Raw genomic sequence first — 238,195 nt, forward strand, 5'->3', positions numbered from 1 at the left:
TTTAGTCGAATCGGTATATCAATAATGGAAAATATATTTAATTATTATTTTGATCAAATTTATTAAGCATATGAAATATGTAAACGCAGTAGGACGGAAATTTCATATTAGATGATTCAATCAATATGTACTTTAGATATTTATTAATTATACATTAGGGGGAGAAATATTTTATACGGAGTAAACAATATGGCCGGTCAAATAATAATTTTAGAATATACGGAGTATGTGTGTGCAGGGGATATAATCTAGTTTTGTATTATAATCGATTATTACTATACGTAATTAGAAGGTTTTACGTATTTTTTTATGAAATATGATACTCCGTAAATTATTTTATTGTAGGACAATTGTCAGATTTACAGCTATAGTGTCTTGACGAATGTATAATTTATTGAGCGTTCAAAATCTTATCTTTAACGCTTACCACTTTAAAATAAACTTAATTATTATAGTTAAAATGTTTAAATTACACTCTGTATGCACTAAGATTCTATATATTACAACTATTAAAACTTAATATTTCCCGGAAGTATGTCAAATGTCAGATTTTGAACAATATATCTTAATGTTAAATGGTGTGTATAAAGATCTAAAATTTATTGTTAACTGGTGATGAATCAGTTATATTTGTTAACTGAAAATTTATTTTATATACTATGTATGTTAAACTTAGAATAACAGTCCAATGCCGGTTAAAAGTTTAGGTCAAACGTATAAATAGTAAACTCAGGGTTAGTGCATAAGCTAAATAGATTATACGGTAGTTATACGTAGTATATGGCTATTATAAACCGTATAAATTTCAAATACTTATCCTGATATATGCGATGTATGTTAGAATTAGATTATGTGTAGAATTTGATTATGTATACATATATAGGATATCCTCTATATATAAGTTAGTAAAAATATTGATGATTCTTTTAATTCTTTATGTATTTTTCCATATTAGTTTTTGTTACCATCACTACAAAATAATCATTTTATAGAGACGAGTAATTTCGTCTCTGTATAGTACAAATCCGTCTCAAAATGATGCTTAGAGACGGATTTGAGACGGAAATAGGGCGTCTCTATAGAGGGCGTCTCAAAAAATTTTGAGATGGAATTCTTGCAAAACCATTACAAATTTGAGACGGAATTTTCGAAACTCCACATACAATTTCATCTCAATTTTAATTTAGAGACGAAATTTTAGTAATTCGTCTCAAGTTTGAGACGTTTATTGTATCCGTCTCAAAATCCAGCTCTAATTGATGCATAATTTTGTAGTGCATAAAATACAGTAAGTTCTTTTGAAGGGGAAAAAAAGACTTACCATATTTTATGGTAACAAAAAATACAGTAAGTTACCATAAGATACAGTAAGTTGAACATATATTACGTGATATTATTGTGTTGTAAAAATATTTGTTGCTTAATTTTATTTATTTAACTTTATTTTTAATATTAAAAGAGAGGCCAATCAATGAGTGACAAATGTCATCACCACATTGATTTCCCCTCTTTTAGTATATTATATAGATAGATAGATAGATGATAGTACAAAATTCAAAACTTAAAATTAAAAATACACGGAGAAAGTATTATTTTATGACTAGTTATCCAACCTCGAAGAAGAAGAGGGAAAATAATTGATGGACTACTTTATTTTTAGGAAGAACATAAAAAACCTTAATAGGCATAATAGCTAAAGCAGGGTAAGTGGTAACCCTTCTATTTGTAGTTAAATTTTGCAACTTAAAAAACTTCTAGAGAATCATTAGAGCAAAAAAATAAAGGAAAAGTAAAACAAAGAAATTAGTTTTATTAGTAGACTCAAAACAATCAGCCTGCCACAAGTCAAGATAGTCTGGTCCAAGTAAACAAGCCGCCAAGTCAAATTTCTTGCACCACCAAAAAAAAATAGGTAAATAAAACTAATAATTACTTCCTTAAAACCTTCGTTTTTATTTAGATGATGCAATTTGACTTTTGACACTATTTGCATAACACAAATTCTTATTTATAAAGGTCGTACAATAATTATTGTACACCGGAGTAAAAGTTAACTCAAAATGCTTAAAAGTTATGCTTATATATGTAAAAGTTATGTAATTTTTAGTGATAAATTTTTTCATTTTAATAAAACTTATTTCATCAAAATCACTAATAATGTATAAAATTAATCATTTAATCTTTTAAAATGTTTATTTATCAACTTTTTTTTACTAATATAAAAGTTAATCAAAACTAGGTTAAAGTTATAAAAAAAATGGGTTAAAGTTATTTTGGTGTACAATAAATTTATTGTACACTTTGTGCGCGCAAGACCTTTTGTTTGCATAATCTATTTTAATCATTAATTGTGATTTATATTTAAAGAAAAATATATGGTTATATGGGTCTTGTTATAACCGTCTCATTATATAGATTTATAATATCAGTTTTATAAATTTTACCCATTTAAAATTAATGATGTTAAATTGTTAATGGTTGAAATATTACATTGGCAAACGTAATAAAACAAAATGTATGTCATCTAAAAAAGAACGGAAGAAGTATTGCTTAAAATACAAAGACGTAAATGAACAAAAAAAATAAAAAATTGTTCAGTTTTTTTTCTAGTTAACACGTTTGTTTTTCATGTCTGACCATGCACAATTTCAATCAATACTATCTTCACTCTACAATAAAGTAAAATTATAAAAAGTTGACATGTTTTAAAAATAAACGTAGTACAATGAAATGAAATTACTTCGTATCGAGATTCTCACATGACCATCGACCAAGTAATGCAGGCAAATATTAAGTCAAGATATGTCAACGAATCAGAATAAAGTACTCCCTGTAGGAAATAGTATTATAAAATCTGAAAATGATAAGATGTGCGCCAAATATTTGATGTATGTGAAGCAGCGACATGTTATAAAATACTGTCTTAGAAGTAAACTAGTATATAATCCGTGCGATGCACGATTTATATATTTTAATTTTAAGTGCGAAGTTAAATTAGTTTAGAAAAGAAACATAGAAAAATACGTTGATTTTTTTTATTCCTTTTCATGCATCACCCATAATTTCATGTTAGGTATAAAAAACAATTATCATCCTATACTGTGATAGATGTAAATTCTCAACCTGAACCGTTGAACCCGTTGAGTTGGTCCGATCGTTTAGAACCTGAACCGTTTATAACCTGCGAGTTGGAACCCAAACCCGATCCGATTATATTAAACTCAAATCGACCGGAAAATATTAACTCAATTAAGATCCTAAACCCGATAACAAACCGTTCCACAACAACCTGTTCCGTTTAGACCCGAACCGAATGGATTCAAAATCTGTTAATGACCCAATCCGTTCCAATCCGAAACGTATGAACCCGGGGAAAACATGTGTACGACCCGAACTGTTTAAACCTGTAACCCACTTAATCCAAACCATTTACAACCTGTAACCCATTTAATTCGAATCGTTTATAACCCATAGCCCGTTTAATCCCGCTACTGATCTTAAATTCTTAACACTTCTAAAAGTTAGTTATTGCCTTTTCCGTCCCCTATAATCAAGGCCTCAATATATATTAGAATTTATAAACTTATTAAAAATTGTGATTTTATAATTTGGAACCGAATTCACCTGACTCGAAGCACAACCCTTTACCCATTTTATCACGCTATTGATTTATCCACATTGTATGAACCTCAACACTAAAACCTGATCTGATATAAACTTGAACCTGATGTAACCCAACCATACCTGTCAACCCGACCCATTTACTATAGACTCATTCGAAAAATATGTCGAGCAAAAAAAAATATACGAAATATAATCAAAGGCAATAATCAATTTAAGTCAAGTTTCCAAATAAAGTTTATTTATGATAGACAATCTACAAAAGTTGTTCTAATTAGAGATCTAAACAAAATATTAAAACTCGGAAATAATTTTTTTTTCAAACAATTAGCTATTATCGATCAACTGTTAACATTCTTTCAAAACAATCTCATACTCCATTCAAATACCACTAATTATAATTATGAGTAAGAATTCATAGAATATGTTATTTGTATATCAGGATTCAATATATAAGAGACTAAGGTTGATGATGTTAGGTTATGATACATATGACAATTCATAAATCATGCGGAAAAACCATAAACCCAGGAAAACATATTATTTACACATAATCATTTAGCATAGATTAGATGCATACTCTTTGTTGCGTGCCTTCCCTAGCTGCGCCCGAACCGAACAAGAACAAGTCTTTAGGACTCCAAGTGTCGTCCCTCCGTAGATAGTCCACAGCACGTCCGGATCCGCCTTAAGATTGACCAACTAGAATTGCACTTAAGGTACTATTATTTTCGGCACTTTATAGGCAAATGTGTGACTGAATTTTTCTCTCAAAAACTCACTTTGAATACTTTGAAACTTGTGTTATAAATTGTGAGCCCTAGCCTCATATTTATAGCTGTATGGAAAGGGAATCGAAATCCTATTCAGATACAAATTAATTAAACCTAGAATCCTACAAGAACTCTAATTTAATTAATTTATCAAATAGAATTAGGAATTTAATCATTAACCGAACTCTGCATGTTTTAGGAAACGTGCACGAACACAAACACTTGCACACACACGCACGGCAGCCACGATGGGCCCCATGCGTGCGCGCGAGCAGCAGCCCACTAAGCGCCCGCGCGCGCTGCGCGCTGCGCGTGCTGTGCGCGCTGTGCGCGCTGCGCGCAGCCTGCTGGGCCTGGCCTTGCGCTGGGCCTGGCGTGGCTGTTTGTGCGGCGCGCTTGGCTTGCTGGGCGATGGCCTGGCTTCGTGCTGGGCCTCGTCCGGCAGGCCTCGTCCGATGCTTATTCGTACGATGCGCTTCCGATTAAATTTTCCGATTCCGGAATTCATTTCCGATACGAACAATATTTAATATTTCCGATTCCGGAATTAATTTCCGTTTCGAACAAATATTTAATATTTCCGTTTCCGGAATTATTTTCCGATTCCGGTAATATTTCCGATTCTGACAATATTTCCGTTTCCGGCAATATTTCCGATTCTGGCAATATTTCCATTTCCGATAATATTTTCCGACACGTACCATGTTTCCGTTTCCGGCAACATCTACGACTTGGATAATATTTATATTTCCGATACGATCCATATTTCCGTTTCCGGCAATATCATCGTTTCCGGAGTATTCATTCCTTGCCTGTGACGATCTTAGCTCCCACTGAAACCAAGATCCGTCGGTTCCGAATATTCATAGATGGAGTATTTAATGCTATTAAATACTTGATCCGTTTACGTACTATTTGTGTGACCCTACGGGTTCAGTCAAGAGTAAGCTGTGGATTAATATCATTAATTCCACTTGAACTAAAGCGGCCTCTAGCTAGGCATTCAGCTCACTTGATCTCACTGAATTATTAACTTGTTAATTAATACTGAACCGCATTTATTAGACTTAACATAGAATGCATACTTGGACCAAGGGCATTATTTCCTTCAGTCTCCCACTTGTCCTTAGGGACAAGTGTGCATTTCCTAATTCCTTTGTCGCTCGATGCTTGCTCTTGAACATAAGGTAAGAGTTGTCATCCTTATTATGTCCAGAGGTGTTCCTCGGTTTCAGAGTTCAACTGATCAAATAAACAGATAATCATAGCCTATGATTCATCCGAGCACGGCCATGCATTTCACAGTTTCTAGCTCTCCGAGTGGCCTTGTACAACTTTTAAGCATCTCATCCCGATTTATGGGAGGACAATCCCAATCTTGCGATCTTGAGATTAGACTTCGTTTGATAGGTGATTACCTGAGCGTTGCCTTTATAGCCTCCTTTTACGGTGCGACGGTTGGTCAACGTCAAAGCAACCAGTTCTCAAACAAGTAATCTTCAAATCACTCAGGTATTGAGGATTTAGTGTCTAATAATTTAATGAAATTGACTTATGACAGACTTTCATCTCTTACAGTAAAGTTTCATAGGTCTCGTCCGATACTAGTCTTCCCAAAGTAAGTATCTATGCAAATGATTATGACATTGCCATGTCCACATAGTTCAAGAAACAGAACTACTAGTCATCTTGCATTCTAATCGTCTAACGTTTTCTATGCGTCCAATTTTATAGAAAACTCCGATTAGGGACCATTTTCAACCTTTGACATTCAAGTTCACTTGATAGACATTTCTTAGTCACAGGACTGGTCCTGACAGTCTATCTTGAATATATCGTCAAATTGAAGGGACTCATCATTTAATAAACCACAAATTAAATGGAAAAATGAATTCTTTTCATTTATTGTGAATGATTAACCAATAATGTTTTACAAAGATTTAAACTCTAAAACTTTAAAACATTAAACAGAGACATCAAAGCCATTCTCCAATATGCTTGATTCCCATAGCTGCAGTGTGCGAGTTGTGCTTCGCCTGCGGCAGAGGTTTAGTTAATGGATCTGATATGTTGTCATCAGTTCCAATTTTTCTTATCTCGACTTCTTTTCTTTCAACGAACTCTCGTTAGAAGGTGAAATCTACGAAGTACATGCTTGACTCTCTGGTGGTGTCTAGGCTCTTTTGCCTGTGCAATAGCTCCGTTATTATCACAATACAGGGCTATTGGTCCTTTAATGGAGGGGACTACACCAAGTTCTCCTATGAACTTCCTTAGCCATATAGCTTCCTTTGCTGCTTCATGTGCAGCAATGTACTCCGCTTCAGTTGTAGAATCCGCAATGGTGCTTTGCTTAGCACTTTTCCAGCTTACTGCTCCTCCGTTGAGGCAGAAGACAAACCCAGACTGTGATCTGAAATCATCTTTGTCGGTTTGGAAACTTGCGTCCGTATAGCCTTTAACAATTAATTCATCATCTCCACCATAGACCAGGAAGTCATCTTTGTGCCTTTTCAGGTACTTCAGAATGTTCTTGGCAGCAGTCCAATGCGCCTCTCCTGGGTCTGACTGGTATCTGCTCGTAGCACTGAGTGCGTACGCAACATCCGGGCGTGTACATATCATAGCATACATTATTGAACCAATCAATGATGCATATGGAATCCCATTCATTCGTCTACGCTCATCAAGTGTTTTTGGGCACTGAGTCTTGCTTAGAGTCATTCCATGAGACATGGGTAGGTAGCCTCGCTTGGAGTCCGCCATCTTGAACCTATCAAGCACCTTATTGATATAAGTGCTTTGACTAAGTCCAATCATCTTTTTAGATCTATCTCTGTAAATCTTGATGCCCAATATGTACTGTGCTTCTCCTAGATCCTTCATCGAAAAACATTTCCCAAGCCAAATCTTGACAGAGTTCAACATAGGAATGTCATTTCCGATAAGCAATATGTCGTCGACATATAATACTAGGAAAGCAATTTTGCTCCCACTGACCTTCTTGTATACACAAGATTCGTCCGCGTTCTTGATGAAACCAAAGTCACTGACTGCTTCATCAAAACGTATATTCCAGCTCCTGGATGCCTGCTTCAATCCGTAGATTGACTTCTTTAGCTTGCATACCTTTTTAGCATTCTTTGGATCCTCAAAACCTTCAGGCTGTGTCATAAACACAGTTTCTGTTAAAACGCCGTTTAAGAAAGCAGTTTTGACATCCATCTGCCATATTTCGTAATCGTAATATGCAGCGATTGCTAACATTATTCGAATAGACTTTAGCATTGCAACTGGTGAAAAGGTTTCATCGTAATCCACACCGTGGACTTGCCTGTAACCTTTTGCAACCAATCTAGCTTTGAAAACTTCAAGTTTCCCATCCTTGTCCTTTTTCAGTTTGAAAACCCATTTGCTTCCAATGGCTTGGTAGCCATCTGGCAAATCGACCAAATCCCATACTTGGTTTTCAGACATGGAGTCTAATTCAGATTGCATGGCTTCTTGCCATTGCTTGGAGCTAGGGCTCGTCATAGCTTGCTTGTAAGTCGCAGGTTCATCACTTTCAAGTAATAGAACGTCATAGCTCTCGTTCGTCAAAATACCTAAGTACCTTTCCGGTTGAGATCTATATCTTTGCGATCTACGCGGGGTAACATTTCTAGATTGACCATGATTCTCACCAGATTCTTCTAAAGATCTCTGAGTTTCATCCTGAATGTCATCTTGAGCATTCTCTAGAGTTTGTTGTTCGACTCGAATTTCTTCGAGGTCTACTTTTCTCCCACTTGTCATTTTGGAAATGTGATCCTTCTCCAAAAAGACACCATCTCGAGCAACAAACACTTTGTTCTCAGATGTATTGTAGAAGTAATACCCCTTTGTTTCCTTTGGATAGCCCACAAGGATACATTTGTCAGATTTTGGATGAAGTTTGTCTGAAATTAATCGTTTGACGTATACTTCACATCCCCAAATCTTAAGAAAAGACACATTTGGAGGCTTTCCAAACCATAATTCGTATGGAGTCTTTTCGACAGCTTTAGACGGAGCTCTATTTATAGTGAGTGCAGCTGTATTTAGTGCATGTCCCCAAAATTCTAATGGAAGTTCGGCCTGACCCATCATTGACCTGACCATGTCTAGCAAGGTTCTGTTCCTCCGTTCTGACACACCGTTCCATTGTGGTGTTCCAGGAGGAGTCAATTCTGATAGAATTCCACATTCTTTCAGATGGTCATCAAATTCATAGCTCAGATATTCACCGCCTCTATCAGACCGCAGTGCCTTAATCTTCTTGCCTAATTGATTCTCTACTTCACTCTGAAATTCCTTGAATTTGTCAAAGGATTCAGACTTATGCTTCATTAGGTAGACATAACCATACCTACTGAAGTCATCAGTGAAAGTGATAAAGTAGCTGAAACCACCTCTAGCATTTGTACTCATTGGTCCACATACATCTGTATGGATTAAACCCAATAGTTCATTTGCTCTTTCTCCAACTTTAGAGAAAGGTTGCTTTGTCATTTTGCCAAGTAAACATGATTCGCATTTACCATAATCCTCTAAGTCAAATGGTTCTAGAATTCCTTCTCTTTGAAGTCTTTCTAAGCGTTTCAAGTTTATATGGCCTAATCGATAATGCCACAGATAGGTGAGATCTGAATCATCCTTTTTGGCCTTTTTGGTATTTATGTTATATACTTGTTTGTCGTGATCTAATAAATAAAGTCCATTGACTAATCTAGCAGATCCATAAAACATCTCTTTAAAATAAAACGAACAACTATTGTCTTTTATTATAAAGGAAAATCCCTTAGCATCTAAGCAAGAAACTGAAATGATGTTTTTAGTAAGACTTGGAACATGGAAACATTCTTCCAGTTCCAAAACTAGCCCGGAGGGCAACGACAAATAGTAAGTTCCTACAGCTAATGCAGCAATCCGTGCTCCATTTCCCACTCGTAGGTCGACTTCACCCTTGCTTAACTTTCTACTTCTTCTTAGTCCCTGTGGATTGGAACATAAGTGTGAGCCACAACCTGTATCTAATACCCAAGAAGTTGAATTAGCAAGTATACAGTCTATAACGAAAATACCTGAAGATGGAACGACTGTTCCGTTCTTCTGATCTTCCTTTAGCTTTGGACATTCTCTTTTGTAATGGCCTATTCCATCACAATAAAGACAGCTTGATGTGGACTTGTCCTGCTTTGATTTAGCATTGCCCTTGGACTTTCCACCTTTCTTGAATGGTCTCTTTCTAGCCTTGAGTAAATCTTTGGCTTCACAGTCCAGTACTATTTCAGCCTTTCTGACAAGGTGAATAAATTCTGCAACTGTTTCTTCTCTTGGTTCACTTAGGTATAGTTGCTTGAAGCGACCAAACCCACTGTGTAGTGAATTGAGCAAGACAGAGACTGCCATCCTTTCGCTTATTGGTGTTCCTAGTAGACTTAGGCGATCAAAATATGAACACATAAGATCCACATGGAACCTCAGTGGGACGCCTACCCTTTGTTTAGTGCGAAGGAGCTGAACATGTGTTTCTTGGACCTCCATCCTATAACACCTGTTGGGAGAACTAACCTTTAGACCAGACATTGATTCAATCAACTCATGGACGTTCAGGTCCCTGTCCTCCGTACTTCCACGACAGATATCCCTCAGATTCTTGATGAGCGTAAAAGGTTCATAGGCTACAAACCTTCTAGCCCAATCATCAGGGATATTGTTCAGCATGAGACTCATAACCTTTTTGAGATCCGTATCCCAGGCGTAAAATATCTCAGGGGTCATGTCTCTGGCATAGTAGCTTGGCATGGGATATGACAGTACATACTCAAGTCCATTGAGTTTGACTATTTCAACTAGCTTAGCTTCCCATTCAAGAAAATTTGTCAGGTTCAACTTGACCATAAGCTCAGAACCCATGATGATGTTTTGATTGTTGTTTGCCATATTAAAACTACAATTGAAAAGAATAAACAAATAAATAACCATTCACAGTTTCTCTTAATAAACTTAAATTCTAGCATACATGCATAATTCAATGTTTATTAAGCATTTTATTCAAATTATGTGTTCCGGCAGGTGTGAATAAAATGATTCCAAGATCCTAAAATCATTGAAGAACTAAGCACAGTTTGTCGACTTAATCCTAGAACATCTTAGGTAAGCAAAAGCCTTTTGCTAATAGTCTAGAAACTATTCTTGGTTGATAGGTACGTCTAAGAACTTATTAGGTAAACCTATCGAATTTGCCACGACATAAAAGGACTCCTTACTTATATCGTTGAGTTTCACCAAAACTAACATGTACTCACAATTATTTGTGTACCTTGCCCCTTTAGGACCAATAAGTAACACCTCGCTGAGCGAAAACTATTACTAGATTGATGTAAAGGATATCCAAGCAAGTGTATATTTTGGCATGGCACCTTTTAACTCAATTTTTTAAGTTTGGAACTTAAGGCTCTTACTATGTTGGTTAGATTTTAAGTGAACTAAAATCCTTAATCATGCAACATAATCAAGCTTTTGATCTCATGCATTTTAAGACATATTTAAAACAATAAATAACTTAAAACATGCATAAGATATTTGTGATCTAGTATGGCCCGACTTCATCTTGAAGCTTTGACTTCAAAGTCCGTCTTGAAAATCTCCGTGGGAGGCACCATTTTCTTCAAATAGGATAAGCTATAACTAATTACAACTATTTGATGGTTCGCAGACCATATTTGAATTGAAAAATAACTTTGGTACTTTAGACCAATTACATTCAAATTAATGGTACGCAGACCATATTTTCTATCCTATTTGGCCATACTAATCACTTCATAACCTGCAAAACAGTACATATACAATATATACCATTCACCCATTCATTATCATGAATGGCCCACATAGCTGGTTAGTAAAACACATTATGCATCACGTAAACATTTGCAGCAATTAATCAAGGGCACCAATAATCTACCAATTATTCAGTCCTTATTAATTCTAATCAAGTTGTTTTAACCTTAAGGATTTGTAGACCTAATCAAGAGTTTATGACTAAAAAGCGCTCCCACTTAAACCAATAAATTCATATGCTTTACCAATTTTAAACATAAAAATGTATTTCTAGTCTAACCGGAAACATACAAATTTAATTAAAATTTAAAGCTCATATAAATTTATAATTGAATCCAAAAAGTTTAATTTAATTTCAGTCGCATTTAAATTAATTCATGATTTTAATTTTAGTAAAATAATTAGAATAAATAATATTTATTATAATTATAATATTCAAAATTAAAATCCAAGAAAATAATTTAAATTATTAATTTTAAAATTAATTAAAATTACGTGAACTGAAATTTTCAAATTAAACATTCAAAACGATCTAATCGGTACGCAAACACCCTACGCGTAGCACGCCCATGGGCCGCACGCACACAGCCATTGCTGGCCATGTGCGCGCAGCCCATGCGCTCGTCGCATAGCTGCTGCATCCCTATCGCAAGCCTCCGCACGCATTGGTGCTCGCTGCGCGCGCCAGCGCTTATCGCACGCGGGCTATCGCTCGCAGTGCGCGCGCGACATCGCTCGCTGGGCGCGCGACATCGCTCGCTGGGCGCGCGACATCGCTCGCTGGGCGCGCGAGCCATCGCTCGCTGGGCGCGCGACATCGCTCGCTGGGCGCGCGACATCGCTCGCTGGGCGGGCGACATCGCTCGCTGTGCGCGCGAGCAATGCTAGGCGCAGCGCTCGTGGCACGCGAGCTTGCGCTCGCTGCGCGCGAGGCTGCGCGCTCTTGTGCGAGGCAGCGCGCGTTGTGGCGCAGCTCGCTTGCTGCCCACACGCGACTGCCTTGGCTCGCCCTACGCCCATGCCCATTCGTCCATTGGTCGTGGCACACGACACAAGGCAGGGCTGCTGCCTTGTGCTCGTGCACTACGCCCTTGCTCATTGCATTCGTGCCGCATGGGCGACGAGCTCCCTTGCTCGTCGTCGCATGCCCGCATTATACAACACCCCTTAAGGGTAACACGAAGCGTCCATTGCTTCGTGCGTGCAAGTTATATGAACGAATCGCATAAAAATTTAAAATTTATATTTAAAATTAATGACAAATTAATAAATAATATTAATTTCATAATTTTAGGGCGAAAAAATCGAAAATTTATTATCCAATTGATTTCCGATTGTTATGGATTCAAGTCTAGGTCATAAAAATTTAAAATTTATCGTAAATTTACAATTTTTATGGTGGTTTTTAATCATAGGTTTCTAATTAAATTACAATTAATTATGAAAATCAAATTAATTCTAAATTATTCTAATTTTCAACAAATTAATCATAATTACAAATTAGATTGCATAATTAACAAGACTAGGCATTCAAACTTGTTAAACATATGCAGTAGGTCAATCAAAAATTCAAGATTTATCAACAAGAATCGCAAATATTTAATTTAACATCTTAAATTTACGAAATTTTGCATTCGAAAAACTAAAACCTTCGAAAAGTCATAGTTAGGCTTCGAATTTGAGAATTCTGGGTTCGGCATACAAATACTATTTTTGTCAAAATTTTAGAATGCCTTTTACATGCGGAATTGACACAAAAATCACTCAATTCGGATGAGTAACGAAGAAACTGCCGAAAAACTGCGTACGTATAATTAAATAAACGCAATTTGCAATTAATTAACAATTACGAAAATTAATCACCCCTTTTAATTCTTGCAAATTTGTAATATTTAACCATGTTCATGCAATTTAGATTATGAAAATAATAAGGGGCTCGTGATACCACTGTTAGGTTATGATACATATGACAATTCATAAATCATGCGGAAAAACCATAAACTCAGGAAAACATATTATTTACACATAATCATTTAGCATAGATTAGATGCATACTCTTTGTTGCGTGCCTTCCCTAGCTGCGCCCGAACCGAACAAGAACAAGTCTTTAGGACTCCAAGTGTCGTCCCTCCGTAGATAGTCCACAGCACGTCCGGATCCGCCTTAAGATTGACCAACTAGAATCGCACTTAAGGTACTATTATTTTCGGCACTTTATAGGCAAATGTGTGACTGAATTTTTCTCTCAAAAACTCACTTTGAATACTTTGAAACTTGTGTTATAAATTGTGAGCCCTAGCCTCATATTTATAGCGGTATGGAAAGGGAATCGAAATCCTATTCAGATACAAATTAATTAAACCTAGAATCCTACAAGAACTCTAATTTAATTAATTTATCAAATAGAATTAGGAATTTAATCATTAACCGAACTCTGCATGTTTTAGGAAACGTGCACGAACACAAACACTTGCACACACACGCACGGCAGCCACGATGGGCCCCATGCGTGCGCGCGAGCAGCAGCCCACTCAGCGCCCGCGCGCGCTGCGCACTGCGCGTGCTGTGCGCGCTGTGCGCGCTGTGCGCTGCGCGTGCTGTGCGCGCTGTGCGCGCTGCGCGCTGCGCGCAGCCTGCTGGGCCTGGCCTTGCGCTGGGCCTGGCGTGGCTGTTTGTGCGGCGCGCTTGGCTTGCTGGGCGATGGCCTGGCTTCGTGCTGGGCCTCGTCCGGCAGGCCTCGTCCGATGCTTATTCATACGATGCGCTTCCGATTAAATTTTCCGATTCCGGAATTCATTTCCGATACGAACAATATTTAATATTTCCGATTCCGGAATTAATTTCCGTTTCGAACAAATATTTAATATTTCCGTTTCCGGAATTATTTTCCGATTCCGGTAATATTTCCGATTCTGACAATATTTCCGTTTCCGGCAATATTTCCGATTCTGGCAATATTTCCATTTCCGATAATATTTTCCGACACGTACCATGTTTCCGTTTCCGGCAACATCTACGACTTGGATAATATTTATATTTCCGATACGATCCATATTTCCGTTTCCGGCAATATCATCGTTTCCGGAGTATTCATTCCTTGCCTGTGACGATCTTAGCTCCCACTGAAACCAAGATCCGTCGGTTCCGAATATTCATAGATGGAGTATTTAATGCTATTAAATACTTGATCCGTTTACGTACTATTTGTGTGACCCTACGGGTTCAGTCAAGAGTAAGCTGTGGATTAATATCATTAATTCCACTTGAACTAAAGCGGCCTCTAGCTAGGCATTCAGCTCACTTGATCTCACTGAATTATTAACTTGTTAATTAATACTGAACCGCATTTATTAGACTTAACATAGAATGCATACTTGGACCAAGGGCATTATTTCCTTCAGATGAATCATTAGCGATATTGAAGAATATAATTTTGAATAAAACACAATATATAATACAAGTTGGGGGCAGATGTCCAACATCGATACGACTAAGTAATACTTGAACAAATTATTCTCTCTTGTTTGGATGATGAATTATACTGGGATGTTTCTATTTTCGTCACTAAATTTTTAAATATGAATTTTGAATAATACTACGTAGAAGTTAATATTATCCGTAGGTGTAAAAAACAAAAACAAAAAACCATCAATCTTCGCATATGAAACTTATTGCAAGGAGATTAAATACTTAGACGAATGCAATTTTATCATAAGTCCTTTCCGCCGCAAATTTCTAAATCCTCCACCAACAAAAATTCTCATCTAATCAGGGTGGATACAGACATGTTCATATAACCTGCTCCAATCCAGACATGTTCATTTAACCTGCTCCAATCAACAAAAATTCTCTTCTAATCAGGGTGGATACAGACATGTTCATTTAACCGGCTCCAATCCACAAATTTACTAATTTTATAGTAATTTAAAATATTAATATCTATATGTTTTACATTATTATTTTGTCAATATAGGTCAGGTATTACGCATGTGTATTTTAAGACAATTTTTTAAAAATTATACCAAGGAAAAAGGTTGTTATACCAATTACCTTTTAAAAAAAATATTTAAAATTCAAAACGTTTTTCTTTAACCTAGTTGTGGTCTCAAGTTCAAATCTTACTCTAAACGCCTTAGGGTATGTGTAATATAAAACATAATCTATATACTGTTTAACTATGTATTACATACATTGTGATCTATGTATTGTCTATAAGTTTAATTCTTACTATCATACTCATTATTTTTTTTACAACCTGTAACCCATATTAATATTTCAATTTTCATGCGAGCCTATAAAATATATATTTACACAATATGTATTCCCATATTAATATTTCAAATTTCATGCGAGCCTATAAAATATATATATTTATTTATTTATTTTTCCGATAATTCTAACCTATGTACAAACACAATCACACAACCGCCATCGATCTCCTTGGTGTACTCCACGTTGATTTGCTCTTTGCTCTCAAATGATTGTCAATGTTAAAGAATATCGATACTATCGTCTTATTGGGAGATTGATTCTTCTCCCGTTCTCCGTATTTTTCTTGTTCACCATTGCCGAACCGATAAAATTGGTTTGAGCATTACTTAATTTCTCTCAATAGTCATGGACTCATGGCGGTTAGCATCTGTCTCCCTAAGACGATAAATTGCGATGGTGGCGTATGCCGGGTGTTGATTAGTTGGAGACTAAAGAGTGTAATATCTTGTTGAGTTTGTTGATCTAGCGATAGTGGCAGCCATGGAAATAATATCAATTTAAGGATAAATATTCCAGATGTATTTTTCTTTGCATTGTTTTTGGTAAGTTCCAAAAATACAATTTTCACACAACTGATAAAATTACTTCGTCAAGTATATGGGGTGTAATTGCTTATTTAGGTAGTTCTTTTTTCAATAATGGATCATTCTTATCGTATGCATTTTGGTGTATAGGTTATTAGGTTAAAAAAACCATATTCCACAATAGTTTAATATGGAAATGATTGTTGCAATATGGTAAGCTACACACATTAGTTAATATATATATTAGTATAAAGTTAAAGATGAATATGAATATGAGTATTGAGTATATATGACGATATAATTTTATTTTTTAAGATTTTGATATTATTCTATATATATCAGAGAATATTTTAAAAAATATATTTATTTTAATTAAAAGAGAGGCAAATCAGAGAGCGACATTTGTCAGCTCCACATTGATTTCCTCTCTTTTAGTATAATATATAGATTCGTCCCGACTTTGGTGCAATCGGAAATGGTGATGCCCCCCAAATATTTAACACAACGTTCCTCTGAAATGTGCAATCAAACAAGGAGGAATTTGGAACTCATAATTAATAATGCTCAAAATGTAAAGGAAGAGAAACAATATATATATATATATATATATATATATATATATATATATATATATATATATATATATATATATATATATATATATATATATATATATATATATTTGGTGTGTTTCAAAATGAGCTCCCAAAACAGATTATAAATCAACAAAGATTTCGTAACCGGAAAGGAGGCCCCACCCCACCGCGCACGTGCCACGAACTCGAACAGGCCGGACGGCAGAGACGGCACGTGCGGGTCAGGGGGGCGTGAGTTATATTCACCTGAGTTATATTCTATTGAGATTCATATGACATGTGTACTTATGTTTGATAGTCTTAGATCTCAAAAGGGATTAACAATCAACAATTGAGGGAGTAGTGTAATTAGACCTATCAAACGGGTCAGATTGATCGGATTTGAGTAGGACATATACGGGTTTGAGTTGAAAACGAGTCTGGTGTATTTCGGATCAGGTAAATATAGGTTAATCATATACTTCCCCTGTTCATAAATACTCGCCACGTTTGGTATATTTACACTATTCACATATTACACTGATTATTGTTGGTGATTTATATGTCAAATAAAACATAGTCATGTGGGATCTTGTTATATTCGTCTCAATATGTATTTTTAAAACATCAATTTTTTTACAATTTTTGCTTGAAAAGAATTTAAGATATTGACGATCTAAATTGTGCACTGGCATGCGTGAAATTGACAAACGTTGCGAGTATTTATGACCGAAGGAATTGAAGTACGAGTTTCAAGTCGGGTTAGGGATCAAATACTGTATGTGACGTCATCTCATCAACTACTTTGTTTATTTTCGGGCAATATAAATTACAAACGGGGGGAAGGGAGATTCGAACCTGAGACCTATTGTACACAGGCCCTAGTAAGATATATGACTTAATCAAGAAAATGGTACAATCATACCCCGTATTATTTTTCAATGTTTAATAACACAAACCTAATAGTCTGGCTTAATACAAATGCTTTTTAATGTTTTTCGAATACGAGGCCTATCTCTGAGCTAGTGAGGCTTGAAAAATACTTTGACGGTAGGTAAATGTGAATTATGGTAGAAGAATTGTCGTGAAAAATAGGGTTTCTTTATCTTACCTATATAAAAAGACGAAAGGCTTGAAAGATTTTGTCGTAATTTTCTTTTTCCTATTTTGCCCCTTCATTCAATTGCTTATTACAATCTCAATTTAGTTTTTTTTTTTTTTTTTTTTTTTTTAAAACAAACTCTTTTTAGTTGATTTCATTATTTTTCATGATTGTCAAATGCTATTCGTATTTTTTATGAGCCACATATTGATCGGCACAAGTGTTAATGAATCATAGTTAGATTTGGTATAATAATGGTGCAATTGAGGTACTCCCTCCGTTCCATAATATTCCTCACTTTTCTATGTGCGGTCTCCAATGCACTACTTTGACCGTTAAAAGTTTTAATTTCGCATTAGTAAAAATTGTAAGAAAATGATATTTAGAAAATTTATATTGAAACGAATCAATGATATTCCACAAGTTAATATTTTACTCTTAGTTATACTATTAATTACGGTTAAAGTTTTTAAACTTTGAACATGTGAATAGTAACCATGAGAAACATCATGGAATAAGAGGGAGTAGTTGACAATAAAGAAAGCAAAAAAAAAAGTGGTATGTAAAAGTTAACAAAAATGGAATTATTTATGATTTAAGTGGGGTCATGAAAAAGTAAAAAATAATAAACAATTGGGGGAGTGAGTGTACGTTACCAAAGATGGAATTATGACTCCTAAAAAAGTATCACCGTGAATATTAATTGTGACTACTAAAAAAATACGGAGGGTTGTGATAGATTCTGAGATATTGTAGTAGTGTAATCTGTATTAGATAAGAGTTCATCCAAAAAAGTTCATGACGTTGTAATTAATTAAGTATTAATATAATGTAGGGAGTTATTAAGATAATTTTGAGGTATTATTTCAAGCGTGTTGCCTAATTAGCAAATTTAAATGCACTTGTAATCTTGATTGTTTAAACATATGCTAATATGCATGCAGTGACAAATTTAGAAATTTCACACAAACATGTTGTCTAATTGCATTATAACAATGTTTTTTATGTTATAGAAAACAACTTAATTAATATGAATAGTAAAATTAATAAATGTACGTAGCTCCAACACGTGCATGGCACGTGCTTTTCACTAGTTTTATAAATGCAGCTTTTTTTTTTGCTAACCTGACCTGTTAACACCCATAATTTTATGGGAATTTGAGTTCGAGTTGGAAAATCATACTCAAAATCCAAAAAATTGGCTCGGGCTCGAGTTTGGTGTCTGGGTCGGTTGATCTTTGACGGGTCTAATAATCCTAATTGACGTACAAGAATTTTCAACGCGTTCCTTCCACCCTACTCTCCTCTTTCAAAAAAGATCGGAACTTCCAGATTGAATTTCCTGCTCCCTAAAATTCTTATATATATACACCACCTAAACATCACATACGCCTCTCATCATTCAACATTTCAACACCATACAAACACGAAAATTATTTCACTTACCCCAAATCATATATTTATTTCTATTTCATTTTTTTATATAGAAAAACTTAGGAATATTATTAATCAATATGAATTCCAACGGTTCATCATCACTGAGGTTTTATGTATTGCCCATTATTGGATTTCTTATGATGGCTCTTTTCAAGGTCACTCATGGTCAAACCATGGCTCCTTCCCCTGCCGCTCTTCCCCCTTCTAACGACGGTATGTCTTTTCTCCTTCAATTCGACTCCAAACCCAAATTAACCTACTATTGATCAATCAAGAGTCGAAATAACATAGATTCAACCAATAGACGATCCGGATTTAACCCGGCCAACTCCTAATTTGATGTAGAGGAGGGAGATTCGAACCTGAGATCTATTGCACATACAAATCGAAATTAGCTAATATCTCATTGGTAGATTTTTACCAATTGGTATAAAATACACCCGGTTACCTGTAGAGCTACATACAACTGAGTCTTTTTGAATTTTTACTTCTTTAGAAAGCACGTTTTTATTGTTTAAATGCACATTTAACCGTTAAAATCGCATTTTTACAAAAAAGTACATCCTCTTTACGAGAACAAAAAAATATATGTGCTTTTAAACTGAAAAAAAATGTATTTTTAACCCGGTTATATGTAGAGCTACATACAACCGGATACACCTTCTAATTTGTGGATTTTTACAAGCGGTGGTAGTTATTTTCGGTTATTTTTATTGATATTGATGATTTACCGGGAATTTTTTTATTTTTGTTTGCAGGTGCTACTATTGACCAAGGAATTGCATACCTTCTATTGGTCGTTGCGCTTGCCGTCACCTACATTATTCACTAAATTAAAATCGTAATTCAGTTTAGATTAATTTTTTTTATTTAATTTAAGTAATTATTTTTACACTTTAGTTTATATTTAAAATTAACATGAATATTATGTATAGGTCCGAGAAATTCTTTAGCTACGGGGGAAGAATTGCAGTGATTTTGTATTCTTTTCGAGTTTCTTCTAAACTTGTAATAATAAGTAAATAAAATACGGTATCTCTTTATTTATGAATTTTATTCTTTTTTGCAACCATATATTATATATATACTTGAGAATATCATTGCGATTTTATGGTTAATTACATGATTAATCATTAATGGACTAGTTAATTGCCGTATATTGAGAAATTCAACATTTGTCGAATACAGTATGTTTTCTTCTAGCTTTTGGTGAACGGGAAGAGTAGTGGCTAGTATGTTTAGTAGTGATTGTCAATGCCAAGCCCACATTGCAAGTTTACAACGACTAGTAAACAAACTGTATATAGCAATCACGAGCTATGAAAAGTATTATATGCACCCGGGTGCATGGTATATCTAAGGGTGTTTTATGTCCATTATACTCCCTCTCATCACATATATAAGGAAAAAGTGCAATTGGGGTGCATAGTATATGTACTAATCACCCGCCTAATCAGGATTGCTAAGGGCTCGTTTTGTCGTTTGGTATCACTTGAATAAGCCCTTAGCTTCTAGTTTTTGGTTGCCAATATTAAAATGAACATGACTATTATAAGAATAACCTAAATCTTGTATTTTTAAAATTATAAAATCAAAAACTAAAAAATTACCAATGATATCGAATGGACCCTAAATCAAAGAGCTGACAAATGGCTAGTGTTTTATTCTTTGAGTTTGATTGTTACGACTTAGGAGGACATAGGAGTGGGACGTTGTATCGGGTGAAGAATAGTACGCTCGGCCTCATGCGGTCTCAGAAAGTCATGGGCTGGATTAGGCCTTTTGTATTTAACAAAAGAAGCTTCCGTAAGGCCATAACCATTTGACTTACGTTTCTTCGATGCCTACTGTTAATCTGTTATGGCCTTATTTGGTAGACGTCAAATATCTTACTCCATAGTTGGTTAAAGCAAATGGGGAACCAAAGGTATACTCCCTCCGTATTTATTTAAGAGATACACTTGATCGGGCACGTGTATTAAGAAAAAGAATTGAATGAATTAAAATAATAAAGCAAGTGGGGTTGGGTAGATATTTTAATAAGTAAACAAGTGGGGACCATGTCATTTTGGGGTGGAGGTGGGGTGGGTAAATTAGATGTATTATTTAATTAGATGGTGGGGTTGATAAGTTACTAAAAATGGCAAGTGTATCTCTTAAATAAATACGGCCGAAAAAGGTAAGTGTATCCCTTAAATAAATACGGAGGGAGTACTCCATACTCCCTCTGTCCCTTAATAGTTGACCTGTTTTGACCGAATACGCTTGCAAATGCATAACTTTGACTACTGATTTCTTTATCTACATATTATAAAAACTTATAAAAATATTAATATTTTGAAAATGTATATTAAGATGAAGCCAACAATATAATATATACTAACATTTGTTGTTTCGTAACATTGTCTTTAACGATTAGGTTGAAGGGCGAAGATTATGCTACTCTTTGCCTTTAGCGGCTTTTTGTTGTTAAGTTTTGTAAGGGGTCCTAATGACCCTCATCATTGATTTTGTTGTAGTTTCTATGTTGCAACGTGTAAACTTTGTACAAAGTACACCGATGTCCCAAAAAAAAATTATTATCTTTAATCTCGTAACGATCTGGTTATTCGATACGTTAGTCCCTTAGGTAAAGGGATAGAGCTAATATAAAAGAACTTTTTTTAAACAATGTTAATATAGGGTCGGTTTATAAGTTTATTAGCTCAATAATTTATAGTAAAATTAAATAGATAATGTAAAATAAACATATAAATAAATTAGTATTTACATGAACGGTTTATTAGAGCATCTCCAATGACAAACTAATTTGACAAATAGTTTGTTATGTCACATAAGAATTCAAGCTATTTTATTGTCTAGTTAATTTGTGCTCCAATGGCTAGCAACTAGCTTGTTATTTAAATTGGTCCAATTTGTCAATTAATTATTTGCCAACTTTTGGGAGTTAGTTGTCAAGCAAATTTGCTTGGCTAAGCTAATTTATTATTTTCACTCAAATTGTCTAGCTTTGGGAGCTTGTCTAAGCTAATTTATTAGCTTAAAACTTTTATAAATTTCAAGATAGTCTCTATCTACAACCATTGGAGATGCTCTTAACTCTCTTTTCCATCTCTTTTTCTTGCAAGTCTATTAACTCACATGTTAAGTTATCAATCCGCTATTAACCTTTGACCCTCATCAATTAGACCCGTTTGGCCCTTTAAAAAGTCCCCTCTAATAACCTGGCCTTCTCCAACCCGCCCGATAATCAGGTCTACTCGTGTCCAATCACTATGCGAACAAGGTAAGGCATGTTCCAATTTACGTACTTACCAAGATTATTGCTTTGATGTTGTTATTGGTCAATGAGAAGTCGGTATTATGAGGATCCTCTTTGTGAAACTTCAAAAGAACATCAACCAAGTCTTCTTGATGATCTACATTGCCTTGTTGTTTCATGTTAGACTTGTGTTCTTGAATTATGGGATCGAGTATTCTATTCGATTCTTCGACCATCTCCTTGATCGTTTTCTTCATCCCGCCAATTGAATGCAGGAATTTGATGGATGGATAAAGGTCAGCAATTGAAAAACCAGAAAAAACCTTTGACATTAGTGTTACTAATGCTCTGAATGCTTCTTGTTCTCCTCCTTTTCTATTGAACACCGTTCTGTCAATACAAATGTAAGAAATAAGTAAATACAAATGTATGGTGGTATAGAAAATATCTTGTTCAAGTAAGGTTGTAAGAAGTGCGTAAACACAAATGTACAATCCTATATAACATATCTTGTTCAAGTATGGTGGTAAGATACTATTAAGTAAATAGGAGTATATCAATGTTAATTAACGACCAATAAAAATGATCAACGTAATCACAATTAGGAAAAAAAATTGTAAATATTTCCTAATCACAATCGTTCCATTAAAATCCTTGTTCACTATCTAAATTGCGGTAAAGGAAAAGGGAGAAGGAATAATATTTTCGAACATGTGAGAGGATAGTGTTATAATTTATGAATATTGCTGACCTTTAAGGGCTCATTAAAGTCAATCCAACCATATCATGTTTAAAATTTTATTGACCTTGTAAGAGTCCGACCCATTAACATAAAGGATCGGTTCTGACCCTGTAATTTGAGGGTCGATGACAGGTCAAGGCCCTTAATTGGGGTCGCCCCATTGCACAGGTGAGGATAGACCTTAGATGTGGGACAATCAGAGTAGTCCGCAATTATAACTTAGAAACCTATAAATACCCAAAACCACTTTCACGCCTATTACAAATTTACAATCACTCTTCCTCGCCACCCACTCATCAGTTACCAGCCACCGAAGCCCGTTTGTTGCGGTTATCGGAACCTCAATCAAAGCCGTAAACAATGGTGGTGGAGGAAGAATTCAAAAATGAGTCAATCGGAAAACTGAAATACCTCTCTCTTATCTCCAAGGTATGCTCTGAGCTTCACAGTATTATTGGTTGCTCCGACAAAGTAGCCGCCGAATTCATTGTAGACTTAGGTTACAGATGCGAAAGCGTCGATGAATTAGGCGTCCAATTGAGAAAAAATGGCGTCGAATTACTTGATTACTTTGTGAGAACCAATTAACAATTGTACATGCTATTTACCAAAGAACCCTAAAAATGATCAATAAATTTAAAATTTCAAGAAAAATCATAATGTTGATCATGGATTTAAGAATTGTAGTCCTGATTTATCAATTAGGGTTTCTAAAGATCATCTTAAGGAAATTGATCATGGAAATCGTGCATTAAAGAGAATCATATCACCGGAAAAGTGGGAGAGAATGCAGATGACAGCTTCGGGTGTTTGGAGTATGATTGAAATTTGAGGACGCACGCGGAAGTTTTGATGGACCTCAATTATATAACAAAATTGTATTTTTATCATTGATTACATTAATAAGAAATGTACAACAATATTTGTGAGAGCTCATGTCTCTCACTTATCTTTTTGGTAGAACTCTTGTTTCTACCCCTCATTCACTTCTTTTTTTTGCGGGAGCTCTCTTGATTGGCTCACATCTCAACTTATGTATACAACATATTTATAGTTAGTATATCCTAGTTTCTAGAATTTTCTACACATGTCTAATACTTCTAGATACATCATCACTTGATTTTTCATTACCCATCTGGATTTTTCTAGAGTAACCTCTAATACTCCCCCTTAATCTAGAAAAATCTTATACTCCAAAATGTTTATCTTTCGAAAAACTCGTTGATGCACTTGTCACCAACCATTAATCGTCATGAACGCTTGAGTTCCAATAATGTTGGCACCCATGTTACCAACCTCCATCTTCTCAATACATTTTATTAATCTTAATGATCTTCTCGTTGGTATCCGTGTTACCAACTATCTCACTGATGCACATGTCACCAGTTATCTCCTGAAATTTTTCCTCAAATTTTATTTTGTAATTGGCGCTCATGTCACCAATCATCCCGCTAATGCTCTTGTCATTAGCAAACTTCAAAATCTTCTTCAAATAATTTCTTCTTCATTTTCTCCATTGGCATTTGTTTCTCCAAAATTTTCTTTTGTTGTGGTGCTCATGTCACCACCCATCACTGCTAATGCTCGTGTCATTAGCAAACTCCAAAATTCTCTCTGTGAATATATTTTTTTTTCTTTCCTTTTTTTTGTCACCAACCTTCTCTGCTAATGTCCGTGTCATTAGCATCCTTCAAATAATTTCTTCTTCAAAACATATTTTCTTTTTCATTTTTTTTATTCTTCCTTATTTTTATCATCAACTTTTATTTTTCTCCATAAATTTCTTTCTTCTAATTTAATTTTCCCATATTTGTTATTCTTTAAGAAATTTTAGATTTAGAACTTACCTCTTTTCTATTCCATAGTTTCTTCAAATCTTGTAACCCTTTTTGTCATGGGTCTTCGGTCTTCAATTTTGTCGTAATCACTTTTTCGGCTCTGATACCATGATAGAAATTTGAGGACGCACGTGGAAGTTTTGATGGACCTCAATTATATAACAAAATTGTATTTTCATCATTGATTACATTAATAAGAAATGTACAACAATATTTGTGAGAGCACATCTCTCACTTATCTCTTTAGTAGAACTCTTGTTTCTACCCCTCATTCACTTTTTTTTTGTGGGAGCTCTCTTGATTGGCTCACCTCTCAACTTATGTATACAACATATTTATAGTTAGTATATCCTAGTTTCTAGAATTTTCTATACATGTCTAATACTTCTAGATACATCATCACTTGATTTTTCATTATCCATCTAGATTTTTCTAGAGTAACCTTATCTATCTATATATTATACTAAAAGAGAGGAAATCAATGTGGAGCTGACAAATGTCGCTATCTGATTTGCCTCTCTTGTGGATATAAAAAAATTATTAAAAAAAATTGATTGTATAATTATTTTGTTAACTTTTACCTCAAAATATTTGATTTTATTTTCCTCAAAAAATAAGAAAAAGATTGCATTGTATACATGTAGAATATTTTTTAAATTATCTTTTCTATATTTTTGTTAACTTTTACCTCAAAATATTTAATTTTATTTTCCTCAAAAAATAAGAAAAAGATTCAATTCTATACATGGAGAATATTTTTTAAATTATCTTTTCTATAATTTGGTAACAAATCTAACCAATATAAGATTATCTTTTTTATAAAAAATACTCCATTATAAAAATTTAAGTGCATGTAATATAGTGTATAATTTTTTTTACTATAAATCTATACTATTTTAACAACTAAATTTGATAATTATAACCGCCATTGATTGTACTATTTTATACGTAGTTTATTTAGCAACTAAATGTGATAATTATCACCGCTATTTATAGTAATATTTTACCTTTTATCTACAAGCTATCTATCTATATTAATCTTTTATCTATTTATATATTATACTGAAAGAGAGGGTACCTCAATGTGGTGCTAACGCGGGGCAATTTTTTTTTTATCTTTATTTTTAATTTTTAACTGTATATCATTTGTATTACCTGCTAAATATACATAACCTATAATATTGAATATACGGTATAACATAATCTCTATTTACTAAATTAAAGAAACTATTTATTTTAAAGATACTATTGACTTCTATTGTTAAAGATATTATGAAAAATATTATTGACATAATATTGTACAGTACTAGAATAATATATTCATTTGACATCTTTTATATGGTAACTAACAAGATATTTAACAAAAACTTATGACTAAATTAACTTATGAAATACATATGATATGTACTAGAATGTATGTTTATTTGATTGCTCAAAAATTATATTCTTAAATTTTCTTAACATAAAGTTATGATCAAAATAAATATACTAGAGTGTATGTTTATTTCAAATGGGTATGCACGCATACTACGGGGTATATACAATACGTAGTAAAATTTATCTCTTTTTGCTAATATATCATTAGAGATATAAATGATACAAAATGTGCATTGGAAAAAATAAAAATTGAAACATCATTATGGAGTGGATGGAGTATAATATAAGAATTTCAACTATTATTTACAAAAATGTATAAAATAAAATTTATCTGTTTCTTTTTATTTGCAACAGTTCCTTAAAACAAAAAAATCACAATACTTGCAACACTATAAATAGAAAACTACTTTGTATGATTTGACATTTCTCCCTCATTTTACTTTCTTTATTATATACTTACCTCTCATAGATTAAATAAAAACCCGCCCACTGATAAAATGACATTTCCTTATCTTCTACTTTCTTTAAAGTGAGAAAAAAGAGTATATTCCAACTATATATAAACGAAGGAAATATATTTAAAAAAGTCACTTCACTACTCTTTCACAAGTCTTTGATTCAACACTCAATCCTTCCTTTTATTTTTTTCATATTCATCTTTGGGGTGTCCCTTTAAAATTACTTCATACATTAAACGAAAAGTTTTCCCACTTGCTCTCTCATCATGTGACAGCTTTATCAACTCATGTGCACATTTTAAACTCAATTTTTAACAAAGTGAATTTTGGATATGGAGCAATCAAAAGGGTCGAAGGCTATGAGTATATTCGAAACTTAATTGAAGGTAACATGAATTATTTACCACATATAGAAATGTCATTTTATCGGTGGGCGGGTTTTTCGGGAGACTCCTACTCAACCGCCGCGGGGGGGGGGGGGGGAGTGTAGGAATCTTTAATTAGGTGGGTGATGCGGAAATGAATTTTGTTTTGTAGATGTATCTCGGGTGACAAGGTAAAGATGGATTTTAGATTGAACCTGGCCTTTCTCCTCGCATATCCTTCATCTAATTGATTATGGATATCAACTAACCTACATATTGTAATATTTTTTCATTTATTCAGTGACCACAATAAGCCAACCAAATTGTCAAATATCTAAAACAAAGTTTAAAAATTAAAAACTCTCCAACCAAAAAAAAACTCGGGTATAGGATGGGTTTGAGGCGGGTTTGGATAAAGTGGTGATGTTGGAGCAAAAATGTAGATTGTTTTGTAGATGCACCTCACATATCCTTCATTGAATTGATTATACATTTATATATATTATAACATTTTGTTTATTCATTCAATTTCTCCAATAAGACAAATTGCCAAATATCTAAAACAGAGTTTAAAAATTAAAAACTCTCGAACAAAAAAAAAACCCCCGGGTATAAGGTGTGTTTGAACTTTGAGGCGGGTTAAGATAAACGGGTGGCTGTTGGAGCGGAAATGAAATTTGTTTTGTAGATGGGCGACATACATATCGTGGGTGGCGGGGATGAGGATGAAGTTTGTAGGTGGTTATAGGGGTGGAGGGACAATCTCGATCATGATTTTCTACTCCTAAAGGGGAAAAGTCTTTCCCTTTGGGGTCGGTTGTGGGCAAGGAGCGATTCGAACCTCTGATAGCGTGGTTCGTAGTCACATGCTCTAATCCTCTGAGCTACAGGCCCCCCTGTCTCCACTAGATCTAATCTCGGGAGTACCCTAAAAAAAAGAACATTTCCTCTCCCCGACCATTTCAGGTTAAGAAGCTGTGAAAATGCGTAAAAGTCATCTATAGCTGAATAAAGTACGTGAAGTGTGTAAGTGTTAAACAATGGAGTAACGTGGTAAATAGTGGGGCAAGTACTAGGTGGGTATGACCATCAAAATAAAGGGTATACGAGAATAACTTTATGTTTGACACAAGTGATGAATGGAAATGAAAATAATTTTATCTACGTACCTTTATTTGTTTTATTTTTATTTTTTCAATTACGTAAAATACATAATGGGGAAAGAACAAATATCCATCATTAATTTTAATTAGAAGAATATGTACAAGCTCTATTTTGGTAATTGTCAACAAATATGTTTAGATTTCATGAAAATTACATATAAATTTATAATGTAAATCGTGCATCGCACGGGTATTATACTAGTTACTATATACTAAAAGAGACACCAGAAATGACACGTGTCAATTCCTGGTGCAATTTTTTCTCGCCAAAAACCACTTTCCAAAAAAAAATGTACCTGTTTTATTTTATTTTTATTCTCTACTTTTTTTTTTTTTTTATAAACTATTTATGTATGAAAAAAAAAATTTAGTTTATTAATTTTGGCAATAATAGATACGAATTAATAATAATTATTTTAAATTGGAAATATTTTAATCAATTCGCTATATTAATAATGGAAAAATATCACTCAATATTTTGGTAAACCATATTAGCATTTTAAATATGCAGTAGTTTGGAAGATATTCAGTTAAATTTTTGTAAAAAAATTTATCAAAATCCGTGCGTGCACGGGATGTAATCTAGTTATAGTATTGTGGAGGAGTTTAATAAAAACGAAGGTGTTGAGGAGGAGTTAGAAATAGAGTTGAATGAAGATGATGATCCTGCGTTTTACGAGGGGGAAAACAAGCTTCTCTTGTGATGTTTCACCTGTTAGGATTTTCAAGAATCCACACTTCCACAGGGGTCTTTGAGTCGTGCGGCAGCTGTTGGGTATGCATTGATGAAGGAAAGCAGAGAAGTTCGCGAGCAACAAGAGAGAATGTTGGTCGATTCGGTTTCAATGGATCTTAACAGGCCTTGGGAAGGCATTTAATATGCCGGAATGGAAGGTGGAAGCTAATGGTAAGGTTTTGGATTTTGGGAAGAAGTCTAAGCTGTCAATTCTTGAGCAGAAACAAATTTTACCCATATATAGATTGAAGAATGAACTGATGGAGGCTGTGAAGAATAATCAAGTTTTGGTTTTGATTGGTGAGACTGGATCAGGGAAGATAACCCAAGTAACTCAGTATCTTTCAGAAGCAGGTTAGTAGGTTACACTACTAAGTGTAAAATTGGGTGTACTCAGCCTCGTAGAATGGCAGCAAAGTCGGTGGCTAAGAGGGTCACTGACGAATTTGGTTGTCGATTTGGGGAGGAAGTCGGATATGCTATCAGTTTTTAGGATTGTACGGGTCTTAAAACCGTGGTTAAGTATATGACAGATGGTATGCTTCTCAGGGAGATTCTGACTGATGAGACTCTCAAGGAGTACTCAATGATAATGCTTTTGATGGAGCGCGTTAATTAGAGAATTACTCATACAGATTTTTCGGTTGCTAAAACAGCTTCTTGTTCGGAGGCCTGATCTTCGTCTCATTGTCACCTCTGATACATTGGATGCAGAGAAATTCTCTTCATATTTCTTTGCCTGTAATATCTTCAAGATAGCTGGGTATAACTTATAGTGTTGAGCTTTTGTATACAAAGCCAACCTGAAACTGATTACTTGATGCTGCTATAATCACATCACTTCAAATCCACGTGACTGAGCCTGAGGTGACATTCTTCTTTTCTTGACTGGACAGGAGGAAATTGATTTCGCAAGCCAGAGTCTTTATGAGAGAATGAAAGCCCACCCCAGGGAAATGCAATCATGAACTTTTGCGACTGCACCTCCTGAAAAAAGGAACTCTTTGACCATTGATAGGATATATTATTATGTGGATAGTCCTGGATTTGCTAAGTAAAATGTATATAACGCCGAAGCAAGGGGCTTGATTCTCTGGCGTCAGCTAAGCAACACGCAAGGACACACAGGGCCAGGGAAATGCTATCACCTATACACAGAAAGTGCCTATAAGTTATACCAGAAATTCAGAGAATTAATCTCGATCGGCATGATTGCATTGACAATATGACAATGAAAGCTACTAGAATCAATGATCTTCTGTCATTTATTTCTGCAATGGAGCAGGTATATAGTTTAGGAGCTTTAGACGAGGAGGGCTTGCTGACTAAATTATGGCAGAATTCCCTTGGAGCCACCATTGTCTAAGATGTTTTTGGCTAGTGTAGACCTTGGATGCAGTGATCAATTTCTGACCATATTCGCAATGATTACTGTAGGGAATAGTGTACTACAATCCTAAGGAGAACCAAAAAAAGGGCCAGATTTTTCCAATAAGAGGGTGATAAATTAACTTTGCTTGCTGGAAAACGAACAACTTGTCTGAAATGGTTCTATGAACAATTTATTCAGTCCCGCCCTTTAGGCACAAGACTTTAGGAAACAACTCTTCAAAATCATGGACAAGCATAAACTGGGCGTGGTAACTGGTAAGTGCAGGGAAGAATTCTACCGAAATAAGGAAAGCAATTGCTCCTGGGTTTTTCTGTAAGATTCCTGATCCCTTTGTTAATTGCTTGCATCTCCTTTTGCAAGGCCTTCATTTTCTCTCCGGTTTTTGAATTTTGTAGACACGTTAGGTTGCAAATTTGGAATACTTACTAGTATGCTCAAATGCAGAGTTTGTTCTTTTGGCATGATCCGACTATTAAAGTATTAAGGGCTCGTTTGATTCACGTAGTTTTGTTTTATTTTTAATTGCATTACTTTGATTTTAGCACTATTCATACTCCATCCATCTCTTTTTATTCTTCCTGTTTGGAATTATTTTGTGAGATAAAAAAAGTCAAACCAAGAAAAACAAATAGAGACGGTGGCAGTACTAAGTTTGACTTACCGATACATAAAAATCAAATGTTAGAAATATTGAATATCCCTAACATACCTGGATGTAATGTCGAAAATAAGGCCAAAAACTCTGTGACTGAGATTAACCGAGCACCCTTGAGCAGCCTCAGAGGCTATAGACTTGATAAAGTTGGTGGTCTCCTCTTCCCTAATGGCTCGAAACGACTGAACCCGTCGAGCCGTGAAGAGCTCAAGCGTGGCAATCTTACGGACCTGCCTCCAGTACTCCCCATATGGGGCTAACCCAATGTCAGAGTAGTCATAGTACAAGTCCTTAGCCACTATAAGCTCAGGCCGATTAGCGAAGTTGGCGTCATGAGCACGCATTACCACCTTTGCCAAGTCGGCAGAGGAGATGATCACGGTGGGGACTTCCCCTAGTCGAAGGTGCATTATAGGGCCGTACACCCCTGCTAACTCCTGTAGACGGTGGTGTGGTGGGGTATTTTTAGATGCAAGCTGGTGCAGGTTGCCTATGATGGGTAGCTTTCGTGGTCCTGGAGGTAAATTAAGTTTTTTAATGGGTTTTAATAATTTTAGGATGATTAAAATTGGGATTAGAAGGAAGATGATGACTGAGAATATCCATGAAATTGGAATCTCCATTATGGATTAAACTAAAGAAAATGTATTCGATCTTAAGTTTTTTTTAGATGGGGTTATATATATATATATTCAACTAGCTATTTATGGAAATGGTCAAATGAGTACAACTATATATAGAAAATAAATGACAAAATTATTTATTGGACATATCCAGTTTTCAATAATATCAAGCGGTGATGAATGCTGAAATGTAGTTATTAACTAGTCCAAAAATGTGTAGTGTCTAGTGTTCATGGAAAATGAGATATTTTGTAGTCTATCTGTTTAAGAATAAGTGTAACAGTTTGACTTGATACTTTCATTAAATTTTTTTTTTAAAAGGTATCACATGCATAATATGTTGGATTAATCACAATGTATACTTCCACGGTTCCACAATATCAACATTTATAAATTTTACTAATCACAATTAAAGGTATTGGTAGTCAAATTACACGTGTACTAGAAACTATTGCACTTATTTGGAAACCGAGGGAGTATAAACCAACTTAACCTTGTCACTTTGAATTAGGTGTCTGACTTGTCGTGTTATTTCAATAGTCAAATAGTCAAATCCTCAAGTATGAAAATGAAAATCTGTTAATTGATTAATTAACAACCCAAAACATACTTCCTAGTTGCATTGACAAACATGAAAATAATGGCCAATGTAAGGTGGATGTTAAGATGTCAGAGTGTTCAAATAGCATTTGATGTTTGTCATCGCTTACATCATATATAGTAGCAGGAATATATATTATTACTTTGAGCTGTCATGTTAAAATAATACAAAACCCATAATTCACTGTCAAATAATTCGTATTACTCCATAACAATGTTTTCTTTTTGTAGAACTCGATTAATTTCAGGTGGCTTAATTGTGCTTTGTGTATTGATGAAAGGCAAGTAAAGAAACTTAAATTACAATACATCTTCGATATGGGCCTTTAGCCAGCTATTTCTTGTTTAACCCTTGTTATATGAGCAATCGCTAACTGCTACACGAGATGAATCCTGGTTTGGTGATCTACACGAGATGAACCCTGGTTTGGTGATCCACTAAGACCCCTATAGTTTCCATGTTGAGAATAGGTGTTAGAAGTCCAGCCCACCAAATTGTAAAGGCATGATGTATGCAGACTAGTAGCAGTCACATGTTAAGGTTTATAATGACAACTGTAGTATCTGTTATTTTGTCCTGTAGTTTGGTGCTTTAGGGTAACAGTCCCAAGGTTATGATTGGCTGGCTCAACTTCTTAGGTTGAGGGCTTGAGGCTGTGCCGCACTATTTAAGCACTGTAAAGCTCATTTGAGCAGTAACAAAAAAAATGAATGAATGAAAAAGGTGGCTTGCTGGCAAAGATTGCTTCTCTTACTGTATTACTGCATATTTGTTCTTGACTTAAATGTCATCATGGTATCAGAGCAGAGGTTAGTAAAGCTCAAATCTTTCTTCATTTTCTGGGTAATTTTCCTGTTTAGAGAATATGCAGTAGTTCATATATTCAGCTATTAAAAGTTCTAGCCTTTATTCAAAATCTTTGTTAGTTTATGCCCAAGTCTAAGAAATCTAAGAAAATGACTACAATAGAACCCACCAATCCCTTGTATCTCCATCCATCAGATGGAAGTAATTCTATAAACATAGAAAAACTCCAAGGATCCACTAACTACAGATCTTGGAGAAGATCCATGGAGATCTCCCTAGGGGCTAAAAGAAAGCTAGGGTTTGTTACAGGAGCTATAACAAGAGATGCCTCTGATAAGGTGAAACATGAGTGTTGGGATACATGTAATAACATGGTTATATCCTGGATTATAGGCTCAGTGAGTGAGTCTGTAAAGAAATTTGTCATGTTCATGACAAACTGTGCTCAAATATGGTCACAACTAGAAAGGAGGTACTCAGTCTCTAACGGGTCAAGAAAATACAGACTTTGCAAGCAGATATATGAGACAAAGCAACAAGGAAAACTCATATCTGAGTACTACACAGATATGATGGGGTTGTGGGAAGAACTAGAGTCATTGAATGTGTATCCTGCCATCACTACAATGACCACAGAGGTTAATGCCTTTGTGCAAGCTCACAGCAAACAACAAGAAGAAATGAAACTGTTTCAGTTCCTCAACGGACTGGATGAGGTTTATGGACCTCAAAGAAGTCATCTGTTGATGATGAGTCCACTTGCTAGTGTGGATGCAGCATGCAGTTGTATTCAACAGGAAGAATCCCAAAGAGAAGTGTTGATACATGTGAAAGAAGAATCGGATGTAGCAGCTATGTACAGCATAGCATCAGATATGACTTGTACTGCTTGTGGAAGAACAGGTCATTTAAGTGAGAAATGTTGGACTGTGATTGGGTTCCCCGAATGGCATCCCAGAGGCCAGCAACAGAACAAGGGAAAGGCTAAAGAATTTAGTGGAAAGAAGTTCCAATCAAGAGAGAAATCCAGTGGTTACAGAGGAAATCAAAAATGGAGTAAAGGAAAAACAGGAAACAACAAATTCAGAATGGTGGCCAACGTTCATAGTCAAAATGAGAGTGGATGGAGTGGAAGCAATACCACATCATTTACAGCACAACAGCTTGAACAACTACTCAGAATGCTTCCCACTCCTTCTAAAGATAGAGGGTCTGACACAGAAGAAGAAATGGATGTTAGCTACTCTAACATGGTGTCCTGTTACTTTGCCGATGTAAAATTCAATGAGTGGATCATTGATACAGGTGCATCACATCACACAACAGGAAATATGAAACTACTCTCTAAGGTTGGTGTCTGTAAAAACAAGCTTGAGATAAATCTCCCAACAGGAGAAACATCAGTAATCAGTCATTGTGGTGAGACCGTTCTTAAAAACGGACTAAATCTCAAAAATGTGTTATGTGTGCCTGCCTTCAAATACAATCTCTTGTCAGTAAAGAAACTAACTGAAGATGGGAAATGCAAAGTGGTGTTCCACCCTGATTACTGCATCATTCAGGACAACAAGAGTAATCTGGTGAGAGGAGTTGGCAGAATCTCAAATGGTTTGTATTACCTAGAGAACAAACCAATTACAGAACTGTTTGAAGAAGTGAAGAAGAAGGTTGCTCAGAGTATGTCAGCTTGTGTTAATCTTGATATACCAGGAACAATTCAAGGTATAAACACACTGAACAAGACAACCTTGTGGCATCACAAGTTGGGACATGCTCCAATTCACAGAATCAACAAAATCAGTGGATTGAAAGGATTCGAGCCAACTACTAAAGATGTATGCCTCACTTGTCCTTTGGAAAAGTTCACTAAACTTCCGTTTGAAGTCAGCAAATCAAGAGCAGATGAACCATTTGAGCTCATTCACATTGACACATGGGGGCCATATAAGGTTGAGACCAAGGGTGGCTATAGATATTTTCTCACTGTGGTTGATGATCACACCAGAGTAACTTGGGTACACTTACTCAAACAGAAATCAGATGCATACACTGCTTTGAGGGGTTTTGTCAGCATGGTCAGGAACCAATTTGAGAAGAATGTGAAACATCTAAGGTCAGATAATGCCTTAGAGTTTGATGACAGGAAATGTAGACCTTTCTTTGCCGAGTTAGGGATACTACACCAAACTTCTTGCAATGACAGGCCCCAACAGAACGGGAGAGCAGAAAGAAAGCATAGAAATGTGTTGGAAATGGGTAGAGCATTGAGATTCCATGCCGGTCTTCCTCTCAAATATTGGGGGGATTGCGTTCTCACTGCGGTACACCTGACAAACAGGCTTCCTAGTACAATTCTGGATCAGAAATCTCCATACGAGGTACTTTACAAAACTACTCCTGACTATAATCATTTGAAATGCTTTGGTTGTTTGGCCATGTGTTACAATCCTAGTAGAATAACTAACAAATTCAGCCCTAGGGGAGTTCCATGTGTGTTCATTGGTTACCCTATATCACAAAAGGGATACAAATTGTTAAATATCTTGATAAACACCACATTTGTGTCAAGAGATGTGAAGTTTTATGAACACATATACCCTTACCAGATGTTTAAACAGAAAAATAGTGAAGACTCTCCTCTCAGTCAAAATCAGTCTACACCTTGGGTAGATGTGGAGAATGAGCCTAGTGAGGAATGTGACATATTTTCTCCTACACATGGAGATGATTCGGGTGTGAGATATGAGATCGGAGAGCAAGGTAACAGACACACTGAGGTACCTAGAGTTGAAATTGTTGCTCAACCTAGAAAGTCCTTTAGACCACACAAACCACCAGGATGGATGAGTGAATATCAAACCCATCTAGCTTTCACAAATCAGCCCATCCACGTGAGTAATATTGCTGAGTATGTAAACTCAACAAGGTTCTTGTGTTTCATGACCAACATTGCAAGACACACTAGGACAGTTCACTTTAAAGAAGCTGTGACCGAACCTAAGTGGGTAGAAGCTATGAATGAAGAGCTAGAAGCCCTAGAGATGAATGATACTTGGGAAATAACCGAGTTACCCCAGGAAAGATAGCTATAGGATGTAAATGGTTGTATAAGTTAAAGTTCGACAGAGATGGTAACTTAGAAAGAAATAAATCAAGACTTGTAGTCTTGGGAAATAGGCAAAAATATGGGATAGACTATGAGGAAACTTTTGCTCCCGTGGCAAAACTAGCCACTGTGAGATCATTACTTGTTGCTGCCTCTCTTGAAGGTTGGATAATACACCAAATGGATGTTAAGAATGCTTTTTTGCATGGTGATTTACAGGAAACAGTGTACATGAAAATGCCACCTGGCTATACACATGCAGGAGGACGGATCAAGGTCTTGAGTGAGGGGGAGAAAGTTGAGAAGCCAAAGAATGAGAAAATCGTATGCAAACTCAAGAAGTCACTCTACGGTTTAAAACAGGCCCCTAGGCAATGGTTTGCCAAGCTAAGATCAGCCCTCATAAGCAACAACTTCACTCAGTCAAGATCCGATTATTCTCTCTTCACAAAGAAGGAAGGGCATTCCTTCACATGCATCCTAGTCTATGTTGATGATCTAATTGTCACGGGAAATGATATGAAGTCTATAACTGAAGCTAAAGCTTTTCTGTCATCTCAATTCTACATGAAAGACACGGGAGAGCTTCGATACTTCCTAGGCATTGAAGTTGACAGAAACAATCAAGGAATTTTTTTATGCCAAAAGAAATATGTGATGGACTTACTTGCTGAATATGGTCTGAATGGTTGTAAACCATTAAAGCTTCCCATGGATAGCCATCTCAAACTCACCCCTGATGGGGGTGATGTTCTCACCAATGCAGAACCATATCAAAAATTGGTTGGGAAACTCATCTACTTAACCATCACAAGGCCGGATATAGCATTCACAGTCCATGTGTTAAGTAAATTCATGCACAAACCCACAAATGTGCATATGCAAGCTGCCATTAGAGTACTTAGGTACCTATCCGGGTCTCAATCCCAAGGAATTCTACTTGCCTCAAAGTCTTATGCTCGTCTTCAAGCCTACTGTGACAGTGATTGGGCCTGCTGTCCATCCACAAGGAGGTCTACTTCTGGGTATTGTATTCTCCTAGGTGACTCCCCTATCTCCTGGAAGTCTAAAAGACAAGCAGTGGTATCTAGATCCTCAGCTGAGGCAGAGTACAGGTCTATGGCACTAACAGTATGTGAAGTAATATGGCTGAAACAGCTACTGAAAGACCTAAGTCTCACTCATCTAGGCACTACTCTTATACACTGTGATAATCAAGCTGCCCTGGCAATGGCTGCAAACCCTGTGCACCATGAGAGAACTAAACATGTTGACATTGACTGCCATTTCATTAGAGACAAAGCTACCGAAGGGGTCATCAAACCCACCTACATCAGCACCACAGAACAACTTACAGATGTGTTTACCAAGCTGCTACCAACCAAACAGCAACGACACCTCTTATCCAAGCTGGGAGTTTGCTCCTCTGCACTCTCAGCTTGAGGGGGAGTGTTGAGAATAGGTGTTAGAAGTCCAGCCCACCAAATTGTAAAGGCATGCTGTATGCAGACTAGTAGCAGTCACATGTTAAGGTTTATAATGACAGTTGTAGTATCTGTTATTTTGTCCTGTAGTTTAGTGCTTTAGGGTAACAATCCCAAGGTTATGATTGGCTGGCTCAACTTATTAGGTTGAGGTTGTGCCGCACTATTTAAGCATTGTAAAGCTCATTTGAGCAGTAACAAAAAAAATGAATGAATGAAAAAGGTGGCTTGCCGGCAAAGATTGCTTCTCTTACTGTATTACTGCATATTTGTTCTTGACTTAAATGTCATCATTCCAACATGACTAATCCAATATGAGAGCACTTATGTATTTCATCAACTTCAACTGAGTGAGCCACAATTTGACTTAAGCTTCGTTTGTTTCAACGAAAAATATTTTCAAATGAGTTTTTTTATTCATAGAAACAATTCTCAAGGGAAAACATCAAGGGAAAATAGTTTTCCTTTGTTGAAAAATAACATAGAAGTGGAAATGAGAGGAGAGAAAAGGAAATGTAAGGGATTAGAGTGGAAAATGTAGCATTCATTCTTTTCAAAAGAAAATTTGGTTTTTCACCTAGAGAAACTTATTTTCACCTTTGAAAAAATTATTTTCCACCCTTAACAAAACAAACAACCATTTTCTGGAAAGGTGCTTTAAACATATTTCTTTTCTCTTTGGGTTAAGGAAAGAAAAATTAAGTTAACCCCTTTAGAAGGGAAAATCTAAAGCGTCCTTAGATAACAAGGAATGGGGGGATCATAAGGCATAACGACAAAGATATACATAAGCTTCCTTTTACCGCTATGAAATCAGCCGTTTGATTAGCTTCCTGATAGCAATCCCTTTTCCGCTATGAAACCAGCCGTTTGATTAGCTTTTCGGTAGCAATAGTTGGTCACACATTCGCCAAGTTAAATGAGTTTGATTAGTGGAACCACTTTTGTTTATAGAAAATCATCACTCCTCAGTCCTGACTCAGTTACTCACTGGGTTCACTTTCTCTTTTGTTTAATTTTTTTATGGTATCAAGTATCAGCAGAGAATGATTCTAATCAGTAATCATAATAGACATAAAAAAGGAAGTAAAGTGCACACTGCTTTTCAGTTCTCACCAACTGCATTACGGAGTGCTAGTTGTAAACTCCGTACTTCTTCACTTGTGCTCCCTCCGTCTAAAAGTAATAGTTATACGCAGGATATTAAAAAAAAAAGGTTAAGTAATCTACTTTGTTGTGATATAAAAGAGGGTATACAGAATCCCAAATTCTTATATGAGACTGTCATCACCATCAACTGATGATGAGACCAATTCACACTTGTGAATTTAGGTATGTTATTTCTATTGTTTAAACATGTTACTTTTTTTTATAATTTTAGAGGAAGTATTTTTTTTACTTTAAGTATGTTACTTCTATAGTTTATACATGTTACATTTTTTATACGGAGTATTTTTAGGGGAGATACCTTCTTAGTTTAGGTATGTTACTTCTATAGTTTAGACATGTTACTTTTTTTATATAATTTTAGAGGAAATACTTTTTTTAGTTTAGGTATGTTACTTCTATATTTTATACATCTTACTTTTTTTATACGGAGTAGTTTTAGGGGAGATACCTTCTTAGTTTAGGTATGTTACTTCTATAGTTTAGACATGTTACTTTTTTTTTTATACGGAGTAGTTTTAGGGGAGGTACCTTTTTAGTTTAGGTATGTTACTTCTATAGTTTAGACATGTTACTTTTTTTATACGGATTAGTTTTAGGGGAGGTACCTTTTTAGTTTATGTATTACTTCTATAGTTTAGACATGTTACTTTTTTTATATATAATTTTAGATGAGGTACTTTTTTTAGTTTAGGTATGTTACTTATATAGTTTAGACATGTTACTTTTTTTTTATACGGAATAGTTTTAGGGGAGGTACATTTTTAGTTTAGGTATGTTACTTCTTTTTTTTTTAGAGGAGGTACTTTATTAGTTTAGGTATGTTACTTCTATAGTTTAGATCTGTTACTTTTTTTAATAGTTTTAGGGGAGGTACGCTATTGGTTTCGCGTTCATCACACCATCAAGTTGATGGTGTGACTGGTCTCACAGGAGACGTGCTGATACAAAATATAATGTTTGATATACTATTATCGTAGCTATGGTGAAAAGAAGTTTTTATTTGATTCGATTGTTATGTATTTGTTAGATTTAAATCTTTATGTAGATGTTGTATGACTTTTTTATCAATGAATTAATTTGTTTATCAAAAAAAAATCTACTATGTTGTGATTGTATACCTTAGCTCACCTAGTGGCAAGGTGGGATAGTAGAGGATGTGATGAATTTGTATTTGTGAATTCTTTCCCTCAAAGTCTCACGCTTTGGTGGAAATTCACTTAATATAATATCATAACCGCTCGTCTTTCTTCAAAAAAAAAAATCACAAATTTGATGGTGCAGGCGTGTGCACCGTAATCTTGGTGTACCGGGACTAAAACGACATGTATTAAACACAAAACGCGCGTGTTTCATTAAATTCCGAGAACAAAAGAACATTTTCCGTTGAAATAAAGAACTTTGAAGACGTTGTTCTATTCAGCTCTGTTTTTCGCGTTTTTATTTAATTTGATGTTCTGTTTTTTTCGCTCCTATTCGCGGGTATTTATTCATCCGGATTTTATATTTTATAATACATAAAGTGTGAAGATGAAAGAGAAAATGCGAACAAGGTTTTGTAAATTTGTTTTTATAGAGAGAAAATAATGGAAAATTCGCAAATATTCGTTGGTTTTTCTGCTTCAACATCAAATTCAATTGATTCTTCTTCTTCAAATTTGAATTTTGCAGTTGATAATCAGACTTTTGAAAGTAAATTTTTAATTTTGTGATAACGAATTGCATGTTTTTAATGATTTTGACGATTTCTATTTCGTAATAATCGTATTTTTGATGATTTTGATGATTCTAATGACTCTGATAAATGTATTAAAATTTTTGCTTTTGGAGATTGTTGATTATGCAATTACGCATTATTTTTGTTAATTGGGCTTTTTATTGCATTTATTTTACTGAAATTGATTATGCAATGATACATATATTTAAGGATTATAGATTTGGTTTGCTGGAAAGAACAATTGATCGTAGCTAATGAACATATGTTTGTATTAAAAGAACATATTCAATTTACGTTTTATTTTGTTTTTGATGTTTTGGTGATTGTAATGATTTTGATTTATGTATTAAGACGGTTATGTTCGTTGATTTATATATTAAGAAGTTGATGTTCATTGATTTTAATTTATCTATTTCCCAGCTTCTATTATATATAATGTTTGCCTACTGAATCTTAATCATTGATCATTTTAGAATTTTAGAAATACATTTTAGAAATACATTTTAGAGAGAGAAAGATGAGAGGTTTTATTTTCTCTCAACAGAAGAGAGATTTTTAGAGAGAGAAAGAGTGAAATACAAAGTGAAAGAGTAAGAAGTGCATTTTCTCCTTCTTCTTTATCTAATTCTTCTTTTGAATTTCTTCTCGTTTGTTGAGAATGAGTGAATTAAGCAAAATACTACTCCCTCCGTCCCCCAAAATATAGTACTTGTTTCCCATTTTGGGTGTCACAAAATGTTGTGTCTATTTTCCATTTTGGGTGTACCAAAATATGGTCCAATATTTAATGTTTGTACCTAGAGAATAGTGTGATCCTATCATTAATGTTTCTATCATGAAAATGTGGTCCCATAATTTATTATTTTTTGTCTTTTTGTTTTAAAAATAAAATAAATTGTGTACTTTTCTACTAAGTACAATAACATTAATACGGAGTAGTTCATCATGTTATTTTTCAAGTTCTTAATTCCCGTAAAAAAGGTCAAACGGGCACTATATTATGGGACGGAAGGAGTAGTTCAATTTGGCTAGTTTTCAAATAAAATATGATCAACATGATATTTTCTGAGTATTGAGACAGTTTTGAAGATTTTAATCTATTAAAAGATATTGGTGCTGCTGATGAATGTGAATCGAATGTTTAAGGTTTGCTCCCTTGTTTTTTCCTCTAATGTTCTTTTCGAATTGTAATGTTCTTTCTCATAACTTTATTTTTCCCGTATCATCAACATAGTTTTTTCTTTTAAATGTTTCGAGAGTTCTTCTTATATAGTACGTTAATGATTATTTTTATTAATTTAAAACATGCGGAGTATTTTGAATTTAAAAAATAAATTTTAATAAAAGTAAAAAAACACTTTTAAAAGAATATAGTAATTATTTTAACTCGTAACACAATTATCGTACTTTTTATTTATTAAAAGAACAAAAACTATTTTAAAAAGAACAGAATTCTGTTTTTAAAGTCAAAAACCATTAAAAGCAATTTAATTAGAAGAGCAAACTACACTTTATAGAAGAACAAAGAAACAGTGTAGATTTGGTTTTAAGTTCAACAACTTCATCGTCGTCTCATCTTCTTTGCTTAATTAGAACACATAAAGCGTAAGAAAAGAACAATAATTAATAATTAAAAAAAAAACATACATCCAATTTTAAGTTCTTCAAAATATCGCCGTTTCATTGTAATTAGAACAGTAAATGGTTTGAAAAGAACAAATAACACATAATAAAATAACATAGATCTGATGCGTGGGACAAGAACAAAAATGCTTTAAAAAAATATAGATCTAGTTTTAAGTGCATCTAAATATCGTCGTTTCGTCTTTTTAATTAGAACAAAAAATGGTTTGAAAAGAACAAATGCAACTAATAAAAGAACACATATATGTGTTCAAAAAGTAAAAATCAACTTGTCTTCTTCAGCTTCTGGTTCAGTTTTTGTTGTTTATGTGTTTATACTTTCCAGCAATTTTACATCAATTGTTGGTGAAGGAGTTGGTTTCGTCGTCTTCTTCATTTTTTATTTCACCAAATCCTTTAATGGAATTTCATCTTCTCTGTTTACAATTTCAAATTCGTTAGTAAAATTTCATCCAAAATCTAAATTGACTTACAATTAACTAAAAATTGAAAAACATAAGTTGAATTCTTACTCAATTGAACACATCACATCAAATTCTTCTCCCTTTTTCGCTTTACCCATTTCGATCACTTAGGGTTAGAGCTAGGAGTGTGCAAATGCGGGTTCGGTTACCCGATATGAATTTATTTCGGGTAATCGTTAGTTTCAGGTTACAAGAATGCCGACCCTAAACCCTATCCATAACTACAGGTACCCGCTTTTTCGGGTATCGAATTTTTTTCGGTCGGTTTGGTCGGGTAATAGTTCAAATTAGTATCTGATTTACGTAGTATACAATAACTAATTCAATCACATAAGAATATTCAACGTTAAATATCATCATTAGCTTAGCAAATCATTTACATACAACCTGCCATACATCAGCTTAGCAAATCTTAGCAGAATAGCAATTTCTATTTTCACAAATTCAATAACATAAGAATACCCAACATTTAACATCATCATCAGGTTAGCAAGACTGCAACAGTCAGCATGAGTAACTTATTTTTTTTTCAATACTGTAAACAAAAACTGATTGGAAAAAAAGGATAAAAGTATTTTTTTTATTTTTTTAAATAATGTTTTATAATTTCGGTCGGTTCGGTTACCCGCTTTTCCGGTCGGTTACCCGCATGTTCGGTTCGGGTATTTTTTAAAAGCAAAAAATCCGACCCTACCCCTATTATTTCGGTTCGTTTACCCTCTTTTTCGGTTCGATTTTTTTCGATTTTCGGGTTCGGTTCGGTTTCGGTTTTCCAAATTTTTTTGCACACCCATAGTTAGAGCTTTGAAGTCAGGGTTTCAAAAATTCAACCCAATTTTGACAAAATCAATCGAAAAAAGACAATGGCGTAAGTTCTGAGTGAAATGAAGTAGAATTTCAAACTTTGTTTCAGATTTTTTAAGAATTTGAGAAGCTTTTTGAGAAGCTTTTTGAGAAGTTATTTCAATTGGATGAGAAATATCGGTTTAATTGCTTGTAGATTGAGGGTAAAATGAATTTTGCATTGAATTGGGCTATTTATATAAAGGATATTGAGGAGAGAAAAAATAACTGCTAATGTTTGAATTTCTATTTTTAAAATAACTTTTGTTTTGCGGTTGTTTTCCATTTATTCTGTTTTTGTTGTTCTTTTCGTCCCTTTAAGTCTGTTCTTTTGTTTGATAAGGAAAAGAAAATGTTGTTCTTTTTTTAATTTGTTTTCGTTTTTTTAACGTTGTTGTTGTTCTTTATTTTTTTTTATTTTTTTTATTACGGTTTTATGTTCTTTATATGTTTTTTGTCGTTCTTTTTAACTTTTTTTATAATATTATCGATAGTTGATTTTTTTTTGTGTTGGATTTTTCACATGATGTTCTTTTTAAAAAATAGTTGTTCTTTTTATCTGTTTATTAGGAGAGAGAATATGTTCTTTTTTCCAATTGTTTTGTTACTTTTTTTTATTATTGTATGTTCTTTTTAAGTTTTTTCTCGTTTTTTTAACTTTTTATAATATTATCGATACTTGATTTATTTATTTTATTATTTTTTTGGGTTTTTATGTTGCATTATTCACATGATGTTCTTTTTAAAAAATAGTTGTTGTTTTTATCTGTTTATCAGGAGAGAATATGTTCTTTTCATTTTTGTATCTTTTCTTTGTTTTTTTAATATTAGTGTAATACACGTAATGTTCTTTTCAGGTTTTTGTTAATATTTTTTCGTTTACTTTATTATGTTCTTTTTGTTTAGTTTATTACGTCCGTTTTCGTTTTTTTGCGTTTTTTTGTGTTTTATTTTAATGCTTTTGTGTTTTGGTGCAGGTGCACAATGCTCTTGGTGCACGCGCCTGCACCATCCACGCGTTGCGATTATATTGGTTTACAGCACAATTGTTAATCCAGTTTGTTGTTAATTCAATTTGTTGTTAGTTCAATTTGATCCAAATTATAAGTTATTTACACTTATCAGGACCATATGAGTTTTCCCTGTTAAGATTACGGGCTCAAAATCTATGCAATGAACAATATACGAAGTGCTAGCGAGGAATAGTAAAATAGAATTAAGTAAGAATACACAAAAAAAAATTACATGGAAACCATTCTCTTAGTTAGGAAATTCATTAGAGTGTTATTTTCAATCAATTTATGAGAATATGAAATGACGATACAAGATTTCTTAATCTAATCCTTAATTGTGTTCAATCAAATGCACATATCTCTCTCTATTAGGGTTCTCTAACATCACTAATTTGAAAATTTATAGAAATTATATTCTTATACACACGACTTAATAAGTGAGCTATAAGCGTATAACCAGTTTCATAACTCTAGTCGATTAATCTGCATTTCCGAAGAAAAAAGAACCGGCCACACAGTCGTGTAGTCTACTCCAATTCTCGGTTTCTTTTTGGCGAAAGGTTACACGGTCTTATGCTATTTGACAATATGCTCAATTGCAACTTTGGTATCTCCACACAAATATTACAGAAAATGTTTATGCTACTCCAAACATTGATTTTGACACTCATACTCCGAGAGTATAGTTTTCTATGATGTATTCACTAAGAGGATTGTCGAAAATGTTTTGAAGTGCAAAAATCAATTCACAAAACCTCAACTAATATTTGGAGAATTCACATAGGTATACTTAAAGACATTGGATTCTTTATCCCATGTTAGAATGTAAGTTAACATTTCAGATTCATAACTAACTTTTAATCTCGAGCCACAATTTGGTAGTGGCTACTCTGCCAAAAGTGTCTATTAAATTAAATCCAAATTAATTAAATCCGAGAAGTTAGCCAAAAGGAATCTGCTTGTGTGGAAAGGAAGCACTCTGAGAAGAAAAGTTTGTAATTGTCAACTTTTGTTTTCATTTGTAATTAACTTTTGTCAAACTTCAAATTCCATAAACAAAACATCCTAATTCTACCTAATCTGACGTACCCAATTCCCCAAGTCACGTGATTAATCATGTGGATTATGATAAAATATTAGTATTATGATCCAGAAATTGCGCCATTTTCGTCTGACTATACCCCTGTTTCTTTTATTCTTTTGTGGCTGTAACACTAGTGGTTGCCGCACTGTATTACTACCTCCGTATTTTTTTAAGAGATATATTTGGCCGGACACGGATATTAAGAAGAATAATTGAATGAAATAAAATAATAAAGCAAGTGGGGTTGGATTGCCTAGATATTTTAACAATTAAATATGTGGGGACCATGTCATTTTGGTGGGTGGAGGGTAGGGTGAGTTTATGAAAATATTTGTTTAATAGGATGGTGGGTGATAGAGTATATTAGATGTATTATTTAATTAGATGGTGGGGTTGATAAGTTACTAAAAATGGCAAGTGTATCTCTTAAATAAATACGGCCGAAAAAGGCAAGTGTATCCCTTAAAAAAATACGGAGGGAGTATTGATTTAGGGAAAATCAGTCTCAAACTCTCAATGCCAACAACTATGGATTGAGGGCAGATAACAACACAAACATTTAGCGAATGCCTTCAGCATCATAAACCATATAGTTCAGGATAAATAAGTTTGTATAAGTTCAAGAAAATAAGGGTTGACTAAATACAATGTATCACTAATATAAGTTCAGATAAAATAAGTTCAAAAAAAAATAAGTGAAAATCAGATGAGCAGCACACAGTTATAGATGATATCATTGAAACTAATTTAATTTTCCTTATAACTAATGGTACCTAAACCACTAAACTTACTGTAAAACACCTTCATCTTGTATTCGGATATACCGTATACATAGAGGCTGGACTTGGGTGTACTCAAAAGATGTTTTTTTTTGCTCATTTGGAGAATTTGACATGAACGAAACATATTCCAACTGAGCAAAAAAAATACAATTTTGTACAAAGATGAAATTATATACGAATACAAAATACTCCGTAGAGTTTGTACCTAACGTATACTGCTTTGATTAAAGATTTTTTATGTACTAACTACTAGCCGTTATTATATTACTTGTATATAATCAAATTATAGTAGCATGTTTCGTCTAGTACCTAAATTGTTCCATTTTCTTCCAATTAGTCAGTAGTTGAGCAATTTGATTGTAGTAACTGTCTGAATTATTTTATTATAAGATCAATCTGTTAAGTGATTTGATGCTATTTTTTGTTTATGTTAAGCACATGGAGGAACTAAAGTTATCCTATGAATAATGAGTCAAGTGCTTAAGTGGGGGTGTAGACTACTAGTTGAGCCCCTTATGATAATGATGGTGACTTCCCTTTCCTATAGGATTTAAAGATAGGGGAGAATCAACCATTTTAATAAAGTTATAAGAATATATCCAAGTTATACGTAGTATGAGTATCACTTTAAAGAAATACGGCCGAAAAATGGCAAATGTATCTCTTAAATAAATACGGCCGAAAAAAGCAAATGTATCCCTTAAATAAATGTAGAGGTAGTATTATACACTCGCATTTGTTTATTAATTTCTAGGGTGACAAATAGAATCGAGTACTAGTATTCAGTATTCACATTGAAACACCACGAAAACCAAAAAAATAACAAAATATTGACAAGTACGCCTCCACCATTTTTTTTCCCATATAAACAACCCCACTCTTCCATTCGCCTCCTATTTTCTCTTCTTCCTTGTTTCATTTTCCCATTACATTATTCTCCCTAAATTATTTCCACATTTTCTAATTACAATTAAAACTAATCCAAACACTTAAATTGCTTGCATCAATGGAGATCAGAAATATCTGCTGCTCCACAAGCAGTGTAGAAATCATACAACTGGGTCGGCCAATGAATCTAGACCGTCCATTAAAGGTAACAAGAAACAACAATAGATGGAGATCACTATGGAAGAAGCTGATGAGAGAGAAAAGGAAGATTAGAATATTCGACTGTTCTACGGTGCATCCTTCAGAGGTACACCTCCCTGGGTATGATCCTCACACGTATGCACAGAACTTTGATCAAGGCTTGATGTGGGATGATGAACCTGATAGCTTGTCTCGTTCTTTCTCTATGCGTTTTGCTGCTCCCACCACTTTTAAGAAGAGAAGCGTTATTACTGATGTGGGCCATGATCATCATCATGATGTTGTAATTTGTGTTTTTTGAAACATAATGATAAAAGAAATTACAATTTCTCACTATACATATAGTTGTTTCAATTACATAAGTTTAATCATGGTTTAATATACTACTAGCTTCCTCTATACCATATTAATACCAGTCCAGATTGAAGATAAGTGTTTAAATAGTGTAAAAGTTCAAATGTAACCTAGTATAATTGGTCAATTCCGCGGGTGCTCTATTTTGAAGTAAAATTTTGGATAAGGGGCCTCTCTTTCAAAGTGTGTAAACAATAGAGATAACAAAGTGGAGTTAAAACTTGTCACTTTGGTTTTCCTTTGTTTTTCTAAAGTCATTCTCTCGTTTTACCTTTATCGAAAAATCTGAACCTTTACTCTTAGGCTCTTAGCTATTGTTTTATTTATTTGACTTTCACTCAGCCTAACAGTAACTTTCGTGTAAGATCGCCTTACCGGAAAAATCACTTTAATTGCTTAACTAATTGGTTTCATTGCTTAACTAATTAGTTCTAGTGCTTTACTAATTAGTTTCATTGATTAACTAATTGGTTTCAGTACTTAACTAATTAGTTCCAGTGCTTAACTAATTGATTTCATTGCTTGACACCAAGGTGGTCTTTTGTGTAAGACCGCCTTATATAAAAGTTTGTATTAGCCTAATCGATCATGGGTTTGTTTATATTTCGACCAGGTTTATATAGGTTTTTCTAATATTGATCATCTTTTATTTATTTGGTGGTTAATTGTCCAAAAAGATCAAATAAATTAATGGTAGATATGGATATTTAATTGATTCTGATCCTATTTAGACATATTTGGTAAATATTAATCAAATGTGGAAAAAAAAAATCAAATCAGAATACTTCGGGCGCATTTTCCATATATATATATATATATATATATATATATATATATATATATATATATATATATATATATATATATGTCAAGAATACTCAGAATACTTCGGGCGCATTTAGCCATTTTTTCCATACGTCAAGAATCTTGAACACTAATTACCAATCTTAAGAAATCATGATTAGAAATATCTTAATCGTGATATTAATTTTTGATTAGTTTCCATATAAAGAGATATGGGAATATTGGTTTAGGAGGTAAGTTCATTAGGCAATATTATTTGTCACATTTTAAAGTTGAGATATGAATGTTTGATTGATTCTGGTTAAACATATCTTGTAAATATCAATCATATGTAGAAGCTTATTGTGCCATTGATTCTATAACTACAATAATATATTATTTACCACAATTGAAAAAAAAAAACAAATTGATTCTTAAAAAATTTATAAAAACTAAATAGTACATTTTAGGGAGTAGCTAAGAGATAAAGATGCATTATGCATACAACATTACAATTAAACCTTGTCGCCCCCTAAAAAAAACTAAATTTTGTCGAATCAGAATATTTCGTTATTGCACATTTTTTCATGTACTCCGTATATATGTATGTTAAGAATCTTACACACTAGTACCAATGTTAAGATTTCATGACTAGGAATAGCTTAATCATGATATTAATTTGTTATTAAAAAAATAATCACGATATTATTTTTTTGATTAGTTTCTATACAAAGAGGTTATATAGGAATATTGTTTCGTGTTTTTTAGGCAATAATATTTGTGATAATAAAGACGACGATAATCTCACAAGATGAAGATATCAGCAGAAAGGGAAAATGACGTTTGTTCGACCATATCTGATTATCTGATACCTGTGATGACCCCACACTATAATAATTCTGTAACCAATTTTCAAGTATGTCGTTTGGTTGTTGGTTGGGAAGTTGCAAGTTGCGGGCTTGCGTCCATTTGTTGGGGGTGTGGTTTTGCAGAACTTGTGTCCTTTGATTGAGTTCAGGTCAGACTACTCAAGACCATATCGATAAATCCTGGCCTAGTAAATGTATGAGTTGATGTAATGCCGCTTTTGTCCCATCAGTATTTACAATATTTTGAAGATTTATCAAGTCTTCGATCAAGAACCTCCCCAAAGTCTTCTACATGGAGCCTACTGGAGGCTTTTTGTTCTTCACGTATCTAAATGTTTACAAAATATGAGTTATAGTACATGACAAGCTTCTTTGAATTTAGTAGATAGCATGAAAACAGACCACAATGTTTCATAACCAGGATAATGTTCATAGTCAGAGTGCCATACCGTTACATTCTTCATCACTCTTAACGGTCTAACCCTAAGGTTCCTTACCCAACGAGTCTCACCTTGATACTATACAACAAAAGAGCTTCGTTTCTTCTCCCATTGCCTCTGCAAGCCAGATTAACTGGTATCGGACTTGTCAAGAGCTGCAACAAACAATACAGATCAGATGGCATGTATGTCAAAATACCTAAAAAGAAATTTCTGAAACTTTAAACCCGTTAGGAACTTCAAATTGAGACACAAAACAGTACTCGAGTGTATTTTAGCACTCTTCACACTCACAAGCCTATTTTCGCGCTCTTTACAGTTTACACAGCAAAAGAATATTTGATATCTTCACTTATTATAGGGGAAGAGTTTCTAATATCCAGTTTCCACATGAGGAAGTTTAGACTTTACACTACTCTAGCTTCAACCAAGAACATATCAGCAAATAAACCCTTTTATTTCTTTCCATTGCAGATTCTCTATCAAAATTAATACTTGTATGAAAACCAATGAGACAATTCAGGATAAGATGACTTCTTATACAACACAATACAACTAGACCACTAGCAGGGGTAATTTTACAACTAAACCCAAAAAAGGCATTCTCTTATGCTCTTAAACAACAGGCTAAATTACGATCCACCATTTATTTTTTATAAAGCCTAGATGAGGACATGGAGACTAGGATCAAACATACAACATGGTCCATTCTCCCTTTAAAATTTCATGTGATGAACCACAATAAGAATAGAAAGTCCAGGCACGGCAACTATATGTTGACTCAAAAATTAAGATCAGTTAAGATATAAAACAGAAAAACTCAATTGCATTCCTTTTCAGATTTCATCTGCATGTAAACAAGCCCTAAAATGCACATGCTATACAGGTATAGGCAAGAATGTGCTCCGGGTGCATGGTAAATGCATGTCTGAGCAAGGGAAAAAAAGTTACTGTTGTAGTTCAAGAGCTTCTCAATCAAGTCAACATGGGTCATAAGCATCCTCCTGCAACAATAGCGGACTAGCCCCAATGCATCGAGGGCATCCCTGTGCAAAAGCATCAATGTCAGCAAAACCAGTATTCTGTTTTAATAAAAACCTACAAATTCAGTCCCTTTAGGCATTTTCATCACGGTCTCTGTAAATGAACACTGATACAGGGCTACAGAATCAACTCTTTATCATGAAAACCACAAGACAACAAGAAGCTTATATCAACAACCAGTTTGCTAACCTCACCCTTTCTCGAAAAGACAGATGCAAACGCGAGACAAATAACTTTTTTGGGCTATTCCTATTTCGTACGCCTTCTTCAAATAAAACAGACTTACTTGGTAAACCCACACGACTATGTTAAATGACTTAAATCAACAATTACATTTACAAGCCTCAGCCTCTCCAAAACATTATATACAATACACATACACACCTAGGGGTTGGGGAGTTTGACAGAAGAATCTAGGAAAGAAAGCAATGAAAGAGGCAAAATCATAAGCACCCAAACAAACCCTAAATGAACATGCAAGCAGAAATCAGATAGTCACAAATCACAGTGGAAATATTAGCTTATCGAATTCAAAAAGATGATCGACTTGGTTATTCACTTATTCTACTTTAAAAGGATCCTAAGGTTACTATCCCAAAAATCTGAATTCAGCTCTCTAATCCAGTAATAAAACTGGAACCAGCTTCAATATTGTTTGTGTAAAACATCTACAATCAGGTTGCATTGTACAACCTGATTCAAGTACGAGAACCAAAGAGTGTAAAAAAATAGAATTAGAAATTTCAAGTAAGATTCAAATGATCCAAATATTGCTAGATAACAACAAAGAAAAAAGTAGTGTAGTAGTGTTCTTTCCAACAATACAAACCCACTAAGCTCAATCAGCAGAACAAATAACCTCAGCTACCCTCGACGATTGCGAACGTCAATGGCGTAAATTCAAAACCAAAACACAATAACCCATTCAAATTATGCGCACATGTTCATCAAAAAATTCAAACACAAACATTAACTGAAGTAAAAATCGACAACAAAATAGACACATATAGAACGAAAAGATTCAAATTGGAGGGTACCCTTCGGTGTAATCAGCTTGAAGAAGGTCAAGGTAAGTGTCCCATTTGTTCCCGATTACCTGAACACATTCAACAACCAAAAGTAATCAAAAAGTTGAAGCAATTAGGTTTTAGCAAAACCCTAAACTAATGCAGACAAAACCGTAGAAAAAAGAGGTGAGGAACAATTCGCAAAGAGAGATTACCTTGCCGCAGGTGAAGCAACGAACTGGAATAATCATGGTTGGTGTTGCTCCTTTTCTCCTGTGGCTTCGCTTCTCCTACGGCCGTCTTCTCCGTTTCAAAATGATGTTGTCCGTTGACAATTTAATTACTCCGTATGACTTTTTATTTTTGTTTTTGTTTCGCGATGAGTAAAGAAAATCAATCAATTGAGATTGGCATGAGCGGTTAAGTGTCTCTTACTCCTTGATTAAGGTCTTGTGTTTGAGCTTTTGGGAATGGAAAAAATCTCAATTGGGAGGGATGTTGCTCATCACGATACCCATGCAAACTCCCGCGAAAGATTAGCCCACTTACTGAAGGCGGTGGGAAATCCTCGTAGTAGAACCAAAAAAAAAGTCGTCAAGAAGTCTCTGGAAAGGTTTTCCTTCTTCAATCCTAAAAGTTTATGAGTTGTACATTATTATATCAAGAAATCCTGAGAAATTCCTAGTTAATCTCAGTGATTGGAAAACTTTTCCAATCAAATGGCATTTTCGTAAATATTTTGCTTGAAAACTGTAGGTGGTATAATGTTACGTGTTGACTGTATATTTGTAGTTATTGACTGCATATTACTCGGTGTTGATTGTATACAACTTATCGTTGACCGTATATTTTATGATTGTTGATGAACTATTAAAATGCAATATTGTTTATTGGTAAGTGGTTAACTGTATATTTATAGTTGTTGATTGATTATTAGTAGAAGTTTATTGTACTTTGCGAGTTGTTGACTGTATATTATATAGTTTTGATGTATTATGACCGTACATGTGGCCCATATTTGATGACATGTCACCCACATTTAATGGCATTTTCGTAATAAAATCATCAATTATTTACGAAAATGCCATTTGATTGGAAAAAATTTCCAATCACTGAGATTAACTCGGAAAGGCTCAGAAATCCCTCCTGCTAATTCAAAATCAACCCAGAAAAAAGATCAAATTACTAGATCCAACAAAAAACCTAAACGGAAGATAACTCAATACATCTTTGATGGAAAGGATCCTATTGAAGAACGAGGGGGAAGAGGTACTAATGTAGCCTCAAACTGAGTTACTAGCAAAACAAGGAGAGGGGGATACAGAAATGTTGCAGGCTGACCAAGTTTCCTATTCCTCCAATGTTGCACATATTCCTCCAAACCAAGTTTCCTTCAGGGATATGTTAAGAAACAATCAACCAAACACGACACATTTGGAGTCCCATGCTGTAACACCCCATCTTTTTAAGCCTCTTTTATTATTATGTAATTACGATTATTAACGTAATTACGTTCTAAATTTTTCCGATATTATTTTAATTTATCTTATTATTTTCACATTTTTATCGTGACATGATACGAAACATTTAAGCCCAATTTTTGATAACCCATAATCTGATTTTTCACCCAAATTTTAAAATTTACACTTTTGTCCTTATCTATACCAAAATAAAGAAAACCAATTTCTTCTTCTCCTACCTCTCATACGTGTGAGCTCAAGAATATGGCAACTATGATTCTTGCCAAATGTCCAAGTTTTGATTCATTTTGATGACTCATTGAATTAAACTTCTGATGTTTTGCCAAGTTTCTTCTCCTCCTTTATACTTTTGACTTATGTATCTCTTCACCAAGAAGCTACAAAAATTGGACTCATAAATGACGTTTAGTATTTCATTCAAGCTTTATAAATACTCCCTCCGTCCCGGAATACTTGACTTGTTTTCCTTATCGGGCCGTCCCTTAATACTTGACCTATTTCTAAAAATGGAAATATTCTAACAATATTATATTATTTCTCACTCCACCCCTATTAACCCACCTACCCCCTACTACATACAAAAAATAATTAAAATTCAACCCCTACTCTCCCCCAACCCCACCTCTTAACACATTTCCCACTAACTACATTAAAATAATACCCCACTATCAACTACTACCTATTAAATTAAATAAGTCAATTCTAGTACTTAAACTCTGTGCCGGTCAAACCGGGTCGAGTATTCCGGGACGGAGGGAGTAGCTCCTTTAATGATCAGTATTTTTTAACACAAAAACCCAATTCGATTATTGAGTAAATAATCCAAAAACACCATGGTTAAGCTTGAAGTTTTTCCTTCATAAATCCTCTGTCTTCACCACTGCGGCACAACCGCTGCTGCCACCACCTTCTGGTTGTCGCTTCCACCTCGATAGCTACCACACGCCACCGGTGCCTCGCCGTATTGTTGCTGCATCTGAGATTATTGTTTTTCCCGTTGAAATTTCGATCTTCCATTTCCCTGTTTCACGCCGCTATGCCCCTGCTTCTCTAACATTTCCTTTCTCTTGTTATACACTTCTATTATGGATTTACTAGTCTTATATGCACGCGATGCGTGCGTGCATATTAGAAATTAAAACTTAACTGTAGATTCGTTTGACGTTTCATGAATGTTCTAGAGCATGTAAAAAGTCTCCTCTCTTCTCCCAAAACACACACATACAAATACGTCTCGTAATGAGCACCAAGCAACCAATTAGTAAACTACTACAGTCCGTTAAGTAAAAATTAAATATTTTTCTGCTAAAAACGAAAATTATAATTTAAAATAAATTAAATATTTTGTTTTGAGGCCTTTTGTTTTTCTTTTCTGGTAAACGAATATTTTAATTTAAAATAAATTAAGTGTTTTATTTTGTTTCCTTATATTTTTCTTTTCCACAAAAGTAAAACTTTTAATTAAAAATAAATTAAAATTTTTGTTTTGATGCTTTTTATTTTTATGTCTTTCTGAAATGTTCATTTTCGTTTTAGTAGAATTCAGTAGTTGGCCCATTTCATTAGAGCGACCCATGTTCTCAAAGCCCAAAGTTTGGTTTGGTTTAGTGTTGTAGGGTTTAGTATTTCATTCCACCTGTTAACCCCATTTTGTTTTGTTGTACCGCCGCTTCCTCTCTCTATTTCCTTTTGTTTCTCCGCCTCTCTCTCTCTCTCTTCTTTTCGCTGCTCCCCTTCTTATCTAAACCCTAAAATGGCGCTGGTTTGAGCAAGAAATGGCGCTGATTTGAGCAATAAATGGCGAAAAACACTCGAAAAAGGCAACACTCGTTTCTCTAACTCCGAATCCATATCACCTCAAAAAATGCGAGCGCCGTCGATTTGTGGCACAGGTATATTCCTCTATCTTCGTCTTAAATTCTCTATGGTGTTGTGGTTCGTTTATTATTAAAAAGATTAAAATAAACTTAATTTAGCATTTTAGGGTTTTATGGATTGATGTTTTTAGGGTTTTAATCGGAATTTACTTCATGCAATTTTTGTAATATTCAGATAAACTAATTTTTTGTTGCTTTACCAATTCTTTTTGCAAAAACCGCCGTTGATTTTTAAGCGGAATATCAAAATTATTGTTTCTTAACCAAAATTTTTTGCAATTTTGGTTTGCATGTAGAGTCCCTCTATTGGTTGGAGAGGAAGGTGCACAGATGCTGGGCAAGACGCGCGCAAAGCGCTGCGCGAGGCGATGGGCGAGGCGGGGAAGGCGATGGGCGAGGCAACCGAGGCGCTGGTCAGGTTATAATTTGTTTAAATTGGGTGAGATTTGTTACTACTTTGGGTTCGTCAATTCTTTTAAATTATAAACTGATTTGGTTGTTTGAATTTAATTTTATTTGTGTGATTTGGTGGTATGAATTTATTTAGATTTGGTGGTATGATTTGTTGTTGAGTCTTAATAAGATTGGGACTTTGAGAATTGAACATGGTGTGGCTTTTTTTTTTGATGGAATTTGTTTTTTTGTTGCCTTTTGTTTTCTCTTGCTGCAGTATTACTGGCTCAAATTCCTATTTTAAATAATGCTCAGTTATCTTATATTTGTAAGCAATGGTCTATAACTTAAGTTTAGTTGGTTAAATCGTGGGCCATGACAATAAAATGTAACACCTAATATTTTGGGCCATTTATATCTTGGTGTATACCTAATATTCTGGTCTACCCAAGCAGCATTATGAATTGGTGTTGTTTGTTTGTAGAAATATCCTCATTTTTTTGAGTTGAATGCGGAAATTAAGTACTTTAGTGAAAATCATGATATTATTTTCAGTTAGTGTGATTTGTAGGGGTTTAATTAGGGGTTTGATCCTTTAGATTATTTTGTGTGTTTTTCTAGTGGATTGTCTTGATTTTCTTAATGTTATTGTTTATTAAAACACAATTCAAAACTAAATTACCTAAATTGATGTGTTAATCACATATTGAGCTCTAGATCAACCCCGTTATTGAGTACCTTGATGTCGTTGTCACTTTGTTGAGCCGAAACATGTAAATACAACTATTCTTGCGACTCGAACTCCCATTATTCACTCTGTAATTTTGGTTAATTCAAGAAGGGATGAGGGATTAGGTTAGTTCACTATGCATGGGTGAGATCATTGTGCGTGGGTGAGGGGAGGAGGGAGATGATGGGTTTTTAATACTGAATTTTGAAACAATGTGCGTGGGTGAGGGGAGGAGGTGAGATTAATGTGCTTGGGTGAGATCAACCTGATGTAATTTTTTTTAGATGTATTTTTATTTATTAATTACTCACTATATTTTAATCGAATAAAATTACATTGTTTTTACCTTCTCATTGAACAAATTTGTTGATTTTTATTCTCAATTAGTTAGAATGAAAACTTGATGATTTTCTTTTCGTTCTATGTAATTAAAACAGAAACAAAACATGTGTACAGTCACATTAGGTATCATAAACATGTATACAGTCACATTAAGCATGCATATTATTATTAAGATCTTGGTGGGCCACATACCTTATGCCGTTGTTTATAGTATGTCTTGATGAACTTAACACCCAACTTAAAATTGAACTTAAAACCGAAATTATAACCTGCAAAACCATAATTTATTTCAGATTTTTTACTTACATAATTGAACAAAAAAAATGCAAACAATCTCAGATTTGACTTGGGAAAGCAAAGGTCTGAAAGATGAGGGGTTTAGTTTTCCTTCCAGATTTTAAAGATTAAGAATTTACCGTATGTCGTTGGTCGTTGTACCTCGTTATGAACTTCAAACCCCAATTAAATTCTGCATTAAAACAAATGTAAGTCAATAATGTAAGTCAATTATATTTAAAATCATAATTTTAATAACAGAAATTTATGTTATCATATACCTTCGTTATTGAAATCTGCAATTAAAAATTAAAAAAATTATGAGATTATTTAACCAAATGCTTAAATTGAAATATAAAATAATTTAAAAGCAAGAATATTACTTACCTCTTTCTTTCAAAAAAAAAAAGAATATTACTAACCTTATATGTTGAAATCTGCAAAATAAATAAACACAACAATATTAGAAAAGAACATTTGTTTTATGCATGAATTCACAAATTTAATTTTGTTTTTATTTTTTATATAGTCTTGTATACATGAAAAGTATATTGTTATGCGTACAATATTCCTTGTATTTTTATGCATACACAGATTTGAATATGTCCATACAATTAAATTAGAAATTCACGAATTTGTTAAAAGAATGATTGTTTGATTTCTGTTTCTTTATGGTTATGTATTAAAATTTATGAATTATTATTATAAAAGAATTGTTTAATTTCTGTTTGTATTTTATTTGCAAGGATTCGTACGAAAAGTATACTTACGTGTGGGAGCGACTTGAAGAAGGAAGAACGGTGATGTGGTTCTTTTGAGAACGGGTTCCTTCTGGTTTTCTACTGAGAATCAGCGCGGCAGTAGATTTGCGATGGAGATGTTTTTTGATTTCTGAAAATTTTCTTCCTCTTCTGGTTTACAATGGAGATTTTTTGAATGTTTTTGGTTTCTGCAGTTTGAAATTTTTTGTTCGTTTAGCTGTATTGTTCATAATTTGATAGTTTCATTTGGCAACTGTAATAATTGTAATATTTTCTTTTCCTTATTTTCATTTATTTCCTGATTTAATCCATCAATCAACACCAACTTTGGTAATTGAGATAAATAGGATTGTATTATGTGGTAATGGGCCCATAATCTTGATTCTGGGCGTTACATTCTTTCAGGCAAATTAGATCTTTAGTTAAATTAAACTGTAGAACTACTGAGGGGGTATTTTTGTCTTTTAACTGGGGGACACGAAAAGCAAAGTTACAAAAAAGATCTCAGCTGTTCCTTTATAGAATAGAGATATTTTGAGGTGGGCCATAGGTATAAATAAGGAACTAACAATTCTTATGGACTTGATAGTGGACCGTGACTATTTTGGGTTTTTCTCCATAAAAGGTAAAGGTTTAGTTATGATTATGATTTTAAGTGGCTATTAATTAAAAATTTAAGAATTTTTATGGAAGTATACTAATGATTCTTATTATTGTTATAATGTTGAGGATGTTGGAAGTTTATTGGTCATGATCCAACACTATGGTATTGGAGAATATGCCTATCCGTATAAGTTAAACATATGGACCTTTGGTCGAGGTAATTTTTATGTCCAACACTTATTATATGCCCGTATAATGTTTTAAGGTGTAACTATTATGTCTAGTATTTAAGCTTTATATGCCCGTATATGAAATATGTGACTATTATGTGATTATATGTTTATTATGTGTTTTTATGTGCTAAATGATAGGATACGATATATGTTTATGATTAGGATCATGATGTTAAAGACGTTGTTCGGAAATAATAATGATATTTATAAAGTTATTTTAAAGAAATACGATGTTGCTTTTGTCGGCATGGAAAAGTGAACTGAACTAGTAAATGGGCAAGTTATAGGTAAAGGCCATGTTAAAGTTAAAGTTTGGGAAACAGTTCCCCCTTGAAAAGATGTAAGAAAAGTCCCGCCAAAGCCTGTACTTGCCAATGAGCTGTAAAGGAAATTATTCCTTGCCGACACATGTTTTCCAGATAATGAGATTAAGTTATTTCCGAACAATAAATGCTAATGATTGATATGTGCCAAATGATTTTCAAAATAAAACCGTTTTGACAGGGTGGAGTAATATTACTGAGTTTTCCACTCATTTTTTTGGATTTTTCTGTGTTTTTCCTGTTTCTATTTTTATGATGATGCACAGGTTCGATTAAGGAGCTCAAGTTGCTCAAATGAGAGTTATTATTGGAGTTGGTTATTTATTATGGAGATATCAAGATGAGAAATTATTTATTATGGAAATCCTGCTATTAGGGTTGTTATAAGAATATTGATTTATATTTATTTTTAGGAATATTGTATTATTTATGGAATGTTACTAAGGATTATTTTATTTGTGGGGCCATAACCCACAGGTCCCAGGATTAATTATGTCTAATTCCGCTGCTAATGATCATTTAAGTGCGGTTTATTACCGATAATTAAGGAGCCGAAAAGTCGGGGCGTTACAGTAAAAAATGTAATACCCCGAATTTTTTTAAAACTCGATTAATTAGGCTTAATTATTTGTATTTAGCTTACAATCGTTTGAAATCCTAAATTCGAACTTTATTTTAATTAACGAAGTTTTATTTCACTTGAATTTTTAATATTATTACACGATTTATTATTTTTCAGATTCCATGATTTAATTTCAAAGTTACGAGCTTAAGCTATTTATTTTAGTTATTTCGTTAATTATTTCGTATTTTTAATAATTTCGAAACGTTCTTATTCTATTCGAAAACTAAATTTATTTTTCGTTAACGATATTTTTATAAAAGATTATCTCGAAACTTAGTTTTAATTAAACATTTCTATTCTAATTAATTTCCTAAAAATAGAAACCAATTTTCAGAATTTTGGCCTAATCTTGTGAAATTACAAAAATGCCCTTGAAAGAGAAAAAATCCATTTCTCTTCTTCTTCCTCCTCTCCACGTATGTTTCCACTCCTTTCCTTGAAATCTGTCTACATTCATGCTTTGGAGACCAAGGACTTTTCCTTCCCATTCACTCTTCTTGACTATACAAGTCAGTTATAGTACCAATTGGAATTCAACATCAGAAAATCAAAACAAATTTTCAATTTTAATTCTCCTCTCTGTTTCGAACCATCACCACCATCAACAACCACTGCAACCACCATCTTCCACCACCACCTACTGCCACCATCATTCCCAGCCACCTGCACCAACTCCAAAACCCATCACCGCCTCCATCTCCTTCCAGAACCGGCCCAAAAACCCGCCCCTCATACTCCCCCGTTTCCTCTCCTCTGCTCCCGCCTTTCCCCTCCCCTTCGTTAATTCTGCCGCCGTGAATCACCGCCACCGTCACCTCTCTCCGGCACGGTTCCGCGTTGCGAAGCGCCTCCCATACCCCGATCACCACCTCCCCTCTTTCCTGCTCGCAACTCCCCTGTCCTCCTTTGCTTTCCATTCTCTTTTTCCCCTCGCTGCGCCACCACACCACCACCACCTTATCACCCCTCAAATCTATCTCCGCCCCACACTCCCCGGCGAGCCGCCGCTTCCACCGCCCAAAAACACCCCCAAACTCCCCCGTTATTCTCCCTGAGTCGTGCCATTTCTCCCCCTCTCTCGACGTTTTTCCGCCGCCGCAAAGCCAACCACCTTCACCGGCGCACCTTCGCGCCGCCGTGACGCCCAGACCCCGGTCACCGCCTCCCATCTCTCTCCCCTCCCCTTCGTGCTTCCGCCTCCCCTGTTCCTCTGCTTTCCTGTTCTTCGTGCCCAACTTTAAAAAAAAGGGGAGAGACAAGTTCCAATTGGAACTTGTTACTGGAACTTTGGTATTTTATTTCCCCAAATTAAGCCCAACCCTTGTTTTGGCCCAATACCCCAAAGTAAGCTTCATTCTTTCTAAGCACTTATATTAATCAATTGGTATTTGTTTTAATAGAAATTTAAATGATAATTTCAGATTAATATTTTTACTGAAATTTTGATGTAAATAATATTTTTGTTAATTTATGAAATTTAAATAATGTAAATCGATTTATGATATATATATTTTAATTAAAATATCGGTTAATAATATTTTCATTTTCATTTAAATTATGAAATTATATTTTTATTAAAATACGTTATTTACAAATTCATTATTTATAAACTTAATATTTATAAAATATCGATTTTAGATTGTTTGCCGATTTAATACTAATTCAATAATTCGATATTTTGAAAGAAATTGGACTCGGGGCTCAGGAAGGACGATCCATCAGACAGGAAGTATAAAAACTACGGTTGAGGTAACGGTTATTGCTAGTACCCGCAATCCCTTCGAAATGTATTTATGTACGAATGATGTTATGAATGATTGATGTTTTATAATGATGTTTTATGATTTGCGGGATTACAAGTATGTTTTGATTGAATTGATTTACGATAATGCAGCTTTATGCAAAGTATTGATTTAATGAATTATTATTCCTGAAAAATTGATTTCATGAAATAACGAGATTTAATGGTTTTGTTGAACCACCCTGAATGAATGAGATTTTTGTTATGTTATGATACATATGACAATTCATAAATCATGCGGAAAAACCATAAAGCCAGGAAATCATATTATTTACACATAATCATTTAGTATAGAATAGATGCATACATGTTGTAGCGTGCCTTCCCTAGCTGCGCCTGAACCGAACAAGAACAAGTCTTTAGGACTCCAAGTGTCGTCCCTCCGTAGATAGTCCACAGTACGTCCGGATCCGCCTCAAGTTAGACCAACTAGAATCGCCCTTAAGGTGCTTAGGAATTTCGGCTAGTGTTTGCAAGTGTATGGCTGATTTTTTATTTCAAAAACTTACCCTTTGAATACTTCAATCGTACCCATAAATTGTGACCCTAGTCACCTATTTATAGGAGTATGGAAAAGGAATTGTAATCCTACTAGGATGTGGATTTGCTAGTTAGAACTTTATTAGGACTCTAAATAACAAAACAACTCTAATAGGATTAGGATTTTAATCTTTGCACAAATCCTAATAGGATTAGGATTTCCCGCACAAGCGTTGCACAAGCCGTGCACCCGCGCAAGCCTTGCGGCCCACGACAGGCGCACAGCCCACACTGCTGTGCTCTGCGCGCGCGCGCCCTTGGCTGGGCCTGGCCTTGCGCTGGGCCTGGTCGAGGCGTGCGTTGGTGCGTGCGGCTCGCTGGGCGATGGCCTGACTTCGTGCTGGGCCTTCGTCTAGCGGGCCTCGTCCGATGCTAATTCGTACGATACGCTTCCGATTAAATTCCCGATTCCGGAATTCATTTCCGATACGAACAATATTTAATATTTCCGATTCCGGAATTAATTTCCTTTTCGAACAAATATTTAATATTTCCGTTTCCGGAATTATTTTCCGATTCCGATAATATTTCCGATTCTGACAATATTTCCGTTTCCGGCAATATTTCCGATTCCGGTAATATTTCCATTTCCGATAATATTTTCCGATACGTACCATGTTTCCGTTTCCGGCAACATCTACGACTTGGATAATATTTATATTTCCGATACGATCCATATTTCCGTTTCCGGCAATATCATCGTTTCCGGAGTATTCATTTCTTGCTTGTGACGATCTCAGCTCCCACTGAAACCAAGATCCGTCGATTCCGAATATCCATAGATAGAGTATTTAATGCCATTAAATACTTGATCTGTTTACGTACTATTTGTGTGACCCTACGGGTTCAGTCAAGAGTAAGTTGTGGATTAATATCATTAATTCCACTTGAACTGAAGCGACCTCTAGCTAGGCATTCAGCTCACTTGATCTCACTGAATTATTAACTTGTTAATTAATACTAAATCGCATTTATTAGACTTAACATAGAATCATACTTGGACCAAGGGCATTATTTCCTTCAGTCTCCCACTTGTCCTTAGGAACAAGTGTGCATTTCCTAATTTCTTTGTCACTCGATGCTTGCTCTTGAACATAAGGTAAGAGTTGTCATCCTTATTATGTCCAGAGGTGTTTCTCGGTTTCAGAGTTCAACTGATCAAATTAACAGATAATCATAGCCTATGATTCATCCGAGCACGGCCATGCATTTCACAGTTTCTAGCTCTCTGAGTGGCCTTGTACAACTTTTAAGCATCTCATCCCGATTTATGGGAGGACAATCCCAATCTTGCGATCTTGAGATTAGACTTCGTTTGATAGGCGATTACCTGAGCGTTGCCTTTATAGCCTCCTTTTACGGTGCGACGGTTGGTCAACGTCAAAACAACCAGTTCTCAAACAAGTAATCTCAAATCACTCAGGTATTGAGGATTTAGTGTCTAATAATTTTAATGAAATTTACTTATGACAGATTTTCATCTTTTACAGTAAAGTTTCATAGGTCTGTCCGATACTAGTCTTCCCAAAGTAAGTATCTATGCAAATGATTATGACATTGCCATGTCCACATAGTTCAAGAAACAGAACTACTAGTCATCTTGCATTCTAGTCGTCTAACGTTTTCTATGCGTCCAATTTTATAGAAAACTCCGACTAGGGACCATTTTCAACCTTTGACATTCAAGTTCACTTGATAGACATTTCTTAGTCACAGGTCTGGTCCTGACAGTCTATCTTGAATATATCGTCAAATTGAAGGGACTCATCATTTAATAAACCACAAATTAAATGGAAAAATGAATTATATTCATTTATTGTGAATGATTAACCAATAATGTTTTACAAAGATTTAAACTCTAAAACTTTAAAACATTAAATAAGGATATCAAAGCCATTCTCCAATATGCTTGATTCCCATAGCTGCAGTGTGCGAGTTGTGCTTCGCCTGCGGCAGAGGTTTAGTCAATGGATCTGATATGTTGTCATCAGTTCCAATCTTGCTTATCTCGACTTCTTTTCTTTCAACGAACTCTCGTAGAAGGTGAAATCTACGAAGTACATGCTTGACTCTCTGGTGGTGTCTAGGCTCCTTTGCCTGTGCAATAGCTCCGTTATTATCACAATACAGGGCTATTAGTCCTTTAATGGAGGGGACTACACCAAGTTCGCCTATGAACTTCCTTAGCCATATAGCTTCCTTTGCTGCTTCATGTGCAGCAATGTACTCCGCTTCAGTTGTAGAATCCGCAATGGTGCTTTGCTTAGCACTTTTCCAGCTTACTGCACCTCCGTTGAGGCAGAAGACAAACCCAGACTGTGATCTGAAATCATCTTTGTCGGTTTGGAAACTTGCGTCCGTATAGCCTTTAACAATTAATTCATCATCTCTACCACAGACCAGGAAGTCATCTTTGTGCCTTTTCATGTACTTCAGAATATTCTTGGCAGCAGTCCAATGCGCCTCTCCTGGGTCTGACTGGTATCTGCTCGTAGCACTGAGTGCGTACGCAACATCCGGGCGTGTACCTATCATAGCATACATTATTGAACCAATCAATGATGCATATGGAATCCCATTCATTCGTCTACGCTCATCAAGTGTTTTTGGGCACTGAGTCTTGCTTAGAGTTATTCCATGAGACATGGGTAGGTAGCCTCGCTTGGAGTCTGCCATCTTGAACCTATCAAGCACCTTATTGATATAAGTGCTTTGACTAAGTCCAATCATCTTTTTAGATCTATCTCTGTAAATCTTGATGCCCAATATGTACTGTGCTTCTCCTAGATCCTTCATCGAAAAACATTTCCCAAGCCAAATCTTGACAGAGTTCAACATAGGAATGTCATTTCTGATAAGTAATATGTCGTCGACATACAATACTAGAAAAGCAATTTTGCTCCCACTGACCTTCTTGTATACATAAGATTCGCCTGCGTTCTTGATGAAACCAAAGTCACTGACTGCTTCATCAAAACGTATATTCCAGCTCCTTGATGCCTGCTTCAATCCGTAGATTGATTTCTTTAGCTTGCATACCTTTTTAGCATTCTTTGGATCCTCAAAACCTTCAGGTTGTGTCATAAACACAGTTTCTGTTAAAACGCCATTTAAGAAAGCAGTTTTGACATCCATCTGCCATATTTCGTAATCGTAATATGCAGCGATTGCTAACATTATCCGAATAGACTTTAGCATTGCAACTGGTGAAAAGGTTTCATCGTAATCCACACCGTGGACTTGTCTGTAACCTTTTGCAACCAATCTAGCTTTGAAAACTTCAAGTTTCCCATCCTTGTCCTTTTTCAGTTTGAAAACCCATTTGCTTCCAATGGCTTGGTAGCCATCTGGCAAATCGACCAAATCCCATACTTGGTTTTCAGACATGGAGTCTAATTCAGATTGCATGGCTTCTTGCCATTGCTTGGAGATAGGGCTCGTCATAGCTTGTTTGTAAGTCGCAGGTTTCATCACTTTCAAGTAATAGAACGTCATAGCTCTCGTTCGTCAAAATATCTAAGTACCTTTCCGGTTGAGATCTATATCTTTGCGATCTACGCGGGGTAATATTTCTAGATTGACCATGATTCTCACCAGATACTTCTAAAGATCTCTGAGTTTCATCCTGAATGTTATCTTGAGCATTCTCTAGAGTTTGTTGTTCGACTCGAATTTCTTCGAGGTCTACTTTTCTCCCACTTGTCATTTTGGAAATGTGATTCTTCTCCAAAAAGACACCATCTCGAGCAACAAATACTTTGTTCTCAGATGTATTGTAGAAGTAATACCCCTTTGTTTCCTTTGGATAGCCCACAAGGATACATTTGTCAGATTTCGGATGAAGTTTGTCTGAAATTAATCGTTTGACGTATACTTCACATCCCCAAATCTTAAGAAAAGACACATTTGGAGGCTTTCCAAACCATAACTCATATGGAGTCTTTTCGACAGCTTTAGACGGAGCTCTATTTATAGTGAGTGCAGCTGTATTTAGTGCATGTCCCCAAAATTCTATTGGAAGTTCGGCCTGACCCATCATTGACCTGACCATGTCTAGCAAGGTTCTGTTCCTCCGTTCCGACACACCGTTCCATTGTGGTGTTCCAGGAGGAGTCAATTCTGATAGAATTCCACATTCTTTCAGATGGTCATCAAATTCATAGCTCAGATATTCACCGCCTCTATCAGACCGCAGTGCCTTAATCTTCGTGCCTAATTGATTCTCTACTTCACTCTGAAATTCCTTGAATTTGTCAAATGATTCAGACTTATGCTTCATTAGGTAGACATAACCATATCTACTGAAGTCATCAGTGAAAGTGATAAAGTAGCTGAAACCACCTCTAGCATTTGTACTCATTGGTCCACATACATCTGTATGGATTAAACCCAATAGTTCAGTTGCTCTTTCTCCAACTTTAGAGAAAGGTTGCTTTGTCATTTTGCCAAGTAAACATGATTCGCATTTACCATAATCCTCTAAGTCAAATGGTTCTAGAATTCCTTCCTTTTGAAGTCTTTCTAAGCGTTTCAAGTTTATATGGCCTAATCGACAATGCCACAGATAGGTGAGATCTGAATCATCCTTTTTGGCCTTTTTGGTATTTATGTTATAAACTTGTTTGTCGTGATCTAATAAATAAAGTCCATTGACTAATCTAGCAGATCCATAAAACATCTCTTTAAAATAAAACGAACAACTATTGTCTTTTATTAAAAAGGAAAATCCCTTAGCATCTAAGCAAGAAACCGAAATGATGTTTTTAGTAAGACTTGGAACATGGAAACATTCTTCCAGTTCCAAAACTAGCCCGGAGGGCAACGACAAATAATAAGTTCCTACAGCTAATGCAGCAATCCGTGCTCCATTTCCCACTCGTAGGTCGACTTCACCCTTGCTTAACTTTCTACTTCTTCTTAGTCCCTGTGGATTGGAACATAAGTGTGAGCCACAACCTGTATCTAATACCCAAGAAGTTGAATTAGCAAGTATACAGTCTATAACGAAAATACCTGAAGATGGAACGACTATTCCGTTCTTCTGATCTTCCTTTAGCTTCAAGCAATCTCTCTTCCAATGCCCCTTCTTCTTGCAGTAGAAGCATTCGGATTCAGAAGTGGGTTGACTGACCTTCCTCTTTTCAGACTTGGCGCCAGTTTGCTTAGTTGGGCTGGCCCTGTTGCCACCTTTCTTAGCATTCCTCTTCTTTCCAGATTTCTTGAACTTGCCCCCACGCACCATAAGCACATCTTGCTTATCACTTTTGAGCGTCTTTTCAGCGGTTTTCAGCATACCGTGAAGCTCAGTGAGCGTTTTGTCCAGACTATTCATACTGTAGTTTAGTTTAAACTGATCATACCCGTTATGAAGAGAATGGAGGATGGTGTCTACAGCCATTTCCTGAGAGAATTACTGATCCAGCCGACTCATATTCTCAATGAGTCCAATCATTTTGAGAACATGTGGACTTACGGGCTCGCCTTTCTTAAGCTTGGTCTCAAGAATTTTCCTATGAGTCTCGAATCTTTCGACTCGAGCCAGATCTTGGAACATGTTCTTCAACTCACTGATGATTGTGAAAGCATCTGAGTTGATGAACGTTTTCTGCAGATCTGCACTCATGGTGGCGAGCATTAGACATTTCACATCCTTGTTGGCATCAATCCAACGATTGAGGGCTGCTTGAGTGACCCCGTCGCCTGCGGCTTCGGGCATCGCCTCTTCCAGGACATACTCCTTTTCTTCCTGCATAAGAACTATTTGCAAGTTCCTTTGCCAGTCAAGGAAGTTTTTCCTGTTCAACTTCTCCTTTTCGAGAATTGACCGAATGTTGAATGAATTGTTGTTTGCCATAGTTAAAACTGCAATTGAAAAGAATAAACAAATAAATAACCATTCACAGTTTCTCTTAATAAACTTAAATTCTAGCATACATGCATAATTCAATGTTCATTAAGCATTTTATTCAAGTTATGTGTTCCGGCAGGTGTGAATAAAATGATTCCAGGATCCTAAAATCATTAAAGAATTAAGCACAGTTTGTCGACTTAATCCTAAAACATCTTAGGTAAGCAAAAACCTTTTGCTAATAGTCTAGAAACTACTCTTGGTTGATAGGTACGTCCAAGAACTTATTAGGTAAACCTATCGATTTTGCCACGACATAAAAGGACTCCTTACTTATATCGTTGAGTTTCACCAAAACTAACATGTACTCACAATTATTTGTGTACCTTGCCCCTTTAGGACCAATAAGTAACACATCGCTGAGCGAAAACTATTACTAGATTGATGTAAAGGATATCCAAGCAAGTGTATATTTTGGCATGGCACCTTTTAACTCAATTTTTAAGTTTGGAACTTAAGGCTCTTACTATGTTGGTTAGATTTTAAGTGAACTAAAATCCTTAATCATGCAACAAGCTTTGGTCTCATGCATATTTAAGACATATTTAAAAGCAATAAATAACTTAAAACATGCATAAGATAAATGTGATCTAGTATGGCCCGACTTCATCTTGAAGCTTCAACTTCAAAGTCCGTCTTGAAAATCTCCGTGGGAGGCACCATTTTCTTCAAATAGGATAAGCTATAATTACAACTAATTACAACTATTTGATGGTACGCAGACCATATTTGAATTGAAAAACAATTTTGGTACTTTAGACCAATTACATTCAAATTAATGGTACGCAGACCATATTTTCTATCCTATTTGGGCCATACTAGTCACTTCATAACCTGCAAAACAGTACATATACAATATATACCATTCACCCATTCATTATCATGAATGGCCCACATAACTGGTTAGTAAAACACATTATGCATCACATAAACATTTGCATCAATTAATTAAGGGCACCAATAATCTACAAATTATTCAGTCCTTATTAATTCTAATCAAGTTGTTTTAACCTTAAGGATTTGTAGACCTAATCAAGAGTTTATGACTAAAAGGGCTCCCACTTAAACCAATAAATTCATATGCTTTACTAATTTTAAACATAAAAATGTATTTCTAGTCTAACCGGAAACATACAAATTTAATTAAAATTTAAAGCTCATATAAATTTATAATTGAATCCACAAATTTAATTTATTTTCAGTCGTATTTAAATTAATTTATGATTTTAATTTTAGTAAAATAATTAGAATAAATAAAATTTATTATAATTATAATATTCAAAATTAAAATCCAAGAAAACAATTTAAATTATTAATTTTAAAATTAATTAAAATTACGTAAACTGAAAAATTCAAATTAAAATTTTTAAAACGATCTAATCGTAACGCAACAACCCCACGCAACGCACAGCCATGGGCCACACGCACACAGCCATCGCTGGCCATGTGCGCGCAGCCCATGCGCTGCGTCGCATCGTTGCTGCTCACCATCGCAAGGCGCGCGCCAGCGCTCGTCGCAACAAGCACGCTGCTCACCATCGCTGGGCGCAGCGCTCGTCGCACGCGCACGCTGCTCACCATCGCTGGGCGCAGCGCTCGTCGCACGCTTGCGCGAGGCAGTGCGCGCTGTGGCGCAGCTCGCTTGCTACCCACACGCGACTGCTCGTGCCTTGCTCTCGCCCTTGCCCATGCGCTCATCGCACACAGCCCACGACACAAGGCAGGGCTGCTGCCTTGTGCTCGTGCACCATGCCCTTGCTCGCTGCATTCGTACCGCATGGGCGACGAGCTCCATTGCTCGTCGTCGCATGCCCGCACTATACAACACCCCTTAAGGGTAACACGTAGCGTCCATTGCTTTGTGCGTGCAAGTTATATGAGCGAATCGCATAAAAATTAAAAATTTTATTTTCTAAATTAATGACAAATTAATAAATCGTATTAATTTCATAATTTTAGGGTGAAAAATCGAAAATTTATTAATTTATTGATTTCCGATTAACATGGATTCAAGTCTAGGTCATAAAAATTTAAAATTTAACATAAATTTACAATTTTTATGGTGGTGTTTAATCATAGATATCTAATTAAATTATAACTAATTATGAAAATCAAATTAATTCTAAATTATTCCAATTTTCAACAAATTAATCATAATTACAAATTAGATTGCATAATTAACAAGTCTAGGCATTCAAACTTGTTAAACATATACAGTAGGTCAATCAAAAATTCAAGATTTATCAACAACAATCGCAAATATTTAATTTAACATCTTAAATTTACGAAATTTTGCATTCGAAAAACTAAAACCTTCTAAAAGTCATAGTTAGGCTTCGAATTTGAGAATTCTGGGTTCAAAATTTTAGAATGCCTTTTACATGCGGAATTGACACAAAAATCACTCGATTTGGATGAGTAACGAAGAAACTGCCGAAAAACTGCGTACGTATAATTAAATAAACGCAATTTGCAATTAATTAACAATTACGAAAATTAATCACCCCTTTTAATTCTTGCAAATTTTTAATATTTAACCATGTTATGCAATTTAGATTATGAAAATAATAAGAGGCTCGTGGTACCACTGTTATGTTATGATACATATGACAATTCATAAATCATGCGGAAAAACCATAAAGCCAGGAAATCATATTATTTACACATAATCATTTAGCATAGAAAAGATGCATACATGTTGTAGCGTGCCTTCCCTAGTTGCGCCCGAACCGAACAAGAACAAGTCTTTAGGACTCCAAGTGTCGTCCCTCCGTAGATAGTCCACAGTACGTCCGGATCCGCCTCAAGTTAGACCAACTAGAATCGCCCTTAAGGTGCTTAGGAATTTCGGCTAGTGTTTGCAAGTGTATGACTGATTTTTATTTCAAAAACTTACCCTTTGAATACTTCAATCGTATCCATAAATTGTGACCCTAGTCACCTATTTATAGGAGTATGGAAAAGGAATTGTAATCCTACTAGGATGTGGATTTGCTAGTTAGAACTTTATTAGGACTCTAAATAACAAAACAAATCTAATAGGATTAGGATTTTAATCTTTGCACAAATCCTAATAGGATTAGGATTTCCCGCACAAGCGTTGCACAAGCCGTGCACCCGCGCAAGCCTTGCGGCCTACGACAGGCGCACAGCCCACACTGCTGTGCTCTGCGCGCGCGCGCCCTTGGCTGGGCCTGGCCTTACGCTGGGCCTGGTCGAGGCGTACGTTGGTGCGTGCGGCTCGCTGGGCGATGGCCTGGCTTCGTGCTGGGCCTTCGTCTAGCGGGCCTCGTCCGATGCTAATTCGTACGATACGCTTCCGATTAAATTCCCGATTCCGGAATTCATTTCCGATACGAACAATATTTAATATTTCCGATTCCGGAATTAATTTCCGTTTCGAACAAATATTTAATATTTCCGTTTCCGGAATTATTTTCCGATTCCGATAATATTTCCGATTCTGACAATATTTCCGTTTTCGGCAATATTTCCGATTCCGGCAATATTTCCATTTCCGATACGTACCATGTTTCCGTTTCCGGCAACATCTACGACTTGGATAATATTTATATTTCCGATATGATCCATATTTCCGTTTCCGGCAATATCATCGTTTCCGGAGTATTCATTTCTTGCTTGTGACGATCTCAGCTCCCACTGAAACCAAGATCCGTCGATTCCGAATATCCATAGATAGAGTATTTAATGTCATTAAATACTTGATCCGTTTACGTACTATTTGTGTGACCCTACGGGTTTAGTCAAGAGTAAGCCGTGGATTAATATCATTAATTCCACTTGAACTGAAGCGACCTCTAGCTAGGCATTCAGCTCACTTGATCTCACTGAATTATTAACTTGTTAATTAATACTGAAACGCATTTATTAGACTTAACATAGAATGCATACTTGGACCAAGGGCATTATTTCCTTCAATTTTCCTGATTAATGTTCTATTAAAATAAATGCAAACATGATAAATGAAAATGTAAGAACTGGTCAAGTTCCCCTAATATGGAGCCCAGGCTCCCCCTGATAAGAAGCACTGGCTTCCCCTGATATGGAACCAAGGTTCTCCTTGATAAGAAGCACTGGCTTCCCCTGATATGGAACCAAGGTTCCCCCTGATAAGAAGCACTGGCTTCCCCTGTTATGGAGCACTGACTCCCCCTGATAAGAAGCACTGGCTTCCCCTGATATGGAACCAAGGTTCCCCCTGATAAGAAGCACTGGCTTCCCCTGTCATGGAGCATTGGCTCCCCCTGTTATGAAGCATTGGCTTCCCCTGTTCGTAGGAGACGTCCTACCATGTTTTCCTGTAAAGTCATGACGACCAGAATAATACTGTTAAAAGGAAAAAGGTTAAAGAAATAACGTTCCTGAAATGATGTTCCTGAAATAATGTTCCTGAAATGATATTACTGAATTGATGTTTCGAAATGATGCTTTTGATATGATGATTTATTAAATGTTTTACTATATTCTATTCTCCTTGTGTTATTAAATAAATTCAATTGAAATGATGTTACGATGCTAGGGTAACTCGTTACTAAGTCTTCGGCTCACCGTTTTGTTTTCCGTTTTAGGTACAGCTGGGGACCACGAAAACGAGTAGTGGTGAGGATTTCACTATTACAATGTTCACCTAAGTTAATGTTAAGTTGTAACAAGTTTAAGTAAAGATTCTTGATTAAGTTACGCACTTTTATTAAGGAATTAAAAAGGATTATTATGTTAATTTTGGAGTTAAATAGCTTATGATTGATGGTTGCCTTGTAATTCCCAAGAGGGAGTTACAGCAGGTAATGTCCCGACCGAATTAGGTTAATTCCGCTGCTAAGTATTCCTTAATAAGTGAATTAGAGGTCGGGGTGTTACACATGCATTTGAAGACGAGGCTTCAGATGATGATGAATTGCCAGAAGAGTATGTGCAAGATGAACGTTGCCCAGCCATACTTCTTTCTAAGGAGGAGAAGCAGAGAATGAGACGACCATGGAAGAACTCCATAATAATCAAAATGTTTGATGGTAATTGGGCTACATGGGTCTGATGCGCAGGCTAAAAAAAATTGGAACATTAGGGGTGAATTATCCCTAACTAACATTGGTTGTAGGTATTTCATAGCAAGATTTACCAACGAAGCAGATTATAATTTTGTCTTAACACAAGGGCCTTGGATGATTGACGACTGCTATTTGACAATCCGTAAATGGAATCCTAACTTTGTCCCTGATGAAACTCCAATCGAAGTGCTCACCGCGTGGGTACGAAAACAAAATTTAGCAGTAGAGTACTTCGACCTTAACTTTCTCAGCAAAATAGGCTCAAAAATTGGTAAAGTTTTACGCGTTGACAAGACAACAGCACAAGCAGAAAGGGGCAATTCACCTGGCTAAGTATGGAGATCGACCTTACTAAACCACTGTTGTCAAAATTTTGGTTGAAGGGGAGAATCTGGAAGATCCAATATGAGGGCATACGAATGATTTGTTTCAAATGTGGAGCGACTGGCCATGATGAAGAACATTGTCCCACTAATCTCCAAAATGAAGTTGAAGGCCTAGAAAACAACAATGCGCAATTAGAGCTCACAACCATTGATAGAAATAAGAGCAAGCAGAAACCTGAGGAACATGATACTTTTGGGTCATGGATGTTGGTCAAGAAACCGGTGAAGAAAATAACACCAAGGCCAGACAAAACGACTCATCCTGGTAACAAGGTAGCTGAAGGAGGCGACAAGACAGCCGGGAAATCTAGTTCCGGGAAGCTCCAGTCAAACAGAAACAGTAACCACGTGAATGAAGCCGTAACTGTAGGGGGAGGATCAAGATTCTCTATTCTTGGAAATTCGAAGGATTTTATTCAGGATCAAAATATGGTAACAAATCAAATGGTGGAAAATATGGAGGTGTAACGCCCCGACCTCTAATTCAATTATTAAGCATAATTAGCAGCGGAATTAACCTAATTTGGTCGGGACATTACCTGTCGTAACTCCCTCTTGGGAATTACAAGGCCACCATCAATCATAAGCTATCAACTCCCAAAACTTAATATAATAATCTTTTATATTACCAAAATAAAAGTACATAACTTACTAAAAGTTCTTAATTAAACTATTATAACTTTAAGCATAAACTAGGTGAATATTATAATGGTGAAATTCCTCGCCACTAATCGCTTCCATCGTTCCCCGCAGTACCTAAAACAGAAAACAAAACGGTGAGCCGAAGACTCAGTAACGAACTATTCTAGCAGCGTAAATTCATTTCAATTCATTTTATTTAATAACACAGGGAGAATAGAATAATGTAAAACATTTTATAAAGTCCTTTATTTAATTCATTCATAACCTTAGGGTGCACATGCTAGCCGTGGCAAGTATGACATGGTGTAACGTCTTCCACGATGGACCGTTGTCCATAAAACATGGGGCCTTGGCCCGAGAACATGAGAGTCTTGGCTCAATGGGCGTATGCCCCATGGGTACATGCATGACCGAGAATCGTAACTTGTGAACATATACTGCCAAACGGACTAGGAATTTCACTTTCATTTATTATGTTTCGTTTAATTTTACATTTTAGCCTTTTTACTTCAGTTGGAGTAAACATAATTCCTTTGGATCATACGATCAAACATCCTTTCTTTTCATGGTTTCTTATAAACAGCATTTTATAAGAAATTCAATCAATCATAATATCATTTTATAAGAAATTCAATCAATCATAATATCATTTTATAAGAAATTCAATCAATCATGAAATAAGAAATAATTCCATCAAATCATATTATAATAAATTATTCAACCAAAACATAATTCATTTCCCGCAATTCAATAAAACATGTCAAAGAATTCAGATCATAAATTCAATCATATTGTCATGATTTCATAAACACATTTAGAAGGGAATTGCGGGTACTAGCAATAGCCGTTACCTCTCTTCCACGATTTTGCTAAGGATTTTCCTTGGTTCGTTCGTCCTGAGCTCCGAGACCAATTCTTTCAAAATATTAAATCATTGAATTAGTTACTAAATCGATAAATAGTTTAAAATCGATATTTTATAAATCATAGATTTCATAAGTAATGGTTTTATAAATAAATATAATTTAATAATTTAATGAAAATATTATTAAACGAGATTTTAATCGAAATATATTTATATATTTCATAAATCGATTTATATGAAAATATTATATAAATTCAATTTTTGTCAAATAAAGCTAGTAATTTATTTTATTAAAATTGAAAATTAAACCTGAAAAATATTAAACAATTTTATTAGTAAATAATTAAATAATCAAAATTCATTAAAACATGCGAATTAATGGTTAGAAATCTGAAAATACAATTTGATTTGCAACTCACCCAAAAGCCCAAAGGAATTATGGCCCAGCTTTAATTATGGGTTGGAGGAAATAAAAGGTTTTAAATCCAATAGTTGGTTTTGGGTTTCTGGAAAAGAAAAGGGGAGGCGTGAATCGGAAGCAGGGAAGCCGAAACAGGGGAAAGGGAAGCACGAAGAGGAGGGAGGAATAAGGTGGCCAGGCTGGGCGGCACATCACCGTGAACCGCGCCTGGAGGCGACGGTGATGGTGGTGGTGGGGCGACGGTGATACAGGCGGGGGAAGGAGGGAAAAAGGGGATTGGTAGGGCGAAAGAAAAACAGGGGAAAGGGGTGTTTCTTGGTCGGTTCTGAGCGGCGGGAGGAGCGATTCGGCGGTGAGGGTGGAGGGAATGGAGTCGAGCAGGCGGGGGTGACTTGGTGGTCGAGGATTGGTGGCTGCAGCGGTGGTGTGTGGCGCGGCAGGGAAAGGAAAGAGGGAGCAGGGGGTGCGTGGGAGGAGGGAGACGGCAGAGACGAGGGTGTGGCGGTGGTTCTGGGTGGTTGGCGATGCGGGGTGGTTGAAGCCAGGTGAGGCGATGGTGGTAGTCGGTGTTGAGGTGGTGAACAGAGGTGGTTACAGTGGTGGTGGTGGATGATATTTCAAACCAGAGAAGAAGAAAAGGAGTAAAATTGGTTTTGATTTTTGATGTCTGAAAATGGTCTATGTATGTTGAGTTTGTAAAGGAAGAAGAGAAAGAATCCAACTTGATTTTTTCAATTAATGTGGACTGGTTTTTAGGGAAAAGGAGAAGGAAGAGAAATCCTTCACTCCATTTGTACGTGGAGAGCAAGGAGAGAAAGAGAGATTGGAATTTTGGCTCTTCTAAGGGCTTTATCGTAATTTCACAAGATTAGGCTAAAATTTCTGAAATTCGTTGCTATTTTTGGAAACTACTAAAAATAGAAAATTTTTAAAATAATTCTTTATTTAAAATGTGGTTAACGAAAAATAAATAAATTTTCGTTTATAAATTTATCGTTTAAAATAAATCGTAAAAACGTTTAAAATAACGAAATTCGACTATTCGTAATTATTTAAAACGAAATTAAGCTAATAAATATTTTTAATTTTAATAAATCAAGTTTAAAAATTTCGGGGTATTACATCCTTACCCCTTTAGAAAAAGTTTCGTCCTCGAAACTGGAGCTCAGTCGAACTTGCCATTCTTAAAATCATACGAGTCATATTTAATTGTTCTATTCGTCATTCACTAATCGAAAACATACATGTCATAACCAATCATTTGATTTCACGCATAAGCATGGTTGATACATTACACATTCACAGAAAACATGGAGATTCGTACATCATATCGTTCTTAGGCAACTATTTGAAGATATTTCGTTTTCGTTTGTTATTAGGCTCCTTTACTGCAGGGATCTTGTCGTTGACTTTCATTACTTGATTCGTTTTGATTTCGATCTTCGATCTTTTTCTGCTACGTTAAATAATTTTGTTGACTACGTTCGTTGCAGGGGTTTGAGTCCAATCACGTGACTAAAAATACGTCGCTAGATATGTGACGTTGCTACTTATCCTTTATATTTTAAGTCAACAAACCTCGAATTCTTCGAAGAATGCTAAGCCATCAAGCGTGCCTTTATCAGAAACAATCTATCTCCCATAAAACTTAGTTCAGATTACCTGGTCCTATAGACATGTCACATGTGATTTTCTAATCTTCATTACATTGCATTCCTCAATCATTCATAAGTCTTTTTGAAATTCTAACATTCAATGATATCATCAACCTTATTGACGAATTAATTCTTGATAACTTATTTGTTGTACAATCCTCAAAGCTTCATGTGTAAACTCAATTTCATATTTTCACCATAAATCATGTTTGGTCCTGCATACTGTTCTTGCATAACTACAAAATTTCTAACTTAGCTTCCCTAACATATCTGAGAATACACTTAGGTACTTACAACCACAAAAACAATCATTGTGATGGGTGCGGAAAGGTAACTCGAAAATCAACCATAACTTGGACGTTTTAACCTTGAATACCTTGATTTAATTTGTGATTTTCAACTTATAAAATACAAACTCATGCTCTTTCGGTATTCTATCATTCATCCTTATTGATAGACCAATTCTTGATCACTTCTATTGGTAGAATCCTCAAGATCTTATTCATGTGTCAATTCAGATGGATCTTTTATCATAACTCATGTTGGGTGCATAACATTTCTGCTTATCTTCTTAGCTTCCTTAATAGAGGCATATCAATCATCTTTTAGTCCTTCAACATGCGTTTCTTTGATTTCACTTTAAAACAATGGTGTTCAACAATTTCTCTCCTAAGTCAAATTCTTTCACAATGGAGGGCTCAACCCAAATTACGTGACTCGGTCTTTGAACATAGCCTGGTTTAGATATACTCAAAATATACGGTAGATACTTTAGCATAGATTAGTCTAGGTTGTTCACTCTAGATTGCCATTTCATAGCCTTCGAAACTACTTTCTTGCCAACTTGACATATTTCAAAACTTAATGAACTCCTGTATTTTACTCAAATTTGTTTCTTATGGTTCTCCATGATTCTTAAACTATCCAGAGGCAGGTTTCCTAAATGTATCAAAGCACAGATCTTAATTGTGATTGTCAAGTTCTCCCATACAATTGATAATCCCAAAATAATTTCAGCTAACTTTATGGTATTTCGTTTACGACCTCTAGTATATTCTTAATAGCTCAACGAACCTTCAAAAATACTTTTGCACCAATTCCATTGATACCGGATATATGACGCATAATGATAACTTACCTTAATCCTCAGTAATACTCATACATTATCGTTTCTTTGCACGTAAGGCTGGGGTTCCCAAGGTAACATTTTCATGTTATCATTCTTAAAATGATTTCCGCAAATCGACTCTTCTCATCTCATTGAAAACTAAAATCTTGTTCTCTTATTAAAGATCTATCATGGTTCCTTCTCGAAATATATTTGGGCACTTACTATAGGCAACTAAAATTTTCCTTTCCGTAACTGTCTAATAAACTTTCAACTTCAATCTTTTGTCTCTTAGTCATTGTAGAAATCTACCATCCTTTTTCAACGATTACCTGTCAATCTTCCTCATAATTGTTAACCTATTAGCCTCACATCACATCATTCCAATATGCCTGGACTTCCTCAGGTCACCTAGTACTCAAAAACCTACACATATCAACCTATTTGGTATAAACTAGGAACATATATGATAAATTATAAATGGAGGAGTATCAACGAGTAACATGGGCGATTACAGAATCATTAGAAAAAAAAAATTACAAGCATCATTGGTATCATTTGGTTTCGTAATAGGACCTTTTTCCAGTCACGGGTTGCTGGGGAATACTAATAATGTCATCAGTTCTATGGTCGTTGTCAATAGACGATCTTTTAGTACGTGTAGCTGATGGTGATAGCTCAGAATAATCTCGAACCTAATGGTCATGACTTCCACAACGATCATTTGTTCCTATTGCAAATCCTTAATTCGTGCTTTCCTAATCTCATAATTCAAGGTTGGCCTCGCATTCAAGCAAACGTTTCCTTTATCCTTAAGGAACTTGACTTCCATAACAAATATTTCCTTTATTCTTAACAACTTAACTTCTAGGTTTTACAGATCATCTTGGTTGGCTCGTAGAAAGGTAGGATCGAATTTAGGTAAGATTTTGACTCAAGCATCTATAATAACATTAGCTTTTCTGGTAGGGTATTGTATATCAAGATCATAAGTAAGGTAGTTCTATTCAGGGACTTGGAGTTGGCGAAAGAATCATCTATGACCTTCCTGTTCCATTTTGACACATCATATTCCATGTTTAGAAGTATTAATATAAATAACAAATCTCTTAGTTCCGGATGGAAGGCAAGGATATAGGAAATTGTGATACGTCTCTTAAGTTCTGAAATTGCAGATTTACGATCATCATTCCCCATAAATTTGATATTTTTCTAACCAATCGGATTGTGAGTAAGGCAACCTTAGAGAAATCTTAGATAAATTTTCGATAACCTTCAGCTAAACCCATAAAATTTCACACTTCAGGGACATTGGTTGGTCTAGGGTATTCCACGATTGCTTTTACTTTCTCATGATCAACAGATACACCTTTCTCAAAAATAATATGACCTAAAAACGATATTTCCTTAAGCCAGAATTTACACTTTGACAACTTAGCACATAATTGGTTTTCAATCAACATATCTAACACTTTTCTCCGATGCTCCTCATGTTCCTCATTACTCTTAGAATGTACCAAAATATCATCAATGGAAACAACTACAAACTCATCAAGGTATGGTTTGAAAATGTGGTTCATTAAATCCATAAATACAGCTGATGCATTAGTTAACCCAAAAGGTATTACAACAAACTCATGGTGACCATAGTTGGTTCTAAAGGCTGTTCTTGGAATATCCTCAAGTTTAATGCAAAGTTCATAGTATCACGACCTCAAATCTATTCTTGAAAATACTTATGTACTTCGAAGTTGGTCAAACAAATCATCAATGCGGAATAAAGGATATTTATTTTTGTCCAACTCTCTATAATCTATACATAACCTCGATGTTTCATCATTTTTCCTCATAAATATGACAGGGCTCCCCAAAAGTGAATCACTCAGTTGAATATACCCCTATCCAAGTAAATCATTTAATTGTTTCTTCAATTCTTTGCAACTCAGTTGGAGTCATTCCATAGGTGCTTTAAGAATAAGGGTGGGTCTTGTGATTACTTTAATGCTAAAGTTTAATTCTCTTGGTCGAGGCATACTATGTTTCTCTTCTAGAAAACATTTGCCTATTCTCAGACGATAGCTGTATCGGTGATGGGTACGTGATCGACAACACTACAAGGATAACCAGAAAAACTCACCATCGGTCACTAGGGGTTTTCAAAACAGCGACAATTGGTTTTCTTCACTAACTTTTGGGATGAAATCCTATCCTTATTTGCCACTATGCCTCAAACAATTGATGTTAGCTTCATATTCATTCAACCAATTCATTCCGAAAACTACATCAAATCTAGATAGATCAACGGATAATAAAACTCAAATTTCTCTAACATCATTGGACAATTTCTATGTCACAATTTCTCTACTAGAAAATAAAACATTCATAACTGCATCGATATGGCATAGTCCTAGTGCATAATGAGGTTATCATGGTGCTCGTTGCGAGCCCTTGGGGACATCATTCATAGTCTTGATAAGCAACATTCAACATAACATGTCTCAACAAATGGAAGCAAATAAATCATAAAAAATAAACCCGTTCATCCCGTTCCTACACTCACACTCATATTCATTTTAACTCAAGTAACATGATTTTAGAAAATTCTTTTTAACTCATTCCTTAAAACTCTTTACTTAAAGCCTAATGAATTCTATTCGTGCGAAAACCCGTAAGGTTTAGCACTTATGGTCCAGAACCTTGGCTCTGAATACCAAACTGTAACGCCCCGACCTCTAATTCAATTATTAAGCACTGGCTTCCCCTGTCATGGAGCATTGGCTCCCCCTGTTATGAAGCATTGGCTTCCCCTGTTCGTAGGAGACGTCCTACCATGTTTTCCTGTAAAGTCATGACGACCAGAATAATACTGTTAAAAGGAAAAAGGTTAAAGAAATAACGTTCCTGAAATGATGTTCCTGAAATAATGTTCCTGAAATGATATTACTGAATTGATGTTTCGAAATGATGCTTTTGATATGATGATTTATTAAATGTTTTACTATATTCTATTCTCCTTGTGTTATTAAATAAATTCAATTGAAATGATGTTACGATGCTAGGGTAACTCGTTACTAAGTCTTCGGCTCACCGTTTTGTTTTCCGTTTTAGGTACAGCTGGGGACCACGAAAACGAGTAGTGGTGAGGATTTCACTATTACAATGTTCACCTAAGTTAATGTTAAGTTGTAACAAGTTTAAGTAAAGATTCTTGATTAAGTTACGCACTTTTATTAAGGAATTAAAAAGGATTATTATGTTAATTTTGGAGTTAAATAGCTTATGATTGATGGTTGCCTTGTAATTCCCAAGAGGGAGTTACGGCAGGTAATGTCCCGACCGAATTAGGTTAATTCCGCTGCTAAGTATTCCTTAATAAGTGAATTAGAGGTCGGGGTGTTACACATGCATTTGAAGACGAGGCTTCAGATGATGATGAATTGCCAGAAGAGTATGTGCAAGATGAACGTTGCCCAGCCATACTTCTTTCTAAGGAGGAGAAGCAGAGAATGAGACGACCATGGAAGAACTCCATAATAATCAAAATGTTTGATGGTAATTGGGCTACATGGGTCTGATGCGCAGGCTAAAAAAAAATGGAACATTAGGGGTGAATTATCCCTAACTAACATTGGTTGTAGGTATTTCATAGCAAGATTTACCAACGAAGCAGATTATAATTTTGTCTTAACACAAGGGCCTTGGATGATTGACGACTGCTATTTGACAATCCGTAAATGGAATCCTAACTTTGTCCCTGATGAAACTCCAATCGAAGTGCTCACCGCGTGGGTACGAAAACAAAATTTAGCAGTAGAGTACTTCGACCTTAACTTTCTCAGCAAAATAGGCTCAAAAATTGGTAAAGTTTTACGCGTTGACAAGACAACAGCACAAGCAGAAAGGGGCAATTCACCTGGCTAAGTATGGAGATCGACCTTACTAAACCACTGTTGTCAAAATTTTGGTTGAAGGGGAGAATCTGGAAGATCCAATATGAGGGCATACGAATGATTTGTTTCAAATGTGGAGCGACTGGCCATGATGAAGAACATTGTCCCACTAATCTCCAAAATGAAGTTGAAGGCCTAGAAAACAACAATGCGCAATTAGAGCTCACAACCATTGATAGAAATAAGAGCAAGCAGAAACCTGAGGAACATGATACTTTTGGGTCATGGATGTTGGTCAAGAAACCGGTGAAGAAAATAACACCAAGGCCAGACAAAACGACTCATCCTGGTAATAAGGTAGCTGAAGGAGGCGACAAGACAGCCGGGAAATCTAGTTCCGGGAAGCTCCAGTCAAACAGAAACAGTAACCACGTGAATGAAGCCGTAACTGTAGGGGGAGGATCAAGATTCTCTATTCTTGGAAATTCGAAGGATTTTATTCAGGATCAAAATATGGTAACAAATCAAGTGGTGGAAAATATGGAGGTGTAACACCCCGACCTCTAATTCAATTATTAAGCATAATTAGCAGCGGAATTAACCTAATTTGGTCGGGACATTACCTGCCGTAACTCCCTCTTGGGAATTACAAGGCCACCATCAATCATAAGCTATCAACTCCCAAAACTTAATATAACAATCTTTTATATTACCAAAATAAAAGTACATAACTTACTAAAAGTTCTTAATTAAACTATTATAACTTTAAGCATAAACTAGGTGAATATTATAATGGTGAAATTCCTCGCCACTAATCGTTTCCATCATTCCCCGCAGTACCTAAAACAGAAAACAAAACGGTGAGCCGAAGACTCAGTAACGAACTATTCTAGCAGCGTAAATTCATTTCAATTCATTTTATTTAATAACACAGGGAGAATAGAATAATGTAAAACATTTTATAAAGTCCTTTATTTAATTCATTCATAACCTTAGGGTGCACATGCTAGCCGTGGCAAGTATGACATGGTGTAACGTCTTCCACGATGGACCGTTGTCCATAAAACATGGGGCCTTGGCCCGAGAACATGAGAGTCTTGGCTCAATGGGCGTATGCCCCATGGGTACATGCATGACCGAGAATCGTAACTTGTGAACATATACTGCCAAACGGACTAGGAATTTCACTTTCATTTATCATGTTTCGTTTAATTTTACATTTTAGCCTTTTTACTTCAGTTGGAGTAAACATAATTCCTTTGGATCATACGATCAAACATCCTTTCTTTTCATGGTTTCTTATAAACAGCATTTTATAAGAAATTCAATCAATCATAATATCATTTTATAAGAAATTCAATCAATCATGAAATAAGAAATAATTCCATCAAATCATATTATAATAAATTATTCAACCAAAACATAATTCATTTCCCGCAATTCAATAAAACATGTCAAAGAATTCAGATCATAAATTCAATCATATTGTCATGATTTCATAAACACATTTAGAAGGGAATTGCGGGTACTAGCAATAGCCGTTACCTCTCTTCCACGATTTTGCTAAGGATTTTCCTTGGTTCGTTCGTCCTGAGCTCCGAGTCCAATTCTTTCAAAATATTAAATCATTGAATTAGTTACTAAATCGATAAATAATTTAAAATCGATATTTTATAAATCATAGATTTCATAAGTAATGGTTTTATAAATAAATATAATTTAATAATTTAATGAAAATATTATTAAACGAGATTTTAATCGAAATATATTTATATATTTCATAAATCGATTTATATGAAAATATTATATAAATTCAATTTTTGTCAAATAAAGCTAGTAATTTATTTTATTAAAATTGAAAATTAAACCTGAAAAATATTAAACAATTTTATTAGTAAATAATTAAATAATCAAAATTCATTAAAACATGCGAATTAATGGTTAGAAATCTGAAAATACAATTTGATTTGCAACTCACCCAAAAGCCCAAAGGAATTATGGCCCAGCTTTAATTATGGGTTGGAGGAAATAAAAGGTTTTAAATCCAATAGTTGGTTTTGGGTTTCTGGAAAAGAAAAGGGGAGGCGTGAATCGGAAGCAGGGAAGCCGAAACAGGGGAAAGGGAAGCACGAAGAGGAGGGAGGAATAAGGTGGCCAGGCTGGGCGGCGCATCACCGTGAACCGCGCCTGGAGGCGACGGTGATGGTGGTGGTGGGGCGACGGTGATACAGGCGGGGGAAGGAGGGAAAAAGGGGATTGGTAGGGCGAAAGAAAAACAGGGGAAAGGGGTGTTTCTTGGTCGGTTCTGAGCGGAGGGAGGAGCGATTCGGCGGTGAGGGTGGAGGGAATGGAGTCGAGCAGGCGGGGGTGACTTGGTGGTCGAGGATTGGTGGCTGCAGCGGTGGTGTGTGGCGCGGCAGGGAAAGGAAAGAGGGAGTAGGGGGTGCGTGGGAGGAGGGAGACGGCAGAGACGAGGGTGTGGCGGTGGTTCTGGGTGGTTGGCGATGCGGGGTGGTTGAAACTAGGTGAGGCGATGGTGGTAGCCGGTGTTGAGGTGGTGAACAGAGGTGGTTACAGTGGTGATGATGGATGATATTTCAAACCAGAGAAGAAGAAAAGGAGTAAAATTGGTTTTGATTTTTGATGTCTGAAAATGGTCTATGTATGTTGAGTTTGTAAAGGAAGAAGAGAAAGAATCCAACTTGAATTTTTCAATGAATGTGGACTGGTTTTTAGGGAAAAGGAGAAGGAAGAGAAATCCTTCACTCCATTTGTACGTGGAGAGCAAGGAGAGAAAGAGAGATTGGAATTTTGGCTCTTCTAAGGGCTTTATCGTAATTTCACAAGATTAGACTAAAATTTCTGAAATTCGTTGCTATTTTTGGAAACTACTAAAAATAGAAAATTTTAAAATAATTCTTTATTTAAAATATCGTTAACGAAAAATAAATAAATTTTCGTTTATAAATTTATCGTTTAAAATAAATCGTAAAAACGTTTAAAATAACGAAATTCGACTATTCGTAATTATTTAAAACGAAATTAAGCTAATAAATATTTTTAATTTTAATAAATCAAGTTTAAAAATTTCGGGGTATTACAGGAGGACTCTGATAGGGATAATCAACAGAAAATACGATTGATTTAGGATTAAATTCTCAAATTAATCCTAATTTAATTGACCAAAATCTCGCCTTTAATGTAGGACAAAGATCTTCTATGCAAAAGAATCCCACTGGCAGCAAGACTACTACTAAGATTTAGCAAATAAAAAAGAAACTTCCACTTAAAGATTCCACCAATGATGCATCTTCAGCCAAACCAAAAGCCATATAGGAGTCAGTATTGAGGCCAATTATGCCAAATTTCCTTGACAAAGAAAACTCAGTAGTAGTTTTCCAAGCCAATTCTGAAAGTAGTCCCCAAAGCCAATTGTGAAGGACACATTTCGTTCATAACCAACACATCACAATGGACATAACTAGAGTTGGTGCTATACCCTGGTACTTCACACCAGTTTATGCAAGCCCGGACCCAGCCAAGAGGAAGGAATTATGGTCAGAGTTAAGGGAGTTCGCAGCCTCTCATTCCGAACCTTGGATACTAGCTAGCAGGGGATTTCAATGATACTCGTTTCCCTTCAGAACGTAACAGTTCTTGTAATGAAACAACAAGGAGATCTGCCATGTTCAATGAATAGGTAGAAGACATGCACCTTGTGGAGGTGGAGTTCTCTGGTGCGTCACACACTTGGTCGAGAGGTTTAACACCGGAAACAAAGCAAAGTGGGCGCCTGGACCGAGCCTTATGTAACAGCGAATGGGGCTTACGTTTTGGGGCAGCTCATGTCAAGCATCTTCCTGCTGTACAATCAGATCATTGTCCATTATTTATTTCACCGAATTTCTTTGCTCCAATCCAGACGATCAATAAACCATTCCGATTCCAAGCAACATGTCTTACACACGAGAAATTCAGTGAGTTCATTCATCAAAAGTGGGACAGGAATGGCAACCTGATTACTTCTCTAGAAAATCTTTCACTGGAGTTGCAACAGTGGAATAGAGAAGAATTTGGAAATATTTGATGAAAACAAAATAGTGGCAGTCAAAGGAGATGATGGTGAATGGCTATCTGATAAAGAGTTAGTGAAAGAACATATTGTGAATTATTTTCAGAAACTCTTTACTGATGAGGGAACCCAACCCATGATGCCATACCACAGGATGTGTTCCAATAACTTCCTCGAAGAGACTGTGAACAACTGAGCAGACCTTACTGCAAGGATGAAATAGTGGTAATTGAGCAATTTATAGCTATGAAAGCACCCGGGCCGGATGGATATCAAGCGCTCTTTTACCAAAAAAACTGGGACCTGGTAGCTCCAAAAGTCAGTGATTTGGTAATGGGAGTTCTTGAGGGGAAGGGTATGCCTGAGAAACTCAATGAAACCCATATTGTCTTACTACAAAAGCTTGATCATCCAGAGTTGGCCTCCCAATTTCGTCCAATTGGACTATGCAACGTTGCTTATAAGATAATAACAAAGGTGTTAATAAACCTTGCTTATACACATGATATATTAGATAGATTATTTAATTAGATTGTGAGGTTGATAAGTTACTAAAAATGACAAGTGTATCTCTTAAATAAATATGACCGGGAAAAGGCAAATGTATCCCTTAAATAAATACGGGGGAGTATATATATATATATATATATATATATATATATATATATATATATATATATATATATATATATATATATATATATATATATATATATATATATATATATATATTTTGAATGTAAATTCATTAATAAAAAGTCATACGACATCTACAACAGAAATCGAATTTAACAAATGTATAACAAATTGAATCAAAAAGAGGTATTCCTTCATCAAAACTACTATCGTTGGGAAGATCTTGCACTGTGGGACATCTCTCGCACATATCGATGGAACATGCAGCTTTTTCGGAGAGACGGTCTAACGATTTGTTGTAGCCGCGAGGACGGTTTCCATCCGATTCATCTAAGTCAATTTGAAATTTTGATAACTGGTTCAATCTCGTATAATTCTTTATCAACGAACCGAATTCACGACGATACTCCACCAAAACTATACTAATACTAAAACCCAAATACTTAACTAATCCCACCATAGGGGAACTTACTACACTCACTAATCCCACCATAGGGGAACTTACTACAGTCAAACGATGTAGTTTTATTGAATCTGAAGACAAACACATGAATAATTAAACTAAAAGGGCCGGAAATAGCCAAATTTCCGAAGAAATTTGACTATTTCCGGCCTAAAAACCCTTTGAAACTTGTAAACCCTAGAGAGAAAAAAATGGAGAGGACGGCTAGGGTATTACATAATTCGAAAATGTATAATTTTCATATATACGGGGGAGTATATTTTTTTTTTTTTGAAGGTAAGATGAAGAACCCTACTACACTGGTATACGGGAGAGTATATGAGAACACCCTTTCTATGCGAGAACAAAATCTTAGATTTTGGCCTTTAAATCATTTCTAATCTAATCGCTGAAAATCAAGAGATTAGTAAATATACACCGTAATTAGTTCTCCGTAATTACTATCCTCTTCCCTAAAAAAATAAAAAAAAGTAAAAAAAATTACTATCCTCAACTGACAACATCTCCCGCTCACCTCTCCCTCCCTAAACTTCTTTATTCACTCGCATTTCCTTTCTCTCCTCCCTCCACCCATCAACGGCGACGATGACGACGGAGGTAAACACCACCAACAACGTCCACCGCCTCTTCGAAAATCTCGAAGCTCAGAAAACTCTCCTCTTTAAGTGCACTGACCTATACAAAACCCTAACTTCTCATTTCACCACTCTCCAACAATCCATTGATTCCAAAACCCTAACCCTAGATTCCAAGCTCCAATCTCTCGATTCAATCCAACAGAAATCACTCGAAGACCTCCATGGACGCGAGATTTCAATTCCTGATCGATTATCTTCTCTTTCCTCTGAAATCGAGTCTAAGAAGCAATCCGCCATTGCCGAGCTCGGGAAACCTCTGGACGAATCCGCGCCATTGACGGAGGTTCTGAAGTCGTTGTGTAGGAGGATGGAACACAATGGTTTGCTGAAGTTTGTGGTGTGTAAGAGGAAGGAAACTGCGTCATTGAGGGGGGAAATGCGGGAAGCAATGAAGGAGTGTGTGGACCCTGCGAGGATGGTTCTAGAAACGGTTAGGGAGTTTTTGGTGGCGAAGGAAGCGGGGGTTCGTGGGATGGCAGATAAACGGTGGGCTTGTGGTGTGGTGGTGACGGGGTTGTTTCCGCCGGAGGAGTTGAAGGAGAAGAAGAAAAGTGTTGGTGTTGCATTTTCCAGGAAGACGGTGGAGGAGGCGGAGGAGGTGGTTAGAGGTTGGAGAGAAAAGGCGGAGAAGCTCGCCGGTGTGGAAGGTGGTGGTAGTGGTATGGGGTCTGCTGAAGCGGCCATGTTCTTGCAGGTGGTGGTGGGGTTTGGTTTGAAGGAGATTTTTGATGAAGAATTTTACAAGGATATGGTGGTGGAGTTTGCTGCTAGGAGAGATATGGCTAAGCTTGCTGTTCCCATTTTTGGGGATCAAACTGCAGGTTATTTTTCTTATCTAAGAGACATATTTATTTATTTTTGTAGTCTTTAATTATGTTCTTCAGTTGTCTTAAGTATAACTTATATAATGAGATACTTAGTAATTTGATTGTATCACTGTATGCACTTGTCTTATCTAAGAGTCTGTCTTATCTAAATGTTGACATTTTTTACTCGAGTAGGTATCATTATGTCGAGAACATTTAGAGTTAATATTCATGGCAATGTTTGCAGTTGGTAATTGTATTAGGGAGTGAGGGGGTGGAATCAGAAGGAGAGAGTGTGCTGTAACTGGCAGCGCTTTTGTACGACGAGCTTGAGGGAAGTCTTGTTTCATTTGCTTTTGAGTATCTTTGAATAGTTCTAGACTTCTTGGTGAAGGGAAGGTTTGAGAGGCTGTGAAGAGCTAAATTTTAGAAGAGATGCTTGGAACTGGAAGAGATATGTATTTGGTTTTAGTTTAGAGACTTTGGTGAAGTTGTTAAGCATAAAGGTGCTGCTTTTGTAATTGAAATCCTTGTTGGATGTAAAGATTTTTGAATTGGGTTAGATTTTGGATAAAGTCTGCTGCTTGTTTGGACAAATAATGTTTTCTGCAAGTGTGCAAAGTGAGATCGACTGTATATACCGTTACAACAACAACAATAAAGCCTTAGTCCCAAAATGATTTGGGGTCGGCTAACATGAATCGTCCCAAAATCGACTGTATATACCGTTACGATTCAAAATTATCAAGCTCTGCGCTTTGCATTCTAACATTTCTGTGTTCTTGGATAAAAACATACTTTCCGGTTCTAGGGCTGGAAACAGTTAAAAGACTGTCTTGCGCAGTATGAGGAAATTTCCATAAACCAACTCAAACACCAATGCCTTCCTTTTCGTATAATTCATCTCCTAGCACCCTTGTATAGATAGCGTATACTTTTGTTGAGGTCCTGGGGTATTGGTTGTCACCTGTATCCCAAACGTTATAAACTTCTAAGTTAATCCTCAGCAGTTCAGCACCTTAAGCTTATCCTATTAGCACCCATTTTTTAGGAACATTTAGGGTTCAAGAGGGTGCGGTTTGGGGAAGGGATGCTGACTTGAAAGTGATTGACATAGTAAGAGTTGACTTTCAGTGGCAACAATGAACCATTTACTGGTAGTGTGTGTTTGAAGCGGAGGTAATGAGGTATTCTTTCTATAAGTCTATGGCATTACTATATCATTAGAAGTATATCAATGCAAAACATTGATCATTGATTTCATTAGCAAAACTTGCTGGATATATGGATGTAATGGATCCTTCCATTGCAATAAGGGAGGTAAACAATCAGTGCGCCTTTTAATCATCGTAGCTTTTTCATTAGCAAAACTTGCTGGATATATAGATGTAATGGATCCTTCTATTAATGAGGGAGGTAAACAATCAGTGCGCCTTTTAATCATCGTCGCTTCTAGATTTTATCTGCAATAAAATATAAATATACTATCATAATTATAATTTAAGGGTTTATTGACCAGAGAATTGTATTTGACCATTTAGATTCTCATCTCTCTTCTTGGCTGTGCGGCATTAGTAACTTGAATCAAAGGTTATTTTCTTTCTTATAACCAAGTTCCGTTGATATGCTTTAGCATTTGATTCACAGGTTCAAACGTGTTTTTTGAATAACATCTTCCCTCATACGCGTGTTTGGTTTCTTTTCTGCTCAATGATGAATATTAAAGTTCCATGAATTTTGATGAGATGTAGGGAATATGGCCGTAAGGGTGCATATGCATTAAAGAAAAAAATGAACAATCTCTCTCGCTACACTGTTGTATGTTGGCAAGAGTCTGCACAGCCATTTAAGTTGGAGAAGACATGCTCCTACGTTATCACCTAGCACGGTAGCACCCTTATAAGGCTAGCGGATACTATAACTGAGGGCCGAGGTATCTGGAAATATTAGCTTCTATAAGTTCTTACTTTCTTTGATTTCTTTAGAAGCTCACCTTAGCCTATTAGGCTATTAGTACCTTGCAGACACTGTTGCAACATATATCTAGCTTGTGGTAATTAACACTTGTCAATCTCCTAGATATCCATTTCTGAAGACAAATTAAACTTTGGAGGGTGGTGAAGGCCTAATTCTGGTCTGAATGGAGATTTTTCTGAGAAGAACTAAAAGAAATTGTAGGATTTGTTGTGTATCTTTAGGGTACGAAATAATTTCTATTTGCTTGGACTTGAATCTCTGTTCTATTTTCTTATTTTTACTGGGTAGATGGAAGAAGGATAATTATTACTTTGTATCTGGTCGAGCAAATTACATCCTTTGTGTAACCAATTATAAAGTGGCATTATGATGTCAGGATAATCCAACACTAATCCAACACTGCTTTATTTTAGTTAAGATGTGTTTAAATTTATGCTACATTACTTGCATGGTCGGTGGAATTTTCAACATGTTGCTTTCTAGTTGTTGAGTTTCATGCATTTTGGCCGTGGAAGGGGATGATGGTGTTGCGTATTCTTATTTGGAAGTACAAGACTAGAGGATGATGTACTGATTTTTCCTAAATAACAAATTTGCATAGGTAACTGCAAAGTTTTTAGATTAGAATGAAATGGATTATTATGAGATCTTGAGAAGAAGTCTGTGTTACCACTAGTAAGAGTTTACTTTTTCACAAGGATTAGTGATATCATTAACATGAAATCTCTTTCTAAGTTTTTAATACGAGAAACAAATTTATTATTGATGCTAGGCAATGTCTAATTGCCTAATACTATAGGAGTATATTTTTTGTCTACCTCTTCTTTTTTGTCTTCTTTAATTATATTTTTCTTGAAGAAGAGAGGAAATGGTTTGTAAGGAAGAATGCCACATAGATGAAGACTGAAGGTGAATTGGCATGTTGTCACGTGCCGATTATATCCAAGCCTTATCCACGCTTCCCACTAGCGTCACAGTCCCGTCGGATCACTAGTCAAGGCTACCCGATGTTTTTGCTATGCTAAGTGTGCTACGAAAATGGCTAACTAAGGAAGCTTGTAAGCAAGAGTGTTTGGAAAGATTTTTGTATTGCTTGAGAATGATTACAATGTGTTGGTTGATTTGTACAAATGAATGGGGAAGCCTATTTATAGGCACCCAAGTCCCTAGAGCTTTCTACTCTAGAATATTCCACAGTACTCTCTACAAAGAATGACCTACACGATTCTAGAATGTTCCCACCTCCAAGGGAACCCTCTATACAAGGAGGTCTCTAGAACTATCTTCCCAATCTGTACAGCTAGGTTCTAGACTCATCCTACCTAAAACCTTCAAGAAACAACCAAGCTAGAATGCTCAAGATGCCTCCGGAGTCCGGAGCACTCTAACCTTCCAGTGCACAACCGGACATACCTGTTGCAAAACTGGGCCTTAAACCCGAAATATGGCCCAACCATCATCGTCATTGGGCCAAATAACGTGGGACCCCCAAGTTTCAGCCTATTTGGATATCGTTTGGTCCCCCCCAACGGCCCATTATAGAGTTACTGTGATGTGGGTGTTCACTGGAAATTCATGGCCTATTCAAAATAAACCTCTGTAGGGGGTGGATGGGGTGGATGCTGCTCATGCTGCCAGCGCCCCCAGGCACACCCCTGCTGCCCACCTTGCTGCCCAGTGCCAGTGCCAGCGCCAGCGCCCACAACCATGTCTCATGATGCACCCCTGATGCCTCAACGACCCACACGACCCGATTTCCGATGGAACACCACGTTGCCCGGTGGTGCCCAACGACCTTGCCGCCACCCTTGGCGGTGCACCGCGATGCCTTGCGATGCTTGTTGCCTTGCATGCTGCTACATGCGATGGTGTGGGAGGCCGTCCGTGACAATGTGCTCCTCATGCTGTGATATGTCTGTGACAATTGGTGAAATTTGCAATGAAACCCGGACAGCTGTTAAATGAAATGAAGCACATTTAGCATATAAGATATCGGATTTCAACATCATTTTATTTTTAAATAATGTAAAAGATATACTCTTGTTGAATGTTGATGTTCGTATGAGGTACTATGTATCATTTAGTGTTATTCCTAGTGTCACTGTAGTACCATTTCATGATTTTTTGTTTTTGTTTTTGTGGTGCATGTTTCCCATACTCTGAATTGTTAACATCAGACACAGATCTAACATGCATTTCTGCAGAAGCCATTTGTATTTAGTTCGTCTTAAAAAATTTCTTTTTGCAGATTTAATTGATCAGCTTGTGAAGAATGGAAAGGAAGTTGAAGCAGTATATTTCGCCTCAGTGTCTGGCTTGACTGAAAGGTTCCAGCCTACCTCCCTTCTCAAGTCTTATTTGCGCAACTCCAAAAAGAAAACCGCAGATATATTGAAGAATGGAAACCATAAAGCTGGTGCAACTGTAAGCTAACCTCGAAGAACCTTGTTTTCTCCTTTTGCTTGTTTTATTGTTTATTATTTTGGAAATTCTGGTTCTGACTATGGATGCTACTTGACATCTCAGGATGAAGCCAACACTTTTGAGATAAGTTACATCAGGTCTATTGTCAGATGTGTGGAAGACCATAAACTTGAGTCTGACTTTTTTGTCGATAGCTTGAAGAAGCGGCTGTCCCTGTTGGAGAAAACAAAGGCTGATAAGAAGAAGGGTTCTGCAGCCAACAGCTCCAAACCTTCTAACAAGCGAGTTCACAGCGGTGGGGGTCCTCCTCGGAACAGTGGTGCGCCGCCTCCACGTCCTGCGAAAATGCGGAAGTTCCCAAGTCCATACTCATCTTATGGTCAGCGTGAGGCAGTCTCTCGCTCACCAGCTGTTAGCCCAGTATCAAGATATCTGGGCTCGTACAGCTTATCAAATCAGACTGCTTATGATCCAAGGCTCAACGCATCCACTTATGGGCCAGGTTTATCAAGTCAGACTGCCTATGATCCAGGGCTCACTGCGTCCACTTATGGCCCCAGCTTAACAAGTCAGACTGCCTATGATCCGGGGCTCACTGCTACCACTTATGGTACGAGCTTATCAAATCAAACTGCCTATGATCCAGGGTCCACTTATGGCCCGAGCCTATCAAGTCAGGCTGCCTATGATCCACATCCAGGGCTCACTGCGTCTACTTATGGCCCGAGCTTATCAAGTCAGACTGCCTATGATCCACATCCAGGGCTCACTGCGTCCACTTATAGCCCGAGCTTATCAAGTCAGACTGCGTACGATCCAGGGCTCACTGCATCCACTTATGGACCTAGGTATGGTGCTTCTCATGTTCAAACTGCTGACCAGGTCACTCAACAACAATACATAGTGGCCGGTGGCAGTGCTCCTAGTCCTAGTGTTGGGCAACGAGTTGTCAGTTCTTATGGATTGCAGAGTGCATATGGAACATATGATCATAGTGCCACCAGTGCACCTTACCAGCCTCCTTATGCACAATAATATCCGACAGAATAAGTAGACACACTGATTTCAAGTTAGTACTAGGATAGACTAGAGTTTACACTCTACATTTCTGTCCAGTTGGTGGAAGTTGTACATTCTGTCTACTCTGGCGTTGTACATTTTTTTTTGTGAAAGGTAAAAGTTTGAAAGTTAGGAATGACTTCTTTTAAGGCTAACCCCTATTCTATAGTATGGGAAAGTTGTAATATGATATTTCGGCTTTTGTTTCTTCTTACGCCTGTTGCCTGCAGTCCTATGCAATTTGTGATTGCTGAAAAACATACATTAGAGAAAGTAATCAACGACTTTATGGTGTTGAAAATGATACTCTTGTATACATTTACGGCAAAAATTCATTCAAACATGGCACTAACTTGGACATACTAATCTCTTTAGAGAAAAATGTGTTAATTTCAAAGACAATTGGATGGGGAAAGTTCCAACTTCCAAGTTACTGAAAACTTTTTTTTTTTGTGTACTAATTGATGTTCAACTTTTCATGTAACTAACCATGAACTAGCCACTTCTCTTTTTTTTTTTTTTTTTTTTGAAGGAAATGATCTAGCCACTTCTAGTCTATGCTGTCAGTAGTTCAAGTATGTTATTTTTGAGGGAAGTTCAAGTATGTCAGTAGTTCAAGTATGTTATTGCTTAACCTTGAAATGATATTTTTAGTGGCGTGCCTTGTGATGTTGCAGACAGTATATTTAGTGGCGTTTTGTCAGTGGAGTTGTTTATACTTTATACTTTTACCAGAGTTTGTCTTTGAGTACAGAGTATATCTATTATGTGAGCACTTGTGTTTGATATATTTATGTGAGTTATGACGATTGCAGGAAACAAGACAGCAATGGTTCGTTGGTTGTTTGCTCAATGTTTGATATATTTAACGAATGCAGAGAAGTTCCCAACAGATGTGGCTTTTGTAAGGTTCCTGAGAGTAATTCTAAGGAGATGCTCAATCAGCACAATTCAGTGAACAACAACAGTGATATCAACGATCTCTGACCAGAAACAACATTGTTCCGTGCTTTTGTTCTATGCGTAAGGAGAATTATAGAACATTGTACTAACTTTGGCGAGTAAATTAATTTCAGCCTGACAATTTCTAGCAAAAGAGTAAAATTGCATGAAGAAGATTGAAAGCCAGGAAACAAGATTCTTCAGGATGTTTCAGACTTGTGTTATGATTGTGCTGCTGTTCTTCAAAGAGGAAGGTTCTAGTTTTAACTGGGATGTCACTGGTACTGTACAGACTTCTGTTAGGATTGCATGTTGTTCAGCTGGGATTTGCAGCTAGTTAGTTTACAAATTGTTCATAAAATCATATTCTTGTCCATTACTTTTAACACCTGTTGGAGTTCCTTATTTTAAAAACTGAAATTGGCCATTGAAGGTATTAAGTTGGACGAAGAGAGCAGCTAGAGACATCTGATCAAGCTAAAGCAAGGGGTGCAAGTGCAGTAAGTCCTCTTACCCCTTTCTCAGTTGACAGTTGTGTACTTTTATTCCATATTCTTAGTGCTTTTAGAGAGTGTTTGTTTAGAGGATAACTGAATAGGAAAAATGAACGCTAGTTTCGGTACTTGAGCATGGTACATCTAGGTAGCGAGTGCGTCCTTCACGAAATAGGATTAATGAGATTCCATTTCTTGCGTGTATGGTCAAGATCTGCTCAAGGAGGCAAAAATATGAGAGATTTCTAGAAATTGCTTCTTTTCCTTTCTTGGGGTCTCATACTCTTAGTGTGATAACCAAGTCTGAATTAAGAACAAACTAGTTAATTTTGAATCAACCGCTGTATATCCCTTGAATGAAACTAATGACAAGAACATTTTGAAATTAGTTTGAGGACATATAAGTCAATGTGACTGAATAATGAATAATATATAATGACGTACACCATTAGGTATTGCAAAGACTTTGGGGTGGAAAAGTATAGGTCTATTTAGTTGGGCTGACTAATTCTCCACCCCCCCCCCCCCCCCCAACCCCTGTTGACTAAAACAACATTCTTAAAGAACAAATGTATGCTAGCAAAAATTATCCATATTTTACGTAACCAAGTCTAGCTTAAACTCCCCGTATGTTAGTAATAATCCAATTTCTAACTACCAAAAGAAAAAAAAAAGAGACGAAAAACTAGTGTATGGGGAACCCTGTTTTCAATAGCTCTTTGACCTTAAACTTGGTACCATCATGAACCTCTGTATGAATACATGCCAGAATTATTAGGATATATCTCTTGTTGAAAATCATAAATGTTGCTGTTACTATCATCCTCAACTAACAGAATTAGTTTAAATGTTATCTATAAAAGTGGCCCCTAATAAACATGGTCCGTTAGTTACACAAATTAATCTTGGTGTTTTATCTTTGTATCCTAAAGACCTCTCAATCTCTGGATTTAAATACAAAAGCACAATCCTACCATGAAAACACTTGATCACCTTTCATCATCAATGTTATTACTTTGTTTGCATGTGCTATTATGCTACTTCTTCAGTCATGCTGTTTCAGGGGATGGGATTAGCACTGGTAGCAAGTGTATCAGCATGGAAAGAGAAGCCCTGCTTCAATTCAAACAAGGTATTGAGTTTGATCATTGTGGGTTGCTCACTTCTTGGGGGAGACCATCAAGACTGCTGCAGATGGCCCGGTATTCGCTGCAGCAACCTTACTAGCAATGTTATCATGCTTAGTCTTCAAGGTAATGGTGTGAATGATGATGAGTTTTGTCTACAAGGTAAGGTGGATTCTTCCATATTTAAGCTTAAGCATTTGAAATATTTGGACCTGAGCTGTAATAAATTTTCCCAGCCTATTCCCAAATACATTGATTCCCTCACCAATTTAGAGCATCTGAATCTGTCAACTGCTGGCTTTACTGGTGAAATTCCTCAGCAACTGGGAAATCTTTCCAAATTAGCATATCTTGATCTCAGTTCTTATGGCTATTCTTTCTCTAACAGACTTACTGCTAAAAGCTTGCAATGGCTTTCCGGTCTCAAAATGTTGAGAGAAATCCACCTTGGTGGAAGTGATCTTAGTGAAGCCACAGACTGGTTCCAAGCCATACACAAGATTCCTTCTCTAAAGGTCCTTTACTTGGATAACTGTCCCCATCTTCCTATACCATTATCACTTTCTTACATCAATACATCAACCTCTCTTGTCGCCTTGAGCCTTTCTTCTAGCATTTTCCAGGATTCTTCTGTATTCCAATGGTTGTTCAACTTGAGTGTAAACGGTAACCAATTTGAACATCTTGACCTTTCTTCTAACGCTCTTTCAGGGCCTATCCCAAGTGGATTTGGGGACATGCACTCCCTTTCATATCTTGACCTTTCTTCTAACTCATTTTCAGGGCCTATCCCTATTGCATTTGGGAACTTGCAATCCCTTTCATATCTCTCCCTCTCTCAAAATCAACTCGAAGGTTCAATTCCCGACAACTTTTCCAACCTGACATCTCTGCGAGTTCTCTCTCTCTCAAACAATAAACTTCATGGTCCCATTTCGAAAAGCCTCCGCAATTTGAGCAACTTGCAGAGACTCTACCTACCTTTTAATAGTTTTGCAGATGATTTGTCCAGTGTCATAAAAGCACTGTCAAGGAGTGCAAACAGGCCCATTGTGGAATACTTAGATTTAAGGGCAAATGAGTTCTGGGGTTCTGTTCCAGACATGATCAGCACCTTTTCTTTAATGAGAGAATTACATCTTGATGGGAACAAGTTGAATGGCACAGTCAGTGAAGGTATAACTTCTCTGGAAATATACCAGCATCCATTGGTGGCCTCTCTAAAATACAATATTTGGTGTTGCGAAATAATAGCCTTTCCGGAAAGCTTCCCATGTCCTTGGAGAACTGTACAGATTTGGTAGTTCTCGATGTTGGGTATAATTCACTAACTGGCTATATACCCTCAAATATCGGGGATACTTTTGGAGCTCTTGGAATTCTTAATCTACGAGAGAACAAGTTTTACGGAAGGCTACCTGTAGGCCTTTGTCAACTGTCCAATCTCCAAATACTGGATGTTGCTAGTAACCACATATCAGGTACAATTCCAGAATGCATATATGATCTTACTGCAATGATTTACGGGTCAAGCTACCTGTTGTCTATGGATGTCGTTGACCTCAAGGTCGGGGAAGTAGACACTCTTCCATACGGAGAATCTGCAACTATTGAGTGGAAAAGAGAAGAAAGGAAATTTGATAAGTCCGTGGAGCTGTATATATTAATCGATCTCTCCCATAACGAGCTGGAAGGGGAAATACCTGATGGAATTACAAGTCTTAAAGGGTTAATCTCCATTGACTTGTCAAGAAACAAATTACATGGAACCATTCCGTACAATATTAGTCAGTTGACATTGTTAGAGTTTTTCGATTTATCAAACAACCACCTCTCTGTAGATATACCTGTAAGCCTTGCGCAGCTCACTTATCTGGGAACCCTGAATTTGTCAGACAATAACTTTACAGGGAGAATCCCACATGGAACTCAGCTACAGAGTTTTGATCCTTCATCATACATGGGAAACCCATCACTTTGTGGCGCACCACTTCAAGAATGCCCCGGAGATAAACAACCTCCTGTAAAGATACCAAATACAGAACAAGAACATGAACATAGCATTGATCGGTTTTATCTAGGGTTGTACATAAGCTTGGTGCTTGGATTTATTATAGGCTTCTGGGGAGTTTGCGGCACTTTGGTCCTCAAACAATCATGGAGATATGCTTTTTTTCGGTTCTTCGATGACATGAAAGACAAGGTGTATGTCATGGTAGTTGTTAATGTAGCTAGAGCTTGGAGGAAACCTTGAAGGTACTTCATAGGTAGTTAATGTAACAAATTACCATTCTCTTGAAACTTGTGCGTTTGTTGCGGCACTAGTGTTATGTTGTAATTTGAACTCTTTTCTTATGTATGTAAACCTATGCTAAAAAAGAAAAACCAACATTTCTCTTCGGCCTCTTTATTGTCTATTGTTGGCAGTGTATATTACACTATATATGGAGATTTCAATCTAGCTGGTGTATCGTATGTATATATTTTTTTTTGAGGGAAATGGTTAGTGCTTTTTATTCAAATAGAAAGTGTATACAAAAGCATATAGGAAGAAACCTCGCTGGGTGTGTGGTTTTCCAACATTGTTCCATACCAAAAGTTACTAACCTCGCAAGATAATGCCCTATGAAATTACCGTCTTTTTTTTTATATGTGAACGAACTAAGATATAAAAAACACTACTACAAACAACTAAATTCTTTAACACACTCCTTTCAGGCTTTCATCCTTTGCATTGTGGCCTCAAGGCCCTCAACACTCCTTTCAGGCTTTCATCCTTTGCATTGTGGCCTCAAGGCCCTCAACACTCCTTTCAGGCTTTCTTCCTTTTCACTGTGGCCTCGTCAAGTCTTGCAATCCAATTTCGTATATAAAAATAAACGCATGTTGCAACATTTAACCTCCTTTTCGAGCACAAGGCGAATTTTTTTATCAACAGTCAACGCTGATCTTTTTGTCGATATTTAAATTTAACGGATATTTCATGAAATACCCTCGAGTTTTGAAGTAATTCACCAAATGTCCATCAAGTTCCAATAATTCACCAAATACTCCTGACAATTGACTTAATGCCCAAAATACCCTTACTGATAACGGTTCGTTAGTCCGCCGTTAGCCTAGTTTCATAATTCACCAAATACCCCTATTATTAAACTCATTTCACCAAATGCCCCAAACTTAAAAATAGTTATTCTGATGTTCCAACGGCTACTTTTTTCGTTTGAAAAGTAGTTGTTGGTCTTGCTTGGCTATAAAAACCCATTTTCTATTAGAGTACCTACATTAGAGTCCACATATATTAGAGTACCTAACCAATATTGCTATTGTGGTAGGAAATTTGTCATCCGAAGCTCCGATACAACACTCAATCCACAAAAGAAGTCCGAGGGCAAGGTCTTATTATTGGTATAGAGTTGGATGTACAAGCTGGCCCGCTAGTTGATGCTTGTCGAAATTCAGGAATGTTAAATTGTTAATATTAACTGCTGGAAAAGGAAAATAGTGAGATTGGTTCCTCCACTGACCATATTAGAACAGGAGCTCGAAACAAGTTCTGAGATTCTCCTCAAGTGTTTCCCGTCCCTGGTTTGAAGCAGTTGAGTTGAATTTGTGTACGATGAGTCGATGCTTGTCAAATTTCCTTGTGGCATCAATAGATCCTCCGTCCCTTAATACTCGCACCGCTTTCCTTTTCGGGCCGTCCCTTAATACTTGCACCGCTTCTATAAATGGAAATTTTTAACAATATTATATTATTTCTCACTTACCTACTAACCCCACCTACACCCCTACTCCCTACAAAAAATCATTTAAAAATTCACACTCTCCACTCACCACTTTCCACCTTTACACATTTCCCACTAACTATATTAAAAAAATACCCCACTATCAACTAACACACATTAAATTAATAAGTCAATTGAATTGTCTTAAACTCCACATCGGTCAAACCGGTGCGAGTATTAAGGGACGGAGGGAGTATAAATTGTGTAGCTTTGTATTGAGTGGAACACACAATCTACATTATTATTTTCTCTTCTTACTACGTTTGTTCATAGCCTTTAGATATTATCACGACTTTAGTGGATCAAGAAGGCATAAGCAAACAATAAGCAACGACTAATTTTCAAACGAAAAAACTAGCCGTTGGAACATCAGAATAACTATTTTTAAGTTTGGGGCATTTGGTGAAATAAGTTTAATAATAGGGGTATTAGGTGAAATAAATTTTTAAAAAGGGGCATTTGGTGAATTATGAAACTAGGCTAACGACGGACTAACGGACCGTTATCAGTAAGGGTATTTTGGGCATTAAGTCAATTGTCAGGGGTATTTGGTGAATTATTGGAACTTGATGGGCATTTGGTGAATTACTTCAAAACTCGGGGGTATTTCATGAAATATCCGTTAAATTTATGCTTAAGTTAAATATAGCAAAGGACGAGCAACAATGTACTCTTCAAAAGATAGTAATTCATTAAATCACGATAAAATCTTATACTTCCTCCGTTCTTATTTATATGACAATTAATTTTGTCACACATATTAAGGAGAGAGGTATAAGAGAAAGATAAAGAATAAAAGTGCCCCTTAACAACGAGAATCAACCATCATCACTTTCACCAAGCCCGGCCCCAAAGCGTAGGCGAGGGGTGCAACCGCCTATGGCCAAAGGCGGAAAGGGGCCCAAAATAATAGCATGTCCAGTAAATTAATTTTAGTAATAAACAACACAATAAATACACATGTTATTTCTTTGGCTCATTGGTAGAAAGTAGGTGTTAAAGCTTTGATACCTACCCCCACAGGTCTAATGTTTGATTCCCCTCATTGTCTTTATTATTTTGTTTATTCGTTCAACTCTTTTATTTTCTATTTTTAACTTTGTCATTTATAATACTTTGTACATATAGTGTCTCAATTATTTAAAAGTATTTGACTGTCTTTATTATTTTGTTTATTCGTTCAACCCTTTTATTTTCTATTTTTAACTTTGTCATTCATAATACTTTGTACATATAGTGTCTCAATTATTTAAAAGTATTTGACTTTTAGTACTCAGTTCTTTTTTTTTTTTGACATCTAGACTCAATTCTAATTGATGGAACTATATGTGGGCAAAAAAAATGGGCAGTAACGATGGCTATTACAAATGTGTGTTGAACTGGGCAGTAATGGTGGCTATTACAAATGTGTGTTGAACTGGGCAGTAACGGTGGCTAGTACAAATGTTAAAAATCTTAAAACTGTGTGTTGAATTGGGCAGTAACGGTTACCTACCCAAAGAGCTAGGCCAAAAACTAAAAATGTCATAAAATGAAAAATATAAATCCTCTTGGGTCAAATGAACACTCGTTTTCTTCAGAAATATGAGACGTACGACAATATGGTGTCTAAACAAGAAACCGATAAGGTATCAATACGTTTTCGAATAGAAACGGGGCATTTTCGTGATTTCAAGAAACTCGAACGGGCATAACTCTAACCCCGAGAGTCCGATCGGGCCGATTTTTTTTTTAAAACCCCTTATTTTTAAGAGTATTAAAAATTCATGGTGCCCGGTTGGTCCGTAGATTCACGGATAAGCCAATAACGAGAAAAAATTTTGGAGAGTTGTAACTTGGTCTCCGGTTGTCCGAATGGGGCGATTTTTTTTTTGAAATTGCGTATTTTTTTGAGATCTATGCGACGCAAACTCCCTACATATGTAGGGGGTTTGTGAAATTAGAATTTCAAAAAAAATCCTCTAAGTGGTAGATTGTGAGTTCTAGGGACATAGTGGTAATTGTGTAATTGAAACTAGGTTTATGTATATATAGAAATGTATTACCAATTGAGTGCATAAGTTCACAGTTGCTCTGGTGATGAGGATGACGCCTTCAATATTTGGGTTAAGCGTGCTTGGGCGAGAGTAGTACTAGGATGGGTGACCTCCTGGGAAGTCCTCGTGTTGCACCCCTTTTTTCGCCAAATTCCGTTTTTTTTTTCGACGACGGTGCTGTAAAACGAGGTTGCGGAGCGTAGGTCTCGGAGAAATAATGAATTTGGAAAAAAGAACGGCGGAGTTCCGAGAACCGGGCGCAAAGTTACGGCATTCAGAAAAGAAAAGGGTAGGTGTTTAAATGCACCGGAGGTGGAGGGTTTGGGTTATAATGAAATGAGCGCAGTAAGTGTTTGGGTGCGATCATACCAGCACTAATGCACCGGATCCCATCAGAACTCCGCAGTTAAGCGTGCTTGGGCGAGAGTAGTACTAGGATGGGTGACCTCCTGGGAAGTCCTCGTGTTGCACCCCTTTTTTCGCCAAATTCCGTTTTTTTTTTCGACGACGGTGCTGTAAAACGAGGTTGCGGAGCGTAGGTCTCGGAGAAATAATGAATTTGGAAAAAAGAACGGCGGAGTTCCGAGAACCGGGCGCAAAGTTACGGCATTCAGAAAAGAAAAGGGTAGGTGTTTAAATGCACCGGAGGTGGAGGGTTTGGGTTATAATGAAATGAGCGCAGTAAGTGTTTGGGTGCGATCATACCAGCACTAATGCACCGGATCCCATCAGAACTCCGCAGTTAAGCGTGCTTGGGCGAGAGTAGTACTAGGATGGGTGACCTCCTGGGAAGTCCTCGTGTTGCACCCCTTTTTTCGCCAAATTCCGTTTTTTTTTCGACGACGGTGCTGTAAAACGAGGTTGCGGAGCGTAGGTCTCGGAGAAATAATGAATTTGGAAAAAAGAACGGCGGAGTTCCGAGAACCGGGCGCAAAGTTACGGCATTCAGAAAAGAAAAGGGTAGGTGTTTAAATGCACCGGAGGTGGAGGGTTTGGGTTATAATGAAATGAGCGCAGTAAGTGTTTGGGTGCGATCATACCAGCACTAATGCACCGGATCCCATCAGAACTCCGCAGTTAAGCGTGCTTGGGCGAGAGTAGTACTAGGATGGGTGACCTCCTGGGAAGTCCTCGTGTTGCACCCCTTTTTTCGCCAAATTCCGTTTTTTTTTCGACGACGGTGCTGTAAAACGAGGTTGCGGAGCGTAGGTCTCGGAGAAATAATGAATTTGGAAAAAAGAACGGCGGAGTTCCGAGAACCGGGCGCAAAGTTACGGCATTCAGAAAAGAAAAGGGTAGGTGTTTAAATGCACCGGAGGTGGAGGGTTTGGGTTATAATGAAATGAGCGCAGTAAGTGTTTGGGTGCGATCATACCAGCACTAATGCACCGGATCCCATCAGAACTCCGCAGTTAAGCGTGCTTGGGCGAGAGTAGTACTAGGATGGGTGACCTCCTGGGAAGTCCTCGTGTTGCACCCCTTTTTTCGCCAAATTCCGTTTTTTTTTTCGACGACGGTGCTGTAAAACGAGGTTGCGGAGCGTAGGTCTCGGAGAAATAATGAATTTGGAAAAAAGAACGGCGGAGTTCCGAGAACCGGGCGCAAAGTTACGGCATTCAGAAAAGAAAAGGGTAGGTGTTTAAATGCACCGGAGGTGGAGGGTTTGGGTTATAATGAAATGAGCGCAGTAAGTGTTTGGGTGCGATCATACCAGCACTAATGCACCGGATCCCATCAGAACTCCGCAGTTAAGCGTGCTTGGGCGAGAGTAGTACTAGGATGGGTGACCTCCTGGGAAGTCCTCGTGTTGCACCCCTTTTTTCGCCAAATTCCGTTTTTTTTTTCGACGACGGTGCTGTAAAACGAGGTTGCGGAGCGTAGGTCTCGGAGAAATAATGAATTTGGAAAAAAGAACGGCGGAGTTCCGAGAACCGGGCGCAAAGTTACGGCATTCAGAAAAGAAAAGGGTAGGTGTTTAAATGCACCGGAGGTGGAGGGTTTGGGTTATAATGAAATGAGCGCAGTAAGTGTTTGGGTGCGATCATACCAGCACTAATGCACCGGATCCCATCAGAACTCCGCAGTTAAGCGTGCTTGGGCGAGAGTAGTACTAGGATGGGTGACCTCCTGGGAAGTCCTCGTGTTGCACCCCTTTTTTCGCCAAATTCCGTTTTTTTTTTCGACGACGGTGCTGTAAAACGAGGTTGCGGAGCGTAGGTCTCGGAGAAATAATGAATTTGGAAAAAAGAACGGCGGAGTTCCGAGAACCGGGCGCAAAGTTACGGCATTCAGAAAAGAAAAGGGTAGGTGTTTAAATGCACCGGAGGTGGAGGGTTTGGGTTATAATGAAATGAGCGCAGTAAGTGTTTGGGTGCGATCATACCAGCACTAATGCACCGGATCCCATCAGAACTCCGCAGTTAAGCGTGCTTGGGCGAGAGTAGTACTAGGATGGGTGACCTCCTGGGAAGTCCTCGTGTTGCACCCCTTTTTTCGCCAAATTCCGTTTTTTTTTTCGACGACGGTGCTGTAAAACGAGGTTGCGGAGCGTAGGTCTCGGAGAAATAATGAATTTGGAAAAAAGAACGGCGGAGTTCCGAGAACCGGGCGCAAAGTTACGGCATTCAGAAAAGAAAAGGGTAGGTGTTTAAATGCACCGGAGGTGGAGGGTTTGGGTTATAATGAAATGAGCGCAGTAAGTGTTTGGGTGCGATCATACCAGCACTAATGCACCGGATCCCATCAGAACTCCGCAGTTAAGCGTGCTTGGGCGAGAGTAGTACTAGGATGGGTGACCTCCTGGGAAGTCCTCGTGTTGCACCCCTTTTTTCGCCAAATTCCGTTTTTTTTTCGACGACGGTGCTGTAAAACGAGGTTGCGGAGCGTAGGTCTCGGAGAAATAATGAATTTGGAAAAAAGAACGGCGGAGTTCCGAGAACCGGGCGCAAAGTTACGGCATTCAGAAAAGAAAAGGGTAGGTGTTTAAATGCACCGGAGGTGGAGGGTTTGGGTTATAATGAAATGAGCGCAGTAAGTGTTTGGGTGCGATCATACCAGCACTAATGCACCGGATCCCATCAGAACTCCGCAGTTAAGCGTGCTTGGGCGAGAGTAGTACTAGGATGGGTGACCTCCTGGGAAGTCCTCGTGTTGCACCCCTTTTTTCGCCAAATTCCGTTTTTTTTTCGACGACGGTGCTGTAAAACGAGGTTGCGGAGCGTAGGTCTCGGAGAAATAATGAATTTGGAAAAAAGAACGGCGGAGTTCCGAGAACCGGGCGCAAAGTTACGGCATTCAGAAAAGAAAAGGGTAGGTGTTTAAATGCACCGGAGGTGGAGGGTTTGGGTTATAATGAAATGAGCGCAGTAAGTGTTTGGGTGCGATCATACCAGCACTAATGCACCGGATCCCATCAGAACTCCGCAGTTAAGCGTGCTTGGGCGAGAGTAGTACTAGGATGGGTGACCTCCTGGGAAGTCCTCGTGTTGCACCCCTTTTTTCGCCAAATTCCGTTTTTTTTTCGACGACGGTGCTGTAAAACGAGGTTGCGGAGCGTAGGTCTCGGAGAAATAATGAATTTGGAAAAAAGAACGGCGGAGTTCCGAGAACCGGGCGCAAAGTTACGGCATTCAGAAAAGAAAAGGGTAGGTGTTTAAATGCACCGGAGGTGGAGGGTTTGGGTTATAATGAAATGAGCGCAGTAAGTGTTTGGGTGCGATCATACCAGCACTAATGCACCGGATCCCATCAGAACTCCGCAGTTAAGCGTGCTTGGGCGAGAGTAGTACTAGGATGGGTGACCTCCTGGGAAGTCCTCGTGTTGCACCCCTTTTTTCGCCAAATTCCGTTTTTTTTTCGACGACGGTGCTGTAAAACGAGGTTGCGGAGCGTAGGTCTCGGAGAAATAATGAATTTGGAAAAAAGAACGGCGGAGTTCCGAGAACCGGGCGCAAAGTTACGGCATTCAGAAAAGAAAAGGGTAGGTGTTTAAATGCACCGGAGGTGGAGGGTTTGGGTTATAATGAAATGAGCGCAGTAAGTGTTTGGGTGCGATCATACCAGCACTAATGCACCGGATCCCATCAGAACTCCGCAGTTAAGCGTGCTTGGGCGAGAGTAGTACTAGGATGGGTGACCTCCTGGGAAGTCCTCGTGTTGCACCCCTTTTTTCGCCAAATTCCGTTTTTTTTTCGACGACGGTGCTGTAAAACGAGGTTGCGGAGCGTAGGTCTCGGAGAAATAATGAATTTGGAAAAAAGAACGGCGGAGTTCCGAGAACCGGGCGCAAAGTTACGGCATTCAGAAAAGAAAAGGGTAGGTGTTTAAATGCACCGGAGGTGGAGGGTTTGGGTTATAATGAAATGAGCGCAGTAAGTGTTTGGGTGCGATCATACCAGCACTAATGCACCGGATCCCATCAGAACTCCGCAGTTAAGCGTGCTTGGGCGAGAGTAGTACTAGGATGGGTGACCTCCTGGGAAGTCCTCGTGTTGCACCCCTTTTTTCGCCAAATTCCGTTTTTTTTTCGACGACGGTGCTGTAAAACGAGGTTGCGGAGCGTAGGTCTCGGAGAAATAATGAATTTGGAAAAAAGAACGGCGGAGTTCCGAGAACCGGGCGCAAAGTTACGGCATTCAGAAAAGAAAAGGGTAGGTGTTTAAATGCACCGGAGGTGGAGGGTTTGGGTTATAATGAAATGAGCGCAGTAAGTGTTTGGGTGCGATCATACCAGCACTAATGCACCGGATCCCATCAGAACTCCGCAGTTAAGCGTGCTTGGGCGAGAGTAGTACTAGGATGGGTGACCTCCTGGGAAGTCCTCGTGTTGCACCCCTTTTTTCGCCAAATTCCGTTTTTTTTTCGACGACGGTGCTGTAAAACGAGGTTGCGGAGCGTAGGTCTCGGAGAAATAATGAATTTGGAAAAAAGAACGGCGGAGTTCCGAGAACCGGGCGCAAAGTTACGGCATTCAGAAAAGAAAAGGGTAGGTGTTTAAATGCACCGGAGGTGGAGGGTTTGGGTTATAATGAAATGAGCGCAGTAAGTGTTTGGGTGCGATCATACCAGCACTAATGCACCGGATCCCATCAGAACTCCGCAGTTAAGCGTGCTTGGGCGAGAGTAGTACTAGGATGGGTGACCTCCTGGGAAGTCCTCGTGTTGCACCCCTTTTTTCGCCAAATTCCGTTTTTTTTTTCGACGACGGTGCTGTAAAACGAGGTTGCGGAGCGTAGGTCTCGGAGAAATAATGAATTTGGAAAAAAGAACGGCGGAGTTCCGAGAACCGGGCGCAAAGTTACGGCATTCAGAAAAGAAAAGGGTAGGTGTTTAAATGCACCGGAGGTGGAGGGTTTGGGTTATAATGAAATGAGCGCAGTAAGTGTTTGGGTGCGATCATACCAGCACTAATGCACCGGATCCCATCAGAACTCCGCAGTTAAGCGTGCTTGGGCGAGAGTAGTACTAGGATGGGTGACCTCCTGGGAAGTCCTCGTGTTGCACCCCTTTTTTCGCCAAATTCCGTTTTTTTTTCGACGACGGTGCTGTAAAACGAGGTTGCGGAGCGTAGGTCTCGGAGAAATAATGAATTTGGAAAAAAGAACGGCGGAGTTCCGAGAACCGGGCGCAAAGTTACGGCATTCAGAAAAGAAAAGGGTAGGTGTTTAAATGCACCGGAGGTGGAGGGTTTGGGTTATAATGAAATGAGCGCAGTAAGTGTTTGGGTGCGATCATACCAGCACTAATGCACCGGATCCCATCAGAACTCCGCAGTTAAGCGTGCTTGGGCGAGAGTAGTACTAGGATGGGTGACCTCCTGGGAAGTCCTCGTGTTGCACCCCTTTTTTCGCCAAATTCCGTTTTTTTTTCGACGACGGTGCTGTAAAACGAGGTTGCGGAGCGTAGGTCTCGGAGAAATAATGAATTTGGAAAAAAGAACGGCGGAGTTCCGAGAACCGGGCGCAAAGTTACGGCATTCAGAAAAGAAAAGGGTAGGTGTTTAAATGCACCGGAGGTGGAGGGTTTGGGTTATAATGAAATGAGCGCAGTAAGTGTTTGGGTGCGATCATACCAGCACTAATGCACCGGATCCCATCAGAACTCCGCAGTTAAGCGTGCTTGGGCGAGAGTAGTACTAGGATGGGTGACCTCCTGGGAAGTCCTCGTGTTGCACCCCTTTTTTCGCCAAATTCCGTTTTTTTTTTCGACGACGGTGCTGTAAAACGAGGTTGCGGAGCGTAGGTCTCGGAGAAATAATGAATTTGGAAAAAAGAACGGCGGAGTTCCGAGAACCGGGCGCAAAGTTACGGCATTCAGAAAAGAAAAGGGTAGGTGTTTAAATGCACCGGAGGTGGAGGGTTTGGGTTATAATGAAATGAGCGCAGTAAGTGTTTGGGTGCGATCATACCAGCACTAATGCACCGGATCCCATCAGAACTCCGCAGTTAAGCGTGCTTGGGCGAGAGTAGTACTAGGATGGGTGACCTCCTGGGAAGTCCTCGTGTTGCACCCCTTTTTTCGCCAAATTCCGTTTTTTTTTCGACGACGGTGCTGTAAAACGAGGTTGCGGAGCGTAGGTCTCGGAGAAATAATGAATTTGGAAAAAAGAACGGCGGAGTTCCGAGAACCGGGCGCAAAGTTACGGCATTCAGAAAAGAAAAGGGTAGGTGTTTAAATGCACCGGAGGTGGAGGGTTTGGGTTATAATGAAATGAGCGCAGTAAGTGTTTGGGTGCGATCATACCAGCACTAATGCACCGGATCCCATCAGAACTCCGCAGTTAAGCGTGCTTGGGCGAGAGTAGTACTAGGATGGGTGACCTCCTGGGAAGTCCTCGTGTTGCACCCCTTTTTTCGCCAAATTCCGTTTTTTTTTCGACGACGGTGCTGTAAAACGAGGTTGCGGAGCGTAGGTCTCGGAGAAATAATGAATTTGGAAAAAAGAACGGCGGAGTTCCGAGAACCGGGCGCAAAGTTACGGCATTCAGAAAAGAAAAGGGTAGGTGTTTAAATGCACCGGAGGTGGAGGGTTTGGGTTATAATGAAATGAGCGCAGTAAGTGTTTGGGTGCGATCATACCAGCACTAATGCACCGGATCCCATCAGAACTCCGCAGTTAAGCGTGCTTGGGCGAGAGTAGTACTAGGATGGGTGACCTCCTGGGAAGTCCTCGTGTTGCACCCCTTTTTTCGCCAAATTCCGTTTTTTTTTTCGACGACGGTGCTGTAAAACGAGGTTGCGGAGCGTAGGTCTCGGAGAAATAATGAATTTGGAAAAAAGAACGGCGGAGTTCCGAGAACCGGGCGCAAAGTTACGGCATTCAGAAAAGAAAAGGGTAGGTGTTTAAATGCACCGGAGGTGGAGGGTTTGGGTTATAATGAAATGAGCGCAGTAAGTGTTTGGGTGCGATCATACCAGCACTAATGCACCGGATCCCATCAGAACTCCGCAGTTAAGCGTGCTTGGGCGAGAGTAGTACTAGGATGGGTGACCTCCTGGGAAGTCCTCGTGTTGCACCCCTTTTTTCGCCAAATTCCGTTTTTTTTTCGACGACGGTGCTGTAAAACGAGGTTGCGGAGCGTAGGTCTCGGAGAAATAATGAATTTGGAAAAAAGAACGGCGGAGTTCCGAGAACCGGGCGCAAAGTTACGGCATTCAGAAAAGAAAAGGGTAGGTGTTTAAATGCACCGGAGGTGGAGGGTTTGGGTTATAATGAAATGAGCGCAGTAAGTGTTTGGGTGCGATCATACCAGCACTAATGCACCGGATCCCATCAGAACTCCGCAGTTAAGCGTGCTTGGGCGAGAGTAGTACTAGGATGGGTGACCTCCTGGGAAGTCCTCGTGTTGCACCCCTTTTTTCGCCAAATTCCGTTTTTTTTTCGACGACGGTGCTGTAAAACGAGGTTGCGGAGCGTAGGTCTCGGAGAAATAATGAATTTGGAAAAAAGAACGGCGGAGTTCCGAGAACCGGGCGCAAAGTTACGGCATTCAGAAAAGAAAAGGGTAGGTGTTTAAATGCACCGGAGGTGGAGGGTTTGGGTTATAATGAAATGAGCGCAGTAAGTGTTTGGGTGCGATCATACCAGCACTAATGCACCGGATCCCATCAGAACTCCGCAGTTAAGCGTGCTTGGGCGAGAGTAGTACTAGGATGGGTGACCTCCTGGGAAGTCCTCGTGTTGCACCCCTTTTTTCGCCAAATTCCGTTTTTTTTTTCGACGACGGTGCTGTAAAACGAGGTTGCGGAGCGTAGGTCTCGGAGAAATAATGAATTTGGAAAAAAGAACGGCGGAGTTCCGAGAACCGGGCGCAAAGTTACGGCATTCAGAAAAGAAAAGGGTAGGTGTTTAAATGCACCGGAGGTGGAGGGTTTGGGTTATAATGAAATGAGCGCAGTAAGTGTTTGGGTGCGATCATACCAGCACTAATGCACCGGATCCCATCAGAACTCCGCAGTTAAGCGTGCTTGGGCGAGAGTAGTACTAGGATGGGTGACCTCCTGGGAAGTCCTCGTGTTGCACCCCTTTTTTCGCCAAATTCCGTTTTTTTTTTCGACGACGGTGCTGTAAAACGAGGTTGCGGAGCGTAGGTCTCGGAGAAATAATGAATTTGGAAAAAAGAACGGCGGAGTTCCGAGAACCGGGCGCAAAGTTACGGCATTCAGAAAAGAAAAGGGTAGGTGTTTAAATGCACCGGAGGTGGAGGGTTTGGGTTATAATGAAATGAGCGCAGTAAGTGTTTGGGTGCGATCATACCAGCACTAATGCACCGGATCCCATCAGAACTCCGCAGTTAAGCGTGCTTGGGCGAGAGTAGTACTAGGATGGGTGACCTCCTGGGAAGTCCTCGTGTTGCACCCCTTTTTTCGCCAAATTCCGTTTTTTTTTCGACGACGGTGCTGTAAAACGAGGTTGCGGAGCGTAGGTCTCGGAGAAATAATGAATTTGGAAAAAAGAACGGCGGAGTTCCGAGAACCGGGCGCAAAGTTACGGCATTCAGAAAAGAAAAGGGTAGGTGTTTAAATGCACCGGAGGTGGAGGGTTTGGGTTATAATGAAATGAGCGCAGTAAGTGTTTGGGTGCGATCATACCAGCACTAATGCACCGGATCCCATCAGAACTCCGCAGTTAAGCGTGCTTGGGCGAGAGTAGTACTAGGATGGGTGACCTCCTGGGAAGTCCTCGTGTTGCACCCCTTTTTTCGCCAAATTCCGTTTTTTTTTCGACGACGGTGCTGTAAAACGAGGTTGCGGAGCGTAGGTCTCGGAGAAATAATGAATTTGGAAAAAAGAACGGCGGAGTTCCGAGAACCGGGCGCAAAGTTACGGCATTCAGAAAAGAAAAGGGTAGGTGTTTAAATGCACCGGAGGTGGAGGGTTTGGGTTATAATGAAATGAGCGCAGTAAGTGTTTGGGTGCGATCATACCAGCACTAATGCACCGGATCCCATCAGAACTCCGCAGTTAAGCGTGCTTGGGCGAGAGTAGTACTAGGATGGGTGACCTCCTGGGAAGTCCTCGTGTTGCACCCCTTTTTTCGCCAAATTCCGTTTTTTTTTCGACGACGGTGCTGTAAAACGAGGTTGCGGAGCGTAGGTCTCGGAGAAATAATGAATTTGGAAAAAAGAACGGCGGAGTTCCGAGAACCGGGCGCAAAGTTACGGCATTCAGAAAAGAAAAGGGTAGGTGTTTAAATGCACCGGAGGTGGAGGGTTTGGGTTATAATGAAATGAGCGCAGTAAGTGTTTGGGTGCGATCATACCAGCACTAATGCACCGGATCCCATCAGAACTCCGCAGTTAAGCGTGCTTGGGCGAGAGTAGTACTAGGATGGGTGACCTCCTGGGAAGTCCTCGTGTTGCACCCCTTTTTTCGCCAAATTCCGTTTTTTTTTCGACGACGGTGCTGTAAAACGAGGTTGCGGAGCGTAGGTCTCGGAGAAATAATGAATTTGGAAAAAAGAACGGCGGAGTTCCGAGAACCGGGCGCAAAGTTACGGCATTCAGAAAAGAAAAGGGTAGGTGTTTAAATGCACCGGAGGTGGAGGGTTTGGGTTATAATGAAATGAGCGCAGTAAGTGTTTGGGTGCGATCATACCAGCACTAATGCACCGGATCCCATCAGAACTCCGCAGTTAAGCGTGCTTGGGCGAGAGTAGTACTAGGATGGGTGACCTCCTGGGAAGTCCTCGTGTTGCACCCCTTTTTTCGCCAAATTCCGTTTTTTTTTCGACGACGGTGCTGTAAAACGAGGTTGCGGAGCGTAGGTCTCGGAGAAATAATGAATTTGGAAAAAAGAACGGCGGAGTTCCGAGAACCGGGCGCAAAGTTACGGCATTCAGAAAAGAAAAGGGTAGGTGTTTAAATGCACCGGAGGTGGAGGGTTTGGGTTATAATGAAATGAGCGCAGTAAGTGTTTGGGTGCGATCATACCAGCACTAATGCACCGGATCCCATCAGAACTCCGCAGTTAAGCGTGCTTGGGCGAGAGTAGTACTAGGATGGGTGACCTCCTGGGAAGTCCTCGTGTTGCACCCCTTTTTTCGCCAAATTCCGTTTTTTTTTCGACGACGGTGCTGTAAAACGAGGTTGCGGAGCGTAGGTCTCGGAGAAATAATGAATTTGGAAAAAAGAACGGCGGAGTTCCGAGAACCGGGCGCAAAGTTACGGCATTCAGAAAAGAAAAGGGTAGGTGTTTAAATGCACCGGAGGTGGAGGGTTTGGGTTATAATGAAATGAGCGCAGTAAGTGTTTGGGTGCGATCATACCAGCACTAATGCACCGGATCCCATCAGAACTCCGCAGTTAAGCGTGCTTGGGCGAGAGTAGTACTAGGATGGGTGACCTCCTGGGAAGTCCTCGTGTTGCACCCCTTTTTTCGCCAAATTCCGTTTTTTTTTTCGACGACGGTGCTGTAAAACGAGGTTGCGGAGCGTAGGTCTCGGAGAAATAATGAATTTGGAAAAAAGAACGGCGGAGTTCCGAGAACCGGGCGCAAAGTTACGGCATTCAGAAAAGAAAAGGGTAGGTGTTTAAATGCACCGGAGGTGGAGGGTTTGGGTTATAATGAAATGAGCGCAGTAAGTGTTTGGGTGCGATCATACCAGCACTAATGCACCGGATCCCATCAGAACTCCGCAGTTAAGCGTGCTTGGGCGAGAGTAGTACTAGGATGGGTGACCTCCTGGGAAGTCCTCGTGTTGCACCCCTTTTTTCGCCAAATTCCGTTTTTTTTTTCGACGACGGTGCTGTAAAACGAGGTTGCGGAGCGTAGGTCTCGGAGAAATAATGAATTTGGAAAAAAGAACGGCGGAGTTCCGAGAACCGGGCGCAAAGTTACGGCATTCAGAAAAGAAAAGGGTAGGTGTTTAAATGCACCGGAGGTGGAGGGTTTGGGTTATAATGAAATGAGCGCAGTAAGTGTTTGGGTGCGATCATACCAGCACTAATGCACCGGATCCCATCAGAACTCCGCAGTTAAGCGTGCTTGGGCGAGAGTAGTACTAGGATGGGTGACCTCCTGGGAAGTCCTCGTGTTGCACCCCTTTTTTCGCCAAATTCCGTTTTTTTTTCGACGACGGTGCTGTAAAACGAGGTTGCGGAGCGTAGGTCTCGGAGAAATAATGAATTTGGAAAAAAGAACGGCGGAGTTCCGAGAACCGGGCGCAAAGTTACGGCATTCAGAAAAGAAAAGGGTAGGTGTTTAAATGCACCGGAGGTGGAGGGTTTGGGTTATAATGAAATGAGCGCAGTAAGTGTTTGGGTGCGATCATACCAGCACTAATGCACCGGATCCCATCAGAACTCCGCAGTTAAGCGTGCTTGGGCGAGAGTAGTACTAGGATGGGTGACCTCCTGGGAAGTCCTCGTGTTGCACCCCTTTTTTCGCCAAATTCCGTTTTTTTTTTCGACGACGGTGCTGTAAAACGAGGTTGCGGAGCGTAGGTCTCGGAGAAATAATGAATTTGGAAAAAAGAACGGCGGAGTTCCGAGAACCGGGCGCAAAGTTACGGCATTCAGAAAAGAAAAGGGTAGGTGTTTAAATGCACCGGAGGTGGAGGGTTTGGGTTATAATGAAATGAGCGCAGTAAGTGTTTGGGTGCGATCATACCAGCACTAATGCACCGGATCCCATCAGAACTCCGCAGTTAAGCGTGCTTGGGCGAGAGTAGTACTAGGATGGGTGACCTCCTGGGAAGTCCTCGTGTTGCACCCCTTTTTTCGCCAAATTCCGTTTTTTTTTTCGACGACGGTGCTGTAAAACGAGGTTGCGGAGCGTAGGTCTCGGAGAAATAATGAATTTGGAAAAAAGAACGGCGGAGTTCCGAGAACCGGGCGCAAAGTTACGGCATTCAGAAAAGAAAAGGGTAGGTGTTTAAATGCACCGGAGGTGGAGGGTTTGGGTTATAATGAAATGAGCGCAGTAAGTGTTTGGGTGCGATCATACCAGCACTAATGCACCGGATCCCATCAGAACTCCGCAGTTAAGCGTGCTTGGGCGAGAGTAGTACTAGGATGGGTGACCTCCTGGGAAGTCCTCGTGTTGCACCCCTTTTTTCGCCAAATTCCGTTTTTTTTTTCGACGACGGTGCTGTAAAACGAGGTTGCGGAGCGTAGGTCTCGGAGAAATAATGAATTTGGAAAAAAGAACGGCGGAGTTCCGAGAACCGGGCGCAAAGTTACGGCATTCAGAAAAGAAAAGGGTAGGTGTTTAAATGCACCGGAGGTGGAGGGTTTGGGTTATAATGAAATGAGCGCAGTAAGTGTTTGGGTGCGATCATACCAGCACTAATGCACCGGATCCCATCAGAACTCCGCAGTTAAGCGTGCTTGGGCGAGAGTAGTACTAGGATGGGTGACCTCCTGGGAAGTCCTCGTGTTGCACCCCTTTTTTCGCCAAATTCCGTTTTTTTTTTCGACGACGGTGCTGTAAAACGAGGTTGCGGAGCGTAGGTCTCGGAGAAATAATGAATTTGGAAAAAAGAACGGCGGAGTTCCGAGAACCGGGCGCAAAGTTACGGCATTCAGAAAAGAAAAGGGTAGGTGTTTAAATGCACCGGAGGTGGAGGGTTTGGGTTATAATGAAATGAGCGCAGTAAGTGTTTGGGTGCGATCATACCAGCACTAATGCACCGGATCCCATCAGAACTCCGCAGTTAAGCGTGCTTGGGCGAGAGTAGTACTAGGATGGGTGACCTCCTGGGAAGTCCTCGTGTTGCACCCCTTTTTTCGCCAAATTCCGTTTTTTTTTTCGACGACGGTGCTGTAAAACGAGGTTGCGGAGCGTAGGTCTCGGAGAAATAATGAATTTGGAAAAAAGAACGGCGGAGTTCCGAGAACCGGGCGCAAAGTTACGGCATTCAGAAAAGAAAAGGGTAGGTGTTTAAATGCACCGGAGGTGGAGGGTTTGGGTTATAATGAAATGAGCGCAGTAAGTGTTTGGGTGCGATCATACCAGCACTAATGCACCGGATCCCATCAGAACTCCGCAGTTAAGCGTGCTTGGGCGAGAGTAGTACTAGGATGGGTGACCTCCTGGGAAGTCCTCGTGTTGCACCCCTTTTTTCGCCAAATTCCGTTTTTTTTTCGACGACGGTGCTGTAAAACGAGGTTGCGGAGCGTAGGTCTCGGAGAAATAATGAATTTGGAAAAAAGAACGGCGGAGTTCCGAGAACCGGGCGCAAAGTTACGGCATTCAGAAAAGAAAAGGGTAGGTGTTTAAATGCACCGGAGGTGGAGGGTTTGGGTTATAATGAAATGAGCGCAGTAAGTGTTTGGGTGCGATCATACCAGCACTAATGCACCGGATCCCATCAGAACTCCGCAGTTAAGCGTGCTTGGGCGAGAGTAGTACTAGGATGGGTGACCTCCTGGGAAGTCCTCGTGTTGCACCCCTTTTTTCGCCAAATTCCGTTTTTTTTTCGACGACGGTGCTGTAAAACGAGGTTGCGGAGCGTAGGTCTCGGAGAAATAATGAATTTGGAAAAAAGAACGGCGGAGTTCCGAGAACCGGGCGCAAAGTTACGGCATTCAGAAAAGAAAAGGGTAGGTGTTTAAATGCACCGGAGGTGGAGGGTTTGGGTTATAATGAAATGAGCGCAGTAAGTGTTTGGGTGCGATCATACCAGCACTAATGCACCGGATCCCATCAGAACTCCGCAGTTAAGCGTGCTTGGGCGAGAGTAGTACTAGGATGGGTGACCTCCTGGGAAGTCCTCGTGTTGCACCCCTTTTTTCGCCAAATTCCGTTTTTTTTTTCGACGACGGTGCTGTAAAACGAGGTTGCGGAGCGTAGGTCTCGGAGAAATAATGAATTTGGAAAAAAGAACGGCGGAGTTCCGAGAACCGGGCGCAAAGTTACGGCATTCAGAAAAGAAAAGGGTAGGTGTTTAAATGCACCGGAGGTGGAGGGTTTGGGTTATAATGAAATGAGCGCAGTAAGTGTTTGGGTGCGATCATACCAGCACTAATGCACCGGATCCCATCAGAACTCCGCAGTTAAGCGTGCTTGGGCGAGAGTAGTACTAGGATGGGTGACCTCCTGGGAAGTCCTCGTGTTGCACCCCTTTTTTCGCCAAATTCCGTTTTTTTTTTCGACGACGGTGCTGTAAAACGAGGTTGCGGAGCGTAGGTCTCGGAGAAATAATGAATTTGGAAAAAAGAACGGCGGAGTTCCGAGAACCGGGCGCAAAGTTACGGCATTCAGAAAAGAAAAGGGTAGGTGTTTAAATGCACCGGAGGTGGAGGGTTTGGGTTATAATGAAATGAGCGCAGTAAGTGTTTGGGTGCGATCATACCAGCACTAATGCACCGGATCCCATCAGAACTCCGCAGTTAAGCGTGCTTGGGCGAGAGTAGTACTAGGATGGGTGACCTCCTGGGAAGTCCTCGTGTTGCACCCCTTTTTTCGCCAAATTCCGTTTTTTTTTTCGACGACGGTGCTGTAAAACGAGGTTGCGGAGCGTAGGTCTCGGAGAAATAATGAATTTGGAAAAAAGAACGGCGGAGTTCCGAGAACCGGGCGCAAAGTTACGGCATTCAGAAAAGAAAAGGGTAGGTGTTTAAATGCACCGGAGGTGGAGGGTTTGGGTTATAATGAAATGAGCGCAGTAAGTGTTTGGGTGCGATCATACCAGCACTAATGCACCGGATCCCATCAGAACTCCGCAGTTAAGCGTGCTTGGGCGAGAGTAGTACTAGGATGGGTGACCTCCTGGGAAGTCCTCGTGTTGCACCCCTTTTTTCGCCAAATTCCGTTTTTTTTTTCGACGACGGTGCTGTAAAACGAGGTTGCGGAGCGTAGGTCTCGGAGAAATAATGAATTTGGAAAAAAGAACGGCGGAGTTCCGAGAACCGGGCGCAAAGTTACGGCATTCAGAAAAGAAAAGGGTAGGTGTTTAAATGCACCGGAGGTGGAGGGTTTGGGTTATAATGAAATGAGCGCAGTAAGTGTTTGGGTGCGATCATACCAGCACTAATGCACCGGATCCCATCAGAACTCCGCAGTTAAGCGTGCTTGGGCGAGAGTAGTACTAGGATGGGTGACCTCCTGGGAAGTCCTCGTGTTGCACCCCTTTTTTCGCCAAATTCCGTTTTTTTTTCGACGACGGTGCTGTAAAACGAGGTTGCGGAGCGTAGGTCTCGGAGAAATAATGAATTTGGAAAAAAGAACGGCGGAGTTCCGAGAACCGGGCGCAAAGTTACGGCATTCAGAAAAGAAAAGGGTAGGTGTTTAAATGCACCGGAGGTGGAGGGTTTGGGTTATAATGAAATGAGCGCAGTAAGTGTTTGGGTGCGATCATACCAGCACTAATGCACCGGATCCCATCAGAACTCCGCAGTTAAGCGTGCTTGGGCGAGAGTAGTACTAGGATGGGTGACCTCCTGGGAAGTCCTCGTGTTGCACCCCTTTTTTCGCCAAATTCCGTTTTTTTTTCGACGACGGTGCTGTAAAACGAGGTTGCGGAGCGTAGGTCTCGGAGAAATAATGAATTTGGAAAAAAGAACGGCGGAGTTCCGAGAACCGGGCGCAAAGTTACGGCATTCAGAAAAGAAAAGGGTAGGTGTTTAAATGCACCGGAGGTGGAGGGTTTGGGTTATAATGAAATGAGCGCAGTAAGTGTTTGGGTGCGATCATACCAGCACTAATGCACCGGATCCCATCAGAACTCCGCAGTTAAGCGTGCTTGGGCGAGAGTAGTACTAGGATGGGTGACCTCCTGGGAAGTCCTCGTGTTGCACCCCTTTTTTCGCCAAATTCCGTTTTTTTTTCGACGACGGTGCTGTAAAACGAGGTTGCGGAGCGTAGGTCTCGGAGAAATAATGAATTTGGAAAAAAGAACGGCGGAGTTCCGAGAACCGGGCGCAAAGTTACGGCATTCAGAAAAGAAAAGGGTAGGTGTTTAAATGCACCGGAGGTGGAGGGTTTGGGTTATAATGAAATGAGCGCAGTAAGTGTTTGGGTGCGATCATACCAGCACTAATGCACCGGATCCCATCAGAACTCCGCAGTTAAGCGTGCTTGGGCGAGAGTAGTACTAGGATGGGTGACCTCCTGGGAAGTCCTCGTGTTGCACCCCTTTTTTCGCCAAATTCCGTTTTTTTTTCGACGACGGTGCTGTAAAACGAGGTTGCGGAGCGTAGGTCTCGGAGAAATAATGAATTTGGAAAAAAGAACGGCGGAGTTCCGAGAACCGGGCGCAAAGTTACGGCATTCAGAAAAGAAAAGGGTAGGTGTTTAAATGCACCGGAGGTGGAGGGTTTGGGTTATAATGAAATGAGCGCAGTAAGTGTTTGGGTGCGATCATACCAGCACTAATGCACCGGATCCCATCAGAACTCCGCAGTTAAGCGTGCTTGGGCGAGAGTAGTACTAGGATGGGTGACCTCCTGGGAAGTCCTCGTGTTGCACCCCTTTTTTCGCCAAATTCCGTTTTTTTTTCGACGACGGTGCTGTAAAACGAGGTTGCGGAGCGTAGGTCTCGGAGAAATAATGAATTTGGAAAAAAGAACGGCGGAGTTCCGAGAACCGGGCGCAAAGTTACGGCATTCAGAAAAGAAAAGGGTAGGTGTTTAAATGCACCGGAGGTGGAGGGTTTGGGTTATAATGAAATGAGCGCAGTAAGTGTTTGGGTGCGATCATACCAGCACTAATGCACCGGATCCCATCAGAACTCCGCAGTTAAGCGTGCTTGGGCGAGAGTAGTACTAGGATGGGTGACCTCCTGGGAAGTCCTCGTGTTGCACCCCTTTTTTCGCCAAATTCCGTTTTTTTTTTCGACGACGGTGCTGTAAAACGAGGTTGCGGAGCGTAGGTCTCGGAGAAATAATGAATTTGGAAAAAAGAACGGCGGAGTTCCGAGAACCGGGCGCAAAGTTACGGCATTCAGAAAAGAAAAGGGTAGGTGTTTAAATGCACCGGAGGTGGAGGGTTTGGGTTATAATGAAATGAGCGCAGTAAGTGTTTGGGTGCGATCATACCAGCACTAATGCACCGGATCCCATCAGAACTCCGCAGTTAAGCGTGCTTGGGCGAGAGTAGTACTAGGATGGGTGACCTCCTGGGAAGTCCTCGTGTTGCACCCCTTTTTTCGCCAAATTCCGTTTTTTTTTTCGACGACGGTGCTGTAAAACGAGGTTGCGGAGCGTAGGTCTCGGAGAAATAATGAATTTGGAAAAAAGAACGGCGGAGTTCCGAGAACCGGGCGCAAAGTTACGGCATTCAGAAAAGAAAAGGGTAGGTGTTTAAATGCACCGGAGGTGGAGGGTTTGGGTTATAATGAAATGAGCGCAGTAAGTGTTTGGGTGCGATCATACCAGCACTAATGCACCGGATCCCATCAGAACTCCGCAGTTAAGCGTGCTTGGGCGAGAGTAGTACTAGGATGGGTGACCTCCTGGGAAGTCCTCGTGTTGCACCCCTTTTTTCGCCAAATTCCGTTTTTTTTTCGACGACGGTGCTGTAAAACGAGGTTGCGGAGCGTAGGTCTCGGAGAAATAATGAATTTGGAAAAAAGAACGGCGGAGTTCCGAGAACCGGGCGCAAAGTTACGGCATTCAGAAAAGAAAAGGGTAGGTGTTTAAATGCACCGGAGGTGGAGGGTTTGGGTTATAATGAAATGAGCGCAGTAAGTGTTTGGGTGCGATCATACCAGCACTAATGCACCGGATCCCATCAGAACTCCGCAGTTAAGCGTGCTTGGGCGAGAGTAGTACTAGGATGGGTGACCTCCTGGGAAGTCCTCGTGTTGCACCCCTTTTTTCGCCAAATTCCGTTTTTTTTTTCGACGACGGTGCTGTAAAACGAGGTTGCGGAGCGTAGGTCTCGGAGAAATAATGAATTTGGAAAAAAGAACGGCGGAGTTCCGAGAACCGGGCGCAAAGTTACGGCATTCAGAAAAGAAAAGGGTAGGTGTTTAAATGCACCGGAGGTGGAGGGTTTGGGTTATAATGAAATGAGCGCAGTAAGTGTTTGGGTGCGATCATACCAGCACTAATGCACCGGATCCCATCAGAACTCCGCAGTTAAGCGTGCTTGGGCGAGAGTAGTACTAGGATGGGTGACCTCCTGGGAAGTCCTCGTGTTGCACCCCTTTTTTCGCCAAATTCCGTTTTTTTTTCGACGACGGTGCTGTAAAACGAGGTTGCGGAGCGTAGGTCTCGGAGAAATAATGAATTTGGAAAAAAGAACGGCGGAGTTCCGAGAACCGGGCGCAAAGTTACGGCATTCAGAAAAGAAAAGGGTAGGTGTTTAAATGCACCGGAGGTGGAGGGTTTGGGTTATAATGAAATGAGCGCAGTAAGTGTTTGGGTGCGATCATACCAGCACTAATGCACCGGATCCCATCAGAACTCCGCAGTTAAGCGTGCTTGGGCGAGAGTAGTACTAGGATGGGTGACCTCCTGGGAAGTCCTCGTGTTGCACCCCTTTTTTCGCCAAATTCCGTTTTTTTTTCGACGACGGTGCTGTAAAACGAGGTTGCGGAGCGTAGGTCTCGGAGAAATAATGAATTTGGAAAAAAGAACGGCGGAGTTCCGAGAACCGGGCGCAAAGTTACGGCATTCAGAAAAGAAAAGGGTAGGTGTTTAAATGCACCGGAGGTGGAGGGTTTGGGTTATAATGAAATGAGCGCAGTAAGTGTTTGGGTGCGATCATACCAGCACTAATGCACCGGATCCCATCAGAACTCCGCAGTTAAGCGTGCTTGGGCGAGAGTAGTACTAGGATGGGTGACCTCCTGGGAAGTCCTCGTGTTGCACCCCTTTTTTCGCCAAATTCCGTTTTTTTTTTCGACGACGGTGCTGTAAAACGAGGTTGCGGAGCGTAGGTCTCGGAGAAATAATGAATTTGGAAAAAAGAACGGCGGAGTTCCGAGAACCGGGCGCAAAGTTACGGCATTCAGAAAAGAAAAGGGTAGGTGTTTAAATGCACCGGAGGTGGAGGGTTTGGGTTATAATGAAATGAGCGCAGTAAGTGTTTGGGTGCGATCATACCAGCACTAATGCACCGGATCCCATCAGAACTCCGCAGTTAAGCGTGCTTGGGCGAGAGTAGTACTAGGATGGGTGACCTCCTGGGAAGTCCTCGTGTTGCACCCCTTTTTTCGCCAAATTCCGTTTTTTTTTCGACGACGGTGCTGTAAAACGAGGTTGCGGAGCGTAGGTCTCGGAGAAATAATGAATTTGGAAAAAAGAACGGCGGAGTTCCGAGAACCGGGCGCAAAGTTACGGCATTCAGAAAAGAAAAGGGTAGGTGTTTAAATGCACCGGAGGTGGAGGGTTTGGGTTATAATGAAATGAGCGCAGTAAGTGTTTGGGTGCGATCATACCAGCACTAATGCACCGGATCCCATCAGAACTCCGCAGTTAAGCGTGCTTGGGCGAGAGTAGTACTAGGATGGGTGACCTCCTGGGAAGTCCTCGTGTTGCACCCCTTTTTTCGCCAAATTCCGTTTTTTTTTCGACGACGGTGCTGTAAAACGAGGTTGCGGAGCGTAGGTCTCGGAGAAATAATGAATTTGGAAAAAAGAACGGCGGAGTTCCGAGAACCGGGCGCAAAGTTACGGCATTCAGAAAAGAAAAGGGTAGGTGTTTAAATGCACCGGAGGTGGAGGGTTTGGGTTATAATGAAATGAGCGCAGTAAGTGTTTGGGTGCGATCATACCAGCACTAATGCACCGGATCCCATCAGAACTCCGCAGTTAAGCGTGCTTGGGCGAGAGTAGTACTAGGATGGGTGACCTCCTGGGAAGTCCTCGTGTTGCACCCCTTTTTTCGCCAAATTCCGTTTTTTTTTCGACGACGGTGCTGTAAAACGAGGTTGCGGAGCGTAGGTCTCGGAGAAATAATGAATTTGGAAAAAAGAACGGCGGAGTTCCGAGAACCGGGCGCAAAGTTACGGCATTCAGAAAAGAAAAGGGTAGGTGTTTAAATGCACCGGAGGTGGAGGGTTTGGGTTATAATGAAATGAGCGCAGTAAGTGTTTGGGTGCGATCATACCAGCACTAATGCACCGGATCCCATCAGAACTCCGCAGTTAAGCGTGCTTGGGCGAGAGTAGTACTAGGATGGGTGACCTCCTGGGAAGTCCTCGTGTTGCACCCCTTTTTTCGCCAAATTCCGTTTTTTTTTTCGACGACGGTGCTGTAAAACGAGGTTGCGGAGCGTAGGTCTCGGAGAAATAATGAATTTGGAAAAAAGAACGGCGGAGTTCCGAGAACCGGGCGCAAAGTTACGGCATTCAGAAAAGAAAAGGGTAGGTGTTTAAATGCACCGGAGGTGGAGGGTTTGGGTTATAATGAAATGAGCGCAGTAAGTGTTTGGGTGCGATCATACCAGCACTAATGCACCGGATCCCATCAGAACTCCGCAGTTAAGCGTGCTTGGGCGAGAGTAGTACTAGGATGGGTGACCTCCTGGGAAGTCCTCGTGTTGCACCCCTTTTTTCGCCAAATTCCGTTTTTTTTTTCGACGACGGTGCTGTAAAACGAGGTTGCGGAGCGTAGGTCTCGGAGAAATAATGAATTTGGAAAAAAGAACGGCGGAGTTCCGAGAACCGGGCGCAAAGTTACGGCATTCAGAAAAGAAAAGGGTAGGTGTTTAAATGCACCGGAGGTGGAGGGTTTGGGTTATAATGAAATGAGCGCAGTAAGTGTTTGGGTGCGATCATACCAGCACTAATGCACCGGATCCCATCAGAACTCCGCAGTTAAGCGTGCTTGGGCGAGAGTAGTACTAGGATGGGTGACCTCCTGGGAAGTCCTCGTGTTGCACCCCTTTTTTCGCCAAATTCCGTTTTTTTTTTCGACGACGGTGCTGTAAAACGAGGTTGCGGAGCGTAGGTCTCGGAGAAATAATGAATTTGGAAAAAAGAACGGCGGAGTTCCGAGAACCGGGCGCAAAGTTACGGCATTCAGAAAAGAAAAGGGTAGGTGTTTAAATGCACCGGAGGTGGAGGGTTTGGGTTATAATGAAATGAGCGCAGTAAGTGTTTGGGTGCGATCATACCAGCACTAATGCACCGGATCCCATCAGAACTCCGCAGTTAAGCGTGCTTGGGCGAGAGTAGTACTAGGATGGGTGACCTCCTGGGAAGTCCTCGTGTTGCACCCCTTTTTTCGCCAAATTCCGTTTTTTTTTCGACGACGGTGCTGTAAAACGAGGTTGCGGAGCGTAGGTCTCGGAGAAATAATGAATTTGGAAAAAAGAACGGCGGAGTTCCGAGAACCGGGCGCAAAGTTACGGCATTCAGAAAAGAAAAGGGTAGGTGTTTAAATGCACCGGAGGTGGAGGGTTTGGGTTATAATGAAATGAGCGCAGTAAGTGTTTGGGTGCGATCATACCAGCACTAATGCACCGGATCCCATCAGAACTCCGCAGTTAAGCGTGCTTGGGCGAGAGTAGTACTAGGATGGGTGACCTCCTGGGAAGTCCTCGTGTTGCACCCCTTTTTTCGCCAAATTCCGTTTTTTTTTCGACGACGGTGCTGTAAAACGAGGTTGCGGAGCGTAGGTCTCGGAGAAATAATGAATTTGGAAAAAAGAACGGCGGAGTTCCGAGAACCGGGCGCAAAGTTACGGCATTCAGAAAAGAAAAGGGTAGGTGTTTAAATGCACCGGAGGTGGAGGGTTTGGGTTATAATGAAATGAGCGCAGTAAGTGTTTGGGTGCGATCATACCAGCACTAATGCACCGGATCCCATCAGAACTCCGCAGTTAAGCGTGCTTGGGCGAGAGTAGTACTAGGATGGGTGACCTCCTGGGAAGTCCTCGTGTTGCACCCCTTTTTTCGCCAAATTCCGTTTTTTTTTCGACGACGGTGCTGTAAAACGAGGTTGCGGAGCGTAGGTCTCGGAGAAATAATGAATTTGGAAAAAAGAACGGCGGAGTTCCGAGAACCGGGCGCAAAGTTACGGCATTCAGAAAAGAAAAGGGTAGGTGTTTAAATGCACCGGAGGTGGAGGGTTTGGGTTATAATGAAATGAGCGCAGTAAGTGTTTGGGTGCGATCATACCAGCACTAATGCACCGGATCCCATCAGAACTCCGCAGTTAAGCGTGCTTGGGCGAGAGTAGTACTAGGATGGGTGACCTCCTGGGAAGTCCTCGTGTTGCACCCCTTTTTTCGCCAAATTCCGTTTTTTTTTCGACGACGGTGCTGTAAAACGAGGTTGCGGAGCGTAGGTCTCGGAGAAATAATGAATTTGGAAAAAAGAACGGCGGAGTTCCGAGAACCGGGCGCAAAGTTACGGCATTCAGAAAAGAAAAGGGTAGGTGTTTAAATGCACCGGAGGTGGAGGGTTTGGGTTATAATGAAATGAGCGCAGTAAGTGTTTGGGTGCGATCATACCAGCACTAATGCACCGGATCCCATCAGAACTCCGCAGTTAAGCGTGCTTGGGCGAGAGTAGTACTAGGATGGGTGACCTCCTGGGAAGTCCTCGTGTTGCACCCCTTTTTTCGCCAAATTCCGTTTTTTTTTCGACGACGGTGCTGTAAAACGAGGTTGCGGAGCGTAGGTCTCGGAGAAATAATGAATTTGGAAAAAAGAACGGCGGAGTTCCGAGAACCGGGCGCAAAGTTACGGCATTCAGAAAAGAAAAGGGTAGGTGTTTAAATGCACCGGAGGTGGAGGGTTTGGGTTATAATGAAATGAGCGCAGTAAGTGTTTGGGTGCGATCATACCAGCACTAATGCACCGGATCCCATCAGAACTCCGCAGTTAAGCGTGCTTGGGCGAGAGTAGTACTAGGATGGGTGACCTCCTGGGAAGTCCTCGTGTTGCACCCCTTTTTTCGCCAAATTCCGTTTTTTTTTTCGACGACGGTGCTGTAAAACGAGGTTGCGGAGCGTAGGTCTCGGAGAAATAATGAATTTGGAAAAAAGAACGGCGGAGTTCCGAGAACCGGGCGCAAAGTTACGGCATTCAGAAAAGAAAAGGGTAGGTGTTTAAATGCACCGGAGGTGGAGGGTTTGGGTTATAATGAAATGAGCGCAGTAAGTGTTTGGGTGCGATCATACCAGCACTAATGCACCGGATCCCATCAGAACTCCGCAGTTAAGCGTGCTTGGGCGAGAGTAGTACTAGGATGGGTGACCTCCTGGGAAGTCCTCGTGTTGCACCCCTTTTTTCGCCAAATTCCGTTTTTTTTTTCGACGACGGTGCTGTAAAACGAGGTTGCGGAGCGTAGGTCTCGGAGAAATAATGAATTTGGAAAAAAGAACGGCGGAGTTCCGAGAACCGGGCGCAAAGTTACGGCATTCAGAAAAGAAAAGGGTAGGTGTTTAAATGCACCGGAGGTGGAGGGTTTGGGTTATAATGAAATGAGCGCAGTAAGTGTTTGGGTGCGATCATACCAGCACTAATGCACCGGATCCCATCAGAACTCCGCAGTTAAGCGTGCTTGGGCGAGAGTAGTACTAGGATGGGTGACCTCCTGGGAAGTCCTCGTGTTGCACCCCTTTTTTCGCCAAATTCCGTTTTTTTTTCGACGACGGTGCTGTAAAACGAGGTTGCGGAGCGTAGGTCTCGGAGAAATAATGAATTTGGAAAAAAGAACGGCGGAGTTCCGAGAACCGGGCGCAAAGTTACGGCATTCAGAAAAGAAAAGGGTAGGTGTTTAAATGCACCGGAGGTGGAGGGTTTGGGTTATAATGAAATGAGCGCAGTAAGTGTTTGGGTGCGATCATACCAGCACTAATGCACCGGATCCCATCAGAACTCCGCAGTTAAGCGTGCTTGGGCGAGAGTAGTACTAGGATGGGTGACCTCCTGGGAAGTCCTCGTGTTGCACCCCTTTTTTCGCCAAATTCCGTTTTTTTTTCGACGACGGTGCTGTAAAACGAGGTTGCGGAGCGTAGGTCTCGGAGAAATAATGAATTTGGAAAAAAGAACGGCGGAGTTCCGAGAACCGGGCGCAAAGTTACGGCATTCAGAAAAGAAAAGGGTAGGTGTTTAAATGCACCGGAGGTGGAGGGTTTGGGTTATAATGAAATGAGCGCAGTAAGTGTTTGGGTGCGATCATACCAGCACTAATGCACCGGATCCCATCAGAACTCCGCAGTTAAGCGTGCTTGGGCGAGAGTAGTACTAGGATGGGTGACCTCCTGGGAAGTCCTCGTGTTGCACCCCTTTTTTCGCCAAATTCCGTTTTTTTTTTCGACGACGGTGCTGTAAAACGAGGTTGCGGAGCGTAGGTCTCGGAGAAATAATGAATTTGGAAAAAAGAACGGCGGAGTTCCGAGAACCGGGCGCAAAGTTACGGCATTCAGAAAAGAAAAGGGTAGGTGTTTAAATGCACCGGAGGTGGAGGGTTTGGGTTATAATGAAATGAGCGCAGTAAGTGTTTGGGTGCGATCATACCAGCACTAATGCACCGGATCCCATCAGAACTCCGCAGTTAAGCGTGCTTGGGCGAGAGTAGTACTAGGATGGGTGACCTCCTGGGAAGTCCTCGTGTTGCACCCCTTTTTTCGCCAAATTCCGTTTTTTTTTCGACGACGGTGCTGTAAAACGAGGTTGCGGAGCGTAGGTCTCGGAGAAATAATGAATTTGGAAAAAAGAACGGCGGAGTTCCGAGAACCGGGCGCAAAGTTACGGCATTCAGAAAAGAAAAGGGTAGGTGTTTAAATGCACCGGAGGTGGAGGGTTTGGGTTATAATGAAATGAGCGCAGTAAGTGTTTGGGTGCGATCATACCAGCACTAATGCACCGGATCCCATCAGAACTCCGCAGTTAAGCGTGCTTGGGCGAGAGTAGTACTAGGATGGGTGACCTCCTGGGAAGTCCTCGTGTTGCACCCCTTTTTTCGCCAAATTCCGTTTTTTTTTCGACGACGGTGCTGTAAAACGAGGTTGCGGAGCGTAGGTCTCGGAGAAATAATGAATTTGGAAAAAAGAACGGCGGAGTTCCGAGAACCGGGCGCAAAGTTACGGCATTCAGAAAAGAAAAGGGTAGGTGTTTAAATGCACCGGAGGTGGAGGGTTTGGGTTATAATGAAATGAGCGCAGTAAGTGTTTGGGTGCGATCATACCAGCACTAATGCACCGGATCCCATCAGAACTCCGCAGTTAAGCGTGCTTGGGCGAGAGTAGTACTAGGATGGGTGACCTCCTGGGAAGTCCTCGTGTTGCACCCCTTTTTTCGCCAAATTCCGTTTTTTTTTCGACGACGGTGCTGTAAAACGAGGTTGCGGAGCGTAGGTCTCGGAGAAATAATGAATTTGGAAAAAAGAACGGCGGAGTTCCGAGAACCGGGCGCAAAGTTACGGCATTCAGAAAAGAAAAGGGTAGGTGTTTAAATGCACCGGAGGTGGAGGGTTTGGGTTATAATGAAATGAGCGCAGTAAGTGTTTGGGTGCGATCATACCAGCACTAATGCACCGGATCCCATCAGAACTCCGCAGTTAAGCGTGCTTGGGCGAGAGTAGTACTAGGATGGGTGACCTCCTGGGAAGTCCTCGTGTTGCACCCCTTTTTTCGCCAAATTCCGTTTTTTTTTCGACGACGGTGCTGTAAAACGAGGTTGCGGAGCGTAGGTCTCGGAGAAATAATGAATTTGGAAAAAAGAACGGCGGAGTTCCGAGAACCGGGCGCAAAGTTACGGCATTCAGAAAAGAAAAGGGTAGGTGTTTAAATGCACCGGAGGTGGAGGGTTTGGGTTATAATGAAATGAGCGCAGTAAGTGTTTGGGTGCGATCATACCAGCACTAATGCACCGGATCCCATCAGAACTCCGCAGTTAAGCGTGCTTGGGCGAGAGTAGTACTAGGATGGGTGACCTCCTGGGAAGTCCTCGTGTTGCACCCCTTTTTTCGCCAAATTCCGTTTTTTTTTCGACGACGGTGCTGTAAAACGAGGTTGCGGAGCGTAGGTCTCGGAGAAATAATGAATTTGGAAAAAAGAACGGCGGAGTTCCGAGAACCGGGCGCAAAGTTACGGCATTCAGAAAAGAAAAGGGTAGGTGTTTAAATGCACCGGAGGTGGAGGGTTTGGGTTATAATGAAATGAGCGCAGTAAGTGTTTGGGTGCGATCATACCAGCACTAATGCACCGGATCCCATCAGAACTCCGCAGTTAAGCGTGCTTGGGCGAGAGTAGTACTAGGATGGGTGACCTCCTGGGAAGTCCTCGTGTTGCACCCCTTTTTTCGCCAAATTCCGTTTTTTTTTCGACGACGGTGCTGTAAAACGAGGTTGCGGAGCGTAGGTCTCGGAGAAATAATGAATTTGGAAAAAAGAACGGCGGAGTTCCGAGAACCGGGCGCAAAGTTACGGCATTCAGAAAAGAAAAGGGTAGGTGTTTAAATGCACCGGAGGTGGAGGGTTTGGGTTATAATGAAATGAGCGCAGTAAGTGTTTGGGTGCGATCATACCAGCACTAATGCACCGGATCCCATCAGAACTCCGCAGTTAAGCGTGCTTGGGCGAGAGTAGTACTAGGATGGGTGACCTCCTGGGAAGTCCTCGTGTTGCACCCCTTTTTTCGCCAAATTCCGTTTTTTTTTTCGACGACGGTGCTGTAAAACGAGGTTGCGGAGCGTAGGTCTCGGAGAAATAATGAATTTGGAAAAAAGAACGGCGGAGTTCCGAGAACCGGGCGCAAAGTTACGGCATTCAGAAAAGAAAAGGGTAGGTGTTTAAATGCACCGGAGGTGGAGGGTTTGGGTTATAATGAAATGAGCGCAGTAAGTGTTTGGGTGCGATCATACCAGCACTAATGCACCGGATCCCATCAGAACTCCGCAGTTAAGCGTGCTTGGGCGAGAGTAGTACTAGGATGGGTGACCTCCTGGGAAGTCCTCGTGTTGCACCCCTTTTTTCGCCAAATTCCGTTTTTTTTTTCGACGACGGTGCTGTAAAACGAGGTTGCGGAGCGTAGGTCTCGGAGAAATAATGAATTTGGAAAAAAGAACGGCGGAGTTCCGAGAACCGGGCGCAAAGTTACGGCATTCAGAAAAGAAAAGGGTAGGTGTTTAAATGCACCGGAGGTGGAGGGTTTGGGTTATAATGAAATGAGCGCAGTAAGTGTTTGGGTGCGATCATACCAGCACTAATGCACCGGATCCCATCAGAACTCCGCAGTTAAGCGTGCTTGGGCGAGAGTAGTACTAGGATGGGTGACCTCCTGGGAAGTCCTCGTGTTGCACCCCTTTTTTCGCCAAATTCCGTTTTTTTTTTCGACGACGGTGCTGTAAAACGAGGTTGCGGAGCGTAGGTCTCGGAGAAATAATGAATTTGGAAAAAAGAACGGCGGAGTTCCGAGAACCGGGCGCAAAGTTACGGCATTCAGAAAAGAAAAGGGTAGGTGTTTAAATGCACCGGAGGTGGAGGGTTTGGGTTATAATGAAATGAGCGCAGTAAGTGTTTGGGTGCGATCATACCAGCACTAATGCACCGGATCCCATCAGAACTCCGCAGTTAAGCGTGCTTGGGCGAGAGTAGTACTAGGATGGGTGACCTCCTGGGAAGTCCTCGTGTTGCACCCCTTTTTTCGCCAAATTCCGTTTTTTTTTTCGACGACGGTGCTGTAAAACGAGGTTGCGGAGCGTAGGTCTCGGAGAAATAATGAATTTGGAAAAAAGAACGGCGGAGTTCCGAGAACCGGGCGCAAAGTTACGGCATTCAGAAAAGAAAAGGGTAGGTGTTTAAATGCACCGGAGGTGGAGGGTTTGGGTTATAATGAAATGAGCGCAGTAAGTGTTTGGGTGCGATCATACCAGCACTAATGCACCGGATCCCATCAGAACTCCGCAGTTAAGCGTGCTTGGGCGAGAGTAGTACTAGGATGGGTGACCTCCTGGGAAGTCCTCGTGTTGCACCCCTTTTTTCGCCAAATTCCGTTTTTTTTTCGACGACGGTGCTGTAAAACGAGGTTGCGGAGCGTAGGTCTCGGAGAAATAATGAATTTGGAAAAAAGAACGGCGGAGTTCCGAGAACCGGGCGCAAAGTTACGGCATTCAGAAAAGAAAAGGGTAGGTGTTTAAATGCACCGGAGGTGGAGGGTTTGGGTTATAATGAAATGAGCGCAGTAAGTGTTTGGGTGCGATCATACCAGCACTAATGCACCGGATCCCATCAGAACTCCGCAGTTAAGCGTGCTTGGGCGAGAGTAGTACTAGGATGGGTGACCTCCTGGGAAGTCCTCGTGTTGCACCCCTTTTTTCGCCAAATTCCGTTTTTTTTTCGACGACGGTGCTGTAAAACGAGGTTGCGGAGCGTAGGTCTCGGAGAAATAATGAATTTGGAAAAAAGAACGGCGGAGTTCCGAGAACCGGGCGCAAAGTTACGGCATTCAGAAAAGAAAAGGGTAGGTGTTTAAATGCACCGGAGGTGGAGGGTTTGGGTTATAATGAAATGAGCGCAGTAAGTGTTTGGGTGCGATCATACCAGCACTAATGCACCGGATCCCATCAGAACTCCGCAGTTAAGCGTGCTTGGGCGAGAGTAGTACTAGGATGGGTGACCTCCTGGGAAGTCCTCGTGTTGCACCCCTTTTTTCGCCAAATTCCGTTTTTTTTTTCGACGACGGTGCTGTAAAACGAGGTTGCGGAGCGTAGGTCTCGGAGAAATAATGAATTTGGAAAAAAGAACGGCGGAGTTCCGAGAACCGGGCGCAAAGTTACGGCATTCAGAAAAGAAAAGGGTAGGTGTTTAAATGCACCGGAGGTGGAGGGTTTGGGTTATAATGAAATGAGCGCAGTAAGTGTTTGGGTGCGATCATACCAGCACTAATGCACCGGATCCCATCAGAACTCCGCAGTTAAGCGTGCTTGGGCGAGAGTAGTACTAGGATGGGTGACCTCCTGGGAAGTCCTCGTGTTGCACCCCTTTTTTCGCCAAATTCCGTTTTTTTTTTCGACGACGGTGCTGTAAAACGAGGTTGCGGAGCGTAGGTCTCGGAGAAATAATGAATTTGGAAAAAAGAACGGCGGAGTTCCGAGAACCGGGCGCAAAGTTACGGCATTCAGAAAAGAAAAGGGTAGGTGTTTAAATGCACCGGAGGTGGAGGGTTTGGGTTATAATGAAATGAGCGCAGTAAGTGTTTGGGTGCGATCATACCAGCACTAATGCACCGGATCCCATCAGAACTCCGCAGTTAAGCGTGCTTGGGCGAGAGTAGTACTAGGATGGGTGACCTCCTGGGAAGTCCTCGTGTTGCACCCCTTTTTTCGCCAAATTCCGTTTTTTTTTCGACGACGGTGCTGTAAAACGAGGTTGCGGAGCGTAGGTCTCGGAGAAATAATGAATTTGGAAAAAAGAACGGCGGAGTTCCGAGAACCGGGCGCAAAGTTACGGCATTCAGAAAAGAAAAGGGTAGGTGTTTAAATGCACCGGAGGTGGAGGGTTTGGGTTATAATGAAATGAGCGCAGTAAGTGTTTGGGTGCGATCATACCAGCACTAATGCACCGGATCCCATCAGAACTCCGCAGTTAAGCGTGCTTGGGCGAGAGTAGTACTAGGATGGGTGACCTCCTGGGAAGTCCTCGTGTTGCACCCCTTTTTTCGCCAAATTCCGTTTTTTTTTTCGACGACGGTGCTGTAAAACGAGGTTGCGGAGCGTAGGTCTCGGAGAAATAATGAATTTGGAAAAAAGAACGGCGGAGTTCCGAGAACCGGGCGCAAAGTTACGGCATTCAGAAAAGAAAAGGGTAGGTGTTTAAATGCACCGGAGGTGGAGGGTTTGGGTTATAATGAAATGAGCGCAGTAAGTGTTTGGGTGCGATCATACCAGCACTAATGCACCGGATCCCATCAGAACTCCGCAGTTAAGCGTGCTTGGGCGAGAGTAGTACTAGGATGGGTGACCTCCTGGGAAGTCCTCGTGTTGCACCCCTTTTTTCGCCAAATTCCGTTTTTTTTTCGACGACGGTGCTGTAAAACGAGGTTGCGGAGCGTAGGTCTCGGAGAAATAATGAATTTGGAAAAAAGAACGGCGGAGTTCCGAGAACCGGGCGCAAAGTTACGGCATTCAGAAAAGAAAAGGGTAGGTGTTTAAATGCACCGGAGGTGGAGGGTTTGGGTTATAATGAAATGAGCGCAGTAAGTGTTTGGGTGCGATCATACCAGCACTAATGCACCGGATCCCATCAGAACTCCGCAGTTAAGCGTGCTTGGGCGAGAGTAGTACTAGGATGGGTGACCTCCTGGGAAGTCCTCGTGTTGCACCCCTTTTTTCGCCAAATTCCGTTTTTTTTTCGACGACGGTGCTGTAAAACGAGGTTGCGGAGCGTAGGTCTCGGAGAAATAATGAATTTGGAAAAAAGAACGGCGGAGTTCCGAGAACCGGGCGCAAAGTTACGGCATTCAGAAAAGAAAAGGGTAGGTGTTTAAATGCACCGGAGGTGGAGGGTTTGGGTTATAATGAAATGAGCGCAGTAAGTGTTTGGGTGCGATCATACCAGCACTAATGCACCGGATCCCATCAGAACTCCGCAGTTAAGCGTGCTTGGGCGAGAGTAGTACTAGGATGGGTGACCTCCTGGGAAGTCCTCGTGTTGCACCCCTTTTTTCGCCAAATTCCGTTTTTTTTTTCGACGACGGTGCTGTAAAACGAGGTTGCGGAGCGTAGGTCTCGGAGAAATAATGAATTTGGAAAAAAGAACGGCGGAGTTCCGAGAACCGGGCGCAAAGTTACGGCATTCAGAAAAGAAAAGGGTAGGTGTTTAAATGCACCGGAGGTGGAGGGTTTGGGTTATAATGAAATGAGCGCAGTAAGTGTTTGGGTGCGATCATACCAGCACTAATGCACCGGATCCCATCAGAACTCCGCAGTTAAGCGTGCTTGGGCGAGAGTAGTACTAGGATGGGTGACCTCCTGGGAAGTCCTCGTGTTGCACCCCTTTTTTCGCCAAATTCCGTTTTTTTTTCGACGACGGTGCTGTAAAACGAGGTTGCGGAGCGTAGGTCTCGGAGAAATAATGAATTTGGAAAAAAGAACGGCGGAGTTCCGAGAACCGGGCGCAAAGTTACGGCATTCAGAAAAGAAAAGGGTAGGTGTTTAAATGCACCGGAGGTGGAGGGTTTGGGTTATAATGAAATGAGCGCAGTAAGTGTTTGGGTGCGATCATACCAGCACTAATGCACCGGATCCCATCAGAACTCCGCAGTTAAGCGTGCTTGGGCGAGAGTAGTACTAGGATGGGTGACCTCCTGGGAAGTCCTCGTGTTGCACCCCTTTTTTCGCCAAATTCCGTTTTTTTTTTCGACGACGGTGCTGTAAAACGAGGTTGCGGAGCGTAGGTCTCGGAGAAATAATGAATTTGGAAAAAAGAACGGCGGAGTTCCGAGAACCGGGCGCAAAGTTACGGCATTCAGAAAAGAAAAGGGTAGGTGTTTAAATGCACCGGAGGTGGAGGGTTTGGGTTATAATGAAATGAGCGCAGTAAGTGTTTGGGTGCGATCATACCAGCACTAATGCACCGGATCCCATCAGAACTCCGCAGTTAAGCGTGCTTGGGCGAGAGTAGTACTAGGATGGGTGACCTCCTGGGAAGTCCTCGTGTTGCACCCCTTTTTTCGCCAAATTCCGTTTTTTTTTTCGACGACGGTGCTGTAAAACGAGGTTGCGGAGCGTAGGTCTCGGAGAAATAATGAATTTGGAAAAAAGAACGGCGGAGTTCCGAGAACCGGGCGCAAAGTTACGGCATTCAGAAAAGAAAAGGGTAGGTGTTTAAATGCACCGGAGGTGGAGGGTTTGGGTTATAATGAAATGAGCGCAGTAAGTGTTTGGGTGCGATCATACCAGCACTAATGCACCGGATCCCATCAGAACTCCGCAGTTAAGCGTGCTTGGGCGAGAGTAGTACTAGGATGGGTGACCTCCTGGGAAGTCCTCGTGTTGCACCCCTTTTTTCGCCAAATTCCGTTTTTTTTTTCGACGACGGTGCTGTAAAACGAGGTTGCGGAGCGTAGGTCTCGGAGAAATAATGAATTTGGAAAAAAGAACGGCGGAGTTCCGAGAACCGGGCGCAAAGTTACGGCATTCAGAAAAGAAAAGGGTAGGTGTTTAAATGCACCGGAGGTGGAGGGTTTGGGTTATAATGAAATGAGCGCAGTAAGTGTTTGGGTGCGATCATACCAGCACTAATGCACCGGATCCCATCAGAACTCCGCAGTTAAGCGTGCTTGGGCGAGAGTAGTACTAGGATGGGTGACCTCCTGGGAAGTCCTCGTGTTGCACCCCTTTTTTCGCCAAATTCCGTTTTTTTTTCGACGACGGTGCTGTAAAACGAGGTTGCGGAGCGTAGGTCTCGGAGAAATAATGAATTTGGAAAAAAGAACGGCGGAGTTCCGAGAACCGGGCGCAAAGTTACGGCATTCAGAAAAGAAAAGGGTAGGTGTTTAAATGCACCGGAGGTGGAGGGTTTGGGTTATAATGAAATGAGCGCAGTAAGTGTTTGGGTGCGATCATACCAGCACTAATGCACCGGATCCCATCAGAACTCCGCAGTTAAGCGTGCTTGGGCGAGAGTAGTACTAGGATGGGTGACCTCCTGGGAAGTCCTCGTGTTGCACCCCTTTTTTCGCCAAATTCCGTTTTTTTTTTCGACGACGGTGCTGTAAAACGAGGTTGCGGAGCGTAGGTCTCGGAGAAATAATGAATTTGGAAAAAAGAACGGCGGAGTTCCGAGAACCGGGCGCAAAGTTACGGCATTCAGAAAAGAAAAGGGTAGGTGTTTAAATGCACCGGAGGTGGAGGGTTTGGGTTATAATGAAATGAGCGCAGTAAGTGTTTGGGTGCGATCATACCAGCACTAATGCACCGGATCCCATCAGAACTCCGCAGTTAAGCGTGCTTGGGCGAGAGTAGTACTAGGATGGGTGACCTCCTGGGAAGTCCTCGTGTTGCACCCCTTTTTTCGCCAAATTCCGTTTTTTTTTTCGACGACGGTGCTGTAAAACGAGGTTGCGGAGCGTAGGTCTCGGAGAAATAATGAATTTGGAAAAAAGAACGGCGGAGTTCCGAGAACCGGGCGCAAAGTTACGGCATTCAGAAAAGAAAAGGGTAGGTGTTTAAATGCACCGGAGGTGGAGGGTTTGGGTTATAATGAAATGAGCGCAGTAAGTGTTTGGGTGCGATCATACCAGCACTAATGCACCGGATCCCATCAGAACTCCGCAGTTAAGCGTGCTTGGGCGAGAGTAGTACTAGGATGGGTGACCTCCTGGGAAGTCCTCGTGTTGCACCCCTTTTTTCGCCAAATTCCGTTTTTTTTTTCGACGACGGTGCTGTAAAACGAGGTTGCGGAGCGTAGGTCTCGGAGAAATAATGAATTTGGAAAAAAGAACGGCGGAGTTCCGAGAACCGGGCGCAAAGTTACGGCATTCAGAAAAGAAAAGGGTAGGTGTTTAAATGCACCGGAGGTGGAGGGTTTGGGTTATAATGAAATGAGCGCAGTAAGTGTTTGGGTGCGATCATACCAGCACTAATGCACCGGATCCCATCAGAACTCCGCAGTTAAGCGTGCTTGGGCGAGAGTAGTACTAGGATGGGTGACCTCCTGGGAAGTCCTCGTGTTGCACCCCTTTTTTCGCCAAATTCCGTTTTTTTTTTCGACGACGGTGCTGTAAAACGAGGTTGCGGAGCGTAGGTCTCGGAGAAATAATGAATTTGGAAAAAAGAACGGCGGAGTTCCGAGAACCGGGCGCAAAGTTACGGCATTCAGAAAAGAAAAGGGTAGGTGTTTAAATGCACCGGAGGTGGAGGGTTTGGGTTATAATGAAATGAGCGCAGTAAGTGTTTGGGTGCGATCATACCAGCACTAATGCACCGGATCCCATCAGAACTCCGCAGTTAAGCGTGCTTGGGCGAGAGTAGTACTAGGATGGGTGACCTCCTGGGAAGTCCTCGTGTTGCACCCCTTTTTTCGCCAAATTCCGTTTTTTTTTTCGACGACGGTGCTGTAAAACGAGGTTGCGGAGCGTAGGTCTCGGAGAAATAATGAATTTGGAAAAAAGAACGGCGGAGTTCCGAGAACCGGGCGCAAAGTTACGGCATTCAGAAAAGAAAAGGGTAGGTGTTTAAATGCACCGGAGGTGGAGGGTTTGGGTTATAATGAAATGAGCGCAGTAAGTGTTTGGGTGCGATCATACCAGCACTAATGCACCGGATCCCATCAGAACTCCGCAGTTAAGCGTGCTTGGGCGAGAGTAGTACTAGGATGGGTGACCTCCTGGGAAGTCCTCGTGTTGCACCCCTTTTTTCGCCAAATTCCGTTTTTTTTTCGACGACGGTGCTGTAAAACGAGGTTGCGGAGCGTAGGTCTCGGAGAAATAATGAATTTGGAAAAAAGAACGGCGGAGTTCCGAGAACCGGGCGCAAAGTTACGGCATTCAGAAAAGAAAAGGGTAGGTGTTTAAATGCACCGGAGGTGGAGGGTTTGGGTTATAATGAAATGAGCGCAGTAAGTGTTTGGGTGCGATCATACCAGCACTAATGCACCGGATCCCATCAGAACTCCGCAGTTAAGCGTGCTTGGGCGAGAGTAGTACTAGGATGGGTGACCTCCTGGGAAGTCCTCGTGTTGCACCCCTTTTTTCGCCAAATTCCGTTTTTTTTTCGACGACGGTGCTGTAAAACGAGGTTGCGGAGCGTAGGTCTCGGAGAAATAATGAATTTGGAAAAAAGAACGGCGGAGTTCCGAGAACCGGGCGCAAAGTTACGGCATTCAGAAAAGAAAAGGGTAGGTGTTTAAATGCACCGGAGGTGGAGGGTTTGGGTTATAATGAAATGAGCGCAGTAAGTGTTTGGGTGCGATCATACCAGCACTAATGCACCGGATCCCATCAGAACTCCGCAGTTAAGCGTGCTTGGGCGAGAGTAGTACTAGGATGGGTGACCTCCTGGGAAGTCCTCGTGTTGCACCCCTTTTTTCGCCAAATTCCGTTTTTTTTTTCGACGACGGTGCTGTAAAACGAGGTTGCGGAGCGTAGGTCTCGGAGAAATAATGAATTTGGAAAAAAGAACGGCGGAGTTCCGAGAACCGGGCGCAAAGTTACGGCATTCAGAAAAGAAAAGGGTAGGTGTTTAAATGCACCGGAGGTGGAGGGTTTGGGTTATAATGAAATGAGCGCAGTAAGTGTTTGGGTGCGATCATACCAGCACTAATGCACCGGATCCCATCAGAACTCCGCAGTTAAGCGTGCTTGGGCGAGAGTAGTACTAGGATGGGTGACCTCCTGGGAAGTCCTCGTGTTGCACCCCTTTTTTCGCCAAATTCCGTTTTTTTTTTCGACGACGGTGCTGTAAAACGAGGTTGCGGAGCGTAGGTCTCGGAGAAATAATGAATTTGGAAAAAAGAACGGCGGAGTTCCGAGAACCGGGCGCAAAGTTACGGCATTCAGAAAAGAAAAGGGTAGGTGTTTAAATGCACCGGAGGTGGAGGGTTTGGGTTATAATGAAATGAGCGCAGTAAGTGTTTGGGTGCGATCATACCAGCACTAATGCACCGGATCCCATCAGAACTCCGCAGTTAAGCGTGCTTGGGCGAGAGTAGTACTAGGATGGGTGACCTCCTGGGAAGTCCTCGTGTTGCACCCCTTTTTTCGCCAAATTCCGTTTTTTTTTTCGACGACGGTGCTGTAAAACGAGGTTGCGGAGCGTAGGTCTCGGAGAAATAATGAATTTGGAAAAAAGAACGGCGGAGTTCCGAGAACCGGGCGCAAAGTTACGGCATTCAGAAAAGAAAAGGGTAGGTGTTTAAATGCACCGGAGGTGGAGGGTTTGGGTTATAATGAAATGAGCGCAGTAAGTGTTTGGGTGCGATCATACCAGCACTAATGCACCGGATCCCATCAGAACTCCGCAGTTAAGCGTGCTTGGGCGAGAGTAGTACTAGGATGGGTGACCTCCTGGGAAGTCCTCGTGTTGCACCCCTTTTTTCGCCAAATTCCGTTTTTTTTTTCGACGACGGTGCTGTAAAACGAGGTTGCGGAGCGTAGGTCTCGGAGAAATAATGAATTTGGAAAAAAGAACGGCGGAGTTCCGAGAACCGGGCGCAAAGTTACGGCATTCAGAAAAGAAAAGGGTAGGTGTTTAAATGCACCGGAGGTGGAGGGTTTGGGTTATAATGAAATGAGCGCAGTAAGTGTTTGGGTGCGATCATACCAGCACTAATGCACCGGATCCCATCAGAACTCCGCAGTTAAGCGTGCTTGGGCGAGAGTAGTACTAGGATGGGTGACCTCCTGGGAAGTCCTCGTGTTGCACCCCTTTTTTCGCCAAATTCCGTTTTTTTTTTCGACGACGGTGCTGTAAAACGAGGTTGCGGAGCGTAGGTCTCGGAGAAATAATGAATTTGGAAAAAAGAACGGCGGAGTTCCGAGAACCGGGCGCAAAGTTACGGCATTCAGAAAAGAAAAGGGTAGGTGTTTAAATGCACCGGAGGTGGAGGGTTTGGGTTATAATGAAATGAGCGCAGTAAGTGTTTGGGTGCGATCATACCAGCACTAATGCACCGGATCCCATCAGAACTCCGCAGTTAAGCGTGCTTGGGCGAGAGTAGTACTAGGATGGGTGACCTCCTGGGAAGTCCTCGTGTTGCACCCCTTTTTTCGCCAAATTCCGTTTTTTTTTCGACGACGGTGCTGTAAAACGAGGTTGCGGAGCGTAGGTCTCGGAGAAATAATGAATTTGGAAAAAAGAACGGCGGAGTTCCGAGAACCGGGCGCAAAGTTACGGCATTCAGAAAAGAAAAGGGTAGGTGTTTAAATGCACCGGAGGTGGAGGGTTTGGGTTATAATGAAATGAGCGCAGTAAGTGTTTGGGTGCGATCATACCAGCACTAATGCACCGGATCCCATCAGAACTCCGCAGTTAAGCGTGCTTGGGCGAGAGTAGTACTAGGATGGGTGACCTCCTGGGAAGTCCTCGTGTTGCACCCCTTTTTTCGCCAAATTCCGTTTTTTTTTCGACGACGGTGCTGTAAAACGAGGTTGCGGAGCGTAGGTCTCGGAGAAATAATGAATTTGGAAAAAAGAACGGCGGAGTTCCGAGAACCGGGCGCAAAGTTACGGCATTCAGAAAAGAAAAGGGTAGGTGTTTAAATGCACCGGAGGTGGAGGGTTTGGGTTATAATGAAATGAGCGCAGTAAGTGTTTGGGTGCGATCATACCAGCACTAATGCACCGGATCCCATCAGAACTCCGCAGTTAAGCGTGCTTGGGCGAGAGTAGTACTAGGATGGGTGACCTCCTGGGAAGTCCTCGTGTTGCACCCCTTTTTTCGCCAAATTCCGTTTTTTTTTTCGACGACGGTGCTGTAAAACGAGGTTGCGGAGCGTAGGTCTCGGAGAAATAATGAATTTGGAAAAAAGAACGGCGGAGTTCCGAGAACCGGGCGCAAAGTTACGGCATTCAGAAAAGAAAAGGGTAGGTGTTTAAATGCACCGGAGGTGGAGGGTTTGGGTTATAATGAAATGAGCGCAGTAAGTGTTTGGGTGCGATCATACCAGCACTAATGCACCGGATCCCATCAGAACTCCGCAGTTAAGCGTGCTTGGGCGAGAGTAGTACTAGGATGGGTGACCTCCTGGGAAGTCCTCGTGTTGCACCCCTTTTTTCGCCAAATTCCGTTTTTTTTTCGACGACGGTGCTGTAAAACGAGGTTGCGGAGCGTAGGTCTCGGAGAAATAATGAATTTGGAAAAAAGAACGGCGGAGTTCCGAGAACCGGGCGCAAAGTTACGGCATTCAGAAAAGAAAAGGGTAGGTGTTTAAATGCACCGGAGGTGGAGGGTTTGGGTTATAATGAAATGAGCGCAGTAAGTGTTTGGGTGCGATCATACCAGCACTAATGCACCGGATCCCATCAGAACTCCGCAGTTAAGCGTGCTTGGGCGAGAGTAGTACTAGGATGGGTGACCTCCTGGGAAGTCCTCGTGTTGCACCCCTTTTTTCGCCAAATTCCGTTTTTTTTTCGACGACGGTGCTGTAAAACGAGGTTGCGGAGCGTAGGTCTCGGAGAAATAATGAATTTGGAAAAAAGAACGGCGGAGTTCCGAGAACCGGGCGCAAAGTTACGGCATTCAGAAAAGAAAAGGGTAGGTGTTTAAATGCACCGGAGGTGGAGGGTTTGGGTTATAATGAAATGAGCGCAGTAAGTGTTTGGGTGCGATCATACCAGCACTAATGCACCGGATCCCATCAGAACTCCGCAGTTAAGCGTGCTTGGGCGAGAGTAGTACTAGGATGGGTGACCTCCTGGGAAGTCCTCGTGTTGCACCCCTTTTTTCGCCAAATTCCGTTTTTTTTTCGACGACGGTGCTGTAAAACGAGGTTGCGGAGCGTAGGTCTCGGAGAAATAATGAATTTGGAAAAAAGAACGGCGGAGTTCCGAGAACCGGGCGCAAAGTTACGGCATTCAGAAAAGAAAAGGGTAGGTGTTTAAATGCACCGGAGGTGGAGGGTTTGGGTTATAATGAAATGAGCGCAGTAAGTGTTTGGGTGCGATCATACCAGCACTAATGCACCGGATCCCATCAGAACTCCGCAGTTAAGCGTGCTTGGGCGAGAGTAGTACTAGGATGGGTGACCTCCTGGGAAGTCCTCGTGTTGCACCCCTTTTTTCGCCAAATTCCGTTTTTTTTTCGACGACGGTGCTGTAAAACGAGGTTGCGGAGCGTAGGTCTCGGAGAAATAATGAATTTGGAAAAAAGAACGGCGGAGTTCCGAGAACCGGGCGCAAAGTTACGGCATTCAGAAAAGAAAAGGGTAGGTGTTTAAATGCACCGGAGGTGGAGGGTTTGGGTTATAATGAAATGAGCGCAGTAAGTGTTTGGGTGCGATCATACCAGCACTAATGCACCGGATCCCATCAGAACTCCGCAGTTAAGCGTGCTTGGGCGAGAGTAGTACTAGGATGGGTGACCTCCTGGGAAGTCCTCGTGTTGCACCCCTTTTTTCGCCAAATTCCGTTTTTTTTTTCGACGACGGTGCTGTAAAACGAGGTTGCGGAGCGTAGGTCTCGGAGAAATAATGAATTTGGAAAAAAGAACGGCGGAGTTCCGAGAACCGGGCGCAAAGTTACGGCATTCAGAAAAGAAAAGGGTAGGTGTTTAAATGCACCGGAGGTGGAGGGTTTGGTTATAATGAAATGAGCGCAGTAAGTGTTTGGGTGCGATCATACCAGCACTAATGCACCGGATCCCATCAGAACTCCGCAGTTAAGCGTGCTTGGGCGAGAGTAGTACTAGGATGGGTGACCTCCTGGGAAGTCCTCGTGTTGCACCCCTTTTTTCGCCAAATTCCGTTTTTTTTTTCGACGACGGTGCTGTAAAACGAGGTTGCGGAGCGTAGGTCTCGGAGAAATAATGAATTTGGAAAAAAGAACGGCGGAGTTCCGAGAACCGGGCGCAAAGTTACGGCATTCAGAAAAGAAAAGGGTAGGTGTTTAAATGCACCGGAGGTGGAGGGTTTGGGTTATAATGAAATGAGCGCAGTAAGTGTTTGGGTGCGATCATACCAGCACTAATGCACCGGATCCCATCAGAACTCCGCAGTTAAGCGTGCTTGGGCGAGAGTAGTACTAGGATGGGTGACCTCCTGGGAAGTCCTCGTGTTGCACCCCTTTTTTCGCCAAATTCCGTTTTTTTTTCGACGACGGTGCTGTAAAACGAGGTTGCGGAGCGTAGGTCTCGGAGAAATAATGAATTTGGAAAAAAGAACGGCGGAGTTCCGAGAACCGGGCGCAAAGTTACGGCATTCAGAAAAGAAAAGGGTAGGTGTTTAAATGCACCGGAGGTGGAGGGTTTGGGTTATAATGAAATGAGCGCAGTAAGTGTTTGGGTGCGATCATACCAGCACTAATGCACCGGATCCCATCAGAACTCCGCAGTTAAGCGTGCTTGGGCGAGAGTAGTACTAGGATGGGTGACCTCCTGGGAAGTCCTCGTGTTGCACCCCTTTTTTCGCCAAATTCCGTTTTTTTTTCGACGACGGTGCTGTAAAACGAGGTTGCGGAGCGTAGGTCTCGGAGAAATAATGAATTTGGAAAAAAGAACGGCGGAGTTCCGAGAACCGGGCGCAAAGTTACGGCATTCAGAAAAGAAAAGGGTAGGTGTTTAAATGCACCGGAGGTGGAGGGTTTGGGTATAATGAAATGAGCGCAGTAAGTGTTTGGGTGCGATCATACCAGCACTAATGCACCGGATCCCATCAGAACTCCGCAGTTAAGCGTGCTTGGGCGAGAGTAGTACTAGGATGGGTGACCTCCTGGGAAGTCCTCGTGTTGCACCCCTTTTTTCGCCAAATTCCGTTTTTTTTTTCGACGACGGTGCTGTAAAACGAGGTTGCGGAGCGTAGGTCTCGGAGAAATAATGAATTTGGAAAAAAGAACGGCGGAGTTCCGAGAACCGGGCGCAAAGTTACGGCATTCAGAAAAGAAAAGGGTAGGTGTTTAAATGCACCGGAGGTGGAGGGTTTTATAATGAAATGAGCGCAGTAAGTGTTTGGGTGCGATCATACCAGCACTAATGCACCGGATCCCATCAGAACTCCGCAGTTAAGCGTGCTTGGGCGAGAGTAGTACTAGGATGGGTGACCTCCTGGGAAGTCCTCGTGTTGCACCCCTTTTTTCGCCAAATTCCGTTTTTTTTTCGACGACGGTGCTGTAAAACGAGGTTGCGGAGCGTAGGTCTCGGAGAAATAATGAATTTGGAAAAAAGAACGGCGGAGTTCCGAGAACCGGGCGCAAAGTTACGGCATTCAGAAAAGAAAAGGGTAGGTGTTTAAATGCACCGGGGGTGGAGGGTTTGGGTTATAATGAAATGAGCGCAGTAAGTGTTTGGGTGCGATCATACCAGCACTAATGCACCGGATCCCATCAGAACTCCGCAGTTAAGCGTGCTTGGGCGAGAGTAGTACTAGGATGGGTGACCTCCTGGGAAGTCCTCGTGTTGCACCCCTTTTTTCGCCAAATTCCGTTTTTTTTTTCGACGACGGTGCTGTAAAACGAGGTTGCGGAGCGTAGGTCTCGGAGAAATAATGAATTTGGAAAAAAGAACGGCGGAGTTCCGAGAACCGGGCGCAAAGTTACGGCATTCAGAAAAGAAAAGGGTAGGTGTTTAAATGCACCGGAGGTGGAGGGTTTTATAATGAAATGAGCGCAGTAAGTGTTTGGGTGCGATCATACCAGCACTAATGCACCGGATCCCATCAGAACTCCGCAGTTAAGCGTGCTTGGGCGAGAGTAGTACTAGGATGGGTGACCTCCTGGGAAGTCCTCGTGTTGCACCCCTTTTTTCGCCAAATTCCGTTTTTTTTTTCGACGACGGTGCTGTAAAACGAGGTTGCGGAGCGTAGGTCTCGGAGAAATAATGAATTTGGAAAAAAGAACGGCGGAGTTCCGAGAACCGGGCGCAAAGTTACGGCATTCAGAAAAGAAAAGGGTAGGTGTTTAAATGCACCGGAGGTGGAGGGTTTGGGTTATAATGAAATGAGCGCAGTAAGTGTTTGGGTGCGATCATACCAGCACTAATGCACCGGATCCCATCAGAACTCCGCAGTTAAGCGTGCTTGGGCGAGAGTAGTACTAGGATGGGTGACCTCCTGGGAAGTCCTCGTGTTGCACCCCTTTTTTCGCCAAATTCCGTTTTTTTTTCGACGACGGTGCTGTAAAACGAGGTTGCGGAGCGTAGGTCTCGGAGAAATAATGAATTTGGAAAAAAGAACGGCGGAGTTCCGAGAACCGGGCGCAAAGTTACGGCATTCAGAAAAGAAAAGGGTAGGTGTTTAAATGCACCGGGGGTGGAGGGTTTGGGTTATAATGAAATGAGCGCAGTAAGTGTTTGGGTGCGATCATACCAGCACTAATGCACCGGATCCCATCAGAACTCCGCAGTTAAGCGTGCTTGGGCGAGAGTAGTACTAGGATGGGTGACCTCCTGGGAAGTCCTCGTGTTGCACCCCTTTTTTCGCCAAATTCCGTTTTTTTTTCGACGACGGTGCTGTAAAACGAGGTTGCGGAGCGTAGGTCTCGGAGAAATAATGAATTTGGAAAAAAGAACGGCGGAGTTCCGAGAACCGGGCGCAAAGTTACGGCATTCAGAAAAGAAAAGGGTAGGTGTTTAAATGCACCGGAGGTGGAGGGTTTGGGTTATAATGAAATGAGCGCAGTAAGTGTTTGGGTGCGATCATACCAGCACTAATGCACCGGATCCCATCAGAACTCCGCAGTTAAGCGTGCTTGGGCGAGAGTAGTACTAGGATGGGTGACCTCCTGGGAAGTCCTCGTGTTGCACCCCTTTTTTCGCCAAATTCCGTTTTTTTTTCGACGACGGTGCTGTAAAACGAGGTTGCGGAGCGTAGGTCTCGGAGAAATAATGAATTTGGAAAAAAGAACGGCGGAGTTCCGAGAACCGGGCGCAAAGTTACGGCATTCAGAAAAGAAAAGGGTAGGTGTTTAAATGCACCGGAGGTGGAGGGTTTGGGTTATAATGAAATGAGCGCAGTAAGTGTTTGGGTGCGATCATACCAGCACTAATGCACCGGATCCCATCAGAACTCCGCAGTTAAGCGTGCTTGGGCGAGAGTAGTACTAGGATGGGTGACCTCCTGGGAAGTCCTCGTGTTGCACCCCTTTTTTCGCCAAATTCCGTTTTTTTTTTCGACGACGGTGCTGTAAAACGAGGTTGCGGAGCGTAGGTCTCGGAGAAATAATGAATTTGGAAAAAAGAACGGCGGAGTTCCGAGAACCGGGCGCAAAGTTACGGCATTCAGAAAAGAAAAGGGTAGGTGTTTAAATGCACCGGAGGTGGAGGGTTTGGGTTATAATGAAATGAGCGCAGTAAGTGTTTGGGTGCGATCATACCAGCACTAATGCACCGGATCCCATCAGAACTCCGCAGTTAAGCGTGCTTGGGCGAGAGTAGTACTAGGATGGGTGACCTCCTGGGAAGTCCTCGTGTTGCACCCCTTTTTTCGCCAAATTCCGTTTTTTTTTTCGACGACGGTGCTGTAAAACGAGGTTGCGGAGCGTAGGTCTCGGAGAAATAATGAATTTGGAAAAAAGAACGGCGGAGTTCCGAGAACCGGGCGCAAAGTTACGGCATTCAGAAAAGAAAAGGGTAGGTGTTTAAATGCACCGGAGGTGGAGGGTTTGGGTTATAATGAAATGAGCGCAGTAAGTGTTTGGGTGCGATCATACCAGCACTAATGCACCGGATCCCATCAGAACTCCGCAGTTAAGCGTGCTTGGGCGAGAGTAGTACTAGGATGGGTGACCTCCTGGGAAGTCCTCGTGTTGCACCCCTTTTTTCGCCAAATTCCGTTTTTTTTTCGACGACGGTGCTGTAAAACGAGGTTGCGGAGCGTAGGTCTCGGAGAAATAATGAATTTGGAAAAAAGAACGGCGGAGTTCCGAGAACCGGGCGCAAAGTTACGGCATTCAGAAAAGAAAAGGGTAGGTGTTTAAATGCACCGGAGGTGGAGGGTTTGGGTTATAATGAAATGAGCGCAGTAAGTGTTTGGGTGCGATCATACCAGCACTAATGCACCGGATCCCATCAGAACTCCGCAGTTAAGCGTGCTTGGGCGAGAGTAGTACTAGGATGGGTGACCTCCTGGGAAGTCCTCGTGTTGCACCCCTTTTTTCGCCAAATTCCGTTTTTTTTTCGACGACGGTGCTGTAAAACGAGGTTGCGGAGCGTAGGTCTCGGAGAAATAATGAATTTGGAAAAAAGAACGGCGGAGTTCCGAGAACCGGGCGCAAAGTTACGGCATTCAGAAAAGAAAAGGGTAGGTGTTTAAATGCACCGGAGGTGGAGGGTTTGGGTTATAATGAAATGAGCGCAGTAAGTGTTTGGGTGCGATCATACCAGCACTAATGCACCGGATCCCATCAGAACTCCGCAGTTAAGCGTGCTTGGGCGAGAGTAGTACTAGGATGGGTGACCTCCTGGGAAGTCCTCGTGTTGCACCCCTTTTTTCGCCAAATTCCGTTTTTTTTTTCGACGACGGTGCTGTAAAACGAGGTTGCGGAGCGTAGGTCTCGGAGAAATAATGAATTTGGAAAAAAGAACTCCGAGAACCGGGCGCAAAGTTACGGCATTCAGAAAAGAAAAGGGTAGGTGTTTAAATGCACCGGGGGTGGAGGGTTTGGGTTATAATGAAATGAGCGCAGTAAGTGTTTGGGTGCGATCATACCAGCACTAATGCACCGGATCCCATCAGAACTCCGCAGTTAAGCGTGCTTGGGCGAGAGTAGTACTAGGATGGGTGACCTCCTGGGAAGTCCTCGTGTTGCACCCCTTTTTTCGCCAAATTCCGTTTTTTTTTTCGACGACGGTGCTGTAAAACGAGGTTGCGGAGCGTAGGTCTCGGAGAAATAATGAATTTGGAAAAAAGAACGGCGGAGTTCCGAGAACCGGGCGCAAAGTTACGGCATTCAGAAAAGAAAAGGGTAGGTGTTTAAATGCACCGGAGGTGGAGGGTTTGGGTTATAATGAAATGAGCGCAGTAAGTGTTTGGGTGCGATCATACCAGCACTAATGCACCGGATCCCATCAGAACTCCGCAGTTAAGCGTGCTTGGGCGAGAGTAGTACTAGGATGGGTGACCTCCTGGGAAGTCCTCGTGTTGCACCCCTTTTTTCGCCAAATTCCGTTTTTTTTTTCGACGACGGTGCTGTAAAACGAGGTTGCGGAGCGTAGGTCTCGGAGAAATAATGAATTTGGAAAAAAGAACTCCGAGAACCGGGCGCAAAGTTACGGCATTCAGAAAAGAAAAGGGTAGGTGTTTAAATGCACCGGGGGTGGAGGGTTTGGGTTATAATGAAATGAGCGCAGTAAGTGTTTGGGTGCGATCATACCAGCACTAATGCACCGGATCCCATCAGAACTCCGCAGTTAAGCGTGCTTGGGCGAGAGTAGTACTAGGATGGGTGACCTCCTGGGAAGTCCTCGTGTTGCACCCCTTTTTTCGCCAAATTCCGTTTTTTTTTCGACGACGGTGCTGTAAAACGAGGTTGCGGAGCGTAGGTCTCGGAGAAATAATGAATTTGGAAAAAAGAACGGCGGAGTTCCGAGAACCGGGCGCAAAGTTACGGCATTCAGAAAAGAAAAGGGTAGGTGTTTAAATGCACCGGAGGTGGAGGGTTTGGGTTATAATGAAATGAGCGCAGTAAGTGTTTGGGTGCGATCATACCAGCACTAATGCACCGGATCCCATCAGAACTCCGCAGTTAAGCGTGCTTGGGCGAGAGTAGTACTAGGATGGGTGACCTCCTGGGAAGTCCTCGTGTTGCACCCCTTTTTTCGCCAAATTCCGTTTTTTTTTCGACGACGGTGCTGTAAAACGAGGTTGCGGAGCGTAGGTCTCGGAGAAATAATGAATTTGGAAAAAAGAACGGCGGAGTTCCGAGAACCGGGCGCAAAGTTACGGCATTCAGAAAAGAAAAGGGTAGGTGTTTAAATGCACCGGAGGTGGAGGGTTTGGGTTATAATGAAATGAGCGCAGTAAGTGTTTGGGTGCGATCATACCAGCACTAATGCACCGGATCCCATCAGAACTCCGCAGCTAAGCGTGCTTGGGCGAGAGTAGTACTAGGATGGGTGACCTCCTGGGAAGTCCTCGTGTTGCACCCCTTTTTTCGCCAAATTCCGTTTTTTTTTTCGACGACGGTGCTGTAAAACGAGGTTGCGGAGCGTAGGTCTCGGAGAAATAATGAATTTGGAAAAAAGAACGGCGGAGTTCCGAGAACCGGGCGCAAAGTTACGGCATTCAGAAAAGAAAAGGGTAGGTGTTTAAATGCACCGGAGGTGGAGGGTTTGGGTTATAATGAAATGAGCGCAGTAAGTGTTTGGGTGCGATCATACCAGCAATAATGCACCGGATCCCATCAGAACTCCGCAGTTAAGCGTGCTTGGGCGAGAGTAGTACTAGGATGGGTGACCTCCTGGGAAGTCCTCGTGTTGCACCCCTTTTTTCGCCAAATTCCGTTTTTTTTTTCGACGACGGTGCTGTAAAACGAGGTTGCGGAGCGTAGGTCTCGGAGAAATAATGAATTTGGAAAAAAGAACGGCGGAGTTCCGAGAACCGGGCGCAAAGTTACGGCATTCAGAAAAGAAAAGGGTAGGTGTTTAAATGCACCGGAGGTGGAGGGTTTGGGTTATAATGAAATGAGCGCAGTAAGTGTTTGGGTGCGATCATACCAGCAATAATGCACCGGATCCCATCAGAACTCCGCAGTTAAGCGTGCTTGGGCGAGAGTAGTACTAGGATGGGTGACCTCCTGGGAAGTCCTCGTGTTGCACCCCTTTTTTCGCCAAATTCCGTTTTTTTTTTCGACGACGGTGCTGTAAAACGAGGTTGCGGAGCGTAGGTCTCGGAGAAATAATGAATTTGGAAAAAGAACTCCGAGAACCGGGCGCAAAGTTACGGCATTCAGAAAAGAAAAGGGTAGGTGTTTAAATGCACCGGGGGTGGAGGGTTTGGGTTATAATGAAATGAGCGCAGTAAGTGTTTGGGTGCGATCATACCAGCAATAATGCACCGGATCCCATCAGAACTCCGCAGTTAAGCGTGCTTGGGCGAGAGTAGTACTAGGATGGGTGACCTCCTGGGAAGTCCTCGTGTTGCACCCCTTTTTTTCGCCAAATTCCGTTTTTTTTTTCGACGACGGTGCTGTAAAACGAGGTTGCGGAGCGTAGGTCTCGGAGAAATAATGAATTTGGAAAAAAGAACGGCGGAGTTCCGAGAACCGGGCGCAAAGTTACGGCATTCAGAAAAGAAAAGGGTAGGTGTTTAAATGCACCGGAGGTGGAGGGTTTGGGTTATAATGAAATGAGCGCAGTAAGTGTTTGGGTGCGATCATACCAGCACTAATGCACCGGATCCCATCAGAACTCCGCAGTTAAGCGTGCTTGGGCGAGAGTAGTACTAGGATGGGTGACCTCCTGGGAAGTCCTCGTGTTGCACCCCTTTTTTCGCCAAATTCCGTTTTTTTTTTCGACGACGGTGCTGTAAAACGAGGTTGCGGAGCGTAGGTCTCGGAGAAATAATGAATTTGGAAAAAAGAACGGCGGAGTTCCGAGAACCGGGCGCAAAGTTACGGCATTCAGAAAAGAAAAGGGTAGGTGTTTAAATGCACCGGAGGTGGAGGGTTTGGGTTATAATGAAATGAGCGCAGTAAGTGTTTGGGTGCGATCATACCAGCACTAATGCACCGGATCCCATCAGAACTCCGCAGTTAAGCGTGCTTGGGCGAGAGTAGTACTAGGATGGGTGACCTCCTAGGAAGTCCTCGTGTTGCACCCCTTTTTTCGCCGAATTCCGTTTTTTTTTTCGACGACGGTGCTGTAAAACGAGGTTGCGGAGCGTAGGTCTCGGAGAAATAATGAATTTGGAAAAAAGAACGGCGGAGTTCCGAGAACCGGGCGCAAAGTTACGGCATTCAGAAAAGAAAAGGGTAGGTGTTTAAATGCACCGGAGGTGGAGGGTTTGGGTTATAATGATATGAGCGCAGTAAGTGTTCGGGTGCGATCATACCAGCACTAATGCACCGGATCCCATCAGAACTCCGAAGTTAAGCGTGCTTGGGCGAGAGTATTACTAGGATGGGTGACCTCCTGGGAAGTCCTCGTGTTGCACCCCTTTTTTCGCCAAATTCCGTTTTTTTTTTCGACGACGGTGCTGTAAAACGAGGTTGCGGGGCGTAGGTCTCGGAGAAATAATGAATTTGGAAAAAAGAACGGCGGAGTTCCGAGAACCGGGCGCAAAGTTACGGCATTCAGAAAAGAAAAGGGTAGGTGTTTAAATGCACCGGAGGTGGAGGGTTGGGTTATAATGAAATGAGCGCAGTAAGTGTTTGGGTGCGATCATACCAGCACTAATGCACCGGATCCCATCAGAACTCCGCAGTTAAGCGTGCTTGGGCGAGAGTAGTACTAGGATGGGTGACCTCCTGGGAAGTCCTCGTGTTGCACCCCTTTTTTCGCCAAATTCCGTTTTTTTTTCGACGACGGTGCTGTAAAACGAGGTTGCGGGGCGTAGGTCTCGGAGAAATAATGAATTTGGAAAAAAGAACGGCGGAGTTCCGAGAAACGGGCGCAAAGTTACGGCATTCCGAAAAGAAAAGGGTAGGTGTTTAAATGCACCGGAGGTGGAGGGTTGGGTTATAATGAAATGAGCGCAGTAAGTGTTTGGGTGCGATCATACCAGCACTAATGCATCGGATCCCATCAGAACTCCGAAGTTAAGCGTGCTTGGGCGAGAGTAGTACAAGGATGGGTGACCTCCTGGGAAGTCCTCGTGTTGCACCCCTTTTTTCGCCAAATTCCGTCTCGGAGAAATAATGAATTAGAACAAGTCTTTATGACTCCAAGTGTCGTCCCTCCGTAGATAGTCCACAGCACGTCCGGATCCACCTTAAGCTTGACCAACTAGAATCGCCCTTAAGGTTCCTTAGATTTTCGGCTATTTGGGTGCAAGTGTTTGGCTGATTTTTGCTCAAAAATCTTACCTTGAATACTTCAATAATCGTCTGTTAAATATGTGACACTAGGCCTATATTTATAGAGTTTATGGAAAAGAATTATAATCCTACTAGGATATGGATTTGTTAATTAGAATCCTGTTTGAACTCTAAATAATAAATTTAATCTATTAGGATTAGGATTAAATCATTGCACGAATTCCGATAGGATTAGGATTCGTTACGAACACGAGTGTCGCACGACCACGAGGGACGCACGCACCCGCCCAGGCCTTGCGGCCCACACGAGTGGGCGCTGCCTCGCAGCCCACGAGCACACGCTCCAGCGCGCGCGCCTACGGCCTTGCTGGGCCTGGCCTTGCGCTGGGCCTGGCGAGGCTGTGGCCTTCGTGTTGGGCGCTTGGCTTGCTGGGCGTGGGCCTGGCTTCGTGCTGGGCCTTCGTCTGGCAAGCCTCGTTCGATGTTTAATTCGTACGATGCGCTTCCGATTAAATTCCCGGTTCCGGAACTTATTTCCGATACGACCAATATTTAATATTTCCGATTCCAGAATTAATTTCCGTTTCGAACAAATATTTAATATTTCCGTTTCCTGATTTATTTTCCGATTCCGATAATATTTCCGATTCTGACAATATTTCCGTTTCCGGCAATATTTCCGATTCCGGCAATATTTCCATTTCCATTAATATTTTCCGATACGTACCATGTTTCCGTTTCCGGCAACATCTACGACTTGGATAATATTTATATTTCCGATACGATCCATATTTCCGTTTCCGGCAATATCATAGTTTCCGGAGTATTCATTTCTTGTTTGTGACGATCTTAGCTCCCACTGAAACCAAGATCCGTCGATTCCGAATATCCATAGATGGAGTATTTAATGCCATTAAATACTTGATCCGTTTACGTACTATTTGTGTGACCCTACGGGTTCAGTCAAGAGTAAGCTGTGGATTAATATAATTAATTCCACTTGAACTGAAGCGGCCTCTAGTTAGGCATTCAGCTCACTTGATCTCACTGAATTTATTAACTTGTTAATTAATACTGAACCGCATTTATTAGACTTAATATTATATGCATACTTGGACCAAGGGCACTATTTCCTTCAGTCTCCCACTTGTCCTTAGGGACAAGTGTGCATTTCCTAATTCCTTTGTCGCTCGATGCTTGCTCTTGAACATAAGGTAAGAGTTGTATCCTTATTATGTCCAGAGGTGTTTCTCGGTTTCAGAGTTCAACTGATCAAATAAATAGATAATCATAGCCTATGATTCATCCGAGCACGACCATGCATTTTACAGTTTCTAGCTCTCCGAGTGGCCTTGTACAACTTTTAAGCATCTCATCTCGATTTATGGGAGGACAATCCCAATCTTGCGATCTTGAGATTAGACTTCGTTTGATAGGTGATTACCTGAGCGTTGCCTTTATAGCCTCCTTTTACGGTGCGACGGTTGGTCAACGTCAAAGTAACCAGTTCTCAAACAAGTAATCTCAAATCACTCAAGTATTGAGGATTTAGTGTCTAATAACTTTAATGAAATTTACTTAACACAGATTTCCATCTCTTACAGTAAAGTTTCATAGGTCTGTCCGATACTAGTCTTCCCAAAGTAAGTATCTATGCAAATGATTATGACATTGCCATGTCCACATAGTTCAAGAAACATAACTACTAGTCATCTTGCATTCTAGTCGTCTAACGTTTTCTATGCGTCCAATTTTATAGAAAACTCCGACCAGGGACCATTTTCAACTTTTGACATTCAAGTTCACTTGATAGACATTTCTTAGTCACAGGACTGGTCCTGACAGTCTATCTTGAATATTTCGTCAAATTGAAGGGACTCATCATTTAATAAACCACAAATTAAATGGAAAAATGAATTATATTCATTTATTGTAAATGATTAACCAGTAATGTTTTACAAAGTATTAAACTCTAAAACTTTTAAAACATCAAACAAGGACATCAAAGCCATTCTCCAATATGCTTAATTCCCATAGCTGCAGTGTGCGAGTTGTGCTTCGCCTGCGGCAGAGGTTTAGTCAATGGATTTGATATGTTGTCATCAGTTCCAATCTTGCTTATCTCGACTTCTTTTCTTTCAACGAACTCTCGTAGAAGGTGAAATCTACGAAGTACATGCTTGACTCTTTGGTGGTGTCTAGGCTCCTTTGCTTGTGCAATAGCTCCGTTATTATCACAATACAGGGCTATTGGTCCTTTAATGGAGGGGACTACACCAAGTTCACCTATGAACTTCCTTAGCCATATAGCTTCCTTTGCTGCTTCATGTGCAGCAATGTACTCCGCTTCAGTTCTAGAATCCGCAATGGTGCTTTGCTTAGCACTTTTCCAGCTTACTACACCTCCGTTGAGGCAGAAGAAAAACCCAGACTGTGATCTGAAATCATCTTTGTCGGTTTGGAAACTTGCGTCCGTATAGCCTTTAACAATTAATTCATCATCTCCACCATAGACCAGGAAGTCATCTTTGTGCCTTTTCAGGTACTTCAGAATATTCTTGGCAGCAGTCCAATGTGCCTCTTCTGGGTCTGACTGGTATCTGCTCGTAGCACTGAGTGCGTACGCAAAATCCGGGCGTGTACATATCATAGCATACATTATTGAACCAATCAATGATGCATACGGAATCCCATTCATTCGTCTACGCTCATCAAGTGTATTTGGGAACTGAGTCTTGCTTAGAGTCATTCCATGAGACATGGGTAGGTAGCCTCGCTTGAAGTCTGCCATCTTGAACCTATCAAGCACCTTATTGATATAAGTTCTTTGACTAAGTCCAATCATCCTTTTAGATCTATCTCTATAAATCTTGATGCCCAATATGTATTGTGCTTCTCCTAGATCCTTCATCGAAAAACATTTCCCAAGCCAAATCTTGAAAGAGTTCAACATAGGAATGTCATTTCCGATAAGTAATATGTCGTCGACATATAATACTAGAAAAGAAAATTTTCTCCCACTAACCTTCTTGTATACACAAGATTCGTCTGTGTTCTTGATGAAACCGAAGTCACTGACTGCTTCATTAAAACGTATATTCCAGCTCCTGGATGTCTGCTTCAATCCGTAGATTGATTTCTTTAGCTTGCATACCTTTTTTTCATTCTTTGGATCCTCAAAACCCTCAGGCTGTGTCATAAACACAGTTTCTGTTAAAACGCCGTTTAAGAAAGCGGTTTTGACATCCATCTGCCATATTTCGTAATCGTAATATGCAGCGATTGCTAACATTATCCGAATAGACTTTAGCATTGCAACTGGTGAAAAGGTTTCATCGTAATCCACACCGTGGACTTGCCTGTAACCTTTTGCAACCAATCTAGCTTTGAAAACTTCAAGTTTCCCATCCTTGTCCTTTTTCAGTTTGAAAACCCATTTGCTTCCAATGGCTTGGTAGCCATCTGGCAAATCGACCAAATCCCATACTTGGTTTTCAGACATGGAGTCTAATTCAGATTGCATGGCTTCATGCCATTGCTTGGAGCTAGGGCTCGTCATAGCTTGTTTGTAAGTCGCAGGTTCATCACTTTCAAGTAATAGAACATCATAGCTCTCGTTCGTCAAAATACCTAAGTACCTTTCCGGTTGAGATCTATATCTCTGCGATCTACGCGGGGTTACATCTCTAGATTGTCCATGATTCTCACCAGAAACTTCTAAAGATCTCTGTGTTTCATCTTGAATGTCATCTTGAGCATTCTCCAGAGTTTGTTGTTCGACTCGAATTTCTTCGAGGTCTACTTTTCTCCCACTTGTCATTTTGGAAATGTGATCCTTTTCCAAAAAGATACCATCTCGAGCAACAAACACCTTGTTCTCAGATGTATTGTAGAAGTAATACCCCTTTGTTTCCTTTGGATAGTCCACAAGGATACATTTGTCAGATTTTGGATGAAGTTTGTCTGAAATTAATCGTTTGACGTATACTTCACATCCCCAAATCTTAAGAAAAGACACTTTTGGAGGCTTTCCAAACCATAACTCATATGGAGTCTTTTCAACAGCTTTAGACGAAGCTCTATTTATAGTGAGTGCAGCTGTATTTAGTGCATGTCCCCAAAATTCTATTGGAAGTTCGGCCTGACCCATCATTGATCTAACCATGTCTAGCAAGGTTCTGTTCCTCCGTTCCGACACACCGTTCCATTGTGGTGTTCTAGGAGGAGTCAATTCTGATAGAATTCCACATTCTTTCAGATGGTCATCAAATTCATAGCTCAGATATTCACCGCCTCTATCAGACCGCAGTGCCTTAATCTTCTTGCCTAATTGATTCTCTACTTCACTCAAAAATTCCTTGAATTTATCAAAGGATTCAGACTTATGCTTCATTAGGTAGACATAACCATATCTACTGAAGTCATCAGTGAAAATGATAAAGTAGCTGAAACCACCCCTAGCATTTGTACTCATTGGTCCACAAACATCTGTATGGATTAAACCCAATAGTTCAGTTGCTCTTTCTCCAACTTTAGAGAAAGGTTGCTTTTTCATTTTGCCAAGTAAACATGATTCACACTTACCATAATCCTCTAAGTCAAATGGTTCTAGAATTCCTTCCTTTTGAAGTCTTTCCCTGCGTTTCAAGTTAATATGGCCTAATCGACAATGCCACAGATAGGTGAGATCTGAATCATCCTTTTTGGCCTTTTTGGTATTTATGTTATAAACTTGTTTGTCGTGATCTAATAAATAAAGTCCATTGACTAATATAGCAGATCCATAAAACATCTCTTTAAAATAAAACGAACAACTATTGTCTTTTATTAAAAAGGAAAATCCCTTAGCATCTAAGCAAGAAACAGAAATGATGTTTTTAGTAAGACTTGGGACATGGAAACACTCTTCCAGTTCCAAAACTAGCCCAGAGGGCAACGACAAATAATAAGTTCCTACAGCTAATGCAGCAATCCGTGCTCCATTTCCCACTCGTAGGTCGACTTCACCCTTGCTTAACTTTCTACTTCTTCTTAGTCCCTGTGAATTGGAACATAAGTGTGAGCCACAACCTGTATCTAATACCCAAGAAGTTGAATTAACAAGTGTACAGTCTATAACGAAAATACCTGAAGATGGAACGACTGTTCTGTTCTTCTGATCTTCCTTTAGCTTCAAGCAATCTCTCTTCCAATGCCCCTTCTTCTTACAGTAGAAGCATTCGGATTCAGAAGTGGGTTGACTGACCTTCCTCTTTTCAGACTTGGCGCCAGTTTGCTTAGTTGGGCTTGCCTTGTTGCCACCTTTCTTAGCATTCCTCTTCTTTCCAGATTTCTTGAACTTGCCCCCACGCATCATAGGCACATCTTGCTTATCACTTTTGAGCGTCTTTTCAGCGGTCTTCAGCATACCGTGAAGCTCAGTGAGCGTCTTGTCCAGACTATTCATACTGTAGTTCAGTTTGAACTGATCATACCCGTTATGAAGAGAATGGAGGATGGTGTCTACAGCCATTTCCTGAGAGAATTGCTGATCCAGCCGACTCATATTCTCAATGAGTCCAATCATTTTGAGAACATGTGGACTTACGGGCTCGCCTTTCTTAAGCTTGGTCTCAAGAATTTTCCTATGAGTCTCGAATCTTTCGACTCGAGCCAGATCTTGGAACATGTTCTTTAACTCACTGATGATCGTGAAAGCATCTGAGTTGATGAACGTTTTCTGTAGATCTGCACTCATGGTTGCAAGCATTAGACATTTCACATCCTTGTTGGCATCAATCCAACGATTGAGGGCTGCCTGAGTGACCCCTTCGCCTGCGGCTTCGGGCATCGCCTCTTCCAGGACATACTCCTTTTCTTCCTGCATAAGAACTATTTGCAAGTTCCTTTGCATGTCAAGGAAGTTTTTCCCGCTCAACTTCTCCTTTTCGAGAATTGATCGAATGTTGAATGAATTGTTGTTTGCCATAATTAAAACTACAATTGAAAAATAATAAACAAATAAATAATCATTCACAGTTTATCTTAATAAACTTAAATTTTAGCATACATGCATAATTCAATGTTCATTAAGCATTTTATTCAAGTTATGTGTTCCAGCAGGTGTGAATAAAATGATTCCAAGATCCTAAAAACCATTGAAGAATTAAGCACATTATGTATTTAGACTTAATTTTAAAATCTTTTAGGTAAGCAAAAGCCTTTTGCTAATAGTCTAGAAACTACTCTTGGTTGATAGGTGCGTCTAAGAACTTATTAGGTAAACCTATCGATTTTTCCACGACATAAAAGAACTCCTTACTTATATCGTTGAGTTTCACCAAAACTAACATGTACTCACAATTATTTGTGTACCTTACCCCTTTAGTATCGATAAGTAACACCTCGTTATGGCGGAAAACTATTACTAAGATCGATGAAAAAAGGATATCCAAGTAAGTGTTATTTTGGCATGGCACCTTTTAACTCAATTTTTAAGTTTGGAACTTAAGGCTCTTACTATGTTGGTTAGATTTTAAGTGAACTAAAATCCTTAATCATGCAACATAATCAAGCTTCGATCTCATGCATATTTAAGACATATTTAAAAGCAATAAATAACTTAAAACATGCATAAGATAAATGTGATCTAGTATGGCCCGACTTCATCTTGAAGCTTCAACTTCAAAGTCCGTCTTGAAAATCTCCGTGGGAGGCGCCATTTTCTTCAAATAGGATAAGCTATAATTAAACTAATTGCAACTATTTGATGGTATGCAGACCATATTTGAATTGAAAAACAAATTTGGTGCTTTAGACCAATTACATTCAAATTAATGGTACGCAGACCATATTTTCTATCCTATTTGGGCCATACTAGTCACTTCATAACCTGCAAATCAGTACATATACAATATATACCATTCACCCATTCATTATCATGAATGGCCCACATAGCTGGTTAGTAAAACACGTTATGCATCACATAAATATTTGCAGCAATTACTTAAGGGCACCAATAATCTACCAATTATTCAGTCCTTATTAATTCTAATCAAGTTGTTTAACCTTAAAGGATTTGTAGACCTAATCAAGAGTTTATGACTAAAATTGCTCCCACTTAAACCAATAAATTCATATGCTTTACTAATTTTAAACATAAAAAGTATTTCTAGTCTAACCGGAAACATACAAATTTAATTAAAATTTAAAGCTCATATAAATTTATAATTGAATCCATTTTATTTAATTTATTTTCAGTTGAATTAAATGAATTTAAATTAATTCAAGGTTTAATTTTAGTAAAATAATTAGTATAAATAGAATTTATAATAATTATAATATTCAAAGTTAAAACCCGAGAAAACAATTTAAATTATTTTAAAATTAATTAAAACGTTTCCTAACTGAAAATTCAATATTAAATTTAAGAACGACTCAATCGTAACACGACGAGGCACTTGGGCTTGCGCCCAAGCCCCATCGAGTGCACGAGGCTTAGCGCCCCTCGACTGTTCGTATAGCAATACCCAAGCAGGCCACACGCAACGCAGCAGTGCAGGCCACGTTGCGCGCGCCCGCTCGCTCGTCGCGCCTGCTTGCCTCGCGTCTTCTTGCTTGCTGGGTGTGGCAGCGCGCGCTGTGGCGCAGCACGCTTGCTGCCCACACGCGTCTGCCCGATGGCTTGCGCCTTGGCCCTTTGCCCTTGCCCACTCGCCCATATGCGCACAGCACTCGACACAGGGCAGCGTGCTGCCTTGTGCTCGTGTGCCATGGCTCTTGCTCGTTGCATCGTACCGCATGGGCGACGAGCTCCCTTGCTCGTCTTCGCATGCCCGCACTATACAACACCCCTTAAGGGTAACACGTAGCGTCCATTGCTTTGTGCGTGCAAGTTTTATGAGAGAATTGCATAAAAAATTAAAACTTTTATTTCCAAAATTAATGACAAATTAATAAATCATATTAATTTCATAATTTTAGGGCGAAAAATCGAAAATTTATTAATCAATTAATTTCCGATTTACATGGATTCAAATCTAGGTCATAAAAATTAAAAATTTAACATAAATTAACAATTTTTATGGTGGATTTTAATCATTGGTACCTAATTAAGTTATTAATTAATCATGAAAATCAAATCAATTCTAAATTATTCGAATTTCAACAAATTAATCATAATTACAAATTAGGTTGTATAATTAACAAGTCTAGGCATTCATAATTGTTAAACATATACTGTAGGTCAATAAAAAACACAAGATTTATCAACAAGAATCGCAAATATTCAATTTAATACTTAAATTTACAAACTTTTGCGTTCGAAAAACTAAAACCTCCGAAAAGTCATAGTTAGGCTTCGAATTTGGGAATTCTGGGTTCGGCCGAAAAATAATGTTTTTGTCAAAATTTTAGAATGCCTTTTACATGCGAAATTGACACAAAAATCACTTGATTTGGATGAGTAACGAAGAAACTGCCGAAAAACTGCGTACATATAATTAAATAAACGCAATTTGCAATTAATTACGAAAATTAATCACCCCTTTAATTCTTTGCAAATTTGTAAAATTTAACCATGTTCATGCAATTTAGATTATGAAAATAATAAGGGGCTCGTGATACCACTGTTAGGTTATGATACATATGAATAAACATAAATCATGCGGAAAAACCATAAAGCCAGGAAACATATTATTAACACATAATCATTTAACATAATTTAGATGCATACACTTTGTAGCGTGCCCTCCCTAGCTGCGCCCGAACCGAACAAGAACAAGTCTTTAGGACTCCAAGTGTCGTCCCTCCGTAGATAGTCCACAGCACGTCCGGATCCGCCTTAAGCTTGACCAACTAGAATCGCCCTTAAGGTTCCTTAGATTTTCGGCTATTTGGGTGCAAGTGTTTGGCTGATTTTTGCTTAAAAATCTTACCTTGAATACTTCAATAATCGTCTGTTAAATATGTGACCCTAGGCCTATATTTATAGAGTTTATGGAAAAGAATTATAATCCTACTAGGATATGGATTTATTAATTAGAATCCTGTTTGAACTCTAAATAATAAATTTAATCTATTAGGATTAGGATTTAATCATTGCACGAATTCCGATAGGATTAGGATTCGTTACGAACACGAGTGTCGCACGACCACGAGGGACGCACGCACCCGCGCAGGCCTTGCGGCCCACACGAGTGGGCGCTGCCTCGCAGCCCACGAGCACACGCTCCAGCGCGCGCGCCTACGGCCTTGCTGGGCCTGGCCTTGCGCTGGGCCTGGCGAGGTTGTGGCCTTCGTGTTGGGCGCTTGGCTTGCTGGGCGCGGGCCTGGCTTCGTGCTGGGCCTTCGTCTGGCAAGCCTCGTTCGATGCTTAATTCGTACGATGCGCTTCCGATTAAATTCCCGGTTCCGGAACTCATTTCCGATACGACCAATATTTAATATTTCCGATTCCGGAATTAATTTTTGTTTCGAACAAATATTTAATATTTCCGTTTCCGGATTTATTTTCCGATTCCGATAATATTTCCGATTCTGACAATATTTCCGTTTCCGGCAATATTTCCGATTCCGGCAATATTTCCATTTCCATTAATATTTTCCGATACGTACCATGTTTCCGTTTCCGGCAACATCTACGACTTGGATAATATTTATATTTCCGATACGATCCATATTTCCGTTTCCGGCAATATCATAGTTTCCGGAGTATTCATTTCTTGCTTGTGACGATCTTAGCTCCCACTGAAACCAAGATCCGTCGATTCCGAATATCCATAGATGGAGTATTTAATGCCATTAAATACTTGATCCGTTTACGTACTATTTGTGTGACCCTACGGGTTCAGTCAAGAGTAAGCTGTGGATTAATATAATTAATTCCACTTGAACTGAAGCGGCCTCTAGCTAGGCATTCAACTCACTTGATCTCACTGAATTTATTAACTTGTTAATTAATACTGAACCGCATTTATTAGACTTAATATTATATGCATACTTGGACCAAGGGCACTATTTCCTTCATTTAGATTACTCTGAATACCATTCCGGAAAACAAAATACCATATTTGGAATATTAAAACCATTTTTAACAATTTGAATACCTTTTTGGAAAACGGTAAATATAAATGGAGGAATATGGTTAATAATTTGTATTTAGAGTGAACTAAGGGTTAATAATTATAATTAAGAGTAACATAATGGTTAATGATTCGATCATAGGATGAATCATGATTCATGATTCGATTCTACGATGAATTGGAGTTAATGATTCAAATTAAAAGTGACATAAGGTGAACGATTCACGATTCAATTCCACAATGAACTAGCTAGGGTGTATGGTTAATGATGATTCGATTTAAAGATTAAATTTAATGATTCGATTTATGATTCATGGTTAATCATTCGAATAAGGATAATGATTCGTTTCAATTATTCGACATAAGATTCGACTCATTAGGATTAGGGTTTAGGGTTTAGGTCATTAGACAAAGGGTTTAGGGTTCTAAGTTAGTCATTGGAATTTTTATGGTTTTAGGGTTCAATTTAGGTTATTCGTTCCAATTACAAGTGTTTTGATCTATATTATGGTTACTCATTCGACTTACGAATCATGGTTAATAATGATTCTAATTGAAGTGATCATTCGATTTAGGGTTCGATTTATGTTGATTCAATGTTACGATTTGTTTCGTTTCGTTTCGTTTGGACTCAATTCTAAGTACACTTAATGATCAAGAACTACTTAGACCAAAACATGAATTTTCGAATTATTCAATTCTTACAAAAATTAATCTAACACTTCTCAAGATAATAAATAAACATGATTTTTCAAATGATGATTTTTCAAAGTGAATTAAAGAGTACCATTTATGAAAAACGAAAACCATTTTAATGGTAATTTAATACCATTTTCGAACACTAGTATCAGTTTAGAATATTAAATACCATTTTTCATAATTTGCTTCCTTTATAAAATAATGAATATTATTTTTCATAAAATAATACCATTTTTATCTATTTAAATACCATTTTGGAAAATGGTTAAGAGTGAAATATGGTTAATTTTGAATTCAGGGTTAATAATTATAATTAAGAGTTAAATAATTTGAATCATAGGATGAATTATGATTCATGTTTCGATTGTACGATGAATTGAAGTTAATGATTCAAATTAATAAGGTTGATTAATGCCGATTCGATTCCATGAACTAGGGTTAATAGTTATTGATGATTCGATTTAACGATACGATTTAACGATTCGATTTATGATTGGACATAAGATTCATGGTTAATCATTCGAATAAGGATGATGATTCGATTTATGATTCGGCTTAAGAATCTTTGATGGGTTAATCATTCTAATGATTCGATTTGATGATTCGATATATGATTCGACTTAAGAATCATGGTTAGTCAATCGAACATGGTTAATGACCTAGGAATCATAGTTTAATCAATCAAATGTGGTTAATGATTTGATTCAATGATTTGATTTATGATTCGACATAAGAATCATGGTTAATCACTCGATAGGGTTAGGGTTTAGGGTTTAGGGTTAGGCTTTAGGGTTAGGGTTTAGGGTGTTTAGGTTTAGTTTTTAGGGAACATGGTGTAAAATTTGGTTTAGGATTCAATTAAAGTTATTCATTCCAATTACAATTTCTATATTGTTAGTGGATTATAATAATCCTTATATCAAACATAACATTTCAAAGTGTATTAAAGAATACCATATTTGAAAACTAAATACCATTTTTGGTTACACTAACACCAGATTTGAAAATTGAATACCTTTTTTTGTGAATAAGTGCCATTTTACATACCATTTTGGATAAATAAGTGCCATTTGATATATTTAAGAATACCATTTTGGCTAAATGAGTGTCATTTTGGATAAATGAGTACTATTTTGGATAAAATTCCAAGTACTTAAATAAACATAAAAATGATAATATTTGAATGCCATTTTTGGGATGACTTGTGCCTTTTTTATATAAATGAATACCATTTTGGCCAATAGAGTGTCATTCATCCTCCATATGAACTCTTCTTCTTCATCAACCTCGCGATAACCATCGTCACCATTTTCAGCCTCCGCCTGTGCCAGCCCCACTGCCCTCATCCATTTCCGAAATTAACAGTAATGGATAACTTTTAAGCTAACCCCCAACTGAAAAAATAAAGCTTATCCACCAATTAATCAAATGTCGAGGAAGAAGAAGAGGAGAACCAAAAGAAGAAGATGAACATTTCTGTATTTTTTTGGAAAAAACGAATTGATAATTTATAGAACAGATCCAGATTCATACCTCTTCGTCGGAGGAGGATTGTGGTTCGTACCTCCATATGAACACTACTACAAAACGCGTCATTTCTCGACGCTTTTTTTTGCTAATTATCGACGCAGATAAGCGTCGAGAAAAAATTTCTCGACGCTCCCAACAAGCGTCGAGAATTTGGCCGTAGAGAAATTCTCGACGTCGATTTGCGTCGACTTTCTCGACGGTTTTCCGTGTCCTCATATAGATTTTGGCGCGTTTCAGCGTCGAGAATGTCGACGGTGTTTGTTGTAGTGATATTTTTCTCGACGCCATATAGCGTAAGGATTATTTTTGCGGGTGATGTATTACATATTGCGGGAAATCTCTTTTGACACTCAAAAGCGTCGAGAATTGTTTTTCTTTTTCTTTTTTATTTTTTTACGAACCAAAATCAATTAACCTGCTGACAGTGAAAAAAAAAATATTTTTCTTATATATATTTAAATAACAAGTTAATTTGAAGGTGAAAAACAGTTAGAGAAAAGATGCTACAAAATCAAAATTTATTCTCAAAAATAAAATTTAGTACCACATAACTTACAAGACTAAAACCAATCTGTCCAACAATTATGAATCACAAAGATTAATAATATCACAGAAAAATACAAGTAAAACATGAAGCAAAGATTCTCTATATATTTTAACGAATTTACAAGTTCAACAAATGCTCAGTTGTAGTAATCAACTATCATTAAAGAAGCCCGCAAATATGCACCACTAGATGAACGTCTGAGATGCTTCCAAGGCTAAAAATAGTTGTAATCTTGAGTAGTCCACTAGCTGCCAGGTTTTTCCTAATTTCATTTCAAAAGAAAAGTAGATCAGCACTATATTAGAATGAATAATAATCCCTGCATACATTAGAAAACATGATACATAATATTAATCACAAAGAAACAAAATCTAGACAGATGCAAGAAAATACGAAACTGAATTCAAATTAATTATCTCATGGGTCTAGCTTTATTAAGACACCAATCAATCTCAGTTTTGGGTCCATTGGAGGATGAAAGAACAGCTAAGTCCCTGATACAGTAGCTAAGTTACTAATTGGAGCAGACAACACTACAGGAAAAAGAAAAAATTGGATTGATGTAAAACTTAAGAGTATACAAGGATAACATATGTATACCTTGGCTAAATAACGAAGTAACATTTTTGCAGAAATCATCCCTGGACAACTTTTTCACACACAATAGCCCTCATGTATGCCCCTTAGAATGTCCTCTTGGACGTGTAGTCTAGATGTTGATGTATCAGTTAGTGAATTGATAGTTTTCTCATTCTACAGTTTCTAAGTCTGAAATCATCATTTAGATATGTCATTAGAAAGTTGAAACCTAGAAAGTTGAAGTAGTTTAGACATTAATTTGAACAAGTATAATAACTTATATATCATAGGAAACTTGAGAAATTGTCTTGCTGTTCTTTTTGCCACAGACTATCTCCAGAAAGACAGTTATAGTTTCACTTTTTCTGGTCTCTCATCATGATAAATATCAACAAGTGATGGTCCTGGAAGCCCAAACTGTCTCATACTACAAGGGAAAAATGTATACTAGTTGGCCCAAATTCTATGTGAGGTAGATAAATAAAATCCTTACTACTCCCTATGTTTTTTATGAAAGAGAGACAAACACTTAAATCTAGAATGAACTCTTGGCCAATTTACACTGTTTCATACTCAGTAATCACTAACCTTTCCACGTCAGCTTTAGGCTTTCTAATTGCTAGCATAATCATCTAGTTAACTCAGTGAGAAAGCTAAGTCCTAACAATTCTCAAAGCCTCTGACCACAAATGCAAAACTCCCCCCCCCCATAAACATACTTGATGAAAAACGGCACCCTAGAGCATACATCGCATCCATTTCTCCAACACAAATCAAACATATGTTAAAATATCAACAGGACTAGCACCATTCTCCCAAGAAACAACAACACAGAAAAAAATACCAAACCTCAGAATGCTCAATTTGCATATAAAAGACACACCTCAATGTGTCATGCAACTCAGCAAAGAACAATTTCAGCAACATTTTTTCTTCTGCAGTTCCATTTAGAGTCTTCTTCCTTGTCTTGAAGACTTGATTCATAATGAGCCTTCTTAGTGGAGCGCGTTGGTGAGTTTTCTCTGCATGCTACTTTGTACACCAGAAAAAAAAAACTTCTCGAAATTTCACTTGACTAATTAAGTCACCAAAAGCCCACCTTGGACTTGAGGAACTGGTAAACTGGGGGTGTATTTGGACCATTCACGTCCACCTGTTGCAGTCAGAAGCAGTAGCAGTCATGGTGTTAATAGGTAGGCAACTATGCTTCGCTAGAGATTCTGAGATGGTGAATTCACTAACAAACCTTATCAAAAATAGGCTATCAACTTTGAACCTGGTACATGCAAAATTCTTCATCTCATGATGAGCCAGGTTCTTGGCTTTCAAGTTGATTGAGCGGAAATGCTAGAATCTTAAAGCCTACACATGGAAAATAATTATCATCTCATTTTTCAGTCTGCAAAATAACAGAGAAGAAGATCTTAAGATTATCGAACCAATAAAGATCATTTGTTTTCAGATATGCACTTCGATGGAATTAAAATACAAAATCTTTTCCACCAACCAGAGCAAGAAATATGCACTAAAGATAGACTAAATTCAAGGCACTACGCCCTTGAATGAGAAATGGATAATGGAGCCAAATGGTGAAACACAGATAATATTTTCGGTCCCCTATCAAACTCTCTGGTCTTCTAGGCTAATCTTTGTCACATTTTCTTCTAAAGTGAGGTCATTGTTACACGGTTACACCCCAAACTACCAAATATTGTTGTCCGCACGAAAAACAAACCAGAAAATTGTTAACGCTCAGTCACCAACTGTTACCCCGCGATAGAGTGTCAAACCACAAGCAAACAATGAATTCAAATTACCAATAAAAAATTCATACGAGAAAGCTACGAGATCACAACCAAGAAGTCTGCAATTCTGCAAAAAAAAACGTGAACATACACGAATTTTAAAGAGATTAACTGGATGAGAACACTTACATAAGTAATATCCCTACAGCCCCCTTCATTCTACAGCAGAAATCTTTGCATCACAAGCTATAATCCCAAAAATACACATACCAGATATGACCAACACTAACAAAAAAATAGAAAACATAAGTACACATGCCAGGAAGCTGAAAGCTAGAAATAGAATCACAAAAGAATAACAGCAAATAAAATTTCCAGATCAATCAAGCAAACAATCCTGCGAAGCAACCTATTGCCACTTCTAATGACCCCCTAACCACATAAAGATGAACAGCATAATAATATAAATTAGAGGAACTCTTAACACTGCCAAGAAGAACAAGCATGTGTGAGTCAACAGAAGAAAAAATAAAGTACTTGAAGGCTGAAGTGTTTTCAAGTATTCTGCAGTCTCCAGAAGTAATATTATAGAGGTTCACAATCCTGCCATACTACCAATCCATGTGTCATGTATATCTGAGGCGTAACAATATGTTTGCACCTGTTGGCTAAGTTTCACAAGTTACAGAAGGAAAACATACGATATTAGCAACCTACTCAAAGTAGAATAGTTGATTATGAAAAAACTCATCATGCCTCATCAGTAATCATAAAGGTTGAGCTATGCAAATTTTGTCAAAAAATTGTTGTTGCAAGGATTCAAATGATAAATAACTTGTCTATTCTTTATCTAAAATGAAAACATCTTATCCATCTGTCATTAGTAAATCCTGAAAATCAACGCCAGAAGGAAACATCAGCCGTCAAAAATATTATGCGTATATTTGTTCCTAGACAAAACTATTGACTCTATTAGCATATCATAGCCACTAGGTCCAACAAGCACGGTAGCACCTCTGTATTTTGTACCACCCCCATGTTTTTTCTAAATACCAGCATAACCACATCCAAAGTAAAACATATCATCACCTAAACACCACCATGGACATTTCTACCAGTCTATCATCACCATTATATCCCTTCAAACTAGCATATTAACCACTACAACAACTTGTTCTCTAACATCCGCATTATCCCTTTGTAAGGGGCAATTTCTAGCATATTGCCCTGTTCTTCACATTTATTGTAATCATGTACTCGTGATTATAATAACTAATTCCCATTTCATTGGAAATTAATGATGCATTTCCCCTCCCATAAGAAATACAAGCCCCATTATCATAACAGTCCTAGGCTTAATAATATGTTCGAGAAATTAAATACAAGTATATATAACAGGATATTTTGACAAAATGCATAAACAAATCAATCTGATGTAGTGGTTGAACTGATTCTCATAGAATCCCCACAATATAAGCATATATATAAGTCTTCTTTCCATAACAAATTGGAAAATATATTATGTTTAACCTAGATTTTTACATAGATTAGACAAAAAACATGACTAAAAACAAAGGGCTAGATTTCAAAATAGACTTCTTCACAGTAATCTTTGCAAAAGCTACTCTTGTTACTACTTAAAAAATACCATTCAGTCTAATAGTGCAGTTTCTCAGATTTAAGTAAGTAAATGGTATGAATCAGATTTAGATAAAGCAACCTAGTTTCAATGAAGCCTAAATTCTTACTGCGTATGCTGAAAGCCGTCAAAAAACAAAATATTTATATCCAAAGTTCTTGAGCAGCAAATTACACAAAGAAAAACCTAAACCCCGAAACCCAGAATATCGAAAATTGAAAAACCAAGAGATCGTAAGAGGGATAAATTACATTACCTTGTGCAAGACCTCCTAAAAGATAGAAATCACATGGAAGATGCAAATTTCATTGTTATAAATGAACAAGTCTGCAAAAATTGTGAAAAAATTAAAACATATGAAAGAAGAGATAATTAATTATAACTATAAGGGAAACGGAGGAGAAGGTGCGAACCTGCAACTCCATTGATGTTTGATAGTAGATCTGGGAGAAAGGGGATTTTTTCTGCAATTGGGTAAAGAGGAGTTAATTAGGGTTGAGAATGAAATGACGAGTGTGAAGTCGCGGGGTAGATTAGGCGGTTCCTAGCTAGGTCACGTGCGATCACATGATATTTTACTAATATCTCGACGCCTTTCCTCGTCGAGAGATGATTTTGACTTGGAAACGCGTCGACAAACAACGCGACCTAGAAAATGTACTCAGCGCATATTCACACCGTCGAGGCTATACCGTCGAGATTCCACGCCTTTTGTAGTAGTGGAAGTCTTCTTCTTCTTCTTCTCCTTCAACCTCGCGACTACCTTCACCATTTTCGTCACCAATTTCGTCACCAATTTCAGCCCCACTGCCCTCCATTTCCGAAATTAACACTATGGAACAACTTAAACTAACCCCCACATAAAATCTCACCAAACGTGGATGAAGAAGAAGAGGAGAACAAGAAGATGAAAATGGGTTTGATTTTTTTTTTTTTGGAATTTCTGTGTTCAAAATTCTCGAATGAAAATGGTGGTATGCGAAAATAGTGGTGTTCGAAAAATTGGAACCCAGTAAGTGAGAGAAGAATTAAGGGAAAGGGGGTAAATGATTTGCCAACTCAGCAATGCCAAATCACCACCCCGTTTTACAAATTTACAATTCCGTTATACATTTCCCCCCAAAAAATTTAACATTTACATTTACCTTTTTATTTGAGGTTGGCATGTTTTTGCAAATACATGCCAGACATGTATTTGGACTTCCTCCCCCACCTACACCCCTATTCCATACAAAAAATCATTTAAAAATTCACACCCTCACTCATAACTGAGGAAGTCCAAATACATGCCATGCATGTATTGGCAAATACATGCCAACCCAAAAAAAAAAAATGTAATTGTGAAATAATTTTGGGGGGAAATGGATAACAGAATAGTGAAATTGTAAAACGGGATGGTGACGTGGCATTGATGAGTTGGCAATGATTAAACCCCTAGCTGAGTCTTCTTTCTTACTGAGTGTTGGGTTCCAATTGCTAGACTCACCATTTTCGAACATCACCAATTGGAAGAACTCCATTTTCGAACACCACTGTAATTCATACAAAAAAATAAAATCAAACCCATTTTTTTCTTCTTCTTCTTCTCCTCTTTTTCTTCATCAAACCCATATTCGAACACCATTTTTTTCGAACACCACGTTTGTGATATTATTTGGGGGTTGCTCTCAATTTCGCAAATGGAGGGCATTGGTGACGAAATTGGTGACGAAATTGGTGAAGGTAGTCGCGAGGTTGAAGTAGAAGAGGAAGAAGAAGACTTCATATGGAGGTATGAACCACAATCCTCCTCCGACGAAGAGGTATGAATCTAGATCTGTTCTATAAATTATCCAATTGATTTTTCATGGAAATGGCACTCATATGTTTCTGGAAATGGCATTCAATGGCACTTAACTCCAATATTTGATGTTTTATGGATTTTGTAGCAATCATGTGTTAGGGATTGGTTATTTTGTAGCAATCTGATTGTTTTTCGTTATTTGAAATTTATTGCGATTGGTTAATGTGTTGATTGGTATTAATCTATTGGTTTGTTGGTATGAATTTATTGATTTACTGAATTTGTTGATTGTTGAATTAATCATTAAAATGAATGATTGAATGCATTAATTAATCATTAAAATTAATACTGAACTTGGAAATGATGCTAATTAATGATGTAAGATTATAAATTTGATGGTAATTAATAATAATGTAAGATTTCCAAAAAGATTTCCAAAAAGATTATAAAGGATGATTTTTTTGAGCATTATATTGGTGTGTGTTCTGGTTTGGAATTGGTTGGTTGAGATTGGTAATTGTGATGGGGGTTGGCTTTAATGTAATTGTAGGAGGGTGGTGAGGATTGTTTCACAACCCCAAAAAAGCGAATGGTAGTAACTGCCTACGGGGAAGAGGAGGAAGTTCTTGAATTGAAGGTTGGTATGGTGTTTCCTTGTTGGGAGGAGATTGAAGAACAGTTTAGGGGGTATGCCAAACAAAAGGGTTTTGGTATTGCCCGTCGTTGTGGTACGGTGAAATCTGTGGTTGGTTCTGATAAAGAGAAAGGAATCGGGAAAGAGAAGCGTAATTGTTTGTGGACTTGTGAGTGCTATGGTGTGCCGGAAAGAAGGTGCAAGGCATCCGATTCACTCCATGAAGTAATTGGGAGTGGGGTACGCAAGTCTAAGAAATGTCAATGTCCCGTACATGTATTTGCAAGTGTAAATAAGTTAGGAGAGTGGGTGATACGTAGAGCAGTAATGGTTCATGAAAATCATCACCCCACCCCTAGTAAGTCTAGGATTATTCCTTATAACCGGAAGAAGTTTTTAAGGGAAAACCCTCATGTGTTGAGACAAGCGAATGTATGTTCGCAATCTGGTATGTTTGTAGCTCAAACTTATAACTTAATGGCGGTGCAACGGAATGGTAGAGGTAGAATGCCTTTCCTACGGAAGGATCTTAATGAAGTGGTTGCGAAGGTGAGGAAGGCAAGGACAAGTGGTGGTGATGCGAGGGCAATGTTTGACTATTTTAAGAAGATGAAAGCGGATAATTCTGATTTTTTTCACGTGTACCGGCAAGATGCAAAAGGGATGTTGCAGGATATTTTATGGGTTGATGCTCGTAGTAGAGCTGTTTATGAGGAGTTTGGTGATGTTGTCTTCTTTGATAGTACGTACTTGACCAATAAATATAAAATGTCGTTTGCGAACTTTGTTGGTGTGAATCATCATGGTCAGAGCATATTACTTGGATGTGCGCTTGTTTCTCATGAAAATAGTGACACTTTTGAGTGGATTTTCGGCAATTGGTTAAAATTTATGGGTGGTAAAGCCCCAATTGGGATATTGACTGATCAAGATCCCGCGATGAGGAGGGCTTTGAGAACAACCATGAGCAATACATGTCATAGGTGGTGCATATGGCACATTCTTCAGAAGTTTAGTAGGAAACTTGGAACGCATGTAGAGTACCCCGATTTAAAGGTAGACCTGGAGCGCGCAATATATGATAGTCTAACATGTGATGAGTTTGAATTAAATTGGGCAACAGTGATGGAGAGGTACCAGGTTGATGATGATTGGCTTGAAGGTACATTCTCCGTCTCTGTGAATTATATATTTAATTTGAAAAAAATAATCTAAACTGATGCACACCACCACTGATCTGTGCACACCACCACTGATCTGTGCACACACCACCACTGATCTTTGCACACACCTGATCAGTGCACCTGATCAGTATACCTGATCAATGCACCTGATCAGTGCACTGATCAGTGCACCTGATCAGTGCACCTGATCAGTGCACCTGATCAGTGCACCTGATCAGTGTACCTAATCAGTGTACCTGATCAGTGCACCTGATCAGTGTTCTTTGATCAGTGCACCTGATCAGTGCACCTGATCAGTGCACCTGATCAGTGCACCTGGTCAGTGCACCTGATCAGTGCACCTGATCAGTGCACCTGGTCAGTGCACCTGATCAGTGCACCTGATCAGTGTACCTGATCAGTGCACCTGATCAGTGTTCCTGATCAGTGCTTTGATCAGTCTACCTGATCAGTGATCCTGATCTGTGCAACTGATCAGTTACCTGAGTTGTTGGTGAAATTCATCTTATCAGGGTTGTATGCGGAAAGGAACATGTGGGTTCCTGCGTATGTGAAGCATTTATTTTGGGCTGGCATGAAGACGACCCAACGAGTTGAAAGTATAAACAGCTTTTTTGATCAATTTGTACACAAGCATACTCATTTGTATGAGTTTGTTGAGGCTTACTGTGAAGCAATGGAGGCAAGGGCAAATGAAGAAAGTATGGCTGATACGAGCACTGCGAGAAATCTAAGGCAAATTGTCACCTGTTTCCCAGCTGAGGAACTTTTCCAGAAATTATACACGGACGCCAAATTTCATGTGGTCCAAAGAGAGTGTAGTAGGGTATTGTACGTGCGGTGTTTGAGCAAGAAAATGTTGGATGAGTCTGTTGAAGAGTACGAGCTTGAGGATAGGGTTTGGATAAAGCCTAAACACGCAAGGAAGGAGATTGTTACGAAGCATAAGACGAAGTTTGTTGCAACGTATAATTACGTTACCAAGGAAGCATCTTGTGATTGTAAGCACTTTGAATGTCACGGTATAATGTGTAGGCATATGATATTGGTTTATGACTTGAATAACCAGACTGAAATTCCTGGCAAGTACATACTTCGTCGTTGGCGGAAAGATGTTGAAAGGAAGCATACGAAGGTCAGGGTGATGTACCACGACCCATTGAAGACAGAAGTTGTGTGTAGGTAAGAATTATTATTTTATTAAAACAATTATTATTTCATTAAAGCTGACATACCTCATAATGTGTACATGTTGTCATTGTGTATCTGTTGTTCACATATAATGTTTAATATTGACAGGTACGATAAGCTAATGGTGTTGTTTGAGCCTTTACTTTCAAGGGCAGCTACCTACAAAGAGTCGATGGATGTTGTTGTTGAAATATCTCACTTGTTGGCAATGCGTTTGGATGAGAAGATTGCAATGCTTGACAGGCAAAGGCAAAATTAGGATGTTGTAGTTGGTACCCCGTCATCTGTGTGTTTGGAGAAAGGTGGTACGGAATTGACCCCCTCATCCGTTGGCCAGTTACAACCTATTGGGGTACGACGTACGATGGTGTTTGATTCCCCACAAACGAATGAACATGAAGGAAGTTGTGTTGGTGGTGGTGGTGTATCGGGAAGCGTTGGAGGTTTATCTGGAAGCTTTGCTCGGGGTTTATCAGGAAGCTTCAATGATAGAATAGATGCAATGGATGCAATTGCAGCTGGTTTAACAGGTGGCTTTGGTCATGATGATGATGATGTTGGTGGCAGTCCTAGCCTTGAAAGCATAGATGTGGGCCTAGATGGGGTCCAAGAAAATGGCAATGAGGTTTTTCCTTTGTTAGATCCTCCAATACCTCCAAGACCGGCCCATAGGACTACTAGTTACCGGTATAGGTCATGTACCGAGCGTCTGAAGCGGCCAATTACCCAAGAACAACTAATGAACAGAGAGACTCTAACTCCTAGCTCAACCAATGATGTTGGTCCTTCTTCTCCTTTTCCTCCATGTCCTCCATGTCCTCCTCCATGTCCTCCTCCTCCATGTCCCCCTCCTTGTCCTCCATGTCCTCCTCCAGCTCAACCAAAGGCTGCACCGAGGAAGGCAGCGGCACCGAGGAAGACAGCGGCGCCAAGGAAGCCTGCGGCACCGAGGAAGCCAGCAGCACCCAAGAAGCCAGCAGCACCCAGGAAGCCACGGAAGAGCAAGAAGGTTGATGAGCAACAACTTATAGTGCATCCGCAGCAACAACAACCGCAACAAAACTTCGTGCATCCCCAGCCACCCCAACAGGTAATTTACAAAGCTTTCATTATACAAGTTCATCTTTCGTCTGAAATATAGTTTAAGCTAGTTAATTAAGCTAGTTATGTAGTTTAAGAAATAGAAATGAACCAGTTACGCTAATTAAGTAAAATAGAAGAATTAAACAATTAAGCTAGTTAATTAAGTAAAATAGCACCAGTTGGAAATTAAGTCTATTTTAGTAAAATAGAACTTGAAGAATTGGTTTTGGCAGTTGGAAATTAAGTCTCTGATTTGGTTTTGGCAGTTTCAAAGTAATGATTTGGTTTTGGCAGTTGGTATGTTAGTTTGGTTTTGATTTGGAAATTAAGCTTCTTATTTGATTTGATTTGGTTTGGTTTTGAATTGATTTGGTTTGGTTTTGATTTGGAAATTAAGCTTCTTATTTGATTTGATTTGGTTTGGTTTTGAATTGATTTGGTTTGGTTTTGATTTGGAAATTAAGCTTCCTTATTTGATTTGATTTGATTTGGTTGGGTTTTGGCAGTTGGATCCTTATTTGATTTGATTTGGTTTTAGCAGTTGGATCATTATTTTCAGAAATTAAGTCTAGTAGTCTGTTTCACTGTTGGAAATTAAGTGGACAAGTTGGATCTTTATTTTCACTGTTGTTTTCAGGAATTTGTACAAAGTGTTGGTGGTATACAAATGTTGGATGGTTCCTTTAGGTACTATGCCCGGCCTGTTTCAGCTCCCGAATGTGTATATCAACAACAACGACCATATGTTAGCGATGGATATATTGATGGCTACATAGACCCGTCTGTGGACCATGTCACGTTTGGTTCTCCTCAATCGGGGCATTCTCAAATGGTGCATCCTCAAATGGGCCATCCTTGTCAAATGGGCCATCCTACTCAAATAGGTCATCCTTCTCAAATTGTCCATCCTTCTGAGGTGAGCCATCCGTCTCAAATGGGCCATCCGATCCCTGTTATAAACTCGTACCATCTTGGTTCGTCTTCTTGTCAAGGGTGTTCCTCCTCCGTAGGTCAGTTTCGTCCACTAAACAACATCAACAACAACACTGCTATTGTTTATAATAACCAGTTTCCTTCGTTTACGCAAAATGGAAGTGTTTCTATGCAACCTGTTTCAGGCAACGATGGTGGTTCAAAGGCGACGATGGTGGTTCCTAGATTTATACAAAATATGTTGTTGGGAGGAAATGGCGAATGTTAAGGACTTGTAATTCATTCAATTGGAATAGTTGTTGTGTTTGTGATTTACTCAATTGGAATAGTTGTTCTGTTTGTGAATTTATTTTCCTTTGTTAGTGCGTAGTTTCGAAGGCCCATATTCAAAATAGGCCCATATGCAAAATTGGCCCATATTCAAAATTGGAGTATCCAAACATACGTTGTTTTTTATCACTAATTTACATAAAATGGCATTCATGTACATAAAATGGCACTCATTTACATAAAAATGAAGTTATATTGCATGGCCCATATAAATGACCCATAAAAATGATACTCATTTGCATGAAAATGGTTTAACTTTACATAAAAATGGTACACAACTACAAAAAGTGGTATTCATTTATATTAAAATGGTATTACTTTTACAAAAGTGGTACTCATTTAAAGGTGTTATTCAAGATATATGGTATTAAATTAACATGTATGGTATTAAATTATCTTTATTATGGGATTCTTTAATATTCTTTGAAAAGTTATAAATAAAATCCATGAAAAGTTATAAATAAACTAAATTTATAAATAAACCATGTTCGCTTGAATAAATAAACCATTTATAAATAAAAGTTATAAATTGGATTGATTATTAAACCATGAATTTTATAGATTAAACTATGATTAATCATTAAGTCCTTTAAACTAACAATGAATCATAAATCGAATACATAAATCGAGCTACAAACCCTTATTCAAATGATTTAAAGGGAACCATGTTCGCTTGAGTCACCATGTTTGAATCATTCGTGAAATCGATTCATAATCGAATCATTAATTCATCGAATTCATCGAATCATAATCAAATCATAATACGAATGATGTGAAATCGAATCATTATTTATAAGTAAAAGTATCGAATCGTATATCGAATCATTAGAATGATTTTTGATTCATATGCCGAATTAGAAATCGAATAATCTATCAACCTTAGGGTCAACCATATTCAAATAATTAACCATTTTACTCAAATATCACTCTAAATTCAAAATTAAAAATTAAAAATTTTAACTCTAACTTCAAAATTGACAATATTACCAATTCCTAAAATGGTATTTAATAATTTAAAAATGACATTGATTTCTGAAAAATGGTTTAACATACATTTAGAATGGTGTTATATTGTCAAAAATGGTATCAGTCATCCCCCAAAATGGCATTCAAAAACAGAATAAAATTTTACACCATGTAACCCTAAACCCTAAACCCCATACCCCAAACCAAACCCCAAACCCTAAACCCTAAACCCCATTAAGTCACACCAAGTCACTACATCACGTACATAATTCGAATTAATTAATCAAAACATTACACCATGAATCCAATCATCCTTATTTACATAATTACCGAATATCCTAGTTCAATATGGAATGGAATTGAATCATCAATCATTCACCTTATTCAACTCTACATTTGAATCATTAATTTGAATACATAGTAGAATCGAATTGTGAATCACAATTCATGATTTTATACGAATCATTATCCATGATTTAACTCTCACCTATAATTACACACCCTAAAATTAAAATTAACCACATATCAAATTAATGATTTAATTCAAAATTTCCAAATTTAATTCAAAATACATAAAAATGGTATTCAAATAGGTAAAAGTGGTATTCATTTATGAAATGTGTGGCACTGTGTTGTCAAAGGTGGTGTTATGGTTAAATAAAGTGGTAGTAAGATATCTATAATGGTATTAAGTTATCTTTGAAAAGTTATGTTTTATAATTAAAATCATAATATAGCAATTGTAATTGGATTGATTATTAAGTCATTCACCATATTTTATTTTCCAAACTAAGATTCCTAATTATTCCATTAAATCGAGTCATTAACCATCAAATTCCCATTCAAATGATTTAGAGGGAACCATGTTCTCTTGAGTAACCATGAGTCTTATGTGAATCGTAAATTTGGATCATTTGTATAATTGAATCATAAATCGTTATGTGAATATGAATCATAAATCGAATCGTTAAATCATATCCGTAATTTCATACAATATTTACACTCTTAATTATAGAAATTAATCCTAATTTCAAAATTAAACCATACTTTACTTCACTCTAATCATTTTCTAAAATTAAACCATACTTCACTCGTTTATACATGGTATTGTTTTATGAAAAATGGTATTACTTTATAAATAGTGTGCCACTATTTTCTCCAATATGGTACATAGTCATCAAAAATGGTTTTATTAATAGAACAATGGTGTTATTTGTTATAAAAATGGTACTCATTGCACTTAATTTACATTGAATGGTTCTCATTATTAAAAAATGGTATTCGTGTTATATAAATTGGTATTAAGTGTATGATTATGGTGTTAAGAAGGGTACAAAATTGGTACTGTTTTTTGAAAAAAATGGTGCGAATATGGTCATTTTTTGCATATAATTTGGGCCATATTTTGCAAAGACTTTGGGCCATATTTTGCAAAGATTTGGAAATATTCATCCTGCAAAAAAATACATCCTCAAGCCTGAAATATTCATCCTGCAATCCATCCATGATCACAAATTCTTGATGCAACTGCAATATTATCCATGATCCTAAATCGATCCTAAATGGCAACAACAACAACAATATTATCCATGATGCAATATTATCCTAAAGTCTTCCAACAATATACATCCTAAATATTCAACAAAGTCTTCCAACTACCAAATTTACAAATAAATAACAATTTATCCAACAACTATGATCACCCACATTATCCTGCAAATCATCCAAGAACCAGTTTAGGGCAAACCACTACTACCCCCCCTTGTCCTAGCTCGAGGCAGCATTGCTTCAAGCATGGCGTAACTCACGTCATTGTATTCCGACAGCAAGTCGTCAAGCATTAAGGCCGTTCTTAATTTCACCAAATCATGCTACAAAATCAGGAAAAATGTAAGTCCTACTACTATGTTGGACCAAAATCTTGAAGTTGAAGTTGAGAAAATTATACTTACCACTTCATACTGTGCCACGAACCGAGGCGCACATGCCTTCATGCAGCTTAACATTATAACCCCGCACGACTTACTACAACACATTTACACATTTTTAAGTCAAACAAGTAATAAACTTTACAGGCACGATTAAGAATACAAATAAACCGCATATATACTTACTTGTCCACATTGCCTGCTATGTTGATGACCTCAGTACGCCAATTGCTCATTGTCCCTGCCTGGTATCCAGGTACATTCACCTCGAACATGGTGTCCATTGCATTAACCTGGTACGAGTATACCAATATTCACATATTTAACTCCTCAACAAACTCCTACAAATTTATGAAAATCAATACAAAGTCAAGTCCTCAACATTTACCAGATCATTAAGGTTATCGGCATGTTTCTCCGCTGGGTTTTTGAAGATCGAATCAATCAATCTTATTGCCTTCCCCTTAATGTCAAAACAGACACCCCACCAATGTTCTTTGACCAGTACGGGGACAAATACCTGTAACACAGGTGTCCCGTTATAACTGCTTCACTTAAAAATTAACCACACATATATTAAACCATAAAACATACCGTCGCTAGAGAAGTAAACGGGATGTTTTTCAGAACCTTGCCGTACTTGGTGCCTATGATGTAGTTGGAGTCTCTGGGTTCCAATACCCTTAACTTTGAACCAAGAAAAACAACAGTCAGATAATACAAACCAACATAGATGGGAAAGAAAAATAAAGTTAACCCGACAATACTTACGGCAAAATCAGGAGTCAGCAATATCCTTTCACTCTTTCCAACGAACTCCTTCACCCTCCACACCTTAGTGTACAGAAAGGACGCCATCCGAACATACCCGGTACTCACACATTGGCTCGCCATCAATGTGTGGTAACAATCCCTTTGATCAGCCACCCCACCATCATAACTAATCATCTCTGGTCCCGGGCTACATACAATTCATTTGCAATTTAGAGCCACATTCAATAAATATAAATAAACGTAAACGATTTATTTAAATATTCATACCAGGTGGGGATGTTCCTTGATGACCGCCAAGATCGGATGAATACAAGGACACGGTTTGCAAACGCTGTAATTCTCTGTGGATTCGTAGACAACTCATACACAGCAGAAGACAACGCAGGCTTAGTCACTCTCTTGGGCCCAGTCCCGGGAGTAATTGCTGGCTCGTTCTCTTTTTCTTTCTCTTTTTCTTTCTCTTTTCCTTTATCTACAATTGTCACTTGCTCAACATTTGTCACTTGCTCAACTTTCTGGTGGAACGGCGGCTGCGGTGGAACGGCTGCGGCGTCTGATTTCTTTGAAGATCCAGTTGTAGAGTCTAGCATCTCCTCAGACGAAAGTTGATTAGCTAGCTTCACACACGAAGCTGCCACCATTCCAACCTTCCCAACAGGACCTTCCTCGACCTGAACAGGTGCCGCAGCAGTCGAGAGACCGTTCGAAACAGCAGCTGAAACACCGCCACCCCCACCACCAATGTTATAGTGGAACGAACCAGAATCTCCTGCTGAGTAACCCCCACCAGCAATGTTCTTTCCACCTGATCCTCCTGAACCTCCTGATCCTCCTGATCCTCCTGAATTCTTTCCACTTGCAAATGCATCAAAGCCGATCGGTGCTCGAGCAGCAGCATCGTAGCCTTGACGAGGAGCGTTCTCAAACCCAGGAGGACCTAGACCTAGACCTACACTTACATCATCACCACCCCCTCTTCCCATACCCCCAAGAAAACCATAAGGCCCTCTTCCAATTCCCATACCACCAGCCCCTCTTCCCATTCCCATACTCGTACCAACACCGTAATCACCTCTGCCAACAAACCGCCTAGTGCCCCCAAACCCACTAGTGCCAACCAACCCACTAGTGCCAACCAACCCACCACGAGGCCCAACCCAACCACTGCCAGCAAACCCCCCAGTGCCAACCAAACTACCACCCCACCCACTGCCATCACCACCAACACCCATACTACTACCGCTCGCTAACCATTCCCTCTCGGACACAACATTCACAATCATACGCTCCAACTCGGGTTTGAACAACTCAAGTACCTGCACAAACCAAACATGGTGCACCAAAACAACTCAACTCAACTCAACATCCAAAACAATCATACGCTCGGGTTTGTACATAAATTACACTAACCCTAACCAACAATAACACAAAAACTCAATCTAAATTCAATCAAACAAGTTTCTTGATTTGCACATAAATTACCTGATGCGCCAGTTCTTGTACAACGACACTATCTCTACTTAGATTTCCTAAGAGGGAAACACCAACGTTTCCCCCTGCATTTCCAACATCTGCCCTACTAGGATCAGTTTCCGTGCCCTTGCCGGTCAACAGCTCATCCACAATTTCAATCCGCCTGTCAACTTCCTTGTTTGTCAGGCCACTAACACTGTTTCTCACTTCACCATCATAAACCACCTTCTTTGACTGCAAATACATAAGTACCTCGTTAATTACAACGTAACTAAATATTTTTCAATCAAACATCAAGTAATTTTGTATTACCTTGGATCTACCATAGTCATATCCTTTTCTCTTGTCTCTCTTGATTGCTTTTTTCACTTCCAGGTTCCCCAAACCTTCAACCTAGGTAAAGGTTCTACATCAACGGGGGTTCCCGCCAAGCGATCAAGGTAAAAAATCTGCAAATTTAGTCAAACAAGTATTAGAACTAGATTTGCAGTTATATAAAATCAAATAAATAAATTAAAATGTGACACAAATCTTACCATTAAGGCCACAACACAGCCACCGCATCCACGAGCATAACCATCATCGTAAAAACTCTTCAAAAACACTTCCACACGTTCCATCAGCCTATTATAAGTCCACGTGCACCAATCGTACTCCTCTGCCACACCACCCAACGAAACCACAACCATCAATTTGTGTGACAGGTTGGTGCACATGGCTGTAGGGCAAAGTAAGTGGCTCACTACCACAGCCAAGAACGCATTCCTAAATGCTAGCTTCTCACCAGGGGTACTTAGAGGTATAACCTCCCCCGCTGAATCTTTCTCCCCCTCCACAACTTTGGCTACCTTCGCCAACAACACCATATCCTTCGAAGGATCAGCAACTCCAGTACCGTACATCTTAAATAGCTCAATGGCAGGACGTACCATTTGCTGATCCTTCCAATCAATTGCCACAGGTGCAGGAACATCCTTCGTTCCCATTGGCAGCCCAAAAATCCTTTGAACATGTTGCGGGGTAAACCGGAACACATTCCCATCCCCAAACTCTACATGCCCCTCAGCATCTACCCTGGTCATCAACCAGTAACAGAACCTCCTGTCCAACTTCCCCAACTTCATTTCCAACAACCCCGAGAAACCCATTTTCTCTACTTCTTCCCGTCTTGAATCATCCAGTTTCTTGATTAACTTGACGAACGACTCGACCCGGCAAATAATTTTAGGGGCCTGATTAAGAAATATTTTAAAAATAATACATATAACTTTTATAAATTATATAACTTTTATAATACATTACTAAAGAAATTCTAATACTCAAATGTTAAATCTAACATAAATAACACAATTTACCTTTTCACAAGTTCGTAAATGCGTCAAGACAACACGATTACGTGCCTTGACAATCTCCCCGGCACTCTTGCTCTTTTTCTTCGAAACCTGAAAATATATTACGCAAACCTGTTAAAGCTTATTTAACATAATACTAAATTTATTTAAATTTATATTTTATTGCAAATAATACTTATTTAATTTAAAACAATAATTTAGTATTACTTAAAATACTAAAATTTACCTTCTTCGAGGCCTTTTTTGAGGCCTTCTTCGAGGACTTCTTCCTCTTTCTCTTTCTTGGCTCTTCCTCCTCCGAAGAAGAAGATGAAGACGAGGAATCACCTTCTGACCCTTCCGTGGATGACACAGAAGATGAAGCAGAGCACTCCTCAGAGGAGGACTCCTCGGAGGAGGACTCCTCTTCACTACTTTCCTCCTCGCTGCATTGTACGCCATCTAGATCTTCACTTGCCTCCTGGTACACCAGCTTCTGCCTCTTCTTCTTCCTACTACCACTTGCACTAGGTTTCACAACATGCTTCTTCGGAGGGGTTCTCCCAGCTTTCTTTGAACCACCCCCTTTCTTCGTCATCTTTAAATTCCCCATACTAACTTCTACACAAAATTAAACCAGGAATGTCAAACTACACAACTAATACCAGGACACTCAAACTACACAAACTCGATTAACATCGATTAACATTCAACTAACAACAAACAACTGACAAACAAGAAGCGGGGGTTCCCTAACACTTTCACAACAACGGAAACAACCCTTACAAGCTTGTTGCAAATACCATGCATTCAATCACATCAACATACTCCTCTTTTTATAGAACCGGCTTCCGACTACCCAAACACCAATCAAAAAACAAGATAAAAAGGCAAGATTTGCAAATACCATACACCGATACATCACAACTAGCAGACCCATCCACCACCACCACCACCACCACCTACACCTCCACCATCACAACAAGGCATGCCACCACCTTATTCTAAAAAAATCAATCAGAGTTTCATTATAAACAAAGTTATGACCAATTTCTATTTCGATGAATTGCAAATACCAATACCAAATTATTGGAAAAAAAACCTAACACTATTTCCCATTTAACCAACAAATTGAAACTACTTCAACCATTTAAACAGAATTATAAAACCAACTCAAGCAATTAATTAAATCGTATCAATTTATCATCTTTATCAGGAATGATGCAAGCACTTTATCACATTCAATTTATCATCTTTATCAGGATTAATGCACAAGCAATTCACAGCTGAAATCAACAAAAATCCATTCTCACCAAAATAGGGTAAATTAGTGCGAATTAATACAATTTATGCAAACATTTGCTCAAGTGGTGTTAAAATTTATGCAAACATTATGCAAAAATCATATCAAGCCCAAATCTATAAACAATTGACAATAATTTCAAATATATAAACAAAAACCCTAATTAATTTCAAATTAGGGTTTTACCTCGAAAATTTGGGGCTTTTTCACGTACAGAAATTCGATCAAATTCCTAGTGATTCTTGCGCGAAATTCTGTCACTAGAACTTGAATGCTTCCTCTGAGAACAAATGCACCTTGATTGAGTGATTGTTTTTAGAAATTCAATTTCGTTTTTTGGGTTTTCAGAAATCGCGCAAGGAGAGAGAGAGAAGTTGGAAGATGATTCAAGTGAGGAGTGAGTGAGGATGACAAGTTGGCCGTTACGGAGTCCACGTAGCCAAACGGAATTGCTTGCTCAGCATTTTCAAATTGTGCGCGAAAGTACCAATATGCCCCTGGCATGTATTTGCAAATACATGCATGGCTGCTATTTTGACGCCCTCCTCATAACTCTCCACCTCTTACACATTTCCCACTAACTATATTAAAAAAATACCCCACTATCAACTAACATCCATTAAATTAATAAGTCAATTCAAATGTCTTAAACAAACACTTTGTAGAATTCCATTATTTGTAGGGCTAAAAAATCCTCAAAGCGTGGCTTGGAAATGGCGCCAAAACAAACCCTTTGTAGAATTCCAGCGAACACTTCAAATGGTGTCTACTTAACTTCACTGCCCTAAACAATCCTCCATTTTCCCTCCATTTCTCCATTCTTCACTCTCTCCCTCTCCTCAACATGCAACGGCAAAGGTCAATCCTCTCCTTCTTTCAGAAACCCTCGCCAGAAAACCAAAACTCCGGCGCCGGAGACAAGCTCAACGGCACTGGAATCCGCCATAATCTCCCTTCACAGCAAAGCTTTAATGGCGCTACTAACAAACCTAACACCACTAATTCTAAACCTGCTGTTTCTACTCTCGATGAAATCCGAGGAACCGACACTCCTCCCGAGAAAGTTCCTCGTCAGGTTCTGGTTGATAATTTAACTCCCACTGATAACCGGAAATCTTCAGCTTTCACTAGTATTATGCACAAATTTGCCAAGGCCAATCCAAATGACAAATATTCTCAGCGGTTCGTTCGATTTCTCCTTAAACCTCACATTTCTAGGGTTTCTGCGTAGTTTCTTTCATTCAATTTGCTTTGCTATGACTGGTTTAATTGAAATTGATTAATTAAATGCACGAGTCTTAGTGTTGGAATTGGGAATGAAGGATGATTTGTGGATGTGCTGTTGTAAGTTTCTTTGGCATTGTAATTTAAGCATTTTTTGTGTAATTGCTTGATTTATGAGTTAAATGTTAGTATAATATTGGTGTATCTAGCTACTAGATCAGTTCATTGCTTTGATATAACTTTTTAGTTGTTTCGAAGTTAGTCCGATGTGAATGGAGGGTCTGAAAAGTTGATAGAACCTGTTGAATGGCTTCATCTCATTCAAATTGTCTGGCATCTTGTGGTTATGTTTAAGAATTAAGACATACGGAGTACGAAGTAATATTCAGTGAAGGATGGAAAGGTAAGTTTATGTGTGAATTTAATTCCAGAAGTGAACCAGGTAATTCAAAAGGAAAATTTAAAAACTGAAATGCAGAAGCCAAATGAAGGAGATATTTGAAATGTTTTTGTGAATTAATTGATGTTTAACTTTTCGTGTAATGAACGATGCCCTGGTGAATTCTATTCTATGCTGTCAGTTGTTCAAGTAAGTTATTTGTAGACAATGAGACATTGATAGTTTTAGTGGTCTGCCTTGTGATGTTGCAGACTGTATCTTTTGAGGACATTATATTAGTGGAGTTATTTATACTTTTACCTGAGTTTGTCCTTGAGTATATCTATTACCTGAGGACTTGTTGTGTATGCGCGATATGTTAACATGAGTTGTGACGCTTGCAGGAACCAAGACCATGGTGGTTCTTCGGTTGTTTGCTCAATGTTTGATATATTTAATGAATGCAAAGAAGTGCCCCAGGAATCTGGCTCTTGTAAGGTTCCTGAGAATAATTTTAATGGGGCACTAAGTCAGCACTGTTCAGTGAACAACAACAGTGATGCCATTGATCTCCACCCAGAAACACCATTGGGCCGACCTTTTGTTCCACGCCTAAAGAGAATTCAAGAGGATTGTACTAATTTTGGAGATATAAGTAATTTCAACCTGACAAATTCTAGCAAAAGAGTGAAATTTCGTGAGGAAGATTCAAAGCCAGGAAACAATATTTCTCAGGATGTTCCGGAAGTAGGTAGTAAGTTTGAGTGGCTCAATCCTTCTAGAATTAGGGATGCAAACGGAAAAAGGCCTACTGACCCTCTTTATGATAAAAGGACACTATATATACCACCTGACACCTTGAAGAAAATGTCAGCATCACAAAAACAGTACTGGAGTGTTAAATGTCAATACATGGATGTGCTGTTGTTTTTCAAAGTGGTAAGTTCCTGTTTTAAACTGGGATTTCACCAGTAGTGTGTAGGCTTCTGCTATAGTTGTATGTTTTTCAGCTGGGATTTGCAACTTTCTTGGGAAATTATTGACTAATATATTGCAAATGTGTTAATGTAGGGAAAGTTCTATGAACTTTATGAGCTAGATGCTGAAGTAGGCCATAAGGAACTGGATTGGAAATTGACAAATAGTGGTGTGGGGAAATGTAGACAGGTGTGTTTTTCTAATCTACTGTTTGCTACTTGTTTTTTCTTAGTTTAATGTGAAATATTATTCCTGACCAGCCTATTTCACATTTATGTGTCCCCTACATATGGCCAGGTTGGTATATCTGAAAATGGCATTGATGATGCGGTGCAGAAGTTGGTTGCTCGAGGGTATGGAATTCCAGGCTTCACTATGATCTTTTTCTTTCCTGTTTGTGTAGACTAATTTGTTTTCTTTCCCAACTGCTGCGAGAATATTGACCATTCTTTGTTAAAGGACTTGCAAAGAAGAGTGAATATTTACCTTGCTGATATAAGATATTGTTGCTTGCCTTTTTTCTGGTGTTTCAGCATCATTTTTTCCAAGTCATATTTATTTTTATGACTGCTATTTTTTCTTCTGGTTAGTAGCAAATTGCCTAAAGTATGTATATATGTCAAGATTTACTTGAGTTATCATATTCATTCACATTTATAGCCTCATGTTCTTCATTATCTTGAATATTGGTTCATACTCCGTATATCTGATGCTTTAGCTTATCCCAATTTTTCACAATTCACATTGGAGCAATGTATGTACTATTTGCTATCAAATCTTAATGTTAACTTGTTAAGCAGTGAGACTGATTCGACCTGCTTTCAAATGTTCGGCTTGCTCAACTCTTCATGGGGTTTACTATTGATAGTTTTGTTATCCCCCAAGACCTCACCAGTCCAAAACTTTCTACGCATAGCAAGTTTCTCGTTTGTTTGTACTTCCGTAGTTACTTTGGAGCTTGCTAGTGCGAGTCAGCCGCTTATTCACATAATCACATGCTTGTGTAAACTGTGAAATCGTTTTGTGAAATATGTCTATTACTTTCAATGCCTGTTGTAATTCCTTATCTAAAAAATTGAAATTTTCGGTTGAAGGTATAAAGTTGGACGAATAGAGCAGCTAGAGACATCTGATCAAGTAAAAGCAAGGGGTGCAAGTGCAGTAAGTCCCGTCGGCTATGTCTCAAGGTTTTAAATAGTGAAATTTATGACAGCATCTGTGTTTAGAGTTTTTCAGTTTCTTGTCCACCTTTACTAAACCAACTTTTTATTCAATTACTTCGCGAAGTAAATTGTGTCTTGGCCACCAGAATAACAGGCAGTATGGTGCTCATAGATCATATTAAGACTAGTCAAATATTATTTTAATTCTTTAACAGCACACATCCACACAGGATAATGGGCAAGCTACTCATGGCTTTGTATCGGACAAGTACTTTCTATTTTCTCCCAAGACATTAGCAGGGAAACTGGAATTTGTTAAAACTTCTAGCCCTTGTCAGTGTCATATTAGTAAAGCAGCTAATGGAGATGGGTGATCAACTTTATTATTCTGCATTCACGATTCTGTTCAATAATGTCTAGGCGTAAATAGTGTAAAAGATATTTCTATCTTTATGGACCCATCATATCTTGTTATTTTTCTTCTCTGTACTAGTTTTGGTCCTTCAAACTGGTCTTATTATAGAAAAAATGGGTATTGCAAGAGCAGAGATCAGCTTCGCTGTTTCATAACTCATAAGTATATGTGAAAAAGGAACCTTCTACGAGAAATGAAGCATGGATACCATCACAACAAAATTGTCCATGCAGAAGAAAGTTGGGTAATTGGAACACCTAAGCCCACCCGTTCAAGAGCATGTTCTTGAAATTTTACTGCCTATCTCTGCTTTACAGCACATCATTTTATGTCTCTCTTTGTTTCAGGTTGTTGTGACAGTTGTATCCTTAACTAATTATTGCCTCATGGGTTACAGATTATCCCTAGAAAGTTGGTCAGTGTGATCACACCATCAACAGCAGCTGATGATAACATTGGCCCCGATGCTGTCCATCTCTTGGCAATAAAGGAGGTTAGAACATTTGAAGTCAGCTTATTCTTCCTTTCCATGTAATCTTTTATGAAAATGGATGTTACTTTAAAAGTTTGGTTGAATGATAAGTAGAAATATCAGCAGTTTTTGTCATTGCAATTTGTAACTTTCATTCGTATCATTAATGTCAGAACATTCAAAGTCAAAAAACAGTGTTGCTTGACCACAATGCTTTGAATTTTTATTCTATTCCCAAGGTTACTACAAACCCTGCTATATTGGTATTAGATATATAATTGAGGGTTCCAAGTAGGTACATTCAGTTTGTGGCCTTCCATTTTCGAGAGGTACACATAAGTGAATCTTTGGCACAAAAAAACACAATGAGAAAGGGGCTGTTTCCAAATCAGCTGGAGTTCATAGAAGTATACAGTGACTGATTTCTATTTTACATGTGTCTTGTAGACTAATTCATATTTTTTAAACATTCCTTTATCATTCATGATCAAGTGTAAATTTTCGAACATTCAATTGATCTACCTAAACTAGCTCAGGAAAGATATATTCAATGCGTCATGGCAAATACTAGCCATCATATATTTAATACAGCGCAGCTGATTTTATAGCTTGTCCATTCCAAATTTCCAATGCGTCATAGATGTCAAGATTTAGCACAACTTACGAGAAAAGATGTGTTCATGGGGTCAGCAATAACTTCAATGACTGATTTACCTATTATCTGAAAGTGGAAAGGCAGAGTTTTCCCTTTGTTTTAAATCTTTAATACAACTGTCCTAGTTGAAATTATGACAATTATTTGTTATTATTATTGGAAGTTACTACTCCAAAAATACACGCTGAAATAAGTCCGTGGTGTTTTGTTTTTGGTAAAGCTATACTTAAAAATGAGGAACTTCGATCTAAATAAAGTCAAATATGACCTTTAGTTTGGGAATTGCTACGATTGAACATGTTAAATTCAACTTTTTATTTTAACACCAATGTATCTTCTAAACACTATCATTCTTCTAATTTGCCACTTTTGAAAAAATATATATGTAGGGATCTTGTGGGTTGGATGGTGGCACTACAGTATTCGGTTTTGCTTTTGTTGATTGTGCTGCAATGAAAGTGTGGATTGGTTCTGTCAGTGATGATGCTTCCTGTGCTGCTCTAATGGCCTTGTTGATGCAAGTATGTTCTTGGATTTCACAATTACATAGATTTTGGATGTGTGACATATGCAATCGAAGTTTGACTCTAGTACTCTAATCTTTTGGTTCTAGGTGTCACCGAAGGAAATTATTTATGAAACTCGAGGTAAACATATTTCGATTTGGTATTCATCAATATACGCATTTATGAATAATAATAAAAATATCGGTTTCCCATCCGTGAAATGTTAAGTTTTTGGGTTCCTTTTTGTCATCTCATTCTTTTGCAGATTTATCAAAAGAAGCTCAGAAAGTGCTAAAGAAGTACTCATCTACAGGTTTACAACTGTTGTCGCTTAGTAGCTTCCTTTCTGATAATTCTTTATTTCATTGCATTTCATAACTGCCTTCTCTTTCAAGTATAGACTGTTAATTTTTCTGTATTAGTTCTAATGGAGAAACGTGAATAAAGTAAGTAGACTCAGCAGATCAATTCCATGCCTGGCTAGTCATTTGAATAAATTCCGAGAACTATGTGCTGCAAACCATAACAAAGGACTCAAAATAATTGATGCATAGGCAAAGCATGTGATACGTTTTTTCTCTCTCCAATTTTATGGCCTGTAAATCTATAATGCTCACCACATGCACCTTTTCCCACTAAACATTCCCTATAAATCAAATTTAACTGTTCCCTGTCTACCATTGTGGTTAGAGTAACACCGCTAGAGAGTTGATAAAGTCTAGCCCGAGGACTGAGGGCTCACCGAGCTGGCTCGGCTCTGTTGCAGTCTTACTCTTCCCTATGGAAACAAACAAATTTTGCTTGGCTTATATTTCTAATTGCAAAAAGTTGTGTTCTGTACTTGTTTGTGCAGTATCCCTAAATTTTTAACAATTTGCAGGTTCCACGGGTGTACAAATCACACCCATGCTTCCCGTTAATGGTTTCTTAGCTGCCTCAGAAGTGAAGGATGTGATCCAGTCAAAGAAATACTTCAAAGATTCTGGCGACCTGTGGGATCATCTGCTTGATGGTGTAACAACTCATGAATTTACCTTGTGTGCTCTGGGCGGCCTCATTGATCATTTATCCAGGCTGATGGTATGCTGACCATTTATTTTCTTTGGTATAATGCAATTTACTGTCATCATCTCCTGTAATGTGTTGATGCTTCCTTTTATAGTTGGATGATGTTTTATGCTATGGAGATGTGTTGCCATACCAAGTATATAGGGGTTGCCTCAGAATGGACGGACAGACACTTATCAATCTTGAGGTTTTTCATAACAACGCTGATGGCGGCTCAGCTGGTGATTCTTGTGAACTCTTCAATACATAGATAATGATTAACAATATCATGGTGCTCCAATGTGCACTTGTAGAGTTTAATTCTTTTGTTTTCAGGTACATTATTCAAATATCTTGATAATTGTATAACTCCTTCTGGGAAGCGACTTTTGAGGAGTTGGATTTGTCACCCATTGAAGGACGTTGAGGAAATCAATAATAGACTTAATGTGGTCGAGGCCTTAATTACGCGTTCAGAAATCATGTTAATTGTGGCACAATATCTGCGCAAGATTCCAGACTTAGAAAGGTTGCTTGCCAAGGTTAAAGCTATGGTTCATTCGCAAGCTATACTCACGATGCCGCTGGTAGGAAAGAAAACATTGAAACAAAGGGTAAGGGTACTTCTGTTATGTTTTAATAGCACCATTGCGAATGAATTCTTGCATTTCGAGATTCTTGGCTTTGTTAAACTTACCTGTATTTATCTCTTCAACAACACTGTTGTTTCTGAGCTGATGTTTCTGTCAGGTAAACATAAATACCATAACATGAAGAAATAACTGAAGTTGTCATATTGAGTTTGTAGAAGGTGTCCTCAGTTCACCAAATGATGAATTTTTCCATTTCACCTTTAAGTTTAGAGTTTTTTGTGAAGCTGTAAGGGCTCCAATTCTTTTTTCCTGAAATTCGGGGTGTGTATTAAGGATCTTCGAAATTGGTGTAAGTGGCTTATTGTGGTGGAAGGATTGATCAGATAATTCGTGAAATCAAATTGATTTTGATCAATGCTTTCCAGATAGTTGAGCATTCTGTTTTCTGAAATTGGCACATCACCTTGTCAGTTTGTTAAATACTCCGTATTTCATAGTTGTATGTAATCTAGAATGTTTGACCATGGTCTTTAATTGGTTTACAAATGTATCAGTATGTAACCATAGTTTGTAGTTTTGTACTGGCATTATTATGTAGCCAGTTCTCAGCATTCTATCATTGAATGTTTAGTACCTTAAGTCTTCAGGATATAATGGGCATTCTAGGGGACTAGATATGTTAATTGAGAATAGTGAGCTTATAAATTATAGAGTAAAGAAAAGATTCTCTACAATAATTTCCCTTTTCATGGCAATTTTTAAAAATATGATTCACTAAACAAAATCTTCATTGAAACGGATTGAACCTTTTATCTGGTACACAGCCGGCTTCTGTCTTACTCAAGTGGCTGATTGGCAAAGTGTGTCATTAACTTTCTTGAAGCAGTATTATGGCTGATCAATTATTCATCATGCGTAATTTTTAAAGGCTTTATATTTGACATGATGCAGGTGAAAGTATTTGGATCGATTGTAAAAGGTTTTCGAATTGGGATGAACTTACTTATTTTGCTACACAATGACGAGCATCTCATGTCGTTGCTATCAAAAGTCCTGGACATCCCGCAGCTTAGTGAGCATAATGCCCTTAGTGAGTTTCTTAGCCAGTTTGAAGCGGCTATTGACAGTGACTTCCCCAAATATCAGGTCAGCTTCTTTCAGATTGCTGCATATGATTATTTTGAAAATTTTGCTTTAGGTGCTTGAGCCATGAAAAACAAGAATGGTCTCCAAAATGCTTGCCTGCTTTAAGTTTAGAAATATTCCAATTTTGCAATACCTATGCCATCATCATACATATAGCAGAACAAGTCACCTTGACTGCTATGCTTCCTCAGGAATTTCATAATGCATAATATATCTTGTCTATTTGCCTGAAATCAGTTCTGTTCATATATCTTTAGGGATTAATAAAAACTTTATCAAATTGTTCAGGACCATGATGCAACAGAAGCCGATGCTGAGACACTTTCTATTTTGATTGAGTTGTTTGTTGAGAAAGCTAGTCAATGGTCTCAAGTAATATTTGCCCTATGTTGCATAGATGTACTAAGATCGTTTTCTGCCATCGCAATTGATTCAAGTGGATCTATGTGCCGGCCTTCTATTCTACCACAGTCTACTTCTAATACGGTTTGCCAAAATAGCAAAGGACCTATACTGAATATTAAAGGATTGTGGCATCCATTTGCTCTAAGAGAAAATGGAGTTCCTGTCCCAAATGATATGATACTGGGAGAGGGTACAAACGGCCATCATCCCCGGACTCTGCTGTTGACTGGACCAAACATGGGGGGAAAATCAACTCTCTTGCGTGCTGCCTGTCTAGCAGTTATATTGGCACAGGTTCTTTTTTCTTCTTCTTTTGAATAGAGAAAAAGACTGCCTATATCCAATCTATTATGAGCTGTCATTTTCTGGATGGTTATACATATCTAATTTTGTTCTATGAATTTTCTTTCAGCTTGGCTGCTATGTGCCAAGTGAGATGTGTGTGCTATCAGTTGCTGACACTATTTTCACGAGGCTTGGTGCAACTGATCGGATTATGACCGGTGAAAGTAAGTTTCACAATAGCCTTTTCCACTAATTTCCTGGATTTAGAGTCCCGGGTGCAATTAGATATAAGTTGGATTGGATTCTGTTATTTAATGATCCAAATAAGTCACAAGCCATGAGCCAAAGTGCCCTTTTTTTTGGGTTGAAGCCTAAGTGCCCTAAGAAGTCGTCTCTTGTAGCTAAATTAGTTGTCTTGACCAAAATGGACTGCTAAGCAGATAATATAATACCCCCCGAAACCTAAACAATGCACCACTTCTTTCACCTGTGCTGTGGATGACATGAATATGAATTTTCCTTGTATTTTAATATAATAAGTTCTTTTGCATAAAAACAAATTTTGTTTTCCTTTTGTGATAAAGTTTTCTGTTTACCCCAAAAAATAATGGCAAGTCTTTAAGTTGCTTATTGTGATTCACTTCTGTGTAATACTGTTAGATATAAATGTATGACTATCATATACAACAGAGCTTTTGTATTTTGATTAGGCTGCATAACATCTTATACTGTTCTTTTGATGGAAGGGCATGAACTTATTTACAATTGTAGGGAAACCATGATGACCAGAAAAAGAGAAAGAATTGGAGTCAATGCTTGATTTCCTATGGATTTTTTCTCTCTTTTTTGTTAGTCATGTATGCATTATCGTTTTGGTTCACAGCACCAAGTTGCAAAATACATTGTTAGTTATTGGTTCTGAAACAATCTGCAGGTACTTTTTACATTGAGTGTGCGGAAACAGCATCAGTTCTCCAAAATGCAACACAAGATTCTCTTGTCCTTCTTGATGAGCTGGGTCGAGGAACAAGTACTTTTGATGGTTACGCCATAGCATACGCTGTGAGTAATTTGAACTTCTCATTTTCCCTCTCAATTATCATTAATTGGTCATTGAAAGAAATGTTCTGCCTTGAATTTATGCACCACGTGATGTGGTCAAGCTTCTGAATCCTCCTTCATATACGTGCTAAATTGCTAATGCTAATATCATATGAATTCATTTCATGCCAATTGGATCCTGGACTTAGTAGGCTATGGATGGTATACTAGCTATATGCTCGTTAAAGTGAAGGCTCGTTAATTTGCACTTTTTCCTGTTGTTTATGGAACTAGAATTTGCTGTTAACATTGCTAATTGTTATTCAACAAATGCATGTCTGAGATTGGAATGTATTGCAGTTTATAACACACTGGCACCCACATTGATGAATGCACACATCACCAACAAAATTATTAACAGTATTCGGATATCATTCGGTATCAACTGGATTGATTTGGTCCTTTTTATGGTAAAATTGATATATGTAGTCATGTAGCGGAAATCCAGAATAGTCTTCCATTGAAGAAAACAATAGTTGTGTCGTGTTTGATCAATGTATTCTCCTGTTTGCTTATTAACATTGTTTGGCAGTAATCAGTCTATTCTGATAACAAGAATTTAAAATAGTTAGTTAATAAAAGTTAATCTTTCTGGTAATCTCTGCAGGTATTTCGCCATCTGATTGAGAAGGTGAACTGCCGTTTACTGTTTGCCACTCATTACCACCCGCTAACAAAAGAATTCGCATCTCATCCTCATGTTTCGCTACAACATATGTCCTGTGCTATGAAGCCAAGATCTCCCTCAGGAAAGGACTTTGATTTGGTATTTCTGTATCGCCTAGCAGCCGGTGCTTGTCCTTCAAGCTACGGCTTACAAGTGGCTCTTATGGCTGGAATACCCAAGCAAGTAGTTGACGCTGCTTCAACTGCTGGCGAGGCAATGAAAGAAATGATAGGGAAGAACTTCAAGTCAAGCGAGCAAAGATCAGAGTTCTCAACCATCCATGAACAATGGCTAAAGACCATACTTTCTCTTCCATGTAGCGAAGTGAGTATTTCTGATGAAGATAAATATGACACCCTATTTTGTGTATGGCATGAGCTAAAGAACTCGTATAAGAACTCTATGGAACCTGTATAGAACAATGCATTATGATTTACGAGTAAGCTAACATCTGATACCATCTGGTAATTGCCTATCTTGTGCCAGCTGAAATTTTTGTCTATAAACTCAAGTGGTAATTTAGTTTGATGTAAGATATAGAGCATTCTATATACTCTGCTGAAAAGGCTATTAATGTATAGTTGGCTGCGGCTTGTTCTATTTCTCCTATCTGTGCTTGTATATTAGATTATTAGCTTTCTTTTTCTCTAATTGACTTTATAGTTTTTTTTTTGTTTTTTTTTAAAAAATTATATTTTTAATATGGGTTTTCTAGTGGTTAATTTAGAGCATTTATTTCTAAAAGAATAAAAAATTTGACAATTTTCAAAAAAAAAAAAATACAAACTAGGGTAAATTTTTTAGAATTGTATATGTCTAATTTCCTCCTAACTACTACCTTCTAGCTAGTATATCAAGTAGAAATACAATTGTGAGGTTTATGTAATGTAAAACCGCTAATTGTCTTAAGTAACAAATGTAAAGGATTATCTTAACAATATTTTGAAAAAAAAAAATATATCTTGGCATTAGAAAAGTAGAATCACAAGATTTTTCATTGGGAAGAACAATATATACACAAGATATCAATTTCTTATCACCACAAGAAGGCAATTATTTTAGAGGCATGAACCCTTTTTCTTATCACCACAAGAAAGCAATTATTTTAGACTCATGAACCCCTTTTATTTTTATTTTTTATCATCATATGTTCGAGAAAAATGGAAAGAATGCTAAACATATGCATTTTTTAGTATTTCATAATTTATCGAAGTTCCTATTCTGCACTATCACCACAAGAAGGTAATTATTTTACACAAATTCTTATTTACATGGGTGTACGATAAATATTGTACACCAAAGCTAAAGTTAACGTAAAATGTTTAAAAGTTACTCTTATATATGTAAAAGTTATCTATTTTTTGTGATCAATTTTTCAATTTAATAAAAAATATTTCTTCAAAATTACTAATAATGTATAAAATTAATCATTTAACCCTTTAAAATGTTTATCTATCAACTTTTATTTAATAATATAAAGTTAGAGATAACTGAGTAAAAGTTAGAGAAAACTGGGTAAACACCTTATGTATGCAAGACCTTTTGATTATTTTAGAGTCATGAACCTTTTTATTTTTATTTTTAATCATCATATGTTCGAGAAAAAATGGAAAGAATGCTAAACATATGCATTTTTTAGTGTTCCATAATTTATCTCGGCGAAGTTCCTATCCTGCATGATTAATAAATTGAGGTGACATTTACAAAATATTACGGGCCAACGTTATTCTCTCTAAGTGGAAACTTTTCTTCTGGAAACTCTTGGTCGGGGTTATTGATGTTAAGTCTAACTTAACCTCTTGGGGGATCCTTATTGATAACACTTAGTGTATGTGCGGTGGGTTAGAAGAGGATAGCCAACATCTATTTCGGTTATGTCCGTTAGCATAACAAGTTTGGAGGAGTGGTTTGCTTGGCATCCACTCAAATTTTCATGAGAATATCTCTTTCCAAGATTGTATTCTCTACTATATCCGGCTGTTTATTAGCCATGATGGAAAGAAGGGTCAGCGTTTACCATACTTTATAGCCACCTTATGGAGTATTAGGATTACGAGAAATCATGTTGTTTTTCGTAATCAAAGTGGTAATTTGAGTACAGTCTTTTCTCATATCCAAATTGCAGTTCAAGAATTTCAAATCCTTTTAGGGCCCGTTTGGAAACCAGGATTTCATTTGAAATCCTGGATTTGGCCCAATTACATTATTTGGGAGAGTATGGAATTTGTAATTGGATTTGGGCTAAATCCCAAACTTTTAAAAAATAAGGCTTAGGTTAGGAATTTGAAATCCAAAGTAAAATGATGTAATTTGAAATCCTGTTTTTCCTTTCCCCTGCTCACAACCGTCTTCATCCTCTTCCTCTCTTCACTTTCTCTCTCCTTAGCTCTTCCATTGATGAACGTAACAACCCAAAACTCAATCGACTCTCTCAACTTCCATCAATTTTCTCTCCTCCACCACCCCCTATCTCCACCACCACCCTTTCGTAGCCTCGTTGTTGTCGTCGTCTTCACCGTCTTGCAGTCTCATGTCGACGCCAAATATTTTAGTTTAAAAAGTTGGATAATTTGAAGAGAAGTTGTTATCGGTGATTGTACAGCCGCCGGGAGATGAAAACGCCGCCGAGAATGTCAATGGAGGTGGAAGCGGATGAGGTCAATTTCAACCCCATTTTTTACTAAGACGTATAAACTTGTCGAAGATCCTTCCATTGACGACGAAGCTTCATGGAATGATGATGGATCTAGCTTCGTTGTTTAGAATCCTACGGTTTGTCAATTTTAAAACAACTATTATTAGGGTTAGGGTTTAGTTTTCCCAAATTAAGAACTTTGTTAACAAGCTGATTTGATTTTGTATAGGCTATTATTGATTAATTGTATAATTTCATGACTAAGATTTACTTAATTGTTGTTCAATCAAGATATTTGTATACGATTTTAAGAGTCTATTGAACATTCTACCACCACTATTTACCTTTGATTATTCATCTGATTTAATTTATGTGTAATGTTATATTGTTGTAATTTGTTTTCATAATCAGTTTGATATAATTTCTTGGATTATTTTGATGTAATATTCTTTTTCAAAATAAGATAATTAGTTTACTTAATTGCCAAAAGTTTAAAATTCTGGATTTCAAATTCCCATATTTCCCAAATACAAAATTTGGAATTGAATTCCACGCAAACTGAAATACATTATTTGAAATGAATTTTATGTTTCCAAACGCAACCTTATTGGATAAGGAATCCACAGATTCCCATGGTCTAGGGCTAAATCCAAGTTACCCATCTGGAATTCTGAGAGTTAACATCGGTAGGACGGGAGAAGGTCAAACTGATTTCTGTTTACAAATTGATGGTGCTTGGAAAAAAGAAAGCCAAAGAGCTGGTATGGGTTGGGTTCTCTCTTCTACTTCGGTCAAGGGGTTTGTACATCTGGTGATGCTGCAGTGGCATGGCTATGTCAGCGTCTCATATTGATGCTCTTGCCTGTCTCCACGGGAGGAAATGGGCTATCTCCAGATCAATAGCTTCCATTACTACTTTCACGGACTCTACAAACCTAGTTACTAACTTGCAGATAAGAGGTCTCTCGGATATTACTCACACTTGGATTCTTTCCAGAATTCTTCGTCAAGGTAAATCATTTCTCAGGTGCATAGTCTACAAGGTCGACAGATCTCAAGTTTACCAGGCGCATATGCGTGCAAAATCTACAGTGGACAATGGTGTTATTTCCACTCTTCACCCGCTCGAGCCTGACTAGATGTTATATCATTTTATTATTTAAGTTATGTTTTTTTTCCTGCTTTTCGTTCTGTATTTCACCCGATGTCAAAATAAAAATAAAAATCCGAGGCACTAAATTATACTACCTTTGTTTTTGTAAGTTTTGTAATATACTTAATACATGGTGCCAAAAATATATACTTCTTCATTGTATATAAGGACTTTGAACTGGATAGGTTTTTTTATACTTCCTCCGTCTCTTTTTGTTTTTTACGTTTTCCTTTTTGTGTGTCTCAAAATGTTATTTACATTTCCTTTTATATCATCACATAAATGTTTAATATTCTATTAAAATTTGTGTCAAATGATTATATTAACCAATTAAATTCATTTGGTTATTTAATTTCTCACAACTTTCTATTAGGACATTAAATTTTTTTCTCATATTCCCAAAATCAGAATTTTGATAAAAGTGAAACATTATAAATAAACGTAATTTTCCTTGTTTAAATAAAAAAAATTAGAGCAATCTCAATGCAATTAATTAGTCATTAATAAACTTGCAAAATACCAAACGTAAAAAACAAAAAGAGACGGAGGGTGTAAATAATATCATAGAAATAGAATTAAAAAAAAATAAATGTGTGGCTAATGACTACTTGCCTAAGAGAATTTCAAGGGAAGAATCCTTGATTTAGATTATAATCACAAAGCCAAGATTATTAAATAAAGATTAATGTGAAAACAAAACAACCACTTGTTCAGCAAATAATGCGCCCATTTTTCTCTTGTCATCCAATCAACTCCCTCAGATTTTTCCAATCACAAACTCATGGAAACAAAAACAAAGGAGCAAAAAACTAAAAGAAAAAGGAAAAAAAAAAAATTGAAGGTAAAAAGTAATGTGACAATTTCTTGAAAAAAATCATCATGACAAAATACATGAAGAAAGAAATTGGTATCTCATGCACCATTAACACAGAAGTTGGTGCAGTTTTAGCAGCATTAAGGAACAGTTTCGAGCTACCGGCAGCAGATGATAATTACCATCACACTGTGATCCAACAACAATCCTTAAAATCATTAAGATCCCTCATTTTCAACCCTCAACAAGAATGGCAGTTTATAGATCCTTCAATATACCTGTCTCCCTTTTTGGATGTAATACAAAGCGATGATGTCCCAGCTGCTGCGACAAACATTGCTCTCTCTTCGCTCATCAAACTCTTAAAACTCCAACTCTTTGATGAGAAAACTCCGGGAGCGCAAGAAGCCATGAATTCCCTGGTGATTGCCACCACAAGCTGCAGGCTCGAGAGGACGGACCCACTTAGCGAGGAAGGGATTCTGATGAAAGTCCTTCTGTTGCTTAACGGTATAATGATGCACCCTGCCTCTTGCCTTCTTAAAGATGAATCTGTTTGTAGGGTGGTTAACACGGCTTTCTTAGTCGTACAGCAAGCATCCCACCGAGGAAATTTGCTTCAGAGAACTGCTAAATATGTTATGCTTGAGATTTCACATACTGTGTTCTCGAAATTGAATAACATTGAAGCGAAGGAAGGGGATAATAATACCGAGTCTGATGCAGATGATAATGACATTGTGAATGATGGGTTTAGTCTTCGTTGTGTGGAGGACATTTTCCAGTTTTTATGTTCCTTGTTGAATGTGGTGCAGACAGTTGAGACTGATGGGATTATATCTCAGAGCAATGATGAGGATATCCAGATTTTGGCTTTGATGTTGATCAACACAGCATTGGAATTGAGTGGAGATGGATTTTCCAAGCATCCAAAACTATGTAGGATGATCCAAGATGATCTCTTTCACCATTTAATCCATTATGGAACTCGTTCCAGCGCTCTCATCTTGTCAATGATTTGCAGCACTGTTTTAAACTCGTATAACTTCCTTCGCAGGTTAGCAATTTGGCATTTTTGTATGGCCTCTTTTTTCCCTTAACCTGCATTTCAAAGCAAAACTCTAAAAACAATAAACTGAACGAACAATACAAGTAACATGTTTTTATGCTGTTGCAGGTCACTTAGGCTACAGCTTGAAGCATTCCTCACCTTTGTTTTATACAGAGTTGCAAAAAATAACAGCTCGATGCAATATCAAGAAGTAGCACTTGAAGGTATCATCAATCTCTGTAGACAATCCACATTCCTAATCGAGATTTATGTAAATTATGACTGTTCTTTCACATGTTGCAACGTGTTTGAGGAAATGGGAAAGCTGCTCTGCAAACTGGCATTTCCAATGACTACCCCTTTGACAAGCTTGCAACTTCAAGCCTTTGAAGGTTTAATCATAATCATCCATGCCATTGCCGATAAAGTAAACAAAGGAGGAGATGGAGTTTCCTTTGAACCATTTCCAGTTGGAATTACAGAGTATTCTCCCTTTTGGGAAGAGCCCTTACGAAAACCAGATGACTTGGAAAAATGGGTACATATTTTAAGACTGAGGAAAGCACAAAAGAAGAAACTATTGATTGCTGGGACGCATTTCAATCAAGATGAGAAAAAAGGTCTAGAGTACCTTAAAATTTCACAGCTAATTCCAAATCCACCAGATGCAAAAGCTTTTGCTTATTTCTTCCGCTTTACCCCTGGGCTCAATAAGACTGCTATAGGAGATTATCTGGGAGACCCGGATGAGTTTCACTTACAGGTACTGAAAGAATTCACAAACACATTCGATTTTACAGGCTTTGCTCTTGACGCCGCATTGAGAGCTTACCTAGAGAGTTTCCGACTACCTGGAGAGTCTCAAAAAATCCACAGGATTTTAGAGGCCTTTTCAGAAAGATTCTTTAATCAGCAATCTTCTGAAATTTTTGAAACCAAGGATGCAGTGTTTATCCTTTGTTACTCTCTCATCATGTTAAACACAGACCAACACAATCCACAAGTAAAGAAGAAGATGACAGAGGAAGAGTTTATCAGAAATAACAGGGCGATTAACAATGGAAAGGACCTTCCCAGGGAGTATCTATCAGAGCTTTTCCAATCCATTGCCACACATGCAATTGCAATTTTTGCTCAAGCGGCTTTGTTGGTTGACATGAATCCTAGCCGTTGGGTTGAGCTGATTAGTCGATCCAGACTTATGAAACCCTTCACTGTTTGCGATTTTGACCATAGATTAGGTAGAGACATGTTTGGATGTATTGCAGGTCCTACAGTTGCTGCTCTCTCTGCAATCTTTGAGCATGCTGAGGATGATGAAGTCCTTAATGAGTGCATAGAAGGGATAGTTTCAGTGGCTAAAATTGCACAACATGGGCTAGAAGACATCCTTGATGAGCTTGTAGCCTCGCTTTGCAAATTCACCACCCTGCTGAATCCATATGCATCTGCAGAAGAAACACTCTATCTATTTGCTAATGATTTGAAACCAAGAATGGCAACTCTTGCCGTTTTCAGCATTGCAAACAAATTCGGAGAGTCAATGCGAGGAGCTTGGAGAAATATTGTTGATTGTATGTTGAAGCTCAAAAGGCTTAAGCTACTCCCCCAATCCGTGGTTGACTATGATACCTTAGTGACAGCAGAGGGTGAGTCGCACTCAAGAAACATAATCGAGGACTCTAAATATGGGAGTTGCAGAGGAAACAACTCCATTGCAGCAGGCCAACTTTCACATTTTTTATTGGAGAGTAATGAAGACTCACTAGTTCTTGGTGGAAGTGAGTTTGAGCAGAACCTGAAAGTTATACAGCAATGCAAAATCGGGAATATTTTTAGTAATTCGTCAAAATTACCTGCAGAAACATTGTTAAACCTGGGAAGAACTCTGATCTTTGCAGCTGCAGGAAAAGGGCAAAAATTCACAACAGCCCTCGAGGAGGAAGAAACAGTCACTTTCTGCTGGGATCTAGTAGGAGCTATTGCTTACGCAAACATTGACAGGTTTTCTACTTTCTGGCCTGCTTACAATGAGTATATTTTGGCAGTTACTACATTCCCTCTTTTTTCTCCTGTGCCATTTGCCGAAAAAGCAGCAATTATCTTCTTCAAATTAAGCGTCAAGCTCCTTTCTTCTAACCAAACTGACAAATACGCTGAAGAAGTCCTGTTCAAATCAATAAGCTTGATGTGGCAACTTGATAAGGAAATTCTTGATACCTGCTGTGAAATCATCATCCAAACAGTGTGCAAAATTTTAACCGAATACCCAGGTAATATACAAACCCCAATCGGGTGGAAGACACTTCTGAATTTGTTGTCAGCCAATGGTCGACTACCTGAGAACTATGATAAAGCAGTCGAGACAGTAATTCAGCTGATGTCCGATGGGAAAAACATGTCCCGAACCAATTATGCATTTTGCATTGACTGTGCTTTTAGTTTCGTTGCCCTGAGAACCAGCTTGGTGGAGAAGAACATAGAGATGATGGATCTGATGGCTAATTCAGTAAAATTACTGATTCAATGGAGCAAAGGTTACTCTGACCCTGGAAGCAGTATCAGCAATGCAAGCATCACAAGCAGTCCGGAAGACAGTATGAGATTGGACTACACCGTACCTTTATTTGTCAAGCTAGGAGAAGCCTTGAGAAAGACAAGTCTTGCACGACGTGAAGAGGTGAGAAACCAAGCAATAATAAGTCTCAGAAAAAGCTTTGAATTAGCCTTGGATCTAGACATGACATCAGCTAACTGCATCAGCTGCATAGACATTGTGATATTTGCTATGGTTGATGATCTGCATGAAAAGATGTTAGATTATTCCAGGAGAGAGAATGCAGCGAGAGAAATGAGGAGCATGGAGGGTACCCTGAAGTACGCCATGGAGTTGTTAACAGACACATTTTTGCTATACTTAAAGCCGATATCAGAAAATCCGGGATTCAGCAAATTCTGGCTAAGTTTGCTAAGAAGGATGGACACTTGTATGAAAGCTGATTTAGGTGTGCATGGTCCATCAAGAATGCAGGAAGTAGTCCCAGAATTATTGAAGAAGATGATTGCAGTAATGAAGACCACAGAAATTTTGGTGCCAAGAGAAAATGATGATCTATGGGAGAATACTTACATCAAAATTCAATGGATAGCACCATCAATCACACGAGAGCTCTTTCCCAATATCCCTTCGTAGTATATGCTCAAATAAAATTTGGTGCATAACTCTTCTTTTTTACTTCCATTTAGCTTTCTTCTAAATTTCTCTCCATGATATCTTTGTAGCAGAGTATACCTAATTAAATAGAGTACTTGCCTCATGCAACTAATTATAAACCACAAATCCTAAATTCTTACAAAGGTTAGAAGAATATTCAGATGCACGAAATACTAAATTTTAGAGACAAGAGAAAATAGGAAAAGAAATATAAATGTAGATTACAGAGATAAGATGGAAACATTAAACAGCAACCAACTGGTGCTTTAAATATTCTTCTATTACTGTAACACATACAAGTATTATTTTCTAATAATACTCCGTAGTACACTTTCTGTTAAAATGACGCTTCGTCAGTTGGAAACATAACATAGATCAAAAGCTAAAGAGGCCATCAAAAAGTTACATGTTAAGAGATACAAAAGAAACATCCCTGCGGCTTTGCAGACTTAGCCACTTCAGTATATGGGCGATGCCTATCAAGCCTGCCATTTGTACAGCAGTCCTCATCAATTTCGTCCTTCTGATGTCATCCACTGAGACAAGTGATTCTAAAGGTTAGATTTCATCATTTCAAAAAGCTATAGAAGGAAAAGAATTAATAACATTGTTACAGCAATCAATTACTCGTAACAAGGATCTGATAGTCTCAAGCAAGATTCAATAGTCAATAATAGAACTAGAACATAGAACCTCAACTAAATGTTTAGAATCCATAACAAGCATGAAAAATAAAGTGATTACATTCTTGGCATAAAACCACAGTACAATAAGCATGTTAACGAGGCACTAAGATATTCACATAACATATTCCTGCACAACCAATGCAAACACGAAAATGATGCAAAACAAATTACTCCCTCAATAAATTTTCAATGAAGCTCAACATGAACATGGCATATCCAAGTTGCATCAAACAAGACGAGCTGCATACTAGCGGTGACAATAAAGCAAAAATAAAATAAAATAAAATAAAAATACCACAGGGAATAAAATAGGGTCATTTAGTCATATTTTATTTCATTTGCTAGAATGCATTAATTCTAAGGCTAGAGCATACTAGCATAGACAACCTACAAGTACAAAACTACACACTTGCATGTCAATGCTTTTCGAATATGTTGTTGTACTTTGATCACCATCTTACTAAATAGTCATTCCTTACCTCTAAATCTCTAATCAAACATTTCTACATATACAAGAAATATCAAATTTTCAACATAACCAAAAACAAGATTGCAAAAAAGAAGAAAAAAAAGGCTCAAGTGCAACCTTCATAGCTCACTCACATTCTCAACAGAGCAATCACTATCCTGATCATCCTTTTGTCCTAATTTCGCAATCTCGGACTTAGTCTGGTCAAGCATCTCCTTCTTTTGCAACTCCAATTCTCTCTGAAACTCCTCTCTCATCCTATCCAATTCCTCCATATGTTGCTTCTTACTATCCTCCATCTTCTCATATATAACTCCAACCCTCTTAATCGACTCTGATAGCATCCTATAAGACTCCTCCGCCTCTTCCTCATTCTCCTCATCATCATCCTCTTCCTCTTCCTCATCATCTTCTCCACCCTCAGACTCCGAATTTCCGGGACTGTCCCTCATCTCATCGGACGCATTGGAGTGATCCAAGTAAACTCGCGGGTTCATAAACACAAACTCGCCCGAATCAACTCCACAAGCTAACCCACATTGCTCTTGCTGTTGCAACTGCCTTGGTGACATTGTCATTAAAACATCCATCTTTTTAAAGTAAACCCACTTACTGCTTCCACCTCCTAAGCTAATCACTTTAGCTTTCTCCCTCTTATACTTCATCTTCAAAGCGTTCAGCCGGTTTCGACAATCTGAAACGGTGCGATTTGACCTTGTCGCCTCCGAAACCCTTTCGGCGACATCGTTCCAGTCCTCACTCCTTAAGCTGCTCCTCCCCAATTGCAAAAACCTCTCACCCCAGATTTCCAAAAGGATGAAAGTACCCTGCTCCAACCAATCCGAAATGCCGGAGGGAGTAGGAGTAGAATGGTAATTCCAATTAGACAACTTTCTTAGTTTCCGGCGTTGTCGGGTGGGTGTATGGCGTCGATGCTGACCGTTGAAGTCTTCATCATTGTCGTCGTCATCGTCTTCGTCGTCGGAATTGCCGATTACTCCTAAAACGGCGTCGTTTTCTTCATCGTCATCTTCTTCTGCGTAACTTTTTTGGGGTTTGGATCGGCGAGAATACGGGTAGTTTAATCGGCGATCCATTGGAAAAAATTGAAGGAAAATTGAAGGTTAATTTGATGAAATTGCAGGAGAATTTTGCTGTCTTGAAAAACCCTAGAGCTAATTTGGGGAAGATGGCAGTTTCTGTGAGTCTGCGACAGCTTAACCTCCTTTTTTATTTTTTATTTTTCCTTTACTATTTTTCCTTTTTGTGTTTTGGTCTTTTGGATTGCATACTGTGCGACCTGCGACTCTGCAAGGGGTTTGTTTGTCCAGCCCAAAGACCATGCTCACTTGAATAGAATTGGCAATTACTCATGACCCAGCCCGATTTATCAATCCATACCCGAAACTCAATCATTTGAAACTAACTCGAATCCTAAACCTTCTAAAAGCAAGAAGATCCTATTTGGAACGACTGTTTTGCCTTTAAATTCTTTCTTTGAAAAAATCAAAATTCTCTTATGAATAGTGTTTTGACGGGTTTAACCTTATATACTCTTCTCTTCACTACGACGAGGCTCCTCAGCCCCTGCAATGGCTGACATTTTTCATCTTCTTTCCCACCAATCAAACCCCAATTCCTAGTTCGCGAAGTGGAAGTCTCTGGTTCGCTCTCTGCTAATGGCTCGCTAATCACATTGCAACCTTGCATGGCCATCTATTCCTTTTCTTGCCGGTACTTTCTCTTTCTTAATTTCTTGAATTTTAGGGTTTAGGATTTTATACTTTTGTTTCGGTTGCAATAAGCACATGATTCTGTGTATTAGGTTTTAATTTTCTTAATTGTGATGGGGTGATTTTAGGATATCAATGTTCGATTTTCAGGGTTTTATTTTCTAAATTGTGAGGGGATGATTCGAGGATATCATTGTTCTATCTTTTATGCTCGAGACATTTTTTATCTTCACATTATAGAATTCTATATCGTTTTTGATTTTTTTTTCTTAGCCTGCTAATGTTTGGTTATTTGATTATTGGGTGTTTTATGATATTATGTCCAGTGTTTATGAGATCAGTTGGGATTGAGGAGAAAAAGAATAGGGTGGCTAGTGGGTACTCAATTTGAACCGAAAGATTCCCGTTGATGTTTTCCCTGGTGGGATGAACCATGTGCTAACTTTTTCTTTCTATTACTTTTGGTGTTGATTCTTTGAGTGCTGCTCAGACTAGCTTTACTACCATCTTAATTAGTTTGCAATGTTTATGTATTATGCAAAGACTTTGTTGGACAAGTACTCAAGTGTCGTCCATGTACATAATAAAGGAGCCTGAAGGTGGAGATTATGGGGATCCAGATAATTTTATTGGGAAGAAGAGGTATTCGTTTAAAAGAATCGCATTGATGGCGTTAAACTGTTTTCATGTGAATTCTGGTTTCTTCCTTCTGGTGGTAAAAGTTTGTCGTATCCCTATGTCAATGTGACATGCATATATTGAGAGGGCATTTTGTGATCATTTCCTCTTCAGAAAGCTTATGGGTTCTCAATGCCAGGTCATGTTGGATTGCATGCAAAGAGTTGAGGTTTAGGTCGAGGATATTATTGTCCAGCAGGTATCCACATATCTTCTTATAAATAATATGGAGAGATATTGAAGGCTAATGATTGGTAACAAGTTGTTGCATTTGGATAAACTTGAGAAGTTGAGATAATATGCTAATGGAATTTAATATTAACCGGTGTTTTAGGTTTCTTGAACATAAGAAATAATCAAAACCTTGGTGATTCACACGATCAACTCGGTGTTATGGATTCACATTAAAGATGTTTGGTGTTTGTTGTTATGGACAAGTCATGTAAGAGTAGATATAAATGCTTAATACACTTATGTTGTGTAAGTTTAAGGTCGCAATTTTTGGTTGATGACTCATAAGTATTTTGAAGGGGTTAGAGAAGTTCTTAATAGTTTTTTCTGGTTCTTGTTGTATCTTGCAACATTCTATGAGTATGGGTATCTTAGTTAGTGAGAAACTGAGAACCCCATCTGATTTTGATTATGTCCCTAGATCAATTCCCTACGTTGGGAGGAAAAAGGGGTGGGTAATGTATGTAATACCAAGCTTGAGAGAGAGGCATAAATGTGAATCTTACTGGTGGATAAAAAACTTACTCCCCTCACCCTCAAGGCCTCAACTAATTATGTCAAAAGTTTCTTTTTGGATGCCCAAACTACTTATGAAGGTTACAACAGTAAATTAAGATATTTAAAGCGCGCAGTTCAAGTTTAACAAAGATTGGTGAAAGTTAGGAGACATTGTAATAACTGATGTTATGTTGGGATTTTTAAAAAAAAAATTAAATTTCAATAAAATTTTCAGATTTTTTAAAATCTAGGTCTCTATCCAGGTTGTTTGAAGGTTTGGTGTTACGAATTCTGCAGGAATTTAAAGATACAATAAAGTATGTCGAAAAGATATACCCACAAGCTGAATTATGTGGATATTTTTGTATCATTCCTTCTTCATTGTGGAAACCTTCATGTCCTCTTAAAGAAAAAGATATATGGGAACACACCAAGTTTGTGACCCGTGTACAGAGAAATGACAAACTGCAGAATCGTAATGCGTCAAGAAAACAGTCTAAGGTTCGTAATCATTATAGGAAGAATCATAATCATTCTAGGAAGAAAAGGAGAAGATGTGGAAGAATGGAGGTAGAATTCGGGCCTGGTAATGGAAAAACTTTGGAGCCAGGAAAAGCTGAATTTGGTTTTGAACCTAGCCCTGAATTCACTATAGATGGCTTTCATAGATATGCTGACACTTTTAAGGCCCAATATTTCAGGAGTGAAAAATGTACAGATTCTGGTATTGAAAACTGGGAGCCATCAGTCAATAGTATACTGGCGAGTGGTTGAGAAGCCTACTAAGGAAATTGAGGTGCGATAATAATTGTATCACACTTCCTCACTAATAAGTATTTCGTTTTAACTCTTTTTCTTTGGGAAGGGCGGGGGGTGGTCGTTTGTTCGTGCAATAATTTGTATTTTTGAGTTTTCGTACACTAATAGTAGCTTGATACTTTTCAGGTTCTCTATGGGGCTGATATGGAAACTAGAGTTTTCTGTAGTGGCTTTCCGAAATTCTTTGATCAAGGTTGTTCGACCTCTAACACGGGTTGTGATAAATCAGGATGAAACTTGAACATTTACGTAGGCTTGCTAATTTCGTTCTTTCCTATGAAAATGCATATATATATATATATAAATATATATATATCAGGTGTTCAAGTGCCATGGTTGTACATTGGAATGTGCTTTTCCTCATTTTAGTGGGTACGTTTACAGTGATGGTTCTAAACTATCAGCATCCCAGGACATGCTTTTGAAAAAAATGGGTAACTTGTAACAGGGGAATACATTAGGGGGGGGGGGGGGGTATATACTATTTTGCTTTAAATGGTCCGAGTTATCTGCCAGACTGACACTATGCTGGAGTGGAAAAGGTTTGGCAAAATTTTTCCATGAATTGAAAACAAAATAAATTACGAGGTGGCAATTATACTGACAGTGTATTACTATACAAATTTCATGTGTTTATCTTGTGTATATTTCAACTTTAACATAACCTAGTAGAGTTTTACGTCATGTGTTTTACCTAAGTGCCTTTTGAGACATTTATAGCTGATTCTATTTTCTTCTTTTGTTTGAATAGAATTTCGAAGATCATCATTTGTATTCTCTGAATTGCATGCATTTTGGGGCTCCAAAATTTTGGTATGGTGTCTCAAGAGTGATGCCATTAAGATGGAGGAAGTGATGAAGAAATATTTGCATGATCTGTTTGATTAGCAGCCTGATCGATCTCCTCCATAAACTGGTGAGTTTCTAGCACTGATTTTCTTGAGTTGAATAAGTGAACTGAATGAAGAAAAAGAGAAAGCATCTCTTTTTGGGCATATGTTATGGTCCTTCTAACATATACATGCTCTCAAAAAAAGGTTTCTTAAAACTGTTTGTGGTTAAGAGTCGTGACTTAGTAATGTAAGACAATATTTGTTTGACAATGATGCATTGGATCCTGTGTTATTTTTGTTATTTAGTATTTCATGGTATGTTTACTCAGACGTGTCCTTCATGTATAATAGTAATGCCCTTGTTTCCATTTTATGAGTACATTTCTTTGTTTTAATTGATGGATCATTGATGAATTGAAGAAGAGATATCTACTGTGTTTAGATTACAACAGAGTTGAAAGAATATCTACTAGGAAATTTTTAACTTTGCATTACCATGAACTAGCATTACCATGAACTAAATTATATGACCTATTAAAGTGTCCTCTATTTCATAGTTTTTGTGAAGAAGTAGTCCAAAAAGTTGCTTATCCCACAAAGGGTCCAAAAGAAATGACATCTTTGCAATTGTAAGGGTGAGGCTAACATACTGTTTTACAATTACAGGGACGAGGACCACAAAGATGAATATATTTGAAAATATTACCATGCCCTAGGCAAGTAGGCAGTAGTTTAAAATCCCTCAAAAAAGAAAGAATGAAAGTAGGCAGTATTTTAAAGGAGTTAAAGGTAGTGATGTGATATGTTACAGAGAATAAGATTATATTGAGGATTAACATTTATTAGAATGTACATATTAGAGGGCAATCTTTCTTTTTGTAAAAGAAGGAGAAGACATCAGGTCTAAGATTTGGAAAGTGTGGTATCAAATTTCCGGAATATGTTTGGGGGAATATACCATAGTGAAGCCAAGTAACTTTATCACATAGTATTCAGCGGGAAGACTTAGATTCTCGACGTACTCTTCTATAACCTTGTGAATGGAAAGTAGTGCAGCTCCATAACATTTAACATACTTCTTTGACTCTCCTGATCTATTATATTCGATTGACAGAAAATTTCATGGAGAGACCAAACATTCGCTTGTGACATTGCATGCTATATTCAAAATACATTCAGCTTAACGCACACGAGTGCTCCTAAACCGTTGAAGGTTGAGCTTGAGGAAGATGAGTTTGAGATTGCAGTTGGTAAAAAGAAGGTTATTGTGTTTTTAGTACTTAGACGGGTAGTGCCGAGGGATTTGCTAAGGTATTTGTTGGATGTTTTTCATTTGTTGTTTTTGTTAAATTAATATAATTTTTCTGCGGTTTTGATTGAACAGTTTGGGGATAAATTGGATATACAGAGATCATTTTGTTGAGTTTGCAGTGCCGGAGAAAAGAAATTAAAGAAATTATATGACTTGTATTTTGTTTGTAAATTATTATTTCATCCAAGTAAAAGAAACTAAATTATTTGAATTGGTATTTTCAATGAAGGATTTGAGGGACTTGTATAGATACTTGAACTTCATTTTCGTAGTTTCAATAGTCATTCGAAGTTTGATTCATGAATAAGATAATCCTAGTTATATCACATCCCCCACTCACTACTCCCCACCCCTTACACATTTCCCACTAACTATATTAAAAAAATACCCCACTATCAACTAACACCCATTAAATTAATAAGTCAATTCAAATGTCTTAAACTCCGCACCGGTCAAACCGGTGCGAGTATTAAGGGACGGAGGGAGTAATTTAATCAAAAGAGGAGATAAGGAATATGCAATCGTTAACTGCTGTACCCGGGTACAGCCAGCTCTGGCTGTACCCCCTAAAACGACGCGCTCATATTGTTTGTTCATTCTTGTCGACATTTTGTTCTTTTTTATTGTACCGTTTGTTCACTCTTATTATACTGTTTGTTCTTTCTTGTTGTACTGTTTGTTCTTTCTTGTTGTTTTTTAAATTCATCATCAAATTTTCATAATTGTTGTATTTTTTGTTCTTTCTTCTGGAATTTTATGTTCTTTTTTATATTGTTTGTTCTTTCTTGTTTATTTGTTTGTTTATAATAATCATATGGTTAATGTTCATAATTAAACTCTTCATTAATCTTTTTATTCTTTCTTTTTGTATTGCTTGTTCTTTCTTGTTGTACTGTTTGTTCTTTCTTGTTGTTTTTTAAATTCATTCATCAAAGTTATTGTTGTATTGTTTGTTCTTTCATGTTGGCTTTAAAATTCATCATAAAATTGTTCATAATTGTTGTATTGTTTGTTCTTTTTTCTGGAATTTTATGTTCTTTTTTATATTGTTTGTTCTTTTTTGTTGAATTATTTGTTCTTTTTTGTTTATTTGTTTGTTCACAATAAATATATGGTTAATGTTCATAATGAAATTGTTCACTTCATTGGTCTTTTATGTTTTTACAAGCGCCTATATTGTTTATTTCCAAATAAATGTTCATTTCCAAAATAGTAAATGTTCATTCCAAATAAATGTTCATTTCCGAAATAGTAAATGTTCATTTCAGAAATAGTAAATGTTCATTTTTGTAGTTTATTTCCAAATAAATAAATAAATGTTCATTTCCAAAATAGTAAATGTTCATTCCAAATAAATAAATAAATGTTCATTTCCGAAATAGTAAATGTTCATTTTTGTACCAGTATTTGTTCTTTCTTGTTGTATTGTTTGTTCTTTCATGTTGGCTTTAAAATTCATCATAAAAGTGTTCATAATTGTTTTATTGGTTGTTCTTTTTTCTGAAATTTTATGTTCTTTTTTATATTGTTTGTTCTTTTTTGTTGAATTATTTGTTTTTTCTTGTTTATTTGTTTGTTCACAATAAATATATGGTTAATGTTCATAATGAAATTGTTCACTTCATTGGTCTTTTTATGTTTTTACAAGCGCCTATAATGTTTATTTCCAAATAAATAAATACATGTTCATTTCCAAAATAGTAAATGTTCATTCCAAATAAATAAATAAATGTTCATTTCCGAAATAGTAAATGTTCATTTTTGTAGTTTATTTCCAAATAAATAAATAAATGTTCATTTTCAAAATAGTAAATGTTCATTCCAAATAAATAAATAAATGTTCATTTCCGGAATAGTAAATGTTAATTTTTGTACCAGTATATTAATGTTCATTTTAAACAACACAAAACGACATCGTTTTGGATAGGGGTACAGCCAGCTTTGGCTATACCCGGGTATAGCCAAAAATTTGCGAGGAATATGTACCCCATGTTGGCGGGAACCATCATTGATGCGTTCAATCCAAAAAAAGTGTATATCACGCTTCTTGGTGCGACGATCTCTATAAGAATATTGAAGTGCCTTCTCTACCCTCTCTCTTGTTATCCTTATGTAATTCTTTGATTTGCCTCTAAACCCCTTAGCAAGTTGGAAAACCTTCTTCTTGTTCATTTTTGTTCAACTCTAGCAGCAAAGGTGATGGTAATTAGGACTATGTGCCGATAGGGAAGTATTATTCCTCTCTGTTTGCAAAACAAGTAGCTTGTCACATTTTTATTATTACAGAGGGAAAACAATAACAACAACAACACTACGAGAAGTATTAGCAGGAAAAGAAAAAATATGCAAACATCAAGTTGAGGTTTCACCTTAGTGTCAAATTCTCCAGATTCAACAAAAATGTTAATATCAGCTATTGTTCTGACTAGATCCACCAACAATCCAGGATGATCAATGGTTTCAACATAAAGCAAGCTTCAAGATGCACATTATTCTGTTAAATAAACACCTTTTTCAGGGAAAATCTCAGGTGATCTATTGTGCTTAATCTTTTACTCGAAAGATCTGTAGCTTAGGGTCTTAGGCACACACATACACATACACATAGTAGATTAAATGCTTTCTTGTTGTTATACCCCAAATCAATGAGGTGTTCCCTTTATTTGAAGGGGTATGAAGGGATCACATAAGGGTAGAGGGATAAGGTAAGTAAAATCCACCCCTTAAGTCCGGTGGAACCAAATCCTCATATTTTGTTGCTAACCCTAACTCTCATTAATGGTATCTTCTATAAACATCAACAATGCAGCAACAACAAACAATCATCACAAACTTAATCCAAAAGAATGAGTTTGGCTAAACAAAAATGGATGACATCCCCATGAGTCGCTCATGTTAATAAGCATTCAAATTCCAATGTTATAAGCAACTACGCAAACAATGATGGCATTTTCTTTAACAACACTGTATGTTTCAGAATTCAGGTATGCAAATTAAGAATACAAAAGTAGAATAATATATCCTGATGCATATAATCTGCAAGGTTACCCCATCCAATTCAATGTTCAAACAAACTATGTAGATGACATTCCTTCAGGGTTCATACATCTCACTTTTGCAGTATGAACTAGAACAAACCAAACCAATGTCTAATGAATAAAGAATACAACAACATCCCACATTCAAATATAGGAAAATCAAACAAATAAACATATTGTGAATTCCAAATAACCTGAACCAATTTGACTCCAAATTAACAAATTCGATTGAAACATTAAAAAAAACTAACCCTTAAATTACCAGACCCAGTCTCTCAATTAACAGAACCCCACAAATTTACATCAAATTAACAACTAAAATGAAGAACAATAAATCCCCAAAAATTAAGAAATCAAATCAGCTGAACATCATAAATAATTTAAAATCGAATAAAAATAAAGATTTTAAGAATTAAAACCCTACTACAATTGACGAAGTGAAGGGAGAACTTTAAGCGCAGTACAAGGTCGACGTCCTTTCTCTCATCTGCAATCTCTTTATCTCTGCAGACCGGGGTTGAAAATTTAATAAAAAAATCAAAAGAGATGCAACCATTACATATTTCAAAATGCTCGGCTAACATATCCAAATAAAATAAGAAAGAAAAGCAAACAAAATAGTGAGATTTGGAGATAGAAATATTAACCTTTTTCACGAGGGGAGGCTTGCGCTACATCAGCAACCTGATCTACTCATCTAAATATGAGAGCTGGAAGGAACCATATCGAAGCTCTTTTTCAAAAACCCATTGAATGATTTGGACGAAACGAAGAGATAATGAATTTTAGGGGTTAGAAATGGACGGAGAGTTCTAGGGAGAGAAGGAGACTTAACAGTGATTTTAGGTATGGAAAAAGGCCACGTAGCGCATATATCGGGAGGAAGTTGCAATTACACACCTTTTTCTTAGCGTGCACTCACTCGGTGCACTGCGAGTAGGTTTTCTATTTTTTCCCCAAAAATTGCAGCGTTCACAGTCAGTAAACGGTGTAATAAAATCATTAATTTCGTGACCCATGTTGACCAATGACTTTTCGTAGCATTCACACAATGTGTGAGTTGTAAAAGGGGAGTTGCAAATGACGTTTTCTCTACTAGTGAAACTTGTTCGTATCACATAGCTAAGTGGTATACAGGTACACCGCGTAAAATGCACTTAGAATTTCATTAAAGAAATAAGCACATAATCCCTTTGTGTAATTTGCTCGAACTCACTTGAAATGAATCAACTTAGAACTTTAGAACTTAGAGAATAGCGTCAGAAACTAAATACTTTATTGCTTTAATAAGAATTCTACATCCTTTGCATACTGGATAACTATTCAACTAAAACCATGAATAGTACTCCCTCCGTCCCAGATTAGTTGTTACACTTTCTTTTTTCGTCCGTCCCAGATTAGTTGTTACACTTCTAAATTAGGAATGACCCCACAATTATTATATTGTCTCTCTCTTCCCACTAAATATTTTTTTGTCCCCACAACCTCTCTCATTCAATTAAAAAAATACCCCACTAACTCCTATCACATCTACTTTTTCAATAAAATAACAATTGATAACCAAACAACCACTTATCACCTAAAACTTTGTGCAAAGGTAAGTGTAACAACTAATTTGGGACGGAGGAAGTAGTTTCGCTACTTTATTGTTTAACTTTAAATGAAAAGACTAACTAAAATAAAACAATGCTAAAATGCTAGCAGCATCACACCTATCATATCTTTCCCTATAGTGCTCTAGAGTGAAGTCTTGATCTTCAGGATAATCCATGTCTTCTTCTGGATAAGAATCTCCATCCATAACCTCATCATCCTGTTGTGGCACACTGTTGACCTCAATATTAGCCTCAAACTCTGACTCGGATCCACTAGACAGCTCAATAGTAGGTTCACGAACCACTGGATTCAGATTCTCAATCTCAACAGCATCATCATCATCACTCTCATTTTTCTTCCATCTCATTCTCAATATCATCATCACCTTCCACATACTCTAGGCCTAATCCCTTAGCAAGTCTACCATCCTCATAACACCTCTCAGCTAACTCAAAGATAGCAGTCATGACCTCAATGTCATATCTCCATCTACCATCTCCAGTACCATATTTCCTCCAAGTAGGTGTATCATCCTCATAGTGCATATCATGAAATTTATTCTTAAGCTCTATAAACGATGTCCTATGGGGTAAACAATATATGACCATCTTAGACATGACATCCCTATTTCTCAAATGGGGTATGTTCTTAAGCGTAACAAAGTATTTTCATCCAAACTCAATCTTCTTCATATACAAGTGTAGAGTCTCACTATCAAGATTCTCTAATTGACCTAGACTGGAAAACTTGAAGGCAACATCTTTAAATCCAAAAACACACAACTTAAAAGTCTTACTAACGTATTCCCATACAAGAAATTAACCCCCAAAATAAATAAATTAAGCTTGAAAGATAAAACAAATTCGATGCACGAGTACATGCTTAATCATGAACAATGATGCAATTAATCACATAAAGCAAAAAAAACATGATTAAAGATTAAATAAATTCAAATAAGTAAACACTTAGCACATAAACAGTCACTTAAATGCATACTTAAACTAAATATGCCCTTCTTAATCTACTATTTTCTCACTTAGAATAAATAACAATTTTAGAAAAATAATTATTAAAAAACTCCTAAATAATATAAATCATTTAAATTAAAATCGAAAATTATCATTAAATAATTGAATAATTAGAATAATTTAATTTGAATTAAATAAAAGGGTTTTTCGAAAATAAATAATTAAATAAATAAAAATATAAATAATTTTGATTTTTTTCGGAAATTTTGAAATAAATTTCGAATAAATTTTCAAAATTAATCCAACTTTCGAAAAATAAAATAAACAAATAATAATAATAATAAATAATTAAAAACTTAACTCATTTTTTAATAAACTTAAATACTTGGTATTTGACTTTCAAAATATTAAGTGCTCAAAAATATCATTTTGACTTTAGGAGAATAGATTTTCAAAATATCCTAAAAGTTCCGCAAACCACTCAAATAGTATGAATTACTATTAAGTAGCTTTTAAAATCATATTTTAAGGAATTACCACTTTGCAATATTATTTAATGCAAAACAGCTCTCAAACTAGAACTCTGCAAATACCACTTTGTAACACCCTAATAATCACTTGCTTTTATAAAACTAATTTCCCACTTAAAATAAAAGAATTACTAAAGTATTACCACCACTATGATAACAGTTAAGGCTAGTGCCAGGACTACAGAACGGAAATAACTAACTTTCAAAATATAATTAAATAATAGTTAATGACCTCCATACAAGTTGGAACCATAAAGGCCCAAACCAAAACAATTTAAAACAAATCCACTAACTAACCCTGAAATGGTTATAGTCTAGACTAAATAAAATAAATAGAGTTTAAAATAATGCAAGTGAAAATAAACGCTCTCAACCAATATCATTGCTAGATAACTTCACTTGCAAGTCACCTCTAGAATCCTTCTTGTTGAAATCTACTCCCCAACAATGCAAGTGCAAATGATGGATCATCATAGGGTCATAAGGCAAAATCTATGACCAAAAATACAAAGCACGTAATCAACAAAAGCTGAGTACTACAAGCTAAGATGCTTCATTCCAACAATAATAATTGAAACCACTACAAAAGCCAAATAATAAACATTTAATCATAAGACAAGACTCGACTCAAGACACAACTCTTGACTTATAGATTAATTAGAATAAGTATCGAATAGGCCTAGAAAAGAAAGGGCAGGTGTTGGGAGCTGATCAAACACCAAAATAAATAATAGTAACCTGTGTCAGACCATACTGACGGAATTCCATGCCCACAAAAGAAGTGAAACAACGTCTTGTATCACTAGTAGGAGTACTGCCCCAGAGGCTAACATACTTCCCCCCATTGTTCATACTCAAGGTATCTACCTTCCAAGAGTTTTGAAGCTTATTCGGATTGCACTTTACATTTATTAATATTTTATTGAAAAGCTGACTCAAGACACAATCACATAAGGCATTTAATAGACGAACAACCAAACAATGCTTCTTTAGAATCATTAGGACTTATGATCATTACATTCAAGACTCAAATGAAATTATTCCGATCCATTGTTCCCTCTCAACTTGATGTTGAGTCCACGACATGCCTGTTAACATGCGGGTTTTGCGCACACTAGGCACGAACGTTTCCTAATTCAATTCACCCTGACTCTTTAATGTATATCCTACATATGCGGTGGCTAACATGAGCATACCCTCCATATGTGGTTTGCTAAACATGACTCAAAAGACCCTACACATGCGGTGGCTAACGTGAGCAAACCCTCCATATGTGGTTATTGAAATAGTGCAATGAGGCACGAATAGACTTAGCTCATAAAATGATAGACCTTACGTACAATAGCATAAATCATTCCTTGCATGCGAATAACCATACATGCATAAAACATACTTGGAGAACATGCTTGCTATTTAATTCAACAAACATAACCAGTCATAACATGCTTGCTCACATACTCAAACATGAATTTAAAATAATCCAAGTATCATGAATCACCACACATAAACATAACCTGCATTCACATGATTAAATTGGTCACCCTAGACTTGTACGTATCTTGAATACCTAAGTACGGGGGCCACTTTGTGATTCAATCCACTAAATTAGAAGTCTCCTCCTATCATAAAATAAATAGAACTTAATTATTATCCATGTTTATTAAATTTCTTGCAACTTTATTTAGTTTCAAATCACTTGAATTAATTAGAAATTAATCGTTGATAATAAAAATATTAATTCTAATTAATCATTTAAAACCCTAGCATGAAATCTAATTAATTTCATGCATAAGACCATTAAAATCGACGTGCTTAAAACGAATCTAGAAATTATTATTGATTATCATAATTAAAATTGACATCTAGTTATGCTAATCAATTAAACCATGTGAGTTTAGTTAAAACCCTGACCCTAATTCAACATTAAATGTAATTAAACTCATAAAAATTACAGCTTTAATAATTATTTCAAAGCCGAAAATCCCTACTACTTTAAATAAAATCATCCTTAATAATCTACTCATCAAAATTCTCAACTTTGGTGTTCATAAACAATCCCAAATATAATTTAAAACAATAATCATAAATATTCATAATTTAAATAGAGATAGATTAGAAAGAAGAGAAATATATCGGCCAACCAAAATAGGACATGGCAGTGGTGGTGGTGGTCGAATGACCTGACGAGCAAAAGAGATCAAGAGGAAGGGGCTCGCACGGTGCAGCAGCGCTGCTTGCGTGCTGCTATGATGTGTGAGTTGGCGCGTGCGAAGGAGGGGAAGTGAGGCAGGGGCGCGCGGTAGGGAAGTAAGGCACGGCAGCGACGGGGCGAGGGAGCAACGCAGCAGGCAGGCGATGCACGCGGGTGCTGGGCGTGGGCGCTACTCGGTTGGGCGCGGGTACTTGGAGCAAGAGAAAAGAGGGAGCCGAGTGGAGGAGAGAGAAAGAGAGGGAGAGTTTATGAGGGTTTGTAAAATAATTAAAGTGGGGTTTAATGAATCATAAAGGGGTATTTTATAGGTTTCGTTTAAAGTTGGGCTTGAATTAAAAGAATTAGGCTTGAATTATTCGTTTGGGCTGACAATATGAATTGGACTGGGCTAGAATAATTCAAATCGTTTTTGCTTTTCAAAACCCAATTACATTCCCAACCAAAATAAATTCATTTTCTATCTAATTAAAAATAATAAATATTTTTAATTAATAAAATACATTTAAATAAATATTTAAATGCGACTTTAATTTATAAATAATAATAAAATACTTTATAAATATATAATTAAATATATTTATAATTACTTAAAAATACGAGGTATTACGGTCTTGGTGGTAGTTGAGGCAGTGGTGGTCATGGTGGTGGTCATAGTACTGGTGGTCATGGTGGTGCGGTGGTAGTAGAAGAGGAGTAGGAAGGGAGTAGGCCAGTAGGGAGAAGAGAGAGAAAGAGCTGGAGAATCAATGCATGGTATTTAAAATGGAAAACCAGCTCCATTTTAAGGACACATAAGCACCAGCATTTTGAAGACACATGGCGGACACATAATCATCACCACTTAGAAGACATGTGTCCAAGAATACATAATACATAGTAAGTCACCTGAACCTTTCATCCTTCCCTTTCCAATTTTAGTTTCACCGTTTAGAACAATTTAATTAGAGACATTGATTTATTACATTGGCGGTTATGGTGAATCAAGAATGAGAAACGTTTCAGATGGTTATAATCCTCGGCTTAATGAATTTAACTATTTATTAAACCTACATGTTTACAATTTTTTATAGACCGACATTCCTCCTGAACTTATTTTGCTAAATTTCTTCATTCTGGAAATTTTTACTATTTTCCTATAGGCAGATGGAAGTTAAAATTATGTTATGAACTTCTATTTCAGGCCCACCCTATTGTTTTCTGGAAAAATATTTCTTCTAATGAGGTTGATATTACTCCCTCCGTATTTATTTAAGAGATACACTTGCCTTTTCCGGCCGTATTTATTTAAGAGATACACTTGCCATATTTAGTAATTTATCAACCCCACCATCTAATTAAATAATACATCTAATTTACCCTATGACCCACCATCCTATTAAACAAATAATTTTTGAAACCCACCCCATCTCCCACCCCTGAAAATGACATGGTCCCCACTTATTTACTTATTAAAATATCTACTCAACTCCACTTGCTTTATTATTTTATTTCATTCAATTCTTCTTCTTAATACTCGTGCCCGGCCAGGTGTATCTCTTAAATAAATACGGAGGGAGTAGTTAATGTGTAGACACCTACTTTTGTCCCCATTCCCGAAAGGGAAGGTTCGATGATGAAAACATAAATCTCCACTTGACAACGCATCTCCTATAAAATAACGAATCTCAATCACCCTTCTCGTTTCACCCGAAACCTGCTATTTATAGAAACCTGCTATTTATGGAAACCTGCTAAAAATAGTAACTGCCGTAAAGGGTAGCTTCTAAAAGTGGCAAGTCATAAAAGATAGAAACCTGTCAGAATTAGGTGTTGCACTCCAACATAAATCCTAAATGAGATAGAAAACTGCGAGAATCCTATTCCTAATATGATTCGGAAATAAGAGTTACGTATTAATTAAAATCCTAACGAGCCTAGAGTTCGTAACGGGCCTAGACGCATTCTGAAGGAAATAATGCCCTTGGTCCAAGTATGCATTCTATGTTAAGTCTAATAAATGCGGTTCAGTATTAATTAACAAGTTAATAATTCAGTGAGATCAAGTGAGCTGAATGCCTAGCTAGAGGCCGCTTCAGTTCAAGTGGAATTAATGATATTAATCCACAGCTTACTCTTGACTGAACCCGTAGGGTCACACAAATAGTACGTAAACGGATCAAGTATTTAATGGCATTAAATACTCTATCTATGGATATTCGGAATCGACGGATCTTGGTTTCAGTGGGAGCTTAGATCGTCACAGGCAAGAAATGAATACTCCGGAAACGATGATATTACCGGAAACGGAAATATGGATCGTATCGGAAATATAAATATTATCCAAGTCGTAGATGTTGCCGGAAACGGAAACATGGTACGTATCGGGAAATATTATCGGAAATGGAAATATTACCAGAATCGGAAATATTGCCGGAAACGGAAATATTGTCAGAATCGGAAATATTACCGGAATCGGAAAATAATTCCGGAAACGGAAATATTAAATATTTGTTCGAAACGGAAATTAATTCCGGAATCGGAAATGTTAAATATTGTTCGTATCGGAAATGAATTCCGGAATCGGAAATTTAATCGGAAGCGTATCGTACGAATAAGCATCGGACGAGGCCTGCCGGACGAGGGCCCAGCACGAAGCCAGGCCAACGCCCAGCAAGCCAAGCGCGCCGCACAAACAGCCACGCCAGGCCCAGCGCAAGGCCAGGCCCAGCAGGCCGTGGCAGCGCGCACAGCGCGCGCAGCGCGCGCGGGAGCTGCGTGGGCTTGCAGCTCGCGCAGGCCTCGCTGCGTGGGCTGCTGCTCGTGCGCACGCATGGGCGGCCCATCGTGGCTGCCGTGTGTGCGTGTGTAAGTGTTTGTGTTCGTGCACGTTTCCTAAAACGTGCAGAGTTCGGTTAATGATTAAATTCCTAATTCTGTTTGATAAATTAATTAAATTAGAGTTCTTGTAGGATTCTAGGTTTAATTAATTTGTATCTGAATAGGATTCCAATTCCCTTTCCATAACCCTATAAATATGTGGCCTGGGTTCACAATTTATAACGAGTTTCAAGTATTCAAAAGTGAGTTTTTGAGAGAAAAATTCAGCCACACATCTTGCTCAAAAGTGCCGAAAATTCTAGTACCTTAAGGGCGATTCTAGTTGGTCAATCTTAAGGCGGATCCGGACGTGCTGTGGACTATCTACGGAGGGACGACACTTGGAGTCCTAAAGACTTGTTCTTGCTCGGTTCGGGCGCAGCTAGGGAGGGCACGCAACAAAGAGTATGCATCTAAATTATGCTATATGATTATGTGTAAATAATATGTAATCCTGGGTTAATGGTTGTTTCCGCATGATTTATGTAATATCATATGTATCATAACCTAACAGTGGTATCACGAGCCCCTTATTATTTTCATAATCTAAATTGCATAAACATGGTTAAATATTACAAATTTGCAAGAATTAAAAGGGGTGATTAATTTTCGTAATTGTTAATTAATTGCAAATTGCGTTTATTTAATTATACGTACGCAGTTTTTCGGCAGTTTCTTCGTTACTCATCCAAATCGAGTGATTTTTGTGTCAATTCCGCATGTAAAAGGCATTCTAAAATTTTGACAAAAATAGTAATTTTCTGCCGAACCCAGAATTCTCAAATTCGAAGCCTAACTATGACTTTTCGAAGGTTTTAGTTTTTCGAATGCAAAATTTCGTAAATTTAAGATGTTAAATTAAATATTTGCGATTCTTGTTGATAAATCTTGAATTTTTGATTGACCTACTGCATATGTTTAACAAGTTTGAATGCCTAGTCTTGTTAATTATGCAATCTAATTTGTAATTATGATTAATTTGTTGAAAATTAGAATAATTTAGAATTAATTTAATTTTCATAATTAATTGTAATTTAATTAGAAACCTATGATTAAAAACCACCATAAAAATTGTAAATTTATGATAAATTTTAAATTTTTATGACCTAGGCTTGAATCCATAACAATCGGAAATCAATTGGATAATAAATTTTCGATTTTTCGCCCTAAAATTATGAAATTAATAATATTTATTAATTTGTCATTAATTTTATAAATTTTAAATTTTTATGCGATTCGTTCATATAACTTGCACGCACAAAGCAATGGACGCTTCGTGTTACCCTTAAGGGGTGTTGTATAGTGCGGGCATGCGACGACGAGCAAGGGAGCTCGTCGCCCGTGCGGCACGAATGCAATGAGCAAGGGCGTAGTGCACGAGCACAAGGCAGCAGCCCTGCCTTGTGTCGTGGGCCACGAGCAATGGATGAATGGGCATGGGCGAAGGGCGAGCCAAGGCAGTCGCGTGTGGGCAGCAAGCGAGCTGCGCCACAACGCGCACTGCCTCGCGCAAGAGCGCGCAGCCTCGCGCGCAGCGAGCGCAAGCTCGCGTGCCACGAGCGCTGCGCCCAGCGTTGCTCGCGCGCACAGCGTTGCTCGCGCGCACAGCGAGCGATGTCGCGCGCCCAGCGAGCGATGGCTCGCACGCCCAGCGAGCGATGTCGCGCGCCCAGCGAGCGATGGCTCGCGCGCACGGCGAGCGATGTCGCGCGCCCAGCGAGCGATGACTCGCGCGCAGCGAGCGCTGGCGAGCGCGCACAGCGAGCGATGGCTCGCGTGCGACGAGCGCTGGCGCGCGCGCAGCAAGCACCACATCGTGCGATGGCTTGCGATGGAGATGCAGCAGCTATGCGACGAGCGCATGGGCTGCGCGCACATGGCCAGCGATGGCTGTGTGCGTGCGGCCCATGGGCGTGCAATGCGTAGGGTGTTTGCGTTACGATTAGATCGTTTTGAATGTTTAATTTGAAAATTTCAGTTCACGTAATTTTAATTAATTTTAAAATTAATAATTTAAATTATTTTCTTGGATTTTAATTTTGAATATTGTAATTATAATAAATGTTATTTATTCTAATTATTTTACTAAAATTAAAATCATGAATTAATTTAAATAAACGACTGAAATTAAATTAAACTTTTTGGATTCAATTATAAATTTATATGAGCTTTAAATTTTAATTAAATTTGTATGTTTCCGGTTAGACTAGAAATACATTTTTATGTTTAAAATTAGTAAAGCATATGAATTTATTGGTTTAAGTGGGAGCGCTTTTTAGTCATAAACTCTTGATTAGGTCTACAAATCCTTAAGGTTAAAACAACTTGATTAGAATTAATAAGGACTGAATAATTGGTAGATTATTGGTGCCTTTGATTAATTGCTGCAAATATTTACGTGATGCATAATGTGTTTTACTAACCAGCTATGTGGGCCATTCATGATAATGAATGGGTGAATGGTATATATTGTATATGTACTGTTTTGCAGGTTATGAAGTGACTAGTATGGCCCAAATAGGATAGAAAATATGGTCTGCGTACCATTAATTTGAATGTAATTGGTCTAAAGTACCAAAGTTATTTTTCAATTCAAATATGGTCTGCGTACCATCAAATAGTTGTAATTAGTTATAGCTTATCCTATTTGAAGAAAATGGTGCCTCCCACGGAGAATTTCAAGACGGACTTTGAAGTCAGAGCTTCAAGATGAAGTCGGGCCATACTAGATCACATTTATCTTATGCATGTTTTAAGTTATTTATTGCTTTTAAATATGTCTTAAAATGCATGAGATCAAAAGCTTGATTATGTTGCATGATTAAGGATTTTAGTTCACTTAAAATCTAACCAACATAGTAAGAGCCTTAAGTTCCAAACTTAAAAATTGAGTTAAAAGGTGCCATGCCAAAATATACACTTGCTTGGATATCCTTTACATCAATCTAGTAATAGTTTTCGCTCAGCGAGGTGTTACTTATTGGTCCTAAAGGGGCAAGGTACACAAATAATTGTGAGTACATGTTAGTTTTGGTGAAACTCAACGATATAAGTAAGGAGTCCTTTTATGTCGTGGCAAAATCGATAGGTTTACCTAATAAGTTCTTAGACGTACCTATCAACCAAGAATAGTTTCTAGACTATTAGCAAAAGGCTTTTGCTTACCTAAGATGTTCTAGGATTAAGTCGACAAACTGTGCTTAGTTCTTCAATGATTTTAGGATCTTGGAATCATTTTATTCACATCTGCCGGAACAATAAAATCGAATAAAATGCTAATAACTTGTTTGAATTGCATGGTTGCTTTAATTTCAAGTTATTATTCATGATAAATGTTTAGACTTTGCATGCTTCAATGTATGTTTTAATTATTGTTTATAATTAAATATCTTGCACTGCAATAAATCCTTTTAGAAAGGTAACAGTAAATTTCCTCGATTGGTAGTGAATCCAAGAACGATTCACGGAAATGAGAGAAAGTGAGCAATTTAAAATGTACGTTTCTTATATCGACTTTTATGGTTGTTTTCGAGTATCAAAGTCGAATGGCAAACCGATTGGTGCTTGTGAATTCAAAATACAATGTGGTTTTGAGATCATAAAGCATTGAGTTTAAACGCTCAGCTTTACCAATGGTTAACAACCTAAAATCCTTTTTCCATTTAATTCTCGAATGAGTCTAGTTCCTAGACATTCGAATAGATCGATGCTTAGAGAACTTTAGAAGCTTATGGTAAGATCATCTAGTTGAAACAGAATATTCAACATAAATTAAAATGGTAGAGAACCTTGTTGGTGACATTGGACATGTCTAACAAAGTATAAAAGTCAACACTAAAGAATTCAATTCTTAAGACTATAAGAAAGGGTACAAGAAATAGGAAAACGAGGAACAAATGAAAGGAATTTACGATTCCGTTTCTACCTATAAATTTATGTTTAAAGAGAAGTGACCTAGCAATCAAACTTCCTTGGTATCATATACCGCTTGAGGTTCTTACTTCGGTAATAACTCAAATAATGGAAGCTAGGATACACTAATGACCTACAAGTGGGAAATGAAGCATGGCAATGCTACATTAGTTGTAGGGTCATCTAGTTTGTTTTAAGTCCTTTCAAAGGCTGGAACTTAATGGCTATTTTGTTCCATAATCAGCATACCTAAATTTCTGCTTCAAACACAGAAAGACTCACATTCAGAAGAACAAAAACAATGCTTGTTTGTTTGTTTATTTGAATGAAATGGTCAATTACTGGTTGAGTCAATATGCTTGATTAAAACAAACAACTCTTTAAAGAACTTTACTAGGTTCAAATCAAACCCTTGATTTGAGTTCCATTAAATCTTTGGCATTGTTGCTTAGACCATATCAACAAGTTAACATTCATAAGCTCTATTTTGATGGACTTTTGAAAGTTGGTTGATTTCTAGATCAACTTAAGACAAGCTAGTCTTACTTGTTGAAAGTAACAAAGAATATGAACTATTGTTAGAACGCCTAGACGATAGAGTTCAAAGCTAAAGAAAGGTTTTATGACTTTATTATTTCACATGGATTTGAGTGAATATAGGTTTATTTACTCAAATGTGATATAAGTTGAATCTGTTTGGCTAGTTCAAAGATTCAGAAGTATAAAATCCACTCGGCAAGAAATCATAAAGATCTAGGTTAGATCATGTTGATGATTACTTGAGACCAAATATGATCATCAATGATTGTGTGTTGTAATTTCACAATCTAGCTCCATAAGATATGGCATATCTACGTTGGAATGATCGAAGTCAATTAGTACTTGATTCGATCAATGATGAATCATAAAGACTTTTCCTATAATTTCTAAAACAAAATGCTCAACTACCACCAAACTAAACCAAATTCGTCAAAGCTATTGAAAAGTAATTTCAGGATATCTTTTCAATTATATATATCTAAAGAGTTGCTAAACTCAGTGGGAGCTTAGTGTTTGTTATTCAACAAACTAAGGCCCAAGCCTAGATATATGTTTCATTGTGATTTATTCAAATGAGACACAAGGGTATTGTTTCTACCACGAATTTTTGAGAACATAATGTTTGTTTGCTCGAAATAATGTCCTTTTAGAGATTCGTTTCCAAAATGACAAGTGGGAGAAAATAGACCTCGAAAATCTTCGAGGCGAACAACAAACATAAACGGACATTCCGGAGGCTTTTCGAAGTGCTTCAGAAAATCCGAACTTATTCTGTAAGGACTTTACAAGTGGCTTTAAAGAATAAACATCTCTTAGAAGACTTTACAAGTGCTTCAAGGAGAACAGAATATTCAAAGGACTTTCAAGTGGCTATTGATATTCTATTGTTTGATGTTCTATACCCAAGTAGGCATAGAGTTCAACTCACTGAAACTATGCAATTCTTCTATTAGATAGTGAAGAAACCTACAACTTACAGTCAAACTATTATCATGTAGATTAATGAGTTTGTGACTTGTAAGAAAGCTATGACGAAACCCAGATTCCCTAAAATGGTTAGAGGCCATATATAGACTATATGTTTAATTGGTTAAAGGCCATAAAACATACTCAATGTTTTGATGACAAAAAATTGAAATTTTCTTGATTTGCAAGAATAGTTTCACACCTATTGGTTGCAAGTTTGTTTTAAGGATAAAAACCATCAAACATGGAATTGTGTTCACGCACAAAGCTAGATTAGTTGCTAAAAGGTTACAAGCAAATTCATGGCATGGATTGTGTTGAAACCTCATGCATAATCGTAATGCTCAAGTCTATAATTCAAGCAATGATTGCATATCGGTACATATAGCAATTGGATGACAAAACAATTCCTCAATAAAATGTTGGAATAAACTATGTACATGGTATGTCATAGGATTTGTGGATCCAAATAAATGCTTGAAAAAGAAAGCTAGCTTATGAAATCTAAGTACAGATTTAAGCAAGCAATTGGGAATTAGAAATGTATTTTAGTGAAGCTAATAAGTATTTTAGTTTCATAAAATGTACATGATTCTTATAGATATATAAGAAGTTTAGTGGGAGTACTTAAAACTTAATTGGTCCTATGTGTATTACACACATATCTCTCTATTGTGAAATAACATTCAAATGCTAATGACTTAGATTTGAAATAATTCATCAATGATGGACCATGGCGAAACTTAATTAGTACATACTGGGTATTAAGATCTATTTACAAAAATCTTATGATATTGTTTTGGATTAAGTAATGGCATTTACTAAATCAAACACGAAAGTCTCCATTGGAGATATTCGACCCATGTGAATAAATCTAAGTAAAGGATGTTTGAACTATGTATAAGCATTTACTAAGTTAAACATCAAAGAGTCTTAATGAGATTCTTAACCTATATTATATGTCAAAGAATTTAGCTGGATTCAGTATCTGCTGAAATGGAATAAGCTAAAGTTACATGAATAGAAATCAATTGGGAATTATTCTGCAAAAGAATTTATCATGTATGATATAATATGAGGATCGCCAAAAACGTATCGTATGACTTTAGCCATGACGAACATATACCAATCTCTATTGATCTAAGTGAAGATCAACTAGATTGAGATCAAGAATACTTATGGTACTTGAAAAGGTACATAGGAATAGTTCTTGATTCAAGGAAATAAAGATATGCTAAATATTGATGCTACACGCAGAAACACTGGCAAAGGATCGAACAAGACCCCTTTGGAGTTAACCATTGGCAAGGACGAGCTATAGAGCATCGTGTTTTGAAATGGCAACATGGGTTGGAGACCATGAGTTGTTGCGTGGGAAATTAAAATAATGATTTCTATGTTCTAAGATATAGTTGAGAGTATTCCACATATCTGTGAACTGCTTGGATAAGTAATTCCAAACAAAGCATCACTAGCAACCTATAAAGTTGAAGTAAAAGTAATTATTGCCTAAGAAGCAATAAAACAGGGTTGTTTAAAGTTCTTCACTGAACTTGGGTAGATCACCTATCTGCTGGCTTGATGATTCTTCATTGAAAAATGCGTAGAACCACTCTTGAAGCAAGAAAAACGTCTGCTAACTTGATGGTTCTTCATTGCAAAATGAGTAAAACCACCATCGAAGTAAGAAAGACTAGATCACATAATAAACAAACTCGAAAAGATCTTATCATCATATCTCGAAGAACATTCGATGAAAAGGATATTAAGATTGGCAAAGCATGATAACTAAACCTATGCAACAAGTGAGAAGCAACACTCACATTGTAGCACTGGAAATCAAGCATAGCTTTGAATTCCATGAACTGTTTTAGAAGATGGGTTTGAGGCCCATGCTTGTAAAACATTGGGGTTGAACATTTATCATATATGAAATGTATTTTCATATTCCATTTAATCTTGGTTTAGTATTAAATGATGAGTCCCTTCAAATTTGACGATATATTCAAGATAGACTGTCAGGACCAGTCCTGTGACTAAGAAATGTCTATCAAGTGAACTTGAATGTCAAAGGTTGAAAATGGTCCCTGGTCGGAGTTTTCTATAAAATTGGACGCATAGAAAACGTTAGACGATTAGAATGCAAGATGACTAGTAGTTCTGTTTCTTGAACTATGTGGACATGGCAATGTTATAATCATTTGCATAGATACTTACTTTGGGAAGACTAGTATCGGACAAGACCTATGAAACTTTACTGTAAGAGATGAAAATCTGTCATAAGTAAATTTCATTAAATTATTAGACACTAAATCCTCAATACCTGAGTGATTTGAGATTACTTGTTTGAGAACTGGTTGCTTTGACGTTGACCAACCGTCGCACCGTAAAAGGAGGCTATAAAGGCAACGCTCAGGTAATCACCTATCAAACAAAGTCTAATCTCAAGATCGCAAGATTGGGATTGTCCTCCCATAAATCGGGATGAGATGCTTAAAAGTTGTACAAGGCCACTCGGAGAGCTAGAAACTGTGAAATGCATGGCCGTGCTCGGATGAATCATAGGCTATGATTATCTGTTTATTTGATCAGTTGAACTCTGAAACCGAGAAACACCTCTGGACATAATAAGGATGACAACTCTTACCTTATGTTCAAGAGCAAGCATCGAGCGACAAAGGAATTAGGAAATGCACACTTGTCCCTAAGGACAAGTGGGAGACTGAAGGAAATAATGCCCTTGGTCCAAGTATGCATTCTATGTTAAGTCTAATAAATGCGGTTCAGTATTAATTAACAAGTTAATAATTCAGTGAGATCAAGTGAGCTGAATGCCTAGCTAGAGGCCGCTTCAGTTCAAGTGGAATTAATGATATTAATCCACAGCTTACTCTTGACTGAACCCGTAGGGTCACACAAATAGTACGTAAACGGATCAAGTATTTAATGGCATTAAATACTCTATCTATGGATATTCGGAATCGACGGATCTTGGTTTCAGTGGGAGCTGAGATCGTCACAGGCAAGAAATGAATACTCCGGAAACGATGATATTACCGGAAACGGAAATATGGATCGTATCGGAAATATAAATATTATCCAAGTCGTAGATGTTGCCGGAAACGGAAACATGGTACGTATCGGGAAATATTATCGGAAATGGAAATATTACCAGAATCGGAAATATTGCCGGAAACGGAAATATTGTCAGAATCGGAAATATTACCGGAATCGGAAAATAATTCCGGAAACGGAAATATTAAATATTTGTTCGAAACGGAAATTAATTCCGGAATCGGAAATGTTAAATATTGTTCGTATCGGAAATGAATTCCGGAATCGGAAATTTAATCGGAAGCGTATCGTACGAATAAGCATCGGACGAGGCCTGCCGGACGAGGGCCCAGCACGAAGCCAGGCCATCGCCCAGCAAGCCAAGCGCGCCGCACAAACAGCCACGCCAGGCCCAGCGCAAGGCCAGGCCCAGCAGGCCGTGGCAGCGCGCACAGCGCGCGCAGCGCGCGCGGGAGCTGCGTGGGCTTGCAGCTCGCGCAGGCCTCGCTGCGTGGGCTGCTGCTCGTGCGCACGCATGGGCGGCCCATCGTGGCTGCCGTGTGTGCGTGTGTAAGTGTTTGTGTTCGTGCACGTTTCCTAAAACGTGCAGAGTTCGGTTAATGATTAAATTCCTAATTCTGTTTGATAAATTAATTAAATTAGAGTTCTTGTAGGATTCTAGGTTTAATTAATTTGTATCTGAATAGGATTCCAATTCCCTTTCCATAACCCTATAAATATGTGGCCTGGGTTCACAATTTATAACGAGTTTCAAGTATTCAAAAGTGAGTTTTTGAGAGAAAAATTCAGCCACACATCTTGCTCAAAAGTGCCGAAAATTCTAGTACCTTAAGGGCGATTCTAGTTGGTCAATCTTAAGGCGGATCCGGACGTGCTGTGGACTATCTACGGAGGGACGACACTTGGAGTCCTAAAGACTTGTTCTTGCTCGGTTCGGGCGCAGCTAGGGAGGGCACGCAACAAAGAGTATGCATCTAAATTATGCTATATGATTATGTGTAAATAATATGTAATCCTGGGTTAATGGTTGTTTCCGCATGATTTATGTAATATCATATGTATCATAACCTAACACATTCCGTCATGAAATTGATACGCACTAAAAGACTCGATTAAGTCTCAAACACTACGGATTTCAGGAATCCGAATCTGACTAAGAAAACAGCCCATACCCTATTTTCAACGCCTGGCTCTGGGCGCCGAAATCTTCGGCGCCCAGGCCTGGGCGCTGGAATTACTTGGGTACGTGTTTTTTTCTAATTCTTTGTGGATTAGAGCTCTACAAATCTATCTTTCCACAAACTCTTTTCTATAAATATAGCCCAAGTTCGACGTGAAATCACAACACACAATTCATATTCTGGGTATTGACTCCAACCCCTAGCCTAAGCCTCACGCTGCGAAATTGTTCACGCGTTCTGTCGCAATCGATCCATAAACCGAACAGAACGTATCCTGTCCCATAATTTGAGATTCTTTAAATAAAAAGGAGAAATAGCAAAGTCAAAGTGGTTAGTTTTCTGAGAACCGTGACGCACCTCTCAAGGGTGCGTCGTAATGTGTCCCTTTTCTATGATTTAATTGCTTTCCTCGCCCTTTTTATTAACTGTTAAACTAACTAAATCTGATTGTTCTACCACGCCTAACAAATATAATATTTTAGGGAAATTGGATTATCATGCTAGGTCCCTTAATGCTATTTAAATCAGATAATCGCGATCGATCTAGTATTATATGTTGCATATTGCTAAAATCAACTCAGATTAGTTTAATAGTTAACGCATGTCCCTTCAATTATTTATGCTGAGCTAGTAAGGATATCCTGCCTCTGGAGTTATCGACGAGCAAGTACTCCTCTCGGTAGTTACAGTCCCCCGAACCCTTAATCTCTACCTTGCGGGTGTATGTTGAGAGATCCCCACACCAGGGATCACAAGGGAACCTACGGCCGTCGTGGTCAAACATAATTGCACTCCCTTTATGTCACGATAACCGGGTTTTGTCAGTTTTTCTCATTGTTACTAGTCAATTGGGTGTAAACTCACAGGAAATCCAATTACACTTGATTGAATAAAAAGAATCGTCACACCCACGAGGGACGAGGTCACGCATTAGCCTCGTGCTTTTTCGACCCCCTCACAGTGGCGACTCCGCTGGGGATAGTGAAGGAAATACTCGTGCTTGTAGGTAATCAAAATAGCCGAAGGGTGAAACGATCCTACCCCGCGTTTATTTCCCCATCAAGTTGGGACGACCTGAAAATCAGCATATTAATGTGAACGGGCAGAACCGCATAATGAATCTTGGCTCCCTCAGGGAGTTTGGACTAAGGATACCCATCGCCAATCGGGGGGTGCATACGCTTCGAATGTTGTCCACTCGGTACTTTCGCTAGTAGTACACCCGTCCCAAACCCAATCGCTCGCCCACTAGGTCCCTCTTGCCTGCATGCTCCCTTGGCTTGCACTTGCGGGTTGGCCTCTTGGGCGAAATTCGTCTGTTGAAGACACTACCTCGACCGAGGCATGTGTTGGATCTACGATAGAAGCGGTACCAAACCAGGCGCAAATAACTACCCATAGAAGCCTATCATAAACTACATGACATGCTATTATCTCCTCATGATGAATGTTAGTTATGTGTAGCGAAATATGTGATTGTGTGTGACAAACTATCCTAGAAAACCAACGACCTTAAAAATTGCCCAAACATTCATAGACTAATTTGCCAAAGAGTTATACCGAAATACGTGTTCCGCAAACCCGAATGATCGCCACAAAAATAAGCGACGCTCGGGATGGCCTGTAACGAATCCCACAAACGCTGCACAACGCGTAAAGGACGTTATTAGGCAAACACGCAAATCGAAGTCGCATAAACAATAGTAGACGCAAACAGAAAACGAGAATCAGCCAGGGACGCATTTTCAACGCCCCTGGCTGGGCGCCAGGATTTCTCACGCCCGACGCTGGGCGCCGAAGTTGCTGCTGAAGGAAATAATGCCCTTGGTCCAAGTATGCATTCTATGTTAAGTCTAATAAGTGCGGTTCAGTATTAATTAACAAGTTAATAATTCAGTGAGATCAAGTGAGCTGAATGCCTAGCTAGAGGCCGCTTCAGTTCAAGTGGAATTAATGATATTAATCCACAACTTACTCTTGACTGAACCCGTAGGGTCACACAAATAGTACGTAAACGGATCAAGTATTTAATGGCATTAAATACTCCATCTATGGATATTCGGAATCGACGGATCTTGGTTTCAGTGGGAGCTGAGATCGTCACAGGCAAGAAATGAATGCTCCGGAAACGATGATATTGCCGGAAACGGAAATATGGATCGTATCGGAAATATAAATATTATCCAAGTCGTAGATGTTGCCGGAAACGGAAACATGGTACGTATCGGAAAATATTATCGGAAATGGAAATATTGCCGGAATCGGAAATATTGCCGGAAACGGAAATATTGTCAGAATCGGAAATATTATCGGAATCGGAAAATAATTCCGGAAACGGAAATATTAAATATTTGTTCGAAACGAAAATTAATTCCGGAATCGGAAATATTAAATATTGTTCGTATCGAAAATGAATTCCGGAATCGGGAAATTAATCGGAAGCGTATCGTACGAATTAGCATCGGACGAGGCCTGCCAGACGAAGGCCCAGCACGAAGCCGGGCCATCGCCCAGCAAGCCAGCGCGCCACAACGCACCAGCCAAGGCTGCGCCAGGCCCACCGCAAGGCAGGCCCAGCGCGCGCCAACGCTGCGGCAGCGTGTGGGCCTCATGGCAGTGGGCTGCGAGCTCGCGGGCAGCGCGCGCGCGCATGGCGCCCCTCATGGGCTGCTGTGCGTGCGTGTGTGTGTTGGTGTGCTATACGAATCCTAAAGCTATCAGGTTTCGACATATGATTAAATTCCTAAACCTAAAAGGATGAATTAATTAAATAAGAATTCTATTAGGATTCTAGTTTAATTAATTCGTATCTTAATAGGATTACGATTCCCTTTCCATACCTCTATAAATAAAGGCCTAGGGTCATTATTTTATAAAGTGTATTCAAGTATTCAAAGTGATTTTTGAGAGCAAAAATTCAGTCATACAATTGCCTATACTAGCCGAAAATTCTAAGTACCTTAAGGGCGATCCTAGTTGGTCAAGCTTAAGGCGGATCCGGACGTGCTGTGGACTATCTACGGAGGGACGACACTTGGAGTCCTAAAGACTTGTTCTTGTTCGGTTCGGGCGCAGCTAGGGAAGGCACGCAACAAAGTGTATGCATCTAAACTATGCTAAATGATTATGTGTAAATAATATATATGCTTTCCTGGCTTTATGGTTTTTCCGCATGATTTATGAATTGTCATATGTATCATAACCTAACAGTGGTATCACGAGCCTCTTATTATTTTCATAATCTAAATTGCATGAACATGGTTAAATATTACAAATTTGCAAGAATTAAAAGGGGTGATTAATTTTCGTAATTGTTAATTAATTGCAAATTGCGTTTATTTAATTATACGTACGCAGTTTTTCGGCAGTTTCTTCGTTACTCATCCAAATCGAGTGATTTTTGTGTCAATTCCGTATGTAAAAGGCATTCTAAAATTTTGACAAAAATAGTACTTTTCGGCCGAACCCAGAATTCTCAAATTCGAAGCCTAACTATGACTTTTCGGAGGTTTTAGTTTTTCGAATGCAAAATTTCGTAAATTTAAGATGTTAAATTAAATATTTGCGATTCTTGTTGATAAATCTTGAATTTTTGATTGACCTACTGTATATGTTTAACAAGTTTGAATGCCTAGCCTTGTTAATTATGCAATCTAATTTGTAATTATGATTAATTTGTTGAAAATTGGAATAATTTAGAATTAATTTGATTTTCATAATTAGTTATAATTTAATTAGATACCTATGATTAAAAACCACCATAAAAATTGTAAATTTATGTTAAATTTTAAATTTTTATGACCTAGACTTGAATCCATGTTAATCGGAAATCAATTAAATAATAAATTTTCGATTTTTTCGCCCTAAAATTATGAAATTAATATTATTTATTAATTTGTCATTAATTTTGAATATAAATTTTAAATTTTTATGCGATTCGCTCATATAACTTGCACGCACAAAGCAATAGACGCTACGTGTAACCCTTAAGGGGTGTTGTATAGTGCGGGCATGTGATGACGAGCAAGGGAGCTCGTCGCCCATGCGGTACGAATGCAATGAGCAAGGCCATGGTGCACGAGCACAAGGCAGCAGCCCTGCCTTGTGTCGTAGGCTGTGTGCAATGGGCGAATGGGCGAGGGCGAGAGCAAGGCACGAGCAGTCGCGTGTGGGCAGCAAGCGAGCTGCGCCACAGCGTGCGCAGCCTCGCGCGCAGCGAGCGCAAGCTCGCGTGCCACGAGTGCTACGCCCAAGCATCGATCGTTCGCGCGCAGCAAGCGCTATTGCGCGTGCGACGAGCGCTGCGCCCAGCGATGGGCTGCGGCAGCATGCTTGTTGCGTCGAGCGCTGGCGCGCGCAGCGAGCACCAGCTCGCGTGATGCCTTGCGATGGTGAGCAGCAGCGATGCGACGCAGCGCATGGGCTGCGCGCACATGGCCAATGATGGCTGTGTGCGTGTGGCCCATGGGCGTGCGTTGCGTAGGTTTGTTGCGTTGCGATTAAATCGTTTTGAAATTTTAATTTGAACTTTTCAGTTTACGTAATTTTAATTAATCTTAAAATTAATAATTTAAATTATTTTCTTGGATTTTAATTTTGAATATTGTAATTATAATAAATTTTATTTATTCTAATTATTTTACTAAAATTAAAATCATGATTTAATTTAAATACGACTGAAATTAAATTAAACTTTTTGGATTGAATTATAAATTTATATGAGCTTTAAATTTTAATTAAATTTGTATGTTTCCGGTTAGACTAGAAATACATTTTTATGTTTAAAATTAGTAAAGCATATGAATTTATTGGTTTAAGTGGGAGCCCTTTTTAGTCATAAACTCTTGATTAGGTCTACAAATCCTTAAGGTTAAAACAACTTGATTAGAATTAATAAGGACTGAATAATTTGTAGATTATTGGTGCCCTTGATTAATTGCTGCAAATGTTTATGTGATGCATAATGTGTTTTACTAACCAGCTATGTGGGCCATTCATGATAATGAATGGGTGAATGGTATATATTGTATATGTACTGTTTTGCAGGTTATGAAGTGACTAGTATGGCCCAAATAGGGTAGAAAATATGGTCTGCGTACCATTAATTTGAATGTAATTGGTCTAAAGTACCAAAGTTGTTTTTCAATTCAAATATGGTCTGCGTACCATCAAATAGTTGTAATTAGTTTTTAATTATAGCTTATCCTATTTGAAGAAAATGGTGCCTCCCACGGATATTTTCAAGACGAACTTTGAAGATTAAAGCTTCAAGACGAAGTCGGGCCATACTAGATCACATTTATCTTATGCATGTTTTAAGTTATTTATTGCTTTTAAATATGTCTTAAAATGCATGAGATCAAAAGCTTGATTATGTTGCATGATTAAGGATTTTAGTTCACTTAAAATCTAACCAACATAGTAAGAGCCTTAAGTTCCAAACTTAAAAATTGAGTTAAAAGGTGCCATGCCAAAATATACACTTGCTTGGATATCCTTTACATCAATCTAGTAATAGTTTTCGCTCAGCGAGGTGTTACTTATTGGTCCTAAAGGGGCAAGGTACACAAATAATTGTGAGTACATGTTAGTTTTGGTGAAACTCAACGATATAAGTAAGGAGTCCTTTTATGTCGTGGCAAAATCGATAGGTTTACCTAATAAGTTCTTAGACGTACCTATCAACCAAGAATAGTTTCTAGACTATTAGCAAAAGGCTTTTGCTTACCTAAGATGTTTTAGGATTAAGTCGACAAACTGTGCTTAGTTCTTCAATGATTTTAGGATCTTGGAATCATTTTATTCACACCTGCCGGAACACATAACTTGAATAAAATGCTTAATGAACATTGAATTATGCATGTATGCTAGAATTTAAGTTTATTAAGAGAAACTGTGAATGGTTATTTATTTGTTTATTCTTTTCAATTGTAGTTTTAAATATGGCAAACAACAATTCATTCAACATTCGATCAATTCTCGAAAAGGAGAAGTTGAACGGGAAAAACTTCCTTGACTGGCAAAGGAACTTGCAAATAGTTCTTATGCAGGAAGAAAAGGAGTATGTCCTAGAAGAGGCGATGCCCGAAGCCGCAGGCGACGGGGTCACTCAGGCAGGCCTTAATCGTTGGATTGATGCCAACAAGGATGTGAAATGTCTAATGCTCGCCACAATGAGTGCAGATCTGCAGAAAACGTTCATCAACTCAGATGCTTTCACAATCATCAGTGAGTTGAAGAACATGTTCCAAGATCTGGCTCGAGTCGAAAGATTCGAGACTCATAGGCAAATTCTTGAGACCAAGCTTAAGAAAGGCGAGCCCGTAAGTCCACATGTTCTCAAAATGATTGGACTCATTGAGAATATGAGTCGGCTGGATCAGCAATTTTCTCAGGAAATGGCTATAGACACCATCCTCCATTCTCTTCATAGCAGGTATGATCAGTTCAAACTAAACTACAGTATGAATAGTCTGGACAAAACGCTCACTGAGCTTCACGGTATGCTGAAGACCGCTGAAAAGACGCTCAAAAGTGATAAGCAGGATGTGCTTATGGTGCGTGGCGGCAAGTTCAAGAAATCTGGAAAGAAGAGGAATGCTAAGAAAGGTGGCAACAAGGCCAGCCCAACTAAGCAAACTGGCGCCAAATCTGTAAAGAGGAAGGTCAGTCAACCCACTTCTGAATCCGAATGCTTCTACTGCAAGAAGAAGGGGCATTGGAAGAGAGATTGCTTGAAGCTAAAGGAAGATCAGAAGAACGGAACAGTCGTTCCATCTTCAGGTATTTTCGTTATAGACTGTATACTTGCTAATTCAACTTCTTGGGTATTAGATACAGGTTGTGGCTCACACTTATGTTCCAATCCATAGGGACTAAGAAGAAGTAGAAAGTTAAGCAAGGGAGAAGTCGACCTACGAGTGGGAAATGGAGCACGGATTGCTGCATTAGCTGTAGGAACTTATTATTTGTCGTTGCCCTCCTGGCTAGTTTTGGAACTGGAAGAGTGTTTCCATGTTCTAAGTCTTACTAAAAACATCATTTCAGTTTCTTGCTTAGATGCTAAGGGATTTTCCTTTTTAAT

General features: G+C 38.9%; 13 protein-coding genes, 1 long non-coding RNA gene and 145 other non-coding genes across 177 annotated transcripts; 155 read left to right on the forward strand and 4 right to left on the reverse strand.

The window, feature by feature from the left end:
- Positions 1–18,255: 18,255 nt before the first annotated feature.
- On the forward strand, positions 18,256–20,221 carry LOC110778757 (uncharacterized). The gene is made up of 2 exons (XR_002530921.2): positions 18,256–19,378; positions 19,924–20,221. It is a non-coding gene; the product is annotated as an uncharacterized lncRNA (long non-coding RNA).
- Positions 20,222–21,894: 1,673 nt separating this feature from the next.
- On the reverse strand, positions 21,895–31,831 carry LOC110776622 (cytochrome P450 71D445). Of its 2 annotated transcripts, none has more exons than XM_056837035.1 (2): positions 31,209–31,831; positions 21,895–22,817 (listed from the first exon to the last, which is right to left on the reverse strand). In XM_056837035.1, exons 1-2 carry the CDS (start codon positions 31,775–31,777, stop codon positions 22,469–22,471), a joined length of 918 nt encoding a protein of 305 aa, XP_056693013.1. In that variant the 5' UTR covers positions 31,778–31,831; the 3' UTR covers positions 21,895–22,468. The 2 variants fall into 2 exon arrangements, with proteins under 2 accessions (XP_056693013.1, XP_056693014.1); XM_056837036.1 differs by lacking the exon at positions 21,895–22,817 and adding an exon at positions 26,458–30,254.
- A 4,640-nt stretch (positions 31,832–36,471) lies between these two features.
- On the forward strand, positions 36,472–37,734 carry LOC110776621 (uncharacterized mitochondrial protein AtMg00810-like). The gene has a single exon (XM_021981181.2). The coding sequence runs from the start codon at positions 36,472–36,474 to the stop codon at positions 37,732–37,734; it is 1,263 nt and encodes a 420-aa protein (XP_021836873.2).
- A 9,522-nt stretch (positions 37,735–47,256) lies between these two features.
- LOC130467002 (uncharacterized) lies at positions 47,257–48,234 on the forward strand. Its single transcript, XM_056835513.1, has one exon. The coding sequence runs from the start codon at positions 47,496–47,498 to the stop codon at positions 47,877–47,879; it is 384 nt and encodes a 127-aa protein (XP_056691491.1). The 5' UTR covers positions 47,257–47,495; the 3' UTR covers positions 47,880–48,234.
- A 1,580-nt stretch (positions 48,235–49,814) lies between these two features.
- Positions 49,815–52,443, reverse strand: LOC110776620 (DNA-directed RNA polymerases I, II, and III subunit RPABC5). The gene is made up of 4 exons (XM_021981180.2): positions 52,291–52,443; positions 52,106–52,164; positions 50,976–51,070; positions 49,815–50,179 (listed from the first exon to the last, which is right to left on the reverse strand). The coding sequence occupies exons 1-4, from the start codon at positions 52,324–52,326 to the stop codon at positions 50,154–50,156; spliced, it is 216 nt and encodes a 71-aa protein (XP_021836872.1). The 5' UTR covers positions 52,327–52,443; the 3' UTR covers positions 49,815–50,153.
- Positions 52,444–87,619: 35,176 nt separating this feature from the next.
- On the forward strand, positions 87,620–94,293 carry LOC110776618 (FRIGIDA-like protein 4a). The gene is made up of 3 exons (XM_021981177.2): positions 87,620–88,634; positions 92,845–93,020; positions 93,123–94,293. Exons 1-3 carry the CDS (start codon positions 87,761–87,763, stop codon positions 94,053–94,055), a joined length of 1,983 nt encoding a protein of 660 aa, XP_021836869.1. The 5' UTR covers positions 87,620–87,760; the 3' UTR covers positions 94,056–94,293.
- Positions 94,294–95,187: 894 nt separating this feature from the next.
- LOC110776619 (receptor-like protein EIX2) lies at positions 95,188–98,896 on the forward strand. The gene is made up of 3 exons (XM_056836071.1): positions 95,188–95,302; positions 96,565–97,818; positions 97,938–98,896. The coding sequence occupies exons 1-3, from the start codon at positions 95,188–95,190 to the stop codon at positions 98,894–98,896; spliced, it is 2,328 nt and encodes a 775-aa protein (XP_056692049.1).
- Positions 98,897–102,818: 3,922 nt separating this feature from the next.
- LOC130468760 (5S ribosomal RNA) lies at positions 102,819–102,937 on the forward strand. Its single transcript, XR_008929145.1, has one exon. It is a non-coding gene; the product is annotated as a 5S ribosomal RNA (ribosomal RNA).
- A 217-nt stretch (positions 102,938–103,154) lies between these two features.
- On the forward strand, positions 103,155–103,273 carry LOC130468771 (5S ribosomal RNA). Its single transcript, XR_008929156.1, has one exon. It is a non-coding gene; the product is annotated as a 5S ribosomal RNA (ribosomal RNA).
- Positions 103,274–103,489: 216 nt separating this feature from the next.
- Positions 103,490–103,608, forward strand: LOC130468782 (5S ribosomal RNA). The gene has a single exon (XR_008929167.1). It is a non-coding gene; the product is annotated as a 5S ribosomal RNA (ribosomal RNA).
- Positions 103,609–103,824: 216 nt separating this feature from the next.
- LOC130468793 (5S ribosomal RNA) lies at positions 103,825–103,943 on the forward strand. The gene has a single exon (XR_008929178.1). It is a non-coding gene; the product is annotated as a 5S ribosomal RNA (ribosomal RNA).
- A 217-nt stretch (positions 103,944–104,160) lies between these two features.
- LOC130468804 (5S ribosomal RNA) lies at positions 104,161–104,279 on the forward strand. Its single transcript, XR_008929189.1, has one exon. It is a non-coding gene; the product is annotated as a 5S ribosomal RNA (ribosomal RNA).
- A 217-nt stretch (positions 104,280–104,496) lies between these two features.
- LOC130468815 (5S ribosomal RNA) lies at positions 104,497–104,615 on the forward strand. Its single transcript, XR_008929200.1, has one exon. It is a non-coding gene; the product is annotated as a 5S ribosomal RNA (ribosomal RNA).
- A 217-nt stretch (positions 104,616–104,832) lies between these two features.
- Positions 104,833–104,951, forward strand: LOC130468826 (5S ribosomal RNA). Its single transcript, XR_008929211.1, has one exon. It is a non-coding gene; the product is annotated as a 5S ribosomal RNA (ribosomal RNA).
- Positions 104,952–105,168: 217 nt separating this feature from the next.
- On the forward strand, positions 105,169–105,287 carry LOC130468837 (5S ribosomal RNA). The gene has a single exon (XR_008929222.1). It is a non-coding gene; the product is annotated as a 5S ribosomal RNA (ribosomal RNA).
- Positions 105,288–105,503: 216 nt separating this feature from the next.
- LOC130468848 (5S ribosomal RNA) lies at positions 105,504–105,622 on the forward strand. Its single transcript, XR_008929233.1, has one exon. It is a non-coding gene; the product is annotated as a 5S ribosomal RNA (ribosomal RNA).
- Positions 105,623–105,838: 216 nt separating this feature from the next.
- LOC130468860 (5S ribosomal RNA) lies at positions 105,839–105,957 on the forward strand. The gene has a single exon (XR_008929245.1). It is a non-coding gene; the product is annotated as a 5S ribosomal RNA (ribosomal RNA).
- A 216-nt stretch (positions 105,958–106,173) lies between these two features.
- LOC130468871 (5S ribosomal RNA) lies at positions 106,174–106,292 on the forward strand. The gene has a single exon (XR_008929256.1). It is a non-coding gene; the product is annotated as a 5S ribosomal RNA (ribosomal RNA).
- Positions 106,293–106,508: 216 nt separating this feature from the next.
- Positions 106,509–106,627, forward strand: LOC130468882 (5S ribosomal RNA). Its single transcript, XR_008929267.1, has one exon. It is a non-coding gene; the product is annotated as a 5S ribosomal RNA (ribosomal RNA).
- A 216-nt stretch (positions 106,628–106,843) lies between these two features.
- On the forward strand, positions 106,844–106,962 carry LOC130468893 (5S ribosomal RNA). The gene has a single exon (XR_008929278.1). It is a non-coding gene; the product is annotated as a 5S ribosomal RNA (ribosomal RNA).
- Positions 106,963–107,178: 216 nt separating this feature from the next.
- LOC130468904 (5S ribosomal RNA) lies at positions 107,179–107,297 on the forward strand. The gene has a single exon (XR_008929289.1). It is a non-coding gene; the product is annotated as a 5S ribosomal RNA (ribosomal RNA).
- A 216-nt stretch (positions 107,298–107,513) lies between these two features.
- On the forward strand, positions 107,514–107,632 carry LOC130468139 (5S ribosomal RNA). Its single transcript, XR_008928574.1, has one exon. It is a non-coding gene; the product is annotated as a 5S ribosomal RNA (ribosomal RNA).
- A 217-nt stretch (positions 107,633–107,849) lies between these two features.
- Positions 107,850–107,968, forward strand: LOC130468151 (5S ribosomal RNA). The gene has a single exon (XR_008928575.1). It is a non-coding gene; the product is annotated as a 5S ribosomal RNA (ribosomal RNA).
- A 216-nt stretch (positions 107,969–108,184) lies between these two features.
- LOC130468157 (5S ribosomal RNA) lies at positions 108,185–108,303 on the forward strand. The gene has a single exon (XR_008928581.1). It is a non-coding gene; the product is annotated as a 5S ribosomal RNA (ribosomal RNA).
- A 216-nt stretch (positions 108,304–108,519) lies between these two features.
- Positions 108,520–108,638, forward strand: LOC130468168 (5S ribosomal RNA). Its single transcript, XR_008928592.1, has one exon. It is a non-coding gene; the product is annotated as a 5S ribosomal RNA (ribosomal RNA).
- Positions 108,639–108,855: 217 nt separating this feature from the next.
- Positions 108,856–108,974, forward strand: LOC130468176 (5S ribosomal RNA). Its single transcript, XR_008928600.1, has one exon. It is a non-coding gene; the product is annotated as a 5S ribosomal RNA (ribosomal RNA).
- A 216-nt stretch (positions 108,975–109,190) lies between these two features.
- Positions 109,191–109,309, forward strand: LOC130468188 (5S ribosomal RNA). Its single transcript, XR_008928609.1, has one exon. It is a non-coding gene; the product is annotated as a 5S ribosomal RNA (ribosomal RNA).
- Positions 109,310–109,525: 216 nt separating this feature from the next.
- LOC130468197 (5S ribosomal RNA) lies at positions 109,526–109,644 on the forward strand. The gene has a single exon (XR_008928618.1). It is a non-coding gene; the product is annotated as a 5S ribosomal RNA (ribosomal RNA).
- Positions 109,645–109,861: 217 nt separating this feature from the next.
- On the forward strand, positions 109,862–109,980 carry LOC130468208 (5S ribosomal RNA). Its single transcript, XR_008928628.1, has one exon. It is a non-coding gene; the product is annotated as a 5S ribosomal RNA (ribosomal RNA).
- A 216-nt stretch (positions 109,981–110,196) lies between these two features.
- Positions 110,197–110,315, forward strand: LOC130468219 (5S ribosomal RNA). Its single transcript, XR_008928638.1, has one exon. It is a non-coding gene; the product is annotated as a 5S ribosomal RNA (ribosomal RNA).
- A 216-nt stretch (positions 110,316–110,531) lies between these two features.
- LOC130468230 (5S ribosomal RNA) lies at positions 110,532–110,650 on the forward strand. Its single transcript, XR_008928649.1, has one exon. It is a non-coding gene; the product is annotated as a 5S ribosomal RNA (ribosomal RNA).
- A 217-nt stretch (positions 110,651–110,867) lies between these two features.
- LOC130468241 (5S ribosomal RNA) lies at positions 110,868–110,986 on the forward strand. Its single transcript, XR_008928660.1, has one exon. It is a non-coding gene; the product is annotated as a 5S ribosomal RNA (ribosomal RNA).
- A 217-nt stretch (positions 110,987–111,203) lies between these two features.
- Positions 111,204–111,322, forward strand: LOC130468252 (5S ribosomal RNA). The gene has a single exon (XR_008928670.1). It is a non-coding gene; the product is annotated as a 5S ribosomal RNA (ribosomal RNA).
- A 216-nt stretch (positions 111,323–111,538) lies between these two features.
- On the forward strand, positions 111,539–111,657 carry LOC130468264 (5S ribosomal RNA). The gene has a single exon (XR_008928677.1). It is a non-coding gene; the product is annotated as a 5S ribosomal RNA (ribosomal RNA).
- A 216-nt stretch (positions 111,658–111,873) lies between these two features.
- On the forward strand, positions 111,874–111,992 carry LOC130468275 (5S ribosomal RNA). The gene has a single exon (XR_008928684.1). It is a non-coding gene; the product is annotated as a 5S ribosomal RNA (ribosomal RNA).
- Positions 111,993–112,208: 216 nt separating this feature from the next.
- LOC130468287 (5S ribosomal RNA) lies at positions 112,209–112,327 on the forward strand. The gene has a single exon (XR_008928691.1). It is a non-coding gene; the product is annotated as a 5S ribosomal RNA (ribosomal RNA).
- A 216-nt stretch (positions 112,328–112,543) lies between these two features.
- Positions 112,544–112,662, forward strand: LOC130468299 (5S ribosomal RNA). The gene has a single exon (XR_008928699.1). It is a non-coding gene; the product is annotated as a 5S ribosomal RNA (ribosomal RNA).
- Positions 112,663–112,878: 216 nt separating this feature from the next.
- LOC130468310 (5S ribosomal RNA) lies at positions 112,879–112,997 on the forward strand. Its single transcript, XR_008928706.1, has one exon. It is a non-coding gene; the product is annotated as a 5S ribosomal RNA (ribosomal RNA).
- A 216-nt stretch (positions 112,998–113,213) lies between these two features.
- LOC130468321 (5S ribosomal RNA) lies at positions 113,214–113,332 on the forward strand. Its single transcript, XR_008928713.1, has one exon. It is a non-coding gene; the product is annotated as a 5S ribosomal RNA (ribosomal RNA).
- A 217-nt stretch (positions 113,333–113,549) lies between these two features.
- Positions 113,550–113,668, forward strand: LOC130468332 (5S ribosomal RNA). Its single transcript, XR_008928723.1, has one exon. It is a non-coding gene; the product is annotated as a 5S ribosomal RNA (ribosomal RNA).
- Positions 113,669–113,885: 217 nt separating this feature from the next.
- Positions 113,886–114,004, forward strand: LOC130468343 (5S ribosomal RNA). Its single transcript, XR_008928733.1, has one exon. It is a non-coding gene; the product is annotated as a 5S ribosomal RNA (ribosomal RNA).
- Positions 114,005–114,220: 216 nt separating this feature from the next.
- LOC130468354 (5S ribosomal RNA) lies at positions 114,221–114,339 on the forward strand. The gene has a single exon (XR_008928743.1). It is a non-coding gene; the product is annotated as a 5S ribosomal RNA (ribosomal RNA).
- Positions 114,340–114,556: 217 nt separating this feature from the next.
- LOC130468365 (5S ribosomal RNA) lies at positions 114,557–114,675 on the forward strand. Its single transcript, XR_008928753.1, has one exon. It is a non-coding gene; the product is annotated as a 5S ribosomal RNA (ribosomal RNA).
- A 217-nt stretch (positions 114,676–114,892) lies between these two features.
- LOC130468376 (5S ribosomal RNA) lies at positions 114,893–115,011 on the forward strand. Its single transcript, XR_008928764.1, has one exon. It is a non-coding gene; the product is annotated as a 5S ribosomal RNA (ribosomal RNA).
- Positions 115,012–115,228: 217 nt separating this feature from the next.
- On the forward strand, positions 115,229–115,347 carry LOC130468387 (5S ribosomal RNA). Its single transcript, XR_008928775.1, has one exon. It is a non-coding gene; the product is annotated as a 5S ribosomal RNA (ribosomal RNA).
- A 217-nt stretch (positions 115,348–115,564) lies between these two features.
- On the forward strand, positions 115,565–115,683 carry LOC130468398 (5S ribosomal RNA). Its single transcript, XR_008928787.1, has one exon. It is a non-coding gene; the product is annotated as a 5S ribosomal RNA (ribosomal RNA).
- A 217-nt stretch (positions 115,684–115,900) lies between these two features.
- LOC130468408 (5S ribosomal RNA) lies at positions 115,901–116,019 on the forward strand. Its single transcript, XR_008928797.1, has one exon. It is a non-coding gene; the product is annotated as a 5S ribosomal RNA (ribosomal RNA).
- A 216-nt stretch (positions 116,020–116,235) lies between these two features.
- Positions 116,236–116,354, forward strand: LOC130468419 (5S ribosomal RNA). The gene has a single exon (XR_008928808.1). It is a non-coding gene; the product is annotated as a 5S ribosomal RNA (ribosomal RNA).
- A 216-nt stretch (positions 116,355–116,570) lies between these two features.
- LOC130468422 (5S ribosomal RNA) lies at positions 116,571–116,689 on the forward strand. Its single transcript, XR_008928811.1, has one exon. It is a non-coding gene; the product is annotated as a 5S ribosomal RNA (ribosomal RNA).
- A 217-nt stretch (positions 116,690–116,906) lies between these two features.
- On the forward strand, positions 116,907–117,025 carry LOC130468425 (5S ribosomal RNA). Its single transcript, XR_008928814.1, has one exon. It is a non-coding gene; the product is annotated as a 5S ribosomal RNA (ribosomal RNA).
- Positions 117,026–117,242: 217 nt separating this feature from the next.
- Positions 117,243–117,361, forward strand: LOC130468436 (5S ribosomal RNA). The gene has a single exon (XR_008928825.1). It is a non-coding gene; the product is annotated as a 5S ribosomal RNA (ribosomal RNA).
- Positions 117,362–117,578: 217 nt separating this feature from the next.
- LOC130468443 (5S ribosomal RNA) lies at positions 117,579–117,697 on the forward strand. The gene has a single exon (XR_008928829.1). It is a non-coding gene; the product is annotated as a 5S ribosomal RNA (ribosomal RNA).
- A 217-nt stretch (positions 117,698–117,914) lies between these two features.
- LOC130468444 (5S ribosomal RNA) lies at positions 117,915–118,033 on the forward strand. The gene has a single exon (XR_008928830.1). It is a non-coding gene; the product is annotated as a 5S ribosomal RNA (ribosomal RNA).
- A 216-nt stretch (positions 118,034–118,249) lies between these two features.
- LOC130468445 (5S ribosomal RNA) lies at positions 118,250–118,368 on the forward strand. The gene has a single exon (XR_008928831.1). It is a non-coding gene; the product is annotated as a 5S ribosomal RNA (ribosomal RNA).
- Positions 118,369–118,584: 216 nt separating this feature from the next.
- Positions 118,585–118,703, forward strand: LOC130468446 (5S ribosomal RNA). Its single transcript, XR_008928832.1, has one exon. It is a non-coding gene; the product is annotated as a 5S ribosomal RNA (ribosomal RNA).
- A 216-nt stretch (positions 118,704–118,919) lies between these two features.
- On the forward strand, positions 118,920–119,038 carry LOC130468447 (5S ribosomal RNA). The gene has a single exon (XR_008928833.1). It is a non-coding gene; the product is annotated as a 5S ribosomal RNA (ribosomal RNA).
- A 216-nt stretch (positions 119,039–119,254) lies between these two features.
- LOC130468449 (5S ribosomal RNA) lies at positions 119,255–119,373 on the forward strand. Its single transcript, XR_008928835.1, has one exon. It is a non-coding gene; the product is annotated as a 5S ribosomal RNA (ribosomal RNA).
- Positions 119,374–119,589: 216 nt separating this feature from the next.
- On the forward strand, positions 119,590–119,708 carry LOC130468450 (5S ribosomal RNA). Its single transcript, XR_008928836.1, has one exon. It is a non-coding gene; the product is annotated as a 5S ribosomal RNA (ribosomal RNA).
- A 217-nt stretch (positions 119,709–119,925) lies between these two features.
- On the forward strand, positions 119,926–120,044 carry LOC130468451 (5S ribosomal RNA). Its single transcript, XR_008928837.1, has one exon. It is a non-coding gene; the product is annotated as a 5S ribosomal RNA (ribosomal RNA).
- A 217-nt stretch (positions 120,045–120,261) lies between these two features.
- On the forward strand, positions 120,262–120,380 carry LOC130468452 (5S ribosomal RNA). The gene has a single exon (XR_008928838.1). It is a non-coding gene; the product is annotated as a 5S ribosomal RNA (ribosomal RNA).
- A 216-nt stretch (positions 120,381–120,596) lies between these two features.
- LOC130468453 (5S ribosomal RNA) lies at positions 120,597–120,715 on the forward strand. The gene has a single exon (XR_008928839.1). It is a non-coding gene; the product is annotated as a 5S ribosomal RNA (ribosomal RNA).
- A 217-nt stretch (positions 120,716–120,932) lies between these two features.
- Positions 120,933–121,051, forward strand: LOC130468454 (5S ribosomal RNA). The gene has a single exon (XR_008928840.1). It is a non-coding gene; the product is annotated as a 5S ribosomal RNA (ribosomal RNA).
- A 216-nt stretch (positions 121,052–121,267) lies between these two features.
- LOC130468455 (5S ribosomal RNA) lies at positions 121,268–121,386 on the forward strand. Its single transcript, XR_008928841.1, has one exon. It is a non-coding gene; the product is annotated as a 5S ribosomal RNA (ribosomal RNA).
- Positions 121,387–121,602: 216 nt separating this feature from the next.
- LOC130468456 (5S ribosomal RNA) lies at positions 121,603–121,721 on the forward strand. Its single transcript, XR_008928842.1, has one exon. It is a non-coding gene; the product is annotated as a 5S ribosomal RNA (ribosomal RNA).
- Positions 121,722–121,938: 217 nt separating this feature from the next.
- On the forward strand, positions 121,939–122,057 carry LOC130468457 (5S ribosomal RNA). The gene has a single exon (XR_008928843.1). It is a non-coding gene; the product is annotated as a 5S ribosomal RNA (ribosomal RNA).
- Positions 122,058–122,273: 216 nt separating this feature from the next.
- On the forward strand, positions 122,274–122,392 carry LOC130468458 (5S ribosomal RNA). Its single transcript, XR_008928844.1, has one exon. It is a non-coding gene; the product is annotated as a 5S ribosomal RNA (ribosomal RNA).
- Positions 122,393–122,608: 216 nt separating this feature from the next.
- LOC130468460 (5S ribosomal RNA) lies at positions 122,609–122,727 on the forward strand. Its single transcript, XR_008928846.1, has one exon. It is a non-coding gene; the product is annotated as a 5S ribosomal RNA (ribosomal RNA).
- Positions 122,728–122,943: 216 nt separating this feature from the next.
- Positions 122,944–123,062, forward strand: LOC130468461 (5S ribosomal RNA). Its single transcript, XR_008928847.1, has one exon. It is a non-coding gene; the product is annotated as a 5S ribosomal RNA (ribosomal RNA).
- A 217-nt stretch (positions 123,063–123,279) lies between these two features.
- On the forward strand, positions 123,280–123,398 carry LOC130468462 (5S ribosomal RNA). Its single transcript, XR_008928848.1, has one exon. It is a non-coding gene; the product is annotated as a 5S ribosomal RNA (ribosomal RNA).
- Positions 123,399–123,615: 217 nt separating this feature from the next.
- LOC130468463 (5S ribosomal RNA) lies at positions 123,616–123,734 on the forward strand. The gene has a single exon (XR_008928849.1). It is a non-coding gene; the product is annotated as a 5S ribosomal RNA (ribosomal RNA).
- A 217-nt stretch (positions 123,735–123,951) lies between these two features.
- On the forward strand, positions 123,952–124,070 carry LOC130468464 (5S ribosomal RNA). Its single transcript, XR_008928850.1, has one exon. It is a non-coding gene; the product is annotated as a 5S ribosomal RNA (ribosomal RNA).
- A 216-nt stretch (positions 124,071–124,286) lies between these two features.
- Positions 124,287–124,405, forward strand: LOC130468465 (5S ribosomal RNA). The gene has a single exon (XR_008928851.1). It is a non-coding gene; the product is annotated as a 5S ribosomal RNA (ribosomal RNA).
- A 216-nt stretch (positions 124,406–124,621) lies between these two features.
- On the forward strand, positions 124,622–124,740 carry LOC130468466 (5S ribosomal RNA). Its single transcript, XR_008928852.1, has one exon. It is a non-coding gene; the product is annotated as a 5S ribosomal RNA (ribosomal RNA).
- Positions 124,741–124,956: 216 nt separating this feature from the next.
- LOC130468467 (5S ribosomal RNA) lies at positions 124,957–125,075 on the forward strand. Its single transcript, XR_008928853.1, has one exon. It is a non-coding gene; the product is annotated as a 5S ribosomal RNA (ribosomal RNA).
- Positions 125,076–125,291: 216 nt separating this feature from the next.
- Positions 125,292–125,410, forward strand: LOC130468468 (5S ribosomal RNA). Its single transcript, XR_008928854.1, has one exon. It is a non-coding gene; the product is annotated as a 5S ribosomal RNA (ribosomal RNA).
- Positions 125,411–125,626: 216 nt separating this feature from the next.
- Positions 125,627–125,745, forward strand: LOC130468469 (5S ribosomal RNA). Its single transcript, XR_008928855.1, has one exon. It is a non-coding gene; the product is annotated as a 5S ribosomal RNA (ribosomal RNA).
- Positions 125,746–125,962: 217 nt separating this feature from the next.
- LOC130468471 (5S ribosomal RNA) lies at positions 125,963–126,081 on the forward strand. The gene has a single exon (XR_008928857.1). It is a non-coding gene; the product is annotated as a 5S ribosomal RNA (ribosomal RNA).
- A 217-nt stretch (positions 126,082–126,298) lies between these two features.
- On the forward strand, positions 126,299–126,417 carry LOC130468472 (5S ribosomal RNA). The gene has a single exon (XR_008928858.1). It is a non-coding gene; the product is annotated as a 5S ribosomal RNA (ribosomal RNA).
- Positions 126,418–126,633: 216 nt separating this feature from the next.
- LOC130468473 (5S ribosomal RNA) lies at positions 126,634–126,752 on the forward strand. Its single transcript, XR_008928859.1, has one exon. It is a non-coding gene; the product is annotated as a 5S ribosomal RNA (ribosomal RNA).
- A 216-nt stretch (positions 126,753–126,968) lies between these two features.
- LOC130468474 (5S ribosomal RNA) lies at positions 126,969–127,087 on the forward strand. Its single transcript, XR_008928860.1, has one exon. It is a non-coding gene; the product is annotated as a 5S ribosomal RNA (ribosomal RNA).
- A 217-nt stretch (positions 127,088–127,304) lies between these two features.
- On the forward strand, positions 127,305–127,423 carry LOC130468475 (5S ribosomal RNA). Its single transcript, XR_008928861.1, has one exon. It is a non-coding gene; the product is annotated as a 5S ribosomal RNA (ribosomal RNA).
- Positions 127,424–127,639: 216 nt separating this feature from the next.
- LOC130468476 (5S ribosomal RNA) lies at positions 127,640–127,758 on the forward strand. Its single transcript, XR_008928862.1, has one exon. It is a non-coding gene; the product is annotated as a 5S ribosomal RNA (ribosomal RNA).
- Positions 127,759–127,974: 216 nt separating this feature from the next.
- On the forward strand, positions 127,975–128,093 carry LOC130468477 (5S ribosomal RNA). The gene has a single exon (XR_008928863.1). It is a non-coding gene; the product is annotated as a 5S ribosomal RNA (ribosomal RNA).
- Positions 128,094–128,309: 216 nt separating this feature from the next.
- Positions 128,310–128,428, forward strand: LOC130468478 (5S ribosomal RNA). The gene has a single exon (XR_008928864.1). It is a non-coding gene; the product is annotated as a 5S ribosomal RNA (ribosomal RNA).
- A 216-nt stretch (positions 128,429–128,644) lies between these two features.
- LOC130468479 (5S ribosomal RNA) lies at positions 128,645–128,763 on the forward strand. Its single transcript, XR_008928865.1, has one exon. It is a non-coding gene; the product is annotated as a 5S ribosomal RNA (ribosomal RNA).
- A 216-nt stretch (positions 128,764–128,979) lies between these two features.
- LOC130468480 (5S ribosomal RNA) lies at positions 128,980–129,098 on the forward strand. Its single transcript, XR_008928866.1, has one exon. It is a non-coding gene; the product is annotated as a 5S ribosomal RNA (ribosomal RNA).
- Positions 129,099–129,314: 216 nt separating this feature from the next.
- On the forward strand, positions 129,315–129,433 carry LOC130468482 (5S ribosomal RNA). The gene has a single exon (XR_008928868.1). It is a non-coding gene; the product is annotated as a 5S ribosomal RNA (ribosomal RNA).
- Positions 129,434–129,650: 217 nt separating this feature from the next.
- LOC130468483 (5S ribosomal RNA) lies at positions 129,651–129,769 on the forward strand. Its single transcript, XR_008928869.1, has one exon. It is a non-coding gene; the product is annotated as a 5S ribosomal RNA (ribosomal RNA).
- Positions 129,770–129,986: 217 nt separating this feature from the next.
- Positions 129,987–130,105, forward strand: LOC130468484 (5S ribosomal RNA). Its single transcript, XR_008928870.1, has one exon. It is a non-coding gene; the product is annotated as a 5S ribosomal RNA (ribosomal RNA).
- Positions 130,106–130,322: 217 nt separating this feature from the next.
- On the forward strand, positions 130,323–130,441 carry LOC130468485 (5S ribosomal RNA). The gene has a single exon (XR_008928871.1). It is a non-coding gene; the product is annotated as a 5S ribosomal RNA (ribosomal RNA).
- Positions 130,442–130,658: 217 nt separating this feature from the next.
- Positions 130,659–130,777, forward strand: LOC130468486 (5S ribosomal RNA). The gene has a single exon (XR_008928872.1). It is a non-coding gene; the product is annotated as a 5S ribosomal RNA (ribosomal RNA).
- Positions 130,778–130,993: 216 nt separating this feature from the next.
- LOC130468487 (5S ribosomal RNA) lies at positions 130,994–131,112 on the forward strand. Its single transcript, XR_008928873.1, has one exon. It is a non-coding gene; the product is annotated as a 5S ribosomal RNA (ribosomal RNA).
- A 216-nt stretch (positions 131,113–131,328) lies between these two features.
- On the forward strand, positions 131,329–131,447 carry LOC130468488 (5S ribosomal RNA). Its single transcript, XR_008928874.1, has one exon. It is a non-coding gene; the product is annotated as a 5S ribosomal RNA (ribosomal RNA).
- Positions 131,448–131,664: 217 nt separating this feature from the next.
- On the forward strand, positions 131,665–131,783 carry LOC130468489 (5S ribosomal RNA). The gene has a single exon (XR_008928875.1). It is a non-coding gene; the product is annotated as a 5S ribosomal RNA (ribosomal RNA).
- Positions 131,784–132,000: 217 nt separating this feature from the next.
- LOC130468490 (5S ribosomal RNA) lies at positions 132,001–132,119 on the forward strand. Its single transcript, XR_008928876.1, has one exon. It is a non-coding gene; the product is annotated as a 5S ribosomal RNA (ribosomal RNA).
- A 216-nt stretch (positions 132,120–132,335) lies between these two features.
- LOC130468491 (5S ribosomal RNA) lies at positions 132,336–132,454 on the forward strand. Its single transcript, XR_008928877.1, has one exon. It is a non-coding gene; the product is annotated as a 5S ribosomal RNA (ribosomal RNA).
- A 217-nt stretch (positions 132,455–132,671) lies between these two features.
- LOC130468493 (5S ribosomal RNA) lies at positions 132,672–132,790 on the forward strand. Its single transcript, XR_008928879.1, has one exon. It is a non-coding gene; the product is annotated as a 5S ribosomal RNA (ribosomal RNA).
- A 216-nt stretch (positions 132,791–133,006) lies between these two features.
- LOC130468494 (5S ribosomal RNA) lies at positions 133,007–133,125 on the forward strand. The gene has a single exon (XR_008928880.1). It is a non-coding gene; the product is annotated as a 5S ribosomal RNA (ribosomal RNA).
- A 216-nt stretch (positions 133,126–133,341) lies between these two features.
- LOC130468495 (5S ribosomal RNA) lies at positions 133,342–133,460 on the forward strand. Its single transcript, XR_008928881.1, has one exon. It is a non-coding gene; the product is annotated as a 5S ribosomal RNA (ribosomal RNA).
- Positions 133,461–133,677: 217 nt separating this feature from the next.
- LOC130468496 (5S ribosomal RNA) lies at positions 133,678–133,796 on the forward strand. Its single transcript, XR_008928882.1, has one exon. It is a non-coding gene; the product is annotated as a 5S ribosomal RNA (ribosomal RNA).
- Positions 133,797–134,012: 216 nt separating this feature from the next.
- Positions 134,013–134,131, forward strand: LOC130468497 (5S ribosomal RNA). Its single transcript, XR_008928883.1, has one exon. It is a non-coding gene; the product is annotated as a 5S ribosomal RNA (ribosomal RNA).
- Positions 134,132–134,348: 217 nt separating this feature from the next.
- LOC130468498 (5S ribosomal RNA) lies at positions 134,349–134,467 on the forward strand. The gene has a single exon (XR_008928884.1). It is a non-coding gene; the product is annotated as a 5S ribosomal RNA (ribosomal RNA).
- Positions 134,468–134,684: 217 nt separating this feature from the next.
- LOC130468499 (5S ribosomal RNA) lies at positions 134,685–134,803 on the forward strand. The gene has a single exon (XR_008928885.1). It is a non-coding gene; the product is annotated as a 5S ribosomal RNA (ribosomal RNA).
- Positions 134,804–135,020: 217 nt separating this feature from the next.
- LOC130468500 (5S ribosomal RNA) lies at positions 135,021–135,139 on the forward strand. The gene has a single exon (XR_008928886.1). It is a non-coding gene; the product is annotated as a 5S ribosomal RNA (ribosomal RNA).
- Positions 135,140–135,355: 216 nt separating this feature from the next.
- LOC130468501 (5S ribosomal RNA) lies at positions 135,356–135,474 on the forward strand. The gene has a single exon (XR_008928887.1). It is a non-coding gene; the product is annotated as a 5S ribosomal RNA (ribosomal RNA).
- A 217-nt stretch (positions 135,475–135,691) lies between these two features.
- Positions 135,692–135,810, forward strand: LOC130468502 (5S ribosomal RNA). The gene has a single exon (XR_008928888.1). It is a non-coding gene; the product is annotated as a 5S ribosomal RNA (ribosomal RNA).
- A 217-nt stretch (positions 135,811–136,027) lies between these two features.
- Positions 136,028–136,146, forward strand: LOC130468504 (5S ribosomal RNA). The gene has a single exon (XR_008928890.1). It is a non-coding gene; the product is annotated as a 5S ribosomal RNA (ribosomal RNA).
- Positions 136,147–136,363: 217 nt separating this feature from the next.
- On the forward strand, positions 136,364–136,482 carry LOC130468505 (5S ribosomal RNA). Its single transcript, XR_008928891.1, has one exon. It is a non-coding gene; the product is annotated as a 5S ribosomal RNA (ribosomal RNA).
- Positions 136,483–136,699: 217 nt separating this feature from the next.
- On the forward strand, positions 136,700–136,818 carry LOC130468506 (5S ribosomal RNA). The gene has a single exon (XR_008928892.1). It is a non-coding gene; the product is annotated as a 5S ribosomal RNA (ribosomal RNA).
- Positions 136,819–137,035: 217 nt separating this feature from the next.
- Positions 137,036–137,154, forward strand: LOC130468507 (5S ribosomal RNA). Its single transcript, XR_008928893.1, has one exon. It is a non-coding gene; the product is annotated as a 5S ribosomal RNA (ribosomal RNA).
- A 216-nt stretch (positions 137,155–137,370) lies between these two features.
- On the forward strand, positions 137,371–137,489 carry LOC130468508 (5S ribosomal RNA). Its single transcript, XR_008928894.1, has one exon. It is a non-coding gene; the product is annotated as a 5S ribosomal RNA (ribosomal RNA).
- Positions 137,490–137,705: 216 nt separating this feature from the next.
- On the forward strand, positions 137,706–137,824 carry LOC130468509 (5S ribosomal RNA). Its single transcript, XR_008928895.1, has one exon. It is a non-coding gene; the product is annotated as a 5S ribosomal RNA (ribosomal RNA).
- A 217-nt stretch (positions 137,825–138,041) lies between these two features.
- Positions 138,042–138,160, forward strand: LOC130468510 (5S ribosomal RNA). Its single transcript, XR_008928896.1, has one exon. It is a non-coding gene; the product is annotated as a 5S ribosomal RNA (ribosomal RNA).
- Positions 138,161–138,377: 217 nt separating this feature from the next.
- LOC130468511 (5S ribosomal RNA) lies at positions 138,378–138,496 on the forward strand. The gene has a single exon (XR_008928897.1). It is a non-coding gene; the product is annotated as a 5S ribosomal RNA (ribosomal RNA).
- Positions 138,497–138,713: 217 nt separating this feature from the next.
- LOC130468512 (5S ribosomal RNA) lies at positions 138,714–138,832 on the forward strand. The gene has a single exon (XR_008928898.1). It is a non-coding gene; the product is annotated as a 5S ribosomal RNA (ribosomal RNA).
- Positions 138,833–139,049: 217 nt separating this feature from the next.
- LOC130468513 (5S ribosomal RNA) lies at positions 139,050–139,168 on the forward strand. Its single transcript, XR_008928899.1, has one exon. It is a non-coding gene; the product is annotated as a 5S ribosomal RNA (ribosomal RNA).
- Positions 139,169–139,385: 217 nt separating this feature from the next.
- Positions 139,386–139,504, forward strand: LOC130468515 (5S ribosomal RNA). Its single transcript, XR_008928901.1, has one exon. It is a non-coding gene; the product is annotated as a 5S ribosomal RNA (ribosomal RNA).
- Positions 139,505–139,720: 216 nt separating this feature from the next.
- Positions 139,721–139,839, forward strand: LOC130468516 (5S ribosomal RNA). The gene has a single exon (XR_008928902.1). It is a non-coding gene; the product is annotated as a 5S ribosomal RNA (ribosomal RNA).
- A 216-nt stretch (positions 139,840–140,055) lies between these two features.
- On the forward strand, positions 140,056–140,174 carry LOC130468517 (5S ribosomal RNA). The gene has a single exon (XR_008928903.1). It is a non-coding gene; the product is annotated as a 5S ribosomal RNA (ribosomal RNA).
- A 217-nt stretch (positions 140,175–140,391) lies between these two features.
- Positions 140,392–140,510, forward strand: LOC130468519 (5S ribosomal RNA). The gene has a single exon (XR_008928904.1). It is a non-coding gene; the product is annotated as a 5S ribosomal RNA (ribosomal RNA).
- A 216-nt stretch (positions 140,511–140,726) lies between these two features.
- Positions 140,727–140,845, forward strand: LOC130468520 (5S ribosomal RNA). The gene has a single exon (XR_008928905.1). It is a non-coding gene; the product is annotated as a 5S ribosomal RNA (ribosomal RNA).
- Positions 140,846–141,061: 216 nt separating this feature from the next.
- LOC130468522 (5S ribosomal RNA) lies at positions 141,062–141,180 on the forward strand. The gene has a single exon (XR_008928907.1). It is a non-coding gene; the product is annotated as a 5S ribosomal RNA (ribosomal RNA).
- Positions 141,181–141,396: 216 nt separating this feature from the next.
- On the forward strand, positions 141,397–141,515 carry LOC130468523 (5S ribosomal RNA). The gene has a single exon (XR_008928908.1). It is a non-coding gene; the product is annotated as a 5S ribosomal RNA (ribosomal RNA).
- Positions 141,516–141,731: 216 nt separating this feature from the next.
- Positions 141,732–141,850, forward strand: LOC130468524 (5S ribosomal RNA). The gene has a single exon (XR_008928909.1). It is a non-coding gene; the product is annotated as a 5S ribosomal RNA (ribosomal RNA).
- A 216-nt stretch (positions 141,851–142,066) lies between these two features.
- Positions 142,067–142,185, forward strand: LOC130468525 (5S ribosomal RNA). Its single transcript, XR_008928910.1, has one exon. It is a non-coding gene; the product is annotated as a 5S ribosomal RNA (ribosomal RNA).
- Positions 142,186–142,402: 217 nt separating this feature from the next.
- LOC130468526 (5S ribosomal RNA) lies at positions 142,403–142,521 on the forward strand. The gene has a single exon (XR_008928911.1). It is a non-coding gene; the product is annotated as a 5S ribosomal RNA (ribosomal RNA).
- A 216-nt stretch (positions 142,522–142,737) lies between these two features.
- On the forward strand, positions 142,738–142,856 carry LOC130468528 (5S ribosomal RNA). Its single transcript, XR_008928913.1, has one exon. It is a non-coding gene; the product is annotated as a 5S ribosomal RNA (ribosomal RNA).
- A 215-nt stretch (positions 142,857–143,071) lies between these two features.
- Positions 143,072–143,190, forward strand: LOC130468529 (5S ribosomal RNA). The gene has a single exon (XR_008928914.1). It is a non-coding gene; the product is annotated as a 5S ribosomal RNA (ribosomal RNA).
- A 213-nt stretch (positions 143,191–143,403) lies between these two features.
- LOC130468530 (5S ribosomal RNA) lies at positions 143,404–143,522 on the forward strand. The gene has a single exon (XR_008928915.1). It is a non-coding gene; the product is annotated as a 5S ribosomal RNA (ribosomal RNA).
- A 216-nt stretch (positions 143,523–143,738) lies between these two features.
- LOC130468531 (5S ribosomal RNA) lies at positions 143,739–143,857 on the forward strand. The gene has a single exon (XR_008928916.1). It is a non-coding gene; the product is annotated as a 5S ribosomal RNA (ribosomal RNA).
- A 213-nt stretch (positions 143,858–144,070) lies between these two features.
- Positions 144,071–144,189, forward strand: LOC130468532 (5S ribosomal RNA). Its single transcript, XR_008928917.1, has one exon. It is a non-coding gene; the product is annotated as a 5S ribosomal RNA (ribosomal RNA).
- A 217-nt stretch (positions 144,190–144,406) lies between these two features.
- Positions 144,407–144,525, forward strand: LOC130468533 (5S ribosomal RNA). The gene has a single exon (XR_008928918.1). It is a non-coding gene; the product is annotated as a 5S ribosomal RNA (ribosomal RNA).
- A 216-nt stretch (positions 144,526–144,741) lies between these two features.
- On the forward strand, positions 144,742–144,860 carry LOC130468534 (5S ribosomal RNA). The gene has a single exon (XR_008928919.1). It is a non-coding gene; the product is annotated as a 5S ribosomal RNA (ribosomal RNA).
- A 216-nt stretch (positions 144,861–145,076) lies between these two features.
- On the forward strand, positions 145,077–145,195 carry LOC130468535 (5S ribosomal RNA). The gene has a single exon (XR_008928920.1). It is a non-coding gene; the product is annotated as a 5S ribosomal RNA (ribosomal RNA).
- Positions 145,196–145,411: 216 nt separating this feature from the next.
- LOC130468536 (5S ribosomal RNA) lies at positions 145,412–145,530 on the forward strand. Its single transcript, XR_008928921.1, has one exon. It is a non-coding gene; the product is annotated as a 5S ribosomal RNA (ribosomal RNA).
- A 217-nt stretch (positions 145,531–145,747) lies between these two features.
- LOC130468537 (5S ribosomal RNA) lies at positions 145,748–145,866 on the forward strand. Its single transcript, XR_008928922.1, has one exon. It is a non-coding gene; the product is annotated as a 5S ribosomal RNA (ribosomal RNA).
- A 217-nt stretch (positions 145,867–146,083) lies between these two features.
- On the forward strand, positions 146,084–146,202 carry LOC130468539 (5S ribosomal RNA). The gene has a single exon (XR_008928924.1). It is a non-coding gene; the product is annotated as a 5S ribosomal RNA (ribosomal RNA).
- A 216-nt stretch (positions 146,203–146,418) lies between these two features.
- On the forward strand, positions 146,419–146,537 carry LOC130468540 (5S ribosomal RNA). The gene has a single exon (XR_008928925.1). It is a non-coding gene; the product is annotated as a 5S ribosomal RNA (ribosomal RNA).
- A 216-nt stretch (positions 146,538–146,753) lies between these two features.
- On the forward strand, positions 146,754–146,872 carry LOC130468541 (5S ribosomal RNA). Its single transcript, XR_008928926.1, has one exon. It is a non-coding gene; the product is annotated as a 5S ribosomal RNA (ribosomal RNA).
- A 209-nt stretch (positions 146,873–147,081) lies between these two features.
- On the forward strand, positions 147,082–147,200 carry LOC130468542 (5S ribosomal RNA). Its single transcript, XR_008928927.1, has one exon. It is a non-coding gene; the product is annotated as a 5S ribosomal RNA (ribosomal RNA).
- Positions 147,201–147,417: 217 nt separating this feature from the next.
- Positions 147,418–147,536, forward strand: LOC130468543 (5S ribosomal RNA). The gene has a single exon (XR_008928928.1). It is a non-coding gene; the product is annotated as a 5S ribosomal RNA (ribosomal RNA).
- Positions 147,537–147,745: 209 nt separating this feature from the next.
- On the forward strand, positions 147,746–147,864 carry LOC130468544 (5S ribosomal RNA). The gene has a single exon (XR_008928929.1). It is a non-coding gene; the product is annotated as a 5S ribosomal RNA (ribosomal RNA).
- Positions 147,865–148,080: 216 nt separating this feature from the next.
- Positions 148,081–148,199, forward strand: LOC130468545 (5S ribosomal RNA). The gene has a single exon (XR_008928930.1). It is a non-coding gene; the product is annotated as a 5S ribosomal RNA (ribosomal RNA).
- A 216-nt stretch (positions 148,200–148,415) lies between these two features.
- LOC130468614 (5S ribosomal RNA) lies at positions 148,416–148,534 on the forward strand. The gene has a single exon (XR_008928999.1). It is a non-coding gene; the product is annotated as a 5S ribosomal RNA (ribosomal RNA).
- Positions 148,535–148,751: 217 nt separating this feature from the next.
- LOC130468695 (5S ribosomal RNA) lies at positions 148,752–148,870 on the forward strand. Its single transcript, XR_008929080.1, has one exon. It is a non-coding gene; the product is annotated as a 5S ribosomal RNA (ribosomal RNA).
- Positions 148,871–149,087: 217 nt separating this feature from the next.
- Positions 149,088–149,206, forward strand: LOC130468696 (5S ribosomal RNA). Its single transcript, XR_008929081.1, has one exon. It is a non-coding gene; the product is annotated as a 5S ribosomal RNA (ribosomal RNA).
- A 208-nt stretch (positions 149,207–149,414) lies between these two features.
- LOC130468697 (5S ribosomal RNA) lies at positions 149,415–149,533 on the forward strand. The gene has a single exon (XR_008929082.1). It is a non-coding gene; the product is annotated as a 5S ribosomal RNA (ribosomal RNA).
- Positions 149,534–149,751: 218 nt separating this feature from the next.
- LOC130468546 (5S ribosomal RNA) lies at positions 149,752–149,870 on the forward strand. Its single transcript, XR_008928931.1, has one exon. It is a non-coding gene; the product is annotated as a 5S ribosomal RNA (ribosomal RNA).
- Positions 149,871–150,087: 217 nt separating this feature from the next.
- On the forward strand, positions 150,088–150,206 carry LOC130468658 (5S ribosomal RNA). The gene has a single exon (XR_008929043.1). It is a non-coding gene; the product is annotated as a 5S ribosomal RNA (ribosomal RNA).
- A 217-nt stretch (positions 150,207–150,423) lies between these two features.
- Positions 150,424–150,542, forward strand: LOC130468675 (5S ribosomal RNA). The gene has a single exon (XR_008929060.1). It is a non-coding gene; the product is annotated as a 5S ribosomal RNA (ribosomal RNA).
- Positions 150,543–150,758: 216 nt separating this feature from the next.
- On the forward strand, positions 150,759–150,877 carry LOC130468547 (5S ribosomal RNA). Its single transcript, XR_008928932.1, has one exon. It is a non-coding gene; the product is annotated as a 5S ribosomal RNA (ribosomal RNA).
- Positions 150,878–151,092: 215 nt separating this feature from the next.
- Positions 151,093–151,211, forward strand: LOC130468727 (5S ribosomal RNA). Its single transcript, XR_008929112.1, has one exon. It is a non-coding gene; the product is annotated as a 5S ribosomal RNA (ribosomal RNA).
- Positions 151,212–169,841: 18,630 nt separating this feature from the next.
- LOC130459135 (protein FAR-RED IMPAIRED RESPONSE 1-like) lies at positions 169,842–172,585 on the forward strand. The gene is made up of 4 exons (XM_056836073.1): positions 169,842–169,964; positions 170,496–171,741; positions 172,276–172,464; positions 172,539–172,585. Exons 1-4 carry the CDS (start codon positions 169,842–169,844, stop codon positions 172,583–172,585), a joined length of 1,605 nt encoding a protein of 534 aa, XP_056692051.1.
- LOC110777241 (protein FAR1-RELATED SEQUENCE 1-like) lies at positions 172,581–173,228 on the forward strand. Its single transcript, XM_056835514.1, has 2 exons — positions 172,581–172,945; positions 173,063–173,228. The coding sequence occupies exons 1-2, from the start codon at positions 172,620–172,622 to the stop codon at positions 173,211–173,213; spliced, it is 477 nt and encodes a 158-aa protein (XP_056691492.1). The 5' UTR covers positions 172,581–172,619; the 3' UTR covers positions 173,214–173,228.
- Positions 173,229–177,974: 4,746 nt separating this feature from the next.
- On the reverse strand, positions 177,975–179,119 carry LOC110777240 (uncharacterized). Its single transcript, XM_056835515.1, has 6 exons — positions 178,966–179,119; positions 178,789–178,881; positions 178,583–178,714; positions 178,381–178,487; positions 178,219–178,291; positions 177,975–178,137 (listed from the first exon to the last, which is right to left on the reverse strand). The coding sequence occupies exons 1-6, from the start codon at positions 179,086–179,088 to the stop codon at positions 178,003–178,005; spliced, it is 663 nt and encodes a 220-aa protein (XP_056691493.1). The 5' UTR covers positions 179,089–179,119; the 3' UTR covers positions 177,975–178,002.
- Positions 179,120–183,768: 4,649 nt separating this feature from the next.
- Positions 183,769–194,720, forward strand: LOC110777243 (DNA mismatch repair protein MSH7). The gene is made up of 17 exons (XM_021981848.2): positions 183,769–184,257; positions 185,083–185,617; positions 185,750–185,845; positions 185,954–186,009; positions 186,751–186,817; positions 187,632–187,727; positions 188,751–188,882; positions 188,975–189,008; positions 189,133–189,180; positions 189,748–189,947; positions 190,030–190,156; positions 190,251–190,528; positions 191,459–191,653; positions 191,942–192,352; positions 192,471–192,567; positions 193,278–193,405; positions 194,052–194,720. Exons 1-17 carry the CDS (start codon positions 183,920–183,922, stop codon positions 194,526–194,528), a joined length of 3,315 nt encoding a protein of 1,104 aa, XP_021837540.1. The 5' UTR covers positions 183,769–183,919; the 3' UTR covers positions 194,529–194,720.
- A 4,055-nt stretch (positions 194,721–198,775) lies between these two features.
- Positions 198,776–202,957, forward strand: LOC110777245 (ARF guanine-nucleotide exchange factor GNL2). The gene is made up of 2 exons (XM_021981850.2): positions 198,776–199,770; positions 199,891–202,957. Exons 1-2 carry the CDS (start codon positions 198,779–198,781, stop codon positions 202,955–202,957), a joined length of 4,059 nt encoding a protein of 1,352 aa, XP_021837542.1. The 5' UTR covers positions 198,776–198,778.
- Positions 202,958–203,215: 258 nt separating this feature from the next.
- LOC110777242 (trihelix transcription factor ENAP1) lies at positions 203,216–205,364 on the reverse strand. Of its 2 annotated transcripts, none has more exons than XM_021981847.2 (2): positions 204,251–205,364; positions 203,216–203,514 (listed from the first exon to the last, which is right to left on the reverse strand). In XM_021981847.2, the coding sequence occupies exon 1, from the start codon at positions 205,228–205,230 to the stop codon at positions 204,253–204,255; it is 978 nt and encodes a 325-aa protein (XP_021837539.1). In that variant the 5' UTR covers positions 205,231–205,364; the 3' UTR covers positions 203,216–203,514; positions 204,251–204,252. The 2 variants fall into 2 exon arrangements, with proteins under 2 accessions (XP_021837539.1, XP_021837537.1); XM_021981845.2 differs by having other exon boundaries at positions 204,268–205,363.
- Positions 205,365–205,491: 127 nt separating this feature from the next.
- On the forward strand, positions 205,492–210,485 carry LOC130467932 (putative lysine-specific demethylase JMJ16). 17 transcript variants are annotated; one of them, XM_056837038.1, is made up of 7 exons: positions 205,492–205,867; positions 206,410–206,508; positions 206,684–206,743; positions 207,537–208,069; positions 208,219–208,285; positions 208,844–209,008; positions 210,040–210,485. In XM_056837038.1, the coding sequence occupies exons 1-4, from the start codon at positions 205,842–205,844 to the stop codon at positions 208,045–208,047; spliced, it is 696 nt and encodes a 231-aa protein (XP_056693016.1). In that variant the 5' UTR covers positions 205,492–205,841; the 3' UTR covers positions 208,048–208,069; positions 208,219–208,285; positions 208,844–209,008; positions 210,040–210,485. The 17 variants fall into 17 exon arrangements, 3 of the variants coding, with proteins under 3 accessions (XP_056693016.1, XP_056693015.1, XP_056693017.1); XR_008927995.1 differs by having other exon boundaries at positions 206,410–206,743; positions 207,571–208,069; positions 208,219–208,464; XR_008928000.1 differs by having other exon boundaries at positions 206,410–206,743; positions 207,571–207,774; positions 207,975–208,069; positions 208,219–209,008.
- The last annotated feature ends 27,710 nt before the right edge of the window (positions 210,486–238,195 follow it).

This window comes from Spinacia oleracea, chromosome 2 (genome assembly GCF_020520425.1).
Source record: "Spinacia oleracea cultivar Varoflay chromosome 2, BTI_SOV_V1, whole genome shotgun sequence".
NCBI classification, from domain to species: domain Eukaryota; kingdom Viridiplantae; phylum Streptophyta; class Magnoliopsida; order Caryophyllales; family Amaranthaceae; genus Spinacia; species Spinacia oleracea.

Excerpts from the sequence above, each read along its gene's own strand:
- LOC110776621 (XM_021981181.2), top strand. The coding sequence starts at position 36,472 with ATGGATGTTAAGAATGCTTTTTTGCATGGTGATTTACAGGAAACAGTG.
- LOC110776619 (XM_056836071.1), top strand. The coding sequence starts at position 95,188 with ATGAAGAAGATTGAAAGCCAGGAAACAAGATTCTTCAGGATGTTTCAG. Across the intron at positions 95,303-96,564 it reads TTTTAACTGGGATGTCACTG|TCATGCTGTTTCAGGGGATG; the intron begins GTACTGTACAGA and ends CTACTTCTTCAG. Across the intron at positions 97,819-97,937 it reads GAATGGCACAGTCAGTGAAG|ATTTGGTAGTTCTCGATGTT; the intron begins GTATAACTTCTC and ends AGAACTGTACAG.
- LOC130467932 (XM_056837037.1), top strand. The coding sequence starts at position 205,842 with ATGGCCATCTATTCCTTTTCTTGCCG. Across the intron at positions 205,868-206,409 it reads ATCTATTCCTTTTCTTGCCG|ACTTTGTTGGACAAGTACTC; the intron begins GTACTTTCTCTT and ends TATTATGCAAAG. Across the intron at positions 206,509-206,683 it reads AATTTTATTGGGAAGAAGAG|GTCATGTTGGATTGCATGCA; the intron begins GTATTCGTTTAA and ends TCTCAATGCCAG.
- LOC130467002 (XM_056835513.1), top strand. The coding sequence starts at position 47,496 with ATGGAGATCAGAAATATCTGCTGCTCCACAAGCAGTGTAGAAATCATA.
- LOC130459135 (XM_056836073.1), top strand. The coding sequence starts at position 169,842 with ATGGAGGGCATTGGTGACGAAATTGGTGACGAAATTGGTGAAGGTAGT. Across the intron at positions 169,965-170,495 it reads AATCCTCCTCCGACGAAGAG|GAGGGTGGTGAGGATTGTTT; the intron begins GTATGAATCTAG and ends ATGTAATTGTAG. Across the intron at positions 172,465-172,538 it reads GGCAAGGGCAAATGAAGAAA|AAATTATACACGGACGCCAA; the intron begins GTATGGCTGATA and ends GAACTTTTCCAG.
- LOC110777242 (XM_021981845.2), bottom strand. The coding sequence starts at position 205,230 with ATGGATCGCCGATTAAACTACCCGTATTCTCGCCGATCCAAACCCCAA. Across the intron at positions 203,515-204,267 it reads GTGATTGCTCTGTTGAGAAT|TGGATGACATCAGAAGGACG; the intron begins GTGAGTGAGCTA and ends CACTTGTCTCAG.
- LOC110777243 (XM_021981848.2), top strand. The coding sequence starts at position 183,920 with ATGCAACGGCAAAGGTCAATCCTCTCCTTCTTTCAGAAACCCTCGCCA. Across the intron at positions 191,654-191,941 it reads GTGACTTCCCCAAATATCAG|GACCATGATGCAACAGAAGC; the intron begins GTCAGCTTCTTT and ends CAAATTGTTCAG. Across the intron at positions 193,406-194,051 it reads GTTACGCCATAGCATACGCT|GTATTTCGCCATCTGATTGA; the intron begins GTGAGTAATTTG and ends TAATCTCTGCAG.
- LOC110776618 (XM_021981177.2), top strand. The coding sequence starts at position 87,761 with ATGACGACGGAGGTAAACACCACCAACAACGTCCACCGCCTCTTCGAA. Across the intron at positions 88,635-92,844 it reads TTTTGGGGATCAAACTGCAG|ATTTAATTGATCAGCTTGTG; the intron begins GTTATTTTTCTT and ends TTCTTTTTGCAG. Across the intron at positions 93,021-93,122 it reads ACCATAAAGCTGGTGCAACT|GATGAAGCCAACACTTTTGA; the intron begins GTAAGCTAACCT and ends TTGACATCTCAG.
- LOC110776622 (XM_056837035.1), bottom strand. The coding sequence starts at position 31,777 with ATGGAGATTCCAATTTCATGGATATTCTCAGTCATCATCTTCCTTCTA. Across the intron at positions 22,818-31,208 it reads ATTTTCGACATTACATCCAG|AACGGTGTTCAATAGAAAAG; the intron begins GTATGTTAGGGA and ends TTGTATTGACAG.
- LOC110777240 (XM_056835515.1), bottom strand. The coding sequence starts at position 179,088 with ATGGCGAGCCAATGTGTGAGTACCGGGTATGTTCGGATGGCGTCCTTT. Across the intron at positions 178,715-178,788 it reads CGTTTACTTCTCTAGCGACG|GTATTTGTCCCCGTACTGGT; the intron begins GTATGTTTTATG and ends CCTGTGTTACAG. Across the intron at positions 178,292-178,380 it reads ATAGCAGGCAATGTGGACAA|TAAGTCGTGCGGGGTTATAA; the intron begins GTAAGTATATAT and ends AATGTGTTGTAG.
- LOC110777241 (XM_056835514.1), top strand. The coding sequence starts at position 172,620 with ATGTTGGATGAGTCTGTTGAAGAGTACGAGCTTGAGGATAGGGTTTGG. Across the intron at positions 172,946-173,062 it reads AAGACAGAAGTTGTGTGTAG|GTACGATAAGCTAATGGTGT; the intron begins GTAAGAATTATT and ends TAATATTGACAG.
- LOC110777245 (XM_021981850.2), top strand. The coding sequence starts at position 198,779 with ATGACAAAATACATGAAGAAAGAAATTGGTATCTCATGCACCATTAAC. Across the intron at positions 199,771-199,890 it reads TCGTATAACTTCCTTCGCAG|GTCACTTAGGCTACAGCTTG; the intron begins GTTAGCAATTTG and ends ATGCTGTTGCAG.
- LOC110776620 (XM_021981180.2), bottom strand. The coding sequence starts at position 52,326 with ATGATTATTCCAGTTCGTTGCTTCACCTGCGGCAAG. Across the intron at positions 51,071-52,105 it reads CAAGCTGATTACACCGAAGG|GGATGCCCTCGATGCATTGG; the intron begins GTACCCTCCAAT and ends GCTTTTGCACAG. Across the intron at positions 50,180-50,975 it reads GAAGCTCTTGAACTACAACA|CTCTTGACAAGTCCGATACC; the intron begins GTAACTTTTTTT and ends TGTTTGTTGCAG.